The sequence below is a fragment of the Bombina bombina genome, chromosome 1 (assembly GCF_027579735.1).
Source record: "Bombina bombina isolate aBomBom1 chromosome 1, aBomBom1.pri, whole genome shotgun sequence".
Taxonomy (NCBI): domain Eukaryota; kingdom Metazoa; phylum Chordata; class Amphibia; order Anura; family Bombinatoridae; genus Bombina; species Bombina bombina.
In genome coordinates, this window is record NC_069499.1 from 541,340,540 (window position 1) to 541,628,897 (window position 288,358).

Genomic DNA, 288,358 nt, shown 5'->3' on the forward strand with positions numbered 1-288,358 from the left:
ACCGCCATCCCCCACAACACAATATACCTAATTAAACTATTAACCGCTAATCCGCCATCCCCCCACAACACAAAGAATTGATCTAAGTACTAAGCCCCCTAAACTAACACCCCCTAAATTAACCCCAATTATATAAAATAAAAAAGACTACTTTACTAATAATTTAATTACAAAAATAAAAAAAATCCTAACATACAATTAAAATAAAAAATTCTAAATTTTCTTTAAAAAACCCTAAGATTAAATTACAAAAATCTAAAATGACAAAAAATAATAAAATCTAAAATGACAAAAAAATAAACAAAATTATCCAAAATAAAAAAATTAAACCTAATCTAATATCCCTATAAAAATAATAAAGCCCCCCCCCCAAATAAACACACCTCCTAATCTAACACTAAACTACCAATAGCCCTTAAAAGGGCCTTTTGCAGAGCATTGCCCTAAAGCGATCATCTCTTCTACCAAAATGAAGTACAAGTTACCCCTTAAAAGTAACCCCCCACCCACACAACCCCCCAAAATAAAAAAAACTAACACAAAAAAAACAAAGTTACCCATTGCCCCTAAAAGGGCATTTTTATGGGCATTGTCCTTAAAAGGGTAATCAGCTCTTTTGCTGCCTGTTAAATTCTTCCAGGCGGGGACATCTTCATCCAGTACGGGGAGCTCTTCTATCTTCAACTGGAGTAAAGGCGGTGCCCGTGGAGCACGAACGGCGGCTGTGGAGACACCTAATGTGGAGGATCCTCTTCATGCGATTGCCGCCGCACACTGAAGCTTGAATGCATGGTACCCGTTTTATATTTGGGGTACCTTGCATTTCTATTGGCTGATATTTTCAAATCAGCCAATAGGATGCGAGCTACTGAAATCCTATTAGCTAATAGGAATGCAAGGTACCCCAAATATAAAACGCGTACCTTGCATTCAAGCTTCAGTGTGCAGCGGTGATCGCATGAAGAGGATCCTCCGCACTGGGTATCTCTGCAGCCTCCGTTCATGCTCTGTGCCACCTTCACTCCGGATGAAGATAGAAGTGGTCGCCACCTGGAAGAAGACCTTCACCGCCGGACTTCAGGAATGGTGAGTACCTATTTCGAGGTTAGAATTTTTAGGGTTTTTTTGGGGTGTTTTTTTCTTAGATTACGACTTTTTTATTTTAATGGGCAGCAAAAGAGCCGATTGCCCTTTTAATGGCAATGCCCATACAAATGCACCTTTGGAGGGTTGTGTGGGTGGGTGGGGGGGGGGGTTACTTTTATGTGGTAACTTTAAGGGCTATTGGTAGTTTAGTTTTAGATTAGGGGGTGTTTTATTTTGGGGGGGTATTTTTATAGGGGTATTAGATTAGGTTTAAATTTTTTCATTTTGGATAATTTTGTTTATTTTTTTTCTGTAATTTTAGACTTACTTATTTTTGTAATATAGTTTTTTTAATTTAATCTTAGGGTTTATTTTAATGTAATGTTAGGATTTTTTTTTTTAATTTTTTAATTAATTTATTTGTAAAATAGTCTTTTTTATTTTATGTAATTGGGGTTAATTTAGGGGGTATTAAATTACGGGGCTTAGTGATTAGATTAGTTAAATGCACCTTTGGAGGGTTGTGTGGGTGGGTGGGGGTTGGGGGGTTACTTTTATGTGGTAACTTTAAGGGCTATTGGTAGTTTAGTTTTAGATTAGGGGGTGTTTTATTTTGGGGGGGTATTTTTATAGGGGTATTAGATTAGGTTTAAATTTTTTCATTTTGGATAATTTTGTTTATTTTTTTTCTGTAATTTTAGACTTACTTATTTTTGTAATATAGTTTTTTTAATTTAATCTTAGGGTTTATTTTAATGTAATGTTAGGATTTTTTTTTTAATTTTTTAATTAATTTATTTGTAAAATAGTCTTTTTTATTTTATGTAATTGGGGTTAATTTAGGGGGTATTAAATTACGGGGCTTAGTGATTAGATTAGTTATTTGCATTGTGGGGGGTTAGGGGTTAATGGGTAAATTAAGTATATTGTTTTGTGGGGTTTGGCGGATTAGGGGTTAATACATTTATTAGGTATATTGCATTGTGGGGGATGGCGGTTTAAGGGTTAATCAATTTTATTATTAGTTGCGATGTGGGGGATGGCGGATATAGGGGTTAATAAATTTATTAGGTATATTGCTTTGTGGGGGGATGGCGGTTTAGGGGTTAATAGATTTTATTATTAGTTGTGATGTGGGGGGATGGCGGATATAGAGGTTAATACATTTATTAGGTATATTGCTTTGTGAGGGGGATGGCAGTTTAGGGGTTAAGCGATTTTATTATTAGTTGTGATGTGGGGGGGTGGCGGATATAGGAGTTATTACATTTATTAGGTATATTGCTTTGTGGGGTGATGGCGGTTTAGGGGTTAATCAATTTTATTATTAGTTGCGATGTGGAGGGATGGCGGATTAGGGGTTTTAACGTGTCAGGTTTAATTTTGGGAGGTTAGACTTTTACGGGCGATGTAAAAAAAATTGTTTTAAACTTATGCCCTGGCAGATCTTAAACTGCTGTAAGTCCCTGGCGCACATTTGCGCACATTTCAGAACATCGCCAGTTTATCCGACTTACGGCAGTTTATGATCTGACGGCGCCGTATATGTTAATCGCCCGATTTGCGAGGTGAACTTAATGGCGACGTGGATTTCAGCAGTTGCGCTGAAACCTACGCCGCATATGTAATCTCGCCCCGGAAGTTTATCCTCTCTGGTTAATTCAAAAGCAGCTTAGCTTTCTATACATACTAAGTAAATGATTCTCCTGTACTGATTCTATATTACTCTCTAGTAGGTACAATGTTACTGTCAACATTTTGACTGGCTAGCAGATGTCCGTGCTTTATCTATTTGTGTTTAATTTTTTATTTTTTTTTAGTTATTCATTTGAAAACGAGGTACACTATCAGGTCCAAGAGTGGCCTCCTTTATTTCTGAGTAGGGATGGGCGAATGTGTAAATTTTCGAACTTCGAATGTAGAACGAATGTTATTACCGAAATTCTAATTCTAAATCCGAATGTCGATAAGAACGAATATTCTTAAAAATTTGAAAATCGAATGTTATTTACAGTTTTCGAATGTCACTTTCGAATTCGAATGTTTATAATTATATCGAATGTACACATTAGAAATTTCAAATTTAACATTCTATTTAACAAATACTATTCAGAAGTTCAATAGTTCGTGTGGTAGGGCGGGAATCTAGTAAATTGATACATAATAGATACAAATACATCATTTTGAATGTTTCCATATAGAATATTGCATAATTCGAATATTACATTTAAAGAAAGCATTAGAAATATTATTACAAACATATAAATTCAAATTTTTAGAATTCGAATACAGTATAAATTTGAATTTTTAGAATTCGAATATTGCATAATTCGAATATTACATTTAAAGAAAAAGCATTAGAAATACTATTACAATCTAAATTCGAATTTTTTTAATTCGAATACACGTATTGCATAATTCGAATATTACATTTAAAGAAAAAGCATTAGAAATACTATTACAATCTAAATTAAAACATTTTGAATTCGAATATTGCATAATTCGAATATTACATTTAAAGAAAAAGCATTAGAAATACTATTACAATCTAAATTCGAATTTTTTTAATTCGAATATTGCATAATTCGAATATTACATTTAAAGAAAAAGCATTAGAAATACTATTACAATCTAAATTTGAATTTTTCGAAAATAATATTTTCGAATGTAATCGTAAAATTCGAAACCGAACATTCGAAAATCGAATGTTAGAATGTTATGTAAACATTCGAAATTCGATTTGAACGAACAAATGTGTTAAAATTCGTGCCGTTTTTTGAATGTTGCGAAACATTCGCCCATCCCTATTTCTGAGTACCTTCTCTTATTATCATTAGTCCCTAGGGCCTAGATTTGGAGTTCGGCGGTAAAAGGGCTGTTAACGCTCCGCGGGCTTTTTTCTGGCCGCACCATAAATTTAACTCTGGTATCGAGAGTTTAAACAAATGCTGCGTTAGGCTCCAAAAAAGGAGCGTAGAGCATTTTTACCACAAATGCAACTCTCGATACCAGAGTTGCCAATCAGATTGAGCTCGCATTCTATTGGCTGATCGGAACAGCCAATAGAATGCGAGCTCAATCTGATTGGCTGATTGGATCAGCCAATCGGATTGAACTTGATTCTGATTGGCTGATTCCATCAGCCAATCAGAAAATTCCTACCTTAATTCCGATTGGCTGATAGAATCCTATCAGCCAATCGGAATTCGAGGGACGCCATCTTGGATGACGTCCCTTAAAGGAACCGTCATTCGTCGGGAGACAACGGAAGAAGAGGATGGATCCGCGTCGCCTGCTTCAAGATGGACCCGCTCCGCACCGGATGGAAGAAGATTGAAGATGCCGCTTGGAGAAGATGTTTGCCGGTCCGGATGTCCTCTTCTTGCCGGATAGGAGGAAGACTTTGGAGCCTCTTCTGGACCTCTTCAGCACCGGATGATGGATCGCCAACCCCCGCTTGGGTTGGATGAAGATGTTGGAGCCAGGACGGATCGGTGAACCTGGTATGGTGAAGACAAGGTAGGAAGATCTTCAGGGGCTTACTGTTAGGCTTATTTAAGGGGGGTTTGGGTTAGATTAGGGGTATGTGGTTGGTGGGTTGTAATGTTGGGGGGGGGGTATGGTATGTTTTTTTTTACAGGCAAAAGAGCTGAAATCCTTGGGGCATGCCCCGCAAAGGGCCCTGTTCAGGGCTGGTAAGGTAAAAGAGCTTGTAACTTTTTTAATTTAGAATAGGGTAGGGAATTTTTTATTTTGGGGGGCTTTGTTATTTTATTAGGGGGCTTAGAGTAGGTGTAATTAGTTTAAAATTGTTGTAATATTTTTCTTATGTTTGTAAATATTTTATTATTTTTTGTAACTTAGTTCTTTTTTATTTTTTGTACTTTAGCTAGTTTATTTAATTGTATTTATTTGTAGCAATTGTGTTTAATTAATTTATTGATAGTGTAGTGTTAGGTTAATTGTAGGTAATTGTAGGTAGTTTATTTAATTATTTTATTGATAGGGTAGTGTTAGGTTTAATTATATCTTAGGTTAGGATTTATTTTACAGGTAAATTTGTTATTATTTTAACTAGGTAGCTATTAAATAGTTCTTAACTATTTAATAGCTATTGTACCTGGTTAAAATAAATACCAAGTTGCCTGTAAAATAAATATTAATCCTAAAATAGCTATAATATCATTATAATTTATATTGTAGCTATATTAGGATTTATTTTACAGGTAAGTATTTAGCTTTAAATAGGAATCATTTATTTAATAAGAGTTAATTAATTTCGTTAGATTTAAATTATATTTAACTTAGGGGGGTGTTAGTGTTAGGGTTAGACTTAGCTTTAGGGGTTAATCAATTTATTAGAATAGCGGTGAGCTCCGGTCGTCAGATTAGGGGTTAATAATTGAAGTTAGGTGTCGGCGATGTTAGGGAGGGCAGATTAGGGGTTAATACTATTTATGATAGGGTTAGTGAGGCGGGTTAGGGGTTAATAACTTTATTATAGTAGCGCTCAGGTCCGCTCGGCAGATTAGGGGTTAATAAGTGTAGGCAGGTGTCGGCGACGTTGAGGGGGGCAGATTAGGGGTTAATAAATATAATATAGGGGTCGGCGGTGTTAGGGGTAGCAGATTAGGGGTACATAGGGATAACGTAGGTGGCGGCGCTTTGCGGTCGGAAGATTAGGGGTTAATTATTTTAAGTAGCTGGCGGCGACGTTGTGGGGGGCAGGTTAGGGGTTAATAAATGTAATACAGGGGTCGGCGGGGTTAGGGGCAGCAGATTAGGGGTACATAAGTATAACGTAGGTGGCGGTCGGCAGATTAGGGGTTAAAAATTTAAATCGAGTGGCGGCGATGTGGGGGGAGCTCGGTTTAGGGGTACATAGGTAGTTTATGGGTGTTAGTGTACTTTAGGGTACAGTAGTTAAGAGCTTTATGAACCGGCGTTAGCCAGAAAGTTCTTAACTCCTGCTATTTTCAGGCGGCTGGAATTTTGTCGTTAGAGCTCTAACGCTCACTTCAGAAACGACTCTAAATACCGGCGTTAGGAAGATCCCATTGAAAAGATAGGATACGCAAATGGCGTAGGGGGATCTGCGGTATGGAAAAGTCGCGGCTGAAAAGTGAGCGTTAGACCCTTTAATCACTGACTCCAAATACCAGCGGGCGCCCAAAACCAGCGTTAGGAGCCTCTAACGCTGTTTTTGACGGCTACCGCCGAACTCCAAATCTAGGCCTAGGTATTTTGGTTGGCATGATATTTAATTGTTGTCTATAGAAACTATCTGTATTAGTCAGCGGGGAATACTCTAAGGGGCCGATTTATCAATGTCTGGTGGACATGATTCGCTGTATTGAATCATGTCTGGCAGACATTGCTGAATGCCGACAGCATACGCTGTCGGCATTTAATATTGCACAAGCAGTTCTGGTGAACTGCTTGTGCAATGCTGCCCCCTGCAGATTCGTGGCCAATCGGCCGCTAGCAGGGGGTGTCAATAAACCCAATCATTCCCGATTTGGCGGATTGCAGACCACAGCCTCAGAGGAGGCGTATGAGTTAAGACCGCTGCTTTTTAACTCCTGTTTCTGGCGAGCCTGAAGGCTCGTGCAGAAACAGAGGTATTCAGGGATATACGGCCCTAATGTTGTATTGTAATTGACCTTTGTTCTAACATGATTTAAACCTCAATAAAAAAAGAAAAAAGATAGATCCTTTTCTCACCGAAAGAATAATGAAAAAAGTGCTGCTGATAAACAATGAAAACAGTTGATTGAAATGAGTTAAAAGGACATTAATATTCTCTCAGTAAGGAAAATAAAATATTATTGCAATACATTTTTATTTTTTATTTTGCTAGGCATTGCTGTAAATACCTCTGTGTGCTTGTTCCATTCCTTCCAGATGGGTCAGAGTAGCTTCATCGGACTTAAGTATAATGAAATATTGTACAATATTATGCACATTGATTGGATAGCTCAGATCACAAACTCATTTATGTCTCTCCCTAATTGGCCACAGCTAAGAAGACCAGGAACAAGGATTCAACCAGGCTTCCCAAGGGATGTATTCCTGGATTGCTCTTGATTTGCAAAATTAAAATTATATTATGCTAAGAAGATGACAGGGTTAAACGATTTTTAAAACATTTCCCTTACGATGCACTGCTTAATTGCTTGCTGATATATTTTGTGAGTCTTATCTGCCTTTAAACACCCAATTTGTTCTGGGGACTTAATGAGATTATAGTATTTAAAACAGATATAATCTAAACTATTACTGGTACAAAATCTGTAATGCGGCTGTTGCTCTCTTTTGCAAGTGAAACACTTTTGAGATGCAAATAACAAATATTTTTTGCTACTCAGGGAAAATTGCCCGTATTTAAGTCTGTATTTCATTTCTACCAGAAGTTATCTGAATATATTAGCATTTGTGTCAGCAATATTTTTTGAAAATATGTATTTCTTACATATCATGCCTGTTTAAAGAAAAGCATTTATCAGTATAGGAACAGCATTGTTATGACAAGTACTGCAAACCAATCCCCTCCACTATGTGCTCTAGTGGTTAACCATTCCTCTGCCACAATGCTCTCAATAACAATTGAACCCCTATCTACCACAATAACACACCTACAAAACTTTCTAGATCAACCCCATTACTGCAGACGTACACAAATGATTTCCTGTAGCACCCAGCACCCAGATAGTGGCACCTTCGGATACTGTTTGTACCCATTACATATTTAATTTCAGCATCTTGCAGCCAGGATCCCTCCTCTGTCACAATTATTTGAGAGATACATATTATTAGGGTTCCTAAATTAGAACATGGATTTTTAACTAATCAGGTGGTTCTGATTATTATGTTCAAAAAATATGTACAGATTATTTCAAGATCTTATAAACAAAAATCTTGCACAAAATGACAAAGAAACAACACCCTCCTTTTAAATTAGACTGCTACTTTCTTGCAGTCTCTCCCATAAGACTGAACAAAATGGACCCTGAGTGGTTTACAGATGGTGCTGGTCTTTGAGATAAATATTCCAATTGTGTAGATGTCTCTACCAAATAAAGGAAAAGGGCTTGATGGGTATATTATATCCCAATACTATATATGCAGTATACTCACTCCATAAAATTGTGCTGTTAGCAGAACTGGAACAAAGTTGGAGCAGAGTTTTCTTTGTGTGTAAATCTCAACCAAACTAGGAGAAAATAAAATCTCTAATAAGGGTATAGTAAGTCACTTCGTATTATATTAATTAGTAACTAACTCCATTAAAAACCGGATTCCAGCGATGTCACAGCAACAGAAGAAAACAAAGACAAAGAACAAAGCTTTAATATTTAGCTCAGCTCAATGCATTTCAACGTTAAAAACGTCTTTCTCAAGAGCAAATAAAAACAAGTGTAGATTGCTGTATTGTGACATACAATGTTGGTTTAAATAAAGATACCCAGGGTTGCAACTTCCGGTTAAACTGGAAATTACATTCACAGAGTACATTCAACAAAAATTCATTTTGGCCAGAAAAATCCTGAAATACAAATATTTACAATTGTACTAAGTTGCTATTACCTTTGAAACATAAATAAATATTCAAAACGGAATTGTCTGGTCAAAAGGAGAAAATGTGCACCAATCACAAATTATGCTTGGAGTTTAACCAATGAAAGAAGTACAAATACAGTTCTCAATCGAGTAGTCCCAGTAAATGAGTTCCATTTCAGGTCCGTGGGTGTCATGTGATTTTATGGGCCAATCGCTGTTAGTTGTTAAATCCAAAGTGGAGAAAAAAACGTGCTGTTGTATTGACCAATCAAACGGTCTAGTTCACTTCACCTTAGAAAAAAACTGCAATCTCTTTTCAGGTCCATCCATGATGCTGACATAAGTTTACTGATCCAATTACAGCAAAGAAGTCTGGCAAATGTAGGCCTCCAGTTAAAATACCATCTTTTTCTTGAATAGTAACAATCTATGATAATGATTAGAAAAAACAAGTGAACAATATTTGTACTTAAAATTACAATAGAAGGGATACATTTTGTGATATTATGATCTTATACAGAACTTACAAAAATATAAACATCTATCTTGAAATCAATTTTTGGTATAAATATGATAAGAATTAAACAATTATACAATTTCATCTTTTTAAAAAAAATTTAGAGCAATATTAGGCTACAATTTTAAAGTGCTTATCAGTCAAAGATATAATTAAAGTGCCTAAATTTCAACTTTTATATTTTTATAGAAAAACAATAAGGCTACAATATTTAAAGTGCTTGTGACTATACCTATTTATATTTGGACCCACTAATATAATAAACTCATACAAAAGTGTTTTTATATAAATGATAAAGTGTTAGTGTCTGGAATTCATCTTTATGAGAAAATTGTTTTATTGTCTTAAATTGCATTAAACTGTATAACAAAGTGCTATGTTAAACTATATATTATAGTGTATATGTACTATTTTTAAACCCATTTATTGGATAAAGGCTGCCACTCTTATGTCCTTATTGAGGCCCCAATGGCCATAAGTTCTCAAGGTATGTATCCACCAAAGCTCCCTTCTATCTAGCTCGGCTTCTATACTCCCTCCCCTACAATGTGTGGAAACTTTTTCTATTCCCAACCAAAGAAAATGTTTAGAATCATATTCTTGACATTGGTTACAATGTACAGGGACTCCATGATCTTCATGCTTTTTGTCAATTTTATTCAGATGTTCTAATATATGAGTCTTGACAAACCTTGTGGTTTGACCTAAATATTGAATCTTACATTTATATTGAAGCAAATACACAACATTCATGGTCTTACAGCTAATAAAACTTTTGACCTCAAATGTTTTACCAGTAGTGGTTGAGGTAAAGGTTTTATGAACCCTTTTCGTATAATTACAACCTTTGCATCGGCCACATGCAAAGAAACCTTTTAAATCAGAAATCTGCATAGGGATTCTAGGGGTCATTCCTTTTATCATAGATGGAGCTAATCTTTGTTTAAAATTGACACCTCTTCTGAATGTGATCTGTGGTTTTGTAGGCATCGTTGGTGCTAATACCTCATCATTTAATAAAACATGACAATGTTTATTGATTATTTTTTTTATTTGATTATGTCCAGAATTAAAAGTAGTTATAAATCTGGGAAATAATTGATTTTGTGTGGGTTCTTTCTTCTGACCTATGAGCATAGACTTCCTATCTTTGTTTTTGACGTTTTTTTCAAAATCATGGACTGTTTCTCATAATCTTCTGTTCTGTCACAATTTCGCCTAATACGCTGAAACTGCCCCTTAGGTATGACTTTAAGCCAAGAATGGTGATGTTGGCTATCATGTCTGATATATGTGTTACCATCACATTTAAAAAAAAAAAAAAGTTTTGGTATGTATTGTATGATCTGTTACAAAAATAGACAAATCTAAAAAAGTCACTTTTGTTTAATGTATCTCTGGTGTAAGTATGATATTCATATCATTATTATTTAAATGTGTTATAAAAGATTGCAAAGTGTATGAGTCTCCTTGCCATATACATATAACATCGTCGATATACCTCCGCCATGTCACCAGGTCCACCCCAAATTGCTCACTGAGCCACATAAACTGATGTTCAAAATATGCCACATAAATATTAGCATAACTTGGGTCGAACCTGGTGCCTATGGTGGTACCGCATATCTGCAAATATTTTTTGTCATTAAACCAAAAAAAATTGTGTTTTAAAATGAAATCTATGGATTGAATAATAAATTCTAGGAGGGGCATTGCTAGATCTATATAATGGAATATAAGGAGGTGACGTCCATTGTAACCCAACAGTAGTTTGGTTCCCATTTGATATCTTTGAGAATATTTAATATATGTGAGGTATCTTTTAAATATGATTTAAATTTTTGGGCATAAGGCTGAAGAAATAAATCAACAAAAGCTGATTAGATGTAAGGGAATCTATCCCACTGATGATGGTGCATTTTTGGGAAATTGATTTTAAAAGATATTGAGAATATAAAGTGAAAGCCCTGTTTCTTCAACATGACAAAACATGAGTCAGACATATTTAAAGCTTTGAATAAAAGGGAGGATATAATCATAAAAGAGGCTGACAATGGCAGAGGAATTGCTATTATGGTTAGGCAGTTTTATTTAGAGGAAGCAAATAGGATACTATCAGATGTAAACACTTATAAGGTATTGAAGGATAATCCAAAACAAAGGTTTTGTAACAAATTAAAAGAGATGCTTATACAAGCTCTTGATAGAGAGATTATCTCCCAATCTGAATATGAATTTCTATCGGCTAGATTACGAGTTGTGCATTAGGGTAAAAAAGCAGCGTTAAGTAGTCCTAACACTGTTTTTTTACGCCTGCTACTATTACGAGTCTTGAAGGTTTATGGTCACCACACACTTCTTGGCCTTACCGCAAAACAACTTACGTAAACTTCGCAAAGTCTTTTTTCTATGGGACTTCCATAGCGCTGATATTACGAGTCTGTTCCGGGAGGTCAAAAAGTGAGCGATACACCCTATCCCGTCAAGATCCGTAACGCATTTTAAAGTCAGTAGTTAAGAGTTTTATGGCACAACGCCGTCACATAAAACTCATAACTAAAGTGCTAAAAAGTACACTAACACCCATAAACTACCTATTAATCCCTAAACCAAGGCCCTCCCACATCGCAAACTCTATAATACAATTTTTAACCCCTAATCTGCTGCTCCGGACACCGCCGCCACATACATTATATGTAAGAACCCCTAATCTGCTGCCCCCAACATCGCCGACACCAGCATTATATTTATTAACCCCTAATCTCCCACCCCCAATGTCGCCGCCACCTACCTACACTTATTAACCCCTAATCTGACGTTCCCAACGTCGCCACCACTATAATAAACATATTAACCCCTAAACCGCCGCACTCCCGCCTCGCAAACATTAGTTTAATATTATTAACCCCTAATCTGCCATCCCTAACATCGACGCCACCTACCTACATTTCTTAACCCCTAATCTGCCGCCCCAACGTCGCCGCCATTATATTAAATTTATTAACCCCTAAATCTAAGTCTAACCCTAACCCTAACACCCCCTAACTTAAATATAATTTAAATAAATCTAAAGAAAATTACTATCATTAACTACATTATTCCTCTTTAAAACAAAATACTTACCTATAAAATAAACCCTAAGCTAGCTACAATATAACTAATAGTTACATTGTAGCTAGTTTAGTATTTATTTTTATTTTACAGGCAAGTTTGTATTTATTTTAACTAGGTAGAATAGTTATTAAATAGTTATTAACTATTTAATAACTACCTAGCTAAAATAAATACAAAAGTACCTGTAAAATACCTAACACTACACTATAATTAAATAAATTAACTAAATTAACAACAATTAAATCAATTAAATTAGCTAAAGTACAAAAATACCCACTAAATTACAGAAAATAATAAACAAATTACAAGATATTTAAACTAATTACACCTAATCTAATAGCTCTATCAAAATAAAAAAAAGCCCCCCCAAAATAAAAAAAAAACCCTAGCCTAAACTAAACTACCAATAGCCCTTAAAAGGGCCTTTTTACGGGGCATTGGCCAAAAGTAATCAGCTCTTTTATCTGTAAAAAAAAATACTAACAACCCTTACCAACAGTAAAACTCACCATCCACACAACCAACCCCCCAAATAAATTACTATCTAAAAAAACCTAAGCTCCCCATTGCCTTGAAAAAGGCATTTGGATGGGCATTGCCCTTAAAAGGGCACTTAGCTCTTTTGCAAGTCCAAACCCTAACCTAAAAATAAAACCCACCCAATACACCCTTCAAAAAAACCTAACACTAACCCCCTGATGATCGACTTACCAGGAGAAGTCTTCATCCAAGCCGGGCCGAAGTCCTCAACGAAGCCGGGAGAAGTCTTCATCCAAGCCGGGCGAAGTGGTCCTCCAGACGGGCAAAAGCCTTCATCCAGACGGCATCTTCTATCTTCATCCATCCGGCGCAGAGCGGGTCCATCTTCAAGACATCCGACGAGGAGCATCCTCTTCATCCGACAACTAAAGACGAATGAAGGTTCCTTTAAGTGACGTCATCCAAGATGGCGCCCCTTAGATTCTGATTGGCTGATAGAATTCTATCAGCCAATCAGAATTAAGGTAGAAAAAATTGCATCAGCCAATAGGATTTTTTCTAAAAATAAATCCTAAGATAGCTACAATGTAACTATTAGTTATATTGTAGCTAGCTTAAGGTTTATTTTATATGTAAGTATTTAGTTTTAAATAGGAATAATGTAGTTAATGATAGTAATTTTCTTTAGATTTCTTTAAATTATATTTAAGTTAGGGGGTGTTAGGGTTAGGGTTAGACTTAGGTTTAGGGGTTAATACATTTGGTATAGTGGTGGCAGATTAGGGGTTAATAAATGTAGGTAGGTGGCGTCGATGTTAGGGACAGCAGATTAGGGGTTAATAAATGTAAGATTAGGGGTGTTTAGACTCAGGTTTCATGTTAGGGTGTTAGATGTAAACATAACTTTTATTTCCCCATAGGAATCAATGGGGCTGCGTAAAGGAGCTTTACGCTGCTTTTTTGCAGGTGTTAGACTTTTTCTCAGCCGGCTCTCCCCGTTGATTCCTATGGGGAAATCGTGCACGAGCATGTACAACCAGCTCACCGCTGACTTAAGCAGCACTGGTATTGGAGTGCGTTAAGGAGCAAAAGTTTGCTCAACGCTCACATCTTGCCTTTTAACGCCAGGTTTGTAAAAACTCGTAATACCAGCGCTGTAGGTAAGTGAGCGGTGAGAGAAAACTGCTCGTTAGCACTGCATAGCCTCTAACACAAAACTCGTAATCTAGCCGTATATAAGGTGGACTCAAAAACTCTGATTTTTTATTTCTTACCTAAAGTGCATAAGAATCCAGAGAAACCTCCAGGGCGGGGGGATAGATTCCCTTACAGCTTTTGTTGATTTTTCTCTTCAGCCTTATGCCCAAAAATCGAAATCATATTTAAAAGATAACTCACATATATTAAATATTCTCAAAGATATCAAATGGGAACCAAACTACTGTTGGGTTACAATGGACATCACCTCCTTCCATTATCGATCATGGAAAAGGTTTATTAGCCGTTAGATGGATGTTAGAGCAGGCTATAGATCTAGCAACGCCCCTCCTAGAATTTATTATTCAATCCATAGATTTCATTTTAAAACACAATTTTTTTGGTTTAATGACAAAAAATATTTGCAGATATGCGGTACCACCATGGGCACCAGGTTCGCCCCAAGTTATGCTAATATTTATATGGCATATTTTGAACATCAGTTTATGTGGCTCAGTGAGCCATTTGGGGCGGACCTGGTGACATGGCGGAGGTATATCGACGCTATTATATGTATATGACAAGGAGACTCATACACTTTGCAATCTTTTATAATACATTTAAATAATAATGATATGAATATCATACTTACACCAGAGATACATTCAACAGAAGTGACTTTTTTAGACTTGTCTATCTTGGTAACAGATCATACAATACATGCCAAAACTTTTTTTTTAAAATGTGATGGTAACACATATATCACACATGATAGCCAACATCACCATTCCATATCTAAGGGGCAGTTTTTAGCGTATTAGGCACAATTTAGAAGATTATGAGGAACAGTCCATGATTTTGAAAAAAAAATTGTTTCATAAAGGTTATAAAGAAGAAACATTAGAAATAGATAGGCAACAAGTCAAAAACAAAGATAGGAAGTCTATGCTCATAGGTGAGAATAAAAAACACACACAAAATCAATTATTTCCCAGATTTATAACTACTTTTAATTCTGGACATAATCAAATCAAAAGAATAATCAATAAACATTGGCATGTTTTATTAAATGATGAGGTATTAGCACTAACGATGCCTACAAAACCACAGATCACATTCAGAAGAGGTGTCAATTTTAAACAAAGATTAGCTCCATCTATGATAAAAGGAATGACCCCTAGAATCCCTATGCAGATTTCTGATTTAAAAGGTTTCTTTGCATGTGGCCGATGCAAAGGTTGTAATTATACGAAAAGGGTTCATAAAACCTTTACGTCAACCACTACTGGTAAAACATTTGAGATCAAAAGTTTTATTAGCTGTAAGACCATGAATGTTGTGTATTTGCTTCAATGTAAATGTAAGATTCAATATTTAGGTCAAACCACAAGGTTTGTCAAGACTCGTATATTAGAACATCTGAATAAAATTGAGAAAAAGCATGAAGATCATGGAGTCCCTGTACATTGCAACTAATGTCAAGAATATGATTCTAAATATTTTCTTTGTTTGGGAATAGAAAATGTTTCCACACATTGGAGGGGAGGGAGTATAGAAGCAAAGCTAGATAGAAGGGAGCTTTGGTGGATACATACCTTGAGAACTTATGGCCATTGGGGCCTCAATAAGGACATAAGAGTGGCAGCCTTTATCAAATAAATGGGTTTAAAAATAGTACATATACACTATAATATATAGTTTTAAGGGACACTCAATCAAAATTAAACTTTCATTATTCAGATAGAGCATGCCATTTTAAACAATTTTCCAATTTACTTCCATTAACAAAATATGCACAGTATTTTTATATTTAAACTTTTTGAGTCACCAGCTCCTACTGAGCATATGCATTTTTGAATGGCTGATGGCTGTCACATGGTACGTGTATTCATTTGTTATTGGCTGATGGCTGTCACATGGTACAGGGGGAGTGGAAAAAGACATAACTTGGAAAATTGATATAGAATTGATATAGAATAGAAAAAAATCTACTACTCATTTGAAGTTCAGACTAAGGCCCCAAATTATCAAAGTTTGGCTGACCTGATCCGACAGTGCGGATCAGGTCCGCCATGACCACGCTGAATACAGCGAGCAATACGCTCGCCGTATTCAGCATTGCACCAGCAGCTTACAAGAGCTGCTGGGGCAAAGCCGCCCCCTGCAGACAGGGGGGTGTCAATCAACCCGATCGTACTTGATTTGGTTGATTTCCGGCAATGTCTGTCCGCCTGCTCAGAGTCTTTGTGACCCCTGCTTCATAACTGCTGCTTCTGGCGAGTCTGCAGGCTCGCCAGAAACACGGGGCATCAAGATCCATTCAGAGCTTGATAGATAGGCCCCTATGTGCTATTGCATTGTCTTGATATCTTGCATTTGTTGATTATGCAAATCTACTGTGTTGACTGGTCCTTTAACATAACACTTTGTTATACAGTTTAATGCAATTTAAGCCAATAAAACAATTTTCTTATAAAGATGAATTCCAGACACTAACAGTTTATCATATATATAAAAACACTTTGAATGATTTTATTATATTATTGGGTCCAAATATAAATATGTATAGTCACAAGCACTTTAAATATTGTATCTTAATTGTTTTTCTATAAAAATATAAAAAGATGAAATTTAGGCACTTTAATTATATTTCTTTGACTGATAAGCACTTTAAAATTGTAGCCTAATATTGCTCTATAAAAATGATAAAAAGATGAAATTGTAGGTATTTTGAATATGTATAGCACTTTTTTTACCGATAAAGTAGTAATAAATGGCACTACGAAATAGTCACAATGGATACGGTTAAGAGCTTTCTACCCATAGTTTTGCACATAGTGTGATAACCCTATATGTATCTTTAATTCTTATCATATTTATACCAAAAATTTATTTCAAGATAGATGTTTATATTTTTGTAAGTTCTGTATAAGATCATAATATCGCAGAATGTATCCCTTCTATTGTTATTTTAAGTACAAATATTGTTCACTTGTTTTTTCTGATCATTATCATAGATTGTTACTATTCAAGAAAAAGATGGTATTTTAACTGGAGGCCTACATTGGCCAGACTTCTTTGCTGTAATTGGATCAGTAAACTTACGTCAGCATCATGGCCGGACCTGAAAAGAGACTGCAGTTTTTTTCTAAGGTGATGTGAACTAGATCGTTTGATTGGTCAATACAACAGCACGTGTTTCTCTCTGCTTTGGATTTAACAACTAACAGCGATTGGCCCATAAAATCACATGATACCCACAGACCTGAAACGGAACTCATTTACTGGGACTACTCGATTGAGAACTGTATTTGTACTTTTTTCATTGGTTAAACTCCAAGCATAATTTGTGATTGGTGCACATTTTCTCCTTTTGACCAGACAATTCTGTTTTGAATATTTATTTATGTTTCAAAGGTAATAGCGACTTAGTACAATTGTAAATATTTTTGTATTTTAGGATTTTTCTGGCCAAAATGAATTTTTGTTGAATGTACTCTGTGAGTCTAATTTCCGGTTAAACCGGAAGTTGGAACCCTGGATATCTGTATTTAAACCAGCATTGTATGTCACAACACAGCAATCTACACTTGTTTTTATTTGCTCTTGAGAAAGAGGTTTTTAACGTTGAAATGTGTTGAGCTGAGCTAAATATTAAAGCTTTGTTCTCTTTTATATTGACACAAAGGGGGCTAGTTATCAAGCCGTCTACTTTTCTGGCTTCGCCGGCCCAATACGTCCGCCTAAGCTCGCCTACCTTCGCCGCCGCGGACCTTGAATACGTTCGCCTAAGTTATCAAATAAAGCTGTCAAAAAGCCGCGGGGCGATGAGCAGCGGACTGTGACAGTTATCACTCATCCGATCTCGCTGCCCTTCGGCTTTTTCCCAGCTTTATTGCTAGCCTGTCACTAAGCACTCACACTAAACTGCACTGTTCTGCCCCCTATACCGGCGCCCCCCGGAGCCCCCCGCAACTAAATAAAGTTACTAACCCCTAAACCGCCGCTCCTAGACCCTGCCGCAACTCTTATAAATGTATTAACCCCTAAACCGCCGCTCCTAGACCCTGCCGCAACTCTTATAAATGTATTAACCCCTAAACCGACGCTCCCGGACACCGCTGCCACCTACATTATACCTAGTAACCCCTATCCTGCCCCCCCTATACCGTCGCCCTCTATTATAAAATTATTAACCCCTATCCTGCTGATCCCGCACCTCTCCGCAACTAAATAAATAGTTTAACCCCTAAACCGCCGCTCCATGAACCCGCCGCAACCTATAATAAATTTATTAACCCCTATCCTGCCCCCCACTACGCCGCCGCCACTGTAATAAAATGATTAACCCCTAAACCTAAGTCTAACCCTAACCATAACGCCCCCCTAACTTAAATATTAATTAAATAAATCTAAATAAATTAACTCTTATTAACTAAATGAATCCTATTTAAAACTAAATACTTACCTTTAAAATAAACCCTAATATAGCTACAATATAAATAATAATTATATTCTAGCTATCTTAGGATTTATTTTTATTTTACAGGTACCTTTCAATTTATTTTAACCATGTACAATAACTATTAAATAGTTATTAACTATTTAATAGCTTACCTAGCTAAAATAAAGAGAAATGTACCTGTGAAATAAATCCTAACCTAAGTTACAATTACACCTAACACTACACTATACTTTAATAAATTATTCCTATTTAAAAATAAATACTTACCTGTAAAATAAACCCTAAGATAGCTACAATGTAATTAATAATTATATTATAGCTATCTTAGGATTTATATTTATTTTACAGGTTACTTTGTATTTATTTTAGCTAGTTAGAATAGTTATTAAATAGTTATTAACTATTTAATAACTACCTAGCTAAAAGAAATACAAAATTACCTGTAAAATAAATCCTAACTTAAGTTACAATTAAACCTAATACTACACTATCATTAAATTAACTAAATAAACTACCTACAAAGAACTACAATGAAATACAATTACATAAACTAACTAAAGTACAAAAAATAAAAAAAGCTAAGTTACAAAAAATAAAAAATTAAGTTACAAACATGTTAAAAATATTACAACAATTTTAAGCTACTTACACCTAATCTAAGCCCCCTAATAAAATAACAAACCCCCCCAAAATAAAAAAAATCCCTACCCTATTCTAAATTACATAAATTTCAAAGCTCTTTTACCTTACCAGCCCTTAAAAGGGCCATTTGTGGGGGCATGCCCCAAAAAGTTCAGCTCTTTTGCCTGTAAAATAAAAATACAACCCCCCCCCAACATTAAAACCCACCACCCACATACCCCTAATCTAACCCAAACCCCCCTTACAAAAACCTAACACTAATCCCCTGAAGATCATCCTACCTTGAGTCGTCTTCACTCAGCCGAGCCACCGATGGAACTGAAGAGGACATCCGGAGCGGAAGAAGTTAATCCTCCAAGCGGCGCTGAAGAAATCTTCCATCCGATGAAGTCATCATCCAGGCGGCGCTGAAGAAGTCTTCGATCCGGCCGATGTCATCTTCAAAGAGGCGCTGAAGAGGTCTTCTATCCGGGCGAAGTCATCTTCCAAGCCGGGTCTTGAATCTTCCTTCCGCCGACGCGGAACCACCTTCTTCACCGACGGACTACGACGAATGACGGCTCCTTTAAGGGACGTCATCCAAGATGGCGTCCCCTCAATTCCGATTGGCTGATAGGATTCTATCAGCCAATCGGAATTAAGGTAGGAAAATCTGATTGGCTGATGGAATCAGCCAATCAGATTGAGCTCTCATTCTATTGGCTGTTCCGATCAGCCAATAGAATGCGAGCTCAATCTGATTGGCTGATTGGATCAGCCAATCAGATTGAACTTGAATCTGATTGGCTGATTCCATCAGCCAATCAGATTTTCCTACCTTAATTCCGATTGGCTGATAGAATCCTATCAGCCAATCGGAATTGAGGGGACGCCATCTTGGATGACGTCCCTAAAAGGAGCCGTCATTCGTCGTAGTCCGTCGGTGAAGAAGGTGGTTCCGCGTCGGCGGAAGGAAGATTCAAGACCCGGCTTGGAAGATGACTTCGCCCGGATAGAAGACCTCTTCAGCGCCTCTTTGAAGATGACATCGGCCGGATCGAAGACTTCTTCAGCGCCGCCTGGATGATGACTTCATCGGATGGAAGATTTCTTCAGCGCCGCTTGGAGGATTAACTTCTTCCGCTCCGGATGTCCTCTTCAGTTCCATCGGTGGCTCGGCTGAGTGAAGACGACTCAAGGTAGGATGATCTTCAGGGGATTAGTGTTAGGTTTTTGTAAGGGGGGTTTGGGTTAGATTAGGGGTATGTGGGTGGTGGGTTTTAATGTTGGGGGGGGGTTGTATTTTTATTTTACAGGCAAAAGAGCTGAACTTTTTGGGGCATGCCCCCACAAATGGCCCTTTTAAGGGCTGGTAAGGTAAAAGAGCTTTGAAATTTATGTAATTTAGAATAGGGTAGGGATTTTTTTTATTTTGGGGGGGTTTGTTATTTTATTAGGGGGCTTAGATTAGGTGTAAGTAGCTTAAAATTGTTGTAATATTTTTAACATGTTTGTAACTTAATTTTTTATTTTTTGTAACTTAGCTTTTTTTATTTTTTGTACTTTAGTTAGTTTATGTAATTGTATTTCATTGTAGTTCTTTGTAGGTAGTTTATTTAGTTAATTTAATGATAGTGTAGTATTAGGTTTAATTGTAACTTAAGTTAGGATTTATTTTACAGGTAATTTTGTATTTCTTTTAGCTAGGTAGTTATTAAATAGTTAATAACTATTTAATAACTATTCTAACTAGCTAAAATAAATACAAAGTAACCTGTAAAATAAATATAAATCCTAAGATAGCTATAATATAATTATTAATTACATTGTAGCTATCTTAGGGTTTATTTTACAGGTAAGTATTTATTTTTAAATAGGAATAATTTATTAAAGTATAGTGTAGTGTTAGGTGTAATTGTAACTTAGGTTAGGATTTATTTCACAGGTACATTTCTCTTTATTTTAGCTAGGTAAGCTATTAAATAGTTAATAACTATTTAATAGTTATTGTACATGGTTAAAATAAATTGAAAGGTACCTGTAAAATAAAAATAAATCCTAAGATAGCTAGAATATAATTATTATTTATATTGTAGCTATATTAGGGTTTATTTTAAAGGTAAGTATTTAGTTTTAAATAGGATTCATTTAGTTAATAAGAGTTAATTTATTTAGATTTATTTAATTAATATTTAAGTTAGGGGGCGTTAGGGTTAGGGTTAGGTTTAGGGGTTAATCATTTTATTACAGTGGCGGCGGCGTAGTGGGGGGCAGGATAGGGGTTAATAAATTTATTATAGGTGGCGACGGTGTAGGGGGGCAGATTAGGGGTTAATAAATGTATTTTAGGTGGCGACGGTGTAGGGGGGGCAGGATAGGGGTTAATACATTTAATATAGGTTGCGGCGGGTTCAGGGAGCGGCGGGTTAGGGGTTAATACATTTATTATAGTTGCGGTGGGCTCCGGGAGCGGCGGTTTAGGGGTTAATATGTATAGAGTAGCTTGCGGTGGGCTCCGGGAGCGGCGGTTTAGGGGGTAATAACTTTATTTAGTTGCGGCGGTGTAGGGGGGGGTCAGATTAGTGGTGTTTAGACTCGGGGTACATGTTAGGGTGTTAGGTGTAGACAGCTCCCATAGAAATCAATGGGATGTCTGTCAGCAGCGAACTTGTACTTTCGCTATGGTCAGACTCCCATTGATTCCTATGGGATCCGCCGCCTCCAGGCTGGCGCTTTGAAAACCAGGTACGCTGGGCCGTAAAAGTGCCGAGCGTACCTGCTAGTTTTTTGATAGCTAGCAAAAGTAGTGAGAATGTGCCGCACTTGTGTGCGGAACATCTGGAGTGACGTAAGAATCGATCTGTGTCGGACTGAGTCCGGCGGATCGAAGCTGACGTCACAAAATTCTACTTTTGCCGGTCTCGAGCCTTTGATAACTAAGGCGAATCAGCCTCGCCACAAATACGCTGCGGAATTCCAGCGTATTTGAGGTTGACGGCTTGATAACTACCCCCCATAGTGTCTTTGTTTTCTTCTGTTGCTCTGACATCGCTGGAATCCAATTTTTAATGGAGTGAGTTACTAATTAATATAATACGAAGTGACTTACTATACCCTTATTGGAGCTTTTATTTTCTCCTAGTTTGGTTGAGCTTTACACACACAAAAAACTCCAACTTTGCTCCAGTTCTGCTGACAACACAATTTTATGGAGTGAGTATACTGCATATATAATATTTGGCTATAATATACCCATCAAGCCCTTTTCCTTTATTTGGTAGAGACATCTACACAATTGGAATATTTATCTCAAAGACCAGCGCCATCTGTAAACCAGGTTCTGATTATTATTAACCAATCAGTTGGTCACATTAGATATCCCTTGATAAGAGGATAACATTTTGATAAGGGAGGCATCTTTGGCGTAGAGTTTCTTTGAATGATTTTTTGAAGAGAGAGAGCATGGTACGAAGGACCTCTTAGTGGGAATTTTTTTTGAGAGATGGGTTGTCATGGTGAATTTTGCCACCCAAAGGTGCTGTGACAGGGTGGTAATCTGGGACTCAGGGGTTAATGCAGTGAAAATTAGTGGCAAAAGGTTTAATTTGAAAAGGGTTGTTTGTGCAAGTCTCTATGGAAGGGATACAATTCAACTACAAACCTGTTTACCAAAATTAAATTAAAGGGACATTGTACACTAGATTTTTCTTTGCATAAATGTTTTGTAGATGATCCATTTATATAGCCCATCTGGGGTGTTTATGTTTTTTTTTTATAAAAATGTATAGTTTTGCTTATTTTTAAATAACTTGCGGAAGTTGCGGCTTAATTACGAGTTTTGCCCTTTACAGGGTGCGTAAATAATGCAATAAAATGAGCGGTACCGCACTTTCCATAGCGCTGCCATTTTGAGTTATTGAAAAACCTCTTTGTGCTGTGCATTATGGTGCGTTAAGCTCCATACTAAACAAAAGCCATAGACATCAATGGGGAGAGAGTGTTAGAAAAAAAATTAACAACTGCAATCGGAATGGCAAATCGCGGAACACAACCCCATTAATGTCTATGGGAAAAAAAGTTACGTTTAAACCTAACACCCTAAGATAAACCCCTAGTCTAAACACCCCTAATCCGCCGCTCCCCAATATCACTGATGCTAAATAAAGTTATTAACCCCTAATCCACCGCTCCCCGACATCGCCAACACTAAAAGTAATTAACCCCTAATCCACCTCTCCCCAACATTGCCGACACTAAATAAAGTGATTAACCCCTAATCTGCAGCTCCCTGAGATCGCCGACACTAAATAAAGTGATTAACCCCTAAACTACCGCCCCCCACATCGTAACTAATAAATAAACCTATTAACCCCTAATCCGACACCCACCCACATCGCTACTACTATAATAAATCTATTAACCCCTAAACTGCCAGCTCCCACATCGCCAACACTATAAAAAGTATTAACTCCTAAACCGCCAGCCCCCCACATTGCAACTAATAAACTAAACCTTTTAACCCCTAAACCGCCAGCCCCCACATCGCAACTAATAAACTAAACCTATTAACCCATAAGCCACCAGCCCCCCACATCACAAAACACTAAATTAAACTATTAACCCCTAAACCTAACACCCCCTAACTTTAAATTAAAAGTTACAATATAACTATCTTAAAATAAATAAAAACTTGCCTGCAAAATAAAAAAAAACCTAAGATTAAACTATAAATTAACCTAACATAACGATTCTAATAAAATAAAAAACCTACCAATTAAAAATACTAAATTACAATATTAAAAAAACCTAACACTAAGAAAAAAATAAAAAACCTAAATTACAAATTTAAATAAACCTAATACTACGAAAAAAAAAAAATCTAACATTACAAAAAAATAATAAACCCCAAAAATACGAAAAATAAAAAATTCTAGGATTACAAAAAATAAACGAAATTATCAAAAATAAAAACAATTACACCTAATATAAGTCCTATAAAAATAAAAAAGCCCCCCAAAATAAAAACACCCCTAACCTTACAATAAACTACCAATAGCCCTTAAAAGGACCTTTTGTAGGGCATTGCCCTAAGTTAAACAGCTTTTTTACCTACTTTTACCTGTTCAAATTAGCCAATAGGATTTCAGTAGCTCTCATCCTATTGGCTGATTTGAAAATTTCAGCCAATAGGAATGCAAGGTACCCCATTTTTAAACGGGTACCTTGCATTCAAGCTTCAGTGTACGGCGGTGATCATATGAAGAGGACGCTCTGCGCTGGATGTCATCGCTGGTCCTGGACAGCTCCGCTCCGCACCTCCACAGCTCCGCGCCACTGGGATAAAGATAGAAGATGGACCCGCAATGGAGGAAGATGTCACCGCCTAGATGAAGACTTCTCGCCGCCTGGATGAGTATGGATGACCGGACTTCAGGAACCATGAGTAGATATTCTGGGGTTAGTGTTTGTTGTTTATTTTCATTTTTGGGGTGGGTTTTGTTTTTTAGATTAGGGCTTTGGGCAGTAAAAGAGCTGAATGCCCTTTTAATGTCAGTTAAAGAAGTTAATGGTCTTTTAAGGGCAATGCCCATACAAATGCACATTTAGGGTCAATGGGTATTTTAGGATTTTTTAAGATTTAGGTTTTATATTTTGGGGGGTTGGTTTGGTGGGAGGGGTTACTTTTAGGGGGGACTTTTTTGTAGGTAAAAGACCTGTTTAACTTAGGGCAAAGCCCTACAAAAGGTTAGGGGGTGTTTTTATTTTGGGGGCTTTTTTATTTTTATAGGGCTCTTAGATTAGGTGCAATTGTTTCTATTTTTGATAATTTCTTTGTAATCTGAGAGTTTTTTATTTTCCGTATTTTTAGTGTTTATTTTTGTAATGTTAGATTTTGATAATTTTTTTCATAGTATTAGGTTTATTTCAATTTGTAATTTAGGTTTTTAATTTTTTAGGTTAGGTTTTTTTAATCATGTAACTTTGGATAGTAGTAGTTTTTTACTTTATTACAATAGTTAGGTTAATTTATAGTTTAAGCTTATTTTTTTTTATTTCACAGGTAAGTTTTTATTTATTTTAAGATAGTTATATTGTAACTTTTAATTTAAAGTTAGGGGGTGTTAGGTTTAGGGGTTAATAGGTTTAGTTTATTAGTTGCAATGTAGGGGGCCAGCGGTTTAGGGGTTAATAGGTTTATTTTAGTGTCGGTGATGTGGGTGGGCGGCAAATTAAGGGTTAATACATTTAATATAGTATTTGCGATGTTGGAGGGTGGCAGTTAGGGGTTAATAGATTTATTATAGTAGTAGCGATGTGGGGGGCCTGCGGTTTAGGGGTTAATAGGTTTATTTTAGTTTCGGCGATGTGGGTGGCAGATTAGGGGTTAATAGGTTTAATATAGTATTTGCGATGTGGGAAGATGGCAGTTTTGGGGTTAATAGGTAGTTTATGGGTGTTAGTGTACTATGTAACATTTTAGTTATGAGTTTTGTGAAACATTTTTGTGTCGCAAAATCTATAACTACTGGTCTCAGATCGCGGAATGGCTCGTGTCGGTATAGGCTGTAACGCAAGTATTTCAGTCAGACAACACAACCTGTAATACAGAGCTATGGAAAATCCTACACTCAAACGTCATGTTTTGAGTGCAGAATGGAGGGTTGCATTAAGGCTAAAATGCTTGCGTTACAGCCTATGCGTTACCGGCCATTTCACACGCAATGGCCAATTTTTCAGCGGTATAGCCGTACTGCACCGTAACGCAAAACTCGTAATTTAGCCGTTAGTGTGCTAATTTTCAGACTCCTAACCAAGCCCCAAAGTTTTAGATGTATACTGATGTATACAGACTTAAGATTGCTTTTGTTTGTATAATGGGTCTGTAATGCGTGTGGGATATTTCCCTATCAGACCAAACTTGGCCAGTAGTCTTCTTATCCCAGCATCAAGTGGAAGGATAAGGAAACATCCAAGAACAAGAGAATAGATAAGTAAATGAGGTAACAGTACTCACAGCAGAGGGGCAATCCTTCTCGGCACTACAGGGAATAACTGGAGAGTAGTCAGGCAAGCAGAGTTCAGCAACAATGACGCAATCCACAGTAACAGCAGTTCAGGGGTTAATCAGAAGAGTGGTCAGAGGCAAGCAGAGTTCAGCAGCAGTAAGGCAATCCGGCTGTTCAGGAGTTAAACAACAGAGTGGTCAGACAGACAGAGTTCAGTAACAAGTAGGCAATCCAACAGTTTAGGGGCCCTAATTTGTGACAAGGTTGATATAAGGGTATATGAAGATTAGAGACCCAGACACGATCATCTGCAGAAAATGCACGAATAGCAGCTCGATGATGGTCAGCAAAGCTCTTGTATCTGGAGACAGCTGAGTGTAACTGAGAGCGTATTTGTTGCCAATGGGTAGTGAGGTCAGTGAAGCGACGTTCTGCAGCAGGAACTCCTGTAGACTGAACAGAAAGAGGAAAAACACAAGGTTAATAACCAGCTGCGACTTGGAAAGGAGAGCATCGTAGAGAAAAATGCCAATTAGTATTATTTGCCAGTTCAGCTAGGGGTAACAGCTCAGACCAATTAGTATGCTGTGAATTGACATATGCTCTGAAATAAGCTTCAAGTTCCTGATTGGTTCTCTCCATCTGCCCATTAGTGTGGGGGTGATAACCAGAGGACAAATAAACAGTGGTTCCAAGCAATGTGCAGAAGCTTCTCCAAAAGGTGTAAATAAATTGAGGTCCTCTGTCAGAGACGATATTTACAGGTATACCATGGAGGTGTACCACGTGTAACAGAAACAGAGTGGATAATTCTTGGGCTATAGGTAACTTAAGTAAAGGTACAAAGTGAGCAAGTTTGGAGAAGCAATCCACCACAACCCAGATGACTGTATGATGGTCTGAAGGAGGGAGGTCTACAACAAAGTCCATGGCTATGTGTGTCCATGATTGCTTAGGTATGGACAATGTTTGAAGTAGGCCATGAGGTAGAGAACAGTGAGTCTTATTAACAGCACAAGTCTGACAAGCTTCATTGTAGGCCACCACACATGTTGGGAAAGGAGTTTAAAGGTTCTTGTCAAACCAGGATGACCTGACAGCTTGCTGTCATGAGCCCAGGATAGCACAGGAGAGCGAAGGTTTGAAGGAACATAAAGGATCTCCGGAGTCGCAGGGGCTTCAGAAGGTTATCTTGACTGGACACGTTGCAGTCTTTGAAGAAGAGAGGTGTTGAGCTGAGCAACCACACAGGAGGGAGGTATGATGTGTTCGATAGGAGCTTCAGAAGAGTCGTTAGACTGAGGAAACTGACGGGAAAGTGCATCAGCCTTTTTATTCCTGGTCCCAGGAAGGTAAGAGACTATAAAGTTGAAATGGGAAAAGAATAAGGCCCATCTATCCTGTTGAGGATTGAGTTGATGATCAGTTTCTAAGTACGTCAGGTTCTTGTGATCTGTGAGAATCTAAATGGGGTTGGTATTACCTTCTAGCTAGTGACGCCGTTCAGTAAGGGCCCTCTTGATGGCTAGAAGTTCACGATTTCCTACTTCGTAATTCCTCTCTGCAGGAGAAAAGCGCTTTGAAAAAAAAGCCACAGGATGTAACTTGGAGTTTGAAGGGTCTCTTTGGGTTAAAACTGCCCCAGCTCCAATTTCAGATGCATCAACCTCTAAGGTGAATTGTAAACCAGTTTTTACAGTCTCTGTTTTGTTTAGTTAGCTCAGTGAGTGGAGCCACAATCTTGGAGAAGTTCTTTATAAACTTGCTATATAAGTTGGAAAACACCAAGAATCTCTGTAGTTCCTTTAATGAGGTGGGTTGAGGCTATTCCAGAACTGTGGTTAGCTTTGTAGGATCCATGGCAAAACCCTCCTTTGAGCTGACATATCCAAGGAACTGGATCTGGACTTGATCAAATTCACATTTCTCTAGCTTGGCTACTAGAGAATTGTTTCTGAGGTGGAGTACCTGTTTTACAGGCTCATGATGCTCCTCAAGGGTGGAGGAGAATATGAGGATGTAATTCAAATTGACTATGACAGTGCGATTAAGAAGGTCACGGAAGACATCATTGACAAATGCTTGGAAGACAGCACGGGCATTGCATAACCCAAAAGGCATTATGAGGTATTCGTAATGCCCTGATCCTGTGTTGAAGGCAGTCTTCCACTCATGTCCTGGGAAGATACGAATGAGATTGTAGGCCCCACGCAGATCCAACTTAGTAAAGTAGCAAGCATTTTTGAGCGAATCATATAATTCAGTGACAAAAGGAATAGGATAACAGTTCTTGATTGTGATGTTGTTTAGGGTTCTGTAGTCGATACAGGGTCTGAGACCACCATCCTTTTTACTGACAAAAAAGAAGCCAGTCCCAGCAGGAGAGGAGGAAAGACAAATAAAACCTTTAGCTAGGTTCTCTTGGATGTATTCCTCCATGGCCTTGGTTTCAGCTTTGGAGAGTGGATAAGTCCTCCCTTTAGGAAGTGAGGTTAATTTTGCAGTCGTAAGGATGGTGAGGTGGCAGTGTGTCAGCTGCTCTCTTTTCAAAGACATCAATAAATTATGCATATACTGAGGGAAGATTAGAGGGGGTCAGAAGACTGGCTATAGGAATGTGATGCAGCGGAGTAACCTTATCCAGGCAGGAGTGAAAGCAGAATTTACCCCAGGAGACCAAAAGTCCCTCAGTCCAGTTGAATTGAGGATTGTGTTTACGTAGCCAAGGAAGACCAAGGATAACTGGTTGTGCTGGAGAATGAATGACATTGAACTGCAACTGTTCAGAATGTAGTACCCCGACAGTCATGGTTAGGGGTGCTGATTCAAAATGGATTAAACCTGAACTAAGGGGAGTGCCATTCAGAGTGGTTATTTTTAGACATTGTTTTTTCTGGAGAAGAGGCAACCCTGCGTGAATCATAAAACAGTGATCTAGGAAATTTCCGGCTGCCCCTGAATCAATAAAGTCATGAACGGGACAGAGTTCTAGAGAAAGGTGAAGGTAAAAGGTACCAAGATCCGAGAAGAGTGAGGGGAATCAGTAGTGGCCATGCTTAGAGGTACCCCACTCTTTTGCCCGGCAATATATCACAATTCTTAAGTTGATGTGCATTAGAACTACAGTAGAAGCACAGTCTTAATAGTCTTAATCTCCTTCTTCTCTGTCTTTCAGATTCTGAGGATTTATGGGAAGAGAGATCCATAGGTTCCTCTTCAGAGGTAACTGGAGATGCTGGAAGGGTAGAGGGTGTTCTATTGACTGGATGGACAGGAGGACGAGAGGGAAGGATTCTGCAAGTTCTCTCTCTCTCAGCTTGTCTTTCCTGAAATCGAGAATCCAGACTGATGCAGAGTGCTATAAAGTCATCCAGGGAAGAGGGAACATGACAATAAGTGAGTTTATCTTTGATGCGTTCATGCAGGCCTCTCCAGAAAGAGCATTGCTATCCCAACTGGTCTCAAGTGCTAAGATGCAAAACTCAATGGTGTACTGTGCCACAGATCTATTGCTCTGATGGAGATCCAAGAGAGAGTACTCTGCAGCAGAAGTGCGACCAGAAGTCCCAAATATGGAAGATAATGCAGAAATGAAGATATCAGCATCGTTCAGGAGTTGAGCACTCTGTTCCAAGAGGGACTAGGGCCTTGTCTTTTTACAAAGAAATAATAAAGGTAATCTTTGACTGATGAGTGGGAGGTATGAGGGTCATTGCAGAAATGCAGTCTGCACTGGTTGAGAAAACCCCTGCAGTTGGTAGTGCCATCAAACTTGTCAGGCAACTGTATCCGGGGTATGCTACCAGAAGCAGGAGAGGAGGTTGCGGTACAAGCAGCAAGGACAGACTGTGTGGCAACAGGCGCAGCATTCTTCTCTGCAACAAGTGAGGAGAGCATAGTAGTAATCATCTCCAATTTGGAATCCAGGCTTTGCAGGTGTGAGGTGTGGGTTCCCAGCTTCTGTCCCTGAAGAGAGATTGCTCTAGCTACCTCATTTGGGCCCATGGCCCAAGTATAATGTAATGCTCGTGGGATATTTCCCTATCAGACCAAACTTGGCCAGTAGTCCTCTTATCTCGGCATCAAGTGGAAGGATAAGGAAATATCAAAGAACAAGAAAATAGATAAGTAAATGAGGTAACAGTACTCACAGTAGAGGGGAAATCCTTCTCGGCACTACAGGGAATAACTGGAGAGTAGTCAGACAAGCAGAGTTCGGCAACAATGAGGCAATCCACAGTAACAGCAGTTCAGGGGTTAATCAGAAGAGTGTTAAGAGGCAAGCAGAGTTCAGCAGCAGTAAGGCAATCCGGCAGTTCAGGGGATAAACAACAAAGTGGTCAGTCAGGCAGAGTTCAGTAACAAGTAGGCAATCCAGCAGTTTAGGGGTTAAACAGGCAGAGTGGTCAGACAGGCAGAGTTCAGTAACAATTAGGCAATCCAGCAATTCAGGGGTTAAACAGGCAGAGTGGTCAGACAGGCAGAGTTCAGTAACAATTAAGCAACAGCGGTTCAGCAAAATATAAGCACCCAGGAGTACACACAGTAACACCTATACTTGGGCAAAGATGAGAGAAACTAAGGTACTTACATAGGAGGCAGGATTCGCACCAAGGGGAGCACAGGTGAGATCCGGACCGGCATCAGGAAAGACAGGGGGGGTGCGACGACCGCCACGTCCATCGCAACGGTCATGACAATGGAACAGCAGCCGGAACCGGAGACATAGGAGCGGCGTGACAGGGTCTTTTCATATGTAGGGGAGGGTCTGCTCTCAACCCCTTTTAGTGGGTGTCCCAGCCTAGCCTCATCAACAGTGCTAAATTGGGAGCTTCTAAGTAAGATTTTAAAAGGCTTTATACTGGATTTTTATATCAGTATCTGTGCATATTATTCTTTATAGTAGTGTCTATTGCATGCAGTTATATGAAAATTGGTGTATACTGTCCCTTTAAGTTATTTCACTTCATTATCAGTTATGCCTTTTTTATAAGAACTGTAAATATACTCTTATTGATATCATCCATGGAAACATCCTCATCCTTGTCTAATTTACTAATCTGTGAAAAAAGAACAGGAGTGCAAAAACTTCGACTTAAGTGAAGATTTATTATAACAAACTTAAGCGCAAGATACAATATGCACTTACAAGATTAAAAAGAATGTGAGCTTATCAATCTTATTCAGTCCTGCTTTCTAGCGATGTGCTGTAATGCCACAAAGTGACCAATTCCCAGTTCGTAGCAAACCCGGTCACCTCCGGAACTCCAAGGGCTGCTTTCCGATGTCAGCAGTATAACGGTATGTGTCTTTTCCTATAAAAGTCCCCAACGCGTTTCCCCCAACGCCGGTCGGGCTTTATCAAGATGTTAGTATTGTCTGACTGCTATGGCTTACGCGGGCTTTTTTATATCCTGTGGGCTTTGCCTTATTTTTCTCACAAACCAATAAGCAGTGTTTACTTTTGACGTGGCCTTAGCTGTCAAACATTGTGCTTTACACAGACATTATGATGCTGCACAATTAATCCTTCATATCATATACAAACTGAACATCAATACAAACCGCTCCATATATGAACAAAGTCAATAAACTAAAAAATAAAGTTAGAACAATTGATACAATACATCGTTAGTTAAAAATTGTGTATTAGTGTATGCCCTTTTTACATCTATATGGATATGATATATTGATACATCTATATGGATATGATATATTGATACATCTTTATGGATATGATATATTGATACATCTATATGGATATGATATATTGATACATCTATATGGATATGATATATTGATAATGGTTGCAAGATTCGATAACATATATAAAGAATTGCAATATAGCAAGATTACATTTTAGAAAGTGGAGAAATATTTTATGTATATATCCTTTGTATACCACATACACTACTGGGTAGTTCATAACATCATATTAACATTAGCGCCTTTATATTTTTGTTAGTACCATCTAATTTACTAATGCCTCCTACATAAACTTGTGTGCACTGTATGCTGTTTGATTAACAACTTCAGCAAACTCACCACTATCATTTTATCAAGACTTGCATTGTTATCTTACCTCCTCTGCTAAGGACAGTTAGAGACGGGTAGGTAGAATGGTTTAGTTTGTCTTGTCTGGTGTGTGCACTTTAAATTCTCTGAATTGGAAAATTAAACATTTTCAGAACTAAATTACAAGATAAGAAGGCAATATAAAAGACTGAAAGTATATTGCAAAGTTTTTCTTGCTGTGCATAATTTAATATTTTCTGGTAGAGTTTCAAAATGTTCCTATAAAAAAAAGTGACCCACAGTAATACTATACAGTAAAACTGGACAATGTTTTGAATATGTTCATATTGTTAAAGATATATACACTTATGATTATGAATATAATATTGACATCATCCTCACTGCAATAGAAATATGTGTGAGTAAACCAGATTAGGAGGCCAATTTATTAAAGGTCTTACGGACCTGATCCGACAGTGCGGATCAGGTCCGCAAGACTTTGCTGAATGCAGAGAGCAATACACTCTCCGTATTCAGCATTGCACCAGCAGCTCACAAGAGCTGCTGGTGCAATGCCGCACCCTGCTGACTCGCGGCCAATCAGCCACTAGCAGGGGGGAGTCAATCAACCCAATTGGGTTGAATTTCGGGGATTCCTGTCCGCCTGCTCAGAGCAGGCGGACAGGGTTATGGAGCAGCGGTCTTTGTGACCGCTGCTTCATAACTGCTGTTTGTGTCGAGTCTGAAGACTCGCCAGAAACACGGGCCCACAAGCTCCTTACGGAGCTTGATAAATGGGCCCCTTTGTCTTCTCATGCAGTGTTTATAACAATCCAAAAGCCTTTTACAAAATCATTATTTGATGTTTCCTTAATTTAGCCAAATGTTTCTAAACCATGGAAGTATTTGGTTGTATTCAACAGTTGCATTCTCTATAACTAATAAGAAAAGAATATTGTTCATATTGTAGCCATGTGTTTGACATTGCACACAACAATGAAAACATTAAGTAAGTTTTAATGCTAATAGATTGCAAACAAAAATCAGTCCGCTTTTTAAAATGTGTACACAATTAAATATATTGTAAAACCTTCAGATTTTTTATTTCTATTTTTAAAGGGACACTGAACCCAAACTTTTTCTTTCGTGATTCAGATAGAGCATGCAATTTTAAGCAACTTTCTAATTTACTCTTATTATCAAATTTTCTTCATTCTCTTGGTATGTTTATTTGAAAAGCAAGAATGTAAGTTTAGATGCCGGCCCATTTTTGGTGAACAACCTGGGTTGTCCTTGCTGATTGGACAGCACCAATAAACAAGTGCTGTCCATGGTTCTGAACCAAAAATGTGCTAGATCCTTAGCTTAGATGCCTTCTTTTTCAAATAAAGATAGCAAGAGAACAAAGAAAAATTGATAATAGGAGTAAATTAGAAAGTTGCTTAAAATTGCATGCTCTATCTGAATCATGAAAGAATTTTTTTGGGTTCAGTGTCGCTTGAAGTAATTCCCTTCTTTAAGTTTTCTAAACTAATTGGAATGACATAGAAATTGTGTAGAAATGCTATCTGCACCAGACCATTTGGAAAGATAGAAGAAAACTAAATTCTCAACCTTCATTTCTACCATGCTTTTTGGAATGAGGTAGGCAAAAGATAATCTGTTCCTAAATCTAATGTATTTACCAATCATCTCAATTACTTTAGAGTATTGTTGATCAACACAGCACAAGTGTCCTTTGGTGTTGCAAGACACCAAAGGACATAAGCGAGCCCCAGTGCAAGAATTATTTCGGGCTCACACCCAGAGCTAGTGCAAGGATCTTTACCTTCCTAGGTGACGATAAAGTTTGACACCCTCATAAAACTCCATCTCATTCTATAGAGTCCATTTCCATCAGCTCAGGAACCTCTTCATAGGGTTTTTGAGACCAAAATCTAAGGTATAAAACCCAAAAGAGTACATTTAATTACATTTATTGTTTTCATTATATAATCATTTAGATACACATCCATCTATGTATACATGTAGTATCTAGAGTTAAATGCATTTAGTTTTTTCTTGGTTGTAATTAGTATAACATTTCTTCATAACACAAGTATCTGAATTCAAACCACCTGTTTTCCCACAAGATATGGAAGGAAGTGTTACCCCTAATTGAAGGTTGTAGAATGTGATGGCTCTGCCCACATAGGTAAGGACTTTTTGCTCTGGGCAAATTACAGAAAGTTACTAATTTGGATATTTTATAAACCTAATTTTAAACTGTGAATTTATCACAATTTTGGTACATATTTTCTAATACGAATGTAACACCATCCTTCAGTACAAATGGTTAAACCATATATAGTGATTGTATCTTCTTATTATTCATGTATGCCATTCATTAATATGTATGGGGGATTTGCCAGACATGAGCATTTGAAAAGTTTAGGGTACTAAGCAAAGACAAAAGAAAAAGAAGGAGGAGAGAGTGTAGAATCGGATTAGGAGAGATAGAGGAGGGAGAATTCAGACAAAACTTTTGGAAGTATAAAAATTATACTACATGCACATGCCATATAATAATATATTCTTACCACAGTTGTCAATGGAAGCAGATTTTCTAACTTTGTAACAAGGAATTGGATCAATAATTAGTATTTTAGCATAGATATTTGTATCCCATTTTTATAGTCCAGTAATAAAAATGGATGTCAAAGTTATTCTTTTCCTTTTTAGATATGGTAGTGGCATCATATCCACTTTGTCCCAAAGGACAATAACCTTTATCTGAAGTTTGTGGTATATCTAGTAATGAGAGATAAGATCCGTAAGATGCACCTAGTTACAACACCAACACTTCTCCCATGTTACATTGACAACACATATACAGTCACACCATCTATATTCACAACACATATTTAATAACTTCCTTTGTGATTCAGATGTTTCAGAAGTTCAAGCATACCTACCTGGTTCATAAATATAAGTTTATGCTATTTTATGCTTGCTGCATAAATAATCATGATATATATTTATGCTCGTTTTGTGGTTAATCACTTTATTGTTTCAGTATTGTTTTACTAAATGTATATCTCATTATTGCATTTTAATGATAATTATATTTACATTTTTATAGAATAAAAATTTGCTTTACATGGTTTGGATTTTATTGCTGTGGTAAAACTGTTAATTACAATAAGTTTGTTATATTCAGAGTTCTATGATATGTGTTTATCCTGAACAGCTTAGGTACCATTACACAATACGCGTTATGTTTTATTATGAGATTATTATCATTACTTTGTAGAGCTTAAGAGAGCTAAATATATTGCACTGAGAACTTTCCAACTACTCTCACCTAAGCTTGGTAGGGGCCTTACTAATTCTAAAATTTTCAGCAGAAGCCAGGGTTCCGCTGTTAGAAGAACTGTTAGCGGGTTGGAGCGCAGTGCTGTGCTAAAAAGAAGAGGCTTATCGTTGTGGTTAGCACAAGTGTGCTATAAGCATCTCAGTGGCTGAAGAGGTTTTAGAAGGGTGCACTAAGTTTAGCATTCAAGATCTGCCGACTTCTTGCATTTACATTACAGACAGTGATACCTATGCTAAAGGTAGAAATCCGAGGTAAACGTACCTCTTGTTCTGGTTATGCTGGAACCCGATGTGCAGAGGTAGAGTAGAGGGTTTTACAAGTAGCCAGTTAGAGCAGTCCAAATAGCAAGCCAGTGGTCAATACCAGTAACCGGTCTGATCAGCAAACACAGCAGGTAAGGACAAGGCAATGGAGCAGTCCAGATAGCCAAGCCAGGGGTCAAGAATCCAGAAACAAATAGGGTATAAGAAAACACAGATTGCCAGGAAACACAGACACTAAGTGCAGCAATTTCCAAGCACTGATAAAAGTTGCTGGGTTTTATAGGCAATGACTCCTCCTTTGGGAGTGGTTCAGCAGGATAAGATTCAATGCAAAGTGCAGCACCTGTATCTAGAGCTCACCTTCCCTCTTCCTTCAGCATGTTGCTGTGTTTTAGTCCTTAAGCCTGGGGACTGAATTAGTGGAAGCACAGGTAGAGAAACAGCAGATGACAGAGATGTTGATAGGAAAAAAATTTATCATCTGGGGTTGCCATGTCCCTTGTTCAGAGAGGGATTGTGTGGTATTTCAGGGCTGCACTGACCTTGTTAGGTGGTATTACACTAAAACAATTTAGGAAAGTTCTTCTCTGTGAAAAGCACAAATTGGCTAAAAGATGCTGCTTCCAGGTAGTAAATCACCATAGAACAAGCTACTGAGCTGTTGATCGTTCCTGAGAGAGCGCTTCTCTTTCTGTATGTAGAGTTATTTGTAGCCTGTGTGTCAGAAGTGACCCTGCAGTTGTTTGGCGCCAAGACCTAATGCTTTCCTGGTTTTGACCCCTGCTTAAGTCCTGGGGTCAATTTATCAAGCTCTGTACGGAGTTTGATGCCCCGTGTTTCCGGCGAGCCTTCAGACCGCTGCTCCATAACCTGTCCGCCTGCTCTGAGGCGGCGGACAGAAACCAACCTGATCAAATACGATCAGGTTGATTGACACCCCCTGCTAGCGCCCGATTGGCCGCAAATCTGCAAGGGGCGGCATTGCACCAGCAGTTCACAAGAACTGCTGGTGCAATGATAAATGCTGACAGCATATGCTGTCAGCATTTTTCGATGTGCAGCGGACATGATACGCTACATCGTATCATGTCCACTTGCACATTAATAAATTGACCCCCTGGATTATACTTTAAGCCTCACCCTAACCAAAGGGCTGATTTACTTTTGCCTATCCTTTTTTTTACTCTTTCTGCGTAAGCATTTCTGACAGATTGGTATTGCAATTTGGCCTAACTACTCTCCTGGATTAAACGTGTGTGCTGACATCTGGCTCTGCTTATATGTTGACGACCTCAACTTTTTTTTTTTTGACATCCGTATACTTCACATTTCCTGCAAGCTTCTTTACAGACTTCAAACAATATAAACCTTTTATTGCTTTATAGGAAAAACACGCAAAAGAAATGTATTTAATGTTTGTGCAGGATTTTTTTTTACAGACCAACGGTGTCCAGAAGAGGGGGGAAGCAAACATACCTTTTCTCCTTATACCTTATATCTATAAATTTGTACCCATTTAAGTCACTCTTTAATGCAAATGAGCTATCTTTTTTTTTTTTTTAAGTGTGTAGCTTATGTGTAAAACAAGAAGCTCTTTAATGCTACCCATTTTTCCCACTATGTTCTGGGGATTTTATTATATTTGTTTGCCCTTTCCCACCCCCTTGGGAAAAAAAAAATCTGTAGATAAAAGTACAGATATACACAGAAAAAAAAATAGACCCAATGTTACAGGAGAACATGACCACTAATTGATTCAGTATTGATAATGATTGTGTTGTATCATCAAATGCAGTGTGTTTCCACTTTACTAATAATATCCCATCGAGACATTTGTGCAGTATTTTCCTGTTGTTTTGTGTAAAAGTTTTAGCCTGTTCAAACACTTACACATGCATGAATATTCAGATATTTGTATCTATTATTAACAATCAATAGAAATGAATACAATTCAGTATTTTGAAAAAATATTTTGCAGACCACATGAATGTCTCTGTGTAAAAAAGGAATATATTTTGTCTCAAAATTTACTGAGTAACCACATCCCATTGTAAAGGGACATTAATCATCATGTTATTAACCTCAGTTTATGGAAGTTAGCTATGAAATCTTGCAAGATTATAGTGAAATCCCATGTGATGTCAGCAAGTATAACATCAGCACTGATGATGCTGATTGGCTGCTTTTGTTGGGTTTTTTTTTGTGTGTTTCTGCTCATAGAGCACTTACTCAAGTAAGCTGAAGAAAGTGTAAGGTAAAATATCTTACCTTTTTTTAAATACAGTTGTTCATGTAATATTTTCCAGCAATATTTTTAAAGATATGCTGCACCATTTTCAAGTATTTTAGCATATGTGTAGCATGTCCTTTAAGACAACAATTAATCACTCAAAGGTACAAAAGCCAAGACTTGTCATGAATACCATGTAAATTATACATGGACTTACATTGTAACCTTCAAATTAATCTACATTTTTTGCTGTACTTAACCTATGCTTGAGAATTTACCACTAATTTACAAAGAAATCCTTTGTCAGGTATCTCCATATGCTGCTAGTAGAATATTGCTACATGACACTGTTCCAAAAATCTGAATTTTAAACATCCTTTAGTTAAACTAGAAATATCAGATAGTGTATTTTCTTTAGCCTTGAAATCTTTTTCACTTAATCCATTAGAATTAGAGACTTTCTTATAAAATTCAGATGAAAAATATATTCTTTTTTTGTCTTAATATGATTCCTTAGAAAGAAACATAATTTGATCAGCAGGTCCCTGGTGACTAGCTCATGCTACTAATTGCCTCTATTCTCCCCTGCAAGAAATTAAATGTGGAATATTTTGTGCTGTAAAGATATGTCAGATTGATGCTAGCTTTTTAGCATCACAGAGGCATCTTAGATACTGAAAGGGGTCAAGTGATACAGCTAGCTACACATAGCGGTTCTCCCACAGAGGGGAATGATCTAATTTATTGAATGCAGCTTAAACAATGAGTAACTTATCATTTTGAAAACAATCTCACCTGTAACACCATATGATACTGCACTAGATCTACTAAATGCCTCAACCTGTAGACTGTAAGCTCTTCAGCGCAGGTCCCTCCTCCTTCTATACCAGTTTTGATTACTCTGTTATGTCTTTGTCACCACAATTCTTGCTATGGAATTTTGCTGAGCTATACAAATAAATAAAAATAATAATAATACTAATGATACCTCTTCATCCTCTTCAGATTTCCAATGGTGTAAAAGTTCAAGTGAACATGCTGTTTTATCAATAAAAGTAAATTGGTTGCAGTAGGTGCTACATTTTAGATTATCCACTAGTGATGTACAGATGTACAGATCTTCCAAAATATCAAAGGTCTACTTTGGAGCACTCTTAAAGATTATGGGCGCGATCCGATAAACGGCGTATTTTGCGGCGCAATCAAGGGAACCCGCGTCGCCCGCAGTTTCAGCTCGCAACTCAAGCTATCCAATATGCGGCGCCGTCAGTTGCTAAAGTGGCGCAAGTCTGACAAAGTAGCGATGTCCAGAAATCTGCGTAAGTACAGATTTTTGGAGTCGCCAGTGACTTGCGCCACGTTAGAAACTGCAGGCGCCTACAAAACCTGACTAAAGTATGAAATCACCCGCACTGTCTAACACGCCTCCTAAACATAGCCCGACACGTCTAACCCTCTATCCGCTATCCCCCCTCACTAGCCTAACAATAAAAAAAGTTATTAACCCCTAAACCGCCGCTCCCGTACCCTGCCGCAACCTAATAAAGTTATTAACCCCTAAACCGCCGATCCCGTACCCCGCCGCCAGCTATATTAAATCTATAACCCCCTAAAGTGAGCCCCTACCCCGCCGCCATCTATTTTAAAATTATTAACCTCTAATTTAATCCCCCTACCCCGCCGCCAGCTATATTAAATTATTTAACCCCTAAAATACTAAACTATCCCTACCACTAAACCTAAGTCTAACCCTACAAATAGCCCTGAAAAGGGCTTTTTGCGTGGCATTACCCCAAAGTAAACTGCTCTTTTGCCAGCCCTTAAAAGGGCTTTTGGTGGGGCTTTGTCACAAAGTAAACAGCTCTTTTGCATCTAATCTAAATCCCCCTACACCGCCGCCAGCTATAATAAATGTATTAACCCCTAATCTAATCCCCCTACACCGCCGCCAGCTATATTAAATACATTAACCCCTAATCTAATCCCCTACACCGCCGCCAGCTATATTAACTATATTAACCCTAATTATATTAGGGTTAATATAGTTAATATAATTATTATATTATATATTAACTATATTAATTTAACCCTAATTATATTAGGGTTAATATAGTTAATATAGTTACTATAGTATTTATATTAACTATATTAACTCTATCTAACCCTAACTAAATTATTATTAAATAAATCTAATTCATATTATAAACTAAAATATTCCTATTTAAATCTAAATACTTACCTATAAAATAAACCCTAAGATATCTACAATATAATTAATAATTACATTGTAGCTATGTTAGGGTTTATATTTATTTTACAGGTAAATTGTTAATTATTTTAACTAGGTATAATAGCTATTAAATAGTTATTAACTATTTAATATCTACCTAGTTAAAATAATTACCCAATTACCTGTAAAATAAATCCTAACCTAAGTTACAAATACACCTACACTATCAATAAATTAAATAAACTACAAATATCTATCTAAAAATACAATTAAATAAACTAAACTAAATTACAAAAAAAAAACAAACACTAAATTACAAAAAATAAAAAAAAGATTACAAGATTTTTAAGCTAATTACACCTATTCTAAGCCCCCTAATAAAATAATAAAGCCCCCCAAAATAAAAAAAATTCCCTGCCCTATTCTAAATTAAAAAAAGTTCAAAGCTCTTTACCTTACCAGCCCTTAAAAGGGCCTTTTGTGGGGCATGCCCCAAAGAATTAAGCTCTTTTGCATTTAAATAAATATACAATACCCCCCCCCCCAACATTACAACCCACCACCCACATACCCCTATTCTAAACCCACCCAAACCCCCCTTACAAAAACCTAACACTACCCCCCTGAAGATCTCCCTACCTTGTCTTCACCACGCCGGGCCGAACTCCTCATCCGATCCGGGCGATGTCTATCCAAGCGGCAAAGAAGAATTCTTCATCCCGGCGATGTCTTCCTCCAAGCGGCAAAGAAGAATTCTTCATCCCGGCGATGTCTTCCTCCAAGCGGCAAAGAAGAATTCTTCATCCCGGCGATGTCTTTCTCCAAGCGGCAGCAACGTCTTCTTCCTTCCGGCAGCATCTTCCATAAAGCGGCATCTTCAGTCTTCTTTCTTCAGCCAATCGGATTGAACTTGAATCTGATTGGCTGATTCAATCAGCCAATCAGATTTTTCTACCTTAATTCCGATTGGCTGATAGAATCCTATCAGCCAATCGGAATTCGGCGGACGCCATCTTGGATGACGTCATTTAAAGGTACCTCATTCGTCGTTCAGTCGTCGGCCGGGATGGATGCTCCTCGTTGGCGGAGCGAAGAAAGAAGATTGAAGATGCCGCTTGATGGAAGATGCTGCCGGAAGGAAGAAGACGTTGCTGCCGCTTGAAGAAAGACATCGCCGGGATGAAGAATTCTTCTTTGCCGCTTGGAGGAAGACATCGCCGGGATGAAGAATTCTTCTTTGCCGCTTGGAGGAAGACATTGCCGGGATGAAGAATTCTTCTTTGCAGCTTGGATAGACATCGCCCGGATCGGATGAGGAGTTCGGCCCGGCGTGGTGAAGACAAGGTAGGGAGATCTTCAGGGGGGTAGTGTTAGGTTTTTGTAAGGGGGGTTTGGGTGGGTTTAGAATAGGGGTATGTGGGTGGTGGGTTGTAATGTTGGGGGGGGGTATTGTATATTTATTTAAATGCAAAAGAGCTTAATTCTTTGGGGCATGCCCCACAAAAGGCCCTTTTAAGGGCTGGTAAGGTAAAGAGCTTTGAACTTTTTTTAATTTAGAATAGGGCAGGGATTTTTTTTTATTTTGGGGGGCTTTATTATTTTATTAGGGGGCTTAGAATAGGTGTAATTAGCTTAAAAATCTTGTAATCTTTTTTTTATTTTTTGTAATTTAGTGTTTGTTTTTTTTTGTAATTTAGTTTAGTTTATTTAATTGTATTTTTAGATAGATATTTGTAGTTTATTTAATTTATTGATAGTGTAGGTGTATTTGTAACTTAGGTTAGGATTTATTTTACAGGTAATTGGGTAATTATTTTAACTAGGTAGATATTAAATAGTTAATAACTATTTAATAGCTATTATACCTAGTTAAAATAATTAACAATTTACCTGTAAAATAAATATAAACCCTAACATAGCTACAATGTAATTATTAATTATATTGTAGATATCTTAGGGTTTATTTTATAGGTAAGTATTTAGATTTAAATAGGAATATTTTAGTTTATAATATGAATTAGATTTATTTAATAATAATTTAGTTAGGGTTAGATAGAGTTAATATAGTTAATATAAATACTATAGTAACTATATTAACTATATTAACCCTAATATAATTAGGGTTAATATAGTTAATATATATAATGTAATAACTATATTAACTATAATATACTTAGGGTTAATATAGATAATATAGCTGGCGGCGGGGTAGGTAGATTAAATTAGGGGTTAATAATTATAATAGAGATGGCGGCGGTGTAAGGGGCTTACATTAGGGGTTAATACTATTAATATAGGTGGCGGCGGTGTAGGGAGGGCAGGTTATAGGGCAAAAGAGCTGTTTACTTTGGGGCAAAGCCCCGCAAAAGGCCCTTTTAAGGGCTGGTAATAGAGTTTATTACTTTAGGGGGATTAGATTAGGGGTTAATAATATTAATATAGCTGGCGGCGGTATAGGGGGATTAGATTAGGGGTTAATAATTTTTATATAGGTGGCGGCGGTGTAAGGGGTCAGATTAGGGGATAGATAAGGTAGATGGCAGCGGTGTAAGGGGTTCACATTAGGGGATAGATAAGGTAGATGGCAGCGGTGTAAGGGGTCAGATTAGGGGATAGATAAGGTAGATGGCAGCGGTGTAAGGGGTTCACATTAGGGGATAGATCAGTTAGATGGTGGCGGTTTTAGGGGCTCACAGTAGGGGGTTAGTTTATGTAGATGGCGGCGGGGTCCTGGAGCGGCGGTTTAGGGGTTAATAACTTTATTAGGGATTGCGACGGGGGATCGCGGTTGACAGGTAGATAGACATTGCGCATGCGTTAGGTATTAGGTTTTATTTAGCAGATCGCGGGTGACAGCTAGATAGACATTGCGCATGCGTTAGGTGTTAGGTTTATTTAGCAGGTAGATTAGGGAGTTACGGGGCTCCAATAGTCAGCGTAAGGCTTCTTACGGCTGCTTTTTGTGGCGAGGTGAAAATGGAGTAAGATTTCTCCATTTTTGCCACGTAAGTCCTTACGCTGTATATTGGATACCAAACTGCGCTGGTTTGGTATACCTGCCTATGGCCCAAAAAACTACGGGCGACGGCAGAAATATACGCGCGTAACTTCTAGGTTACGCCGTATATAGGATACCAAACCAGCGCAAATATTGGCGTCGACGGCTTTTGCGGGCGACGATTTTTATCGGATCGACCCCTATATATTTACATTTTTCTATATACCCTACTACAGCATAGTGTGCATCACTCTATTTCATTATATTGCTGTAATATATTTCATAATTACAAAAACTTGTGTGAGTTTTGACACCCTTTTCTGTGGTACTACAATGCATTAGAATTATTTTTAAAAATCAAGCTGCATACATTTTTTTGCTTGTGATTTAACACTAATATTTGATTTTACATTATATGGATTTAGTAAATCTATACTAAACATGACTATTGTGTGTGTGTGTGTGTGTTGATGGGGGGGGTCATATTGGTTTATTTTTTAACAAGTTTCTCTTTTACATTGCAGTGATTCTGGGCTTCTGGGTTAGGAAGGAAGCAATGGATATTATTGTGTTTAATCTAATCTGACTCATAATGACCAGAGTCTGCCTTTTGGCACTGGGTGCTGGAACCTGGAGTGAATACTCTGAAGACAGTGGTAGATGTATTTGTAATGAAATCTTTACCCTATTGCTATGGGGGAAGAGGGTAATTTCAAAATTTCAAAACCAGCCAAACATATTTATATACTTGACACAAATAAATTAAAGCTAAAATAAATAATCTGACATCTAGTAACAGTATAGTACCATATTGCTTACTTTGCTACATGTTGTTTAAAAATGGGATTTTGTTTTATCCACTTTGCTTGTACAGTAATGTTGGAAATAATATTAAATAATCCATTGCATTAAAGCAAATATCAAGATCAAATTCCAGCCATATATATACTTTTTAAAAAAACAACCTTTATTTTATCTTCATCATAATGGGGTCCAAAGATTATTAAGGACAATGTTTTTAACCTGTTATATGTTCTTAGCCATTGGGGCCAAATCGAATGGAGCTTGATGCCCCTGTTTCCGTGCGAGCCTTCAGGATTGCCGGAAACAGCAGTTATGAAGCAGCGGACTAAAAAAACGCTGCTTCACAACTGGTCCATCTGCTCTGAGGCTGCAGACATCAATCCGCCCAATTCTATATGATCGGGCTGGTCGGTACCCCCTGCTAGCAGCCGCTTGGCCTCAAATCTGCAGGGGGCGGCATTGCACAAGCAGTGCTGTTGGCATTCATCAATGTCTGTCAGACATGATCTGCTGAACGGATCATGTCGGACAGACCGATGATAAATCGGCCCCATTGTCTTAAACAGTGGAATTCTGCAAAATCAATGTCCATTTCTAGTCCTTATGTATTTTTAAATGCAGTATAACATACTGACTATAAACTGAGCTAAGATAACTCTACTTGGAAAAGATTCTGTAAATGCAAGTTGGTTGTAAGGTTATCCTTCAAACCAACTTGTATAGCCAAAGCCTGTTCAAGTTTGTTATTAAACAAAAATAGACAGCCTGCAATTTAAAATAGGGTGTAAGATATTCACAAATAGCCAACTTGTAACTCAGGTGAGACTGACTTGTCAAATACAATCTGCTTGAAAGCTAAAGGTTGGGGATTTCAAGCCGCATATACAGGGCCTAATGATCAAAAAGTTGCCGGCATGGAGAGAAATCATGCAAAATCTTTGAGATTTTTTTACCTTATACTGTAATGTAGGAGTCTCTCATTCACATAAAAAAACACTACAAAGTGACATAAATGTGTCTCAAGATAAAACTTATGTTTCTAAATTTTGGAACAGTCTCATTGTACTGACATTTGACCTGAGCGGAGAGCTTTAGATCATCTCACCTGAGTGGAGAGCTTTAGATTATCTCACCTGAGTGGAGAGCTTTAGATCATCTCACCTGAGTGGAGAGCTTTAGATTATCTCACCTGAGTGGAGAGCATTAGATCATTTCATCTGAGCGTAGAGCTTTAGATTATCTCACCTGAGCGGAGAGCTTTAGATCATCTCACCTGAGCGGAGAGCTTTAGATTATCTCACCTGAGCGGATAGCTTTAGATCATCTCATCTGAGCGTAGAGCTTTAGATCATCTCACCTGAGCGGAGAGCTTTAGATCATCTCACCTGAGCAGAGAGCTTTAGATCATCTCATCTGAGCATAGAGCTTTAGATTATCTCACCTGAGCGGAGAGCTTTAGATCATCTCACCTGAGCGGAGAGCTTTAGATCATCTCACCTGAGCGGAGAGCTGTAGATCATCTCACCTGAATGGATAGCTTTAGATCATCTCATCTGAGCGGATAGTTTTAGATCATCTCATCTGAGCGTAGAGCTGTAGATCATCTCACCTGAGCAGAGAGCTTTAGATCATCTCACCTGAGCAGAGAGCATTAGATCATCTCATCTGAGCATAGAGCTTTAGATTATCTCACCTGAGCGGAGAGCTTTAGATCATCTCACCTGAGCGGAGAGCTTTAGATCATCTCACCTGAGCAGAGAGCTGTAGATCATCTCACCTGAATGGATAGCTTTAGATCATCTCATCTGAGCGTAGAGCTGTAGATCATCTCACCTGAGCAGAGAGCTTTAGATCATCTTACCTGAGCGGAGAGCTTTAGATCATCTCACCTGAGCGGAGAGCTTTAGATCATCTCACCTGAGTGGAGAGCTTTAGATCATCTCACCTGAGCGGAGAGCTGTAGATCATCTCAACTGAGCGGATAGCTTTAGATCATCTCATCTGAGCGGATAGTTTTAGATCATCTCATCTGAGCGTAGAGCTGTAGATCATCTCACCTGAGCAGAGAGATTTAGATCATCTCACCTGAGCGGAGAGCTTTAGATCATCTCACCTGAGCGGAGAGCTGTAGATCATCTCACCTGAGCGGAGAGCTTTAGATAATCTGGCCCATGACTATATTTAGGGAATAAAAACCTAATTAGAGCAGGTCTCAGGTATAAAATGGTTAGATATGTGTGTCACAATGGAATTCATCTCAAAGTACAATCATTTAACTATTGCTGTTAATTTTAAATTGACACAAATATTCATGAACAATCTTAAAGACATAGGGCCTGATGATCAAAAACTCACCAGCATGGAGAGAAATCTCGCCAAATCTTTGTGGGCTTTATTTAGCATTATTTTGCCACATAGGTGTCTCTCCTTCACATCCAGAACTCTGCATAGAGAAATAAACAACTCTCAAGAAAAAAACTGCCTTTTTAAAATCTTTGAGGGACCTCCCAGTACTGGCGAGATGTATTAGATCATCTTGCCAAAGCAGAGAGGTTTAGATCATCAGGCCCATAGAGAGGGTTAAATTATAGGCATGACCACAGCTGTTTGACAACCAAGTTTGAACAGTGACTAATTCAGTCTCACTTGTGACTTTCACAGAATAAACACCTCTGTAATATTTAATACATTCTGGGTCAGATTTCAAGTGGTGTGCTAACTGTTTTGCGTGAGCGATATACGGGTTTAATGCAGCTGTTTGCACACGTTGAAAGGAGTGCTTGTATTACAAGTTGAAAGTAAATGCAAATGAGTGAGCACAATCGTGATTTACATTCTAAAGATTACAGCAACCTCAGAGCTCTGGTTAACTTTTATGCTCGAAAAAAAAAGTGTCACAAAACACATCAGAAATAAATATCAAAGTATATTTACACTCATAATAACAATATCTGATAAAAATTATGAAAAAAATATTGCACAAAAAAAATTATGAGTTCAAAGATATGAGGTCTCAGTTGTTAGAAAAAGGACTGCAAAGGAATTTAACATAGAGATAAATGCATATACATGTCTAAATATGTATATGTATATATGCATGCACATATACAGTATATATATGTATATATATATATATATAAAAAATTGTATGTGTGTACATACAGTATTTATTTATTTAGGTATTTATATGTGTATTTATGTATTTACAGACTTATATACACATTTAAACAAATAAATACATATGCACACACACACATATATATATATATATATATATATATATATATATATATATATATATATATATATACAAATAAAAAGTAAAAGTCACTGTTACCGTCCTATTAAAGATAGTTGTCTTGTAGACATAAACAAAGTCCGGTGAATGTGCGTACTCCGTTCAAAGCAATAAGCCGTGGGAAATATATATAACAAGCTTAGAGCCACTTGAAACAACTTGGCAAACCCCCTGTTCACGCCTGTGATGGTTATCAGTGAATGTACCAGAGACTGAGCGTGCTTCAGAGAACCGGAGGCTTAGGAGTACAGCAAGCGGTTACATACAGAGTGTGCGGTACCTTCAAATCTCAAGCATAAAGAGAGAAGACCAGGACCAGTGATCCCAGATGGCGTAAACGCCTTTACTCACCGCTCCTCTGGACCGCTGACCCCAAATGACTCAGTCTCTATTTCGATCAAAGACCTCCGGAATTCACTATGTGTGCACTCAATAGTCTCCTCCGCGTTACTTCGAAACGGCGTCCTACTGTGCTGGAGGGGGTGTGACGTACGTGCTTCAGCGTGGTGAATCCATACGCTGATCCTTATCAATGTTGAAAACAGAGTTCCCATAAACCGGCTTTGGAGCTGTGAGTCCCAGACCTGCTGCTGCTGCCCGGAATATTAGAATAAAGTAATAAAGTACTTTATTCTTTCTACTTTATATATATATATATATATATATATATATATATATATATATATATATATATATATATATATGTGCATTGGAGCCATTTGCTGCTAAGTAGATGAAAACATGTTAAAGCATATTTATGCAATATTCCTTTTTAATAAAGTCTTATACTGTGTATTTACTGTAAATATTTCACATTCCAATGTTTTACACATAGGGGAATATGTTGTAGGTATTTTAAAATAGATATTCCTATATGTATCTGTATATATCTATACCTATATATATATAATCACCTATATATACATAGATATAAAAATATTTTTAAAAAATGCATTATATATATATATATATACTGAATATAAATATATAAAAATATGTATTTATGAATAAATAGAACATATTCTGCTATGTGAAGAACACTGAAATGTGAAATATTGATATTTTCATGTCGGGTTAGCGCACTTGAGAAAATGCAATCGGGTGTTTTCCCACTTTTCTTGCTGCATTGACTTCTATAGGGGACTATGTTAATGTGGTTGCAATATTTTAACTTCGGCTTTTAGGGCGCATTGGGTTAGTGCTCGTGCAAAAACATTTTACTTTTAACTTGTAATTTGCACACTACCTGAAGTGCGCAAAAAGCTTACTTCTAGTGCAGTTAATGCACAAGCAGGAGCATTAAATAGCGCTCCACCTGTAATATAGCCCTCTAAAAAATGTAGAAGGTTCATTTTACTTTAACTGTGAAATAAAAATGTAACACTATTCATAAGTAGCCTGTCATCCCTTATCTATGAATCTATGGAGCATGCTTGTTATTTAATCACCATGTGCTATAAATCATTTTTTGTTGTTTGCTTGTTTAATTATCATCTCAAGTAGTTGTTTCAGGATGAGCGAGCTTGCTATACGCTTTAGATACTTTTGATCTTTTCCCACTCAAGATGAAAAATTGATAAACATCATGTACAAAATTAAGTACACGCTTGTTGGCAGTTTTATCTGGAATTAGTGCAAATGAATGAATTTTTCTTAAAGGACCAGTAATGGATGAACATAAATTGCTCTTGTAAAATAGCAAATTAAAACATGTTGGAAAACGTGCTAAACATATATAACAGACATATTTTATCATTTAATTCAATATTCTATAATAATATATTATTAATTATGTTATTTTGTATTATTATATTATTATCTTAGAAATAAAAAAAATATCTATTTTTCTGTCTCTCTGTTAGTCTATCCATCTATCTAGAGGGCGAAATAATATTATGGCATACTAGTCACAAGATAAAAATACACTTGTCCACATTGTTAAATACAGAAAAGTACTTTTTTTATTTGTATTTTCCTATTTGTATAGTCTGTCAGTGGGCTAGCAGAAATTTCCAGCCTTGTAGATAGTTAGATAGATAGATAGATAGATAGATAGATAGATAGAAGGTATTGTGCTTTTTTGTTCTGTCCCCTATAGAATTCAGTGCTACAATAAAACTTCAGATCTCTCTGTTATCTTACAGAGGCCTAGATTACGAGTTTTGCATTATAGTGAGGTACGGCTATTACCACTGAAAAATTGTCCATTGTGCTGGAATAGGCGTAAACGCATATTGCAAGTCGTGGCGATATAGGTATACGCAAGCATTTTAGCCTGTAACACAACGTCCATTCCGCATTAAAAAAAAATGACGTTTGAGTGCAGGATTTTCCATAGCGCCGCATTACAGGTTGGGCAGTCCAGCTAAAATGCTTGCATTACAGCCTATACCGACATGAGCCATTCCGCCATCTGAGACCAGTAGTTGTGGATTTTGCAAAACAAAAATGTTTCACAAAACTTATAACTAAAATGTTACAAAGTACCCTAACTCCCATAAACTATCTATTAACCCCAATCTGCCTCCCACTCACATCGCGACTATTAAATAAACCTATTAACCCCTAATCCGACGCCCACCCACATCGCCAACACTAAATAAATCTAATAACTCCTAATCCGCTGCTCCCTGACATCGCCGGCACTAAATAAAATTATTAACCCCTAATCCGCCACTCCCTGACATCGCTGACACTAAATAAAATTATTAACCCCTAATCCGCCGCCCACGACATCGCCAACACTATATAAACCTATTAAACCGTAAACCACGCCCCCCACATCGCTGACGCTAAATAAACCCACTAACCCCTAAACCACTGGCCCCCCACATCGTAACTAATAAAATAAACCTATTAACCCCAAAACTGCCAGACCCCCACATCGCAAAACACTAAATTAAACTATTAACCCCTAAACTTAACACCCCCTAACATTAAATTAAAAGTTACAATATAACTATCTTAAAATAAATAAAAAACGTACCTGTGAAATAAAAAAAAAACTAACATTAAACTATAAATTAACCTAAGATTACTATACCAATAAAATAAAGAAACTACCAATTAAAAAAACTTAATTACGAATTTAAAAAAACCTAATACTATGAAAAAAAAAAAAATCGAACATTACAAAAAATAATAAACACTAAATTACGAAAAATAAAAAACTCTAAGATTACAAAAAAAAAAAAAAACGAAATTAGCAAAAATAAAAACAGAATATCTACTCACGGTTCCTAAGTCCCGACATCCATCTCCATCCAGATGGCGAGAAGTCTTCATCCAGGCGGCGATAAGTCTTTATCCAGGTGGCGAGAAGAGAAGTCTTCATCCAGGAGGCGAGAAGTCTTTATCCAGGTGGCGATATCTTCATCCATCGCAGTGGGTCTTCTATCTTCATCCAGGCGGCGCGGAGAAGAGCTATCCAGGACCGCTGATGACATCCTGCGCGGAGCATCCTCTTCATACGATCACCGCCATACACTGAAGTTGATTGCAAGGTACCCATTTAAAAATGGCATACCTTGCATTCCTATTGGCTGATATGATTCTTCAAATTCAAATCAGCCAATAGGATGAGAGCTAATTGTTTAAATCTGTTTAAATCAATAGGATTTCAGTAGCTCTCACCCTATTGGCTGATTTGAATTTGAAGAATCAAATCAGCCAATAGGAATGCAAGGTACGAAATTTTTTAACAGGTACCTTGCATTCAACTTCAGTGTATGGCGGGGATCTTATGAGGAGGATGCTCCGGGCAGGATGTCATCGCCGGTCCTGGATAGCTCTGTGCCGCCGGGATGAAGATAGAAGACGCCCCCCACGATGGATGAAGATGTCGCCGCCTGGATAAAGACTTCTCGCCTCCTGGATAAAGACTTTTCGCCTCCTGGATGGAGATGGATGTCCGGACTTCAGGAACCGTGAGTAGATATTCTGGGGTTAGTGTTAGTTTTTTGTGTGTTTTTTTTGGGGTGTTTGGACTTGTAAAAGAGCTGAATGCCCTTTTAAGGGCAATGCCCATACAAATGCTCCTTTAGGGGCAATGGGTAGCTTAGGGGTTTTTTAGACTTAGGTTTTTTATTTTGGGGGGTTGGTTGAGTGGGGGGTTTTACTGTTGGGGGACTTTGTATTTTTTTTCTAGGTAAAAGAGCTGTTTAACTTAGGGTAATGCCCTGCAAAAGGCCCCTTTAAGGGCTATTGGTAGTTTATTGTAGGTTAGCAGCTGTTTTTATTTTGGGGGGCTTTTTTATTTTTATAGGGCTATTAGATTAGGTGTAATTGTTTTTATTTTTGATAATTTCATTTATTATTTTTTGTAATCTTAGAGTTTTTTATTTTTCATAATTTTGTGTTTATTATTTTTTGTAATGTTAGGTTTTTTATTTTTTTCATAGTATTAGTTTTTTTTAAATGTGTAATTTAGGTTTTTAAATTGGTAGTTTTTTTTAATTTTATTAGAATAGCAATGTTAGGTTAATTTATCTTAGGTTTTTTTTTATTTTAAGATAGTTATATTATAAGTTTTAATTTAAAGTTAGGGGATGTTCGGTTTACGGGTTAATAGTTTGATTTAGTGTTTTGCAATGTGGGGGTCCGGCGGTTTAGCGTTTAATAGGTTTATTTATTATTTGTGATGTGGGGGACCGGCGGTTTAGGGGTTAATAGGTTTATTTAGTGTCGGCGATGTTGGGGAGAGGTGGATTAGGGTTAATAACTTTATTTAGGTCGGGTATGGAGTTTATCGCACTATAATGCACAAAACAATGAGGTTTTTCAGTAACTCGTAATGGCAGCGCTATGGAAAGTGCAGGACCGCTCATTTTATTGTGTTCTTTACTCACCCGGTATAGCGCAAAACTTGTAATCTAGGTGAATATGCGTGATTATCTCAGTTTGGGAGTTTTGCTCTGCTGTCCCTCTTTCCTTTATTCAAGTTACTCTTCTGGTTCACTTCCCTTTGGTAAAATCTAGGTGTGTCCAAATCCATTTCCCGGATTCACTGAACCCTACCCCAGTATAGCTCAGTACCCAACCCCCCTGCTAGGCCAGACCCCATTCAAAAAAAATGTGACAGTATCCTTTGAATGACTTTACTCCACCCATGTAATTGTGGCCTTACCCTTTATGACCAGAGCCAGATTAAAAATATTCAAATGGTTTGGAACTCTTTGCATCACTCCACAAGACTCTCCCCTAGTTTTAAAAGTTTCAAGTGCTCCCAAAAGACTCTACTGTTCAGGAAAGCATACAACCTATGTTAACCTTTTCTAACCTCAGTTCCCCTCCTCCTTTGTTATCCCCTCTAACCCCCTTAGCATGTAAGCCTCTGAGCCCATTTATCTGTAGATCACCTTCATAAGGGCTGACTATAACAGTACAACTCTCGGCAGGGCCCTCTACTCACTTGATCCCTATAAATGTTACCTTGCATATCATGCCTATGTTTATCATGCTACAGAATCTGTTTGCGCTCTACACATAACTGATAATAATAAATTATAACAATAATATGCACCTTTCTCCAAAGACCAAGCTTCTAATCAGCTACATAGACACACTAAGATATAATTCAACACCTAAAACCTTGTGCATTTGCATGTTTTTCTGATTCTCTAAATTGAGACAAATGGATCCATTTATCAAGGCTTCAATCCCAAATCCCCCTGTTTCTGTGCATCAAAATACAGGTGTAATTCAGCTTTTATATTTATCAAGGTATGTACCCTATTCAAAACAATGTTTATTTCCTGTGCCTAGATTTAATCACAATGTGTATTTCTGTCTGATCAATTTTACATATATTCTGCCTGTATTAAGTCAAAAACAATGAAGTTCTCAAAGTTATCAAACTGTGTAGTATGAAAGTCACGTCTAAAAATTCACCCGGATAGCAAATGTGTATTTGGCAACCCTTATTCTTAGAAGGCACCATAGACAACGCCTTGCTTTATAGCAAAGGAAAGAGGTTGTCTGACAAAGGGCCATATTACATGTGCCACGCTACTTGCTGCTTTTTCTCTCATGCAAACACAGCCAAACTTTTAACGCGCTCCAAATAAAGTTAAAGGGGAATGAAACCTAAACATTTTATTTCATGATTCAGATAGAGAATACAATTTTAAACAACTTTCCAGCTGAACGCATCGAATGAGTCAATGCTCCATGTAGTGCACTGCTGCCCTTGAACCTACTTAAGTATGCTTTTCAAAGAAATCAAGAGAAAGAAAGAAAAAAAATAATAGAAGTAAATTGAACTCGATCTGTGATTGGCCATCCTAGTCCTGGCGTCATCAGTTGTTTTTCCCGTGTAGAACTTGCCACGCGAGAAATTCAAAAAGTAGACCACAAACTTGGTTGATGATTGGAGGATGATGGAAATGTGTACCTGTGCGCATGCCATTGCAAGTTACACAACTGGTGCAATGAAAGCACGAGAATCACCACCTGGGAGACCTATAGTCTCTGCTAGGGGATCATTACTACAACCTTTAGCTGAATTTGTAGACTTTTATCTACAACCATTGGTGAAAGTAATGCAGTCATATATACGTGACTCTAATGACTTCATCACACGGATCACACAGTTGGATAACATCAATGACCTCGATCTTCTGGTGACTCTTGATGTTTTGAGTCTCTACACGGTTATACCTCATAAAGAGGGGGTTATGGCCGTGACCTATGCCTTAAGAAAAGCAGTGTACATTGGTCCCTCAGAAGAAGTGTTGATAGATCGACTTACACTATGCTTAACGGAGAATTACTTCTTATTTGACAAAACTTTTTACCTTCAGATCTCAGGGACGGCGATGGGGTCCAACGTGGCCCCATCCCTGCCCAAATTGTATATGGCGCATTATGAGTCATCCTTGATGAAAGTGTTTGATACTCCACAGATAAAATATTTCTGTTGTTACATAGATGATTTGTTTTTGATATGGGGAGATGATAATAACAATCTACTTAGCTGGATCAATAACCTTAATTCCCTTGAAAGTCCAATTAAATTTACCCATACATCCAGTAATGGGACGGTGGATTATCTGGATGTTACGGTATTTAAGGTGGAAAACAGATTGGGCACTACCCTATTTCGCAAGGACACTGATCGCAACTCATTGCTTCATGCAAGGAGCGGTCATCAACCCAGTCTCATTCGAAACATTCCAAAGGCACAGTACCAACGGGTGATCAGGAACAATACTAATAAAGTGATGTGTCAACAGCAACTCAGTGAGATGACACAGAGATTTGTGGAAAGAGGATACAAAAAAAGTAAATTGTCAGAGATGAAAGAAAAGGTACTTCATCCAGAACCTAGAGATATTTCCTCTCCAAGTGTTACAGACCAATTTGACCTTTGTGACAACATACACACCGGACATAACACCTACACCAATAACACAGATGATTAAAGAGGAATGGAAATTATTGGAAGCTGACCATACCCTCCCATTTAAAAATTGGAGGGCCCCAAGAATTGGATATAGACGAGGTCGTAATCTCAGGTATCATCTTGTCAAAGCAGACATTAATACTGAATCTGGCCCCCAATCTTGGCTGAAGACAAAAAAAGAAAGGATGCTTTTGTTGCAACAGTTGTGTAACTTGCAATGGAATGCACACAGGTACACATTTCCATCATCCTGATAGCAATAAATCTTATGGGATTAGATTTTTTCATACTTGCACAACCAAGTTTGTGTTCTACCTTTTGAATTGCCCGTGTGGCAAGTTCTACACGGGAAAAACAACTGATGATGCCAGGACTAGGATGGCCAATCACAGATCGAGTATTCGGACGGCCATACTCAGGGGCAAATCAGACCAACCGGTAGCCCAACACTTTTTGGATGCGGGACATTCAGTAAACGATCTGAGATTCATACTAATTGACCACATACCCACACTGAAAAGAGGTGGGGACAGAGCAAAGGTACTTCTACAGAAGGAGTCAAGATGGATTTATGAATTAGGAACCTTACATCCCAGAGGACTTAATGTACACACAGGACGGCAGTGCTATCTGTGAAGAACTTTCCGCTACAAGAGAGTCCAATTTCTCGGGGAGTCCACTCTTCATTTTACATGAGGGTCCACAGGTCCATTCTGACATTTGATCTGAGTTTACAATGTACATTCCAGGCGGTACTATTAGTAAAGATATCTTTTTCTGTGAGGGTCCAAATGTCCATTCAGACATCGTTATTGATACAGGGGACCCCCCTTGTTTTGAATGGGGGCTGTAGAGGTCCTTAGCAATAACTGGCTATTCTTATCTTATTTTTACATTCAAAATCTAATATGGAATTGTTGATCTGTACACATATTATACATTAGATTTAGACTTGTTCTCTGTCTGTCCTTATTGTGCTGTTTTTAATTTTTAATTTTCATTATGTATTTTTAATCTTGATCATATTTTTGTTTTCTTTGCACATTTTTCACATATTTTTCACCTATTACCCATTACCTTCTCTCCGGGAGTGTTTTACACCCCCCTTGGGGTTCAATGTTTGTTTTTTTTGGTCCCAGTTTTGGGAATTGATATTATTATTTTGTAGATAAATGTTCATATTGTAATTGTGACAGTCCATTGGTGGCATATGGTCACCTTTTTAGGGATCAGCTTATATATACATCCTTATACTTTTGGTATGTCTATGTCTGTGTGAGTACCATATCACATGATTGTCTTATGTTGATTTGTTATCACTTTTATGAATTGGCAATATAGATATATACTTTGGCCCATTAATATTGGTCACATAATAGGTATAATGTTCGGATTGTATGCCATAGCAACATTACATTATATATATATGTTTGAACTCTTCGAGTGGATTGGTTTTGAGGTGGTTAGTGTCCATTCAGGTTGACTTGTTTCATCTATTTACAGACACAATAGTCTTTTAGTAGGGTACTTTATATGCACTGATACATGGGGTTTTGATGATATCCATGGTGGTAGTGTCATTACACCATGGTTAATAAGTAGCTGGTTTTTACATATGTGAATAGTAGGACTTGACAATAACATAAACGTCCTTGTTCCTTGTGGGAGCTTGTGTCTGAGCACAATATAATGGCAGGCTTTAAGCTCAATAGCCGTCAGTTTGCTATACAAGAGTTGTTTATATGTCACTGACCAATCAGGTATGGGGGGGTGTTGACATCGCTATGTGTAGACGAGTGTTAATAACAATAACGGTACCAAAGCTTATGGTCAATAAGCAGCTGGCTCTCGATGTTTCAGTGTAGGGTTGTGGCGATGCCATGGACGCACTTGTTAAGTGCAAGATTTGGAGTTTGGGTATACGATGCGGCAGATATTAATATTAATTTTAATTTCAATAGTCGCTAAGTGTTTGTTAGTTACGGAGCAATACATGCAACATACATCTATTGGTTAAGCATGCGACTGGGGGAGTGATGTTATAGCTGTTTACATGCAAAGGCTGTGGATTACAGTTTACATTCGGGGACATCAGAAGAATGTTTAATGGTTTTCTTGGTGCCAGGGGTATAGTTTTATTTTGAGTCACTATATTTTTATTATGTATATAGATTTTGGGTGGAGAGTTAATCTCAATATCTGATCACTCGCGATCAGGGCGCCCTTAACAACAGTGCTTGGTTACCATTTGGTTGCTAAGTATGACGCTTCATTGCCACATATAAACTTGATGTTGATTGGCTGAAAGATTTTTGTTATGTTTTACAATTTTTCTGTTATTGGGACTTTCGGTACTACTTTCTTTGCTGACCCCAAATGTATGGGCGTAATCACTCCCTGGAGGGTTTGGTCTTTGGGCTTATTATTATTATTATTTTTTCAATAACTATATTTATGCATATGTTTGAGTATCTGTCAAGCAATCCTATTGGTCACTGAAGGGATGTGTTACTTGTACAGTCTTGATTGGCTGCTTCTGAGGGGAGTGTTGTTTGGGGCCTATTTAAAGGCTGATTTTGTACACTTTTACTTGTCAGAGGAAGGGACTTGTTCTGTATATATATATATATATATATATATATATATATATATATATATATATATTCTACAGATTATTTAGAATTTTTTTACAGTAGGTATAATAATTTTTAAAGGATTTTTATTAATATGTTTTAATATTTTATCTGTAATATTTCAATAACGCCCATTGAGGTTAGCAATGCTTCACACTAACCCGACACTGTGTTAAACCTAAATCACAAGACGCAAAGTGCAATACAAATATTTTACATTCCTGTGTTCTTCACATAGAAAAAAAACTATTTTTTATTATATATATATATATATATATATATATATATATATATATATATATATATATATGATAATGTTAATGTAAAATAGATAGCTATACCTATATGTATATAGGGATAGATATACAGGTATAGGTATATATATATATTTTATATTTACAATAAAAATTACATTTTTATTTAAGTGAATAACATTGGAATGTGAAATATTAATAACTGCTGTCAGATTAGCATGCGAGCGATAGGTGTTTTTTATTCTGTACTCGCTATTGACTTCTATGGGGAGAATACGTTAACGCTGTAGCGATATTTGGTTAGTTTTAGCTTGTAAAACGATCTAGTGAAAGATCTAAATAGCGCGCCATCTGTCGGAACAGAATGGGTCAGCCCACTTTCTTTGAATATATCACCAGACCTCCGGATTGCAAGACTTCTCATGACTCTTGCAATGCTTTGATCATCAGGGCCTTAGTGAGAACTAATGAGGATGGAGTGCCAAATAGACAGGGAGCACAGTAAGTGCAAGGGGCAATGGAAGGAAGTAAACACAGCAGCAGCTTCCCACTCCCTGTGAACAGGGGGTGGGGAGGCGGAAGCTGTGTGCTAACCAGGAAAAGGGGGTTAGTGGGGGGGGGGGGAAATAGGAATAGGCCAGGGGAGGGTCAAGAGAGGGGAGAAGAGGGAAGGGATATAAGGGCTTACCTGGCTCTGCAGCAGCAGTTTCAAATTGTCTTTTATCATTGCAGGTTCGAAGCCTGGGAGTCTGAAGCAGCATGGATCAGGGTAGCAGGAAACAGATTCCCCCCAAAAGATTGCAGGACAGTGTAGTGACCATCCAGCTACCTAGGAGGAAGAAAAGTGAAGCAGTTAGGTATAACTTAAGGGCTGAGAAGTCCCCTGCTCTCCCCCTCCCTTCCCCTGGTTCTCCAACATCCCTCCCCTTCCTTTATTCCTCTTCTCATGCTTCTTCAAGTATTTCCAATTCCTCCCCCTGTAGTACCCCTGCCTGGTTCTCATCTCCACTTCCCAGGTCCCCCTCCCCTGGCTCTCCGCTCCTGCTCGCTAGCCTCTTCAGCTCTCCCACCCCACCCCGCCTCCACCACCCTGCACCCCCTTCCCATAGGCTGCATGGAGCTCATGCTGCTCCGTTGGGGCATAAGGCCAAATCATTCAGCATGGCCGATGTTCCGGTGACCCCTCCCCCTCAGGCCCACAACCGGAAGCGACCGCTGTCGTCACTTCCGGTTTTGGAGACTACACCCGATAGGGTCATCTGCTGCAGGGGTAGCGGAGGATAACGCAGGGACCTCCGTTCCCCCCTTAGTAAACGAGCAGCTATGGAGGTAGAGGGTCCACCTGAGCACCCATCCCCTCATAAACAGCACCGGAAACAATCAGGGTCAGCGCTTCTGGTCGCAAGGCCTTCCCAGTTTGCAAGGGATTACCACCCGGCCACATCAGGCTCCCATTCAGGGGAAAGGGCAAATTAAAAAAATAATACTTCTATATTCAGGGGACCTGCTTCTCCCCCTCACTGCATTAATGCCCACGCATCCCCCCTGCCCCCTCTTCCCAGCAACATGAGCCAGGCCCTTCCCCCCCTAAAAAACAAGAAGTGGAGCCTAGCCATGCTAGACCCCCTCATTGCAATAATACCCATAAGGGCCAAGAGGTGTTAAACAGGCCCTCTCCTTGCCAGCAACCTAGGGCCTCTGCCCAGGGTCCCACCATTATGGCCCATCCATATAAGCACTAGAGGGAGCATAATTACAGATGGCTCATTTCTCCTTACCACCATTCTGGCTACCATTACCCCCCAACTCAGCCTGTTCTTCCCCCACTAGGGAGGCCTACCACCCCCTTTTCATCACCCCCCCTCATAGGGTCCTCCCCCCACTTCCATATTTTGCCCCCCCCCCCAGCCACTCAGCACTACGGCAGCACCACAAAAAATGGATTGCTCCAAAGGTGTTGCAAGTACATTTCGCAACCACAGAAGACAAACATAGGCAACAGCAGAACGCGGAAGGAAGCACTCAGGAGGGGATACGCAGGGATCAGACGGATACTACCAAGGGACTGAGTGAGTACAGTGATATAAGCGCACTGAATTCATCATCAGACTCGGGATCAGACAGTTCTGGTTCCGACTCCGATTCGGTTTGGGGAGTGGGCAATCGGTCCAAATGTGATAAGATTCTTAAATTACTGCAAAAAATGAGAAGGAAAACCAGGCAGAGTCCAGTTAATAAACAGAGATCCACTTCAATGAATGAAGGGTTTTTTAATATATGCGGCATGCTACTTGACAGATAGACCCACACAAGGGGAGAGCCTGGCTAGATATATGCACACCATATTAGAGGTATACACAACCTTTGGTGGTCAGGCCTGGAGGGATTATGACACTGAATTTGGGAAAAAAATAGGAAAGGCTAACGCCAAATATTTTGGTAGGAAGGAACTAGATATGTGGACTAGACTAGTTAAACTGGGGAAAATAGACATTGAAGCTGCATTTAGATCCTCCTGTTACATCCTCAGAGCTATAGGTTGAGGGGAATCAAATTTCAGGGGCAATATTTCTATGATCGTTGTTTGCCAATGGGCTGTGCAATATCCTGTGCATACGTCGAATAATTCAGCTCATTTATACATGACACATTGGTGGGGAGAACAGGGTTAAAGGGACATGAAAGCCAAATATGTTCTTCCATGATACAGATAGAGTGCACAATTTTAAACAACTTTCTAATTTACTTCAATTATCTAATGTGCTTCATTTTCTTGAAATCCTTTGCTGAAAAGCATATCTAGATATGCTCAGTAGCTGCTGATTGGTTGCTGCACATAGATGCCTTGTGTGATTGGCTCACCCATGTACATTGCTATTTCTTCAACAAAGGATATCTAAAGAATGAAGCAAATTGGATAATAGAAGTAAATTGGAAAGTTGTTTAAAAGTTTATTCTCTTTCTGAATCATGAAAGAAAAATGTTGGGTTTAGTGTCCCTTTAATCAGTATAGCACACAATTTGGACGATTTTTTGATTGCAGGGGAAACAGGAACAAAGCAGTGCATTCTGTTAATGACCAACCTACAATCCCTGCTTAATCAACTGGGGGTCCCAATAGCGCAAGAAAAGACAGAGGGTCCAGTAACATCAATTATATTTCTGAGTATACAAATAGATACACTTGAGGAGAAGTGCAGCCTTCCGCAATATAAGTTGTAGAAATTGAGTAATCAATTAAAAAAGGCAAACACATCAAGGTATATAACGCTCAGGGATATGCAGGCTTTGCTAGGGCTCCTAAATTTTACATCACCAGTTAAGAGACAAAAGTGTGAGATTTTGGACAGACAACATGAATGTAGTGCATGCGATTAACAATTTGGCTTCTAAATCAAAACCAGTCATTAAACTGTTACGGTTACTGGTACTCAGGTGTATGCAAAGTAACATCATGTTTACTGCAGCTCATGTGCTCGGGGTAAACAACATGTTAGCAGATGCCCTATCACGGGGTAAGTGGGATGTGTTCTGAAAAGTGGCACCTAACGCAGAAAAAAATAGTACAGCTTGCCCATGCTATCTTTGGCAGGTGGTGAATCCGAAAACATTCTTGGGGATTTAGTAAAACAATCCCTCGCCCCTAGAATGTGGAACAATTACACAAGGTACTGGGGGGAATGGGGCTAATTCCTGGTGGAAAACCAGACTCTGGTCAATTCCCTAACTGCGCTCTGCGAATATTTGGCTACACAAAAATTAAAAGGGGTCAAAAAAGGCCTAATAAAGGCAAAATTGCAGCAGTATAATTTTTTAATCAATTGTTGGGACACAGCGATTACACTAAGCAGTTTATGATTAAGAAAGTGGTGATAGGGGGATTGCAAGAAAAGACCAAAGGGAACCCATAACAAAGGAAAGGCTGGCGTTGATTTAAAAAAAATTAAAGCATACTTGTAAAGACAAATTTGAAACCAAATTATTTAGAGCCTTATACTCAGTAGCATTCGCAGGGGCATTCCGAGTAAACGAAGTAGTAGCAAAAAACAAAAAAAGACCGGAAAGGGGGATTACTAATCAAGCAGGTACGATGGTACAAAGACTCCATTATAGTGTATGTGAGGAGGTCAAAAACTGACCAAGAGGGAAAGGATTGTTGGATATCCATCAACAAAGACAGGGATAAGGTAACATGCCCGCTAAGAAACTTGCAGAACTATATTGCTACTCATCCCAAAGGGGAGAACCAGCTGTTTACACACGCCAAGGGAAAACCGGTTTCTATTTTTCAATTCAGACAAGTTCTGAAATTAACAGTACAGAAGCTGGGTTGGGAAGCATCCAGGTATAACACTCACTCATTTAGAATAGGAGCAGCGACATCAGCAGCGTTAAGTGGGGCAACGGAGGAGCAGATTAAGAAGCTAGGCAGGTGGAGGTCGAGCTGTTTTAAAGCATATGTAAGACCATACAAATATATATATATATATATATATATATATATATGTAGTTATCAATAGTGCATATAATCACAAAAAAAATAAAACATTTTAAGAGAACAGTAAATATTCAGGGAGGCTTAGTAACAATTGTTGGGTGTTAACTATTCATTATCTTTCTTTGTTCCCGTACAGGCGAAAGGGAGAGGGCGGTGAGAGTATGGATAGTGGGGCACTCGTACATACACTGGGCAGCAGTTAAGGCAGCAAAGCATAATTACCAACAATTAGGCTTCCACCTCAGTAAAGTGTCGATAAGATGGCTAGAAAGGAGAGGCATGAGATGGGAACACCTTACGCATGCGATTAACCAGGCGGCGGTAAGGTGGGGAGCCCCCAACATCATAATAATCCACTTGGGGGGAAATGACATCGGATACTGGCAGAATATAGATTTGATTGCAGCTATCAAGTCAGACATACAGTGGCTGACTACTAAATGGAAACACCTCAGACTAGTGTGGTCTCCCATAATATCAAGGCAGACCTGGGGTGGTGTAGAGTCACAGAGAGGAGCATTTCGGGCTAGGAAAAGAATTAATAGCGCAGTTACAAAATTTATCATGACCCTACACGAACCAGAAAAGGCATGGATGGGCGGCACACGCAAAAATAAAGGCGGAGTGTGCGGAACTGTACAGACCAGATGGGGTACACCTATCGGATAGCGGGTTAGACATTTTTCTGGAAGACATCAAGGTTACCTTGCAAAGCATGGTAAGTAAAGGTCACAGTTAGGTAGGGTTAGGTATATTGGTGAGGTGGTTGTGGCAAAAGAGTCCCCTCTTTTTGGGTTATGGTGGCGGTAATTTGCGGCCAGTATTGGTGCACGGTTTGACCGAGTAACGCACAGGGCGTAAGTGGAACTGTAGGTCTACGACCCCGACGGGCAAGCCGGTAAGAGTTTCCACATGCGCAATGCAGCGTTTGCTGCAGTGTAATTTAAGCACATAATAGGCTGGCTGGGGGAGCGCAGGCGTCCTCCATGTTTGAGAACAATTTGGTGTTAATTGTCAAGTCCGCCGCAATGAGGGGGTTTAATTAGGGGACTGATTGCCGTTACTGATATGTATATAAATAAAGTGACCTTTACAAGTTTTTGCCACTACAAAGGTGTTGTGTATTTATTGATAAAGGGAACAAGGGAGGTTTGTTTGTCAAATAGGAGGTTGGCTATAATGGAATATAGTCTTACGAGGGGAACAGTTGGCCCTACGCCACTTAGTGAGATTACACCTTTGTTGGTAATTAATAGTCTGGCGATCATGCCTTGTACTAGGAACTAACTATTAAGGTTCAGCACAAACTAGTTATCTACATTTACAGACTGAACTGAAACTATATAACTTATTACTAGCTCAGTTCTATCACGACTTTGACTGTTCTAAAGATAAATGAGTCTAATTATGCACAGTCTGAGCAAAGAAGGATAGTTAGACCACAGTTAGACATGACAGTTAGTTGTGAAACAAATAATAATCCAAAATACATAAATACATGAAATTATATAAAATCTGGATGAACCTAACATTTAAAAAGCACAAAAAAACACACGGCTAGATTTGGAGTTTTGTCGGTAAGGACCCGCGTAGCTAACGCCAGCTTTTTTCTGGCCGCACCATAAAAATAACTCTGGTATTGAGAGTCCACATAAAGGCTGCGTTAGGCTCCAAAAAAGGAGCGTAGAGCATTTTTAACGCAGCTTCAACTCTCGATACCAGAGTTGCTTACGCAAGCGGCCAGCCTCAAAAACGTGCTCGTGCACGATTCCCCCATAGAAAACAATGGGGCTGTTTGAGCTGAAAAAAAAACCTAACACCTGCAAAAAAGCCGCGTTCAGCTCTTAACGCAGCCCCATTGTTGTCTATGGGGAAACACTTCCTACGTCTGCACCTAACACCCTAACATGTACCCCGAGTCTAAACACCCCTAACCTTACACTTATTAACCCCTAATCTGCCACCCCCGCTATCACTGACCCCTGCATATTATTATTAACCCCTAATCTGCCGCTCCGTAAACCGCCGCTACTTACATTATCCTTATGTACCCCTAATCTGCTGCCCCTAACACCGCCGACCCTATATTATATTTATTAACCCCTAATCTGCCCCCCACAACGTCGCCTACACCTGCCTACACTTATTAACCCCTAATCTGCCGAGCGGACCGCACCGCTATTATTATAAAGTTATTAACCCCTAATCCGCCTCACTAACCCTATAATAAATAGTATTAACCCCTAATCTGCCCTCCCTAACATCGCCGACACCTAACTTCAATTATTAACCCCTAATCTGCCGACCGGAGCTCACCGCTATTCTAATAAATGTATTAACCCCTAAAGCTAAGTCTAACCCTAACACTAACACCCCCCTAACTTAAATATAATTTTAATCTAACAAAATTAATTAACACTTATTAAATAAATTATTCCTATTTAAAGCTAAATACTTACCTGTAAAATAAACCCTAATATAGCTACAATATAAATTATAATTACATTGTAGCTATTTTAGGATTAATATTTATTTTACAGGCAACTTTGTAATTATTTTAACCAGGTACAATAGCTATTAAATAGTTAAGAACTATTTAATAGTTACCTAGTTAAATAATTACAAAATTACCTGTAAAATAAATCCTAACCTAAGTTACAATTAAACCTAACACTATACTATCATTAAATTAATTAAATAAAATACCTACAATTACACCTAACACTACACTATCGATACATTAATTAAATACAATATCTACAAATAACTGCAATGAAATAAACTAACTAAAGTACAAAAAATAAAAAAGAACTAAGTTACAAAAAATAAAAAAATATTTACAAACATAAGAAAAATATTACAACAATTTTAAACTAATTACACCTACTCTAAGCCCCCTAATAAAATAACAAAGACCCCCAAAATAAAAAATGCCCTACCCTATTCTAAATTACTAAAGTTCAAAGCTCTTTTACCTTACCAGCCCTGAACAGGGCCCTTTGCGGGGCATGCCCCAAGAAGTTCAGCTCTTTTGCCTGTAAAAAAAAACATACAATACCCCCCCCCAACATTACAACCCACCACCCACATACCCCTAATCTAACCCAAACCCCCCTTAAATAAACCTAACACTAAGCCCCTGAAGATCATCCTACCTTGTCTTCACTTCACCAGGTATCACCGATCCGTCCTGGCTCCAAAATCGGAACAGCCAATAGAATGCAAGCTCAATCTGATTGGCTGATTGGATCAGCCAATCGGATTGAACTTGATTCTGATTGGCTGATTCCATCAGCCAATCAGAATATTCCTACCTTAATTCCGATTGGCTGATAGAATCCTATCAGCCAATCGGAATTCGAGGGACGCCATCTTGGATGACGTCCCTTAAAGGAACCGTCATTCTTCAGTTGGACGTCGCCGGAAGAAGATGGGTCCGCGGTGGAGGTCTTCAGGATGGAGCCGGTCGTCATCGTATGAAGATAGAAGATGCCGCTTGGATCAAGATGGTTGCCGGTCCGGATCGCCTCTTCTTCCCGGATAGGATGAAGACTTTGGAGCCTCTTCTGGACCTCTTCAGCCACCGGATGATGGATCGCCAGCCCCCGCTTGGGTTGGATGAAGATTTTGGAGCCAGGACGGATCGGTGATACCTGGTGAGGTGAAGACAAGGTAGGATGATGGGTGGTGGGTTGTAATGTTGGGGGAGGGGTATTGTATGTTTTTTTTACAGGCAAAAGAGCTGAACTTCTTGGGGCATGCCCCGCAAAGGGCCCTGTTCAGGGCTGGTAAGGTAAAAGAGCTTTGAACGTTAGTAATTTAGAATAGGGTAGGGCATTTTTTATTTTGGGGGTCTTTGTTATTTTATTAGGGGGCTTAGAGTAGGTGTAATTAGTTTAAAATTGTTGTAATATTTTTCTTATGTTTGTAAATATTTTTTTATTTTTTGTAACTTAGTTCTTTTTTATTTTTTGTACTTTAGTTAGTTTATTTCATTGTAGTTATTTGTAGATATTGTATTTAATTAATGTATTGATAGTGTAGTGTTAGGTTTAATTGTAGGTAATTGTAGGTATTTTATTTAATTAATTTAATGATAGTATAGTGTTAGGTTTAATTGTAACTTAGGTTAGGATTTATTTTACAGGTAATTTTGTAATTATTTTAACTAGGTAGCTATTAAATAGTTCTTAACTATTTAATAGCTATTGTACCTGGTTAAAATAATTACAAAGTTGCCTGTAAAATAAATATTAATCCTAAAATAGCTACAATGTAATTATAATTTATATTGTAGCTATATTAGGATTTATTTTACAGGTAAGTATTTAGCTTTAAATAGGAATAATTTATTTAATAAGAGTTAATTAATTTCGTTAGATTAAAATTATATTTAATTTAGGGGGGTGTTAGGGTTAGGGTTAGAATTAGCTTTAGGGGTTAATAAATTTATTAGAATAGGGCTGAGCTCCGGTCGTCAGATTAGGGGTTAATAATTGAAGTTAGGTGTCGGCGATGTTAGGGAGGGCAGATTAGGGGTTAATACTATTTATTATAGGGTTAGTGAGGCGGATTAGGGGTTAATAACTTTATTATAGTAGTGGTGCGGTCCGCTCGGCAGATTAGGGGTTAATAAGTGTAGGCAGGTGGAGGCGACGTTGAGGGGGGCAGATTAGGGGTTAATAAATATAATATAGGGGTCGGCGGTGTTAGGGGCAGCAGATTAGGGGTTCATAGCTATAATGTAGGTGGCGGCGCTTTGCGGTCGGCAGATTAGGGGTTAATTATTGTAGGTAGCTGGCGGCGACGTTGTGGGGGGCAGATTAGGGGTTAATAAATATAATACAGGGGTCGGCGGTGTTAGGGGCAGCAGATTAGGGGTACATAAGTATAACGTAGGTGGCGGTCGGCAGATTAGGGGTTAAAAAAAATTAATCGAGTGGCGGCGATGTGGGGGGACCTCGGTTTAGGGGTACATAGGTAGTTTATGGGTGTTAGTGTACTTTAGAGTACAGTAGTTAAGAGCTTTATGAACCGGCGTTAGCCCAGAAAGCTCTTAACTACTGACTTTTTTCTGCGGCTGGAGTTTTGTCGTTAGAATTCTAACGCTCACTTCAGATACGACTCTAAATACCGGAGTTAGAAAGATCCCATTGAAAAGATAGGATACGCAATTGACGTAAGGGGATCTGCGGTATGGAAAAGTCGCGGCTGAAAAGTGAGCGTTAGACCCTTTTTTGAGTGACTCCAAATACCGGAGTTAGCCTAAAACCAGCGTTAGGAGCCTCTAACGCTGGTTTTCACGGCTACCGCCAAACTCCAAATCTAGGCCACAGTGAATAAATATGAGAAGTGCAAAAAATGCTATGTGTGGTCTACAATCAACGTGTAACATACAACCACTCAGAGGTGTTCCTTATACTAAAGGTTAAGATAGCACAGCCAATCTGTAAGAAAGAAGAAAGTTCATATAAGTCCTCCTAGAATACCAGAGTCACGGTATATGGAAGATCAAAGACGTCCTTCTATCATGGGACAGATGCTGCTGCTCGCTCCTTCCCAGGTTCGATCAGGCTAATGAGCAACGGATACTGGGGCCTATCTATCAAGCTCCGTATTGAGCTTGATGCCCCGTGTTTCTGGCGAGCCTGCAGGCTCGCCAGAAACAGCAGTTATGAAGCAGTGGTCACAAAGACCGCTGCTCCATAACCTGTCCGCCTGCTCTGAGCAGGCGGACAGACATCGCCGGAAATCAACCCGATCGAGTACGATCGGGTTGATTGACACCCCCCTGCTGGCGGCCCATTGGCCGCGAGTCTGCAGGGGGCGGCATTGCACCAGCAGCTCTTGTGAGCTGCTGGTGCAATGCTGAATACGGCGAGCGTATTGCTCGACGTATTCAGCGAGGTCTGGCGGACCTGATCCGCACTGTCGGATCAGGTCCGCCAGACTTTCTTAAATAGGGGCCACTGTATTAAAAATATAAAACAGAAGAAGGCGCCGCTATGGTGCAGGATCACTAATAACAAGGGATATGCATAAAGTGTTTACAGGGTACTCACGAATTGGTAGGCACTAAAGAAGTGCAAGTCATACCTGCTAAACACTCACAAGCCGTTCAGATAGCTCACAGGGGCAAAACCGTTACGCTCCTCCTAGGAAATAGGTCTGCGATTCAACAGGTAGCAAGTGGTTAACAGCTGAAAAATCCAATGTGATCAGCTGAATATTTCCGTTAGGCACGAACAGACACTCCACACAAATTCCGGGAGAGGTTTTAAAGAAATGTCTGAAAAAACAATGCTCTAAAAGAAAATGTGCTGATAAAGTCTATATACAATTAAAATACTTCTTCCACATCTGTTATACTCATAGTATATATACCATTACATATCTCTCTATTATGATGTTCAATCTTGTGCATTTCCATGTTTTAATACCCTTTTACATAGGTTACGTTTTGGTTGCGCTAAACCGGGTGCGAAACTAACGCCAAAAAAGTTGCCTTATTTCACCTTCCATATCGCTGCCTTTACAAGTTACTGAAAAGCCTCCTTGTGCGTGCGATATGGTGGCGTTAAGCTCCAAACCGCACAAAATCCAAGGGCTGCTTTGACGTGCTTGTGCACGCTTTCCCCCATAGACATCAATGGGGAGAAGGTTTAGAAAAAAACCTAACACCTGAAGTGCGAAATGAAAAATCTCTGTAACGCAATCCCATTGATGTCTACGGGGAAAAAAAGTTACCCTAACGCCCTAACATAAACCCCAAGGCTAAACACCCCTAACACGTTTTCTTTTAGAGCATTGTTTTTTCAGACATTTCTTTAAAGCCTCTCCCTTTGATCCGGAATTTGTGTGGAGTGTCTGCTCGTGCCTAACGAAAATATTCAGCTGATCACATTGGATTTCTCAGCTGTTAACCACTTGCTAACTGTAGGAGTCGCAGACCTATTCCCTAGGAGGAGCGGAGCGGTTTTGCCCCTGTGAGCTATTTGAACGGCACATGAGTGTTCAGCAGGCGTGACTTGCACTTCTTTAGTCAGAATTTACAAACTGTTAAAGGGAGGCGCTGGGGGTGTCTTATCATCTTTTACATATAAGCTCCTCACTGGCTTATGAATGTTAGAAATCTGTAGAATTCAAAATTTAAAAGGGTTCTTATACAGCTGACACTATAGAAGTTAGTATTCTGCTGAAAATGATACTATGTATTTGTTAAAAAAAACAATATTTAATGTGCAATTATCACAAAAGTATCCACATAATCATATCATATAATATATCACATATAAATTTCAGGGACGTCTTCCTTAATGAAGCAAGCTTGAAAAAACAGTATAAAAAAGTGAAAAATCCTTTACTTTTAAAAAACACCTTTGTCTCAAATATAGAAACCACCTTAATTCTTCAGCAATCAATTGCCTATGTATCCACAAAGTCTATATATAAAGAATGTGTTTCGGATAGATTATGAGTTGTGCGTTAGGGTAAAAAAGCAGCGTTAAGAGGTCCTAACGCTGCTTTTTTACGCCCGCTGGTATTACGAGTCTTGAAGGTTTAGGGTCATTGCACACTTCTTTGGCCTTACCACAAAACGACTTACGTAAACTTCGTAAAGTCTTTTTCCTATGGGACTTCCATAGCCCGGTATTACGAGTCCTGGGAGGCCAAAAAGTGAGCAGTACACCCTCTACCTCCAAGATCCCTAACGCATTTAAAAGTCAGTAGTTATGAGTTTTACACTACAACGCCGTAACATAAAACTCATAACTAAAGTGCTAAAAAGTACACTAACACCCATAAACTACCTATTAACCCCTAAACCGAGGCCCTCCCGCATCGCAAACACTATAATAAAAATTTTAACCCCTAATCTGCCGCTCCGGACACCGCCCCCACCTACATTGTATTTATGAAACCCTAATCTGCTGCCCCCAACATCACCGACACCTACATACTATTTATTAACCCCTAATCTGCCACCCCCGACATCTACATTATAATTATTAACCCCTAATCTGCCGCTCCAGACACTGCCGCCACCTTCATTATATGTATTAACCCCTAATCTGCTGCCCCCAACATCGCCGACACCTACATACTATTTATTAACCCCTAATCTGTCACCCCCGACATCGCTGCCACTATATTAAAGTTATTAACCCCTAAACCTGTCTTTTTTTTATATATATTTATTTATATATCAACAGATAGATACATGTCAGAAATCAAAATATCAACTTACAATTCATGTTTCACAATCATGTTATAACAGCACATATCAACAGATAGAGAAAAAAAATAAAAATAAACAGAAACAATAAGGCATGTACTCTGCCCTATATCCATCATGTTGGCTTTTTTTATAACCCATAAATAAAAACAAGACAGATAATATGAAAAAGAGAAAAAAAGAAGAGAGAAAAAAAAAAAAAAACACCCTCATCCTTATCTTGGATATTCATTATTTGCCAAGGCTGTTTCAATATATATAGAGCCACTAAATGGTGCAATTAATTGTCTCTGGCTGTCTTCTGGGAGATCTAGAATTAAACTTTTACATTTTTTAAAGAACCTGTTTATAAGAGTTTCAGAACTGGCTGCAATGTCCATCTGTTCTAATATAATTTGATTTTGAATTTTTTGTTTAAGTTCTCTCAAGCTTGGGGATTTATAAGTCTTCCAATATTTAAGTATCAAAAGTCGACTTACTATTATTATGGAATTTAGTTGTTGTATATTTTTAAACTGATATCCTTTCCTAGTAAAGAAGAAGATAAGTTCCTCCGAAAATTTAATATTGGTTGAATTAATTCCATTAAACCACAGATTAACCTTTTGCCAGATTTTTTTAATTTTGGGACAATCCCAGAAATAATGCTGTAAATCTGCTCTTATCTTCCTGCATTTGGAACATACTATTCCCGTTGTTGACCATCTAGCCTTAACCGCTGGTGTAATATATATTTGATTTATAAATTTGGTATGAGTTTCTCTCCAGGAAGTAGAGATCGTTGCTGTATCTACAGTAGAAAAACATTGCTGGATTCTTTCCAGAGAAATTTGCCATTTATTAGCTATATTTTGTAGGTTTACCTCCCTCAATAAAGAATTGGTTATTTTATATAATAAAGAGATTGAGTACTTCCCTAGACTAAATAACTTTAGGGCTGGCTCTATAATGCCCCATGTTTCTTCTAACATGCTATTATATGATAGTTGTTGTATATAATGTCGTACTTGTAAGTATGCATAGAATTTAGTGTTTATTAATCCAAATTCCTGTTTTAATGTGTTAAAAGTTTTACATTGCTTTGTTTCTTTGTTGATTAATTGATATACATTTTTAATGCCCTTAGATATCCACTTATCGAAAAGTTTAGAGTTTAAAGCTGGTATAAAACTAGGGTTACCTACTAGTGGTAAATATTGTGAGTATGTATAGTCAATACCCACTATTTTAACTAATTTATTCCATGCTAATATCACATTGTATATAATTTTCACTTGTTTTATTTTTATAGGCAATTTATCTAGTGGAGAATGTAGCAAAGCAATGGGAGAGTAAGGTTTACTTAACACTTCGTCTATATCTGACTCTGTATAATAGTCTGCTCTATTTAGCCAGTCCAAGGCAATTTTCCCAATACAGACTAAGTTGTATAGTTCCATATCTGGCATTGCAAGCCCACCATTTATTCTAGCATAGCATAGTTTTTTGAAAGAAATAGCTTTTCGTTTCCCGTCCCATAAAAATTGAGATACCATTTGCTTATATATCACAATGTCCTTCTTCCTAATAAGAATTGGCAAATTCTGCATTAGATATAAAAGTTTCGGAAATAATATAATTTTTATTAAGTTAATTTTCCCCGTTAGGGATAGTTTAAATTTCGCCCACTTTTCCATATCCCGCTTAATTTTAAGAAAAACGTGCAGGTAGTTAAAATCATACCAATCTTCTATATTTTTCGAGAATTTAATTCCTAGATACATGAATGCAGTCTTTGCCTCTTTAAATGGGGTAATCTGTAGGGAGTTTTTGTTTTTATCTAGCCAGTAAATTTCAGATTTCTGCGTATTTATTTTATAGCCTGTAAACCTGCCAAAGTCTTGTAAAATCTGAAACAATATTGGTATATTCTTCTTAGTATCAGTTAGTAATACAAGTAAGTTGTCCGCGTATAATAACGTAGTTATTCTCTTTTTGCCTATTTTGACCCCCTCTAATTCTTTCCTTAATAAGATTGCCAGCGGCTCGAGGGCTAGATTAAATAAGTACGGAGATAGTGGGCAGCCTTGTCTGGATCCCCTAAAGAGGGGAAAAAAGTCTGAGGGTAAGTTATTAGTAATAATGAAGGCTGTGGAAGTTTTGTAAATTTGAGCTATAGAATGGAGAAAAGAGCCCTCGACTCCAAACTTTCTCAAAGTATTAAACAGATGGTCCCAGTTTAAGGACTCAAAGGCCTTTTCTGCATCTATAGAGATTATAGCTGAATCCAGACTAGGTATGTCCTTCTTCTTACTGTTACAACTTTCTTTTTGCGAGTGATTGAGTACTAACTGTAATTTACGGATATTACACGTAGAGTTCCTTCCGGGCATAAAGCCCACTTGGTCTTTGTGTATAAGTGTACCAATAAATGCTTTAAGTCTTGATGCTATAATATGCATTAATAATTTATAATCACTATTTAGTAGTGAAATTGGCCTGTAAGAGGCAATATCTTCTGGATTTTTATTCTTTTTTAAGATTAGCGTTATTAGAGATGCTGCAAAATAACGAGAACACTTCACATTCTTTTAAAATATTGATTAAAAAGTTCAGCCAGCAAGAAGGCTACATCTTCTGATAGAATTTTATATAGCTCAATGGGGATCTGGTCTGGACCAGCTGCTTTATTTAAAGCAGCATTCTTAATGGCCTTTTCTACCTCAGTTATAGTTATTGGAGAATTCAACTGATCAAGTTTTTCTTTGTCTAGTCTAGGGATCTGAATTTTTTCCCAAAATTAATTTTTTGAATTAATATCTGTTTCTGTTTCAGTATATAATTCTTGAAAAAATTTACAGATATAGCTATTTATTTCTTTATTATTTGTAATTCTTCCTGATGGTGTTTTAAGTGCTCCTATACCTGGTTTCTTTTTATTCTTAGATTTTGTTAAGTTAGCTAAATGCTTGCCCGATTTACCACCATAACGATAAAAAAAAAATCTTGATTTAAGCTCTTCTTGAGCAACTTTTTGAGCTAAGAAGATTTCTCTTGTTTTTTTAGCTTTCTGGTATTCACCCCATAACTTTTTTGACGGGTCACTTATCTAAGAATTATAAGAATTACGCAGATAATTTGCTAGTTCAACATCCCTAGCAATATATTTGCATTTTTGCAAGACCAAGTAGGCTTTAATTTCTCCCCTTATAACTGCTTTAAAGCTTTCCCATAATATTTCCGTACTAATCTCTGGGGTTGAGTTAGTGCGAATAAACTCCTTCCATTTTAATTTGAGCCATGTTTTAAATTGATCATTTACAATGAGGTGTCTTGGGAAAAAAAATCTACTAAAGTGCCTATCTTGTGGGGTCTTCAATTTAATATTTAACATAATAATAGCGTGATCTGAAATGACAATTTCTTGAATGTCTGTATATAATTCAAAAGTCATTAATTTTTCACTTATTAGAAAGAAGTCTATGCGTGACATTGTTTGCTGTACATGTGATTCGCATGTAAATTTCTTTAAATCCGGATTTTGTAATCGCCAAATATCCTTTAAATGTAACAAGTTTTTGAAATTCTTAAGTAATTTAGTTTGGTGTTTATTATCTTTATTCAAAGAAGGCTTAAGTCTGTCAAGGGTCGTGCAGTCTGTCAAATTAAAATCTCCTGCAATAATTAAATTGCTGCTGAAGAAAGGGAGTAGTTTGACCTGTAAAGTTTCCCAAAAATTCTTGTCTATCTTATTGGGTCCATATACATTACATAAAATCAGTGGGGTTCCTTCCACTATCAACTGTATAATTAGGTATCTTTCTTCTTTATCCACTTCAAATTTTTTAATTTCAAAATTAATGTTTTTACTGAATAAGAAAGCCACTCCCTTTTTCCTACTAGTGCAGGAGGTACCTATTACCTCACCAACCCAGCTAGTTTTAAGTTTAATTAATTCAGATTGTTTTAAATGTGTCTCCTGGATACAGGCTATATCTATTTTATGTCTTTTAAGCTGGGCTAACACTTTCTTCCTTTTCTGGGGGGAGGTAAAGCCTCCCACATTCCATGAGGCTATTTTAATATCTCCTTTCATCTAAAATTATATATAATTTGCTTCTTTCCATTTTCCCTTCTGTTTCATAGAAAAGGATGGGGGAAGAGGAAAAGAAGGGAAAAAAAAAAAAAAGGATAAAAATATATTCTGGGCCTTTTCTGTTTTTACTCAGCCATCTTAACATTTCCAACAAACCCAGATAGTTATCATTCCGTATTGTTGCATTCATTGCAGTTTTATAAGTAGTAATGTCATAATGTATATTTACTTTTGTTTTATATGCACACCTAGTAATCCTTCGGTTTCCACATTTCCAAAGAGACTTATGTTTATAAAAAACCTTTTCACATGTGACAAACATGAGTATAGTATATTAAAAAAACAGAACAGAGAGCTAAATCATTTAGAATTTTACTACCATTTTCTTTTAAAGAGTAATGCCCTTTGTTTTTGCAAAGTCCCTAACTTCTCTAGGATTGCTAATAATTATGGGTTCATTTTCAGTAAATATTTTAATTTTAGCTGGATATATAACCGTGGCCTTAATACCATTAGCAATAAGTTTCGTGCAGAGAGGTATTATTTCTTTTCGCTGTAGTGAAGTTTCAGCGGAAAAGTCTTGAAATATCAATATCGGTTTACCTTGTATTGAGAAGGGGATTTTCTTTTTATATATTTGCATAACATAAAGCTTGTCCTGAAAATTCAGGAACCTTGCAATCACTGGTCTACTCTTGATTGAGCCATCAGGAAGATATTTTATAGGGCCTATGCGATGAGCTCTTTCAACTGCCAAAGGAAGTATATTAGATTCCATACCTAGAGCTATTGGTAGGGCCCTTGAGATAAAGTCAATAAGATCACGTAATTCAGCAGTTTCAGGTAAACCAATTACTCTCACATTGTTACGTCTATTGTGATCTTCAAATTCATTTAATTTAAACTGCATATTTCTAATCTGGGTTGTTTGATCTCTTATACTAGCGGCTTGTTGTTCATTAGCATCTTCTAAGTCTGATATGCGCTGTTCAGCTTCATTTAGTCTGTGTGTAAAATGTTTGATCTCAGTAGTCAGATTTGATATTTCTGTTTTAAGATAATCAAATTGGGGGATCATAAGATCCGAGATTTGTTTAACAATATCTTTATCTTGCATCTCCTTTCCATGTATCTCTGCTACAGTAACTAGTGGTGTAATATTTACTAAATTCTCAGTACTGGTCCTAATCTTCCTATCCCTAGTTTTGGGTGGCATGTCTGTTGGATTTAATTTCTGATTAAGAATACATTTTTCCATAGGGTGTAGATGGGTGGGTTGGATGGGATACACCGGGAAAAGGTAAATAAGTGAGGTAGTAATCTTAAGTATAGAGTGCTATGGTATAGGGTTGTCTTAAGTATAGAGTGTTGTAGTTAACCCAATAAGTAGTGTACTAGAAAAGAGGTTTGAAAGTGTTAGAGGCAGACAGCCTATTGTTGTCTGTAGTGATTGTCTTAAGTATAGTGTCTAACCCTAACCCTAACACCCCTAACTTAAATATAATTACAATAAATCTAAATAAAATTCCTATCATTAAATAAATTATTCCTATTTAAAACTAAATACTTACCTGTAAAATAAACCCTAAGATAGCTAAAATATAACTAATAGTTACATTGTAGCTATCTTAGGGTTTATTTTTATTTTACAGGCAAGTTTGTATTTATTTTAACTAGGTAGAATAGTTATTAAATAGTTATTAACTATTTAATAACTACCTAGCTAAAATAAATACAAAAGTACCTGTAAAATAAAACCTAACCTAAGTTACACTAACACCTAACACTACACTATAATTAAATAAATTATCTAAATTAAATACAATTACCAATATTAAATTAAATTAGCTAAAGTACAAAAAAAACCCCACTAAATTACAGAAAATAATAAACAAATTACAGATATCTATTAAAATAATAACCCCCCCCCCCCCAAAAAAAAATCCTAGCCTAAACTAAACTACCAATAACCCTTAAAATGGCCTTTTGCTGGGAATTGCCCCAAAGTAATCATCTCTTTTACCTGTAAAAAAACAAATACAAACAACCCCCCCAACAGTAAAACCCACCACCCACACAAACAACCCCCCAAATAAAATACTATCTAAAAAAACCTAAGCTCCCCATTGCCCTGAAAAGAGCATTTGGATTGAGCTTGCATTCTATTGGCTGTTCCAATCAGCCAATAGAATGCGTGCTCAATCATATTGGCTGATTGGATCAGCCAATAGGATTGAACTTCAATCCTATTGGCTGATTGCATCAGCCAATAGGATTTTTTCTACCTTAATTCTGATTGGCTGATAGAATTCTATCAGCCAATCGGAATCTAAGGGACGCCATCTTGGATGACCTCACTTAAAGGTAACTTCATTCAGCTTTAGTCGTCAGATGGAGAGGATGCTCTGCGTCGGATGTCTTGAAGATGGACCCGCTCCGCGCCGGATGGATGAAGATAGAAGATGCCGTCTGGATGAAGACTTCTGCCGTCTGGAGGACACTTCGCCTGGCTTGGCTGAAGACTTCTCCCGGCTTCATTGAGGACTTCGGCCCGGCTTGGCTGAAGACTTCTCATGGTAAGTCGATCTTCAGGGGGTTAGTGTTAATTTAATAGGGCTATTAGATTAGGTGTAATTTGTTTAAATATCTGTAATTTATTTATTATTTTCTGTAATTTAGCGTTTGCTTTTTTTGTACTTAAGCTAATTTAATTTAATTTAGGTAATCGTATTCAATTTAGTTAATTTATTTAATTATAGTGTAGCGTTAGGTGTTAGAGTAACTTAGGTTAGGTTTTATTTTACAGGTACTTTTTAATTTATTTTAGCTAGGTAGTTATTAAATAGTTAATAACTATTTAATAACTATTCTACCTAGTTAAAATAAATACAAACTTGCCTGTAAAATAAAAATAAACCCTAAGATAGCTACAATGTAACTATTAGTTATATTGTAGCTATCTTAGGGTTTATTTTATAGGTATGTAATTAGTTTTAAATTGGAATAATTTAGTTAATTATAGTAATTTTCTTTAGCTTTAGTTTAATTATATTTAAGTTAGGGGGTGTTAGGGTTAGGGTTAGACTTAGGTTTAAGGGTTAATAACTTTAATATAGTGGCAGATTAGGGGTTAATAAATGTAGGTAGGTTGTGGCGACATTGGGGGCGGTGTCCGGAGCAGCAGATTAGGGGTTAATAATTATAATGCAGGTGTCGGCGGTGTCTGGGGCGGCAGATTAGGGGTTAATAAGTGTAAGATTAGGGGTGTTTAGACTCGGGGTTCATGTTAAGGTGTAGACATAACTTTTATTTCCCCATAGGAATCAATAGGGCTGCATTAAGGAGCTTTACGCTGCTTTATGGCAGGTGTTAGACTTTTTCTCAGCCAGCTCTCCCCGTTGATACCTATGGGGAAGTCATGCACGAGCACGTACAACCAGCTCACTGCTGACTTAAGCAGCGCTGGTATTGGAGTGCGGTAATGAGCAAAATTTTGCTCAACGCTCACTTCTTGTCTTTTTACGACGGGTTTCTGAAAACTCGTAATACCAGTGCTGCAGGTAAGTGAGCGGTGAGGGAAAACTGCTCGTTAGCACCGCATAGCCTCTAACGTAAAACTCGTAATCTGGGCAATTGTTTTTACTCCTACTATAAGATGCATTAAATACCACATATACTAATAATAATACTTTTATAATCAAGTGTAAACTAAAAAGGGGTAGATTATATTTTTGTTGAAAGTTTCTTCAAATAATGTGTCTATAAAAAATCCCTGCTGAAGAATAAAAGCTATAAATTTAAGAATATATAGTAAAGAATAGAAAAACAGCAGTGTGACAGACTTTTTTTGAAATTTCACTAACAAGATACATTGTAATACTATTCAATGCTAAGCCTACATGTATTTAAAGGTACATATTAGAAATAGCTAACACAAATACTGTACAAATATACCTTTGTTGCTACATTGACATTTTATAAACCCCTCTTTTATTTGTCCATAAAGATTAGTTATGCCACAGATAGTGATGTCTCGAATTGTTCGCCGACGAATAGTTCCCGGCGAACATAGCTTGTTCGTGTTCGCAACGGCGGGCAAACATATGCAATGTTCGATCCGCCCCAATAGAATTGAAGTTCAATCCTATTGGCTGATCCAATCCGCCAATAGGATTGAGCTTGCATTATATTGGCTGTTCCAATCAGCCAATAGAATGCAAGCTCAATTCTATTGGCTGATTGCATCAGCCAATAGGATTTTTCCTACCTTAATTCCGATTGGCTGATAGGATTCTATCAGCCAATCGGAATTGAAGGGACGCCATCTTGGATGACGTCACTTAAAGGAACCTTCATTCTTCAGTCACCGTCGGATGGAAGAGGATGCTCCGCGTTGGATGTCTTCAAGATGGACCCGCTACGCTCCGGATGGAAGAAGATAGAAGATGCCACCTGGATGAAGACTTCTACCGGTCTGGATGTCCTCTTCTGGCCGGAGTGGATGAAGACTTCTGCCCCTCTGGAGGTCCACTTGTGCCCGGCTGGGTGAAGACGACTCAAGGTAGGGAGATCTTCAAGGGGGTAGTGTTAGGATTTATGAAGGGGGGATTGGGTGGGTTTTAGAGTAGGGTTGGGTGTGTGGGTGGTGGGTTTTAATGTTGGGGGGGTATTGTATTTTTTTTTCAGGTAAAAGAGCTGATTACTTTGGGACAATGCCCCGCAAAAGACCCTTTTTAGGGCTATTTGTAATTTAGTATAGGGTAGGGAATTTTATTATTTTGGGGGGCTTTTTTATTTTATTAGGGGGATTAGATTAGGTGTAATTAGCTTAAAAAACTTGTCATTCTTTTTTTTCTGTAATTTAGTGATTGTTGTTTTTTGTACTTTAGTTTATTTAATTTAATTGTAGTTAATTGTAGTTAGTTTAGGTAATTAATTTAATGATAGTGTAGTGTTAGGTGTAATTGTAACTTAGGTTAGGTTTTATTTTACAGGTAAATTTGTCTTTATTTTAACTAGATAGTTATTAAATAGTTAATAACTATTTAGTAAGTATTGTACCTAGTTAAAATAAATACAAACTTGCCTGTAAAATAAAAATAAATCCTAAAATAGCTACAATGGAACTATTAGTTATATTGTAGCTAGCTTAGGGTTTATTTTATAGGTAAGTATTTAGTTTTAAATAGGAATAATTTAGTTAATGATAGGAATATTTATTTAGATGTATTAAGTTAGGGGGGTGCTAGACTTAGGGTTAGATTTAGATTTAAGGGTTAATAAATTTAATATAGTAGCGGCAACGTTGGGGACGGCAGATTAGGAGTTAATAAATGTAGGTAGGTGGCAGCGATGTTAGGGCCGGAAGATTAGGGGTTAATAAAATGTAACTAGTGTTTGCGAGGTGGGAGTGCGGTGGTTTAGTGGTTAATATATTTATTAAAATGGCGGCGATTTCCGGTCAGCAGATTAGGGGTTAAAAATATATTTAAGTGTTTGAGATGTGCGGGGGGGGCCTCGGTTTAGGGGTTAATAGGTAGTTTATGGGTGTTAGTGTACTTTTAGCACTTTAGTTAAGAGTTTTATGTTACGGCGTTAGTCCATAAAACTCTTAACTACTGACTTTTAAATGCGGTAGGAGTCTGGACAGGAGAGGCTGTACCGCTCAATTTTTCCTGCAATCGTAATACCGGCGTTAAGCAAATGCCATTAAAAAGATAGGATACGCAATTGACGTAAGGGGATTTGCGGTATGCGAAAATCGCAGAAAAAAAGTGAGCGGTACACCTGTACCTGCCAGACTCGTAATACCAGCGGGCGTTAAAAAGCAGCGTTGGGACCCCTTAACGCTGCTTTTTAAGGCTAACGCAAGACTCGTAATCTAGCCGATAGTGTCAGCTGTATAAGCATCATTTTAAATTTTGAATTCTACACATTGCACTTCTTTAGTGCCTACCAATTTGTGAGTACCCTGTAAACACTTACATCCTGCACTATTGCGGCACTTTCTTCTGCTTTATATTTATAAATACATGAAAGCTTATCTAAAAAATGAATTACAAAATAAAATAAATTTGGCCCAAAATAATAGGCATCAGCACAAAATACACAGATGTGCAAGCGGCCTTAGGAGTTCACTTGCCCTAAATTAACAGTTTTACAGAAACATATAAAAGAGGGGTATGTCAATGTAGCAATAAAAGTATATTTGTACAGTATTTGTGTTAGCTATTTCTAATATGTACCTTTAAATACACGTAGGCTTAGCAGTAAATATTATTACAATGTATCTTGTTAGTAAAATTACAAAAAAAGTCTGTCACACTGCTGTTTTTCTATTCTTTACTATATATTCTTCAATTTTTAGCTTATATTTTTCAGCAGGGATTTTTTATAAACACATTCACCTAGATTACGAGTTTTGCGTTAGCCGTAAAAAGCAGCGTTGAGAGGTCCCAACGCTGCTTTTTTCCTAACGCTGGTATTACGAGTCTTGCAGGTACAGGTGTACCGCTCACTTTTTTTTCCTCGACTCTAAAATACCGCGAATCCACTTACGTCAATTGCATATCCCATATTTTCGATGGGACTTGCATAATGCCGGTATTACGAGTCTTCCTAAAAGTGAGCGGTACACCCTCTCCTGTCAAGACTGGTACCGCATTTAAAAGTCAATAGTTAAGAGTTGTATGGGCTAACACGTAACATAAAACTCTTAACTAAAGTGCTAAAAAGTACACTAACACCCATAAACTACCTATTAACCCCTAAACTGAGGCCCCCAACACTAAATAAAAATTTTTAACCCCTAATCTGCCGAACCGGAGATCGCCACCACTATAATAAATATATTAACCCCTAAACCACCGTACTCCCGCATTGCAAACATTAGTTAAATTGTATTAACCCCTAATCTGCCGTCCCTAACATTGCCGCCACCTACCTACATTTATTAACCCCTAATCTGTCGCCCCCAACGTCGCCACCACTATATTAAATGTATTAACCCCTAAACCTAAGTCTAACCCTAACCCCCCCTAATTAAATATAATTTAAATAAATCTAAATAAAATAACTACAATTAACTAAATTATTCCTATTTAAAACTAAATACTTACCTATAAAATAAAAAACTAATAGTTACATTGTAGCTAGCTTAGGGTTTAAGTTTATTTTACAGGCAACTTTGTATTTATTTTAACTAGGTACAATAGTTATTAAATAGTTATTAACTATTTAATAACTTCCTAGTTAAAATAAAGACAAATATACCTGTAAAGTAAATCCTAACCTAAGTTACAATTACACCTAACACTACACTATAATTAAATTAATTCCCTACATTAAATTAAATTAATTACAATTAAATAAAATGAACTAGAGTACAAAAAAAACACTAAATTACAGAAAATAATAAAATAATTACAAGTTTTTTAAACTAAATCTAATCCCCTAATAAAATAAAAAAGCCCCCCAAAATAATAAAAATCCCTACCCTATACTAAATTACAAATAGCCCTTAAAAGGGCTTTTTGCGGAGCATTGCCCCAAAGTAATCAGCTCTTTTACCTGTAAAAAAAAATACAATACCCCCCCCAACATTAAAACCCACCACCCACACACCCAACCCTACTCTAAAATCCACCCAATACCCCCTTAATAAAACCTAACACTAACCCCTTGAAGATCACCCTACCTTGAGACGTCTTCACCCAGCCAGGCAGTAGTGGTCCTCCAGACGGGCAGAAGTCTTCATCAAAGCCGGGAAGAAGAGGTCCTCCAGATGGGCAGAAGTCTTCATCCAGACGGCATCTTCTATCTTCATCCATCCGGAGCGGGTCCATCTTCAAGACATCCGACGCGGAGCATCCTCTTCTGTCTTCATCCGACGACTAAATGACGGTACCTTTAAGTGATGTCATCCAAGATGGCGTCCCTTGAATTCCAATTGACTGATAGAATTCTATCAGCCAATCGGAATTAAGGTAGAAAAAATCCTATTGGCTGATTGCATCAGCCAATAGGATTGAGCTTGCATTCTATTGGCTGTTCCAATCAGCCAATAGAATGCGAGCTCAATCCTATTGGTTTAAGTTCAATCCTATTGGCTGATCCAATCAGCCAATATAATTGAGCTTGCATTCTATTGGCTGTTCCAATCAGTCAATAGAATGCGAGCTCAATCCTATTGGCTGATTGCATTAGCCAATAGGATTTTTTCTACCTTAATTCCGATTGGCTGATAGAATTCTATCAGCTAATCGGAATTCAAGGGACGCCATCTTGGATGACGTCACTTAAAGGTACCGTCATTTAGTCGTCGGATGAAGACAGAAGAGGATGCTCCGCGTTGGATGTCTTGAAGATGGATCCGCTCCGCTCCGGATAGAAGATGCCGTCTGGATGAAGACTTCTGCCCGTCTGGAGGACCTCTTCTTCCCGGCTTGGATGAAGACTTCTGCCCGTCTGGAGGACCACTTGTGCCCGGTTGGGTGAAGACGTCTCAAGGTAGGGTGATCTTCACGGGGTTAGTGTTAGGTTTTATTAAGGGAGGATTGGGTGTGTTTTAGAGTAGGGTTGGGTGTGTGGGTGGTGGGTTTTAATGTTGGGGGGGTATTGTATTTTTTTTACAGGTAAAAGAGCTGATTACTTTGGGTTAATGCCCCACAAAAATCCCTTTTAAGGGCTATTTGTAATTTAGTATAGGGTAGGGATTTTATTATTTTGTGGGGCTTTTTTATTTTATTAGGGGGATTAGATTAGGTGTAATTAGTTTAAAAAACTTATTTTATTATTTTCTGTAATTTAGTGTTTGCTATGTTTTGTACTTTAGTTTATTTTATTGTAATTAATTTAATTTAATGTAGGGAAGTAATTTAATTATAGTGTAGTGTTAGGTGTAATTTTAACATAGGTTAGGTTTTATTTTACAGGTATATTTGTCTTTATTTTAACTAGGAAGTTATTAAATAGTTAAGAACTATTTAATAACTATTGTACCTAGTTAAAATAAATACAAAGTTTCCTGTAAAATAAAAATAAACCCTAAGTTAGCTACAATATAACTATTAGTTATATTATAGCTAGCTTAGGGTTTATTTTATAGGTAAGTATTTAGTTTTAAATAGGAATTATTTAGTTAATTGTAGTAATTTTATTTAGATTTATTTAAATTATATTTAAGTTAGGGGTGTGTTAGGGTTAGGGTTAGAGTTAGATTTAGGGGTTAATAAATTTAATATAGTGGTGGCGACGTTAGGGGCGGCAGATTAGGGGTTAATAAATGTAGGTAGGTGGCGGCGATTTTAGGGACGGCAGATTAGGGGTTAATAGAATTTAACTAGTGTTTGTGATGCGGGAGTACGGCGGTTTAGGGGTTAATAACTTTATTATAGTGGTGGCGACATTGTGGGCTGCAGATTAGGGGTTTATAAATATAATGTAGGTTGCGGCGATGTTGGGGGCAGCAGATTAGGGGTTAATAATATAATGTAGGCGTCAGCGATAGCAGGGGCAGCAGATTAGGGGTTAATAAGTGTAAGATTAGGGGTGTTTAGACTCAGGGTTCATGTTAGAGTGTTAGGTGTAGACATAAATTTTATTTCCCCATAGGAATCAATGGGGTTGCGTTAGGAGCTGAACGCTGCTTTTTTGCAGGTGTTAGTTTTTTTTAAGCTGGCTCTGCCCCATTGATTCCTATGGGAAAATCATTCACGAGCACGTTTAGTCAGCTCACCGCTACCGTAAGCAGCGCTGGTATTGAGGTGAGATGTGGAGCAAAATTTTGCTCTCCACTCACTTTTCTGTGGTTAACGCCGGGTTTAAAAAAATCCGTAATACCAGCGTTACTGTAGGTGAGCGGTGAGCATAAACTGCTCGTTAGCCACGCACAGCTTTACCGACAAAACTCGTAATCTAGGTGATTATTTGAAGAAACTTTCAACTAAAATAGAATCTACCCCATTTTAGTTTACACTTAATTATAAACATATTAATATTAGGAGTATATGTGGTATTTAATACATCTTATAGTAAGAGTAAAAACAATGTATAAAGAAACACATTCAGATAATGGCTTAAAAAATATTACATTTCTCATTTGTGGCTTGGAAGTGTGGAAAGAAAGCGCGTGATTTCAAGCTGTGAATATGCTGTGTCTGTCTGCTGAAGTAGCTCATAGACCCTGTTGAGAGGATTCCTATGCACAGCTGGTTAGTCTCTCAATGACTTTGTTGTAGTTGTTGATCATAGAACCATCTTCACCCATGTCATACATACAGGAAATATCTGTTTATTATAGCCGATAACATACACAGAACAATATGTTTTATGCCAGCCCTTATGGATGGAACAAATGTGATGTTAGTAGGAGAAAGAAAAAGATAATGTTAATATTTTCTATTAATATGGGCTCCCATTCCAAAACATTAGAATAACAATACAAAAACACTGGCCCCCTTCCTTTCAAACAGAATTCTTAAAGGGAAAGGGCATGGGTATCTTGTGAAATCAAACACATTCCCAATTGTTTATAAATAATGTTCATATAGATTAATTTTACTCAATCTTACTCTTTTATAGGGACAATCTGACACCAGAATTCAGTTAAAAAAAACACTTTTGCCTCAATATTTCAAACGATGGGTTAACTTTGAAGATTATCATCTTGGACCTGTTAAAGGGCATTAAACCTACCTTTTTCTTTCAAAATTCAGATAGAGTATACATTTTTTAACAACTTTTTAATTTACTTCTATTATCAAATGGGCTTAATTCTCTTGCAGGGGCAGAACCATTGGTGCATAAGGTGCAGTGGCACCAGGGCCCAAGTGCTGGGGGGGGGGGGTCATAGCAGACAGTCTATACATAGACATGTGCAGAATGTGTGTAATTCTAATGGAGGGGATACTTTTATTAGTGCAGGTTGCAGGTCCATCTCTATCTATCTATCTATCTATCTTTCTATCTACAAAGTAGCATGTATGTTATTACTATTGCTTAATTGCTTACTACTGTGTTACCTTGGGTAGTGCCAAAACATTTTTTGCACCAGGGCCCTCTGTTGAGTAGGTCTGCTGCTGTTCTCTTGGTATCCTTTGTTGAAGAAGCAGCAATGCACTACTGGTAGCTAGCTAAACACATGAGATGAACCAATGACAAGAGGCATATATATATGTGCAGTCACCATCCACCAGCCTACATAAGTATGATTTTCAACAAAGGATAACCTGAGTACACCGTTAAATAGATAATAAACATAAATTCACTGTGGCAAAGACAGATTAGGATTCTCAGGTACTGTTGTGAGTGGCTGGAGACAGGATACATAGGTATTACAGTGAGTAGCAGGAGACAGGGTACATAGGTATTACAGTGAATAGCAGGAGACAGGGTACATAGGTACTGCTGTGAGTAACTGGAGACAGGGTACATAGGTATTACAGTGAGTAGCAGGAGACAGGGTACATAGGTATTGCAGTGAGTAGCAGGAGACAGGGTACATAGGTACTGCTGTGAGTAACTGGAGACAGGGTACATAGGTATTACAGTGAGTAGCAGGAGACAGGGTACATAGGTATTGCAGTGAGTAACTGGAGACAGGGTACATAGGTATTGTAGTGAGTAACTGGAGACAGGGTACATAGGTATTACAGTGAGTAGCTGGAGACAGGATACATAGGTATTGCAGTGAGTTGCTGGAGACAGGGTACATGGGTATTACAGTGAGTATCAGTAGACAGGGTACATAGATATTAAAGTGAGTAACAGGAGACAGGGTACATAGGTATTACAGTGAGTAGAAGGAGACAGGGTACATAGGTATTACAGTGAGTAGCAGGAGACAGGGTACATAGGTATTGCAGTGAGTAACTGGAGACAGGGTACATAGGTATTGCAGTGAATAACTGGAGACAGGGTACATAGGTATTGCAGCGAGTAGCAGGAGACAGGATACATAGGTATTGTAGTGAGCAGCTGGAGACAGGGTACATAGGTATTGCTGTGAGTAGCTGGAGACAGGATACATAGGTACTGTGGTGAGTAACTGGTGACAGGATACACAGGTTCTGCAGTAAGTAGCTGGAGACAGGGTACATAAGTATTGCTGTGAGTAACTGGAAACAGGATACAACGGTTCTGCAGTGAGCAGCTGGAGACAGGGTTCATAGGTATTGTAGTGAGTAACTGGAGACAGAGTACACAGGTATTGCAGTGAGTAGCAGGAGACAGGGAACATAGGTATTGTAGTGAGTAGCTGGAGACAGGGTACATAGGTATTGTAGTGAGTAGTTGGAGATAGGGTACATAGGTATTGTAGTGAGTAGTTGGAGACAGGGTACATAGCTATTGTAGTGAGTAGCAGAAGACAGGGTACATAGGTATTGCAGTGAGTAGCAGGAAACAAGATATATAGGTACTGCTGTGAGTAGTTGGAGACAGGATACATAGGTATTGTCGCGAGTAGTTGGAGACAGGGTACATAGATATTGCAGTGAGTAGCTGGAGACAGGATACATAGGTATTGCAGTGAGTAACTGGAGACAGGGTACATATGTATTGCAGTGAGTAGCTAGAGACAGGGTACATAAGAATTGCTGTGAGTAGCAGGAGACAGGGTACATAGGTATTGCAGTGATTTGCTGGAGACAGGGTACATAGGTATTGCAGTGATTTGCTGGAGACAGGGTACATAGGTATTGCAGCTAGTAGCTGGAGACAGGGTACATAAGTATTGCTGTGAGTAGCAGGAGACAGGGTACATAGGTATTACAGTGAATAGCAGGAGACAGGGTACATAGGTACTGCTGTGAGTAACTGGAGACAGGGTACATAGGTATTACAGTGAGTAGCAGGAGACAGGGTACATAGGTATTGCAGTGAGTAGCAGGAGACAGGGTACATAGGTACTGCTGTGAGTAACTGGAGACAGGGTACATAGGTATTACAGTGAGTAGCAGGAGACAGGGTACATAGGTATTGCAGTGAGTAACTGGAGACAGGGTACATAGGTATTGTAGTGAGTAACTGGAGACAGGGTACATAGGTATTACAGTGAGTAGCTGGAGACAGGATACATAGGTATTGCAGTGAGTTGCTGGAGACAGGGTACATGGGTATTACAGTGTGTATCAGTAGACAGGGTACATAGATATTAAAGTGAGTAGCAGGAGACAGGGTACATAGGTATTACAGTGAGTAGAAGGAGACAGGGTACATAGGTATTACAGTGAGTAGCAGGAGACAGGGTACATAGGTATTGCAGTGAGTAACTGGAGACAGGGTACATAGGTATTGCAGTGAATAACTGGAGACAGGGTACATAGGTATTGCAGCGAGTAGCAGGAGACAGGATACATAGGTATTGTAGTGAGCAGCTGGAGACAGGGTACATAGGTATTGCTGTGAGTAGCTGGAGACAGGATACATAGGTACTGTGGTGAGTAACTGGTGACAGGATACACAGGTTCTGCAGTAAGTAGCTGGAGACAGGGTACATAAGTATTGCTGTGAGTAACTGGAAACAGGATACAACGGTTCTGCAGTGAGCAGCTGGAGACAGGGTTCATAGGTATTGTAGTGAGTAACTGGAGACAGAGTACACAGGTATTGCAGTGAGTAGCAGGAGACAGGGAACATAGGTATTGTAGTGAGTAGCTGGAGACAGGGTACATAGGTATTGTAGTGAGTAGTTGGAGACAGGGTACATAGGTATTGTAGTGAGTAGTTGGAGACAGGGTACATAGCTATTGTAGTGAGTAGCAGAAGACAGGGTACATAGGTATTGCAGTGAGTAGCAGGAAACAAGATATATAGGTACTGCTGTGAGTAGTTGGAGACAGGATACATAGGTATTGCCGCGAGTAGTTGGAGACAGGGTACATAGATATTGCAGTGAGTAGCTGGAGACAGGATACATAGGTATTGCAGTGAGTAACTGGAGACAGGGTACATATGTATTGCAGTGAGTAGCTAGAGACAGGGTACATAAGAATTGCTGTGAGTAGCAGGAGACAGGGTACATAGGTATTGCAGTGATTTGCTGGAGACAGGGTACATAGGTATTGCAGTGATTTGCTTGAGACAGGGTACATAGGTATTGCAGCTAGTAGCTGGAGACAGGGTACATAAGTATTGCTGTGAGTAGCAGGAGACAGGGTACATAGGTATTGCAGCGAGAAGCTGGAGACAGGATACATAAGTATTGCTGTGAGTAGCAAAAGACAGGGTACATAGGTACTGCTGTGAGTAGCAGGAGACAGGGTACATAAGTATTGCTGTGAGTAGCAGGAGACAGGGTACATAAGTATTGCTGTGAGTAGCAAGAGACAGGGTACATAGGTACTGCTGTGAGTAGCAGGAGACAGGATACATAGGTATTTTAGTGAGTAGCTGGATATAGGGTACACAGGTATTGTAGTAAGTAGCTGGAGACAAGGTACATAGGTATTTCAGTGAGTAGCTGGAGACAGGGTACATAGGTATTGTAGTGAGTAGCAGGAGACAGGGTACACAGGTATTGTAGTGAGTAGCTGGAGACAGGGTATATAGGTATTGCAGCGAGTAGCTGGAGAAGGGTTACATAGGTATTTCAGTGAGTAGCAGGAGACAGGGTACATAGGTACTACTGTGAGTAGCAGGAGACAGGGTACACAGGTATTGTAGTGAGTAGCTGGAGACAGGGTATATAGGTATTGCAGAGAGTAGCTGGAGAAGGGTTACATAGGTATTTCAGTGAGTAGCAGGAGACAGGGTACATAGGTACTGCTGTGAGTAGCAGGAGACAGGGTACACAGGTATTGTAGTGAGTAGCTGGAGACAGGGTATATAGGCATTGCAGTGAGTAGTAGGAGACAGGTTACATAGGTATTACAGTGAGTAGCAGGAGACAGGGTAGATAGGTATTACAGTGAGTAGCAGGAGACAGGGTATATAGGTATTGCAGTGAGTAGCTGGAGACAGGATACATAGGTATTGCAGAGAGTAGCTGGAGGCAGGTTACATAGGTATTACAGTGAGTAGCTGGAGACAGGGTACATAGGTATTGTAGTGAATAGCTGGAGGCTAGACTTGGGCTGCTGTGAGTAGCAGGAGACAGAGTACACACCTACTGCTGTAAATGGCTGGAGACAGGGTACATAGGTATTGTGGTGAGTAGCTAAAGGCAGGATACAAAGGTACTGCCGTGAGTGGCTGGAGACAGGGTACACAGGTATTGCTGAGAGTGTCTGAACGCATGATACATAGATATTGCAGTGAGTAGCTGGAGACAGGATACATAGGTATTTTAGTGAGTAGCTGGAGATAGGGTACACAGGTATTGTAGTAAGTAGCTGGAGACCAGGTACATAGGTATTTCAGTGAGTAGCTGGAGACAGGGTACATAGGTATTGTAGTGAGTAGCAGGAGACAGGATACATAAGTATTGCTGTGAGTAGCAAAAGACAGGGTACATAGGTACTGCTGTGAGTAGCAGGAGACAGGGTACATAAGTATTGCTGTGAGTAGCAGGAGACAGGGTACATAAGTATTGCTGTGAGTAGCAAGAGACAGGGTACATAGGTACTGCTGTGAGTAGCTGGAGACAGGATACATAGGTATTTTAGTGAGTAGCTGGAGACAGGGTACACAGGTATTGTAGTAAGTAGCTGGAGACAAGGTACATAGGTATTCCAGTGAGTAGCTGGAGACAGGGTACATAGGTATTGTAGTGAGTAGCAGGAGACAGGGTACACAGGTATTGTAGTGAGTAGCTGGAGACAGGGTTTATAGGTATTGCAGCGAGTAGCTGGAGAAGGGTTACATAGGTATTTCAGTGAGTAGCAGGAGACAGGGTACATAGGTACTACTGTGAGTAGCAGGAGACAGGGTACACAGGTATTGTAGTGAGTAGCTGGAGACAGGGTATATAGGTATTGCAGCGAGTAGCTGGAGAAGGGTTACATAGGTATTTCAGTGAGTAGCAGGAGACAGGGTACATAGGTACTGCTGTGAGTAGCAGGAGACAGGGTACACAGGTATTGTAGTGAGTAGCTGGAGACAGGGTATATAGGCATTGCAGTGAGTAGTAGGAGACAGGTTACATAGGTATTACAGTGAGTAGCAGGAGACAGGGTAGATAGGTATTACAGTGAGTAGCAGGAGACAGGGTATATAGGTATTGCAGTGAGTAGCTGGAGACAGAATACATAGGTATTGCAGAGAGTAGCTGGAGGCAGGTTACATAGGTATTACAGTGAGTAGCTGGAGACAGGGTACATAGGTATTGTAGTGAATAGCTGGAGGCTAGACTTGGGCTGCTGTGAGTAGCAGGAGACAGAGTACACACCTACTGCTGTAAATGGCTGGAGACAGGGTACATAGGTATTGTGGTGAGTAGCTAAAGGCAGGATACAAAGGTACTGCCGTGAGTGGCTGGAGACAGGGTACACAGGTATTGCTGAGAGTGTCTGAACGCAGGATACATAGATATTGCAGTGAGTAGCTGGAGACAGGATACATAGGTATTTTAGTGAGTAGCTGGATATAGGGTACACAGGTATTGTAGTAAGTAGCTGGAGACCAGGTACATAGGTATTTCAGTGAGTAGCTGGAGACAGGGTACATAGGTATTGTAGTGAGTAGCAGGAGACATGGTACACAGGTATTGTAGTGAGTAGCTAGAGACAGGGTATATAGGTATTACAGCGAGTAGCTGGAGAAGGGTTACATAGGTATTTCAGTGAGTAGCAGGAGACAGGGTACATAGGTACTACTGTGAGTAGCAGGAGACAGGGTACACAGGTATTGTAGTGAGTAGCTGGAGACAGGGTATATAGGTATTGCAGCGAGTAGCTGGAGAAGGGTTACATAGGTATTTCAGTGAGTAGCAGGAAACAGGGTACATAGGTACTGCTGTGAGTAGCAGGAGACAGGGTACACAGGTATTGTAGTGAGTAGCTGGAGACAGGGTATATAGGCATTGCAGTGAGTAGTAGGAGACAGGTTACATAGGTATTACAGTGAGTAGCAGGAGACAGGGTAGATAGGTATTACAGTGAGTAGCAGGAGACAGGGTATATAGGTATTGCAATGAGTAGCTGGATACAGGATACATAGGTATTGCAGAGAGTAGCTGGAGGCAGGTTACATAGGTATTACAGTGAGTAGCTGGAGACAGGGTACATAGGTATTGTAGTGGATAGCTGGAGGCTAGACTTGGGCTGCTGTGAGTAGCAGGAGACAGAGTACACACCAACTGCTGTAAATGGCTGGAGACAGGGTACATAGGTATTGTGGTGAGTAGCTAAAGGCAGGATACAAAGGTACTGCCGTGAGTGGCTGGAGACAGGGTACACAGGTATTGCTGAGAGTGTCTGAACGCAGGATACATAGATATTGCAGTGAGTAGCTGGAGGCTAGACTCAGGCTGCAGTGAGTAGCTAGAGAAAGGGTACACAGCAGTATGTATATATATATATATATATATATATATATATATATATATATATATATATATGTATATATGTATATACATGTGTATATATGTGTTTATATGTGTATATATGTATGTATGTATAAATACAAACCACGTGAAGGTCTCTTCCCTCCTGGGTACCTATCCACATCCAAACAATGCATGCTCTTAATCAAGCAAACTGGCAACTACACAAGGGTGCACAGGCCTTATGTAATCTCCCTAGACATATACAAAACATTGAAATGGACTGCACTCTTAAACTGGACCGAGTACACATCCTGTGACCCTGCAAAATGCACTGCCCTGGGTACTCAATAGCTCTTACGGCCAGCTGCACAGCCTCCACAGACCCAGGCAGTTACCCACAGACAAGTCTGGGTGCAAAGCCTATAGGGAAATTACAACACTAAATTAATCAACACCACAGAAAGTCTGGCATTCACTTGCAAGTACACAGGTACCCAGTAGGGAAGAGACCTTGACATGGATCTATGATCTTCCTTTTAGTGAAAATCCCCACATTTTATTGAATAAATAATTCAGCTAGCACTTTAATGGCCAGCACACTTGCAATTTAAAGGGAAAAACAGCTTTTACCATTGAATTGTTGCATTGCTTTACTTTCCTGAACCTGTCTATCTATGTGGTTTAATTTATTCATCTTTTCTTCTAAGCTTAAGTTTAAAAACTATATGTAATAATTGTCCTTTTTCTATGCAGTCACACACCTAGTTAACTTATTTCTAAACAAAGACGGATAGTACCACCTACACTGGGAAACAATGACATGAAATACCTACTTTATACACAATTGTTTGCATGCATGAAAATACCTTTATTCATAATATTATCATTTGCCCCTGAGCTGTAGAATGGTTTAGACCTGCTTATTCTCATGGAAATGATGTTTCTCTATTATTCACTGAAATTTCAAAAGATCTGAAAGGACAATAAATAGCATTGAAAATGTGTTTCACCTTTTATGGCTTATTTTATCATCAGCCACAGAAGTCTGTATCTCTCTCCATGAAGACTTTCCTGCCATGTGCGTCCCTTTGTTAGTCCATAACCTTATCTCTTTTACTAGCTGCCCCTCCAGACATCTTATTTGGTGGAAAGGCTGTGATTGAAGTCAAACCCGACAGCAGCTTCCTCTCCCTCGTCATCTCTATAAGCTAATGACAGACAGGCAGACAGCCGAGTCAGCCTGCCAACTCAAACAATGCAAGACGGACCATCTATGTCCCTCTCTGACTCATGTTTAATGAACTGTAGAATTAAAGGGCAATGCGGTATTAACCCCTGATGTTTAAAAAATGAGTAGTCTCCGATACCGTTGTTTGCATAGGAGGCAACACACTGATTCTTAATGAGAAAGTTAATTATTGCATTTCCTACCACCTAAGCTTTCTGCAGGTGATAATTCATTGAGCTACTTCACTCTATGTGCCTACTGAATGTACTCACTTGAAAGCTTTGTCTTTTTTATGTTATAAAATAATAATTAGTCTTTGAGTACATAAAACGATAAGGTTCAGAGGTCTGGAAATGGCTTAATAATTTGCAAGATGCCATCAGACTTTATTTTACAGGACATGCATGACCCGCACATATAAAAATATACATTAACAGAGATTGCGTTACAAACATTAAGAAATAAAAGCTTGCTCTATTGGCATTTGCAATCAAAGTATGACAACACACATAACAGCTTTGTCACCTGAACTTTAACTTGATGAAGAGTTAGTGCGCATGGTCCAAAAACATTATACTCATAAAAAAGATATAAAGTAGATGTCTACAGCACTAGCATATAAAAATCTTCTTTTATTAGTAAGCAGACATAAAATGCGCCGTTACTGGTAGACAGATAATGCATGAATAAGGGTTGTTTACCTGAAACGTCGCTTTTTATGTCTGTTTACTAGTGATGTCACAAACATAAAATTTTCCGTTCGCGAACGGCGAACGCGAATTTCCGCAAATGTTCGGGAACGGGCGAACCGGGCGAACCACCATAGACTTCAATAGGCAGGCAAATTTTAAAACCCACAGGGACTCTTTCTGGCCACAATAGTGATGGAAAAGTTGTTTCAAGGGGACTAACACCTGGACTGTGGCATGCCGGAGGGGGATCCATGGCAAAACTCCCATGGAAAATTACATAGTTGATGCAGAGTCTGGTTTTAATCCATAAAGGACATAAATCCCCTAACATTCCTAAATTGTTTGGAATAACGTGCTTTAAAACATCAGGTATGATGTTGTATCGATCGGGTAGTTTAAGGGTTACGCCCGCTTCACAGTGACAGACCAAACTCCCTGTTTAACGCACCACAAACAACTGCAAACAGTCCATTTGCACAACCGCAAACTCCCCATTTGCACAAGGTTGGATACCAAGCTAGCCATGTCCCGTTCCTTGTCCTCACTGATGTCATTGAAGGTCTCTTCCTCCACCCAGCCATGTACAACACCAAGGGTCCCCGAAAGGTGACAAAAAGCCCCCTGGGACGCCTGCTGTGTTTGGTCTTCCACCTCCTCAAAGCCACCTTCCTCCTCTGACTCCTCTTCTTCAGACTCCTCTCTCTGCATTGCCTCTCTCTGCGTTATTATAAGGTGTGTTAAGTAGTACTATTCCTAACAGTTTAATCCCTGTTACGTCCCTGTGGGACGTGTATATATATGGCATTGATTTTAGGAACCGGGAGATGGAAAAAGATGCTTGGTCGGTCCTCCTACTTAAAATTTGGGGCACTGCGCGTGCAATCTAATGTGCCACCAGATAGGAGTGGTGTGTTAAGTAGTTCTATTCTTATCAGTTTAATCCCTGTTACGTCCCCTATGAGGGGACATGTATATGGCAACGATTTTAGGAACCGGGAGATGGAAAAAGATGCTTGGTCGGACCTCCTACTTCAAATTTGGGGCACTGCGCGTGCAATCTAATGTGCCACCAGATAGGAGTGGTGTGTTAAGTAATACTATTCCTATCAGTTTAATCCCTGTTATATGCCTTTTTTTTGGTTTGGTTTTTGAAGCCACGGTGCAGCACCAGAGGCCAGAAGAATTAGGCATGTACACATGCCTGAAAACTTAAATATTGTTGCAGCCGCTGCTGTAGCAGCGGCCAGAAAAATTGATGATTGTTTCCCAGGCAGAAAGTGCCCTAAAACATTGCGGTTTGAACCCTAGTTGGTGGCGGATAAGTCACGCAAGTCATCCGGCATTCAGAAATAAAATACAGCAGCGTGTGGACCATTTTTAGCCCAAGGCAGCTCACCTCATCAGGCCTTTTTTAGTCAAATGTATCGCCCACTGTCAGGTCCCTTCGGGATCCAACCCTCATTCATCTTAATAAAGGTGAGGTAATCTAGACTTTTTTGACCTAGGCGACTTCTCTTCTCAGTGACAATACCTCCTGCTGCACTGAAGGTCCTTTCTGACAGGACACTTGAAGCGGGCAGGCCAGAAGTTCTATCGCAAATTGGGATAGCTCAGGCCACAGGTCAAGCCTGCACACCCAGTAGTCAAGGGGTTCATCGCTCCTCAGAGTGTCGATATCTGCAGTTAAGGCGAGGTAGTCTGCTACCTGTCGGTCGAGTCATTCTCTGAGGGTGGACCCCGAAGGGCTGTGGCGATGCGTAGGACTTAAAAAGCTCTGCATGTCCTCCATCAACAACATGTCTGTAAAGTGTCCTGTCCTTGCCGGGCGTGGTCGTGGGAGGAGGAGGATTACTTTCACCTCTTCCCCTGTTAGATTCCCGTTGTGCTGTGACATCACCCTTATACGCTGTGTAAAGCATACTTTTTAATTTATTTTGGAACTGCTGCATCCTTTCCGACTTGCGGTAATTCGGTAACATTTCAGGCACTTTCTGCTTATACCGGGGGTCTAGTAGCGTGGACACCCAGTACAGGTCGTTCTCCTTCAGCCTTTTTATACAAGGGTCCCTCAACAGGCACGACAGCATGAAAGACCCCATTTGCACAAGGTTGGATGCCGAGCTACTCATGTCCCGTTCCTCGTCCTCAGTGATCTCACTGAAGGTATGTTCTTCCCCCCAGCCACGTACAACACCACGGGTACCAGATAGGTGACAACGAGCACCCTGGGATGCCTGTTGTGGTTGGTCTTCCTCCTCCTCCTCAAAGCCACATTCCTCCTCTGACTCCTCTTCCTCACAATCCTCTTCCAGCGTTGCCGCAGGTCCAGCAAGCGATGCTGATAAGGCTGTTTCTGGTGGTGATGGTGACCACAACTCTTCCTCTTCCTCTTCATGCTCATCTACGGCCTGATCCAGCACTCTTCACAGGGCACGCTCCAGGAAGAAAACAAATGGTATGATGTCGCTGATGGTGCCTTCGGTGCGACTGACTAGGTTTGTCACCTCCTCAAAAGGACGCATGAGCCTACAGGCATTGCGCATGAGCGTCCAGTAACATTGCAAAAAATTCCCAGCTCCGCAGAGGCTGTCCTAGCACCCCGGTCATACAAATAGTCGTTAACGGCTTTTTCTTGTTGGAGCAGGCGGTCGAACATTAGGAGTGTTGAATTCCAACGTGTCGGGCTGTCGCAAATCAAGCGCCTCACTGGCATGTTGTTTCGCCGCTGGATATCTGAAAAGTGCACCATGGCCGTGTAAGAACGTCTGAAATGGCCAAACTCCTTCCTGGCCTTCCTCAGGATGTCCTGTAAGCCTGGGTACTTATGCACAAAGCGTTGTACAATCAGATTACACACATGTGCCATGCACGGCACATGTGTCAACTTGCCCAAATTCAATGCCACCAACAAATTTCTTCCATTGTCACAAACCACTTTGCCGATCTCCAGTTGGTGTGGAGTCAGCCACTGATCCACCTGTGCGTTCAGGGCGGACAGGAGTGCTGGTCCGGTGTGACTCTCTGCTTTCAGGCAAGTCAACCCCAAGACGGCGTGACACTGCCGTATCCGGGATGTGGAATAGTACCTGGGGAGTTGGGGGGGGTGCCGTTGATGTGGAGCAAGACGCAGCAGCAGAAGAGGACTCAGCCAAGGAGGTTATGGAAGAGGATGGAGTAGGAGGAGTAGAGGAGGTGGCAGCAGGCCTGCCTGCAAGTCGTGGCGGTGTCACCAACTCCTCTGCAGAGCCACGCATTCCATGCTTGGCAGCCATCAGCAGGTTTACCCAATGCGCAGTGTAGGTGCTATACCTGCCCTGACCATGCTTTGCAGACCAGGTATCAGTGGTCAGATGGACCCTTGCCCCAACACTGTGTGCCAGACATGCCATTACTTTCTTTTGCACAATCGAGTACAGGTTGGGGATTGCCTTTTGTGCAAAGAAATTTCGGCCGGGTACCTTCTACTGCGGTGTCCCAATAGCTACAAATTTTTGGAACGCCTCAGACTCCACCAGCTTGTATGGTAAAAGCTGGCGGGCTAAGAGTTCAGACAATCCAGCTGTCAGATGCCAGGCAAGGGGGTGACTTTGTGACATTGGCTTCTTACGCTCAAACATGTCCTTGACAGACACCTGACTGTGGGCAGATGAGCAGGAACTGCTCAAGGCGAGAGACGGATAGGCGGATGGTTGAGAGGGGGCAAGGAGGACAGCAGTGGTTGACATGGCTGAAGATGCTGGACCAGGAGGAGGATGGCGGCTTTGAGTTTGTGTGCTGCTTCTACTCATGTGTTGATCCCATAGGCATTTGTGATGTGCGATCATGTGCCTTCGCAAAGCAGTTGTACCTAGGTGGGTGTTGGACTTCCCACGACTCAGTTTCTTTTGGCACAGGTTGCAAATGGCATCGCTGTTGTCAGAGGCAGACACACACAAAAATGCCACACTGCTGAGCTCTGCAATGACGGCATTCTGGTGGTGGCAACAGCATGCGTTGATTGGCGTGCTGTCTGGCTGACCCCGGGTGCTGATGTATGCTGTCTGACTGTGCCACTAGCTCCTTGCGACGACCTCCCCCTGCTTCCAACTCATTTCCTCCTCCTCTTTGTCTCCCCATCTGAACTTTCCCCCTGTTCTTCTTCTCTTCTAGCGGACATCCACTGACGCATCGTCATCATCAACCGCTTCACTTGTATCTGACAACTCAGCAAAGGAAGCAGCAGCGGGTACAACATCATCATCATCACACTGTACGTCCATGTGTGTAATGCTGCCTGACTGAGACATATCCCTGTTATCTACATCCTCTGGCAATAATGGTTGTGCATCACTTATTTCTTCCAACTGATGTGTAAATAACTCCTCTGACAGATCAAGTGAAGCGGCTGTGGTGCTAGGGTTGGTGGTGGTGGCAGGCGGGCGAGTGGTAACTTGAGAGGTGCCCGAAGCTAAGCTGGAGGAGGATGGTGTGTCAAGGTTCCGAGTGGAAGCTGTAGAAGATTGGGTGTCCTGTGTTAGCCAGTCAACTATGTCCTCAGAACTTTTCGAGTACAGGGTACGTGGCCTCTGAACACTGGGCATTATTCTAGGGCCAAAGGGAATCACAGCACCACGACCACGACGGCCCCTGCGGGGTGGCTTGCCTCTGCCTGTCATTTTTTTTCGATTAGTGGTACTATGCGTGCAAGCTACTGTGACAACAGATATGAGTGGCACTGTGCACTGGCAGAAGTTGGCAGAGTAGACGCTGTAGGCCTGACACACACGCTTGCAGACAACTAACTGCTATTCAATCTATTACAGTCAAAATTGTATTTTACTGTTACACCAGATATGAGTTGCACTGGTGTGACGCTGTGCCCTGGCAGACCCTGAAATGCACACGTGTGAAGGAAACTGGCTGCTATTATTTCACAGTGAAATTTCTAGTTTTTTTTTTAATGTACGGGATCGGGGGCGGGATCGCCGGGGGCGAACTCTCGTGCATGGGAGGAGGCGGGCGGGCGGGCACGTGCATGGGGAGGGAGCGGGTGGGAACTGCTACACTACAGAAAAAAATGTTTTTATAAGTGGGAGAAAGGGGTGCAAAATATTTAGTACTTGGAAATCTAAGTGATCTGGGAGCGGGTGGGGGATTGGTCTTGGGGGGGGGGAAGCTACACTACAGAAAAATGAAATAAAAATAAAAAAAAAAACATTTTATTTGCAAACTGGGTACTGGCAGACAGCTGCCAGTACCCAATATGGCCCCCAATAAGGCAGAGGGGAAGGGTTAGGAAGCTGTTTTGGGGGGGATCAGGGAGGTTGGGGGCTAAGGGGGGGATCCTACACAACAGCATATATAAATATGCTAAAAAATATATATATATATAAAAAAAAAAACTTTTATTTTAGTACTGGCAGACTTTCTGCCAGTACTTAAGATGGCGGGGACAATTGTGGGGTGGAGGAGGGAAGAGAGCTCTTTAGGAGGGATCAGGGGGTCTGATGTGTCAGGTGGGAAGCTGATCTCTACACTAAAGCTAAAATTAACCCTGCAAGCTCCCTACAAGCTACCTAATTAACCCCTTCACTGCTGGGCATAATTCATGTGTTGTGCGCAGTTGCATTAAGTGGCCTTCTAACTACCATAAAGCAACGCCAAAGCCATATATGTCTGCTATTTCTGAACAAAGGGGATCCCAGAGAAGCATTTACAACCATTTGTGCCATAATTGCACAAGCTGTTTGTAAATAATTTCAGTGAGAAACCTAAAGTTTGTGAAAAAGTTGACTATTTTTTTTAATTTGATCGCATTTGGCGGTGAAATGGTGGCATGAAATATACCAAAATGGGCCTAGATCAATACTTGGGGTTGTCTACTACACTACACTAAAGCTAACATTAACCTTACAAGCTCCCTACAAGCTCCCTAATTAACCCCTGCACTGCTTAGCATAATACACGTGTGGTGCGCAGCGGCATTTAGCGGCCTTTTAATTACCAAAAAGCAATGCCAAAGTCATATATGTCTGCTATTTCTGAAAAAAGGGGATCCCAGAGAAGCATTTACAACCATTTGTGCCATAATTGCACAAAATATTTGTAAATGATTTTAGTGAGAAACCTAAAATTTAGAAAAATGTTACACGTGTGGTGCGCAGTGGCATTTAGCGGCCTTCTAATTATCAAAAAGCAACGTCAAAGCCATATATGTCTGAACAAAGGGGATCCCAGAGAAAAATGTACAACCATTTATGCCATAATTGCACAAGCTATTTGTAAATAATTTCAGTGAGAAACCTAAAGTTTGTGAAAACATTTGTGAAAAAGTGAACAATTTTTTTTATTTGATCGCATTTGGTGGTGAAATGGGGGCATGAAATATACCAAAATGGGCCTAGATCAATACTTTGGGATGTCTTCTAAAAAAAAATATATACATGTCAATGGCTATTCAGGGATTCCTGACAGATATCAGTGTTCCAATGTAACTAGCGCTAATTTTGAAAAAAAAATGGTTTGGAAATAGCAAAGTGCTACTTGTATTTTTGGCCCTATAACTTGCAAAAAAAAGCAAAGAACATGTAAACATTGGGTATTTCTAAACTCAGGACAAAATTTAGAAACTATTTAGCATGGGTGTTTTTTGGTGGTTGTAGATGAGTAACAGATTTTGGGGGTCAAAGTTAGAAAAAGTGTGTGTTTTTCCATTTTTTCCTCGTATTTTATCATTTTTTTATAGTAAATTATAGGATATGATAAAAATAATGGTATCTTAGAAATTCCATTTAATGGCGAGAAACACGGTATATAATATGTGTGGGTACAGTAAACGAGTAAGAGGAAAATTACAGCTAAACACAAACACTGCAGAATTGTAAAAATAGCCCTGGTCCCAAACGGACAGAAAATGGAAAAGTGCTGTGGTCATTAAGGGGTTAATGTACACTACTGTTACATCAGATATGAGTTGCACTGGTGTGACACTGTGCCCTGGCAGGCCCTGAAACGCACACGTGTGAAGGAAACTGACTGCTATTATTTCACAGTCAAAAAAGTGTTGTTTTTTTTAAATGTACACTACTGTTACACCAGATATGAGTGGTGGCACTGGGCAAGTGGGCACAGTATACGCTGTGAGCCTGACACACACGCTGGCAGGCAGGCAACTGCAATTAGATTACACAGGAAAAAAAAAAAAAAGCAGACTGATGTTCTAGCCCTAAAAAAGGCTTTTTGGGGTGCTGTCCTTACAGCAGAGATCAGATGAGTCCTTCAGGACTGTAGTGGACACTGAATACACTAGCCTAGCTATCGATTTCCCTATTAAATCAGCAGCAGCTACACTGTACCTCCTCTCACTAAGAATGCAGCTTCCGAATGAATCTAAAATGGATGCTGTCCAGGAGGTGGGAGGGTCTGGGAGGGAGGGAGGGTCTGCTGCTGATTGGCTGGAATGTGTCTGCTGACTGTGAGGTACAGGGTCAAAGTTTACTCAATGATGACGAATAGGGGGCGGATCGAACATCGCATATGTTCGCCCACCGCGGCGAATGCGAACAAGCTATGTTCGCCGGGAACTATTCGCCGGCGAACTATTCGGGACATTACTACTGTTTACTAATAAAAGAAGATTATTATATGCTAGTGCTGTAGGCATCTACTTTGTACCATTGTGACTGGGGGATTTGGCAGAGTCCCTGTCTTCACGTGCACTATAATACTCCAAAAAAGTTGCTGTTTCGTTTCTCTGTGTATGGCCATAAAAAAGATATGGAAGACAAGAATGTGCAGAGATTTTAACACAGGGCCTCATTTTTGTCTATTTATTTAATTTGTTTATAGGAACATTTAATCAAATTGCTCAATTAGTTTAATTGTCCTGCTAATAAGATTATGGGACATCAGATGCATTTCAATTGAGTACGAAATGGAAAACCTATTTACATTTCTTTGAATTATATTTTTAAAATAGTTATTTCAAAAGTTGTTTTTCTTCTGCCACTATATTTACTATTAGCATGTTACTGTTGACAAAACATAGACCACAATGTACTCCTATTCTTTGTATTAAGGTGAATATTTTTCACCCAATGATAATGTTATGAATTATTGATATTTTCAGTTCTTTTTGTTTTTTATAGGTCTAGTCATGTTTGCATCACAGTAAATAGAAGATATAGTATACGATTTAAAAGGGTAAAGTGCTAAACATGAGAATTACAAAGGAAATATGATATTGCAGATTTGTTTTATCAATTAGAGCTTACGGACTGTGTATAAACTGCACAATATTAAAGGGACGTGTACTGTAAAATTGTTTTCTCCTGTGTGTTTCCAATGACTTGTTATACCTTCTGCAGATTATAAAATGTATGAGAAATTGCTTCTTTAGTTATTTTGTATATGAAATAGCTGTTACTGCTGTTTGAAACCACAACCCAATGCAATGGGCTGGGCTTTTAGGTGGAACAGACATCATTATCTTATAACTCTTACATAAAGTTTCCTTATCTTATTTCTACATGTATACTCAGAAGCCAATATATATAGAGAAAACAATGGGAAAAACATTTCAGTATCTCTCTATCATAACCCATACTGGTAGCATGATTTCTTCTAAACTTTTTTAGTTTTTAAAAATCAGTACTTAAGTTACAGAAATATTCAGTATTGATGGGGATAAAACAGGTCATATTAGCTATTTCAAATTACAAAAATAAAGGTAAAGGAGCTATTTGTAAAACAAAAAAATTAAGACATTTAAGCAAAGTAGATAATTAGGAGTACACTGAATGAGAGAGAAAAAAACACTGTACCTTTAACATGTTTCAAACATCGAATATTTTAGAACATTACAAAGCTAAAGGGACATTTGACTATATATATATATATATATATATATATATATATATATATATGTTAGATAGAATCAAATATTCATAGCAAAGATTAGCCTGAGAATAATATCTAGTTGTATTTCATTCAATCATGTAAGTTGTTTTGCACATATGTTTTCAATATTTAATCTCCATAATACAATGAGTACTGCCATGTTGTAACCTAGGTTTCCTTCTCTGCTGAGGGACAATTTTAAATGAGTCACTACTAGAGTGTGCAACCGATGGCTGGGTGGAATATAGTAGTTCTATTCACTACTGACACATAATGTATAAAAATAACTTGTTTTATAGAAAAAAGGACAGTTGTATATGTTTGGATGGATTAATACAGTGCCAAGTGAAATAAAATACTGATTGGCAGAAGGGAATAACATCATTTTAGGGCACAGCACAGTCTTTTGAATTCCAAAATACCTTTTTCAAAGACCCACAAATGAGTTTGCCCCTCTGCACTTACTCACTACCACCAGTTCAAATTAAACTTAAATAGATTGGCTAAAGTATGGAATTTTAAACAACTTTCTAATTTACTTCTATTATCAAATGTTGCTGAGTTTTCTTGGTATCCTGTGTTAAAGAGTAATCCTAAGTAAGCTCAGGAGTGTGCATGTGTAATTAGCCATCTGACAGCTATGTTTGCACAAATGTTATATATAGTTGCTAACACTGCAGTCATAGAGTACCTAGATAACAAGAGATACCATAGAAGTAAACATAGATAACATAGAAGTAAATTCGTTTTTTTTTTTTAAATTCCATGCTTTATTTGAATCATAAATTGACTTTGTCTGTCCCTTTAAAGGGACAGTATACACCAATTTTCATATAACTGCATGTAATAGACACTATATATAAAGAATAATATAAACAGATACTGATTTAAAAATGCAGTATAAAATCTTTTAAAAACTTTCTTAGAAGCTCCCAGTTTAGCGCTGTTGAAAAGCTTAGGAGACACCCACTGGAATGGGCTAGAAAGCAAAAAGAGCAGACACTACCCTCCTTCCTCTGCATATGAAAAGCCCCTTTACACAAACAGGAGCAAGCTGAAGTACAGTAGGTAGACAACAGTCTACTTCTAAAACTTTAGGGCTTGGTAAGGAGTCTGAAAATCAGTGCCATGTTATTTAAAAATAATCAAAAATATACATTTACAAAACGTGTATGGGCTATATAAATGGATCATCTACAAAACATTTATGCAAAGAAAAATCTAGTGTATAATGTCCCTTTAAACCTGCACTGCTGACATAAAGATGGCTGCAGGGCACATATATCTAGCAACATGGTGTAACTATATTTAGGTATATATTCTTAAAGGACCATTCAATGCAGTAGAATTACATAATTAACACGTGCATAATAAAAAGACAATGCAATAACACCTACTCTGAATTTCAAATAAGCAGATTTTAAAAAAAATTCTCCCATTTCCTGGCCCCTGTATACCCGGTGGGCTTGTGCACATGCTCAGTAGGATCTTGTTCCTCAGAAAGTGTACATATAAAAAGACTGCAAAACTTGATAATGGAAGTTAATTGGGAAGTGTCTTAAAACTGCATGCTCTATCTGAATCACAAAGGTTTATTTTTTACTTGAGCGTTCCTTTAATGGTTCATCTTGTATGATGATCACTCATTACATGTGAGAGGGGCAAAACATTTTTTTGCACTGAGGCCCTATTCATTAGTCCCGCCTCTGGGTTAAGACCATGGTGTATTTAAAGGGACAGTCAACTGCAAATTTGTTATTGTTTAAAAATATAGATAATACATTTATTACCCATTCCCCAGTTTTGCACAGCCAACATGGTTATATTAATATACTTTTAACCACTGTGATTACCTTGTATCTAAGCCTCTTTTGACAGCCCCCTTATCACATTATCTATTGACTTGCATTTTAGCCAATAAGTGCAGTGTCAGCCACAATTCCACGGGAGTGAGCACAATGCTATCTATATGACCCACATGAATTCTTGTTATGAAAAGCTAATTAAAAAGCATATGATAAGAGACTGTCTGTAGTGGCTTAGATACAGGCAGAAATGTAAAGGTTTAAATGTTATAAAGTATATTAATATAATAATGTTGGTTGTGCAAAGCTGGGGAATGGTTAGTAAAGGTGTTATCTATCTTTTTAAAACAATAACAATTTTGGTGTTGACTGTCCCTTTAAGCAAATTATCAGATCAGAACTTAACAGATATTTCCTTAACTGGTAAAAATAAATATATTAATAAATAACTGTCAACTGATTGAAAACCTTGTAAACCAGGAACATAGTAGTTACTGATCAATTATAATGCCACAATTTTAAATATTTTACCAGCAGCATCCAAAAATTATGTTAATTCATTATAATATTTACTGATATTTAATCACCATTATCAAAAACAATGGGGTATATTTCAATCTTCTCAATCATCTTTTTTCACACTACTGCAATCTGTTACATCATTTTCCAATTTCAGTAATCAAAATATGTTCATTAACTGCCATTTTAATAGATGGATTCTTGCTAGATCTGTAACAGTGCTGCTTATAAACAAGTGTTTCTTTGCCTCAACTAAAAGGGATATGAAAACCAAAATGTTTTTTTCATGATTCAGATAGAGCTTACGATTTTAAACTACTTTCCAATGTACTTCTTTTATCAATTTCATTCTTTTGGTATCCTTTGTTGATGCAGCAGAAATGCAAGCTGACTATACACAGTACGTGCAGCCACCAATCTGCTGCTATCTCCCAGAAGTGCACTGCTGCTTCATACCTAGGTATGATTTTCCACAAAGAATATTAAGGGAAAAAAGTAAATGAGATAATAGAAGTAAGTTGCAAAGTTGTTGAAAATCGCTCCGTATGAATCATGAAAGATCAGTTTTGGCTTTACTGTCCCTGTAAAACATTTACAAGAAACACCTTGACCAAACCACTTAGCCAAAGAGCAACTTAGGGCTAGATTACAAGTGGAGCGAAAACTCAGCTAGAGTTAAGCTTTTTACGCTAGTCGGGTTGAGTTTGTATTACAAGTTCCAAAAAAAACTTATTTTGTGCTATGGTTAATCCGAATAGCGTGAAAAACCTAACTTAAGTTTTCGCACATGCGTGCATGTATTCCCCCTTAGAAGTCAATGGAGAAAAAATTGTTGAAAAAAAAAAACACACCCATCGCACAAACAACATATCATATTTGCATTAGCAAATGTGAAATATTTACTTTAAATACATAGTTAAAATATGTATTAAAGGGACACTAAACCTGATTTTTTTTTCTTTAATGATTCAGATAGAGCATGCTATTTTAAGAAACTTTCTAATTTACTCCTATTATCAATTTTTCTTCATTCTCTTGCTATCTCTATTTAAAAAGCAGGAATGTAAAGCTTAAGAGCCGGCCCATTTTTTGTTCAGAACCTGGGTTGTCTAAATGTAGCCACCAATAAGCAAGCGCTATCCAGGGTGGTGAACCTAAAATGCTCTGGCTCCTACGCTTTAAATTACTGCTTTTTAAATAAAGATAGCAAAAGAACAAAGAAAAATTGATAGTAGGAGTAAATTTGAAAATTGTATGCTCTATCTGAAACAGAAAGAAAACAATTGGGTTTAGTGTCCCTTTAAATAGGAATATTGCATAAATATGTTTTATTATGTTTTCATCTACTTAATGGCAAAGGGATATAATGCACTTATATATATGTCTATATGTGTGTAAATATATATTAATGTTTTTATATGTGTATATATGACTGTAAATACATATATACACATATACATTAATATATATACATATACATTTATACACATACAATACATCTTTAGCAATGTATATGTCTCAATGTTAAAGCCCTTTGTCTAGCTTCTTTTCTAACACCCCCGAGATCTTATATCTTTGAGCCCTTATAACCTTTTTTGTGCAATATTTTTTTTTTTAAATATTTTTTATCACACAGTCTTAATATAAGTGTAACTGTACTTTGTAATGTATTTTTTAAGTGTTTTGTGCAACTTTTTTGTTCCGGAAAACTAAACCACAGCTCTGAGATCGCTTAAATGGCGATTGTGCTAGCGTAATTGCGATTTATCTCCACTTGTAATATAAAAAAATATGAAAAAGGCTTGCAAAAGCACGATTACGCTAGAGCAAAACAATATGTGCCCACTTGTAATCTAGCCCTTAGTATATTAAAAACTGTATTGTATTCATGTTTAAATGTATGTTCCTACATAAACTGTTATAAATTGCAACATGAAAAACATATTCTAAAGTGAGTGAAATTGTGCAAAATAACATACTCAATGTAAATAAGAGGAATTTTTTTATAATTACATTTTTATTTTTATTACATTTTTACTGATTTTACACAAGTTAGAAAAACAAGATAACAGAATTTACATAGAATAGTAACATATGACATAGCCAATATCTCGATGGTTCATAAATAAGGCAGATATTAGGTGGTAGTTATTAGAGCTGACCGAAAGTGATGCTATAAAACAAAAGGACATTGTTTTGTGTTTTGGGCAACTTTTTTGTTTCGGAAAACAGTTAACCAGAGCTCTGAGATCACGGCAAGGATTGAAGCGTAAATGGCGATTTCGCTAGCGCAAAACCGTTTGCCCCTCACCTGGGGCCCCATTACATATGCGGCGTCGCCGGTTTTTGCGCGTTTTTTGTATCCTATATACAGCGCCGCATATAAATGCGGCACGTATATTTCACCCGTCGGACTTAGTTTTTTTTTTACCCATAGACTAACATATAAAAGACGCGCAATTTGGTATCCAATATCCAGCGCAAGGACTTACGTGGCGAAAATGGAGAAATCTTACTCCATTTTCACCTCGCCATAAAAAGCAGCCGTAGCAAGCCTTGCGCTGAGTTTTGGACCACCGAAACTCCCTAAAATGTCTTCCAAAAAAAAACTAACACCTAACGCATGCGCAATGTCTATCTACCTGTCAACCGCAATCCCCCACCGCAATTACTAATAAAGTGTATTAACCCCTAAACCACCGCTGCCGGAGCCCACCGCCACTTACATTATATGTATTAACCCCTAAACCGTCACTCCCGGACCCCGCCGCACCTAAATAAAGTGATTAAGCCCTAAACCACTGCTCCCGGACCCCGACGCCACCTACATTAAATTTATTAACCCCTAATCTGACCCCCCTACACTGCCGCCACCTACATTAAATTTATTAACCCCTAATCTCCCGCCCCCAACGCTGCCGCCACTATATTAAATGTATTAACCCCTAAACCTAAGTCTAACCCTAACACCCCCCTAACTTAGTTATTATTTAAATAAATCTAAATACTATAACTATTATTAACTAAATTATTCCTATTAAAAACTAAATACTTACCTATAAAATAAACCCTAAGATAGCTACAATATAACTAATAGTTACATTGTAGCTAGCTTAGGGTTTATTTTTATTTTACAGGCAACTTTGTATTTATTTTAACTAGGTACTATAGCTATTAAATAGTTAATAACTATTTAATAGCTACCTAGTAAAAATAATTACAAAATTACCTGTAAAATAAATCCTAACCTAAGTTACAAATACACCTAACACTACACTATCATTAAATTAATTAAATAAATTAACTACAATTATCTAAAATTAAATACAATTAAATAAACTAAACTATAGTACAAAAAACAAACACTAAATTACAAAAAATAAAAAAAATTACAAGAAGCTTAAACTAATTACACCTAATCTAAGCCCCCTAATAAAATAAAAAAGCCCCCCAAAATAATAAAATGCCCTACCCTATACTAAATTACAAATAGCCCTTAAAAGGGCCTTTTGCGGGGCATTGCCCCAAAGTAATCAGCTCTTTTACCTGTAAAAAAAAGAACAACCCCCCCAACATTACAACCAACCACCCACACACCCCTACTCTAAAACCCACCCGATCTCCCCTTAAAAAAACCTAACACTACCCCATTGAAGATCATCCTACCTTGAGCCGTCTTCACCCAGCCGGGCAGAAGTCTTCATCCGGCAGAAATCTTCATCCAAGCGGCATCTTCTATCTTCATCCTTCCGGCGAGGAGCGGCTCCATCTTGAAGACATCTGACGCGGAGCATCCTTCCTGCATGACGACTACCCGACGAATGCTGGTCCTTTAAATGACGTCATCCAAGATGGCGTCCCTCGAATTCCGATTGGCTGATAGGATTAAGGTAGGAAAAATCTGATTGGTTGATTTAATCAGCCAATCCGATTGAAGTTCAATCCGATTGGCTGATTGGATCAGCCAATAGAATTGACCTCGCATTCTATTGGCTGATCCAATCAGCCAATCGGATTGAACTTCAATCCAATTGGCTGATTAAATCAACCAATTGGATTTTTCCTACCTTAATTCCGATAGAATCCTATCAGCCATGCGGAATTCGAGGGACGCTATCTTGGATGACGTCATTTAAAGGACCAGCCATTCGTCGGGTAGTCGTCGTGCAGGAAGGATGCTCCACGTCAGATGTCTTCAAGATGGAGCCGCTCCTCGCCGGAAGGATGAAGATAGAAGATGCCTCTTGGATGAAGATTTCTGCCGGATGGAGGACCTCTTCTGCCCCGATCGGATAAATACTTCAGCCCGGCTGGAGGACAACTTGTGCCCGGATCGGATGAAGACTTCGGCCCGGTGGGTGATCTTCAATGGGGTAGTGTTAGTTTTTTTTAAAGGGGGATCGGGTGGGTTTTAGAGTAGGGGTGTGTGGGTGGTGGGTTGTAATGTTGTGGGGGGATTGTTCTTTTTTTTTACAAGTAAAAGAGATGATTATTTTGGGGCAATGCCCTGCAAAAGGCCCTTTTAAGGGCTATTTGTAATTTAGTATAGGGTAGGGCATTTTATTATTTTGGGGGGCTTTTTTATTTTATTAGGGAGCTTAGATTAGGTGTAATTAGTTTAAACTTCTTGTATTTTTTTTATTTTTTGTAATTTAGTGTTTGTTTGTTTTTGCACTATAGTTTAGTTTATTTAATTGTATTTTTATTTTTAGATAATTGTAGTTAATTTATTTAATTAATTTAATGATAGTGTAGTGTTAGGTGTATTTGTAACTTAGGTTAGGATTTATTTTACAGGTAATTTTGTAATTATTTTAACTAGGTAGCTATTAAATAGTTATTAACTATTTAATAGCTATTGTACCTAGTTAAAATAAATACAAAGTTGCCTGTAAAATAAAAATAAATCCTAAAATAGCTACAATGTAATTATTAATTATATTGTAGCTATCTTGGGGTTTATTTTATAGGTAAGTATTTAGTTTTAAATAGGAATACTTTAGTTAATCATAGTAATATTATTTAGATTTATTTAAATAATAATTAAGTTAGGGGGGTGTTAGGGTTAGGGTTAGACTTAGGTTTAGGGGTTAATAACTTTATTATAGTGGCGGCGACGTTGGCAGCGGCAGATTAGGGGTTAATAGATCTAATAGGCTATGTGGGCTATGGCGGTTTAGGGGTTAATACTTTAATAGGTGTATTGCGTTGTGGGCTAAGGCGGTTTAGGGGTTAATACTTTAATAGGTGTATTGCGTTGTGGGCTATGGCGGTTTAGGGGTTAATACATTTATAATTAGGAGTGAGAGGGGGGATTGCGGCTATAGGGGTATACATGTGGGGCTTATTTTTGGGAGGCGTGTTAGACAGTTACGGGACATTTAAAAGTTTAGTTAGTTTTCTTAGGCGCCGGCAGTTTCTAAAGTGCCGTAAGTCACTGGCGACTCCAGAAATTTGTACTTACGCTTATTTCTGGACATCGCTAGTTTATCCGACTTACGGCACTTAGGAAATGCCGGCGCCCTATATGTAATACCCTGATGTGCAAGGTGAAATTACGGGCGATGCAGGTTTCCCCGCTTGGGCCGAAACCTGCGCCATATATCAGATCGCACCCCTGTAATCTAGCTCATATTGTAGAGTTTACAGTTACTCTTAGAAATTATCTTTAACCCCTTCGTGACCAGAGCACTTTTCCATTTGTTGACCGTCTGTGACCAAGGCTATTTTTGCATTTCTGCAGTGTTTGTGTTTACCATTATATTCATCATATCTTATAATTTACTATAAAAAAATATATAAAATATGATGAAAAAATGGAAAAAACCCCCACTTTTTCTAACTTTGACCCCCAAAATCCGTTACACATCTACAACCACCAAAATAACTCCTATGCTAAATAGCTTCTAACTTTTGTCCTGAGTTTAGAAATACCCAATGTTTACATGTTCTTTGCTTTTTTTGTAAGTTATAGGGCAATAAATACAAGTAGCACTTTGGTATTTCCAAACCATTTTTTTTTAAAAAAAATTAGCGCTAGTTACATTGGAACACTCATATCTTTCAAGAATCCTTGAATATTCCTTGACATGTATATATTTTTTTTAGAAGACATCCCAAAGTATTGATCCAGGCCCATTATGGTATATTTCATGCCACCATTTCACCGCCAAATGCGATCAAATAAAAAAAATCGTTCACTTTTTCACAAACTTTTTCACAAACTTTAGGTTTCTCACTGAAATTCTTTACAAACAGCTTGTGCAATTATGGCACAAATGGTTGTAAATGCTTCTCTTGGATCCCCTTTGTTCAGAAATAGCAGACATATATGGCTTTGGCGTTGCTTTTTGGTAATTAGAATGCTGCTAAATGCCGCTTCGCACCACACGTGTATTATGCCCAGCAGTGAAAGAGTTAATTAGGTAGCTTGTAGGGAGTTTGCAGGGTTAATTTTAGCTTTAGTGTAGAGATCAGCCTCCCACCTGACACATCCCACCCCCTGATCCCTCCCAAACAGCTCTCTTCCCTCCCCCACCCCACAATTGTCCCCGCCATGTTGAGTACTGGCAGAAAGTCTGCCAGTACTGAAATAAAATGCTTTTTTTTTTCATTATTATTATAATTATTATTTTTATAATTATGTAGCTCTGATGGACCCCCCTAAGCCCCCAACCACCCTGATCTCCCCCAAACAGCTCTCTAACCCTCCCCCACTGCCTATTTGCCGCCATCTTGGGTACTGCCCCAAAAACAATTTTTTTTAATTTTTTTTAAATAAATATAATTTATCCGTAGTGTAGCAGGCCCCCCCCTCAAAATCACCCTCCCTCTCCCCCTCCCAGATCCTCCGATTTGTATTTCCCCCCTTCCTCTCCCTCCTTCTTATACTTTTTTATTGGTGGTAGTGGTTGCTGCGTGCACATGCGCGCATGCGCTTCCCACACAAGTCCCCCCCCCCCCCCCGGTAGTGATGGGCCGCCCACCGCCAATGCTCCCACCCACCAACAAATATCCGATCGGCACCATCGCTACCGGTGCAGAGAGGGCCACAGAGTGGCTCTCTCTGCATCGGTTTGTAAAAAAAGATATTGCAGGATGCCTCAATATTGAGACATCACTGTAATACCATAAAAGCGTCTGGAAGCGGTCAGGATCGCTTCCACCGCTTGAAAGACCAGAGGACGTGCCAGGAACGTCCTTGGTTGTTAAGGGTGTATTTCTGTAGGATGTTCCTGGCATGTCCTCTGTCATTAAGGGGTTAAATAAATGTTACATTCTCAACTATGAACTACAGAGGGGGCTTGAGATATTCTCTTTCTTTCTTTCTTTCTCTTTCTTTCTTTCTTTCTTTCTTTCTTTCCAGTGCCTGCTTTTTTTTATCTATTATCTATTTGATATTTGCAATTTTAAGACAGTTTTAAAAAACACTTCTATTTTTAAATGCGCTTTGTTTTCTTGGTCTCCATTGTTGTAAATAAATAGTACGTACATATCCTACACTAGTGGTAGCTAGCTGCTGATTGGTGCCTGCACACATTTGTCTCTTGTGATTGGCTACCTAGATGTGTTCAACTAGCTGCCAGTAGTGCAATGCTGTTCCTTCAGCAAAGGATAACAAGAGAATGAAGCATATTTGATAATAACGTAAATTTGAAAGTTGTTTAAAATGGTATGTTTTATACAAATCATGAATGACATTTTTGGGATTTCCTGTCCCTTTAAGAATTTCATAGAATGATAAACTTAAAGCTAATATAGACGATTATAGATTCAGATTAAAAAAATGGCAACAATCTGCACTGTAGCTCAAAATGAAAACTTTAGCTTGAAACAAAAATTTCAATCGAAATTCGAAACAAATGAGCGTAAATTAACTAAAATTAAAATTTCAGAAGAAATTACATTTTTTATCGTGCACATCTCTATCTATTTATTTATCTGTCTGTCTGTCTATCTATAATCTATCTATCTATCTGTCTATCTATAATCTATCTATCTAGCTATCTGTCTATCTATATCATATATCTAGCAGGTTTTGGTTCTGAGAGTTGTCACATTCAAAGGCCTTTTTTCTAGTATATATCTATTCTATTACCTACTAGTCATGAGTAGCTACCTAGAGCAGTGATTTTTAACCTTTTTTTTGCCGTGGCACACTTTTTTACATTAAAAAATCCTGTGGCACACCACCATCCCAAAATTTTAAAAAAATCACACATTGTAGCCTAATACAGCATATATATACACACATACACACAAACACACACATACTGTATGTATTGTGCTGTTATACCATGCCTCCTACAAACTACCCCTGCACTGGGAGTAAAAAACAAGCAAAGTTTAAAAAATGTTACACTGTTGTCAGTCTGCCGTGGCACACCTGAGGATCTCTCACTGCACACTAGTGTGCCACGGCACACTGGTTGAAAAACACTGACCTAGAGGACTGGGGCCTGCACACAAAAATGCAGGAAGCATACAACATCTCTGCCAATGATCACAATTCAACCCCCACCCCTTATTGCAAAATTCACCCCCATTCCAATGCTTTACTTTAGAAGTTTGCACTTTTAAGTAGCAGTGACTACTGATAAAAGGCAGATGTGTCTTTCTGGCAGGAATTAAAAAAGAAAACTGGGACCGAGGAAGGTGGCAGAGCCCTATAGGGAGTGTACATGGGAGTAAAAAAAAACAACAATGTTGTATAGTTAAACTTGTGCAGGCCACAGACTGATATGCAGGCTCCTGGTGGTTAGTGGCCTTCCCAAAACGTTATAAGCTGTTGGATTGTATTAAGGGACTCTCATCAATAGTTTAATATTATTATTTTTTCTTTTTTTAAAGATTGGGTGGAAATTATATTTAATAAGTATTTCATCATTTATGGACGCTTATACATTCCCCCCCCAATAATTACTCTTAGACCGGACAGATCAAGCGCTTATATAAAAAGGATGCATTTCATTTCTCAACTGTGTCAATAGAAAAACTAGGAAACAATGTTAAATACACAAATATACAAACTACATTCAAATAAAATAAATATTTTTTATGCCTTAATGTAATATTAAAAAGGGATTTGGGCTTGTATACATTTTAAAGCGCCTTAAAATAATAATAAAATACTCATTAATTATTATTATTATTATATAATAATAATAATAATAATAATAATAATAATAATATTAATAATAATAATTCCTGTGCAGGAGACCGTTGGTGATTGGCAGCCATCTCAGTACATCATTATTGTTTGCCCAGTCACCATGTCCTGCTCAGAAGTAACAATTAATTAAGGCCCCTCAACTCAAGTTAAACTATGGGCCTGATTCTCTTAAGCTCTCTGGTCTGGTGAGATTCTATAAGATGCCTCCTCAGTATTACAAGGGCCCTCTCTCTCTCAAAAAAAAATGCTTGCAGAGGTATTGATTGTACAAAAAATTCGAAGTTTTTTCCACTAGTTGACGATCTTATGTAAATCACTATTGAACATTGTGTATCTCTAATAATAAATCCTTATCACTCACCCTGATCCTTTGCCTGGATTCAGTCCACGTCTACATCCTCTCTCAGGCGCCTCTCACAAGAATAGCAGCTGAATACAATTATGTTTAAGTAACATTTTTTAGGATATATATACAGTATATAAATAATGAACATGGTTTATGGAATTGCTGGTGTGTTATCTCCTGCTTTGATAAATGTTGTATTCTGTTTGTAATTGAATTTAAAAAAATTAGGACAGTTTGTAAACAATGTCATTCTCCATACTTTCACACGAGGGTCCACAGATATTTATCTGGGTGGGATGGACAAAGAAAATATGCCCAAGCAATAAAATGTTAATATGAGCAAATGTGAATATAAGACCTGCCCAATTCAAAAAATATTTCATAGTGTGCACTAATTCGCATATCTGGTGATGTCACCAAACATAAAGCCAGAGAAATTTTAGAAATTGGCTTCATCCATTCATATATATTTATATGAATCACTGAGGAGGATTTTTTTAAAACATATTTTTCCAACATATTGTTCAGTAAAGTAAACTGTATTCTTACTCTTACTTGATACTTAAAAAAATAATCCAAAACTGTAGTGCCTTAAAACTGATATCTGAAATATAGGTATAAAAATGATAATTTATTGTACTTTTGATAAAGTAATTTATTGTAGCAGGGTGCCTCAGTGTATGCCTGTGTTGGTTTTTTTGTCATTCTTAGATTCTCTTGCTCGGGCATGAGTACCGGTTTATCTAATTGATTTTAATGGAAATATATGTGGTGATGGGTGTGCTTGTTGTATGTTCTCACTTATCTTGCACTGTATAAATTTTGTTTTTTTCTCAGTTTTTTTGTATAGAGGTAAACTTGTCTTGAAGAAGGCTCATTGAAAGAGCCGAAACGTTGACTATGACTTTTCAGGTATAACATTGGATGTTTACAATTAAACATGATTTATTGTTCAAATTTCAAATCCTGTAAATGTGCCCTCTGCCTCCACTATTATTTATACTTGAACTTTGAGGATTGCAGCCATGTTCCTATTACACCACTGAGTTCGGAGTGCTGGGCCACCGGCTACTTGACATTATATATATATATATATATATATACACTGTATGTATATAGCAAAAAGAAAGTAGTGTGACCTAGGCACTGAGAAATAAGCGCTGAAAAACAAAAGTTTGTTGCCAAAATCCACCTATTGTGTTATCTGGATCCCCTCAAATCCAGAAGCACAATACAAAGGAAAAATACAAAAGAAAAAAAGATTTGTGGATTGGCGCAAAATCGCACAAATTTCAATGATTATGCTATGAGAACAATTTTGTGATAATAATATATCGCAAATAATATCATATAGAAATAAAAGGTTAAAACCATTAATGTATGTTCTAAATTCAGTTAGAATTGCAAAACAATAATTGTCCGGTATACTAGGAGTATATAAATGGCCGGACAATTAAAACATGAAATAATACATTTCATATAGAATCCCAACAAGTAATGGGTTGTATAACAAGAATAAATTGTATATAATCCACATTCAGTTCATAAAAGTGAAGAAAATAGGAGGCAGGAGTCCCGTTCCCTTTCAGGTATCTACTTACACTCTTCTACCTCAATCAATATAAGGTAAGGGCCGCACAGTATAGGTACAGTTCAATCACAGACACCAGGCATATCATGTCTCCTTATTATTGTTGTTTTTGCAATTCTAACTGAATTTAGAACATACATTAATGGTTTTAACCTTTTATTTCTATATGATATTATTTGCGATATATTATTATCACAAAATTGTTCTCATAGCATTATCATTTAAATTTGTGTGATTTTGTGATTTTGCGCCAATCCACAAACCTCTTTTTCTTTTATATATATACACACACACAATCACTTACATACCTATGTAGTAATTATTACCAGACAAGAATGACACATTATTTTAAAGTGTACAATTAAAAATAAAATCTGTTTTTTTTCCTTGATTATTAACAGGCTAAAATCCACAAGGTATTTTCCTGGGCTCATCACTGAATCAGAGATTTGCTGACTTCCTGGTTCATTGTTACCCCTTGACCCTTATTCTCAAAGCCCCATAGTCTGATTCCCTATATGTCAATACTGCCTAAAAATTGTGATTTCCTCCCTTAACGAACAGCTGCGAAGGAAGCAGGAAGCTGGAGGAAACTGCAAACGCACCTTTGGCCTACAAATACCAGGGGGTCATTAATAGGCGGTATGCACACGGCAGAGAGAGTTTAGGAAATACTAATTAAGCTGGGAAGTGTGTAAAATGTCAGCATTACGGCTGCAGCTGAGTTTAAGTTGTCATTTGAAAATTAGCTGGAGGGTGACTTGCTCACTTGACATCCCATCATTTGTGACTTCTCTACATCAAGGCAAAGACTGACACACAAGATAATACCACATCTGTTATTGGTGGCAGTGATTGATTTATATCCCTCACAGCGTCCTGTGTGCATGCCTTTGATATCTAACTTTTACTGTGTAGGATTCAAAGGACTTTTACTTTCTATAAGCTAAAAGTGTTGCACATATCTTACAGAAATATGTTTATATACTGTGTATTTTTATATATATAAAAATAAAGAAATGTTAAATTTTTTGTTGGTTTTCTTTTAATAGAAATATTTCAAATACTTATTTTATATATATATATATATATATATATATATATATATATATATATATATATACTGTATATACTGTATATACAGTATATATAAATAAATAAGTGAAGAACATAGGTATTTGAAGTATTTCTTAATGCCACCTCGGTTTTAGCTCAATTGACCTGTCAAGAAAATGATTGAAGTGCCCCCCATAGACTTTTATGGGGTAAGAGCGTTAGCACAGTCACCTCCAGATGTTAGCACGTCTGAGTCTTTCGCTCTCGCACTAACATTTTACTTTCACCTTGTAATACCGGCACAAACATAGGTGTGCTATTGATTTGACTTCAGCAGTGTCAGCACTCAACTGCACTAACATTTTTGCACCTGACTGTTGTCTGTTTCAAATATGGCCTATATGCCCTTCTAGTAAGCTCCACCTCAAGTGAAAATTTTGCATATTAATTGGAAGAATTTGGTTCTTAATGTCAGCAAATGTTTCTTAGATATTCTAAACTAAAATAACCCACTGTAATTTGTTACAGTTTATTATTTTTGTATAACTAACCCCACCTTACTTTTACCAGGATTAAAAGTGGAGGGCAAAAATACAATTAACGTTGATATTCCTGTGTTCATATTACAAGTTGAAAGTAGAAAGGTAGCGCTCTTACGGCTAGATTTAGAGTTCTGCGGCCAAAGGGGTGCGTTAGCTACGCTGGCTTTTTTTCTCCCTCACCTTTTAAATACCGCTGGTATTTAGAGTTCACAGAAGGGCTGCGTTAGGCTCCAAAAAGGGAGCGTGTAGCATATTTACCGCCACTGCAACTCTCGATACCAGCGGTGCTTAAGGACGCGGCCAGCTTCAAAAACGTGCTCGTGCACGATTCCCCCATAGGAAACAATGGGGCTGTTTGACCTGAAAAAAAACCTAACACCTGAAAAAAAGCAGCGTTCAGATCCTAACGCAGCTACATTGTTTCCTATGGGGAAACACTTCCTATGTCTGCACCTAACACCCTAACATGTACCCCGAGTCTAAACACCCCTAACCTTACACTTATTAACCCCTAATCTGCCGCCCCCGCTATCGCTGACCCCTGCATATTATTATTAACCCCTAATCTGCCGCTCCGTACACCGCCTCCAGCTACGTTATCCCTATGTACCCCTAATCTGCTGCCCCTAACATCGCCGACCACTATGTTATATTTATTAACCCCTTATCTGCCGCCCCTGCTATCGCTGACACCAGCATATTATTATTAACCCCTAATCTGCCGCTCCGTACACCGCCGCAACATACATTATAGTTATGTACCCCTAATCTGCTGCCCCTAACACCGCCGACCCCTATATTATATTTATTAACCCCTAATCTGCCCCCCACAACGTCGCCGCCAGCTACCTACAATAATTAACCCCTAATCTGCCGACCGGAGCTCACCGCTACTATAATAAATGTATTAACCCCTAAAGCTATGTCTAACACTAACACCCCCTAAATTAAATATAATTTAAATCTAACAAAATAAATTAACTCTTATTAAATAAATTATTCCTATTTAAAGCTAAATACATACCTGTAAAATAAATCCTAATATAGCTACAATATAAATTATAAACTAAAATAACCCACTGTAATTTGTTACAGTTTATTATTTTTGTATAACTAACCCCACCTTACTTTTACCAGGATTAAAAGTGGAGGGCAAAAATACAATTAATGTTGATATTCCTGTGTTCATATTACAAGTTGAAAGTAGAAAGGTAGCGCTCTTACGGCTAGATTTAGAGTTCTGCGGCCAAAGGGGTGCGTTAGCTACGCTGGCTTTTTTTCTCCCGCACCTTTTAAATACCGCTGGTATTTAGAGTTCACAGAAGGGCTGCGTTAGGCTCCAAAAAGGGAGCGTATAGCATATTTTCCTCCACTGCAACTCTCGATACCAGCGGTGCTTAAGGACGCGGCCAGCTTCAAAAACGTGCTCGTGCACGATTCCCCCATAGGAAACAATGGGGCTGTTTGACCTGAAAAAAAACCTAACACCTGAAAAAAAGCAGCGTTCAGCTCCTAACGCAGCTACATTGTTTCCTAGGGGGAAACACTTCCTATGTCTGCACCTAACACCCTAACATGTACCCCGAGTCTAAACACCCCTAACCTTACACTTATTAACCCCTAATCTGCCGCCCCCGCTATCACTGACCCCTGCATATTATTATTAACCCCTAATCTGCCGCTCCGTACACCGCCGCCAGCTACGTTATCCCTATGTACCCCTAATCTGCTGCCCCTAACATCGCCGACCACTATGTTATATTTATTAACCCCTTATCTGCCGCCCCTGCTATCGCTGACACCTGCATATTATTATTAACCCCTAATCTGCCGCTCCGTACACCGCCGCAACATACATTATAGTTATGTACCCCTAATCTGCTGCCCCTAACACCGCCGACCCCTATATTATATTTATTAACCCCTAATCTGCCCCCCACAACATCGCCGCCAGCTACCTACAATAATTAACGCCTAATCTGCCGACCGGAGCTCACCGCTACTATAATAAATGTATTAACCCCTAAAGCTAAGTCTAACACTAACACCCCCTAAGTTAAATATAATTTAAATCTAACGAAATAAATTAACTCTTATTAAATAAATTATTCCTATTTAATGCTAAATACATACCTGTAAAATAAATCCTAATATAGCTACAATATAAATTATAATTATATTGTAGCTATTTTAGGATTAATATTTATTTTACAGGCAACTTTGTATTTATTTTAACCAGGTACAATAGCTATTAAATAGTTAATAACTATTTAATAGTTTCCTAGTTAAAATAATTACAAAATTACCTGTAAAATAAATCCTAACCTAAGTTACAATTAAACCTAACACTACACTATCAATAAATTAATTAAATACAATACCTACAAATAACTACAATGAAATAAACTAACTAAAGTACAAAAAATAAAAAAGAACTAAGTTACAAAAAATAAAAAAATATTTACAAACATTAGAAAAATATTACAACAATTTTAAACTAATTACACCTACTCTAAGCCCCCTAATAAAATAACAAAGACCCCCGAAATAAAAAAAATGCCCTACCCTATTCTAAATTAAAAAAGTTCAAAGCTCTTTTACCTTACCAGCCCTGAAAAGGGCCATTTGCGGGGCATGCCCCAAATAATTCAGCTCTTTTGCCTGTAAAAAAAAACATACAATACCCCCCCCCAACATTACAACCCACCACCCACATACCCCTAATCTAACCCAAACCCCCCTTAAATAAACCTAACACTAAGCCCCTGAAGATCTTCCTACCTTATCTTCACCATGCCAGGTTCACCGATCCGTCCACCGAAGTCTTGATCCAAGCCTCCGAAATCTTGATCCAAGCCCAAGCGGGGGCTGAAGAGTGACGTCCATCCTCCGGCTGAAGTCTTGTTCCAAGCGGGCAGAAGAGGACATCCGGACCGGCAAACATCTTCATCCAAGCCGCATCTTCTATGTTCTTCAATCCGATGACGACCGGCTGATCTTCAAGACCTCCCGCGCGGATCCATCCATCTTCACCGACGACTTCCCGACGAATGACGGTTCCTTTAAGGGACGTCATCCAAGATAGCGTCCCTCGAATTCCAATTGGCTGATAGGATTCTATCAGCCAATTGGAAATAAGGTAGGAAAATTCTGATTGGCTGATGGAATCAGCCAATCAGAATCAAGTTCAATCCGATTGGCTGATCCGATCAGCCAATCAGATTGAGCTCGCATTCTATTGGCTGATCTATTGGCTGATCAGAATTTTCCTACCTTAATTCCGATTGGCTGATAGAATCCTATCTTAGATGACGTCCCTTAAAGGAACCGTCATTTGTCGGGAAGTCGTCGTTGAAGATGGATGTTCCGCGTCGGCGGGATGAACATGGATCAGGAAGAAAGAAGATTGAAGATTCCGTTGATAGAAGACTTCAGCCGGATCATGGACCTTTTCAGCTCCCACTTGGATGAAGACTTCAGCCGGATCATGGACATCTTCAGCCCCCCGCTTGGGCTTGGATCAAGACATCGGAGCCAGGACGGTTCGGTGTGGTACCCGGCGAGGTGGAGATAAGGTAGGAAGATCTTCAGGGGCTTAGTGTTAGGTTTATTTAAGGGGGGGTTTTGTTAGATTAGGGGTATGTGGGTGGTGGGTTGTAATGTTGGGGGGGGGTATTGTATGTTTTTTTTACAGGCAAAAGAGCTGAATTATTTGGGGCATGCCCCGCAAAGGGCCCTTTTCAGGGCTGGTAAGGTAAAAGAGCTTTGAACTTCTTAAATTTAGAATAGGGTAGGGCATTTTTTTATTTTGGGGGGCTTTGTTATTTTATGAGGGGGCTTAGAGTAGGTGTAATTAGTTTAAAATTGTTGTAATATTTTTCTAATGTTTGTAAATATTTTTTTATTTTTTGTAACAGTTCTTTTTTATTTTTTGTACTTTAGTTAGTTTATTTAATTGTATTTATTTGTAGGTATTGTATTTAATTAATTTATTGATAGTGTAGTGTTAGGTTTAATTGTAGATAATTGTAGGTATTGTATTTAATTAATTTATTGATAGTGTAGTGTTAGGTTTAATTGTAGATAATTGTAGGTATTGTATTTAATTAATTTATTGATAGTGTAGTGTTAGGTTTAATTGTAGATAATTGTAGGTATTGTATTTAATTAATTTATTGATAGTGTAGTGTTAGGTTTAATTGTAGATAATTGTAGGTATTTTATTTAATTAAGGTAATTTTGTAATTATTTTAACTAGGTAACTATTAAATAGTTATTAACTATTTAATAGCTATTGTACCTGGTTAATATAATTACAAAGTTGCCTGTAAAATAAATATTAATCCTAAAATAGCTACAATATAATTATAATTTATATTGTAGCTATATTAGGGTTTATTTTACAGGTAAGTATTTAGCTTTAAATAGGAATAATTTATTTAATAAGAGTTAATTTATTTCGTTAGATTTAAATTATATTTAACTTAGGGGGGTGTTAGGGTTAGGGTTAGACTTAGCTTTAGGGGTTAATACATTTATTAGAGTAGCGGTGATATCCGGTCGGCAGATTAGGGGTTAATAATTGTAGGTAGGTGGAGGCGACGTTGGGGGCGGCAGATTAGGGGTTAATAAATATAATATAGGGGTCGGCGGTGTTAGGGGCAGCAGATTAGGGGTACATAGGGATAATGTAGGTTGCGTCGGTGTACGGAGCGGAAGATTAGGGGTTAATAATAATATGCAGGTCTCAGCGATAGCGGGGGCGGCAGATTAGGGGTTAATAAATATAACATAGTGGTCGGCGATGTTAGGGGCAGCAGATTAGGGGTACATAGGGATAACGTAGCTGGCTACGGATTACGGATCGGCAGATTAGGGGTTAAACATTTTTAATCGAGTGGCGGCGATGTCGGGGGACCTCGGTTTAGGGGTGTATAGGTAGTTTATGGGTGTTAGTGTACTTTAGAGCACAGTAGTTAAGAGCTTTATAAACCGGCGTTAGCCCAGAAAGCTCTTAACTACTGACTTTTTTCTGCGGCTGGAGTTTTGTCGCTAGATTTCTAACGCTCACTTCAGCCACGACTCTAAATACCGGCATTAGAAAGATCCCATTGAAAAGATAGGATACGCAAATGGCGTAGGGGGATCTGCGGTATGGAAACGTTGCGGCTGCAAAGTGAGCGTTAGACCCTTTCCTGACTGACCCTCTAACGCTGGTTTTGACGGCTACTGCCCAACTCTAAATCTAGGCCTTAGAAAGCCTAACATCTGGAAGTTGGATAGTGCAACCCCGCTAAATCCCTCACCTCACAAACTTCTGTGAGGTGTGCTACAAAACTCTGTGCTAAGGTGTGCTAAGCTTAAAGTATACATGAATATAGATAGAAAGAAAGAAAGATAGAAAGAAAAAGATAGATAGATAGATAGATAGATAGATAGATAGATAGATAGATAGATAGATGATAGATAGACAGACTACATGTTTCTTTCACTCTGTATTTTCTCTCCTGCCATGTAATACAATGGAGCAGCAATGCATGTGCCTCCCAAGTGTTTAACCCTATATATATGTGGTTAAACACATATTAAAGGGACTTTAAACACTTTGAAATGGTAATATAAAATGATAAATTGTATATATAAAACAGCTCTGCAATATACTTTCATTATTTATTTTGTCCTCTTTGCCTGTAATTCCATTCTGAAATTGTGAGCTTTTCAGTTCCTGTTAGAAATGGAAGTGCAGAACACTGTTAAATCCAGCACAACCATTGGCTGCACACTCTAGTGACCTATTTACAACTGTCTCTAATTGGCCACAGCAGAGAAGGTAACACAAGTTACAACATGGCAGCTCCCAGTGTTTTATAGACACTAAAACTTTACACTTATTTTGTCACTTTTTAAACAACTAATGAAACTTTAAAAAATACATCTACATGTTAGTCATGGACTAATCTTTTCTTTGAATGTATCATTCTATCTAGCATGTATTTAGTGTTTAATGTAGTATCATTAGCACAAAATGACATGCTCTAACAATAAAGACCATTTAATTTTTGCCTTATAAAAAAACATGCACCTCATAAAATCTCAGACTAATTCCTTGTGTCAAAAACTCTAAGGAAAATATCAACAAATAACTGTGAGTAGGGAAATGCCTACAGTAGTCAGTTATGCACCACACACACAATACAATTAAGCTGTAAAGCCGTTTTCATTTCCAAAACTCCATCTGTTATCTACATTGCAGCGTATTGTTAAAATGACTTCTCACAATTGCTTGCTTTGCAAACCTACTTCACAACTGAAGAGGTTAATTGTAATTGCATTTCTCGCATATCATATATTATCATTAAGCTTTGCCAAAGTAGGCTTCCTAAGGATCTAACCCTCATATTAAATTCACCCTTCTGCAATTCTCTAAGCTAAAGCATCTATCCTCATACTGGCCTGATGACAACAACGCAGCATATCAGACCTAGACATGCTTTACTTCCGTAGAGTGGCCTCAGGCCAATTTGAGCAGCAATTGTAAATGTATGTGCAGCCAGCATGATCTGTTGTGATAATAGAAAGTTCCAAACGGGTGGAACAAGAGGAAAAATTAGGATCCTTGCTGAGAGGTAAGATATTAATTGCTTGTAACATGACAGATAGAGGAAGATGCACCCTGATGTGATTTATCAACACAGGAAACAAATGTTCGCCTGCGGAAAGTTCTCATGCAAAGAAGCTCTCAATAATTACTGTCTTTTTTTTCTGAAATTTTTTCTATTCTACTGACTTGTCTGTGACCTTGTAATTCTGGCCAAAAATATTATTGAATCTCAGACACTCAGTAATATCCTACTGACAATCACTCTGATTAAATGAGTGACTGAGGTACAGTACTTTTTCATATACCATAGAAAAAACAAACTTAAAAAGTTCGTAGTAGATGCGCTTCAAATTGTGAGGAATTCCAATCCCAAAACAATACACTGTGCATATTCTTGTGGTACTACACATGCGATCAGTCCAAAAGGGGATCGTCTAGCTGCCTAGTTTCCGAATAATTGTGGCATCACACCCACAGATGAAATCTTAAAGGCAAAGAGAAAAAGGCGCCCATATGATGTAGTACTGTCTGATAGACCGTTTTAAAAATGTAATCAAATATTACTCACAAGTATCCTAGCACTGCCAAAGTTCTATATGCACAGTCTGGACCTTAAATAAGCCGTCCAGTGAGCTCACTCCTCGAGATTTCAGCAAACTGAATGGTGGAAACACCAATAAGGAGTTCCCTATGAGATAAACAGGGGATTCATTTATTTATTATGATGATTCGAAATATTGTGCATTTTATATCAGAGCTTGTCAAATATTTGTAAATCTAAAATATAGTTATTTGTACCCCTGTCCAATCCCAGGTTTCCGGTTCTGAGAAGGTTCCCTCCAGGAAACATGTTTATTTGCTTCATTGCATAGCTCCAGATACAATTTCCCCCCCCCCCCCCACTATTTTGGCTTATTGCCATGGGATGCTAGTGATGTAGGCAATTCAAATATCAAAGTTGCGCACATAAGCGTATACTGTGTTTCTTTTCTTGCAATAATTCATTAGAGATGAAAGGCCCAGAAGTCACTAGCACCTAGATTCCAAGTTTTGCATTTGTGTTTTAACACTGAAAAAAAATGGCTATTTCAGCGTTAAAACAGCAACGCAGCCATTACGAGTCTTGTCGATATAACTGTACCACAAGCATTTTAGCCTGTAACGCAACGTCAGTCCCGCACTCAAAAAAATTGGGATTTCCATAGCGCTGGCATTACAAGTTGTGCGGTGAGGCTAAAAAGCTTGCGTTACAGCCTATACCGACACAATCCGTTCCGCAATCTGAGACCAGTAGTGATGAGTTTTATGCAACAAAACTGTTACACAAAACTCATAACTAAAGTGTTACAAAGTACACTAACACCCATAAACTACCTATTAACCCCTAAACCGAGTACCTCCTGCATCGCAAGCACTATATTAAACTTATTAACCCCTAATACCCCGCTCCCCGACATTGTCACCACTATAATAAAGTTATTAACCCCTATTCCCCCACACCCCAACATTGCCCACACTATAATAAAGATATTAACCCCTATTCCACTGCTCCCCGACATCGCCGCCACTAAATAAAGTTATTAAAATCCTAAACCTCTGGCCTCCCACATCACTGCCACTAAATAAACCTATTAACCCCTAAACCGCCAGCCCACCACATCAGAAAAAAAATAAATTTAACTATTAACCCCTAAACCTAACAACCCCTTAACTTTAAATTAAAATTACAAGATCCCTATCTTAAAATAAATAAAAACTTACCTTGGAAATTAAAAAAAACTAACACCGATATTACGAGTTTTGCGGTAACAGGGGTGCATTGCTAAGAAGCCTTTTTTTTCACTGCTCCCTTAAGACAACACTGGTATTACAGGTTTATTTAAACCTGGCGTTAGCCGCAAAAAGGTGAGCGTAGAGCAAACTTTAGCTCCACATCTCACCTCAATACCAGCGTTGCTTACGGTAGCGATAAACTGGCTAAACGTGCTCGTGCACGATTTCCCCATAGGAAACAATGGGGCAGATTCAGCTGGAAAAAACCTAACACCTGCAAAAAAGCAGCGTTTAGCTTCTAACGCAGCCCCATTGATTCCTATGGGGAAATAAAATTAATGTCTACACCTAACACCCTAACATGAACCCCGAGTCTAAACACCCCTAATCTTACACTTATTAACCCCTAATCTGCCGCCCCCGACACCTGCATAATATTATTAACCCCTAATCTGCCGCTCCGGACACCGCCGCCACCTACATTATCCCTATGAACCCCTAATCTGCTGCCCCCAACATCGCCGACACCTACATTATAGTTATTAACCACTAATCTGCCCCCCCAATGTTGCCACAACCTACCTACATTTATTAACCCCTAATCTGCTGCCCCCATCGTCGCCGCTACAATATTAAATTTAATATACTAAACCTAAGTTTAACACCCCCCTTAACTTAAAAATAATTTAAATAAAACAAAATAAAATTACTACAATTAAATAAATTAATTTTATTTTGTTTTATTTAAATTATATTTAAGTTCGGGGGGTTAGACTAAGGGTTAGACTTAGGTTTAGGGGTTAATAAATTTAATATAGTAGCGGCGACATTGGGGGCGGCAGATTAGGGGTTAATAAATGTAGATAGGTGTCGGCGATGTTAGGGACGGCAGATTAGGGGGTTAATAAAATTTAACTAGTGTTTGCGAGGCGGGGGTGCGGCGGTTTAAGGGTTAATATATTTATTACATTGGCAGCGATGTCCGGTCGGCAGATTAGGGGTTAAAAACTTTATTAAAGTGTTTCCGATGTGGGGGATGTGGGGGGGGGGCTTGGTTTAGGGGTTAATAGGTAGTTTATGGGTGTTAGTGTACTTTTTAGCACTTTAGTTAAGAGTTTTATGTTACAACTTTAGCCCATAAAACTCTTAACTACTGACTTTTAAATGCGGTAGGAGTCTTGACAGGAGAGGGTCTACTGCTCACTTCTTCCAAGACTCGTAATACCGCCGTTAGGCAAGTCCCATTAAAAAGATAGGATACGCAATTTATGTAAGTGGATTTGCGGTATGCTCGAGTCGTGGAAGAAAAGTGAGCGGTAGACCTGTACCTGCCAGACTCGTAATACCAGCGGGCGTTAAAAAGCAGCGTTGGGACCTCTCAATGCTGCTTTTAAACCCTAATGCAAGACTCGTAATCTAGCCATAAAAGAATTAAAAAAACCTAACACTACTAAAAAAATTAAATCTATAATTATAAAAAATAAAAAATACTAAATTACAAAAAATAACAAACAAAATTATCCAAAATAAAAACAATTACACCTAATCTAATAGCCCTATAAAAATAAAAACGCCCCCCAAAATAAAAAAACCCTAGTTGACAATAAACTACCAATAGCCCTTAAAAGGGCCTTTTGTAGGGCATTGCCCTAAAGAAATCCGCTCTTTTCCCTGAAAAAAATACAAAGACCCTCCCAACAGTAAAACCCACCACCCAACCAACCTCCCAAAATAAAAAACCTAACTCTAAAATAAAACCTAAGCTACCCATTGCCCTTAAAAGGGCATTTGTATGGGCATTGCACTTTAAAGGGCATTCAGCTCTTTTTCTTCCCCTGAAAAGGGCATTCAGCTCTTTTAAGAAAAGCCCAAAAGCTAATCTAAAAAAAAAAAAACACCCAAAAAAAGTTTTAAAAAACCTAACACTAACCCCCGACAATCCACCTACAGTTTCTGAAGTCCGGACATCCAGACGGGGAAGTCTTCATCCAGGTGACGAAGTCTTCATCCAGGCGTCTTCTATCTTCATCCAGACGGCATCTTCTATCATCCTGGCAGCGTTTTCTATCTTCATACCAGGGCGCGGAGCGGGTCCATCCTGAAGACATCCAGCTCGGAGCATCCTCTTCATACGGTCGACGCCATATACTGAATCTTCAATGCTAGGGAGCCTTTTCAAAATGGCATGATTTAAAAAATAAAATCAGCCAATAGGAATGCAAGGGATGCCATTTTGAAAAGGCTCCCTTGCATTGAAGATTCAGTATACGGCGGCTACCGTATAAAGAGGAAGCTCCACGCCAGATGTCTTCAGGATGGACCCGCTCCCCGCCCCTGGGATGAAGATAGAAGACGCTGCCAGGATGAAGATAGAAGATGCCGCCTGGATGAAGATAGAAGACGCTGCCTGGATAAAGATAGAAGACGCCGCCTGGATGAATACTTCGCCTCCTGGATGTCCGGACTTGAAAAACTGTAAGTGGATTATCGAGGTTAGTGTTAGGTTTTTTTAAACTTTTTTTGGGTGGGTTTTTTTTTTAGATAAGGGTTTGGGCTTTTCTTAAAAGAGCTGAATGCCTTTATCAGGGCAAGAAAAAGAGCTGAATGCCCTTTTAAGGGCAATGTCTATACAAATGCTCTTTTCAGGGCAATGGGTAGCTTAGATTTTTATTAGAGTTAGTTTTTTTATTTTGGGGGGTTGGTTGGGTGGTGGGTTTTACTTTTGGGGGGTCTTTGTATTTTTTTCAGGGAAAAGAGCTGATTTCTTTAGGGCAATACCCTACAAAAGACTCTTTTAATGGCTCTTGGTAGTTTATTGGAGGGTAGGGTTTTTTTTATTTTGGGGAGGCTTTTATATTTTTATTGGGCTATTAGATTAGGTGTAATTGTTTTTATTTTAGATAATTTTGTTTGTTATTTTAAGTAATTTAGTGTTTGTTATTTTTTGTACTTTAGTATTTTTTTTTATTTTTTGTAATTTAGTATATTTTATTTTTTGTAATTGTAGATTTAATTTTTTTAGTAGTGTTAGGGTTTTTTTTTTTTTTTTTTTCCAAAGTATTTTTATTAAGAATCAATGATACATAAACATTGACAATATGAACAAGAAAGAAAAATAAACAGGAATGTTATAATGCCAGTCAAAGGTTCAATTTTACATTGCAAATTTCCAAATAATTATCCTGCATCAAAGATTCTTGTTTTAACATTTTTAACAAAATAAACTAATAAAAATAAAATAAGACTAAAGATACCTCTATACTTGTCTCTTCGTATAGTAACGTCTACCTGTGTCAATTTCTAGAAATCATGGTTGTGTCTAATTAAGAACAGTTGATTTAATTGGCTTAATGGCTTGCAGCTATATCGAGTGGATCATGTATGGGCTCTATAGACTTGATATAGTTCTCCCATGTTATCCGCACTTCTATGAATTGTTCTCTTTTATCCTTTACCATGAAGCCATATTCTTCTAGTTCTATTAGATCTGTAACCTTATTACGCCACATAGCTAGTGTGGGGATCCCTGGTGATCTCCAGTTTTGAGCTATCAGGACTTTCAGGCTGTTTATCATGATTTTTAACAGATGCTTGAAATGAGATTGAGATAGTTTAAATGATTTATTTAGTAACCAGATAAGGGGGTCTAGAGGGATGGTTATTTGAAAGATATGTTCTATTTCCGAGATTATTATCCTCCATAGAGAATTTATCTGAGAGCACCACCACCACATGTGACCCATGCCACTGCCCACATGTCCGCATCTCCAACAGCGGTTGTTGGTATGTGAGAAAAGTCTATGAAGTCTTTTGGGTGTTAGGTACCATCCATGTAATATTTTATAATTGAGTTCTTTAATTGCTGCCGACATGGAGGTCGATTTAGTATTGTAAAAGATATTTGTCGCTGTCTGAGGTGTAATGGTGATCCCTAGTTCCCTCTCCCACATCTCCATAGAGCGGGGTAAGTTACCAGGGGGTGCCTGGGAGATGATATTATTGATGTATGAAAGACTATGTTTGATTGGTGGGGTCGACATGAGAAGTTTCTCAATGTTAGTTAGAGGTCGTAACATATTTAAATATTGTTGATGTGTGGTGATATAGTGGTGAACCTTTCTATATGTGAACCAATTATTGGCCCAATCGTGACCCGTTTCAATAAGTTCCTTTTGGGATTTTAATCGGTCATTGGTGCTTAAAGTCAGGAGTTGAATGTCCGAGTCAGTATATTGGGTTCTCATTCCTACTGTAAAGGTAAGCAGTGAAAATTCTGTGTTATGTAGAAGTGATGTAAGGGGGCTTGGGCAGGATGAGATGTATGGGTTTGTCTTGTTGGATGAGTCCCAAGTTCTTAGAGTTTCTAGGGTAATGGGGTTATCGATTCGTCTATGAAGTATCTGAAAACCTGGGTTCCAGCATATGGTGGGAAGGTGTAGGTTTGGGCTGAGTGCCTCTTCCAACGAGACCCATCTTTTATGTTCCCTATGGATTCTCCAATCGAGTATCCTTTGGAAGAATATAGATCTACGATATGAATCGATGTTCGGGACACCCAAACCTCCTTGTGAGGTAGAGCAGGACATTGTGAGTTTGTTAATCCTAGGAGGGCGTCTATTCCAAATGAACGAACTGAATAGCCGTTGCATTTGTGGGATGTATGTATTAGGGAGTTGGATCGGGAGGGTCTGCATAATGTAAAGCAGCCTGGGGAAGATATTCATTTTGATTGTGTTTATCCTTCCCAGCCAAGACAGATGTTTCCTGGTCCAGGATGAAAGATCTCGTATTAAATCATTTCTTATATTCAAGTAATTCAGCCTATACAATAGGTCAGAGTTACTAGAAAGATGGATCCCTAAATATTTTATTGATTCTTTACTCCATTTAAATGGGCAATTTTTAGTGATTAGGTCTTCAGTTGAGGAGTCAATAGCTACCCCTAGCATCTCAGATTTATTTTGGTTAATTTTATAGTTTGCTAAGTTGTGAAATGTCTCTAGTTCCTTAAGGATATGGGGAATGGATTCCACTGGAGATGTCACAGTGAAAAGGACATCATCTGCAAAAAGTGATAATTTGTACTCCTCCCCTCCTACCTTCAGGCCCTGGATATTATTATTGGACCTGATTTTAATGGCTAATGTCTCAATGAGGCACGTGAAAAGCAGGGGGGACAAGGGGCAACCCTGCCTAGTACCATTGGATATCTGAAATGAGGGAGAGAGGATTCCGTTAAGTGTTATTCTGGCGTTAGGTTTGTTATATAACGCAAAAATCATTTGCAATATTTTATTGCCAAATCCAAAGGCCTGTAAGGTTGCATGTAGAAAAGGCCATCCGACTCTGTCGAAGGCCTTTTCTGCGTCAGTGGAAATCCATAGTGTTGGAATACGGTTCGTCTTAGCGTGCCACAGCAAGTGTAGGTTACGTACTGTATTGTCTCTAGCTTCTCGATATGGTACAAAGCCAACTTGGTCACGATGTATAATTGTGGGTAGAATGAGATTGAGTCTATTAGCAATGATTTTGGCAAAAATCTTGATGTCTGAATTCAGTAAGGAAATTGGTCTGTAATTTGATATAGATAGGGGGGATTTGTTGGGCTTTGGAATTAACGAAATGTTGGCTTGTAGGGCTATGGGAGGGAAGGGCTTGTCAGTATCTATGCTTTGGAAGTATGCTAGTAGGTGTGGGGTTAGTGTCTCTCGGAAGGTTGTGTAATAAGTGTTACTAAGGCCATCAGGGCCTGGGGATTTTCCTGTTTTGAGTGTTTTTATGGCTAATTTGATCTCCTCAACCGATATTGGGGCTTCTAGACTAGTTCTCTGTTCGACACTAATTTGAGGCAACTGAAGTTGTGACAAATAACCTTGGATGGTCTCTAGAGTTGGAGGGTGTGCAGTGGTCGATAGGTTATATAATGAATTGAAATATGTCCTAAAACTGTCAGCTATATCTTTTGACGAATGCCAGTTTTTCCCCTTCTCATCTTTAATTTGGAGGATATATCTGCTAAGAGTTTTTTTCTTAAGCTGTCTAGCTAAAAACCGGCCCTGCTTGTTGGCACCTTCAAAGTAGGTCCTCTTAAGGAAGAGAGCATTGCGTTTAGCTTCCCTCCCTAGGTAGCAGTTAAGTTGCTGTCGTTTATGCTCGAGGCTATCTAAGAGAGATCGGTCTTTCGGGTATGCTTTATGTATTTCTTGGAGTTTATTTAAGTCAGCAAGTAGGGACTTAAGGTATTGTTGCTGTTGCTTTGAATTAGCTATTTTTAGGGCAATTAGCTCACCTCTTATAACGCACTTGTGGGCATTCCATATATGTTGCTGGCACATGTCTGGTGTATTGTTGATTTCAAAATAATTCTCTATGGCCTTAATGATGCGTATCTTTATTAATGGATCCCTCAGAAGGGATTCGTCCATTCTCCAGGAACGTGGCTGTGTTGTGTCTATTGGTAGATCAAATGTGCAGCTGATCATTGCATGGTCAGACCAAGTTATAGGGTGTATTTTGGAGTGACGTGCATGGGCCAGGTTATTAACGTCTGTAAGTATATAGTCTATCCTTGAATAGTTTTGGTGTGGATGTGAGTAGAAGGTGAAGTCCCTTTCACATGGGTGGTGGAGCCTCCAGATATCATGAATGGCAAGTGTGGTCAGCTTAGACCTAATTAGTTTCAGGGTTCTGGCTGGGGTAGCTGATTTGCCAGCTGAGCAATCTATTGTGGGATCTAATGCTACATTAAAGTCTCCTCCCACCACCAACCTTCCTTTTGAGAACTCTAGGAGTTTGTTACATAGTTGGTGGAAGAAATTGGAGGCGTCTAGACTGGGGGCGTAAATATTGGCTAGGGTTAAGGGTTTGCGGTTTAGTAGTCCTGAAATGAATAAGTATCTGCCCTGTTTGTCTTTATCTATCGAGGTTACCTGAAAGGGAAAATTCTTGCTTATAACTATGCAAACACCATTATGTTTGGAATTATTGGAGGAGAAATATGGTGTACCGAATTTTTTAAAAGAAGCACGTGGCTCTTTTCCTTTTTTAAAATGGGTCTCCTGTAACATCACAATATCACATTTAAGTCTTTTATAATCTTTAAAGGCAATGGATCTCTTTTGGGGAATATTGAGCCCTTTCACATTATGGGAGATTAGTTTAAAATAACACTTATCTATCAACATTAAAATATTTTAGCTTGTAAGACATTACAAATAGTAGACACATTTCAAGGTTGCATAGCAGAGCATAATTGAACATTTGCTTATAGACAGCATGAGGTATCTTAATAAAAATCTGTGTAAACATAGTTAAGAAAAATAAACAAAAACAACACACTAAACCAACATAGAGTGTATTCGTGTGTTTGTACACCTTATTTGGGGAAGGATTGGTGTTGCCTGAAGCTCATAGTCGATAGCTAAATAGTATTTGGAGTTTCAGGTGGGGACCTGAAAAGAGGGTATAGGTATGAGAAGATAGAGAAGAGGTAGGTGGGTATAAAAGAGGTCTGAGGAAGATGTAAGGGGGGAAAGGTTATCAGTGAGAGTAAGTGAGGGTCATACAGATCATAAACACATTGTCATTAATACTCTACTAACATTAAAGTCCAGTTCAAACTTAGATAATATATTAGGAGCTGAACTCCAATCCGGCAAAGGTACTTAGGATTAGTTCTAGTGGCAACAAAATAGTCTATTGGTAATAGAACAATGTGCCAGAAGCCACGTATAACTGGGCCACAGCAGTGATAGTCTCGTGTGTTAATTTACAATTATTTTAGTAAAATGTTAATCTTACCACACCTCTTACGTCCGGGGACAGTCCTGTATCTGCTACTGTGGGGAAAAAAAAAAACACTTTCACCTGGCATTGATTACCAGATAGTATAAAGGCTAGGGGTCCTGAGATCTTGAGGGTCCTGAAACTGTATTGTCAGTCTTTCTTCTCTTAGATTGAACTTTGCTCCATTGTGATCGTTGCTCCTTGGGTGTGTCTTTAATTTTGTCTGTAGGTCTTTTTGAGGTTTCAAGAACATCTTCGTCGGGGGGTTCAATATTAATGTTCAGTTTCTTGGATACTTCATCCAGATCTTGAAATGTTTTATAGATGATCTGTGAGCCATTGTGATTGATAATCAGGCTAAATGGGAATCCCCAGCGGTATCTAATATTATGATCCTGAAGGGCTTTAGTAAGGAACCTGATTTCTCTTCTCCTCTGAATGGTCTGTGGGCATAGATCTTGAAAAATTTGTATAGTATGGTCCTTATAGCTTATAGATCTTCTAGTTCTCGCTATTTGCCAAATTTCTTCCTTAATGGTGTACCGCAGGAATCTGAGAATCACATCCCTAGGTGGAGCCGGAGGCTTAGGTAGAGGTCTTAGGGCTCTGTGTATCCGTTCTATTTCGTCATTTAGTAGCGGAGATGCTCTAGGATTTAGGAAATGGAAAAGTTCTGTGACATATGATTTTAGTTGCTCCGTTGAGATCTCCTCAGGTATACCTCTAATCCTGAGGTTATTTCGTCTCCCACGATTATCCAGGTCCTCAAGTTTTTCTTGTAAGGCCTGGACCATTGAGTCCTGAATGGAGAGTTGTTGGGAATTAGAGCTAACCATGGTATTGAGGGCCTCCTGGCCTTCTTCAATATAGTCAAGCCTTGAACTCATGTCATTCAAGTCCTTTTTCAGGTCTCTCATTTCACCTTTTATGAAGGACTTCAGTGATTCAAAGTCTGATTTAGAGGGTAAATCTGCAATTTGTGATGGCAAAGTCAATAAAGATTTATATTGTGAGGGGGTATATTCTTTTGGCACATCAGTTGGGGATTGCTCTTGTGATTGTGTGAGCTCTGCTGGGTTAACCTCAGAAGATTGAAAGAATGTAGATACTGATGGGGTAGTTGCCATAACTTTGTTACATTTATCTGGTTTGGGCCCTTTGCGTTGCGACATCTTTTACTGTTCAGTTTAATCAATGTAGGGGTTGCAGGGCTTTTAGTTCCACCCAAATGATTTTTTGCAAGTTGTTTAGAGTATGTTAGGTATTAACTTTTGTGTGAAAAGTCAGCTGGAGTTAATTAACTGTGTTCTTGAAATTCAAGGGTATTACAGATGTATAGGAACTGTGCATAAGTCTGTATGCTCTTGTATTCGTGTTTATTATGTATACACCAGTTAGGGTATGATGGATGAGGAAGATCTAATATGGTTCGTAAGTAACTTGTAATGAGCAGCTACTTATAACAGTCCTGTATTTGAATAAATGTCTCTTTTTCCTCAGCGAATCAGTTCAGGGCTGCAGGGACAACACAGCTTTTTTAAGTATTAACAATACGTGGGTTAGGGTCTTACAGATACCTCTAGTTTTGTCAGATCGCTTTATAAAACTTGATGCAGTTTGCCCTGTGTAGAGATCGTTAATTTTGTAGGCCCATAAGTGTTTCAGGCCACTCTGTTTAATGCCCTCAGGCTTGTTTACGTGCGTGTAAAAAGTTCAGATCCCCCTCTCTCCCAGCCCGTTTAATAGAATGGTACCTGTAGGCAGTGTCGCTATTCAGATGATCCGATGGCTGCAGCTTGGATCTTTATGTTACCGTTCGGTCTTTCAGGCTAACGGCCCGCCACGTGGGAATGACGCGGCTCAGACAGCGGCATGCTCCGCCAGAATATAGAGGGTAAGTGATAGTGATTTTCAGCGTGCGGCCTCCTAGATTGGAGGTATCGGGTCCGGTATCTTAGTTCTGTTGATGGGTGTTGGGCTTGTCTCCCTTGAAGGCAGTAATGCAGGTTGAGATTGAAGTGCGATCCGGCCCAAGATGGCGACCGGGCTGATCTGGTCCTCTGAAGTTTGCCGGGAGAGGGTCGGATGGGAGAGAGAGGAGGGATTGAAGAAGGGGGCCAGGATCACCCCTTGTCTAACACAGGTTGTTAAGGTTAGGAATAAGAGGCGAATTAGGTCCCCACCATATCAGCTCCTAGAATTTGAGCAGCAACAGCTCCGGAGCTTCACAGAAAAGCAGCCATGTCCCAGCAAGGCTTGGCTCCGCCCCCCAGTGTTAGGGTTTTTTAATGAGTAATTTAATTTATTTAATTGATAGTTATTTTAATTTTAATATAATAGTAATGTTATTTTAATTTATAGTTTAACCTTAGTTTTTTTTTAATTTCACAGGTATGTTTTTATTTATTTTAAGATAGGGATCTTGTAATTTTAATTTAAAGTTAGGGGGTTGTTAGGTTTAGGGGTTAATAGTTTAATTTAGTTTCTTGCAATGTGGGAGGCCAGAGGTTTAGGGGTTAATAACTTTATTTAGTGGTGGCGATGTCGGGGAGCGGTGGAATAGGGGTTAATATCTTTATTATAGTGTGGGTGATGTTGGGGTGTGGGGGAATAGGGGTTAATATCTTTATTATAGTGTGGGCAATGTTGGGGTGCGGGGGAATAGGGGTTAATAACTTTATTATAGTGGTGGATATATAGAGACGGCAGATTAGGGGTTAATAACATTATGTAGATGTCGGCGATATTGGGAGCAGCAGATTAGGGGTTAATAATAATAATGTAGGTGTCAGCAATGTCGGGGGCAGCAGATTAGGGGTGTTTAGACGTGAGGTTTATGTTAGGGTAATCCAAAATGAACGATAATGCAGAAGAGTAATCAGCTTAAAACGGACTTTATTGGCTTCATTAAAAACAGGTATAATGGTGTATCAGAACAGCCCTATCAGCTGTAATCAAGGCTTACGCGTTTCAGTATTTGTGCCATATTCATAGCCCTCTAATGTTTCCTGTAGCTTCTGAGCTTAAAAAGGAAGTAAAAACAAACTATTCGCTAATGGGCAGGTGTATACTAATCATTAAAGAGACAATTGACTTAAAGTGATACTGCCTTTGATACATGCTCCAATACACTATGATAATTGCTGCATATCAGAACCTGTTACAAAAAATACATTTTATAAAAAATATTGATTAACACCATGTACTTGTTAAGTGCTGTCAAATATAAAATCCTAAACAAATAAACTAGAAACAGTAAAGCCATAAGTATGTCAATAAGATACTAATTACATACATACTGGTCTGCATAGGTCTTTTTACATATTCATACATATTCTAACTTATTACTTGTCATTAATCATTATATCCTTTATTGAATAAAGCTATCTCTTATTAATGTCATGTACTCAATACATAATTCCTTCTCAAAAAGTAGTAATAAGAGTGCACAGCCTTTTCATTAGGATGTACTGACAAACCCCTTCCTCACATACCATGTAATGAACAATTTTGAATCTCACAGAAAGACTGCAGTAATATTTGTTTATATATGACTATACCAAAATAATAATATGTTTAGCAATATTTAATTTCTTAAAGGGACCTTGATATTACATGGGAAGTCATTAGTTTAAACCCATGTATACGTGTATATGTGCACCTAGTACTTAAACAAATACACATGCACCCCATGTGGTCATAAAATCGTTGAACTGTGGTTAGATTATCTGATACTAAATAACCATAGACATTGAATTATACCACTACAAGCACCAGTAAGAGAACAATACCCTATCTGCTGTTCAACCAAACAGTCAGGATTATTTTACTTTTAATTTTTTACTTATAATTTTTAATTCCAATGATTAATTAAATCATAGGAAGAATTAAGTCCTTTCGGGAATCTCGTCTGTAAATGAAAAATCCAAAACACCTCTCTTTTGGCTAGTGCTAAATCCCTATTTATGTTAGGGTGTTAGGCTTAAACGTAACTTTTTTTCCCCCATAGACATCAATGGGGTTGCGTTACGGAGCTTTTCATTCTGCGATCGCAGGTGTTAGTTTTTTTCCTAACACTCTCTCCCCATTGATATCTATGGGGAAACCGTGCACGAGCACCTTAAAGCAGCGCTTGGATTTTGTGCGGTATGGAGCTTATCGCCACCGTATCGCATGCACAAGGCGGCTTTTCCAAAACTCGTAATGGCAGCGCTATGGGGGTGAAATAACACAACTTTTGTTCATTTCACACCCTCTATAGCGCAAAACTTGTAATCAAGGTGTAGGTGACTAAAGAAACATATTGCTGAGTTTGCTTTGCTGCTTCTATCCTTTAAGGTTCAACCTCAGTTGAAGGCTTTTCCCCCACCTATGCTATAGGACTGCCCTGTCATGTTTGTATTATTTTAAGGTCTCCCTTTTCAGCCATTAGAGGTAGAGTGTTCTGCTTTCTTTTTAAACTGTTTTTCAGCAGCTGTTAAGGCCTCCTTGCTATCTGTAATAATCTATATTTTTTCTCTCATCCTACTTTTCTGTTAATTTAATGTATCTAAGCACAACTCACATATGTATTTATGTATGGGATATTAAAATTCTTAAAACCGTGGCTATTTTCTATAGAGTTATTGAGGGGCTGGTCTGGTTTTATTGTAGTCACTAATGAAAGTTTTACTCATCTTTGAGGAAAGGTTTTTGCAATTGAGCTCTTCAGAAGGTTGTTGTCAGGTTTGTCTAAAGAGTAGGGCACTATGTTGTAATTTGAGTAGCAATTGTAACAGTTCTCTGTTACTGTTACAATAATCTCTAACTAGCCCTTGGGAATCTGAGCAGAAGGATTTGTATACTAAGCATAACGTTGCTTATCCTATCTAGGAGCTCAATGGGACACTCATGAAAGCAAGTGCAATTGTGTAAATTAGTATATATACCATTATATGTCAGACTCTTTCCTTTCTCAAGACTACTGTAGGTATACTTAAAAGTGAAAATTATCTCAATGCATTAAATAGTAATGTATGAATGTCTGAATTAATAGACTGGTCTTATCCTGTTTAGCTAAATTTGTGAACCTTAGGTTTTACATTAAACTAAATTGTATTATTGTTGTGTCCTCCTAGTTCACCTCATACATGAACTCCTACCATAACAATAGCTCACATGTTTTTATTGATTTATATTGTAACAGAAGTCTCTGTTACTTTTGTAATTAGAGAGGACTGCAGGCCAGCCTCCTCCCAACCGACTATGGAACCTGGCTTTTGAGGGGATTCTGTGTTTTGGGAGGCGGGTGCCCGGTCAGACATTTGGAGTACTTTTACCCTGGATTCAGGTTTCCCCTATTTCCCTTAATTTCCCAGAGACTCTGAGAACTTGAGGACCCTGACACAGTTAGGATTCCTGTGTTTTATTGGGGTACAAGGTGACAGTCCAAACTAGCATTGCCTGCTCTAACCCCCCCTCCCTAAACTCAGAGACTCAGAGTGGGAGATTGCAATCAGCACAAACATCCTGATACTGGGGCCTCCTGCTGTTATGTGTACATGTGTTTATATATCCAGTCTATGGCCTCTAGTTATCAAGCTCCGTACGTACCTGCCTTTGCGGACCTGAATACGCTCGCCAAAGTTATCAATAAATCTGTCAAAATGCCGCGCACCAAGTACGGGGCGATGAGCAGCGGACTGTGATAGTTATCAATCATCAATCTCGCTGCTCTTCGGCTTTTTAACAGCTTTATTGATACCCCTGTCACTAAGCACTCACACTATACTATACTGTTCTACCCCCTATACCTAAACCGCCGCTCCTAGACCCCGCTGCAACTATAATAAATATATTAACCCCTAAACCGCCGCTCCCGGACCCCGCCACAACCATAATAAATATGTTAACCCCTAAACCGCCGCTCCTAGACCCCGCCGCAACTATAATAAATATGTTAACCCCTAAACCACAGCTCCTGGACCCCGCCGCCACCTACATAATACCTATTAACCCCTATCTTGCCCCCCCTATACCGCCGCCACCTATAAAAAATGTATTAACCCCAATCCTGCCCCCCCTACACCACCACCACTATAATAAAATTATTAACCCCTAAACCTAAGTCTAACACTAACCCTAACACCCCCTAACTTAAATATTAATTAAATAAATCTAAATAATAGTACTCTTATTAAATAAATTAATCCTATTTAAAACTAAATACTTACCTATAAAATAAACCCTAATATAGCTACAATATAACTAATAATTACATTGTAACTATTTTAGGATTTATATTTATTTTACAGGTATATTTGTATTTATTTTAACTAGGTGCAATAGCTATTAAATAGTTATTAACTATTTAATAGCTACCTAGTTAAAATAATTTCAAAATTACCTGTAAAATAAATCCTAACCTAAGTTACAATTAAACCTAACACTACACTATCATTAAATTAATTAAATATATTAGCTACCAATACCTACAATTAAATACAATTAAATAAACTAAACTAAATTACAAATAAACAAACACTAAATTACAGAAAATAAAAAATATTACAAAATTTTAAACTAAATACACCTAATCAAAGCCCCCTAAAAAAATAAAAAAATAATAAAAGTCCCTACCCTATTCTACATTACAAGGTAATCAGCTCTTTTACCAGCCATTAGAAGGGCTTTTTGCGGGGCATGCCCCAAAGTAATCAGCTCTTTTGCCTGTAAAAAAACACACAACCCCCCCAACATTAAAACCCACCACCCACATACCCCTACTCTAACCCACCCAAACCCCCCTTAAAAAACCTAACACTAACCCCCTGAAGATCTCCCTACCTTGAGTCGTCTTCACCCAGCCGGGCCGAAGTCTTCATCCGATGGGGCAGAAGAGGACATCCAGACCGGCAGAAGTCTTCATCCTATCCGGGCAGAAGAGGACATCCGGACCGGCAGAAGTCTTCATCCTATCCGGGCAGAAGAGGACATCCATTAAGGTAGGAAAAATCTGATTGGCTGATGCAATCAGCCAATCAGATTGAAGTTCAATCCGATTGGCTGATCCAATGAGCTAATCAGATTGAACTTCAATCTGATTGGCTGATAGCATTAGCCAATTAGATTTTTCCTACCTTAATTCCAATTGGCTGATAGAATCCTATCAGCCAATCGGAATTCGAGGGATGCCATCTTGGATGACGTCATTTAAAAGACCAGCCATTCGTCGGGTAGTCGTTGTGCAAGAAGGATGTTCCGTGCCGGAGGTCTTGAAGATGGAGCCGCTCCTCATCGGATGGATGAAGATAGAAGATGCCGCTTGGATGAAGATGTCTGCCGGTCCAGATGTCCTCTTCTGCCCGGATAGGATGAAGACTTCTGCCGGTCTGGATGTCCTCTTCGGCCCGGATAGGTTGAAGACTTCTGCCCGTCTGGATGTCCTCTTCTGCCCCATCGGATGAAGACTTCGGCCCGGCTGGGTGAAGACGACTCAAGGTAGGGAGATCTTCAGGGGGTTAGTGTTAGGTTTTTTTAAGGGGGGTTTGGGTGGGTTAGAGTAGGGGTATGTGGGTGGTGGGTTTTAATGTTGGGGGGGGTTGTGTGTTTTTTTACAGGCAAAAGAGCTGATAACTTTGGGGCATGCCCCGCAAAAAGCCCTTTTAAGGGCTGGTAAAAGAGCTGATTACCTTGTAATGTAGAATAGGGTAGGGACTTTTAATATTTTTTTATTTTTTTATTTTATTAGGGGGCTTAGATTAGGTGTAATTAGTTTAAAATTCTTGTAATATTTTTTGTAATTTAGTTTAGTTTATTTAATTGTATTTAATTGTAGGTATTAGTAGCTAATTTATTTAATTAATTTAATGATAGTGTAGTGTTAGGTTTAATTGTAACTTAGGTTAGGATTTATTTTACAGGTAATTTTGTAATTATTTTAACTAGGTAGCTATTAAATAGTTAATAACTATTTAATAGCTATTGTACCTAGTTAAAATAAATACAAAGTTGCCTGTAAAATAAATATAAATCCTAAAATAACTACAATGTAATTATTAGTTATATTGTAGCTATATTAGGGTTTATTTTATAGGTAAGTATTTAGTTTTACATAGGATTAATTTAGTTAATAAGAGTAATATTATTTAGATTTATTTAATTAATATTTAAGTTAGGGGGGTGTTAGGGCTAGTGTTAGACTTAGGTTTAGGGGTTAATAATTTTATTATAGTGGTGGTGGTGTAGGGGGGCAGGATAGGGGTTAATAAATTTATTATAGGTGGCGGCGGTATAGGGGGGGCAGGATAGGGGTTAATAGGTATTATGTAGGTCGCGGCGGGGTCCAGGAGCGGCGGTTTATGGATTAACATATTTATTATAGTTGCGGTTTGCTCCGGGAGCGGTGGTTTAGGGGTCAACATATTTATTATAGTTGCGGCGGGGTCCAGGAGCAGCGGTTTAGGGGTTAACATATTTATTATAGTTGCGGTGGGCTCCGGGAGCGGCGGTTTAGGGGGTAATACATTTATTTAGTTGCGGCGGTGTAGGGGGGACAGATTAGGGGTGTTTATACTCGGGGTACATGTTAGGGTGTTAGGTGCAGACATCTCCCATAAGAATCAATGGGATATCGGGCAGCAGCGAACATTAGCTTTCGCTATGGTCAGACTCCCATTGATTCCTATGGGATCCTCCGCCTCCAGGGCGGCGGATTGAAATCCAGGTACGCTGGCCCGGAATAGTGGTGAGCGTACCTGGTAGTAGTTTGATAACTACCAAAAGTAATCAGATTGTGCCGAACTTGCATTCGGAACATCTGGAGTGATGTAAGCATCGATCTGTGTCGGACTGAGTCCGGCGGATCGAAGCTTATGTCACTATATTCTACTTTTGCTGGGCAGTAGGGCTTGATAACTAAGGCGAATCAGCCTTGCCACAAATACGCTGTGGAATTCCAGCGTATTTGCGGTTGATGGCTTGATAACTAGAGGCCATTGTGTGAAGTGTCTTTCTGTCATTGTGAATCATCCATTGATATTTTGTAAGTCAGGATGTGATATTAGAGCCTTATGTCAACTTCCCTTCGTTAACTAACCATTGTCAGATGTTTGCCCCATTGTATAATATTTGTTTCTATTGTGCATGTGGTGACTGTGCCCCTTTTTAGAAATGTATAAAAGCTGTGTTTATGTGCAATAAAGTTAGTTCCTGTAGGACTTTCAAGCATTCCGTTTCGGCTAACATTCTTTGGGGTAGCTATAACAACTTGTAGCAGCTTGTATCCAGTGGAGATTCATTGGTCGGTGTTTGGCGGGTGTAAACTGACTTTAGTGGGTATACACAGTCCGGGATACCAAGACTCTCTAGAATTGGTGGCAGCGGTGTGATCTGCTTCCTCCTTACAAAGCAGTTCCAAACCACCACTGGGAACTCGACAGAGACATTGTGCATTATGCTGCATCAGCTGAAAACATTGAACGGGAACCAATGAACAGCAGACAGAGGAGATTACGGAGGGCAATCGAGTCAGCACTCATACAGCGACCTCATCCATGGAGGAGTGCCAGAAACAAGGATAATACAAACTAGTTTTCTTCTGGACCAACCCTTTGACCGAAGATGTCACAGGCAAATTTGGAGGTTTTTAAAGTATTTTAATATAACAATGTCGGTTATGCAAACCTGGAAATGGGTAGTAAAGGCGTTATCTGTCTTTTTAAACAGTAAAATAAAAAATTCAAGTAGACTGTCCCTTTAAAAACATTTCTATCTTACATACAAAATAGAAAAAATATTTAAAGGTACACTAAACACCTTAATTACAATATATTTCTCTTGACTTGACACTGTATAGCATATCAGTCAAGTCTAAACTAAGACAAATAAAGTGAATTGCAAAGTTGTTTTGCTATGCATAATTAAACATTTATATTGTATTCTAACAGGAAGCATATGTATGTAAACAGCTGGCCATAAGTTATACAGTTGTGTGTATCACAAATATAAAGACAAGTACAGGAACATCTATTTAAAATAATTATATACATACATATATATTATACATACATATACATATTTAAATGCCCAATTTTAGGATGAACAAAGATGTTTAATTTCTAGTGTATTTACTAATCAATATGCATCTTGGAAGATGTTCAAGGCAAGTATAGTTTTCTGAAAATAGAGATAGAGAATTACTAAGTGTTAATGCAGTAAAATAATGGCTTAATACAATAAATCTAGTTATTTCAGCATTGGTGTCTATTTACAACACATACATTTTTAATTTACTTAAATCAAGGTATCTGTTATAGCATCACAGAAGTAAGTAAATGTTCCTTAGTGTTAGCTTATGCCACATCAAAGGGATTGTGGTCTTACTTCCCCGATGATAGACAGTAGACACCTTTGTCCAACACAATGGCAACTCTCCATTAATATGTCCAATCTCTTCATAATTAACACCTTTCTCTGCCATCTATGCTCTGTATCCATTAAAATTCTCATTAAGGCTTTATATGAATAAAAATGGTGATCTCGCTAAAGATGGGAAAAGCTGCTCATCTTTGAGTGATGAATACAGCTGTCTTTAAATGTCAATTTTCTCATTAACTTATTCATTAATTGCAGCATCTGTTTGGTACCATTATGAAGCACATGGGAAGATCATCAGAAATGAAACAGAAGGTTTTAATGTGGCAATTCATTTTAATATTTTATGCTTAATATACCAACGAGGTGTTGAGATATTTTTGAATCAGCAGCCAGTGAATCAATATTATTATTATTTTTTGTTGTTGTTATTCATTACATATTACACTGTAAACATATTCCAGATGATACTTAAAAAATACTTCCCTTATTCAATAAGAAAAACTTATTTACGTTTTGTAATAATTATCAATCAACAATAATATTTTTGTATTAATAGTGTATGATAATCATCAACAAACAAAATGAATCTAGTATAAAAACACTTTACCTATGAAAAAAAAAATCTCAACGCCCCAAAGCTTCTTGGGTGCTTGGTCCTCATTCTGTACCAAGCATATATTGAATAAGTCCCATTTAGTAACATATTAATAGTATTTCACTCATAAACTTAGCAGAATGTCCTTCTGGACTATTGTTTTCCATTTTATCAGTTGATTGTATTTACACTATTAAAAACTAGTAGTACTAATGCTGTTGACATTAGTGCAATTATTAGGGCTTTTATTATGTTGGTACACATGTTCAAATACACAAGGAATTAAAAAAAAAAAACTACACTATAGACAACCCAGGTAAATTAAATGGCTTTGTATTTGAAACTGGAATATAGGTAACCATGATCTCACCTGAACTACAAGACTCCAGCCCAACAAGCATCCATGAATTTAGCCCATTGTCTGGTAAGTTTTTATTGTTTGATCCATGATTTAAAATAATAAAAATAAAATGATGGGGACGGAGCCAGCAGCCGGAGAGAGCAGTTGCATATGCCCTGTGCTCTAGCTATGGATTACATATAAAATGCCAAAAAAGCCAAACTACCTTATTTTTTTAATGGATACCCTCTTTATTCACGAACAGAGCGGAGGGGGGTAAAAACTTTGATGTACTTTTTGGGACCAAATACCCCCTATATTCTTCATATGAGGGCATTGATCTCTGGGGCCTAGGCGATACCCATGCGGACAGCTGCTGGTGGCTAGCCGAGTTCCTGCCACATGCTTTGCACTTTACAGTTAAGTTGGGGTTCTATTGAGCTTTTGCAGCTTCAGGTGACTGAGAAGTCTAAAACCCATATACCACCGGCCACTACTGCACCTCTATCAGGCTTAACTAAGCTGACACCGCAACATGGCGGACTCTCATAATACCGCATGCCCAACAAGCACTTAGAAGCTAATCACATCCCTTTTGACAGATATGTCCACTCGCCTAGATCATCATCATGTGAGCTGTATAGCTATCCTGAGGACTGCAGTCAGCTCACCCACCCTTCCGCCCACTGAAACCTGCCTTGCTAATAGCCCATCAGGCACTCTGTGGCCCGGGCAAATGCAGCAGAGAGAACGTGGGCGCACTGAGGTCTCGAGGAGGAATCTATGGCCAGGAGTTGGAGCGCATCCTACTACACACCCAGTGAACACCCGGGCAGAACCAAAGAAGTTTCGAAAGACTGTAGGAACGCAGACATCAGTGAAGGCGGCTGGTGCAGATGGGAAAACATTAACGATTAGCGACACACATACTTCTCCTGCTTTGAAACCGAGGGGCTGCAGAAATGATATCCTTGAGATGGCAAGATTGAGATTGTAAATAAAACAAAACAATTGCCCAGCACTCACAGTAAGCATCAAGGTGCACGCAGCAAGGATCCTGCACAAATCCTTCAAAGTAATAGCTAATCCAAGAAAGAGCCACAGCACCTGCTTATGCATCAAACATGTGGATTTATTGTGGAGACATCACCATGTACAGAAACAACGTTTCGGTCAACAATAGACGTTAATCATGTTAATATGATTAAGGTCTATTGTTGACGGAAATGTTGTTTCTGTACATGGTGATGTCTCCACAATAAATCCACATGTTTGATGCATAAGCAGGTGCTGTGGCTCTTTCTTGGATTAGCTAAGATTGAGATTGTGGCAGAGATCCAAAATACTGATCTATACGGAACTTGCTAGATGGTTGGGGAACCCTTTTGACCCAGGCGGTTGGCTTTGCCTCTGCTCTCCCTGCTTGTCTGCACGGAGCATACAAGGGACGCTAGCACAGTGGTACTTGGCTGGTGTCACGCATGATAGATTAGACTGAAGTATGGAATTAGGGCAACCAGAATAGATCTTAATAAGCCTGTGTTAAGTGTGTTATATACAGTTTTATGCTACATGCTATGTTACATGCTATTATATATTGCTTGTCTATATACACTGTTACTACAGGGTTTTAAAATTGCGCTTCATGCATGCCCGGTATAAATCAGAGTTAATTTTCTTGTTAGCGTGTACAGGGTAACATTCCTTTTGTATCTTATACCTAAATACATAGTATATACAGTCAGTTTATTAAAAGAAGTTGGATTAGCTGTATAAATTGTTGTCTTACAGTTATTTGTTGAACACCAATGCACTCTATTTCTTTTAGAGCTCTATTGACCATACGCAGCACTGCTACATTTTATAGCCAAGCAGCAGGCCTGCCTCAGGCACACAGTTTATATAAAGCTGTTATATAATGAAGTTCTATAGTATAGTATCCCATGTTCATTTTCATGATGTTATTTGAGTAGGTAATCATACAGTATGTGCAGCCAATTCATAAACAGTTTACTACATATCCTTTCTACTACAGTCAGAGGGAGTCCCATCTAATATTGCATCAAATTGAGCTTTATTTTCTCCTTTCGTGTATATACTAAGACACGGATCTTCTTTTTCCCCTAGCCGGCAGGGGGGGGGGGGGTAGGGGTGTTGCTGTAGACAGGGGTGATAGATGCTAGTTTTGTCTGATTGCCAGTCTGATGCTATATAAACAGTTATCATTGCGCTGTGGTTATACCTTCAGAGAGGATTTGGATGACTGTACAGTATATGCATCTTCATGCACTTATGATTTGGAACTTACATATTTGTAACTGTAGCACATACAGTATGTTGCATGAGATAACCCAAATATGTTAGAGTTTTCAGTGAGTGGAAGTGTTGTGCTATTCTGTATCATTAGCATGTAGGTATATATCCTGGCTTAGTGGCAATAATTATAGTCATCTGTTCTAGGTGCACATCCTCCCCTTTCGAGCAAATGTTTGTAAAATACCACATCTATGGTATGATTATACATCTTGTAATTCTGAAGTGACAGGGCGTAGTTGATATAGCCATTTAGGACTAATTACTACCCTTTATAGGAGATATAGAAGCCCACTTAGTACTCTTTTAATAGACAAAGCTCTATAGCATATTATAACGTATAATTTTCATCAGATGCACATATGTTGAAAGTTAGTTTTATATATAGGTAATACTCATTACTTAATGCTAATTGTTTATGTTATTCATGTATATATTTATGTATGTATGGAAATATTTATCTGAATTAAGCTAGCCCATTTATTTTAGTTCTTTCACCACCCAGTTCCACTAAGATTGCTCCTCCCATCCCGGGTAAACTCTTTTACTTCAATTGATAATCTCCCCCCCCCCCCTCCACATCCCATCTTATATCATATCATCTCACCCTATACGGTCATATATTGGATGTTGTCCACCTATGGTCCATATGTGACCACTTCATTTCAAGCGGTACTTACCCGCTGAAAAATTATCCTGAAAATGTCATTAGGCCCTGTAGGGTCTTCAATATGACTACCATATTCCAGCGTTTATTTACCTATATTAATGGGTACATGAGTGGCCAGATAACTAGTCATTTATAGAAATTACTGTATATATACAATGTAGGTTTCAGTTAATGTTGTGATACTTCTTATGTCTGTAAATCTTTTCTTTTAAAAAAATTGCATTGTATTGTGCCCTATGTCAGGCTGTTGTTATTTACAATATGAACCATACATTGTATGTTTTATTTTATTTTTTCTTGCAAAACCTCAATAAAAGATTATTAAAAATAAAATAAATAAAATAAAGTGATATGCAGCTGAAATGTCAGTATGACTTTGTGAACTGGTAATCCTTTTGTGCCTGCACTGAGCAGTTTTGCTCATCAGTAGGGAAGTAGCAGTATTCTTCCCCTTGAGTTTATTGGGTGGAGCTCAACAGCAACGCCTACTTTGCCCCTTTTGTGGCTTTAATTTTTGACTGAGATAGTGAGTACCTCCTGTGAAGAATAGTTAAGGAGTGGACTGTGTTGTGTTGTGAAAAGAGTCGGTAATTTATCTGGTGTGTAAAAATAAAACACCTCTGGCGGTAACTTCTTGTTGAAAATGTTGTAAATGTAGTTTTTTTAGTAAACAAAGAATTGCAGCCTTTATTACCCAATAAAGAAGGTGTTCTGTAATCTTAGACCACAAGTGCAATCAATATGACCTCTTATTTTAAAGGGACAATAAAGTCAAAAACAAAATGTAGGCTCACCTGATAATTTAATTTATTTTATGATTTGAGAGTCCACTGGGCTGGACTTAAATCCTACATGTGATGGCTCATGGAATCTCACTATCTTATTAAAGAAATTACACTTTTATGATTGAGATAGAGAATACAATTTTAAACTACTATTCATTTTGCTTTCATTATCTAATTTTCTTTGTTCCCTTGGTATTCTGTGTTGAAAAACACACCTAGGTAGGCTCAGGGGCAGCAATACACTACTAGGAGTTAGCTGCTGATTTGTGGCTAAATATATATATTCCTCTTGTCACCCTGTGTGTTCAGCTAACTCCCAGTAGTGCATTGCAGCTCCATAAACAAAGGATACAATACAATGAAGCAAATTTGATAAAAGAAGTGAAATGTAAAGTTATTTAAAATTGTATGCTCTATCTGAATCAGGAATCAGGAAAGAAAACATTTGGGATTTTATGATACTTTAAGCCTAATTTCACATTGAAGCTGAAAAGTAGGAGGGATTGTGTAAAGGCCGGATGGTGCACTGGGCCAGGAGGCTCTAAAAGGAATGAAGGAAGAGGAGCTAGTATGGACCATCTTGTTTAAGAATTGGAATTCCTTATGTTCCATGTTTTTGTTCAATTATGTTGCCATAGTTGCAGCTGCAATGCTGATGACTTACCTCTTGTGTGGTTTGTGGGTTGGTAGGTACATCCTCTTAAGGATGGGACAAAAGTTTAGGGGCATGCTGTTCATCAATCTAAAGGGCAGTTGTTTGTGGAAGGGAGTAGGCACCCCTGGTGTTTCTATATTATTGAAAATGTAGCAAGTAATGGTTATTTAAACAGCAAAGAGTTATTGCTTTTATAACCTAATCAGACATCCATAACATTTATCATTTATTTAAACAGGCTCAGTAACTTAATGCCCTATAGGGTCCTTTCAGATATTTGTGAGTGAATGCTTTGCATTTTACATATTTATTTAAACATGATGCAGAAGTTTCTGATCATGTATGTTAGGGATTTTATTGTATATTTAACCACTGTTATTGTTATATGACATAAATAAAATGGTAATGGGTATCTACCCATCATGAATATTTTTGGTGAATCGTGAAGTATTAGAAAACAAATCAGCTCTCAATAATATCCTATAACACTAGCGGGTCTATTTAACAAGGGCTGAATGGCCCCTGTTCCCCCTGTTTCCGCTCGAGTAATCTGGCTTGCCAGAAACAGGAGTTAAGAAGCAGCGTTCTTAAGACCGCTGCTCCTAAACTGATACGCCGCCTCTGAGGCAGCGTATAGCAATCCGCCCGATCATGTACGATCGAGCTGATTGACACCCCTGCTAGTGGCCGATTGGCCGTGAATCTGCAGGGGGCGGCGTTGCACCAGCATTTCACAAGAACTGCTGGTGCCATGATAAATGCCGACAGCGTATACTGTCGGCATTTATCATTGTGCGGCGGACATGGTTCGCTATAGTGGATCATGTCTGTCCGCACAATGATAAATGGGGGCCTAGGAGAGGTTTTATATCATTCAGCATATTATATATACCTTATGATCTTGCTGTCATATATCTTAATTTCTGAGTGGAAAATGCTTAGGCCTATATTTAACAAGGTCTGGCGGACCTGATCCGACAGTGCGGATCAGGTCCGCCAGACCTCGCTGAATACGGAGAACAATACGCTCTCCATATTCAGCATTGCACCAGCAGCTCACAAGAGCCCCTGCTGACTCGCGGCCAATCGTACTCGATCGGGTTGATTTGCGGCGATGTCTGTCCGCCTGCTCAGAGCAGGCAGACAGGGTTATGGAGCAGCGGTCTTTAAACTGCTGCTTCATAACTGGTGTTTCTGGCGAGTCTGAAGACTCGCCACAAACACGGGCCCACAAGCTCCCTACGGAGCTTGTTAAACGGGCCTCTTAGACTCAAGTTTAAAGGGACATGACACCCACATTTTTTCTTTTATGATTTAGAAAGAGAATGCAATTTTAAACATCTTTCTAATTTACTTCTATTATCTAATTTGTTTTATTCTCTTGATATTCTTTGCTGAAAAGCATATCTAGATATGCTCAGTAGCTGCTGATTGGTTGCTGCACATAGAAGCCTCATGTGATTGGCTCACTATGTGCATTGCTTTTTCTTCAACTAAGGATATCTAAAAAATGAAGCAAAATATATAATGGAAGTAAATTGTAATGTTGTTTAAATTTCTATTCTCTATCTGAATCATGAAAGAAAGATTTTGGGTTTACTGGCCCTTTAATGTGTTGAAGAACATAATTATTTAGAATGGATATCTTTCTCCATTTGTATAACATAAATGTTTTCAGTAAAAAAAAATTAAGAATGACTTAAAGTAATAAAATATCTTCTCCATGTATTATGCTATTATACCAATAAAACTGGAACCCTACTGATTTCTTTATATATTAGGCAATAATTTAAATAAACTGCACATTTTTAACTTTAAAATATAGAAAAGCGAATCAAACATTTATATTTTTTAAGATTAGCACAGTTATAAATTTAAATCTTCTTTAAAATATGTGTTTTATGCATTATTGTACAATGAAAATAGATATATACATTTATGTCTATTAAAATTCTATATAAACACCTTTGTTTGCAAAAAATAATGTACCAGTTCTGTTATATACATACATTTGCATTGTTAACCTAATTCAATAGATTGATTATGTTTTTGGTAACAGGGGCTATTCTTATTACCAATATGAAACTTGCTTAGGCCAGATTTCATGTAGACCTTTACAATTCATCTTGACATCTCAGTATTGTGTTAGCTGACTCTAGAGTATTAGTAGCTATGGACTATTGAGCAAAAGAAGCAATATTCTAAAAAAAAAAAAATTGAACATGAGAATCTTATTTTGCCACCATATTAATAGAATGATGAAAAAAATGTGACTGGGTAAAGTATAGGACGATATTGAGTTCAACTGAAATAAAATACAAGCTGAATTTAAAAATAAATAAATAAATAAATTATATATATATATATATATATATATATATATATATATATATATATATATTTTATATTTTTTCATAAATGCCATTTGTATTTTATTTTGGCTGAACATATGATTGTTAGGCAATTGGAACTTTTAAGTTGTAATAACATAAATAACGATAATTTTATTATTTTGTGTGAAAAATATAGAAAACAAAACCATGTAATTCATGTTTACACTGAAAGGAACAATGTACTCCAATTCTTTTATTAGCCATATGAAAATACCTAAAAAAAATTATCTTTTTGTATGAAAAAAAATGTGAAGTAAAAGCTTTTTAATTGTAAACAGCAGCTAATGCAACTGTACCTGTTTTGTACTTCCTATCAATCGTCATTGGATGATAGGCACTTCCTGTTAATGCTCATTTGTTACTATTTACTTCTGCCAATGTTCATTGAGCATTAGTAAGAAGTATCTATACACCAGTAAGCATGAATTGGTGGGCAATGGATACTGTTATATTAATTACATTTAAATTTAAAAAACTTTTGTCCCTTTAAAATCAAATGCCTTCTTGTGAAACATGGATTTTTATTTTGCTGTTCATAAGATTCTATAATTTTAGTGGTCATTACCACAGCTGAATGTTATGTTGATGACCAACAAACCTATGATCCATGCCCACTATTTCATTAATGAGATGTACATTGTCAGTACTATGTGATAACAGGGAGCAAACACCCAAAGGGCTAGATTACAAGAAATGTTACAATTTAAGAATATTATGGGATGCACTTGTATTACAAGTCGAAAGTGAACACGCGAGTGCAATCGTATTTAACAAGAGTCAGGTTAGCGCAACTGAAAACCTAGGGGCTGATTTATCAAGCTCCATATTGAGCTTGATGCCCCTGTTTCCGCGCAAGCCTTCAGGTTCGCCGGAAACAGAAGTTATGAAGCAGCGATCTAAAGACTGCTGCTCCATAACTTGTCTGCCTGCTCTGAGGCCGCGGACAGAAATCAACCTGATCGAATATGATCAGGTTGATTGACACCCCTGTTAGTGACCGATTGTCCGCGAATCTGCAGGAGGCGGTATTGTACAAGCAGTTCACAAATGCTGTGGCATTTATCAATGTGCAGCAAACATGATACACTACATCGTATCATGTCTGCTCGCTCTATGATAAATTGGCCCCCTAATGTAAAGGGTTAGGGATAAAATAAAACACAACATTAGTACATTACAATATACTGTTACACTCATATAAACACTATGATAAAAATTATTCACATAAATATTGATAAAAAGGGTTTATACGGATTCAAAAGTATATGGTATATGTTATTTTTATTATTATTGTTATTGCAAATACATATTTCTATATATATATTTGTATATACCCATACCTGTATATCTATTTATATAGATATATAGGTATAGATATATATTTTACATTAACTGTATCCGATATATATACTGTATAGATATATCTGTTGGGATAAAAGACAAGCACAACCCTGATTCAAAGTAGTATATTTATTAAAAAAACAGTGGTATACACACTCTTTCAAAACACTCTAAGGGCTAGATTTATCAAAGCTGAGGCGTACAGGGGCATGTATACGCGCCCCTGTATGCCTCAGCTTGCCTGTGGCAGTGCGAAATTACCCGTAGGTAATTAACATTGCACATGAGCGCAGTTTTGCGCTGGCGTGCAATCTCGCCCCCTGCCCGCGCACTGCCAATCACGCATGGGCAGGAGCTGTCAATCTCCTCGGTCGGACTCATCTGCGGAGATTGAATTTTGCCACTTTAGAGGTGGCGAAGAGCTTAGGGAAGCAGCGGTCTGGTGACTGCTGCTTCATAAATTACGGCGAGCAAGTTCTTATGAGAACTTGCAGCCGTAGGGGCTTGATAAATCTAGCCCTAAGTCTGCTTAGTGAAGAGGAAATGCATAGAGTAAGAAGAAGCCAGTTTTATCAGCTGGAGAGACAGTCCTCCTTTTTGCCTGATCCAGGCTAGTGATTCAGGCCAGTACTTTTATCGGTATAATCTAACAGAAGGCTGTTATTATATCAGGAAGGACATCAGTGATCAGAGAAAGCCAAAAGATTGTATTGAAGTGCATTTTTAAATCTTCCCTCTTGTAAGTGCATATATATGCACAGTGGGTTTTTAATAAATATTTCTACTACCTTGAATCTGGGTTGTGCTTGTCTTTTATCCCAACAGATATCAACCAACATAGAGAAACGTTAGCAACTTGTTTTAAATTCAAACAGCACCTAGGATTTTCTACGTTCCTAACTTCACCAACTTCACCATCTTTTAACAGAAGGAATACTAACCTCACAAGATCTACTGGGATTTGACATCTGCACAATGCCCTGTTGTAGTGGCTCCATATTGGTGACTATGATATATGTTTGCTAAGTCCAGCAAGTTTATTCAGAGGTTATTTATCTAAGTAATTTTATTACTGCACCTTGCATTCCACAAGGGTGTGTCTTACTATTTATTGTTATATTTTATTATTATTTAAATCTTTGATTTATTATTTTATGCTCTTACTGTGAAATGTTTTTAGCCATTTTTAGCACTGTGAATTATATATATATATATATATATATATATATATAATAATAAAAAAGAAAATCTATGTGAAGAACATAGGAATATAAAATATTAACATTATTAATAATAATTATGAAAAATTATTTTAGATACTGTAAAAAAATCTAAATAATCCATAGAATTAATATATACATTTGTGATAGTATCTATATTTTTTTATAATTATTATAAATATATTTTAATATTTTATATTTCATTTTTCAAACATATTAATAATTATTATTAAAATTATTATAGATACTGTAGAAAAATCTAAATAATCCATATTTTACATTCTTATGATTTTTTTTAATTTTTATTATTAAATAAATATTTCCATATATATGTGATAATGTTAAAGGGACATTAAACACTAAATACATGCTAGATAAAATTATACATTCACAGAAAAGATTAGTCCATGAGTAACATGTAGATGTATTTTTTAAAGTTTCATTAGTTGTTTAAAAAGTGACAAAATAAGTGTAAAGTTTTAGTGTCTATAAAACACTGGGAGCTGCCATGTTGTAACTTGTGTTACCTTCTCTGCTGTGGCCAATTAGAGACAGTTATAAATAGGCCACTAGAGTGTGCAGCCAATGGTTGTGCTGGATTTAACAGTGTTCTGCACTTCCATTTCTAACAGGAACTGAAAAGCTCACAATTTCAGAATGGAATTACAGGCAAATAGGACAAAATAAATAATGAAAGTATATTGCAGAGCTGTTTTATATATACAATTTATCATTTTATATTACCATCTCAAAGTGTTTAATGTCCCTTTAATGTAAAAAATATATTTATACCTATATATCTATAAGAATAGATATACAGGTATAGGTATATACAGATATACAGAGTAATATGCATTTACAATAAAAATATCATATTCTTGCATGTGAAGAACATTGGAATGTTAAATATTTTACTCCTGTCGGGTAAGCGTGCAAGCAATAAGTGTTACTTTTTTTCTTCTATGCTCCCCATCCAAGTCTATGGGGCTAATGCGTTCGAGCGGTCATGATATATGAAGTCCCCAAGTTAACATGTGTCAGGTTTTGCTTGCAGGCAAACTTTTTACTTTCAACTTGTAAGATGCAGGCAACCCTACCAGTATAAAAATCCTACTTCTAGCAAAGTTTATGCTCGAGTGGGAGCGCTAAATAATGCGCCCCTTGTAATCTAGCCCAAATTTGGCTATTTTAACAAAGCAACTATTTTGATGGAATCTATGAAGTTCTATCATTTTATATATCACTATCCAGGATAACTGATGTTAACTATTGAATGACACTATAAAACATAATTTCTGTTCTTCTCTAAACAACATGTAGTTTTATATGTTATAAAGTATCTTTATTAAGGTTATTGTCACAATATAAAATGGCAACAAGATTCACTTAAAGGATGAATAATTATATAACCTTAAAACCAGTTAGTCTCATGATACATGTGTTATATTGCCTCATAATAATAACTAGTATTTATATAGCGCCTTTCTCCCAGTGGGAATCAAAGTGCTTTTTCAGCGCTTGCTCTCGGAATTAACCAAATCAGCAACTGAATAGTAATAGTTGTTATTATTACCCAATTTAATGGTACTCATTTTATCGACCTCGGAAGGATGAAGGGCTGCGGGGATTTGAACCTGTGAACTTGGATCTTTTTTTAAACAGACTTTCTTTGTAGTCAGGGAATTTACCAACTGAGCTACCTCACCAGCCTCATGATACATGGTTTATATTGCCTCTTGATAGATGGGTTATATTGCCTCATGAGATTTGGGTTATATTGCCTCATGAGACATGGATTATATTACTTCATAATACATGGTTCATATTGCCTCATGATAAATGGTTTATATTGCCTCATAATACATGGGTTATAGTGCCTCATAAAACATGGGTTATATTGCCTCATGATGCATGGTTTATATTGCTTCTCGATACATGGGTTATATTGCCACATGAGACATGGGTTATATTGCCTCATGATACATGGTTCATATTGCCTCATGATACATGGGTTATATTGACTCATGATACATGGGTTATAGTGCCTCATGAGACATGGGTTATATTGCCTCATGAGACATAGTTTATATTGCCTCAAAATACATGGGTTATATTGCCTCATGATACATGATTTATATTGCTTCTTGATACATAGGTTACATTGAATCATGAGACATGGTTTATATTGCCTCATGATTCATGGGTTATAGTGCCTCATGAGACATGGGTTATATTGCCCCATGAGACATGGGTTAAATTGCCCCATGAGACATGGGTTATATTGCTTCATGAGACATGGGTTATAATGCCTCATGATACATGGGTTATATTGCCACATGAGCAATGGTATATATTGCCTTATGAGACATTGGTTATATTGCCTCGTGAGACATTGGTTATATTGCCCCATGAGACATGGGTTATATTGCCCCATGAGACATGGGTGATATTGCCACATGGTACATGGGTTATATTGCCACATGAGACATGGGCTATATTGCAACATGAGACATGGGTTATATTGTCCCATGGGACATAGGTTATATTGCCCCATGAGACATGGGTTATATTGCCCTATGAGACATGGTTTATATTGCCACATGATACATGGGTTATATTGCCACATGAGACATGGGTTATATTGCCACATGAGACATGGGTTATATTGCCTCATGATACATGGGTTATATTGCCACATGATACATGGGTTATATTGCCTCATGATACATGGGTTATATTGCCTCATGATACATGGGTTATATTGCCTCATGATACATGGGTTATATTGCCACATGAGACATGGGTTATATTTCCCCATGACACATGGGTTATATTGCCTCAAGATACATAGGTTATATTGCCTCATGAGACATAGGTTATATTGCCTTACAGGTCTTGACAAAACATTATGTCTGCACAATGATTCCTGTGCTTTTGGCGTAAGTAATTTAAGAAAGCTAAAAGATTGCAATCATTTAGAGTAATCAAATACTGTTGATTAATGATTTAGTGACTACAGCTAGAAATAATATTGAATGTTATGTTTTGATGCTTGATTTTCTTTAAGGGTGCTTAATTTGGTGACATGCACTTGAACATTTGTCTGTAGTGCTCAACTTGTATACAATTTAACATCTGTGAAGGGCTCTGTGGGGCACATAGCACAAACCTTGAATGCTTCTAATCTTTGAAGAGGGGTGGACTTGGCAACTGCAAGTATTTGTCATATTCCTTATGAAATTCTGAAGAAGGAGCAACTGGTATAATTCACAACAATGGATGCATCTGATCTCAAGAGATCTCTTCCCTTTCAAATAGTGCAGAGTAAGCTATAAATAATATACACTTACATTGTTCTGAACGTGAAATGAATTTATCTTTATATCCCTTGTTACCCCTGTAACTCACATTTGTATACTAGAAAAAACAGTAGTAACTAACATTTGTGCCTTTGGCAATAAAACCACAGGCCTCACAAACCCCACATGGCAAAAAGACATTTTCATTCCAATCCCAGTTTTAAATTAAACTGTAATGAAAAATCAGAAGAGGCAGCTGGGACCGGAGACAGTGATCGTAGACAGGAACGCACATAACGAAGAAAAAAAAGGAAAAAAGAAAGATTGCGAAGGAAGGCTCAGTAGAGTAATAAAGCAGCTGGCAAACATAAAAGTAAGGAGAAATTAGAAAAACAAATCTAGGATGGAGACAAGCAAAGATGTCGATGTTGCCAAATAAATACATTCTGGGAGGGCTGCAAGACATACTCAAAGAATGAGAATGTGATGATGGAAGAGTTAAGTAGTCTAAGAGTGACCCCTACAGGAGGATGATTGCATTGGAAATCAATTTAAATTTTTAGTAGTCAGTAAATGAGAGGAAAATTATCAAGAATAAAAAAAGAACAAATGAATGAGAGTAAAATGCATTTGATTATAAAGGTTAACGCTACCTCAAAGTAATTATTTCATGTTTGAATATACAGTTTTAAAAGGAATTTATTTTTCTATTTTAGGAAAGGGAAAAGGATGTCTGAAGAATGTAGGAAGTTGTTTGAGTTGTAGGAGCATGTCTAATTTAGTTAACCCACTCTTCATAATTTATTATGTGCTAGTTTACAAGTGGAATGCTAATTTATTGTGCGCCCGTAAACGAGCAAATTCACCCATTTACGGGTTTTGCTATAAATAACCAGCGATTACAAACACTCTAAAAATTAACCAGAGATCAGATTTCTGGTAACTTTTCTAAATGTGCCCCAAATTGCCCCAAAAAACAGTGTAGTGTTGGTGTCATAAATTTAAAAATGTAATTTTTAGTTTTTATTAAAATAACTGCAACAAGCAGTTATGAGGGATTAAAGTTGGCGGGTGTGGGTTGTTTGAAAAAATAAAACGGCACTGAAAAGTGCATTTACATCGGGGTCTATGGGGACTGTGGTATTCCTATAAATATATATGTCTATGCTTGTATACATATATATTTATGTGTTAATATGTGTATATACACATATAAACTCATAAATATATATGTATATATTCATATACATACATATTTTAATCTGCTGCCCATGGCTGTGCGACTTACCCCCATCTCTGCGGCAGGTTCTCTTGGTGTGTCTCACGGTAAGAGAACGAGGCTTCCATTGGAGCCTATGGAAGCACGCTCTATTGAGCTCAAAGCTTCCATGAAATGCGAGGTCACGTTCGCATTGCGGGCCACTTCAAATACTAGCACACAATTGCGTGCACTGGTATTACGAGTGGAGTGCAAATATCTCATTTGCGAAAACGCAATTGTGTACTCCACTCGTAATCTGGCCCTATATCGTGTTTTACTTATTGCTTCCAGTCACAGAGACATATCCAGCAGTGCACCGCTGTAGTTTGCTTACAATATGCCAATGTTAACATATTGACATTTAAAATAAAGCTTTTCAACACCAAAGGGGTTAAAAATCTATGTAGGACTGAGGACCAGATTAAGGGAAACTGTTCAACATGAGTCCAAAGCAAATGTTCTGTTGATTCCAAAACAATCGCAAAGTTGCCAACATTTGAAAAAGAATTCCAGGCACACTTTGAAGCAGAGCGATGCTCATTTATGGTTGTCATAGCTCTGCCCACTTAGATCGACCCCAAATCTACCATATAAAATACTAGATTATAATTTAGCCTTTCTAATTGCTTATTGCAGGTTAAATCATCAAGCTCCTCATCTCCCTTACCCCCTTCTCAAGAACATCATTGGCATAGGAAGAAAATAAAATCTCCAGGTCTGCTATGGCCTTCCATGAATGTCAGCACTCTTTCCCCACTCTCTCACTTCAACAACTTCCTACTTCTATCGAGCTGTTGTCTGTTGACTTCACAATGTGTTTCACAATGGCTAAACATATGCAAGGAGTGGGCAGGTAGTGGGTAGGATCAGACTTGGCGAGTAACATTTTGCCCTGGCTAGTAGCTTACGACCTTAAATTTTGAGCCATATATATATACAGTATATATACAGTATATATATATATATATATATATAATAAGGATATATATATATATATATATATATATATATATATATAAGGGCTCAGGCAGTGTAAGGTGCACTATATAGATCAGGGTTCAGGCAGTGTGAGGTGCATTATAAATTTATATCAGGGCTCAGGCAGTGTGATGTGCACTATATATATTAGCGCTTGGGCAGTGTGAGGTGCACTATATATATATATATATATATATATATATATATATATATATATATATAAAACAGTGTTCAGACAGTGTGAAGTGCACTATATAAATACCAGGGTTCAGGCAGTGTGAGGTGCACTATATATATCAGGGCTCAGGCAGTATAAGGTGCACTATATATTTATATATCATAGCTTAGGCAGTGTGAGGTGCACTATATACATACATAAATATATATATATATATATATATATATATATATATATATATATATATATATATATAAATAGACAGATAATAGATAGATGATAGATAGATAGATCTGCTTAGAGAACCAACAAGGTTTGCATAAAGAGCCTAATAGGGTATAAAGAGATTACTCTCGAGCATATTTGTCAAACAACTTGCAAGCAACTAGACTATTTAAATAAATGATCTACTCATTATTGAGGAAACAAATACTGTAATGAACATACTTCAAGCAAACAAACGATGGCAGCTATATTATCAGTCTACAATGCCATTTTATAAAGCACCTTAACTAACTCAGGGCCTGATATTCAAAACCTCGTCAGCAATCTTTGGGATTTTTTTTACACTTTGTATTGTAATGTAGAAGGCTCTGTTTCATATAAAGAACAATATATTTATCAAGAGGCGAGCAGACATGATTTGCTACAGCGAATAATGTTCGCCTGACCTTGTTAAATGCTGACAGTGTATCTTACGACCGCTGCTTCAGAAACTTCAGCGTTAGAAAGCAGCATCCGCTGTTTTTTTAACTCTACCCCCTACATATCAACATTAATGTCTCAAGATAAAAAAAAAAAACAATAGATAACTTGAAAATCACAGTAAGCAATATAAGTGAACAAAAAATGGCATATAGTACACTATCAACGGATATTCTGTTGTTTTAAGACAGAATATGAAGATGTTGTTTTAAGACTTTCAACTTCCAAGAGAGTAAGTAAAATAATAGTGAAGTTATATTATTGCAATTTGATATTACTGCAACACTGGAAACATACTCACATATTTCTCAGCTTATGACCCAGCTCAGAGTTGCAGCTTGGTGGGCTTTAAAAGCATAATTCTCCACTCCCAGACAACAAACAAGGGACCATAGGACCCTCAATTGAAAGAGGTGTACCCCTTGTGAGGTGTAACTGATCTCCATAAAATGGTCAGAAGCTGTAGCAGGACATAAAGTAGTGAATTCCATGATGGTAGGGAGCCCTAATTGGAGCCCCTATCTTTCCCCTGTAGTGGGACAATTTCCCTTATTTGAAAGGGGAGAATGACCTATTCTAAAAGGGGTAAAAACCCTCTTTCAAATGAGAGGGTCACTTGTCAAAAAAAGTAATCACCTGTCCTTCTAGAAACAAGTTAATTTCTAATAGTTGAGAAGAGGTCTATTACAAAGTGCCTATTTCCCTCTTTTAAATGGGGGGTTACATCATTGTCGGATTGTTGGGTGATCACTTTGGTAGAGCCCCTATCACCCTCATAAAACACAGACTGATATGAACCCCCAAGTTCTAATGAGGGTTTTTATTACCTAATGTAGCTTCTGTATGGTGGACAGTGGCTCCAATGGAACCTCTACCCCTAATGACAGCATAGTATGCACACAATAGCTATAAAATGAAACAGGGAATTACCCAATTTTAATTGAGGGGTCTTTTGCCTGTTAGCTAGCAGCTGTTACATATTAAAGCTACAATTACCCATTTTCTATGTGACTTTTGCAGTTCTCTGGGCTAGTGCCACAAAATAAGCACTAAAATGGGGAAGCTATACCTCTTTTAAAAGGGGAGAGGCCCACTATATCTAGTAGTAAGGAAGTATATAAACTTGTAGCAAAAGGGAAATCATAAATAGTTTACACAAGTTACTTACTATTGCTTGCAATAAAAGCTTGTCCTACACGATTAATTAAATTTATTTCCTAAATTTGCCAAAGACTTATCACTGGATATTTATAAAGGTTTTGAAAGTGTGGGCTTGAAATTTCTTAGAAAAGAAGCAGTCCAGCTGATTTTCATATTTTACAGTAAATAGAGTTGCCAGCTGTCCTCCACAAAAATACAGGTCAATCTGTCAGTGACTGGGCACAATGCTAGATCGGGGAACACACTGCCCCCTCCCAAAAGCACTATCTTAGCCCTCACTCTTGATCCCATCATGCATGTTTCTTTTATAAGATGGTACCAGCCCATGAGCCAGTATTCCGGGTATTCAACTCCTGGCCACTAGGAAGAGGCAAAGAGCATGTAATCACCTCAACCTTTCTGGTATTCCAGTTTTTTCTTTGCCTCACAGGAGAAAGAATTGAGATGTTCCAGATTCTTTGCTGAGAAGGTCCTCAGACCCATTTTCCCATCAGAACACTTTTCATTTTATCCATTGGCTGCCAGTAATATTCAAAAAAATATTTTTACCTCTTTGGCTGACAGTAACACACATAAACAGAAGTGATTTCACCTTTTGACTGCCCCTCACTTCTTCCTGCTTCTTCTGTGTTGAGACATAGGAGGGCTTTTACATTTAGCTAACACTCAAAGCTAACACTCAAAGACTTTTAAAAAAATGGACATTTAAGTGTCACCTCGCAACCCTAACAGTAAACCATAAATTAGATTAAGAAGGTTCCAACTAACAGTACATAACATAACTGCTTTCTCTTTTCTTTTTTTTCATATCTTTTATTAAAAGAAAGAAATGCAACATATAAGATACAATCTTACTTACCCTCACTAACAAACACAAGATCCATTATATTATACTAGCCACTAGCTATAGATGTTATGTGAAATCTTCAATTTTTTATCTAATAAATATTATAAACAAGATTGCATAATTCAGCTGACACCTAACCAATTTTACATCAGAGAAATATGTTTATTAGTAATGCTCTAATCCCATTTATGGCCATAGGCAAATCTAGAACATGAAGTAGATATAATAAATTAATTTGCATTGTACATATCAATGGCACTAAATTAAGGATCTAGTTAGAGCAAGGTTTATCATTGATTTTCTACTATATTTGTGCCTCAATATACACTTGAGAATTAATGCCCTTAATTATCATTAAAAAATGGGCCTAAAATGGCCTGGCCACGCTAGCTGATGGCTGCACATTAAACGGGCTCCGAAATCCTTAAACCTCACATAGCTGATTAAAACCACTTACAGTTAAATAGACCACATCTTTTTCACCAAGAATTGATCTGGAAAAGTTCTAGCAGCAGTTTGACACCCTGAAAGATTTGGGGACATAGCACGGAGATGTTTCCCTGAGCTGCGTAGGCAAGAACACTGAGGCCTGGCAGACCGGCCTGACTGAGGCCGCTCCACCACTTGCGGGACTCAAGGCATCATAAAAAAAGACACCTGTCCGGACATAGTCAGAATCAGACCCTTTCCATGACACTAAGAGGAGAAAGTACCAAAAAAGAGGAGGTTGCGCAGTTCCGGGTGTAAAGCGCAAGGCCCTCTGTAAACCCCCAACGGATAGTGCAGTGAGGAGATTACTTATCGGCTGTTGAGCCTTCGCAAGTAAAGCGCAAGGGACCACGCAGGTAGCTCAGGCAACGGAGAAGGTCTAAGATACGTCTTTATGTCAGCGGAACTGGTGAGTGAAGGGCCTTAAGGCGGATCTGCTCTGGTGGGTAGAAGTAATTTGAAAGCAACTCAAAGTTACAATCGCTGCTGACAGCTGCACTAGGTAATATAGCCAGAGTGGTTATCTGGGGCAGGAAAGTCCTGTAATGAGATCGGAATACGGTGGAGGACTCTCACTGGGACTAAGTCACAAACAGGGCCCTCAGGACAGTTATGCACGCCATTTTGATTATCGGGCGATACAGCATATGAGCGGGTAATTGCTCAGCAACAATCCTTAGAGAGTAGCATTGTCATAACATTGCGCAGAGTATAAGATTGGCCAGCTAAAGAAAGGAAGCCCAGAGTCATCATTGTCCTATACCCAGTAGATGAGAATATAAATATTTAATATTAGCTAGTAGCATTTAGGAGAAATACCCGGTACAGTCAGAAGGGGTAACATATAAGTAGCTATGCAGCAGACATTAAGAATCACAACCCCCTGTGTACAAGGCCTGCAGTACATAAGTATCCGCACAGTATCCCAGCAGCCAAGCCTAAAACGATGTCAGCAAGAAGACTAACAAAACAAGGCAAAAGCTCTCAGTCTTCAAACATGGAAAGTTATCTGATTACCTCCGACGCTGCACATAATTCCAATAGGAATGCTGTAGATAGCACTAGACAGGAGGTCTTGAAGTCAACTCCTCAAAGAGCACCTATATCACCAAAGAGGACATTAAGCATCTATCCTCTAAGGCTGACATTAAGGAAGCCATGATGGACGTGAAACACATGTTCAGCGAGCTCAGGAAAGATACCGTAGTGATAGATCAGAGGGTCACGCTCATTGAGGAAACTCAGGAGGCTCTGCGGTCCGATTTGCAGCACTAAACCAGCTGTGTACAGTCGAAGGAAGTGGTGGTACAAGGTCTAACTGACTGCATAGAAGATCTAGAAAACTGGAGCAGACGAAACAACCTCCGTCTCCGGGGTATTCCTGAGGCGGTAAATCCACCTGACATTAGCAGCAGAAGATGTACAAATTGAAAGGGTGCACAGGGCATTGCGGCCCAAGCCGCCAGCAAGGGCCCCACCAAGGGACATAATTGTAAAACTTTTGTCCTACAAGGACAAAGAAGATATCCTCAGGCACTCGACATCCACTGACGTATAAGGGATCTGACATACAAGTTTTCACTGACCTGTGCCGGCAACCTTACAAAAGAGAAGGGATCTTCGCTATTTCACGTCCACACTCAAGGAGAAAAAAATCCAATATAGATGGGGGTTCCCCACCTGTATTATAGCCTCCAAGGATGGAACATCAGCCATATTCAGGACTGTAGCGGACCTGCCAGGCTTTAATCAAGCACTGGATCTACACATTAGACCCCTAAACGCAGCAGCGAGACTGGTCCCTGAGGAAGTAGGATCAGGTCGGAACGAGGGAGAAAATCGCCCTGTCTGAAAAGAGTCTCACTGCAAGGCCCAACAGACTTTGACTGTTGGCCTATAAAGAAATGGACGGAACTAGCTATCCGCTCATTAAGTTGAACTGTTGTCTGTAACCTCTAAAGGATTCACCCACAGATAAGTTTTTGTTCTATAATATAGTCAATGTCCTATGTAGTAATATGTTTTCTTTTCCTTCCATAAGATCAACCTCATACATAGTGTTTGATGTTACTGTTTGTTCCATATAAGTGGGTGGTCCTGTCTTGAGTTATTGTTTTCCATTTCAACATCGCAGTATTTTACACGCGCTCATTCCCAATAGGACACATTTTGTTAGGAGAGTTCACTACAGTGCTCTCTGGAAGGCCCAGGTAGCGTATAATTAGTTAAAACTCAGTCATATACAGGGGTGGTGACAAAGGGCCCCAACCTGCATAGGGCTAATTGGACAGTCAAATTCCAGGTGTAATGCATAGGGAAACAGAGATATAAGGAGAAAATGGCGTCAAAGCGCTTAACATACAAGCAGTCTGACAGGTGCTAGAATATCAGAGAGAGGCTGGAGCGCCTCTAGTCCATTGTGTCCTTGCACACTAATCTGCAAAAGACATGCCTAGAGGATCTGTGGGGATTCCCTCGGTAATAGATATACTGGCTTAGGGACGGTCACCACGAATACTAGAGCGCATCACACAGGGCTTAGTATGGATATAGAGGGATGGGCACTTAACTACATCGGATGACATAACAGTTGATGTGATGGTTAAAGATTTGCACGGAGACAGAAGTACCTTTGGGTTTTTTCATCTGCAAAAGAATGATGTATATTGATATGTATTGTGATTGTGTTGCTCCTCTATGTACCATGCATCCTCATGTTTAATATTTCTAATGCCCCTTTTGCATGAATATCACTACTCCCTCAGAGGTTCATTTCCCTGGACAGGGGGGCGGAAGCATCCTATGAACAGCACACACAGGCTAATCCTAGCTAACTCCCCAGTAGAGACATGACATACACCTCTGTTATCATGGGAAACATATGATAAATTGATATAAAGAGCGCTGCTTGGGGGATAGATGGGGTGGGCCTCGTACAGTATTGATCATATAGCATTTCAGTAAGTCAGAAGGGTAATAGAGGGTCTGGTGTGTAGCGAGAGTATTGCACCCTAGTGCAGCGACACTCAGGTGTCGAGACCAGAAAGGGAACTGTTGTCAGCAGACACTCTGGTTAGAAATCCAGGTAGTAGACTAACTAAGCCACCACAGGAACATCTGATCGTTCAGCGCCAACTAATTGATAGGCATCACCCAATTGGCCAGGTGCACGATCTGTGGGGTCCCAAGGGCAGATAGGGATATGGACCCTGACCGATATTAGTTCCTGTTAGTATATACACAAACCAAAACAGAAGAGGTCAGAGTTTGCAATCTAGATACCCCTTTGCAGCCAACTCTATTCATCAGAGACTGAGCCCATACAAATATCTTGACAAGGGGGTCTGGACGGATACGTAATACTCCCAGTGCTGATGGTGCTTGGAGAAGGTAAACCAGGGGTACTGTATAGGGGCATGGGAAAACTTACCTGGGTGACTTAGCCATGATCCCTAAATTAAAAGGCAGAATGTTGTCCAGCCGCATAGAAGGTAGGGATGTTGAAATCAATCTGGAAATTAGTGTAAATTATCATAAAGGTTCTGGTATTGTTATTTATATGGCTTTCTAAAGTTTAAGTGGTTTTAATCTACAAATAGAAATATTATTATTTTTTAAATACTTTTTTAATGAGGACAGAGAAATTGACATACAGAGCATATTTTGATACATCAGATGAGATACAATAGTTCAAATATTAAATATTCATACCAGGGTGAATTCACTTTTTTCAGAATAATAATAACATAAACCCAACTACACCGTATCATATATCAACATTCCTGGTACTTGTTTTCAGTTTCTTGGTGGTAATTAGTAGCTTAATGCCACTGGTCTCTTTTAAATTAGTTGCCACCTTTCTCTAGTATACTTAGTCCTCTCTTATTTTTTATAAACTATTCCAACTAAATAATCAAAACTAATAAACTTTCAACAAGTTGTCAACCCAACAACATGACACATGTGCATTATTTTGTGGTTACCCAAATTAGACCATTGTGGTGCCTAAGGGGAAAAGGGAAAAAAAAAATTCAAACAGTTCCCCCCGCCCTCTCTTGTACTGCCAAACATTTGATACAAAAATCCCCACTCACCCCTCATAGAGGCTGCCAGCATGAGCTCGGTGTGAGCGAATGGGGCAAGAATTTGTCTCTGTGATTTGTCTCTGTGACTCAAGGCTCAGCGTAAAAAAAGTGTTTTAGTCGTTTAGTAGTGTCCATCTTAGTGTCTAATTGTTCTATAAGCAGTTGTCTATGTAGGCTATGTTTGAATGATATACAGGAGGGGGCTGTTTTCACCTTCCAATCCTTCAAGATGACCTTTCTTGCAGTCAGGATTATCGTAGTGAGCAGAGGGCCATGCGCAGGGCTCTGCTCTCTCCAGTCCAGAAAGCAAATTTGTTCAATTCCAATTTTAACACTAATTGCTAAGGTGTTGGTAATCCCGTAGGCAAATTTTCCCCATAACTGTCTAACCCGAGGGCATGTTTGGAAGTAGTGCAGGAAGTCTGGGTCAGTCAGTCTGCACTTACTGCATTCATTCATTACGTTTGGATTCCACACAGATAACCTTCAAGGAATAATATAATCCCTATGTAACAATCTGAACTGAGATTCCCTAAGGGTCATGGATAAAGTTGCCCTCCTCATTGTTTCTATGCTATGCTGAATAATTTCCGTCAAGTCTTCCCTTTACAGGTCCCTATTCCATAAGCACTCTAATGTGTTCAAATTTTTAGATTCACCCTTACTTAGCAGGGTTCTATAAAGTCCTGAAATTGTAAAGTTGCCCAATTTGAATGAAGCTACAGAGATGTTGAGAGCATGCGGCTCCCAGAAGTGTGAATCTGTTTTGATTAACTAGTTTATACAGTGCCTCACTTGTAAGTAAGCATAAAAATGTATTTGTGGTATCCTAAACTGGTTTTGCAAGTCAGTAAATGTTTTCACACCCTGTGTTCTCATTCTCGTTACCTCCTCTGAGGAGATAGGGGAATTTAAAGAGGCCAACTGTTCCGGGCTGATCTGTGAAAGGTCAAGATCTCTCCAGAAGGATGTAATAACCTCTTGAAGAGGAACTCTCTGGCTGGAATATAAGTCAGAGTAATATTCCGCCAAAGCCCCCACTATAGACTCAGGAGTCTTGTGGGTTTGGTTGCGGTATTTGAGGGCAGCAATCAGTCTGCGGGCTGCCTTCTGATTTATTAACAAGGCTAATAATCTGCCTGATCTGTCTCCCTCCCTATAGTATTTGGTGCTAGTTTTGAGAATTTGTGTAACTGCCTGGTGATGCAGGAAGGCATCCAGCTCTCCTTTACTAGTGAGATACCTGTCTTTCATGAGAGGGCAAGGATCACTGCAGTATGCTTGGTAAGACTCTGTCATGGTATCCTGCAGCTTCTGCAACTTAGTCTGCATCTTCCTGCGCAGCGCGGCCACATATGAAATATTTCATGTCAGGACTGCCTTGGCCGTATTCCAGAACAATTCTGGAGTGTCCGAATGGATTTGATTATCCATGTAGTAATCATTCCATGCATGAGTTAAATGTTTGGAGAAGGCGTCCGAGGTGTAAAGATATCCGGGGAATCTTAGTGTGTGTTTGTTAGAGACTAAAGCGCCCAGAGAAACTACCAGCTCAATTGGTGCATGGTCAGAGACCACCACATTATGAATCCTAGCATTGGTTACTCTCGGGATTAGGTTAGGGGAGATCATAAAAAGATCAATACGAGAGAGCATTGGTGTTGCTCTAGAGATGCATGTAAAGTCCCTGCTCTCAGTATTCCGTAATCTCCAGATATCCACCAGCTGTAGAGAGTCTGAGAGCCTAGCAAACACCCTTTTTTCAAAAGTGCCCTTGCCCCTAGGTCTTTCCCCCGCATAAGGACGCTCCGGATCTCGCATTCTATCACATATAGGGCTAGGGGCTAAGTTAAAGTCCCCCCCAAGCACCATGTCCATTCCCGAATATGGGGTCAGTGTTTGAATAAGTTTAGTCCAGACAGCTATGGACTTACAGTTTGGGGCGTAAATGTTACAAAGTACTAGTATCTTCTGATTTAGTCTGACCTGCATCACCAAATATCTCCCTTCTATATCTTTATGAGTTGCTAAAACCTCTACCCTCCATCGTTTCCCAAAAAGGATTGCTATACCTCTACTAGAATTAGTGTGCGAAACATACTCCACCGATCCCACCCAGTCTCTCTTTAATTTTTCATGCTCCACCTCAGAGAGATCGGTCTCTTGCAATAGTGCAATGTCTGCCCCTAAACGTTGTAAGTGAGTCAGTATAGTGCTTCTCTTGATGGGAGAGTTAATCCCCCCACATTCCAAGACATAAACCTTACCGCCATTTAGATGTCAATATGTGAGACGGAATAGTCTCCATCCCCGGGGGAGAGAGAGGGAGAGGGAAAAAAAATGATTACAAAAGTAATTCAAAGGGAAGTGTCCACAAACTAGGGTCACAGTAAATGCCTTTTTTTAAATCAGTCATATACATTATCAAAAAACATGCCACAACTATTATAGGGACCCAAGGAGACTGTGTCTTCAAATGGTTGGGTTCAACATTTTTCCAAAACATCAATATAACAGTAATTACACACGTACTGAAAATCCGCAACTCTAACTGAGAAAGTAATAGTATCTGGTACTCTCTAAATTGAGGAATTTTTTCCTCATCAATTTTGTTATGAATATCTAAACTAATGATCTCCAGATGCTCTGCACCTAAATACAGAGCTTTTGTCCCAATTTTATGAGAGTAGAGTATTTGTAGAGTTGCAGCATAAGTAATCAGCAATCCAACACAAAAAAAGAACCTTGACACAAACAAAATTAACTTTATAACTGTATATAAATTGTTGACACATCAGTACATATCATTCGAGGCCAAAGTTAGCCACATTAATTAAGTAAACTATTAACCAGCCACATGTTCCCAACGCTACCTTTCAGCCTGGGTCTATCTAGGTGAACCTGCTGTGGATCTACTCCGATTACTCCTCAGGTACTCTGTGACCTCCTGTGGAGTATCAAAGAATTTCCTCCACCTCTGTGAATCTAACAGAAAATTGCTTCATTTCCCCCGTTAAGTGGTCAAGGCCCTTCTGCAGACATTCTATCTTTGGGAGAAAGATGGAGGAAAGCTGGTAGCACCACCACATGTGTGTCCATGGGTAGTGCATTTATATCCTGTATAATGGAAGGTGTTTCTTGCGAGTGGTCAGCAGCTCCCCTGGTCTTCCCCAAACCTTTAATTTTCCCTGACATCTTGCTTCCAGCCAGGAATTTATCCATGTACTAACACAGTTGATCACAATAACCGTTTACCTATGAAGTTGGTTAACACTGTAGAGGCAGAAAATAAACATACAAAGCTCCTAATAATAAATAAACCAGTAACACAACACCACTGACAGCATATCACGTCTGCCACTAACAATCGTGTGCCCTGGGCTAATTGGAGAGAGTCTTAGATAATGTCCCCAATATATGGCAGTAATAAGTGTCCATTTAAAGTATATGGTATATGTAAACAAACTCCAGCAGACTACAGATAGCTCAGAAGTATCACCATGAAACAGCCAGTGAGTGATCCGGAGCTGATCAGATCCTTGCCAGAGTCACACTTTATATCTTTACCCCAAGGCAATGGTGTGTAGGCCAAAAGTTTAATTGCGTGTTCAGGCCTAGGTTCCCTAGGCAGGGTGCAGTGTCAAAAGTAACAGCTGTAATGAAACTGCAACAGTCTCTCCTCCCTCCCTTCTTTTAATCCCTAGTGTCTGTGTGAGAATGTTGAGGCAGGGACGTTTCCTACCCGTTCCGTTTTTTTTAAGTCAACCTCCCTCCCGTCAGAGGAGGAGAGACCTAGCCAGATCCGCTGATCCGTGTGTGTGGTACCTAAATCCCCTGGCACCTGCGGCTGCTCCTTTTGGATTCTTACTTTCCAGTGTCTTGGAACCGCTCCTCTCTCCGGGTTAACACGGGGCAAGATGGCGTCTGCTGTTTTCGCGCCACTGAAGAGCGTCCATCTTTTCCTGCTAGAATCTAGGTGGCGATGCTCCCGGGGGTCCATTTCCACTCCTCCAATCAATCTATGCACGGTCTCAGCTGAGGCTCCTGTAGAAGGTGAAACGCTGGCCTTCTTCGCTTCAAGGTGGCTCTTGGCGGCAAACTCTAAGACCTGGACAACACACACTGGCCAATCCACTGCAGCATGTAAGTTAGGACACCAGACCACTACTTGTTCTCTAGGTCCATTGATCACGTAGTTCTGTTCGGCTGCTAATGTGGGGCTACTGTTCAAAATCACAGTCCATACATATGCACTTCTCTGTGCTGTGTTGCTTGCGGTGAGGGCGGGATGACCTCCGCCTGTGCTAGAAATACCAGACATCTTGTGTGTCAAGGCTAGGGCGCACTCGGGCTATTCTGGGAGCCAATGCTAGTTGGTGTAGGCACAATTCCCCCAAAAATACACCTCTAGTTAGGGGTACAGCTCCGGAGCTGTTAACTTCGGCTTTTTGCTCCCTAGCTCGCCCACTGGAAGTCCTTACAAATAGAATTTATCTTTAAACAGTTTTGCAAGTGAGGGAATAGGAATACTACTCCCTAAAGTGTATTTTGGTATATTGCATATGGATCGCAGATCCAAGACAGATACTCCATTGTTAACAGTAGCATTGTTTGCTACTCAATACCCCCACCCGCACTTTTCAGTTCTTAATCTTTGCTCGAATACCTCCGCTCCCCCCCTCTGCTTCTCTTAGACTAACTTACCTCTCGTTCCCCTCCTTCCCATCTCCTTTTTCCCCACCCCTGTTTTTTTTTTTTCTTAATGGCAAACTTACATGCCGAAGGGAGGCATCTTCCCATAGGCGTAATAACTATAAATGTCAAAGGTCTTAACAGCCCTGGGAAAAGGTCCATGATCACTAGAGATTTGCACAGAATGGGCGGTGACATTGTCTACATACAGGAAACTCACTTCCTCAGGTCTGGGTAACCCAGATGGTATAGTTGCCAATACCCAGAAGCCCACTTTGCTTCAGGTCCCTCAAAAAAGAATGGGGTGGCCATACTGATTCTCACCAAAGTGCCTTTCTGGCTCGAGCAGACCCATTTGATACTGGTTGGTACATTGTATGGTAGACCAATCACGCTGGCAAATCTATACTTTCCAGGCACTCCTAGGATTCCTTTCTTAAAAAGTTCTTGCAAATATTATTGAAGGTACAAAAGGGAATCCTAATTCTAGGAGGAGACTTTGTCTAGGCTGAATCCCAGCCTAGACACCTCAGATGGTGTTTCCAACACTCCACATAGGGTTCTCAAGTGTTTCTCCAGATCCCTAAGAGATCTTGTTCTCCACAATGTGTGGCGCACGCTGCACCCAAAAATGAAAAATTATACATTTTATTCCTACCCGCTTAGGAAATATACAAGAATTGACTACTTTTTTACAGATCCTGCGGGCTGTAATATAAGATCATGGTCAGATCATGCGCCAGTGTGCTGCTCGATCCGGTGGCCCAATATCCCTGAAACCCCTTTTGTGTGGAGGCTGGAGGATTCCATGTTGGATGACCCTCTGCTGAAACAAAAGCTATAGAAAGACCTTGAGGAGTATTTCTGCCTCAACGCGGATGATTCCATGAGTAACACCACGATAAGGGAGGCACACAAAAGTGTGATCAGGGGAGTTTTGATCAAACATAAATCTGCAATAAACAGAAAGAGAAGAGAACAATATTCTGTGCTTCTTGAGCGAGTCTCACAAGTGGAATCGGCACACAAGGAGCAACCTAGAGATGAGGTCCTGCAGAAAGACTTGGAGCAAGTCAGGTCTGCACTTCTAAAATATTTATAGGAGGAACAACAAAAACAGGCACTGATCTTGAGACAACATTTCTTTGAACATGGCAATAGTGCAGGTAAGCTCCTGGCTCGAGCAATAGCATGAAAACGTTTAAAGGCTTATGTATTTGAGATCATAGATCGGGTTGAAACCAGGCATACAGATGGCTCCTAGAAAAAATAATAAAATAGCTACCTTAGAAAAGATAAGATATTTTAAAACCTCTGGCGCTGCAGAAATTGCTGCTAGAATTGGAAAATAGAAAATTGGATGAAAGTGATATAACTTACTTTATTTAAAAGTGGATCTCAATAAAAAGTTTTTGTAAAAAACTTCATTAAAATATTATTCATTTAAAAATTGAGAAATTCTCAGGCACACTTTGGTCTTAATGATAACATATGAACGTTTGCTAAATGTGCAAAAATATTTATTAGACAAAAAATTAGGTAAATAAATAAACAAATAGCTGATAAGCTAATACAATTAAAAATAAGAATAAAAAATAAATAGATAAGTGCAGTATCAATAAACAAAATAACATAAACACAACAGAAATATACGATAAAACTTTATCCAAAGAAAGTCCATAGGCCTTCAAGGGTTAATATTGTGGGTTTGATCCAGAGCGGAATGAATTCAGAAACTCCTTCAACAGCTGAGATGTTGAATGCCAATTGTAGCTGGGAGGGAGACCGTGTTTTGGTCTCTGCAGCAGCGGTCAATCACTATAGTAATAGCAGAGGAAGCGAATGTTTCTTTAGTGTAGAAGACGATGTCGGATAACTGCTCCACTCAGGGATTCTCACAGTATCGAAGCCGATCTGTAATGACTACGTCACGTAGCGTCAAAATGGGCGGAGCAACGCGTTTCAGCCCGTTCAGGGCCTTTGTCAAGCTCCAGAAGAGAGTGTGGTAGGTTCTTTTATACCTATAACTTTTATGTTGATTGGTTGAGTGCCATAAGTAGGAGTGTCTTGCAATTAAAGACAAGGTTAGTGATGGCATTGTGTGATCAAACAGTTACAAATAATGATACGTTATTCATAAGTGCAAATTTGTTACCATATTGCGATACAATATATTGCCTTGTCTGTCTCAATCAGTTTTTTAGATACAATAATGGCGATCACACTTAAGCAGGTTAGCTGCAAAAAGCAGAAAAGAAGGTTTCCATATTTAAGGCAGAGATATGCAGTAATGTATAATCATAACTTAAAACAAAAGAGATACATAATTTGTTATCACCAAGACCAAAGAGCAACATTGTTCTAAAATAAATAAATAAATAAATCAATCACAGTCCATCCAATTAATCATAATAAAACTTTTATAAAGAAAAAATATAAAAAGATATATATTAAATTACTAAAGCACTCTATTATAAAAACACTAATTAAAAGTGTATATATAAGAGTTATTATCTTACATGTGCATATATTTTCAGACATTTGTTGGATTTTCTTATTTTTATATTAAAACGTAAAAAAATATATATAAAAAATATATAAAAAATCTAAAAAAATCTAAAAAATCTAAAAAATCTATTATGTTAGAAAATGGAGAGTTGAAGTAGAAAAAGGGAATGAGAATAAATTAACCTAATTAATTCTAATCTCTCAGAAAGTAACCTATATCAAAGTCAATGTTTAAACCATTGGGTTGTAATGTCTTTAAATCAAAAATCCATTTTGTTTCTTTTTTTATTAAATCAGACTGGATATTGCCACCCCTCCAATGTGGTTTAACTTTCTCTATTCCTATATATGAGAAATGGGCTAAATTCCCATTGTTACATGCAGCAAAATGCTTTGGTACAGGGAGGTCTTTATTCCTGTCTAAATCATATTTTTCAATGGACCATATATGCTCCCGTATACGGTCACGTAATGGTCTTTCCGATTCGGCTATGTACTGTTTGCCACATCGGCATTGTATTAGGTAAACTACATATCTATCAGAGCATCTTATAGTATCTTTGATTTTAAAGGACTTTCCTGTTGTATTAGATGTAAACTCCTTTTGTTTCCTAGAATGTTTGCAGGACTTGCATGTTAAGCAGGGAAAGAAGCCATTCATTTTCTTACCTGTTAGGTCCTGCTGTGATTTATTTTTATTCTTATTTCTGTTTTCAGTAGGTGCTAAAATTGTTTTCAGGTTGCGAGCCCTTTTATAAACAATTTGCGGTTTAGCTGGTAAAATAGAACCCAATTGTTCATCATTCTTTAAAATCCCCCAATGTTTTTTTAGAATTTTTTCTATTAGATATTTGTTGCTGCAGTATCCAGTAATGAAAGGAATAAAAGTATTATCATTCCTTCTTTGAATTTTATTTTGGGATCTCGTATTGTTTTGAACTAAATCCTGTCTGCTAACTTCTCTTACTTCCATACGTACTTTTTCTATTTTATTAGCATTATAACCTCTCTCTATAAATTTTTGTTTCAGCTTATCTGATTGGGCATCAAAATCAGTTAAATTTGAACAATTTTTCTTTACACGTAAAAACTGACCTTTAGGAATATTCTCAATCCACCTTGGGTGGTGACAGCTGGTATAATGAATATAACTGTTAGCATCTACACTTTTAAAGTGCGTTTTAGAGAGAATTTTACTATTAACGGGAAATAATTCTAAGTCCAGAAAACTAATGTTTTGTCTACTTTTTTCGTATGTAAACTTCAGATTTACTTCATTATTGTTCATCGAAGCAACAAATTCTTCTAGTATACTTTCTTCCCCTCTCCAAATAATGAGGATATCGTCTATATAACGTTTGTATGACACCCGGTTTGCTCCAAAGGGGGTAGTGGATAAAAATGTTTGTTCCCAGTATCCCATAAATAAATTAGCGTAACTTGGAGCAAACCTGGTGCCCATAGCCGTTCCTCTTTCCTGATTATAAAATTGATCCATATAACTAAAAAAATTATGTGTTAAAATAAATTCTATTGAGTCTATTAAAAAGGATTTTTGTTCACTTTTGATAGTATTATCAGTGTCTAAAAAGTGTCTAACTGCTCGTAGGCCATCTGCATGGTTAATGCACGTATATAACGACGTAACACCACCTGCCGGGTGGGTTTGCCAAACTCTTATGAATCTTTGGCAAACAATAAAGTAAGATAATAAAGCCTGCCGACAAGGGCGGAGGCATAGTAATTTTAGATTCTATTGATTACCATAAAATCTGTGATAATCTTCTTAAAGATAATGAAACCTATAAGAAATTAGCAAATGACCCCACTAAGAGATATTCTGACATTCTAAAAACACTTTTAAATGAAGCACTAAATAAGGGCATACTTAATGCTAAAGAAATGAATTACTTACTTCCAAAATTTCCTAAAATCTCCTTACTTTATTGTTTGCCAAAGATTCATAAGAGTTTGGCAAACCCACCCGGCAGGCCGATTATATCAGGAATAGGATCCCTTACAGCTAACCTTTCCGAATACTTAGATATTTTCCTCCAGAAATATGTTAGATCTCTGTCCTCTTATCTAAAAGACTCAACGGATGTATTAAAATTAATAGAAAACATCCCGTGGCAAGAAGATTTTCTTCTTGTCACGTGTGATGTTACGTCGTTATATACGTGCATTAACCATGCAGATGGCCTACGAGCAGTTAGACACTTTTTAGACACTGATAATACTATCAAAAGTGAACAAAAATCCTTTTTAATAGACTCAATAGAATTTATTTTAACACATAATTTTTTTAGTTATATGGATCAATTTTATAATCAGGAAAGAGGAACGGCTATGGGCACCAGGTTTGCTCCAAGTTACGCTAATTTATTTATGGGATACTGGGAACAAACATTTTTATCCACTACCCCCTTTGGAGCAAACCTGGTGTCATACAAACGTTATATAGACGATATCCTCATTATTTGGAGAGGGGAAGAAAGTATACTAGAAGAATTTGTTGCTTCGATGAACAATAATGAAGTAAATCTGAAGTTTACATACGAAAAAAGTAGACAAAACATTAGTTTTCTGGACTTAGAATGATTTCCTGTTAATAGTAAAATTCTCTCTAAAACGCACTTTAAAAGTGTAGATGCTAACAGTTATATTCATTATACCAGCTGTCACCACCCAAGGTGGATTGAGAATATTCCTAAAGGTCAGTTTTTACGTATAAAGAAAAATTGTTCAAATTTAAATGATTTTGATGCCCAATCAGATAAGCTGAAACAAAAATTTATAGAGAGAGGTTATAATGCTAATAAAATAGAAAAAGTACGTATGGAAGTAAGAGAAGTTAGCAGACAGGATTTAGTTCAAAACAATACGAGATCCCAAAATAAAATTCAAAGAAGGAATGATAATACTTTTATTCCTTTCATTACTGGATACTGCAGCAACAAATATCTAATAGAAAAAATTCTAAAAAAACATTGGGGATTTTAAAGAATGATGAACAATTGGGTTCTATTTTACCAGCTAAACCGCAAATTGTTTATAAAAGGGCTCGCAACCTGAAAACAATTTTAGCACCTACTGAAAACAGAAATAAGAATAAAAATAAATCACAGCAGGACCTAACAGGTAAGAAAATTAATGGCTTCTTTCCCTGCTTAACATGCAAGTCCTGCAAACATTCTAGGAAACAAAAGGAGTTTACATCTAATACAACAGGAAAGTCCTTTAAAATCAAAGATACTATAAGATGCTCTGATAGATATGTAGTTTACCTAATACAATGCCGATGTGGCAAACAGTACATAGGCGAATCGGAAAGACCATTACGTGACCGTATACGGGAGCATATATGGTCCATTTAAAAATATGATTTAGACAGGAATAAAGACCTCCCTGTACCAAAGCATTTTGCTGCATGTAACAATGGGAATTTAGCCCATTTCTCATATATAGGAATAGAGAAAGTTAAACCACATTGGAGGGGTGGCAATATCCAGTCTGATTTAATAAAAAAAGAAACAAAATGGATTTTTGATTTAAAGACATTACAACCCAATGGTTTAAACATTGACTTTGATATAGGTTACTTTCTGAGAGATTAGAATTAATTAGGTTCATTTATTCTCATTCCCTTTTTCTACTTCAACTCTCCATTTTCTAACATAAAAGATTTTTTAGGTATTTTTTAGATTTTTTAGATTTTTTTAGATTTTTTATATATTTTTTATATATTTTTTTTACGTTTTAATATAAAAATAAGAAAATCCAACAAATGTCTGAAAATATATGCACATGTAAGATAATAACTCTTATATATACACTTTTAATTAGTGTTTTTATAATAGAGTGCTTTAGTAATTTAATATATATCTTTTTATATTTTTTCTTTATAAAAGTTTTATTATGATTAATTGGATGGACTGTGATTTATTTATTTATTTATTTATTTTAGAACAATGTTGCTCTTTGGTCTTGGTGATAACAAATTATGTATCTCTTTTGTTTTAAGTTATGATTATACATTACTGCATATCTCTGCCTTAAATATGGAAACCTTCTTTTCTGCTTTTTGCAGCTAACCTGCTTAAGTGTGATCACCATTATTGTATCTAAAAAACTGATTGAGACAGACAAGGCAATATATTGTATCGCAATATGGTAACAAATTTGCACTTATGAATAACGTATCATTATTTGTAACTGTTTGATCGCACAATGCCATCACTAACCTTGTCTTTAATTGCAAGACACTCCTACTTATGGCACTCAACCAATCAACATAAAAGTTATAGGTATAAAAGAACCTACCACACTCTCTTCTGGAGCTTGACAAAGGCCCTGAACGGGCTGAAACGCATTGCTCTGCCCATTTTGACGCTACGTGACGTAGTCATTACAGACCGGCTTCGATACTGTGAGAATCCCTGAGTGGAGCAGTTATCCGACATCGGCTTCTACACTAAAGAAACATTCGCTTCCACTGCTATTACTATAGTGATTGACCGCTGCTGCAGAGACCGAAACACTGTCTCCCTCCCAGCTACAATTGGCATTCAACATCTCAGCTGTTGAAGGAGTTTCTGAATTCATTCCGCTCTGGATCAAACCCACAATATTAACCCTTGAAGTCCTATGGACTTTCTTTGGATCAAGTTTTATCGTATATTTCTGTTGTGTTTATGTTATTTTGTTTATTGATACTGCACTTATCTATTTATTTTTTATTCTTATTTTTAATTGTATTAGCTGATCAGCTATTTGTTTATTTATTTACCTAATTTTGTGTCTAATAAATATTTTTGCACATTTAGCAAACGTTCATATGTTATCATTAAGACCAAAGTGTGCCTGAGAATTTCTCAATTTTTAAATGAATAATATTTTAATGAAGTTTTTTACAAAAACTTTTTATTGAGATCCACTTTTAAATAAAGTAAGTTATATCACTTTCATCCAGTTTTCTATTTTCCAATTTTAGCAGCAATTTTTGCAGCGCCAGAGGTTTTAAAATATCTTATCTTTTCTAAGGTAGCTATTTTATTATTTTTTCTATTTTATCTGTGGAGACAGGGGTTCTCCATTACCTACTGGCATATTGGTATTTTAGAAACATAGAAACATAGAAACATAGATATTGACGGCAGATAAGAGCCATAGGCCCAGCAAGTCTGCCCGACCTTACCTAACAGTATCAACTTATCTAGTTCGTAGGATAGCCCTATGCTTGTCCCATGCATTTTTAAAGTCCCCCACAGTGTTTGTTGCTACTACCTCTTGAGGAAGTTTATTCCATAAATCAATCACTCTTTCTGTAAAGAAGTGCTTCCTCAAATTACTCCTGAATCTACTACCCTTTAGCTTGAGCTCATGACCCCTTGTTCTTGAATTTTCCATTTTATGTAAAATACCCACAGCCTCAGTTTTACTAAACCCTTTAATGTACTTGAAAGTTGCTATCATATCACCTCTTTCCCTTCTCTCCTCTAAGCTATACATATTTAGGTCATTGAGCCTATCCTGGTAAGTTTTATTTTTTAGACCATGTACCATTTTGGTAGCCCTCCTTTGCACAGATTCAAGTTTGTTAATATCCTTCTGAAAATATGGCCTCCAGAACTGCACACAATACTCAAGATGAGGCCTAACTAATGATCTATAAAGTGGCATAAGAACCTTACTATTTCTGCTGCAAATACCTCTACCAATACATCCAAGCATTCTGCTAGCCTTACTCGCTGCATTACTACATTGTTTACTAAGTTTTAAATCATCTGAAATAATAATTCCCAAGTCCTGTTCCTCGTCTGTAACAGTCAGTAAAGTGTCATTGAGTCTGTAATTAACATTTGGATTTTTCTTCCCTAAATGCATTATTTTACACTTTGCTGTGTTAAACTTTAGATCCCAGTCGTTTGTCCAATCCTCCAATTGTTGTATATCACTTCTCATTTTGTCTACCCCCCCCTGGAACATCCACTCTGTTGCAAATTTTTGTATCATCTGCAAAGAGACATACTTTCCCCTGTAGCCCTTTGCTGATATCGCAGATAAATATGTTAAACAAAACAGGCCCCAGAACTGACCCCTGAGGAACACCACTAGTAACAGCCCCCTCTGCTGAATGAACTCCATTTACTAAGACACTTTGTTTTCTGTCCTTAAGCCAGCATTCCACCCAGTTCACAATTTTTGAATCTAGACCAAGGAGATATAGTTTGTGAATCAGTTTATTGTGTGGGACGGTGTCAAATGCTTTGCTGAAATCTAGATATGCTACATCAACTGCTCCTCCCTTGTCTAATACTTTTGTTACATAATCAAAGAAGTCAATTAGATTAGTCTGACATGATCTCCCTGCAATAAAACCATGCTGATTTTGGTCCTCTAAATTGTTTGTGTTTATGTAAGTCATAATTCTTTCTTTTAAGAGGCTTTCCATTAATTTCCCTACTACTGAAGTTAAACTAACTGGCCTGTAGTTGCCAGATTCTTCTCTACTGCCCTTTTTATGAAGAGGTATTACATTTGCTATTTTCCAATCATCTTTAGAAAATCCTGCGCAGGGTTACACACAATTTTATCTAACCATACAGATGGCTCCTCCATTGCTAATGTCTTTGGGAGCTTCTATGAAACTCTCTACAATCTGCATCCTCCCGCGGACAGGCAAGATGGGCTTCCTCACACGTCTCCCACTGAGCAATCTATTGCTGATTATTTGGCTGTTGTGAAATTGCCGAAGCTCACAAAGGAAGAATCGGAGCAACTAGAGGCCCCTTTCATGGCAGAGGAGATATCACTGGCCATCAAAGAACTCCCAGCAGGAAAAAGTCCAGGCCCGGATGGGTTCGGGACTAGGTACTACAAGACATTCTCAAGTGTTCTGGTACCATACTTCCTTCAAACCTTTAACCAACTATCTGAAATGCCGGTTTTGCCAAATACAATGTTGGAGGCATTTATTACGGTAATACCTAAACTGGAAAAACCTGAGAACCAGCCAAGTAGCTACAGACCAATTTCGCTGCTTAACTCCGAGGTCAAAATACTGGCCAAGATCTTGGCCACCCGATTGAATATATATGTGCCCCGACTCGTCTCCACGGATCAAGTGGGATTTATTCCCTCACGATAGGGGCAAGATAATACCTGTAGGGTCATACAGCTCATATCGCATCCACACGTCAGCTCGGTACCGCTGGCACTTGTGTCAACAGATGCCAAGAAAGCATTTGATCGGGTCAATTGGCTGTTTATGCGTCTGACCCTGCAGAGGATGGGACTTGGTCAGAGCCTTGTGAATAGGATATTCTCATTATACTCTTTGCCGATTGCAAAAGTTTGAGTGAACGGCATGTTTTCCAGAACATTTCAGATCACCAATGGTACGAGGCAGGGGTGCCCACTGTCACCCCTCATATTCGCGCTTACAATGGAGGTTGTGGCTTGCAAAATCTGTTCCAATATTAACATCAAAGGCATAAAGATAGGGAACAGAGAGCACAAATTAGCAATGTACGTTGATGATGTCTTGTTTACCCTGACTGACATCATCCCATCTCTTCAGGCCTGTCTGGTGGAGATAGAGGCATACAGCAAGGTGTCCAATTTTCTCTTAAATCCCACTAAATCGGAAATATTGAGCATCATGGAATCGGCTAATGTAATGGATGTCTTAAGGCTGCAGTGCCAATAAAGATAGCACTGTCCCCCTCAGTCACGGAGATAGTCAATTTGAACTACAAGTGTATCAGAGGAGAGGTCCTGGGGGACTTGGTGAACTGGAAGAATAAAACCATATCGTGGCTGGGACGAATGCATGTGGTGAAAATGAATATTCTACCCAGGGTGTTATACATAATGCAGACTATCCCCCTTGCATCGGCATCTCACTACATCTGTTAAAAACAGTCTGCAATTGAGTCCTACATTTGGAATGGGCAGAGACCAAGAATTTGTAAGAGAACCGTCTACCTCCCCAGGTGTAGGGTGGGCCTGGGAGTCCCCCAGCTCAATGTATACCGCAGAGCCATTGGCATGCAGAGACTGGTGGAATTATGTCACTGCTAAGCTGATAAGGCATGGATAGAAATGGACAATGAGATCCTACAGAGGGGAAATTTGGGCTCCCTCGCATGGGTTTCCTCTGCGAACCGACCAAGAGAGCTGCAGTTTTACCCACTGCTCAAAGACGTCTTCCAAAACTGGGACAGAGTGGTCTGCCTGGAGTGTCACATCTCATCTGCTCAGTCGCCCAATACCCCAGTGCGTGAGAACCCAGATTTGGGCATAGCGACTAAAGCACACATTCCAGGCTCTTCTTATCCCCTATCAGAAGCAATTTTAGCAAATACTCTTCATAGGGGAAGGATGAAGACTCAGGATGAGTTGGCTGAGTGGGATACTTGGCTGTTCTCCTCCTGGTTTTGAGTAGCTCAGTTCCACCATTTCTTTTACACACACAAAGCGAAAGACTCCTTCATAAGACAAAAATCTTTCTTTGAGGCACTATGTACATCGGAGAGCACTCCGAATCACTTGATCTCAATCACTTACAAGATGTTGATTGTAAAAAATGAAACAGAACTTTCGACATATGCAGACACATGGACCAGGGACCTACAATTGGAGATTGATGCCAAAGATTGGCTTAAAATTTTTGATAAAGCCAAAAAAGCATCGGTCTCAGCCAGACTCCAGGAGATGCATTATAAATTCCTTAGCCGATGGTACTTGACTCTAAAAAGGCTGAAAAGAATTTACCCTAGTGTCAGCAGGGAATGCTGGAGAGGATGCAGAGAGGAGGGACGCCTCCTGCACATCTGGTGGACTTGCCTTTGAATGAGCCCTCTTTGGGATAACATATTTAGAAAGAGCAGCAGACTCCTGAATATCATCATACCTCCCAATCCACATTATTTAATATATCATAATCTCCCCAAAATTAAGGAGGAGGCTAAGCAGCGTTTATTCCTCCTAATGCTGAATTGTGCCAATGGTCTCATACCCCAACACTGGAAGAAACAACAAGTCCCGAGTTTGGAGGAGTGGAGGACTCGGACCAGGACCTGCACGGGCTGGAGAGATATCACTACCTGAAAACTGGAAAAGTGGTTACACACGAATACATGCAATTAATATGGGAGGGTAGAGGCCCTTAGATGCTGTATGGGGGCTCATGGACCTGACATATCTGAATAGCTTTCCCAATTATGATGGTTCAGATATCTGCGGGACTCTGCAGATGACTGACCTTCCTTTATTTATATATTTTTTTTTTATACCCCTTCCCTGTCCTAGTCCCAGACTTTCTCCTTCTCTTTTCCTTTCATACTGGCACTCGAAACAGGCCTCCAAAGCTCCATATTGAGTGAGTCAACAATAGGTATGTAAGAAAATGTTGATAAGCCTTATTGATATTCCAGGCCTGATAGGGTGCTTACTTAATTTTTCATTCATGTACTATACTTCAGTTAGTACAAAAGTATGGATGCAGTTGCAAGCTTCATAATTAATATTTGAATATACCTCAGCCGTGTCAACAGACTACTAGATGCAATGTAAGGTATCAATTAAAGCAGCACAAACACAAATATGTGTAAACATGATCTATGTATTTTGATGTATTGAAATCTGTTGTTTACTGATCATCTGTGACATACAGCTGCATAATTCTGTTTAATAAAGCTTGTTAGAAATTAAAAAAAAAAAATGGGCCTAAAATTGGGCAAGTTCGACTGTAAAATTCTCCTACTCGGTTCACACTTGGATAGAGTGCCAAAAAAGGGTTAAATTAGATTGTCTAAGTCATATTTTCTATAGTACACCTTCTAAAATTCTCTAGTTACATATTTATCATTTTTTGTGACTATAGAGAACTTAAATGCATGCACTTAAGTTCTCCTTAAGTACTGTGAAAAACAGCATTAGAAATAAAAACTTTTGAGCTTGTGTTGTGTGCATATCATGGAATGTTTCTTGGTGTACCCCATTGGGGCCTGGATGCATTGGCAGATTATGAAATCAAGCAAAGATTTTGGGTCCTATTTATCAACCCGTCAACGGTGCTGCATTCGCCGGCACCTATACGCTCGCCTGACATCGCCTAAAATTGCGGCCGTGGACCTGAATACGCTCTCCATATTTATATAAAAAGTTGTCAAAAAGCCGTGCACCAAGTGCGGGGTGATGAGCAGCGGACTGTTTTTAACTAACAGTCATCGATCTTGCTGCTCTTCGGCTTTTTCCCAGCTTTATTTATATACTGTCACTAAACACCCACACTATCCTAAACTGTTTAACCCCTATCCCGCTGCTCCGGGACCCCGCCACAACTAAATAAACTTATTAACCCTTAAACCGCCGCTCCTGGAGCCAATCCGATTGAACTTGAATCTGATTGGCTGATTCAATCAGCCAATCAGATTTTTCCTACCTTAATTCCAATTGGCTGATAGAATCCTATCAGCCAATCGGAATTCGAGGGACGTCATCTTGGATGACGTCACTTAAAGGAACCTTCATTCGTCGGGAGTTGCCGGAAGTCGCCGGAAGAAGAGGATGGATCCACGTCAGCTGCTTCAAGATGGTCCCGCTCCGCGCTGGACCGGTCCGGATCTCCTCTTCTTGCCGGATAGGATGAAGACTTCGGACCCTCTTCTGGACCTCTTCTTGCCGGATAGGATGAAGACTTCGGACCCTCTTCTGGACGGGTCGGTCCCGGCGTGGTGAAGATAAGGTAGGGAGATCTTCAGGGGCTTAGTGTTAGGTTTTTTAAGGGGTGTTTGGGTTAGATTAGGGGTATGTGGGTGGTGGGTTGTAATGTTGGAGGGGGTATTGTATGTTTATTTAAATGCAAAAGAGCTGTTTTCTTTGGGGCATGCCCCGCAAAAGGTCCTTTTAAGGGCTGGTAAGGTAAAAGATCTGTTAACTTTTTATTTTAGAATAGGGTAGGGCATTTTTTTATTTTGGGGGGCTTTGTTACTTTTTTAGGGGGCTTAGAGTAGGTGTAATTAGTTTAAAATTCTTGTAATCCTTTTTTATTTTTTGTAATTTAGGGTTTGTTTTTTTTTGCAATTTAGTGTAGTTGATTTAATTGTAGATAATTGTAGATAGTTTAGTTAATTCATTTATTGATAGTGTAGTGTTAGGTTTAATTGTAACTTAGGTTAGGATTTATTTTACAGGTAATTTTGTAATTATTTTAACTAGGTAGCTATTAAATAGTTATTAACTATCTAATAGCTATTGTACCTAGTTAAAATAAATACAAAGTTGCCTGTAAAATAAATATAAATCCTAAAATAGCTATAATTATTCGTTATATTGTAGCTATATTAGGGTTTATTTTACAGGTAAGTATTTAGCTTTAAATAGGATTAATTTATTTAATAAGAGTTAATTTATTTCGTTAGATAAAAATTATATTTAACTTAGTGGGGTGTTAGTGTTAGGATTAGACTTAGCTTTAGGGGTTAATACATTTATTAGAGTAGCGGCGAGGTACGGTCGGCAGATTAGGGGTTAATAAGTGTAGGTAAGGTAGCAGTGACGTTGGGGGGGCAGATTAGGGGTTAATAAATATAATATAGGGGTCGGCGATGTTAGGGGCAGCAGATTAGGGGTACATAGGGATAATGTAGGTTGCGGCGGTGTACGGAGCAGCAGATTAGGGGTTAATAATAAAATGCAGGTGTCAGCTATAGCAGGGGCGGCAGATTAGGGGTTAATAAGTGTAAGGTTAGGGGTGTTTAGACTCGGGGTACATGTTAGGGTGTTAGGTGCAGACTTAGGAAGCGTTTCCTCATAGGAAACAATGGGGCTGCGTTAGGAGCTGAACGCTGCTTTTTTGCAGGTGTTAGGGCTTTTTTCAGCTCAAACTGCCCATTGTTTCCTATGAGGATATCGTGCACGAGTAAGTTTTTGAAGCTGGCCGCGTCCGTAAGTACACCGCTGGTATTGAGAGTTGCAGTGGCGGTAAATACGCCTGTACGCTCCCTTTTTGGAGCCTAATGCAGCCCTTCAGAGAACTCTAAATACCAGCGTTGTTTAAAAGGTGCGGGGGGGAAAAAACATGCGTAGCTAACGCACCCCTTCTAACGCAAAACTCTAAATCTAGGTGTTAGTTTTTTGTAACTTTGTCATTTTTTAGTGTAGATTTAAATTATTTGAGTAGGGTTAGGGGTTTAAATATATAATATAGTTATTTTAATTTGTAATTTTAGTATAAAGGTTAGGTTGGATTAATCATTAATTTAATATAGTTTAATGTAATTTTATTTTAATAGGGTAGGTTCATTAATAGTTTAATATAGTTTAATGTAATTTTAGTATAACATTCAGGGAAGATTAATTCATAGTTTAATATAGTTTAATGTAATTTTAGTATAATAGTTAGTGTAGGTTAATTATTAGTTTAATATAGTTTAATATAGTTTAACTTAAATATAAAGGTAAGTTTAAATTTATTATAAGATAGGGATGAGTTAATATTTAATATAAAGTTAGCAGGTTGTTAGGTTTAGGGGTTAATAGTTTAATTTAGTTTATGGAGATGTGGGGGGCTGGCGGTTTAGGGGTTAATAGGTTTAGTAAGTGCTAGTGATGTGGAAGGCCAGGGGTTTAGGGGTTAATAACTTTATTTAGTTGCGGTGGGCTCTGGGAGCGGCAGGATAGGGGTTAATAACTTTTATTAAGGTTGCGGCGGTGGCGGGGCAGCAGATTAGGGGTTAATAACTATAATGTAGGTGGTGGCGGTGTAGGGGGCAGCAGATTAGGGGTGTTTAGACTCGGGATACATGTTAGGGTGTTAGGTGTAAACATAACTTTTATTCTCCCATAGGAATCAATGAGATATCGGGCAGCAGCGAACATAAGCTTTTGCTGCTTTCAGACTCCCACTGATTACTATGGCATCTGCGGCCTCCAGGGCGGCGGATTGAAAACCAGGTATGCTGGGCCGGAATAGTGGCGAGCGTACCTGGTAGGTATTTGTTAACTTGCAAAAGTAGTCAGATAGTGCCGAATTTGCATTCGGAACATCTGTAGTGACGTAAGCATCGATTTGTGTTGGACTGAGACCGGTGGATAGTATGTTACGTCACAAAATTCGCAATGTTACGTCACAAAACCACAAGCCCCCCCCACAACGAAATATACTACAATAAACTATTAACCCCTAAACCTAATGACCCCCTAACTTTATATTAAAATTACAGTTTCCCTATCTTAAATTAAATTTAAACTTACCTGTCAAATTAAATAAATTAATTACAAAAACAAACACTAAATTATGAAAAATAAGAAACAAGTTATCAAAAATAAAAAAGAATTACACCTAATCTAATAGCACTTTTAAGGGCAATTGGTATTTTATTGTAGACTAGGTTTTTTTTTTTTTTTTGGGGGTGCTTTTTTATTTTGATAGGGCTATTAGATAAGGTGTAATTCTTTTTTATTTTTGTTAATTTGTTTCTTATTTTTTGTACTTGAGTGTTTGTTTTTTATGTAATTTAGTTGTTTTTATTTTTAGTAATTTTAGTGTTTACTTTTTTTGTAATGTTAGGTTTTAGTGTAAAGCAGGTTAGGTGTTATCTCACAGGTAAGTTTGTATTTATTTTAACTAGGTAGTTAGTAAATAGTTAATAACTATTTACTAACTAGTCTACCTATTTAAAATAAATACAAACTTACCTGTGAAATAAAAATAAAACCTAAGCCAGCTACAATATAACTAATAGTTATATTATAGCTAGCTTAGGTTTTATTTCACAGGTAAGTTTGTACTTAGTTTAAAATAGTTATTATTTAGTTAATAATTGTAACTTTAGTTTTGCTGTATTTTAATTATTTTAAAGTTAGGGAGTGTTAGGCTTAGGGTTACGTTAGGGTTAGGGTTATGTTAGGGTCAGGTTTAGGGGTTAATCAATTTATTTAGTGGTAGTGATGTGGGAGGCCAGAGGTTTAGGGGTTAATAACTTTAGTATAGTGGCGGCGACATCGGGAGCAGCAGATTAGGGGTTAATAGTTTTATCTAGGTGGCAGCGATGTTGGGGCAGCAAATTAGGGGTTAATAACTGTATGTAGGTGGCGGTGATGTTGGGGGTGGCAGATTAGGGGTGTTTAGACTCGGGGTTTATGTTAGGGTGTTAGGTTTAAACATAACTTTTTATTTCCCCATAGACATCAATGGGGCTGCGTTACGGAGCTTTTCATTCTGCGATCGCCGGTGTTAGGTGTTTTTTTTGCTGGCTTTCCCATTGATGTCTATGGGGAAATTGTGCACAAGCCCGTCAAAGCAGCGCTTGTTTTCGGTGTGGTATGGAGCTCAACGCAACCATTTTGCACGCACAAGCCTGCTTTTTTAAAACTTGTAATACCAGCGCTATAGGGAGGTGAAATAACGCTGCTTTTGTGGCGGTCGTTAAAATCCCTATAGCGCTCAAAACTCGTAATCGAGCTGAATGTCCCTATAATAAAATATGTTAATACCTTTCTCAGCTCTAACACTTAGCTTCCTCAGGTATATTGTAATATGTAATACATACAGCTCAGAAATCAAATAATAGCATAACCAAGATTATTTTCATTATATGACAATGACAGTCAACAAATTTAAATTGAAAGAGATTATATCTCCAAATCCAATCTACAGAAAGGATACAGAGAAACAGAAAATATTGTGTGTGCGTGTGTGTAGGGGGCATTTTGTGGACAAAATAGGCAGAACTGGAGATTTGGGTAAATATATTATGTTTTCTGTGACATAAACACTTTAAGGGAACTCATAAACTGCTTGTCATCCAGGAGCAATTAAATGTGATCCTGTAACTAACAAACTGGGACTAATTTTGAAATCTAAAATAGTATATGTTGCAGTGAATATGTATTAGGTACACTGAGATAGCTAATTTAAACTGTATTATAGATGCATTTCATATAAAAGTGTTTATCATTGCTTAGATGATTAGTCAACTGTTAAGTAAGCAGAAATGTTTCCTCTAATGTAATGACATACCTTCATTTGACTGACATTATCTTTAACATCACTTACAGTTCCTCATTAACAATTTCAAATCACTCTTAAGTAGCTATTTGCATAGATTCATGTTGTGAATATCTTCCGCTTTTATGCATGTCTTATTTCATAAAATATTTATATATAGGATTATAGGAGCTTTGATGAAGTAACATGACAAAATGGTTGCCTTGGATACTGATTTTTATCAACTTGTCGAGTGTTCCAGCTTTGGAACAGATGTCACCCCTGACTCAGGTACATTTGCACTTTTTTTGATATAGTAAATTATATTAGTGTCATTCACTATGGACAAATTTCTACTTAAGTGAAAACTTCAGAAGAGGATCTAATAATTGGCCAGATTACGAGAGGAGTGAAAACATTTGCAAGCAAACAATAACGGATTTATCACAGGTTTTGTGCTCATCAGGCTTCCGCTGGTATTACAACAAGTTGAAAGTAAACGCGATTGCTTGAGCGCAATCTTGATTTATGCTATAATGATTACCGTGTCTTCAGAGCTCTGGTTAACCGTTTTGCTAAATTAAAATGTTTCCCAAAACACATACAAAATACATTACAATGTATAGTTACACCCATAATAACACTATCTAATAAAAATGATTTTTAGAGCATATTGCACAAAAAAGTTATAAGGGCTCAATGATATAAGGTCTCAGGTGTTAGGAAAAAAAGGCAAAAGGGCTTTAACATAGACATATACTTATATATGTCTAAAGATTATATGTATATACAGTCTATGTATATGTATTTATATGTGTATAAATGTATTTACAGACAAATATACACATAAAAACACATAAATACAAATATATATATATACAGTGGGGCAAAAAAGTATTTAGTCAGCCACCAATTGTGCAAGTTCTCCCACTTAAGAAGATGAGAGAGGCCTGTCATTTTCATCATAGGTTTACCTCAACTAAGAGAGACAAAATGTGGAAACAAATCCAGACAATCACATTGTCTGATTTGGAAAGAATTTATTTGCTTATTATGGTGGAAAAAAAGTACTTGGTCACCTACAAACAAGCAAGATTTCTGGCTCTCACAGACCTGTATCTTCTTATTTAAGAGGCTCCTCTGTCCTCCACTCATTACCTGTATTAATGGCACCTGTTTGAACTTGTTATCAGTATAAAAGACACCTGTCCACAACCTCAAACAGTCACACTCCAAACTCAACTATGGTGAAGACCAAAGAGCTGTCGAAGGACACCAGAAACAAAATTGTAGACCTGCAGAAGGCTAGGAAGACTGAATCTGCAATAGGCAAGCAGCTTGGTGTGAAGAAATCAACTGTGGGAGCAATAATTAGAAAATGGAAGACATACAAGACCACAGATAATCTCCCTCGATCTGGGGCTTCACGCAAGATCTCACCCCGTGAGGTCAAAATGATCACAAGAACAATGAGCAAACATCCCAGAACCACACAGGGGGACCTAGTGAATGACCTGCAGAGAGCTGGGACCAACGTAACAAAGGCTACCATCAGTAACACACTACGCTGCCAGGGACTCAGATCCTGCTTTGCCAGACGTGTCCCCCTGCTTAAGCCAGTACATGTCCGGGCCCATTTGAAGTATGTTAGAGAGCATTTGGATGATCCAGAAGCGGATTGGGAGAATGTCATATGGTCAGATGAAACCAAAGTAGAACTGTTTGATAGAAACACAACTCGTCGTGTTTGGAGGAGAGAGAAAGCTGAGTTGCAACCAAAGAACACCATACCTACTGTAAAGCATGGGGGTGGCAACATCATGCTTTGGGGCTGTTTCTCTGCAAAGGGAACAGGATGACTGATTTGTGTACCTGAAAGAATGAATGGGGCCATGTATTGTGAGATTTTGAGTGCAAACCTCCTTCCATCAGCAAGGGCATTGAAGATGAAACATGGCTGGGTCTTTCAGCATGACAATGATCCCAAACACAGTGCCTGGGCAACAAAGGAGTGGCTTCGTAAGAAGCATTTCAAGGTCCTGGAGTGGCCTAGCCAGTCTCCAGATCTCAACCCCATAGAAAACCTTTGGAGGGAGTTGAAAGTCTGTGTTGCCCAGCGACAGCCCCAAAACATCACTGCTCTAGAGGAAATCTGCATGCAGGAATGGGCCAACTTACCAGCAACAGTGTGTGATAACCTTGTGAAGACTTACAGAAAACGTTTGACCTCTGTCATTGCCAACAAAGGATATATAACAAAGTATTGAGATTAACTTTTGATATTGACCAAATACTTATTTTCCACCATAATTTGCAAATAAATTCTTTCCAAATCAGACAATGTGATTGTCTGGATTTGTTTCCACATTTTGTCTCTCATAGTTGAGGTATACCTATGATGAAAATTACAGGCCTCTCTCATCTTCTTAAGTGGGAGAACTTGCACAATTGGTGGCTGACTAAATACTTTTTTGCCCCACTGTATATATATATATATATATAGAGAGAGAGAGAGAGAGAGAGAGCGAGAGAGAGAGCACGAGAGAGAGAGAGAGAGAGAGAGAGAGACATACATTATATATAAGTGCATTGGTGCCCTTTGCAGTTAACCCCTTAATGACAACTGACGTACCAGGTACGTCATGCATTAACAAGCAGTTAATGACAATGGACGTACCTGGTACGTCAGTTGTCTAACAGAGTGCTGGAAGTGATCACAATCACTTCCAGCAGCTCTGAGGGTATTGCAGTGATGCCTCGATATGGAGGCATCCTGCAATACCCCTTTACAAGACTCCGATGCAGAGAGAGCCACTCTGTGGCCCTCTCTGCACCGGTAGTGATGGTGCCGATGGTGCCTTTGTCTGGTGGGAGGAGGGAGCGTGTGCGCATTAGCCACACTGACACCAATGAAAAAGGAAGGGGAAAAAAAGTTTTTTTTTCTTTTTTTACATTTAAAAGGATCTGGGAGGGGGAGGGGTGGGAGTATTGTGGGGGGGCTGCTACACTACAGAAATAATTAAACATACAAATAAAAGTTATTAATAAAATTAAAATAGTTTGGTTTGTGGGGCCAAACTGGGTACTGGCAGACAGCTGCCAGTACCCAAGATGGCGGTAATTAGGTAGGGGAGAGGGTTAGAGAGCTGGAGGGGGGGATCAGGGAGGTTGGTGCTAAGGCAGGGGTCCATCACAACTAAAATATTTTATAATTTTTATTTAAAAAAAAAACAACTCTTTTATTTAGTACTTTCTGCCAGTACTTAAGATGGCGGTAACAATTGTGGGGTGGGGGAGGGAAGAGAGCTGTTTGGGAGGGATCAGGGGGTGGGATGTGTCAGGTGGGAGGCTGATCTCTAAAATTAACCCTGCAAGCTCCCTACAAGCTACCTAATTTAACCCCTTCACTGCTGGGCATAATTCACGTGTGGTGCGCAGCAGCATTTAGCGGCCTTCTAATTACCAAAAAGCAACGCCAAAGCCATATAAATCTGCTATTTCTGAACAAAGGGGATCCCAGAGAAGCTTTTACAACAATTTCTGCCATAATAGCACAAGCTGTTTGTAAATAATTTCAGTGAGAAACCTAAAATTGTGAAAAATGTAAAGTTTTTTTTTTATTTGCTCGCATTTGGCGGTGAAATGGTGGCATAAAATATACCAAAATGGGCCTAGATCAATACTTGGGGTTGTCTACTACACTACACTAAAGCTAAAATTAACCCTACAAGCTCCCTAATTAACCCCTTCACTCCTGGGCATAAAACATGTGTGGTGCGCAGCGGCATTAAGCGGCCTTCTAATTACCAAAAAGCAACCACAAAGCCATATAAGTCTGTTATTTCTGAAAAAGGGGATCCCAGAGAAGCATTTACAACCATTTGTGCCATAATTGCAGAAGCTGTTTGTAAATAATTTTAGTGGGAAACCTAAAGTTTGTGACAAAATTTGTGAAAAAGTGAACTTTTTTTTTTTTTTTATCGCATTTGGCGGTGAAATGGTGGCATGAAAAATACCAAAATGGGCCTAGATCAATACTTTGGGATGTCTTCTAAAACAAAATATATACATGTCAAGGGATATTCAGGTATTCCTGACAGATATCAGGGTTCCAAAGTAACTAGCGCTAATTTTGAAAAAAAGTGGTTTGGAAATAGCAAAGTGCTACTTGTATTTATTGCCCCATAAATTGCAAAAAAAGCAAAGAACATGTAAACATTGGGTATTTCTAAACTCAGGACAAAATTTATAAGCTATTTAGCATGGGTGTTTTTTGGTGATTGTAGATGTGTAACAGATTTTGGGGGTCAAAGTTAGAAAAAGTGTGTTTTTTTTCCATTTTTTCATCATATTTTATCATTTTTTTTTAGTAAATTATAAGATATGATGAAAATAAGGATATCTTTAGAAAGTCCATTTAATGACGAGAAAAACGGTATATAATATGTGTGGGTACAGTAAACGAGTAAGAGGAAAATTACAGCTAAATGCAAACACTGCAGAAATGTAAAAATAGCCATTGTCATTAAGGGTAAGAAAATTGAAAAAATGGTCCGGTCATTAAGGGGTTAAAGGGACATGAAACCCAAATTTCTTCTTTCATGATTTAGAAAGAGCATGCTATTTTAAACAACTTTTTAATTTACTTCTATTATCTAATTTGTTTTATTCTCTTAATATTCTTTGCTGAAAAGCATATCTAGATAGACTCAGTAGCTGCTGATTGGTTGATGCACATAGAAGCTTCATGTGATTGGCTCACCCATGTGCATTGCTTTTTCTTCAACTAAGGATATCTAAAAAATGAAGCAAAATAAATAAAAGAAGTTAATTGGATTGTTGTTTAAATTTGTATTATCTGTCTGAATCATGAAAGAAAAATTTTGGGTTTAGTGTCCCTTTAAGTAGATGAAAACATGAAAAAACATTTATGCAATATTCATTTTTTTAATAAAGGTTTATTTACCGTAAATATTTCACATTCCAATGTTTTCCACATAGCAGAATATGTTCTATATATTCATAAATAGATATTCCTATATAGTGTAACAAAAAACTTGTACAAAGTATCCCCTTCCTCAGACGTCTGAGGAAGGGGATACTTTGTCCCTGAAACGTCACTATTTTTCACAGTAAAAGTTTGTTTAAAAAGGACCAGCGAGTGCAAGTTTTTTGTTACACCATACGTATTTTGTACTAGAACCCTGGCAGTTGTGCTATTAAGTGAGAGTGCTCTCCATTGCGATATATATATTGTACCAAAAAAACATCAGATATATGTAGAAATATGTATTTATTTAATTATGAATAAATAGAACATATTCTTCTATATGAAGAACATTAGAATGTGATATATTCATATTTTCATGTCGGGTTAGCACACATAAGAATATGCAATTCGGGTTTGCACGAGAGTACGATGTTAGGTTTTTTTTCTCCATTGACGGGGAATACGCAAATGTGCGCAATATTCTAACTTCGGCTTTTTGCTATGGTTGTGCTAGTGCTCGAACAAAAATAGAGTACTTTCAACTGGTAATACGAGCACAACCGACGCCGCCAAAAAGCTTACTTCTAACGCAATTGACGCTCGAGCCAGAGCATTAAATAGCGCTCAACTTGTAATCTGGCCCAATATGTTTTATAAATTCAGTTTTGTACTAGACTCCATCTAGCTATTAGTATTATTTCTTGATACAAATGTCCATCATCCATACAGTACTACAGATGAACCAGTTGTTGCCTTCAGACTGTTTCCAATCATCATCACCTCCAGTTGAAAATTTTCATTATCGGAATCTGACTGGTGACTAGACAATAAAAGAAATTTAAATCAGATTATATCATCGTTTTGAAATGATCTGAAAAGTCCTAAGTTAGACAAGAGAAGATAAAACTTAAGGTAAACATATTGGTTCTGCCAATAATTGAAGTTGAAAGAAATTTAACATAACATACTTACAAGTTCAGCATAATGTTTTAAACATTGTTTTGTAAGAAAACAATGTTCTACTATTATTAATGCCCTTTAACCTATAGTATATTTATGTCTCTTTACAAATCTTACAAAACTCAGACATCATTGATTTCTTTGCAGAGTTATTTTATTCCGATAGAGCCGGGGTCTCAAACTCATATTACCTTGGGGCCACTGGTTAAATTTTCTTCTCCCATGGAGGCTGCTTCCAAAACTTTGAACAAAATTAGACTAACTATATATATATATATATATATATATATATATATATATATATATATATTTATATCTCTCTCTATATATCTATCTATCTATCTATCTATCTATCTAAATATATCTGAATGCTCTGTTAAACAGATACTATCAGTGATGGTTTTGTGTCATATGTGTAATCATTACATACACACACATACCCACACACATACACAGACCCACACATACACAGCCCCCCAACACACAGACCCACACCCACCCACACAAACACACACACAGACCTACATACACAGAACCCCCCCACACACACAAACAGACGCACACAGATCCCAACATACACACACTCAGACAGACACACACACTCACACAGACTCACACAGACCCACACACTCACACAGACCCACACACTCACACAGACCCACACACATACACAGACCCACACACATACACAGACCCACACACATACACACAAACCCACCCCCTAACACAGACCCACACAAACACCCACAGACCCACACAAACACACACACACACAGGATCCCCCCACACACACAGACGTTCACAGACCCCCACATACACACACTCATACACACACTCATACACACACACACATACCAACACACACACACATACACACCCACTAACACAGATTCACATACACACAGACCCACACAAACACCTACAGACCCACACAGGACCCCCCCACACACACACACATACAGACCCACACACACACACAGACCCCCCCCACACACACACAGACACACACAGACCCCAACATACACACACTCAGACAGACACACACACTCACACAGACTCACACAGACCCACACACTCACACAGACCCACACACTCACACAGACCCACACACATACACAGACCCACACACATACACACAAACCCACCCCCTAACACAGACCCACACAAACACCCACAGACCCACACAAACACACACACACACACAGGATCCCCCCACACACACAGACGTTCACAGACCCCCACATACACACACTCATACACACACACACACACACACATACCAACACACACACACATACACACCCACTAACACAGACTCACATACACACAGACCCACACAAACACCTACAGACCCACACAAATATACACACACATACCACAGGACCCCCCCCATACACACACACATACAGACACACACACACACACAGACCCCCCCCCCCCCCACACACACACAGACGCACACAGACCCCAACATACACACAGACCCACACACTCACACAGACCCACACACATACACAGACCCACACACATACACAGACCCACACACATACACACAAACCCACCCCCTAACACAGACCCACACAAACACCCACAGACTCACACAAACACACACACACACAGGATCCCCCCACACACAGAGGTTCACAGACCCCACATACACACACTCATACACACACTCATACACACACTCATACACACACATACCAACACACACACATACACACCCACTAACACAGACTCACATACACACAGACCCACTCAAACACCTACAGACCCACACAAATATACACACACATACCACAGGACCCCCCCCACACACACACACATACAGACCCACACACACACGCAGACCCCCCCCCGCAGACCCCCCCCCCCCCCCACACACACACGTTATGGCATGGCAGTATTTTAAACAAAGCAAGCTACACTGCCCCTCTCTTAGATAGAGACACAAAATAAATCTCACTATAAGGCAGCTGTACTAAGCACATACCTTGCTCAACCCCATTGCTTGTCCTCCTCTGCTGCTGCTCCTGACAGTCTCTGCTGCTGCCTGCTTATACTCAGTTTGCCCCACAGTCTCACTTAGAGTTACACTACACTCCCCCAGTGAAGTCCTGGGTCCCCTCGTCACTGCCAAACACAAGCTCTGGGCAAAACAATCCTACTCACTCACTTGCTTTGCTCCTCTATCACACCCACAAACAGCTTTTGCGACAATTTTGGTGTGCTGCATGGGGAGTAAGTGGAGGGCCGCATTGTAACTGGTTCGTTTGCTGGAAATGGCCCGCGGGCCGATACTTTGAGACCCCTGCCATAGAGAATGAGATGCAATGTTCAAAATTCTTCATAGCAATCAATTACTTTGCTTTAAAATAGATAGTATAAGAAAGGATATTTTAAAATGCTGGGAAATACAGGTACATGTTTGTGCTATTTAGTATTACTGGGGGATTGAAGGGAAATTTCAGTACCTTTTATTTAGTGTAACATTTTGCAATAATGTCATGTCTAATCATCTGATCCACATGCAGCTCCCCTAGAGCTTATGAATTCCTGGCCTGTTTAATTCAACTCAATTGTCACATTCATTTTCCTGTGAAGAAGAGCAATTAAAATGTGTGGAATGAAGTGACAAAAGTGTGATGAACAATCAAATTCAGCCATTTGAATATATTGATTGTGAAAAGCACCATATTCAAAACATTAAACATGTAAGCCTAGATTACGAATGGAGGGCTATTGTTATCACGAGGATCATTGTTCAATACACTCAAATCCATATTACAAGTGGTGCTCTGTTAAAATTACTGCAAATTCTTTTGCCTGTACTCACGGTAATTTACGCTTCCCATATTTTCTATATGTGTTAGTATTACAAGTTGAAAGTAAATGTGATCATGCAAACGCAATTGCATTTATTGCTCAAACTTTTTACATGACCTGAAAGTTTGTCTGGATGAAACAGTTGCACTAAATGTATTATTATTATCATCAGGTATTTAAACTTCACTATGAACCCCTAAACCGCCGCCTCCCACATTGCAAACCACCTCTGTAAACTACTAAGCCCTAAACCGACACACATCCCACGGCAAAGTAAGCTTCTACACTATTAACCCCTAAACTGCCACACACCCACATTGAAAAGTCTGCACTACGCTATTAACCTCTAAACCGTCAGCCTCCCAATGAAAAGTAATCCACAAACATCTAAACCCCCTAACCTAACACCCCTAAGTTAACGCAAAATAGTCTAACCCTACCATTACAAAAAATGTAACTACCTTTAAAAAAATAAAAATGTACCTTTTAAAAATAAAAACCCCCCATTAATATAAAAAAAAACAATACATTATTTAAAAAAAAATAACATTGCAACAAAACAAAGTATAACATTACAAAAAACAAATAGACATTAACATTACAAAAAAGAACAAATAAATTACCACAAAAAAATATTATGCCTATTCTAAAATCCCAAAATAAAAAAACTCACCCCAAAATAAAAAACCTATTCTAAAACTAAACTACAAATAGTCCTTAAAAGGGCCTTTTTCAGGCCGTTGCCCTAAAGTGATCAAGCTCTTTTTCTTAAAAAAATAAAAAATTACTCCTAACATTAATCCCCTCAAACAATAACTATCTTAAATAAACTAATCTAAAAAGTGCCCTGAGTAGGGCATTTGGCTGGGCATTTAACTCTTTTGCTGTCCAGATTAAAAAAAAAAACCTAATCTTAAAACAAAAAACACCTAAAAACAAAAAACAAACAAACACTAAAGCCCAAGATGGTACTCACCGAAGATGATAATGGCGGCGCTCCTTCATCCCGGCTGCGGTCCATCTTCTTATCTACATTCCGGTAGGGGTGTTGGTGGCCGTGGTGGTCTTTATCTTCAGAGTTTGAACATGAAGATCCTCTTCATGCAGTCACCAGCGACATACTGAATTTGGAATGTGAGGTACCCCTTGCATTCCTATTGGCTGATTTGCATGTTCAAATTCAAATTAGCCAATAGAATGATTTTTTTTTATAATTCTATTGACTGATTTGAATTTAAACATACAAATCATCCAATAGGAATACAAGGGTAACACTATATAAAAGGGGTACCTCGCATTACAAATTCAGTGTGTGGCTGGTGTCCGCATGAAGAGGACCTCTGTGTTCAAGCTCTGAAGATGAATACTGCCACCGCCTGGATGAAGATAAGAAGATGGACCACGGCCGGAATAACGAAGGACCACCGCCGGGATGAAGATGAAGCGCATCATCTTTGGTGAGTACCATCTTGGGCTTTAGTGTAACATTTTTATTTTTAGGTGGGTTGTTTTTTAAGATTATTTTTTTTGTAATCTGGCAAGCAAAATAGCTAAAGGCCCTTTTAAAGGGAATGCCCAGTCAAATGCTCTTCTCAGGGCACTTTTTAGGTTAGTGTTTTTTTTGATAGTTATTTTTTTTTTTGGTGGAGTAATTTATTAATTTTTTATGAAAAAGAGCTTAATATTTTAGTGTTTAACTATGCGTTAGAGGTTAATAGTATAATGCTTTACTATACGTTGGGGGGCTGGCGGTTTAGGGGTTAATAGTGTAGTGTTTTACTATGCGTTGGGGGCTGGTGGTTTATTGGTTAATAGTATAGTGGGGACTTTTCAGTGGGCTACGTGGCAGTTTAGGGATTATTAACATATAGGGCTTATGGTATGGTTGCACGAGTAGGATGTTTTTACCTTGGTTGACTTCTATGGGGGAATAGGTTATCGCTCATGCGATAGTTTAAGTTAGGCTTTTTGCGCTCGTCCGGTTAGTCCTGGAATGATACATTTTTACTTTTGCAACAATATATCACATTAGCAAGAGCACTATATAGCAGCGCTATTTCTTGTCATGTAGGGCTCAAAACATGTGCCAACTACCTATCTTATTATTTTTATTATCAGTTATTTATTGAAAGCGAACAGATTCCGCAGTGCTATAAACATAGGAATGATATGCAAGGTAACCCTCTGTCAGCGCTTATGAAGGTTATCTACAAATAGCTGGGCTCATAGGCTTACATACTAAGGGGTTCAAAGGGATAACAAAGGAAGAGAGGAACTGGGGTTTGGAAAGGTTAGTGTAGGTTGTATGCATTCCTGAACAGTAGAGTCTTTAGGGAGCGCTTGAAACTTTCAAAACTAGAGGAGAATCTTGAGGAGTGAGGATGAGAGTTCCACAAGATAGGGACTAGTCTGGAGAAGTCCTGTAGATGGGAGTGTGAGGAGGTAACAAGAGAGAAGGAGGTTGTGAGCAAAGCTAAGGGGATGGGAGGGAGAGTATCTGGAGACAAGGCCTGAGATATATGGGGGAGCAGTGCAGTTGAGGGCCTTCTATGTCAGAGTCAGAATTTTGTGTTTAATTTTGGAGGCTAATGGAAGCCAGTGAAGGTATTGGCAGAGAGGTGCAGCAGATGAAGAGCGACGTGTAAGGAAGACGAGTCTGGCAGAGGCATTTGTTATAGATTGTAAAGGAGCTAGATGGCAGCTAGGGATACCAGAGAGAATGTATTTGCAATGTTAGAGATGTTTTTAAGGTGGAAGTGGCAGAAATTGGCCAAAGACTGAATGTGAGGAGTGAAAGAAAAATCTGAGTCATGTGTGACCGCATCGGGCATGCAGGGTAGGGGCAATTAAATGATGGAGTAAAACACAGTTATAGAAAAATGGGAGGTGGAGATTCTGGAAGTAGGAGGGAAAAGAAGGAGCTCAGTTTTGGAGAGATTTAGCTTATGGTAGGGAGAGGACATATGAGATATGACAGGCGTTAGCAAGGAAGGAGGCAGGTCTGGTGCATAGAGGTAGATTTGGGTGTCATCAGCATACGAATGATATTGAAACCTGTGGGCTGTGGGGCTTTATTAATGAACCTAATGATGATGTGTAGATTGAGAAGAGAAGGGGACCAAGGACAGAGCCTTACAGGACCCCAACAGAAAGTGGTAAAGGATAAAGGCAGAGGATGCCCCAGGGAAGGCTACACTAAAGGTACGGTTAGACAGGTAAGAAGAGAACCACAAGAGGGCTGTGTCGCAAATGCCAAAGAAATGGAGGGTTTGGAGCAAGAGAGGATGGTCAACAGTATCAAAAGCTGCAGACAGATTGAGGAGAATTAGCAGAGAGAAGTGGCTTTTTGATTTTGCTGTAAATAGTTAATTGGTAACCATAACGATTGCTGTCTCTACTGAGTGTTGGGGTGAAATCCTATCTAGCTATCTCTTGAACAAAGAATACATGATGGGAGCAATGCAAATTTGATAATAGAAACTTATGTCCCTGCTTTTCCACATGAGACTAAGAGAACAAAGAAAATTTGATAATAATAAATTAGAAATAAACAGGATGTTTAATCTTTTCCAAGAAAGTACAAATCAGTCTTAAAAAACTTCAAAAACCATTTGTAAAGGGTGGGTTAGGTGTACCTGATATCCATTTGTATAATCTGGCTGCTTTGGCCAAGGTTGCAGTAGATTGGCAAATTGACACAGAATATTTCACGGATAGTTTGATTGTTAATTTATCTTTAGAGGTTCTCTCAATTGGGGCGTTACTACACTTAAATGGAAAGAGATCCCTCTACAGATTTGTTACAATATTATGTACAAAGGGATACTAAAAGTTTGGCATAGGATCCATAAACGCTGGAAAGTCCCCCACCAATGGTTAATAAATCTACCTATAAGAAACAAATCAAAATTTCTTCCAGGTCTAAATTCTAAAACATTTAAATACTGGTCTAATATTAATCTAGAAAAAAGGGAATTAGCTGGATTTTAACCATAAAATAATAAAAACTTTTATAATATTTAAAGATAAATATGAAATACCAGATTTTATTTGGCTTATTTATAAATCTCACATTATATATCAGGGATAGTTAAGTCTCACTCGGCGATATGGGAGATACATTGCTGCACTAAAAACAAATGAATTGTTTAAAAAGGGGAAATTTACATACTCAGGAATCTATAAAGCTCTGCTGGATTCAAATAAGAAAGAAATCATGATAAAAACAATAGAGGCTTGGCAGAAAGAAACCTCTATTCAATTAACAATGGATGAAATTACAGGCAGTTTTAATTATATTAAAGAAGTCACATTTGACTCATATTTTAAAGCATCACAGATAAAACTAATAAACAGATTATACTGTATGTTACCCCCAAGAAGGCATCTAGATGGCTCAATTGTGGACATCAATGCATTAAATGTAGTACACCTGACCCCTCACTGAAACATTACCTGTGGGATTGCCCCAAAATAAATCAACTTTGGGCAAAACCAAGTTACTTGATTACCAAAATACCAAAAATAAACATTAATATAGCTTTTAAAGATACTCTCAATGTACCAGATAGACAGACCTATAAGGAAAATGTATTTTTTCTTTTATTGGCTATAATTATGACAAGGAAGTGTATTTTGTGAGAATGGTAAAATGCCAAAAAAAAGGTAAAATACCTAGTGTGAGAGAAATATGTCAATTAAATATTGAAGTTTTTTTACCCTTAGCGATCGGGAGATAATGGCCAGGAAACTTATGGGTGAGAAATGGGGTGCCTTTATTAAAGATCTAGATGGTCCGTTACAGAAACAAATCTTCCGTCCCTTAACTTATAATAGAGTAAAGGATATAGCTTGGGGTACAGAGCTAGAGCTAACTCAGCTCTTCGTTAAAAGCACTAATTAGCTCTCATTATTTAATCTAGCTTTTGAGAAATATATAAATCTGTAGCTTGATCAAAATGTTAAAGGGAAAGGAAACTCCAACATTTTCTTTCATGACTTGGATAGAACATACAATTTTAAACAAGTTTCCAATTTACTTCTATTATGAAATGTGCTTCATTCTCTTATTATCCTTTGCTGAAGGAACAGCATTGTACTACTGGGAGCTAGCTGAACACATCTAGTTAGACAATCAGAAGAGACAAATGTCTGCAGGCACCTATCAGCATCTAACTCCCACTAGTGTTGGATATGTGCGTATTCTTTTCCAGGAGAACAAAGCACATTTGAAAATAGAAGTGAATTTAAAAATGTCTTAAAATTACTTTGTCTATCTGAATCATGCAAATTTAATTTTGACTTTACCATCCTTTTAATATCGGATAACTGCTTTCAAACTTTGGGGAAATTGAAATTATGAGTATTGGCGTTATTGATCTACTAAATCTTGGACCCCGTATTAGGAGACCGTGATAATTACCCAGCTAGGAAACGTTATTCGATTTATATACAACAATTAAAGATTACTGCTAAGAAGAGGAAATCATTTTATAACAAGAGGCATAGAGGCCAATTTATCAAAGGTCTTGCGGACCTGATCTGCAATCAGGTCCTCAAGACCTCACTGAATGCGGAGAACTAGTGCAACGTCGCCCCCCCGGCAGACTCGCGGCCAATGGGCCTCCAGCATGGAGGTGTCAATCAACCCAATCGTATTCGATCAGGTTGAATTGCGGTGATGTCTGTCCGCCTGCGCAGAGCAGGCGGACAGGGTTATGGAGCAGTCTCTGCTTCATAACTGCTGTTTCTGGCGAGTCTGAAGACTTGCCAGAAACACGGCCCTTCAAACTTCATTCGGAGCTTGATAAATGGGCTTCACTGTCTCTCTTTAGGTTTATAATGCTGAAATTTAAGAGTAAATAATTAGATAAAGAAATAATTTTGCCCATATGTAATATGAATTTTAAGGAATATGTCAACAATATGTATTGACTTGTCATTTTTAAGTGATGGCAATGTTAAAAGAAATATATAGTTTTTTCAATAAAAATTAAAAAGAGAAAAAAAAACGTTTGTTTAAAAAAGCATACTCTACCTGAATCATGAAAGAAACATTTTAATTTCATTTTAAGTTTCACGTCACTTTAACTATATTTCAGTGAAATTACCAGGTACATTCTGGATCTCACTAAGGGCTAGATTACAAGTGAGACACTATTTTAAAGTGTGCCTATAAAGGGGCAAATTTGCGGGCACATGTTAAATAATCAGCCATTACAAGTGGCGGTTAATGCTACCGCAAGGTTGCGGATTCACTTTGCATTAAGCTCAATTAACCAGAGGTCAGACCTCTGATTAATGTAAAAAGTTATCCCAACTGCCCCCAAAATAAAGCAGGAACAGTTAAAATGAGGGAATGTGGGGTGTTTGGAATAAAAACGCACCTAAACTTACTTTACATGGAGGTGAATGAGGGACTGTGTATTTACTATAAATGTATATGTATATGCTTATATATTTATATATAATTATGTGTTAATATGTATATATAGAAGAAGAGTTAGTTTACCCCTGTGCAACTCCGTTTTCCAGCGCTGCTTCTTGTAATCACAGAAAACTCAACCCTTGTGTGATTAACATCGGGTGTGCTAGTCTCTCCTTAACAGCCTACTATTGACTCCCAAATAGCATGCCACACAATGCGGATCATTATAACTCAGTTCGCAGTGGCGATGGTGCTCGGTCCTGGGGTAGAGACACAGTAATCTTTCCATGGCATGTACTGTGTATCCGTCCGTAGCCTCCTCCGTGTGAGTAGTGCTGGCCGCGTGTTAACACACACCCTCCATCCTATTGGTTGAGCTGTCCAGCAGCCTCTGTATTCTTCATCCAGGTCTCGCTTACTCTGGCTGTGTATAAACTGAAGAATAATTTGCGAGTACAACCCTTGGAGCTTGTTTGAATAATGATGCTATGACTATGGCTTACACAGCTGAAACGCTTCAGTTTTAATGACAAACAAACCTTGTTTCCACAAAAATATGTCTCTATAATGGATATGATATTTTAAATTGAAAATGGAATTTTTATTCAAACAAGCTCCAAGGGTTGTACTTGCAAATTATTCTTCAATATGTATATATATAAATATAAACACATAAATATATATGTATATATTCATATACATATACATTTTTTATTGCTGCCCAACGCTGCACAATTTACCCCCTGCATTGCGCTAAGTGGTTTGCTGTGGCTGTTGGCATCAAAACGAGTCGCAAAAAATGAGGATGAAGCTCTCCAAAATGCCCAATTGTTGAATGCTTTATTGGAATAAGTGCAGAGTCATACAGCCACGACGTTTCGGGGAACTATGCCCCTTAATCATGTGGTAAGTGATAATACAGGTACACCTGTTTAAATAGCTTTCACTGGGATTTTAACCCTTACAATCTTATGAAATGCTTATTATGAATGTAACAGCACCATCTACTGGTCAAAAACAGGTATATACAAGTCCAAAATTTTAAAAACATACAGCTATGGAGCCTCTGAAAAAAGGATCACATATAAAAAGAATATAATATAGAGAAAATTTCATCCAACTAATACTAGATATATTACATTAGCAGGTAAATTTGCAACAAAAACAATGTACTGAAGAATTTATGAACACAAGAGCAACATCAGTTCAATAGAACACAGACCAATCAATCTCTCTATTTAGCCCCCTCGGCGCCAGGGTATCCAACTTAAAAATCCAATAGGATTCACGTTGTTTCAAAAGGATATCTCTATTGCCCCCTCTCCGGGGAACCTTGATTTGTTCAATAACCTGGAACCTGAGTTGGCTAATATGATGTCCTACTGCTAAAAAATGATAAGCAACTGGTGCTGTTAATATGTTGCTCTTGTGTTCCGTTATTCGGTCACGTATCCTCCTTGAGGACTCGCCAATATAGGCTTTCCCACATGGGCATTTAATCATGTAGACAACATAATTACTGTTACAAGTAAAATAGTCCCTATAGTAAAATTTGTAACCACTATGTGGATGTAAAAAGTAAGGACTTGTCACTATAGAGTTACAGTTGCTACACCCAAGACAGGGGAAACAGCCTAAGCTTTTCTTTGTGATATACTGTTGCGCCGATGTTTTACCAGAGCCAATGTCAGCTTTAATTAAAACATCTCTCAAGCTTTTACTCCGCTTGTATGCTGGCATTGGCATTTGGTCAAATTCAACAATTCTGATATTGTGATCAAAACGAGTCGCTCATTGGAGCCTAAGGAAGCGCATTGTGACACATTTTAAAACTTGTGTAAGCGCAATATTGTGCTCCACTTGTAATGTAGCCCTTAATGTGTTAAGTATTTAGCCCTTTTTAGTATATTCCTTAAAGTATGTTGGAGCTTTTCAATACCTAGTAAATATTCTCTCTAGGATGACAGAATTGGAGAAATATATTGTAATTGTAGCACATAGAGGCTCTTGCTAGCATAAAGCAATTAAAGATTAAAAACATAAAACACTTTGAAAATGTATTTTTTTACCCTACAAATCAAATCATTGGAAACTTTCCATAAGGATCACTTGGTCTTAATATATGGTAATGTTTTCCAGGAACACTGTTTGCATTTTTTTTCTTTTAACTCGCATGATGTCTGATTTGAAAGCAATCATACCATTCTTCATTAAGTAATTATCATTAACAAAATTTGATTTTACTGTTGAAATGACGTGTTTACAGTTCTACCATTTTTGTAGTTATATTTAGTGAATGATATTGCAGCTGCTTTTAAAGACTTTCAAATGTTTTGAGGAGTTCAGCACGCATTTATTGGAAGTACATTTAAATGATTTTAGGGCATAGCAATAGGTAACATCTGAGCCAATTCTCTGCTGCCTTATACCAGTTTTGACCAAACATATCAATAATTTAAAGTAAAATTGAATTGTTTGTTACATAAACATACTTTGCCTTTCGCAATTAATCACTGCTTTTTAACAGATCTGTATGTAATAAAGAAAACCTTTAAAGGTAATTAAAACTTGTATTTTGTTAGCAAAATTTCCAGGGTTTAATTATTTTAAACATTCTGGCCCTGATGATCAAGGTGCTGCAATGCGGCGATATATTCAAAACAGATCTGACGCGTATAAGTGCAGATATTACTGTTTAAAGACAGCATCGTCGGGGCGTTTTTCTATACATCGCAATAGGTGGTGATGCTGGTGAAATATTCCAAGCAGCATTGACACCGACATAAAGGATCCCTTTTAAATATATAACACCGAGCCTAATAAATATACGTATGTACCCCTAAACTAACATAACCAACCATCGCAAACTAACTCTACCCTACTTAACCCCTAAACTGCTAATAGCCCACCGCAATAAACTTCCTAACCTATTAACACCTATACCACCAAAAGCCCACTGAAATAAACTTACTAACCTTTTAGCCCCTACACCACCATAACCCCCACTGCAAACTACCTGTACACTACTTAACCCCTATACTACCATAACGCACATCACAAACTACCCCTACACTACTTAACCCCTATACCACCATAACCCAATAGCAAACACCCCATAATATATTTACCTCTAAACTACCACAACCCCCAATGCATACATCCCCTAAACCTATTAACCTTTAAAATGCCACAACCCCCAATGCAAATAGCCATACACTATTTAACTACCTAACAGCTAACTCCTCCCAAAACCCCTAATGTAATACCCCCTTTACACAAAATTAACAAACACTAAAATTACACAAAATAAAAAAAACACATTACCAAAAAAAAACAAAGCACTACCCAAAATAAAAACCCAAAGTTACTCCAATCGTAAAACTAAAGTCCCCTTAAAAAAAATACCACCCCAACAAACACTAAAGCCTACTCTAACAATTTCCTGGAAAAGGGCATTTTGTAGAGCATTGCTCTAAAGTGATTACGCTATTTTACTAGGCACAAAAATACCTATTCTAAAAACAAAATTACCCCAAATTAAAAAGCCTACCTTAAAAAAACTTAATCTAACATTTGCAATAAAGTGATTTAGCTTTTTCCCCCTATAAATAAAAAAGAAGATATTCTAAAAAAAACCTCACTTAAAAAAACCTATCCTAAAAAAAAAGATTGCCCTGATAAGGACATATGGTAGTGCAGTGCCCAAAGTGATTATAGCTATTTTGCTCATAAAATAAAAAGCCATATTCTAAAAAAAAAAGTAAAAAAAAAAACATATCCTAAAAAAAATTGCCTTAACAATGGCATTTAGTTGGAGTTTGCCCTTAGAAGAGCATTTGGTAGGGCACTGCCCTAAAGTGAATATAGCTCTTTTGCCCATAAAATAAAAAAGCCCAATTCTAAAAAAACAAAAACAAACAAAAACGCTATCCTAAAAAAGATTGCCCTGAAAAGGACATTTGGTTGTGCATTGTGTTTAGAAGGGCATTTGGTTTAACCCAGGCAGTGCACTAAAGTGAATATCATTTTTTTGTCTATAAAAAAAGCCCTATTCTAAAATAAATCCTAACTCTAAACCCCAAATTTTCCACTCACCCAGCTTGACTCCGGCTTCTACATGATCACTTACTGTGGCAGTTGTGTCACTAGGGTTGGTGGCACCCGGTGCGGTAACTCATGGTGTTACCCCTCCGAATATGACACCCGAGTGCGGTCTGCAGCTCCTGCAGCAGTGATGCCACTGACTGTACACATGCACACATAGAGGCCTAGTTATCAACGTGTCAACTTACCTGCCTTCGCCGGCCACATACGCCCGCCTAAGCTCGCCTACCATCGCCGCCGCGGACCTGCAAAATTTCGCCTAAGTTATCAAAAAATCTGTCAAAAAGCCGTGCACCAAGTACGGGGCAATGAGCAGCGGACTGTGAGAGTTATCACTCATCCGATCTCGCTGCTCTTCGGCTTTTTGACAGCTTTATTGCTAGCCTGTCACTAAGCACCCACACTAACTACACTGTTCTACCCCCTATACCGGTGCCCCCGGAGCCCCCCACAACTCAATAAAGTTATTAACCCCTAAACTGCCGCTCCTAGACCCCGCCGCAACTCTTATAAATGTATTAACCCCTAAACCGCCGCTCCCGGACACCGCCGCCACCTACATTATACCTAGTAACCCCTATCCTGCCCCCCCTGTACCGTCGCCACCTATAATAAAGTTATTAACCCCTATCCTGCTGATCCCGGACCTTGCCACAACTAAATAAATAGCTTAACCCCTAAACCACCGCTCTCGGACCCCGCCACCACCTATATTAAACTTATTAACCCCTAATCTGCCCCCCTTACACCGTCGCCACCTATAATAAATTTATTAACCCCTATCCTGCCCCCCCTACACCGCCACCACTGTAATAAAATTATTAACCCCTAAACCTAAGTCTAACCCTAACCCTAACACCCCCCAATTTAAATATTAATTAAATAAAGCTAAATAATATTTCTATTATTAACTAAATTAATCCTATTTAAAACTAAATACTTACCTATAAAATAAACCCTAATATAGCTACAATATAAATAATAATTATTTTGTAGCTATCTTAGGATTTATTTTTATTTTACAGGTAACTTTCAATTTATTTTAACTAGGTACAATAGCTATTAAATAGTTATTAACTATTTAATAGCTTACCTAGCTAAAATAAAGAGAAATTTACCTGTAAAATAAATCCTAACCTAAGTTACAATTACACCTAACACTACACTATCATTAAATAAAATATTCCTATTTAAAACTAAATTCATACCTGTAAAATAAACCCTAACGGCTAGATTTAAAGTTTGGCGGTAGCCGTCAAAATCAGCGTTAGAGGCTCCTAACGCTGGTTTTGGGCTACCGCTGGTATTTAGAGTCAGTCAGGAAAGGGTCTAACGCTCACTTTGCAGCCGCAACTTTTCCATACCGCAGATCCCCCTACGCCATTTGCGTATCCTATCTTTTCAATGGGATCTTTCTAACGCCGGTATTTAGAGTCTTGGCTGAAGTGAGCGTTAGAAATCTAACGACAAAACTCCAGCCGCAGAAAAAAGTCAGTAGTTAAGAGCTTTCTGGGTTAACGCCGGTTTATAAAGCTCTTAACTACTGTGCTCTAAAGTACACTAACACCCATAAACTACCTATGTACCCCTAAACCAAGGTCCCCCCACATCACATTAAATTTTTTAACCCCTAATCTACCGCTCCGTTCACCGCCGCAACCTACGTTATCCCTATGTACCCCTAATCTGCTGCCCCTAATACCGCCGACACCTACATAATATTTATTAACCTCTAATCTGCCGCCCCCGCTATCGCTGACACCTGTATATTTTTTTTAAACCCTAATCTGCTGCTCCGTACACCGCCGCAACCTACATTATACCTATGTACCCCTAATCTGCTGCCCCTAACAACGCCGACCACTATATTATATTTATTAACCCCTAATCTGCCGCCCCCAAAGTTGCCTCCACCTACCTACAATTATTAACCCCTAATCTGCCGACCGGACCACACCGCTACTATAATAAATGTATTAACCCCTAAAGCTAGGTCTAACCATAACACTAACACCCCCCTAACTTAAATATAATTTAAATCTAATGAAATAAATTAACTCTTATTAAATAAATTATTCCTATTTAAAGCTAAATACTTACCTGTAAAAAAAGCCCTAATATAGCTACAATATAAATTATAATTATATTGTAGCTATTTTAGGATTAATATTTATTTTACAGGCAACTTTGTATTTATTTTAACCAGGTACAATAGCTATTAAATAGTTAAGAACTATTTAATAGCTACCTAGTTAAAATAATTACAAAATTACCTGTAAAATAAATCCTAACCTAAGTTACAATTAAACCTAACACTACACTATCAATAAATTAATTAAATACAATACCTACAATTATCTACAATTAAACCTAACACTACACTATCAATAAATTAATTAAATACAATACCTACAAATAAATACAATTAAACCCAACACTACACTATCAATATAGTAATTAAATACAATACCTACAAATAAATACAATTAAATAAACTAACTAAAGTACAAAAAAAAAAATAACTAAGTTACAAAAAATAAAAAAATATTTACAAACATTAGAAAAATATTACAACAATTTTAAACTAATTACACCTACTCTAAGCCCCCTAATAAAATAACAAAGACCCCCAAAATAAAAAAAATGCCCTACCCTATTCTAAATTAATAAAGTTCAAAGCTCTTTTACCTTACCAGCCCTGAAAAGGGCCATTTGCGGGGCATGCCCAAAATAATTCAGCTCTTTTGCCTGTAAAAAAAAAGATGCAATACCCCCCCAACATTACAACCCACCACCCACATACCCCTAATCTAACCCAAACCCCCCTTAAATAAACCTAACACTAAGTCCCTGAAGATCTCCCTACCTTGTCTTCACCACACCGGGTCCCGATCTGTCCAGAAGAGCCTCCGAAATCTTCATCCAAGCCCAAGCGGGGGCTGAAGAGTGACGTCCATCCTCCGGCTGAAGTCTGGATCCAAGCGGCAAATGAAGAAGTCCATCTTCGGGAAGAAATCTTCATCCTATCCGGGCAGAAGAGGACATCCGGACCGGCAAATATCTTCATCCAAGCCGCATCTTCAATGTTGTTTATTCGGATGACGAGCGGCTGATCTTGAAGACCTCCGGCGCGGATCCATCCTCTTCGTTCGACGTCCAACTGAAGAATGAAGGTTCCTTTAAGGGACGTCATCCAAGATGGCGTCCCTCGAATTCCGATTGGCTGATAGGATTCTATCAGCCAATCGGAATTAAGGTAGGAAAATTCTGATTGGCTGATGGAATCAGCCAATCAGATTCAAGTTCAATCCGATCAGCCAATAGAATGCGAGCTCAATCTGATTGGCTGATCCAATCAGCCAATCGGATTGAACTTGAATCTGATTGGCTGATTCCATCAGCCAATCATAATTTTCCTACCAGAATTTTCCTCCAAGGTAGGGAGATCTTCAGGGGCTTAGTGTTAGGTTTATTTAAGGGGGGTTTGGGTTAGATTAGGGGTATGTGGGTGGTGGGTTGTAATGTTGGGGGGGGTATTGTATGGTTTTTTTTACAGGCAAAAGAGCTGAATTCTTTGGGGCATGCCCCGCAAAGGGCCCTTTTCAGGGCTGGTAAGGTAAAAGAGCTTTTCTATTTTAATTTTAGAATAGGGTAGGGCATTTTTTTATTTTGGGGGTCTTTGTTATTTTATTAGGGGGCTTAGAGTAGGTGTAATTAGTTTAAAATTGTTGTAATATTTTTCTAATGTTTGTAAATATTTTTTTATTTTTTGTAACTTAGTTCTTTTTTATTTTTTGTACTTTAGTTAGTTTATTTCATTGTATTTATTTGTGGGTATTGTATTTAATTAATTTATTGATAGTGTAGTGTTAGGTTTAATTGTAGGTAATTGTAGGTATTTTATTTAATTTATTTATTGATAGTGTAGTGTTAGGTTTAATTGTAGATAATTGTAGGTATTTTATTTAATTAATTTATTGATAGTGTAGTGTTAGGTTTAATTGTAACTTAGGTTAGGATTTATTTTACAGGTAATTTTGTAATTATTTTAACTAGGTAACTATTAAATAGTTATTAACTATTTAATAGCTATTGTACCTGGTTAAAATAATTACAAAGTTGCCTGTAAAATAAATATTAATCCTAAAATAGCTACAATATAATTATAATTTATATTGTAGCTATATTAGGATTTATTTTACAGGTAAGTATTTAGCTTTAAATTAGAATAATTTATTTAATAATATTTAATTTATTTCGTTAGATTTAAATTATATTTAAATTAGGGGGGTGTTAGGGTTAGGGTTAGACTTAGCTTTAGGGGTTAATACATTTATTATAGTAGCGGTGTGGTCCGGTCGTCAGATTAGGGGATAATAATTATAGGTAGGTGGAGGCGACGTTGGGGGCGGCAGATTAGGGGTTAATAAATATAATATAGGGGTCGGCGGTGTTAGGGGCAGCAGATTAGGGGTTCATAGGGATAACATAGGTTGCGGCGGTGTACGGAGCGGCAGATTAGGGGTTAATAATAATATGCAGGGGTCAGCGATAGTGGGGGCGGCAGATTAGGGGTTAATAAATATAATATAGGGGTCGGCGGTGTTAGGGGCAGCAGATTAGGGGTTCATAGGGATAACATAGGTTGCGGCGGTGTACGGAGCGGCAGATTAGGGGTTAATAATAATATGCAGGGGTCAGCGATAGCGGGGGCGGCAGATTAGGGGTTAATAAATATAATATAGGGGTCGGCGGTGTTAGGGGCAGCAGATTAGGGGTTCATAGGGATAACATAAATTGCGGCAATGTACGGAGCGGCAGATTAGGGGTTAATAATAATATGCAGGGGTCAGCGATAGCGGGAGCGGCAGATTAGGGGTTAATAAGTGTAAGGTTAGGGGTGTTTAGACTCGGGGTTCATGTTAGGGTGTTAGGTGCAGACTTAGGAAGTGTTTCCCCATAGGAAACAATGGGGCTGCGTTAGGAGCTGAGCGCTGCTTTTTTGCAGGTGTTAGGTTTTTTTTCAGCTCAAACTGTCCCATTGTTTCCTATGGGGGAATCGTGCACGAGCACGTTTTTGAAGCTGGCCGCGTCCGTAAACACCGCTGGTATCGAGAGTTGAAGTGGCGTTAAATATGCTCTACGCTCCCTTTTTTGGAGCCTAACGCAGCCCTTCTGTGAACGCTAAATACCAGCGGAATTTAAAAGGTGCGGGGAAAAAAAAGCATGTGTAGCTAACGCACCCCTTTGGCCACAGAACTCTAAATCTAGCCGTAAGATAGCTACAATGTAATTAATAATTACATTGTAGCTATTTTAGGATTTATATTTATTTTACAGGTAACTTTGTATTTATTTTAGCTAGTTAGAATAGTTATTAAATAGTTATTAACTATTTAATAACTACCTAGCTAAAAGAAATACAAAATTACCTGTAAAATAAATCCTAACCTAAGTTACAATTAAACCTAACACTACACTATCATTACATTAATTAAATAAATTAAATACAAATAACTACAATTAAATACAATTACATAAACTAACTAAAGTACAAAAAATAAAAAAGCTAAGTTACAAAAAATAAAAAAAATAAGTTACAAACATTTAAAAAATATTACAACAATTTTAAGATAATTATACCTAATCTAAGCCCCCTAATAAAATAACAAAGCCCCCCAAAATAAAAAAATGTTCTACCCTATTCTACATTAAAAAAGTTCAAAGCTCTTTTACCTTACCAGCCCTTAACAGGGCCTTTTGCGGGGCATGCCCCAAAGAAAACTGCTCTTTTGCCTGTAAAAGAAAAATACAACCCCCCCCAACATTAAAACCCACCACCCACATACCCCTAATCTAACCCAAACCCCCTTTAAAAAAACCTAACACTACCCCCCTGAAGATCATCCTACCTTGAGTCGTCTTCACTCAGCCGAGCCACCCATGAAACCGAAGAGGAGATCCGGAGCGGCAGAAGTGATCCTCCACGGGGCATAAGAAGTCTTCCATCCGATGAAGTCATCATCCAGGCGGCGCTGAAGAAGTCTTCCATCCGGGCGATGTCATCTTCCAAGCGGGGTCTTCAATCTTCTTTCTTCAGGATCCATCTTCATCCTGCCGACGCGGAACATCCTTCTTCCCCGACGGACTAACGACGAATGAAGGCTCCTTTAAGGGACGTCATCCAAGATGGCGTCCCTTCAATTCCGATTGGCTGATAGGATTCTATCAGCCAATCGGAATTAAGGTAGGAAAAATCTGATTGGCTGATTGAATCAGCCAATCAGATTGAGCTCGCATTCTATTGGCTGATCGGAACAGCCAATAGAATGCAAGCTCAATCTGATTGGCTGATTGAATCAGCCAATCGTATTGAACTTCAATCTGATTGCCTGATTAAATCTCCTCTTCGGTTCCATCGGTGGGTCGGCTGGCTGAAGACAACTCAAGGTAGGATGATCTTCAGGGGGGTAGTGTTAGGTTTTTTTAAGGGGGGGTTGGGTTAGATTAGGGGTCTGTGGGTGTGGGTATGTGGGTGGTGGGTTTTAATGTTGGGGGGGTTGTAATTTTCTTTTACAGGCAAAAGAGCTGAATTCTTTGGGGCATGCCCCGCAAAAGGCCCTTTTAAGGGCTGGTAAGGTAAAAGAGCTTTGAACTTTTTTAATTTAGAATAGGGTAGGGAATTTTTTATTTTGGGGGGCTTTGTTATTTTATTAGGGGGCTTAGATTAGGTGTAATTAGCTTAAAATTGTTGTAATATTTTTTAAATGTTTGTAACTTAATTTTTTTTATTTTTTGTAACTTAGCTTTTTTTATTTTTTGTACTTTAGTTAGTTTATGTAATTGTATTTAATTGTAGTTATTTGTATTTAATTTATTTAATTAATGTAATGATAGTGTAGTGTTAGGTTTAATTGTAACTTAGGTTAGGATTTAATTTACAGGTAATTTTGTATTTCTTTTAGCTAGGTAGTTATTAAATAGTTAATAACTATTTAATAACTATTCTAACTAGCTAAAATAAATACAAAGTTACCTGTAAAATAAATATAAATCCTAAAATAGCTACAATGTAATTATTAATTACATTGTAGCTATCTTAGGGTTTATTTTACAGGTAAGTATTTAGTTTTAAATAGAAATTATTTATTAAAGTATAGTGTAGCGTTAGGTGTAATTGTAACTTAGGTTAGGATTTATTTTACAGGTAAATTTCTCTTTATTTTAGCTAGGTAAGCTATTAAATAGTTAATAACTATTTAATAGCTATTTTACCTAGTTAAAATAAATTGAAATTTGCCTGTAAAATAAATATAAATCCTAAGATAGCTACAATATAATTATTATTTATATTGTAGCTATATTAGGGTTTATTTTAAAGGTAAGTATTTAGTTTTAAATAGGATTAATTTAGTTAATAATAGAAATATTATTTAGATTTATTTAATTAATATTTAAGTTGGGGGGTGTTAGGGTTAGGGTTAGACTTAGGTTTAGGGGTTAATACATGTATTATAGTTGCGGCGGGGTCAGGGAGTGGCGGTTTAGGGGTTAATACATATATTGTAGTTGTGGAGGGGTCAGGGAGCGGCCGTTTAAGGGTTAACATATTTATTATTGCTTGCAGTGGGCTCCGGGAGCGGCGGTTTAGGGGTTAATCATTTTATTAGAGTGGCGGTGGGCTCCGGGAGCGGCGGTTTAGGGGGTAATAACTTTATTTAGTTTCGGCGGTGTAGGGGGGCAGATTAGGGGTGTTTAGACTCGGGGTACATGTTAGGGTGTTAGGTGCAGACATCTCCCCTAGGAATCAATGGGATTTCTGGCAGCAGCGAACATGAACTTTCGCTATTGTCAGACTCCCATTGATTCCTATTGGATTGAAAACCAGGTACGCTGGGCCGGAAAAGTGCCGAGCGTACCTGCTAGTTTTTTGATAACTAGCAAAAGTAGTCAGATTGTGCTGCACTTGTGTGCGGAACATCTGGAGTGATGTAAGAATCAATCGGCGGATCGAAGCTTACGTCACTAAATTCTACTTTTGCCGGTCTCTAGCCTTTGATAACTAAGGCGAATCAGCCTCGCCACAAATACGCTGCGGAATTCCAGCGTATTTGAGGTTGACGGCTTGATAACTAGGCCTCACAGTGTATATATATATATATATATATATATATATACACACACACACACACACACACAGCGCAACCTTTATTTCTCACTACTAGATTTAGATTAGATTTAGTGTGATCTGGTAGTTTGGGATGTTAAGAAACCACTGTAAACATGGGAAATTGTTAACTAATGTATGCACTGTTATTAAAGGGACATTGAAGTGCAAAAAAATAATAATGGATTAGAACATTTTACTATAGCACTATTGCTTTCAAATAATTGTGTTTAACCCTTTGCAAACAACAGAGCAAAAATAAAATGTTTTAACACAGTATAGAAGTTTTATGTCCCTCTAAAAGAAATATACGTTACAGGACACAGGATTTGCAGAAAATTAAAGCTGAAATTAATTGTGTTCAATTGGAGCTTAATAAACGGTGCTCAGATGTAGATTTTGCAAAGTTTGATAGAATTCTCCAAGTTTCTGTGGCCATAAGCAAACAACATATCATGGAGAATAAGCACCATAAGTTTATTAGAGATAAAACTGACTATCAATGCAATTCTGTTTATATATGGAACAGGAAACAGCGTAACGATTATAGTTGCAATGTGTCCAATAATGTTGGTTTTAACAATAAGCAGTTTAACAAGAATAATAAAAATAACAAAAATAAAAGAAGGGGCCACCGCAGACGCAGGGATCAGCAGAATAAGTCAGTTACGTTCTCAGATAGCGACACTGAGTGGTCTTCAGGTGGTAGATCATCAGATTCTGATGAAGCCAGCTTCGCTATTGAAGTGGTGCAGACGTGTCCTCAAACAGTACAACCAACAGGGATACTCAAGCAACCCTATAATAACACCAACCTGGGAACTAGACCAAGGGAAACATCTACTTACAATGAAGGAAACATTGTTTCTAAGTATGTCCCAAGTTTTGTGGGTCAAAGAAATGTACCCAGTGACCAGACTTTGCAGGAACAGGTTTTTCCCTTGGTTCAGGGCCCACCAGAGGGGGAAGGGAGCAACACATCTCAGCAAGCACAGGAGAGGTATCAATTGAGGGGGAACCGTACAAACACGAAGTACAAATAAATAATGTTATCAACATTTCCTCCTTTTCCCTGACCGAAGCCCAGACTGCAGTTTTGGGCTACGGACTGGGATTTGCACCAGCCACAAACTTTAACTTGTTCCAGACGATGATAGACCTAAGTAAACTAGTGAGAAATATCACCTTAAAGAAATATTTTTCTAACAAGGGTGAGCAAGAGAACACTATATACACAAAGGGGTCCACTGGACGTACAGAATTTCATTCATTTGAGGAGAACTGTGATCTACTTAGACTACAGGCATTAGAGTCAGCTAGTTCCTCCACTACGGGTACTATCAATAGTGGTATCAGGCTTTGCGAGAAATCTAAATTTTATCCCATACATCACAGGGGTACAATCATAGAAACTTTCTATGACAGAGTGGAGAAGGATTTACTCACCCTGCATAATAACTTGGGACCTATAAGACATAATCTCACTAAATCACAGAATGATGCTTTGAAAGCTTTACAACAAAATGATTCTATTGTAAAACGCCCCACAGATAAGGGCGGTACGGTGGTTGTGATGAATCACACAGATTATGTCTCAGAGGCCCTACGTCAGCTAAGGAACACACATGATAATGAGGAGTTATCTTATAATCCCAGAAAAGCAGAAAAACAGCAGCACCTTCTTAATGCAGAAAATTTCCTTTATTGATGGAACATCATGGCAGACAAGAAAGATACAACGTTTCGGTCACAAACTGACCTTAACATGATTAAGGTCAGTTTGTGACTGAAACGTTGTATCTTTCTTGTCTGCCATGATGTTCCATCAATATAGGAAGTTTTTCTGCATTAAGAAGGTGCTGCTGTTTTTCTGCTTTTCTGGGATTACATCAGGGACTATTGCAGGGTCCCTTCAGCGTGCATCTACTTGCTTGGGTACAAGTGCTGGGCCTCTACACTGAATGTTACTTGAGTTATCTTATAATCCCACTAACAAATGTAAGAGGGAAGTTAAGGACATTTTGGATGGTGGTTTTGGAACATGGGCATATTGATACCGATACGGCACAGTATCTGGAAGTTTCTTTCCCCAAGATGCCCATGTTCCGCCACCTTCCAAAGGTCCATAAATCGCTACTCAACATCAAGGGACGCCCCATAGTCAGTGGGGTGGATTCTTTATTGGAACGCCTATCCCAATGTCTTGATGCCCTCTTGCAGCCCATAGTGAAAAATCTGCTTTCCTACACTAGGGATTCAAAACACATTCTCAATCTCCTTGGTAGTGTGGAATGGGACACAGCCTATTGTTGGTTAACCATTGATGCTGTCTCTTTATATTCGTCCATCCCGCACTCCAAGGGGATTGAGGCAGTCAAGTTTCATTTGACACATTCAACTGATTTTCAGGCCTACATCCTCCGGGTCCTTGAATTTCTACTAACCCACAATTTTTTCTCCTTTGAGGGTACTTGCTATCTCCAAAGGTGCAGCACAGCTATGGAGGCTAAATGTGCCCCCTCCTACACCAATCTCTACCTTGGCTGGTGGGAGTTGTGCCGCATCTTTGGAGATGACAATCCCTTCAGGAGACATATACGCTTTTTTAAGCGGTTCATTGATGATCTGTTGATCATATAGACACGACCTAAGGAACTTATCAAGGAATTTGTTGATTAGCTCAATGATAATGATTGTGACCTAAAATTTACATTTGAATATGATCCACATATCATCACATTCCTTGATTTGAGACTTGAGGGGGATGCAGGTGGCCGTATACACACTAAAGTATATCGGAAGCCCATCTCGGGCAATTCACTACTGCATGCAAACAGTTGCCACCCTAAAAGTATATAATATGCTGTGGCCCAAGGCCAATTCTCTCGACTCAACAGGAATTGCAGTAGGGAGGCTGACTATCACAAGGAGGCAGAGGTCCTAGCTCAAAGGCTCAAAGAACGCAAATATAGTAGTAGCCACATCGAGGAAGCCAGAAAAAAGGTCCAAATTATACCTAGGGATACACTTTTAGAGGACAAGGGTACCCAAGGTTTACTATCCCAATTTCAGGGTGTTAACTTTGTGACCACATACAGTGACCAATATTCTAGTATATGTGGTATCATCAAGAAACATTTTCCGTTGCTAGCGGCTGATCAGCTTAAAGATGCTGTACAGAAAGGGATCAGATGTAGCTATACGAAGGGTCATACACTTGGTAATATCTTGTCTCCTACCCAACTCAAACAAGTTGACAGGCCTGAGAGTTCTTGGTTATCCCACAAAGGGATGTATAGGTGTGGGCATCGTAAATGCCGACCTTGTGACTATGTTCAATTAACAAACACCTTTACCTCCGCTGTCACAGGTGAATCCTTTGATATCAAGGCTTGTTTGAATTGCACTCATACAGGTGTTATTTATTTAATAACTTGCATCAAGTGCAATATTCAATATACTGGACTCACAACCAGAAATATTAACACACGTATCAGGGAACATATTTCCTCTCTGGAAAGAGGGAAATCCACCTCCTTACTTGTACAACATTTTGCAACTGTTCACAAAGGCAAATTGGACACCTTTAGGTGGGTTGCCATTGAGAAGGTGGTTGCTCCTAAAAGAGGAGGGGATATGGATAGCATTTTGGCCAAGCGTGAGGTGTTCTGGACATTCCATTTGAAGACCAGAACACCTCACGGTCTGAACTCAAGATACAATTTCATTAATTTTTGGGAATAAGCTCTGACCTAGTATTACATTACATTTTATTGTATTGGTTTAATGATAATATGGTTTAAGTATACTTTCATAATTTCCATAATTTAATATACACATTCACATTCATTTATATGTTCATCTTATGTTTTAGTATTCAGGTTTACCTCAGGGTCTTTTCTGTTTATCTAATATAACTAGGCACAGATGTTTGTGAATTTTATATATTTTTATACTGCTTCAATTTGGGAAGGTTAACAGTGATAATATGGCATGTGATGATGATATCAGAATATTATTAGATTTATTCATTTACTCCCATTACTGTAAAAATGTCTTGTTGTGTCAAGAAAAGTATACAATGAGTAAGATCTAGCTTATACTGAATAGAGTACTCTTGGATAATGTTCCACTCTTACAGCGCTTAAGATTGTTAAAGTTTTATACCCATTGATTCATTTACTTATTTCATTTACATAGATACTCTTATGTTATGTGTTCATTTGCAATGGTTTTCTTTACCCTCTTTACCTCTTTATTACATTTTGTGCTGTGTCTTATGTATTCTTATTCTCTGTAAATAACTACATTACCCTTGTTTCCTTATAGCCCTTACATTTGTTTGTTTGCTTCCTTTAAGGTTGCTTCATAGGGGCATTTGGGCGTTTGGGAGTTAATGGTACTAGCTTGTTTCATTTGGGCGTTATTTTATGTTAAGTGTAACCAATCAGGTGGATTTGCACCTGTTTTAACTAACACCTTTTTAACTCTTCTGTATGCTATGACTACGGCCACCATGGCCGAAACATGTTAGCAGCAGCTTTTCGTCCACATGTTTGGGATGCCTCCCAATTTTAAACTATTTTGAAATAAATATTTACTCTTTACACACAGCGGTTCCTCTCCTGTTTTGTTCCTCTAAAAGAAAAACATAATTTATGTAAGAACTTAAATTTTGATGAATTAAAGTGTCCCTGTTTTTAATCGAATTTTTAAAAACCGGACACTTTAGCATCAAATTTTACATTCACTTTAATCACTGAGTCAGAGAAACCTCTATGACTAAGCACTAGGCGTTCAATTTCCATACATTCAAATTTAATGATTTGAGATCCTGATGGAAAAACGAACCTTGAGACAGAAGGTCTGATCTTAAAAGAAGTGGCCATGGTTGGCAACTGGACATCCGAACAAGATCAGCATACTAAAACCTGTGAGGCCATGGTGGAGCTACCAGCAACACAAACGATTGTTCCATGATGATCCTGGAGATCACTCTTGGAAGAAAAACTAGAGGCGGGAAAATATAAGCAGGTTGGTAACACCAAGGAACTACTAATGCATCCACCGTCTCTGCCTGAGGATCCCTGGACCTGGACAGGTACCTGGGAAGTTTCTTGTTTACATGGGAAGCCATCAGATCTATTTCTGGAAGACCCCACATCTGAACAATCTGAGAAAACACATCTGGATGGAGCGACCACTAACCCGGATGTAAAGTCTGACGGCTGAGATAATCCGCTTCCCAATTGTCTACACCTGGAATATGAACCACAGAAATTAGACAGGAGCTGGATTCCACCCAAGCAAGTATGCAAGATACTTCTTTCATAGCTTGGGGACTATGAGTCCCACCCTGATGATTGACATATGCCACAGTTGTGATATTGTCTGTCTGAAAACAAATGAACGGTTCTCTCTTCAACAGAGGCCAAACCTGAAGAGCCCTGAAAATAGCATGGAGTTTTAAATATTGATTGGTAACCTCCCTTCTTAAAATTTCCGAACTCCTTGTGCTGTCAGAGATCCCCAGACAGCTCCCCAACCTGAAAGACTTGCATCTGTTGTGATCACAGTCCAGGTCGGACGAACAAAAGAGGCCCCTTGAACTATACGATGGTGATCTAACCACCAAGTCAGAGAGAGTCGAACATTGGGATTTAAGGATATTAATTGTGATATCTTTGTATAATCCCTGCACCATTGGTTCAGCATACAAAGCTGGAGAGGTCTCATATGAAAACAAGCACAGGGGATCGCATCCGATGCTGCAGTCATGAGACCTAAAACTTCCATGCAACAGATACACTTAGCTTTGGTAGAACTGTTATCAGGCACCAGGGTTCCAACAGTGATTTCTGAGACAGGATCAGATTGAGACATCTTGCAAATGTAAGAGAAAAAACAACATATAAAGCAAAATTATCAATTTCCTTATATGGCAGTTTCAGGAATGGGAAAAAAATATAAACAGCATAGCCCTCTGACATAGAAAAAGGCAAGAGGCATATAGGAATGGGGTTTTAAATAATGAAATTATTTGGCGGCAAGTATGACGCACAACACAAAATTAAATTTTTTGGCGCTAACAACATCCGGAAATTACATCATCGGACGTACCTTAGCGGCAAAAAAATTCTTGCTCCAAAAATGACGCAATAAACATCTGCATTTTGCGACCTCGCAAGACTAATTTTGCCCACGAAAATTTAATGAAAAAGCAGTCAATTTGAAAAAAGACTATACCCCAGGTAAGAAAAATATTTTCCTAAATATGTTTTTTTCCCAAATATGAAACTGATAGTCTGCAAAGGGAAATATACATAAACCTGACTCATGGCAAATATAAGTACAATACATATATTTAGAACTTTACATTAATACATAAAGTGACAAACCATAGCTGAGAGTGTCTTAAGTAATGAAAACATACTTACCGAAAGACACCCATCCACATATAGCAGATAGCCAAACCAGTACTGAAACGGTTATCAGTGGAGGTAATGGAATATGAGAGTATATCGTCGATCTGAAAAGGGAGGAAGGAGATGAATCTCTACGACCGATAACAGAGAACCTATGAAAAAGATTTCCCACAAGGAAAACCATAGAATTCAATAGGTGATACTCCCTTCACATCCCTCTGACATTCACTGTACTCTGAGAGGAATTGGGCTTCAAAATGCTGAGAAGCGCATGTCAACATAGAAATCTAGCACAAACTTACTTCACCACCTCCATAGGAGGCAAAGTTTGTAAAACTGAATTGTGGGTGTGGTGAGGTGTGTATTTATAGGCATTTTGAGGTTTGGGAAACTTTGCCCCTCCTGGTAGGATTGTATATCCCATACGTCACTAGCTCATGGACTCTTGCCAATTACATGAAAGAAAGGACAATTAATCTGTAATGTTTCATTCAATAATAAAAGCTTATGCTGTGTTAGTAAATACACAAGTGCCCTCAATTCGTAGTTTGCAAGCCACCCCCTCCCTAAAAAAAAGCTATTTGTCATGAATTTTTCATGACAGAACAGACTCCATGTTGTTGTTTTTTGTTTTAAGCTTAACCAGGGCTCAGCTATTATTACATTGAATTTTGTTTCCTCGGTCTTGCTGACTGAGAAGTTTCATATCAATATGTTTTCCATTATTCAAGGTAGTTTACTTGCTTAGACCCCAGCTAGTCGCTTATTTCTGTAAATAAGTGCAGTTTATAACCTTTAAGGTTATAAGATTGTAGTCTAGGAATGTTGGGGTAAACATAAATATAATAAGTATTTTTCTAATATTTTTACCCTATATGCGAGAGCCATCTACTATTAGAACAATAATATTTCATCTAATTAACTTTATGTTAATTAATGATTAAAATATTATAATTAATGACTCCTCCTAGATGAGAGAATGGGAATATATAGGGTCTAGCCCAATGGGAGGGGGTCGTTTTCCTCGGTTTTTGGAACTGGTCACATAATTCATGGAGTTGGTAATTTGCTAATCAACTACAGAGGTCCGAGATTATTGGATTATAACTGCTGAGGCTAGTTTAGCCTATTCGGACAGACCTACGACCTAACAGTTTGATTCCTGTCTGCAAAGGGGGAATTTATTTACTTTGGTGATGTATGAAAGAAAGTCACTTTAAATGTTAATATCATTAAGATTTACATTTTATATTTATGTAAAATACCTTTGTCTATTTAATCAGGTAAATTAATTAATTGTTTTATAGCTTTGTGTTTTCCTTATAAAAATTCCTACCACCTGGTCTTATTTGTCGACAATAACACCGGGTGAATCAGGAATTAGGATAGATTATTATCTGACGGTTTGTCATAATTATTAATCTACCAGATTCTCCGCAATTACCTTAGAGGGTTTATAATCAAATATTTGGTTCCTATCATCATGCCAATGTTTGTGTTATTTTGAAAATATGACTTAATTATCTTTATAGTTTAATCTCTGTATTATTCTGTTTTCCTTGCTATTTGGAGTTATGTTATCGTGTTAGTGATTATTATAGAACTGTAGTTTATATCTCTGTAATATTTTGATTGCTTAAGATTCTATTAAATGCTAATTATTAATAACAAAATACTTTAATAAAGCTAATTTTTGTTATTCATCTGGTGTCGGTATAATTAATAGACTGATAGCAACTAAAAGGATTCAGATTGTTTATTACCTTTCATAAGTTATAGAAAAACGTGTCATTTAAAATTGCACCATTTCACATAATATACTTTTATAGATAAAGGTAATATTCATAACATATTTAAAGGGGGGAAACTATTTAAAGAGACAGTGTTAAGTCTTCAAAGCAAGCTTCTTTTACATTTTGCCCAAAGTCAAAAGCTTCTTTTCCATACAGTACAGATAATCCTTTTCAAAACTCAGCTGGAGTTAGAATAAGTAAATGGGTTCGTGTTAGGGGTGTCATTTGTCACTGGCCATAATGCCACTTTTTTCAAATGCTTTTATATTAATATATACACATATTTTGCCAAATCATTTCTCGTATCCTAATTATTCAACATATGCATATTCAATTATCAGATATCAGTATTTGCCACAAAACAAAACATCTGCAAACCTGCAGCTTGTGAAACCTATAGGAGCTCATGCACACACAATCCAGAAGCAGTGTCTGCTGGCTCTATTCTCAGCCTGCTGAGGAAGGGGTCCGGTCCGGTTGTGGAACACTGCATGACAGAAACACAGGTCTGTACTGTAAGAACTTTGCTTGTATGAACAATCCAGAGTGATTTTAGGTGGCAAATACTCCACAAAATGCTGTGTTGCATCCTGGGAACTGTAGTCCCAGACAACATACAGACAAATGTTTCAATAACTATAGCTGCTGCTGTTAAACTAAAACATAAGCTACTAGCCTAAATAAAGGTTTATGAGAGGCTAGACCAGTATTAGGGCTTACATATCTGCCCCCTGTTATAAATGGACTGCATGTGCTATTGGTGTTGTTAAATGATTAACCCTGCTTCTGCTTACAATAATACAGTAAATATCAGGTCTTAGAGTAGATTTCTGACAGTAACTCCATAACTTTCAAATCTGCAGCTTCTGTCTGTGTAGCAATTATCAATCAAGTTAAAAAAGCATATATTTTTTTAATGCTGAACGGATTGATATATTTTTTTAAAAGATAAGCACATGACTGTCCTCAAGTAATTTTGAATTGAGCCATTTAAAAACGATCAAATTCAGTTTGAGACAGTATTTTTTTAAGCTGTTATTAGTTCTTACTGTTGATCCGGATTCCGGTCCCCATGTCGACGATGCCACTCTCTCTCTCACTCTGATCCTGGTCCACAGTCACCACCAGCCGCCTGTCATCCCGCTCTCTAATTTCCTCAGAACAGTTGCGCAGCTGCAGTTTTCCTGCAGCCTGTTCAATCATCTCCGGTCACGTTCCTCACATGGTGGTGGCAGCAGTCTCAGGCTCTGCCTCTCAGCAATAGTTAAGCCTGTGAGGAACGTAACCGGTCTACTAGAGGGGAGGAACAGACTGGTCTGGGAGGTGTGGGAGGTGTGCACTGGCGATCGATGGCTCATGGCTGGGAATGGATCTCAGATCTCTGATGGTGGGTGGTGCCAGACCAGTGGTGGGGGCCATGTCAGAGTAGAGACCGTGCGTGAGCCAGCCAGCAGCTGCCAATCTGCCATGTGTGAGTGGGAGGCGGTGCTGCGCTGCGCACAGCGTGCACAATATTTTAATAATATAGATAGTTTATAAATGGGAAGGAATAGATACTGAACGATTACAAATAAAAGTATATATATTACTAAATATAGTAAAATACAACTTGATGGTGTGTGGTGTGGTTTCACCCCACTTAGTGGTGTCACCCGGGTTCGGGTCGAACCCCCCTAGTGATGCCACTGTATGGTGGTGCTCCTCTTCTTTCTTATAGGGGTGTCCTTACAGTTCTATTGGCTGATTTTGGAATTCTTTGTCCAATCTATAGGTTGAAAATTTGGGGTTTAGAGTTAGGATTTTCTGGGGGTGATTTTTTTATGATAGGTTTTTTTTCCCCTTAGGACTATTTTTATTTTATGGGCAAAAGAGCTATATACACTTTAGGACACTGCCCTACCAAATGCCCTTCTAAGGGCAATGCCCAACCAAATGCCCTTTGCAGGGCAACCTTTTTTTTAGGATTTAATTTTTTTTTGTTTTTTTGTTTTTTTGTTTTCAAAAGCTTTATTGAACATAAAATCACTGCATACAACGCAGAATTAAAACAGTTACATATGCAACAGTGTGGTAACAATGATTCCATATACATGATACATTTTTTCGACATCTATGAGTTGTGGGTATATTTATCGTTCAATGGACAAATTTAGATTGCATAGGTAAGTTATTTAAACTAGGTAAGAAAGAAATGAATTCAATTAAGTGAATGAGAAAATACAAAGAACAATTCAAATGGATGTATAAATATATATTCATACGTACATGGTTCCTGCAGAGGCGTAAATTGTTGTGTCAGTGATTAGTGATTATCGGGCTCTTGGAATGACCTTCTGTTCAAGTTAAGGTAATAAGAGAAGGCGTCTGGTCTGTCAGCTAAGGGTAGTCAGTGAATGTGAGTTTAAGAAGTGGATGTTCTGGTGGTGGGTTTGAGCGTGGGGGGTGTCTGATTAAGATATTCCTCCCACAAAAAGTATATCGAGTGATAGTTGGCTATTCGTTTGTTACGGGTAAAGCAATATTTTTCTAGTTGGAGAGACTGAGTAGTTGTTTCTCTCCAGACCTGGATAGATGGAAGTGTATTGCATTTCCAGTTTTTGGGAATTAGTCGTTTTGCTGAGTTTGTCATGATAGTCAGTAGAGCTAGTCGGAGTTTGCAAGTTATTTTGGTAAATTTATTAAAGATGAAAAACCAGATGTCGAGTTTGAGACTTAGAGATAGAACTTTTTCGAATTCGACTCTGATAGCTTCCCAATATTTTTGGGCTGTTGGGCACGTCCACCAGATGTGTGTGGGGGTGCCAATGTTTTGGCAACCTCTCCAACATTCCGGCGAGTGTGTAGGGAAAATGGTGTGAAGTCGGTGGGGTGTGTAGTACCATCTATATAATAACTTAACATTCATTTCCATTACATATATGGATGAGGAAGATTTTGTCATACGGGAGAAGATTTTTTGCCATTCCTTAGGGGTTTGTGTAATACCAATCTCTGTTTCCCACTTTTGTGTGTACGAAGGGAGGGACGTGCTACTCGGCTGCATAAGTAATTGGTATGTAAAAGATAGAAAGCCCCTGTGTAGGGTGTCATAGATGCAGCTGCTTTCGAAACCCGTATGGGAGCAAAAAAGTAGTAGCTTATGTGAATGTTTGACAAGGAAGTCTGTTAGTTGATGGTATTTAAGCCATTCTGTATGTATGTTGTCCAGGATGGGGGCGAGTTTGGTTAAAGGTTTGATTTTCCCGTTTTGAATGACTGTAAGGCAGGGAGAGGAGTTTATAATGTGAGGTGTTTGAGTTGTGTGGGTGGGGAATGGTATTGGAGAATCTGGGTTTTCACAAAGGGGTGTTAGTGGAGAGGGTACAGTTGAGATATGGTTATATTGTTTTATGGATGTGTCCCATAATTTTAAAGTTTCTCTAGTGATTGTTGGGAGATATGTAGGTAAGTTTCTTTTGGAGGGATGTAGCCAGCACTTGCTGCCAAGATGTGAAGTATGCGATAACGAGTGTTCTAGAAGAACCCATTCTTTGTGAACTGAATGTCTGCACCAGTGTATTATTCTGGTGTAGAAGCTAGCCAGTCTATATTGGGTAAGGTTTGGGATCCCGAGGCCGTCCAACTCTTTGGGGCGATAGAGAGTGGCAGTAGCTATCCGAGGTCTTTTGTGTTGCCATATATAGGAGATAAAGGATTTTTGAAGGTTGTGTATCACAGATTTGGGGATTGGGATCGGTAGTGTTTGAAACAGGTATAGTAATTTGGGGAGAAGAATCATTTTGACTGAATTAATTCTGCCTAACCATGAGAGTGGTTTATTGTTCCAGGAGCACAGTGTATTTTGGATTGAGTCGGCTATGGCTTTATAATTGGTGTCCAGTGTGACTTGTGTAAGGTGGGAAATATACACATCGAGGTATTTTATAGCGCGCGGTTGTATGCGAAAGTGTGCGAGTGCTTGTATTGCAGTGATTTCCTCCATCTGTAATCCAAGTGGCAGCAATTCTGATTTGGTAATATTTATTTTGAAGTTTGAAAAATTGCCGTATAGGTGTAGTGTTTGAATGAGGGGGGGGGGAGTGAGTTATGGGGTTGTGTTAGTGTGAGAAAGAGGTCATCAGCGTATAAGGTAGCTTTATATTCCTGGTGAGCAATTGTGAGCCCCTGTATGTCTGTATTGTGTCTAATATGTGATGCTAGGACCTCCATTGCAAGGATAAATAATATAGGGGAGAGGGGGCTTCCCTGTCTCGTTCCGTTTGTGATTGAAAATGGTTGGGACAAGGTATCGTTCAACTTTATTTTGGCTTGGGGGCTGTTATAAAGGGAAAATATTTTTCCAGTGAAGATTGCGTCGAAGCCGAATTGTGTAAGTGTCTCCTTCAGAAATTGCCAGTTTAGCCTATCAAAGGCTTTCTCCGCGTCCATAGAAATGAACACGGAGGGGATATGGTTGTGAACTGCGTGTTCCATTAGTAATAGAATCTTGGTCGTATTATCTTTAGCCTCTCTAAGAGGAGTGAAACCGGCCTGATTAATATGTACAATTGTTGGGAGTATTAAGTTGATGCGGGTGGCCAATATTTTAGCATAAAGTTTGATGTCTATGTTAAGAAGAGAGATTGTGCGAAAGTTAGCGGGCGTTGTAGGGGGTTTACCTGGCTTTGGGATCACTACTACTTGTGCTTCTAGCATGGATTGGGGGAATGGATTAGTGTCCGTTACCTCGTTGAATAATTGAGTGAGATAAGGGGAGAGTTGAGAAGAGAAGGTGTGATAGTATTTTCCAGTGAAACCATCCGGCCCTGGGCTTTTCCCATTGTTAAGTGATTTTATGGCCGTGAGGAGTTCAGTTTGGGTAATGGGTTTGTTGAGGGTGTTAAGTTGGTCAGTTGTTATAGTGGGCAGATGTGCACTGGAGATATAAGAGATCAGATCTGTTTCAGGTCCTTGAGAGGGTGCATTACTTTGAATATTATATAGGGTGGAATAATAGTCGTGGAAGGATTGTAGAATATCTTTAGTAGTTTTTAGGGTGTGGGGACAATTAGGTGTTTGTATCTCGTTAATATAGGATTTCAATCTCTTTTTTTTCAAGGCTCTTGCTAATAACTTGCCCGACCTGTTGCTTTCGTAATAAAACATGCTGTTAGTTTTTGCGCGCAGCGTTTGGTATTCTATTTGTAGCAAGCCATCTAATGCTTGTTTAGCGTTTTGTAAGTCAGTCAGTATATCAGGGTTTGTAGGGGATTGTTTATGGGCCAAATCCAGTCGGGCAAAGGTGTCTAATAGCTCTTTATATTGTTGTCGGTGTAGTATTTGGAGATGAGCCTTTAATTTAATTAATTCGCCCTTGAGCACGCACTTATGTGCTTCCCATATTGTATATTTGTTGGCCGTTGAGGGGATATTCAATCTAAAATATTCTTCAATGGTGCTTGTGAGTTTCTTAATTGTGTCTGGATTGTTAAGAAGGGAGTTATCTAATTTCCACGTATATGATGTTAGTGGGGTGTTTGCCCATGATATGTTTAGTTTTACTGCTGAATGGTCTGACCATGATGTGGGGGAAATAATGCATCTGTTGACTAAGGCTAGGGCTGGTTGATTGGTGAAAATGTAGTCTATGCGACTATATGTTCTGTTAGGATGGGAGAAAAAGGTATAGTCTCGGGTGTCCTGGTGGATAAAACGGCAGGTGTCGTGGAGGTTAAGGTTTCTCAAACCTGTCCATAATACGTTAGTGACCTTTTTTGATATCGCTATTGTGGGATTGGAGCTGTCCTTTGTAGGGTGAATGGGGACATTAAAATCCCCCGCAACAAAGATAGGTCCTTTTGCGATGTCTACAATGTGGTTAAATATTTGTTTAAAGAAAGGGGCTTGCTTTACATTTGGGGCATAAATATTTACCAGGGTGATAGGTCTGCCATAGAGTAGACCCACTAGGCCGAGAAATCGGCCTTCAGTGTCTCTAGAGGTTTGGATATGGGTGAAGGGAAGAGACTTATGCAGTAGTATACTAACTCCACCTCTTTTTGAGGTGTTGGAGCTGTGATAGTGAGTGGTGAATGTTTTCCCAAAATATTTGGGTTCCTTGTTTTTCTTAAAATGAGTCTCTTGTAGGAATAAGATATCTACCTGTCTTTTTGAAAGGTCTAAAAGGGCTTTAGATCGTTTGTGGGGTGAGCTGAGTCCCTTAGCATTTTGTGTGAGAAGGGTTAGTTTACGAGTTTCATTGTTCTTAATTTTGGGCGACATGGTGTGTTTGCTGGGGTATGTTGTTTGGTTGTGTGTATGAGGTCACATAGAGCCCATTACCTATATGTATCTTACTAATGTGTGAGCACACCTCTGCAGGAGAAAAACATTCATTTGACAGATAATAACTTAAACAGTATCTCGTAACAAACGTTATAACATTGTAAACCATGAAAAACATTAACATATTAACAAAAAACAAAAAATCTCTCTGCCTATCATAGGTCATAACTGAGAGTGAGTTGGGGGCAGTACCATAAAGTGCCATGTAAATTTGACATATTTTAAATGATATTGATTAGGAATCCTGAAGTGGGCAAGGTGAGGTAGGTAGGTCGGAGGGGTGGGTAGGAAGGAGAAAGGATAGGTGGGAAGGGGGGAGAGGGTGAGATAGGCATGGTGGGAGAGGGGTTATCTAAGTCTGCCTTTGCTCTCATTCTGATAATAGCAGAAGGTTCTAAATTGCTGAGTTGCAAAAAGACAAGACTAAATAATGATGACCTGTACTTGCCTGTCCCGAGGGGGCAACATTCACCAAAATGTCAGTCTATTTGTTCAGTATTACTGAATTAGATGTAAAAGAGTTCACGAAGTTGAATTTTCAGAGGAGGTCAAGCTGGTAGTAGGTTGCCTTCTTGTGGTGGCTTCTTTTGATTTGGCTTTCTTAGGAAGGGCTGTATGCCAGGACTCATTTGGATTGATTCGTCCCTTGGTGATTTGCGAGTTCCATGGTTCAGGTAGAGTTTCCTTAGGTGGTTCAAGTCCAAGTGTTGTACAAAAAGTTTGAGTGTCCTCTGGAGTTTTACAGATCACACGGGTGTTATTGCTGATGGTCCAAAGATGTGTTGGAAAACCCCATCTGTAGGGGATTCTCTTATTTCTTAGCATGGTAGTAAGAGGTGAAAATTCCTTCCTGCGTTGTAAGGTGCGGGTTGATAAGTCCTGGAAGAATTGTAAGACATTACCTCTAAATCTTATAGGCTGAATTTTGCGGGATTGTCGTAAGAGCATTTCTTTTTCTTGAAAGTTCTTTAAACGGATCACAATATCCCGTGGCGGGGCTGAGTCAGGAGGTTTTGGTCTCAAGGTTCTATGAGCTCTGACCCATAGGATATCCTCAGTGTAGGAAGATTCTTTCAGATGTCGAAATAGATCCTGCAAATAAACTGGGAAATCCCTGGGTAAGACTGACTCTGGCACTCCTCTGATACGCATATTTTTGTGTCTGCTTCGATTCTCGAGGTCGTCGAGCTTATCTTGAAGAGAAAGTATGGTCTCCTGTTGAGAGGTTACTTGGTCAGTTAGTTGCTGTACATCCTCTTTAATGGTTTCTTGGTTACTTTCAAGAGATTCAACTTGAAAACCTAAGGTGTGAATGTCCTGCTTTAATTCTGCCAGCTCCTCTCTAATACAGGAACGGACTATGTCCGCAATGTCCTTTTTCGATGGTAAATTTTGCAAAAATGAAGGAGAGAGCTGGCATTCAGCTGGTAAAGTTCTGTTTGTAAATACCAAAACGTTGCACACTATGTAGTGAGCTAAAGGAATCTTACTTCTCTCGGTGGCACCCCATCTTCTCCGATCTGTATCCGGATCATTCAATCTCCCTCTGCTGTATTCGGAAGGACAAATGCAGCTAGACGGCTCCCAGCGGCTCTTCACGGCTTACCTACTCCAATACTTCGATTTGAAGGTGCCGACTACTGCCGCTCAGCCTCCTCACCCCTCACCAGTGTTACGGCGTCTGACGTCACCCGGCCTGTTCGGTCATGTGACTTCCTCTCTGCCTCTGGTGTCGGGGTGTTGCAGAATCCTCCGTTCCGTAGGATCTAGGCAATTTCTCCTTCGGTTGGGGTGTCACCGGTCCTGGCGGCCCACTTTGGAAATCCTGTGGGATGACCCAGGTGCCACTGGGATTTGTTTTACAAAAAAGTTTTACTTAAACCTCTCCTATGCCGTATTGCAGCAATCACCAAAAGATAACGGCACAGGTGTAAAACTTTAGAATTAACTTTATTACTTCTTCTTAAAACATAGCATATTATTAAAAGCACAGCACAAATTTGATAGACATGTCTAACATGTTTCGGCTTCAGTTAGCCTTAATCATAGACTCTACTTGTCATAACCAATTGTTGTCTTTTATTTCACTCCCTTTGTGTTGATTGGTTGTCTGTGTTAAGTATTCCTAATTCTGAAAGGAGTGATAGATAAAGGTTGCCAATTTGTTTCAAAAAGAAAATTAACAATAGGCAACATTGTGTCACCTAGTGCCCTTAAGAAATCACAGAAGGAAAGCAGTTGGCTTAGCTGTAAGGGACATTATAAATGTGGATCACATGGCTGCACTGCATGTGGATATACTACAAGTGGTAAGGTCTTTCAGTCATGCTACACGCAACAAGTTTTTGACTGTAACTACTGTACTAATTGTCGTTCTGAATTTGCAATTTATGCAATCACCTGCACACTTTGTCAGAAGCAGTATATAGGGTGTACGACACGAGAGACACGTGAACGGATACGTGAACATTTGAATGACATTGAGAAAGGGAGGACAGCAACAGGGGCATCTAAGCACTTTATCTATGAACATGGAGGTAGTGTCAAAACATTTACCTGGATGATTATAGATATTATCAAAAACAAAGCTATAGAAGGTAGTAGAGTAAAGGAGTTATACAAAAAGGAGGCTTTTTGGATCTTCAAATTGAACACACGAATGCCGAAAGGCCTAAATATTGAGACTGATCTCATTAATCACTGGCAATAAATAATTGAGAATCCAATATATAACAAAGGTACTGTGTTCCATTTGTATTTTCCAAACTGCCCCTAAGTTATGCCAACAAATAGATAAAAACACTACTTTAAGGGTAACATTATAATAGACATCACTGATAACAACCAGGAGGGATTAGAAGGTGCCCCCACCTTTGATACCTGATCAGTAATTCTGTTTGATAAATCCACAATAATAATAATAACAATGGGGAATATGTGTGTACAAATACATAGAAACATACACAAGATTGAGTTATGTCAAACTATGGATATACATGTAATGAGAGTAGGAAGATAGAAAGCTAAAGGTAGCAATGGGAATTGCTAAAACAAAAGCAAATAATGCATTTTTAAAAACATTGCTAACCAGCTAGAAGCATTGGCAACTACTGCAAAGGAATTGTGCATATATGTTATCTTATCTAACATTACTAAATAGTATATCAATCGGTTCATGTAATAAAATATCCTTTAGGTGAGCACCACTAAGCAACCAGTTTCCTCAGACAAATAGGGAAAAGGAATTAGGAATACTTAACACAGACAACCAATCAACACAAAGGGAGTAAAATAAAAGACACCAATTGGTTATGACAAGTAGAGTCTATGATTAAGGCTAACTGAAGCCGAAACATGTTAGACATGTCTATCAGATATGTGCTGTGTTTTTAATAATATGCTATGTTTTAAGAAGAAGTAATAAAGTTAATTCTAAAGTTTTACACCTGTGCCGTTATCTTTTGGTGAAAGTTCTGTTTGGTTGAGATTCCTGTGACAGGGTTTGAGGAGTTTTGTCACCAGTTTTAAGGGAGGCAGGAGAGGTATTCATTGTGTCTGAACTATGTAAAAAAGAGGACATAAGGCTTGATTTCCCTGTGATAGACTTTGACATTTTATCGTGTTTGATATTGCGTTTAGTCGCCATGTTGGGCCAGGGATACACGTGGCGTGACTCCTGGGTCCCTTGTGACAAGATTGTCTTATGTCGAGTAACACTTATGAGGTATATGGAGGTGTAAGAACTAGTCCTCAAAACAGGCAAAAGGATCTTGTAATCACTGGCAGTAAATAAAAGATGCACAGCAGTGGTATATTGCAGATGGAAGGGTTAAGGTCTGCACTAGAATCACAGCAACAAATTATGGAAAGAATGGTTTTATCTCCAGGCTGGGTTTAAAAGCCAAGCATTGAATGTTACTGAGGGTTTATGTTTCAAAAGAGCTGCAGAATCAGTGGTTAAAGGCAGCAAAACTGTTAATTATTTCCTCTGATGTACACAAGGATATTTGAAGTATTAGAGCTGCAGATCCTATTTCATTAATTAGGCAGGAAAATTAGGTTAGATTGTGCAGCTGGTCTGTATCTGGAGCTGTTCCTGTATTAGGCCCAATCCCTAGGATCAATGTGTGGCAGAGACTTGCACAGGCCATGCAGTTGCTGATTATTTATTGTGGCCAGGTTACAGTTAGGGAATGTGCCTGTCTCTGTGTGGATGAGCTGGTATAGTAAGGTATATAAAAAGTTCTTACCCTGGAGGAAGCAGAGTTCCGGTGTAGGCCCAATCCCCGGGCTAAATTTATTTTCCGGTCCGACTCGAAAATCGGGTGCTATTTTTCAGTCTTGGGGCCCTTCGTTTTAGATTGTGTGCCTTCCTGGGAGCTTGGTTGTGGCCCCTGATGACCAGCAAAGGGGTATATTTGTGGCTTGATGTCAGATGCGGCCTGAATTCAGTCCGGAGAGCTGGGTGTCTCTGGTTCAGGGGGAGATGAAAGAATTATCCCTCTGAGTTGTTGCCACAGGCTTTAAAGGTGCTGTGGAATTTTGTCGGAGAGTTTAGGAGCAAGGATGATGAGGATTCCTAATGATATAAGGGCCTTCACAGCGGAGCTCCGGAGTTATGCTGCCATCTCTGCAGCTGCTGGCTCCGCCCCCCTCCAGGATTTCATTTTTTTAACTTAAGGGACAGTCAAGTAAAAATTTAACTTTTATGACTCAGATAAGAAAAGCACTTTAAACAACTTTCCAATTTACTTTTTTTTTTTTAATTTATTGTTTTTATTGAAAATTTAGATATTGACAATAGTAAACTTCAGTATGACAGTGGTTCGTAAGAGAGCATAACAGTTTGAGACTAATGTTCGTCTATTTCGCTGCTGCTGTATAAGCTATTATTCAATGTCCTTAATGCGGCATTTCCGTGTGGTCTCTCAGAGAGTCAAAAAAGAGAGAAAAGAAAAACAGTAAATCTAAACAACAAGTAAATAAACATTTTGATAAATGATATGATATCTTGATTCTGCAAGTCTTCTTCTGGATCAGCACTGGCTCTTAATGTGTGTGTTCACTATGGTATTGTGAAGTCCGTTCACTATAAGGAAGGAATCTATCTTGTACATAGCAATGTGTTTGTAAATTATATGAAAATTAAGAATGGTGGATACCCTGTTTGTTTGGTGACTGCCGGGACGACTGTCTAGTCCTGAGAAGGGGGGTGAATGATCTGAGTGGTATGTGAGGTAGTTGCAGAGTGTAAGGACTCTTGCCAGATAAACTTGGCATTTAAGAATGTGTCAATTCCATTACGGCATAGGTAGCCATATTGTTCTAAAGTAAATTGTTCTTCTACCTCTTCAAGCCACATTGTTTTAGAGAGGACCAGGTGCTTTTTCCAGTGACGGGCTATTAGTTTTCTCGCGCTATTAAGGCCTATTTGGAGCACTAATAACCTTAAGCGACATGTCAGTTTAGGTAGGTCGTTCAGTAGCGCAATTTTTGGACTCAGCGTGAGTTCAGCTGAGATGCTTTGTCTAAAGTGCTGTTCTACCGTCTTCCACAGTGGACGGACTTTAGCGCACCGCCACCACATATGTATCAAACTACCATGTCCTCCACAACCTCGCCAACATCTATCAGACAGGTTTGGGTAGATACTGCTCAGCTTCGACGGGGTTAAATACCACCGTAGAATAATCTTATAATTAAGCTTTAATATTTCAGGTGAAGTCGAGGATTTTTTGACTAGTTTAAAAAATGTTGGTCCAGTTATCTTCTGTTATATGGTTATCTATATCCATGTTCCATTTAGCTGTGTACGGGGGCAGGGTATCCCTGATGTTCTTGATTAATAGTTTACTGGATAGCGAAAGTGTTCCCCTCGGTATGATCCCTCCATGGCATATCGTTTCAAATGTGGTAGGTGTTCTTAGTAGGTCGGTTTTGAATGAAGAGGTATGTACAAAGTGGTGTAACTGTGCATATTTCAGCCAATTGTTGTATCTGCCATTAGCTACATTAGTCAGTTTGTCCCTTTCTAAAAGCTTACCTGCCTCAATAAAGTTGAGTAATGGGATGGTATAGTCCCATTTAGAAAGCCTCTGGAATCCTTTGTCAAGGCCACCCACCATTTCTACATTCAGTATAATCGGGAAAAGGGGAGAATTGCTAGTGGAGATATGTGGTCTGGTAGTTATTAAATAATCCCAGTTTTTAAATAAGTGTTTGTGGATATCTAGCTGTCTGCACTGTGGTGGTCTTAGGTCGTTCGGTACCCAGCACAGCGCGTGCACTAGGGGTGCTCTGAGTATGTGTGAGTCTAACGCGACCCAGGCCTTACATTCCTGTTTCCTGTGCCAATCTAGAATCCTTTGTAGTGTTACTGCTAAATAGTTAGTACTCTTCGATTTTTGGTAAGCCTTGTCCCCCGTCAACAGTTGATCTATACATTGTATCCCTATTTACTCTAGGTTTAAACTTCCCCCATACAAATGAGTTGAGACTGTTTTGGAGTCGATTTATATACCAACGAGGTAAATGCATAGGTAATGACTGTAGTATGTATGTAATCCTAGGGAGTGTGGTCATTTTTATGGCCTGAACTCGTCCCCACCACGATAAGGGTTTGTTTGTCCACGTCTTGAGGTCACGCTGTGTGTTGTTTAGTAAGGCCATATAGTTTTTGTCAAAAAGTATTATCTGCTTGGGAGCTAAGTAAATCCCTAGGTACTTAATTGTGTCGTTTCTTAATTTTAATGGGCATATCTTTGATAGGGATTGAAATTGGGTGTCTGATAAAGTTACATTTCGGATTTCGGATTTTTGTTTGTTGACAAGGAAATTAGAATACTGTCCAAATCTGTCTAGTTCTGTTAATATCTCTGGCACGGTCGTTGACGGTGAGGTGACTGTGAATAATAAGTAGTCGGCGTATGCCGCAATTTTGTAGGTTTGATGGCCAAATGAGATCCCTTTGATTCTCTGTTTTTTGCGGATATGGGAGATGAGAACCTCCATCATCAATACAAACAGAATACGCGATAGGGGGCAGCCCTGGCGTGTGCCATTGCGTATGGGAAATGTATCTGACAATGTGCCATTAACTTTGACTTTTGCGTTTGGGTTTGAACATAAGCTAAAGATTCTGTTAATTATTTTCGGTCCAAATCCAATCATTTTTAGGGTCTCTAGAAGGAATTGCCAATCTGTCCGGTCAAATGCCTTTTCGGCGTCTATGGCCATCAGCACTGACTCTATTTTATGGGTTTTAGCATATTCTATGAGGGCCAGGGCTCTGAGTGTGTTGTCCCTCGCTTCTCGGCCAGGGATGAATCCCACTTGGTCAGTATGTACAATGTCATTAAGAACATAATTTAAACGGTTCGCCAGAATCTTCCCTAGTATCTTAAGGTCTGTGTTGAGCAGTGATATGGGTCGGTAACTACCCGGGTCTTCCTGTGGTTTATCTGGTTTCAAAATTACAGATATGTGGGCTGCTAGCGATTCTTTAGAGAGTTGTGTGCCTTCATCTAGTGAGTTAAAAAGTTTTAATAAATGTGGGGCTAATGTGGGGCCATGTTCTTTTTAGTACTGATTAGATAGCCCGTCAGGTCCTGGGCTCTTGCCTGTTGGGAGGCTCTTAATGGCTTTCATGATCTCTGTCAAGGTTATGGCTGATTCCAAGTCTGTCATCTGTGTCTGCGTTTGTTTATTTAGATCTGCTTCGGCTATGTATGCTATCATATTTTGTGTGTGGTCTTGGTGAGTATTTGCGGTTAGGTTATATAATTGCTGGTAAAAGGTTCGAAAGTGGGCGGCTATGGCTTTGCTGTCTATGATGTATTCTCCCTGCCTGGTTTTGAGCTTGTGAATATATGTGAGAGTGTTTCTGTCTCTTAGGTTGTTAGCAAGGATTTTGCCTGGGTGGTTCCCTTCATAAAAATATTTTTTTCCGGAGTTGCAGTGCTTTTCTTTGGGCATCAGAGTAAAGTAGAGTTCTAAGCTCTTTTCGTACGGTGGTCAAAGCTGTTAGTATGGCTCTATCAGAGGGGGACTGCTTGTGCTGAGTCTCTAGGTCATTAAGTCTGTTAGTAAGTGTGGTTAATTGGGCGTTGTACTGTTTTTTAAGATATGGTTTGTGTTTTATGCACTCCCCACGGATAACTGCTTTGTGTGCCTCCCATACATATAGTGGATGTGTTTCTGGAGTTGCATTTAGACTAAAGTACTCGGCTAGAGCTGTCGTTAGCTTTTGGGATATTGGTGGGTGGTGTAGGAGGTATGGGTCCAATCGCCATATGAACGGGTGAATTGGGGAGTCGAGCCAGTTTAATTCCAAGGATACCATGGAATGGTCTGACCATGCAGTTGGTGTGATGTCTCCAATTTACTTTTATTGGTGTTCTCTTGGTATTCTTTGTTGAAAGCTAAACCTAGGTAGGCTCAAACTGATTTCTAAGCCGTGGAAGGCAGCCTCTTATCTCAGTGCTCTTTGACAGTTTCTCACAATTGGACAGTGATAGTTCATGTGTGCCTTAGAGATAACATTGTGCTCATTCACATGGACCACTAATTGGCTAAATTACAAGTCTGTCAAAAAACAGAGAAAAGTGGGCCGTCTGCAGAGGCTTAGATATAAGTTAATCACAGAGGTAAAAAGTGTATTAATATAATAGTGTTGGTTACGCAAAATTGGGGAATGGTTAAAAAAACGGATTATCTATTTTTTAAAAACAATTAAAAAAAATTGATTAGACTGTCCCTATAGAATTTTTTTAGAATAGGGCTTTTTTATTTTATGGCAAAAGAGCTATATTCACTTTAGTTTATTGCCGTAGCAAATGCCCTTCTAAGGACAATGCCCAAACAAATTCCATTGTCAGGGCATTCTTTTTATAGGATAGCTTTTTTAATTTAATTTAGGATTTAGAATAGGGCTCTTTTTTGCTTTATGGGCAAAAGAGCTATATTCATTTTAGGGCACTGTCCTAGCAAATGCCCTTCTAGGGGCAATGCTCTTTTCAGGGCAAACTTTTTTTAGGATGGGGTTTATTTTTATTTCTATTTTTTTTTTTTTTAAATAGGGCTTTCTTTATGGCCAATAGAACTATAATCACTTTAGGGCAATGCCCAACCAAATGCCCTTATTTGGGCAATCGTTAGAGTATTTTTTTTATTTGGGGGTGGAGGGTTACTGGTTTTCAAGTAGGAATTTGTGTGCCAAGTAAAAGAGCGTATTCACTTTAAGGCAATGCCCTTCAAAATGCCATTTTCCGGGAAATTGTTAGAGTAGGTTTTAGTGTTTGTATAAGATTTTTTATTGTCTTTGTCTTGTCCGTATTGTCTTTTTACTATGCATTTGTTGATTATGCAAATCCACTATATTCAATGGTCCTTTAAAGTTGCTGAGGTTGTGAGATTATATGAGAAATCATACCAGTAATATGAAGCACCAGTTGGAATTATCTAAATTCAGTTCTTACATTCAAAACAGTGTCTTGCAAAGGGATGTTCCTTGGATTTAAATTTGTGAATGAGATGCATACATTACACAAGGGCTCCCGAAAAAAATTCATAATTTAAAAATCGTTTACATCTAATAAATGAAATACTCAAATAAAAACATTTAAGAAATAGTTTTGCAAAAATTGTATTTTATGGAAAATGTAAAATCCATATTAAAATTACAGAGGAAAAAAGCCTATTTAATACACACAACATAAATCATAATAAAACATTACTGCATATGCAAAAAATGCTGTAAAATTTGTACTTAAAATACAAAATTCACCTTACCCCCAATAAACACACAGACACAGGTTTGGAGGTAGAAGACCATGGAGCAAGGTCACGTTTATTTTAAAACAAGGCAAAAAACTATAAACTTTTTCCATGAAGCTTAAGGCTTAACTCAAGGTGGCGGCATCTGAGACCTAGTATATATCTGTATATCTATAAATAACTTACGGCTAGATTATGAGTTTTGCGTTATAAGGGGTGCGGTGCTATCTTGCACTTTATTCTCACCGCTCACTTACCTACAGTGCTGGTATTACAGGTTTTTACAAACCTGGCGTTAAAAGGCAAGAAGTAAGCATAGAGCAAAATTGAGCTCCATACCGCACTCCAATACCAGCTCTGCTTAAGTCAGCGGTGAGCTGATTAAACATGCTTGTGCACAATTTCCCCATAGACATCAATGGGGAAAGCCGGCTGAGAAAAAGTCTAACACCTGCAAAAAAGCAGCGTAAAGCTCAGTAACGCAGTCCCATTGATTCCTATGGGGAAACATATTTTATGCTTACACCTAACACCCTAACATGAACCACGAGTCTAAACACCCCTAATCTTACACTTATTAACCCCTAATCTGCCGCCCCCGACATCGCCGACACTGGCATTATACTTATTAACCCCTAATCTGCCGCTCCGGACATCGCCGCCACATACATTATACTTATGAACCCCTAATCTTCTGCCCCCAACATCGCCGACACCTGCATTATATTTATTAACCCCTAATCTGCTGCCCACAACATCGCCGACACCTACATAATGTTATTAACCCCTAATCTGCCCCCCCAACGTCGCCGCCACTATAATAAACATATTAACCCCTAAACCGCCGCACTCCGGCCTTGCAAACATCAGTTAAATATTTTTAACCCCCAATCTGCCGTCCCTAACATCACCGCCACCTACCTACATTTATTAACCCCTAATCTGCCCCCCAACGTCGCCGCCACTATATTAAATTTATTAACCCCTAAGTCTAACCCTAACACCCCCTAACTTAAATATAATTAAAATAAATCTAAATAAAACCTACTATCATTAACTAAATAGTTAGTATCTACAACAAGCGTAGTGAGGTCACTGGCACAGATTGGTTGTCGCAATGCTCCTGCCAAGCATTGCCCTTCGGGGGTTGGCATCATCCTCAAGGAGTTTCTAGGTCAGCAGGCCCGCGGAGAGAGGCGTTACAAGCTGCGACTTGCAACATCATACCCCTCCCATTAGCTCGACCACACCCTCGCGGAAACCATAAAAATTATTCGTCCGGGACCCCGCCACGCCAGTCGGCGGAATCTTATCCTCAATTGTAATGCTTCACACCATAAGGGCCATCATAACGTAAGACGAACAACAAACATCAACGATGGGAAGCCAAAATCTACCACTTTGGGCTTACAATCAGCGAGCCTGATTAGACATGCTCCTGCCAAAGTCCTATAACCACCCTAGAGGTAGCCGCTCTCTCAGTGCCACCCCCCTTTTCCTGAAACAAAACGGTTAAACATACAAACAGAAAGGGAGGGATGGGCGGGGAAAAAACCTTTCACTAGCAGTCGAAGACAAGAAAGAGGGAGTGTTCCAGCATCCATGCATTTTTATATCAAGTAAGAATCCCCACCCCAACATTTGCAACAATGTTGCACACTCACACACTGCACAGCTTCACGTCTCAGTCAGGCAGCATAACCCTTAAGACGTTACAAGCACATATATGCTCTCCAATACCAAGTGTAGTGAGGTCACCGGTTCTGATTGGTTGTCACAATGCTCCTGCCAAGCATTGGCCTTCAGGGTTTGGCATCATCCTCAAGGGGTTTCTAGGTCAGCAGGCCCGCAGGGAGAGGCGTTACAAGCTGTGACTTGCACCATCATGCCCCTCCCATTAGCTCGACCACACCCTCGCAAAAACCATACAAATTATTTGGCCGGGACCCCGCCACAAGAGATACATACTATACCCCCCATAATGGAGCTCTTGCTGCCACCCCACCAATTAGGGAATAGCTAAAGAACATGGTGACTCAACGCCCCCGATAAATTAGCCAAAAACAGATCTAGGCCCTCATCAGTTAAATGGACCCTGTCAGGTTTATACAGACGCTTGCAGTCCCCTAAAATGTTATCGTGCCTGATCACGAAACCACCTTCCTCCACGATCAGCCTCCCCACATCCCTTTTCAGCTTCTTCCAAATATGGTAAGCAAAACAGTGCACTTCTACGTGCCTCCACTGCAAGCAAGCAATGACATTCGACCATGCCACACGCATTCCTGGAAAACGTGCTCTCATCCACCACACATCCAACTGGATAATAGCCGTTAACCCAAGCACAGGCACACTACCGACGTCATTCCCCACCAGATGCAACACAATCAAAGAAGCAAAGATAAAAAGAAAAGAAAGGGCGCCTCCTAGTGTAGCCAATGGGTTGCAAAATAGGATTATAAATGCTAATGATATACTCACAATATGAGAAGGCAAAGATAATGCCTAGGGAGACGGTCCAGGAACTTAACAGTGTCCCAGCAAACTGTGCACAGGAATGGGCAGCTCCTTCTGGAATCAGTGCAGGATTCAACAATCTAAAGAGTGGAAATAAGAAGGGCGACTCCTAGTGCAGATCAACAAATCAAAAGCACCCCATGTTCCAATCCCAGGTGTAAGGGTACTCACAATTGGAAGCGCACACGATAGTGCAAGTATCACCTACTGGGTATATTATAGTGGCCCAGTGCAGATATTGATTACATAGGCAGATGCAAAAGATCCCAATGCGTCCTTTGTTGATTGGCGTTGAAGGCCGGTGTATGGAAGGAGACTTAAGATATTGTTTAGAAAAGTAAAAAAACTTTATGCGATATCAATTAAAAAAAGATAACAATGAATTGTGGTACAATACATAAAAACAAAACAGTATTAAACGCTACGCGTTTCTCGGCGTTAACCATGCCGTTTCCTCAGGCTAATAATACTGAAAGCAAACAAGAGTCTCCTATAAACCTAGTTCTGACCAATGAAAACCCAGGTGACTCACTCTAGTACAGGTGATTGATAATTAGCTCTTTTAAGTAGGTCTACTAATAAAACGGAACCATAAGTGTATGGTTTTTAAGAACATATAGAGAATAATTAGATACTAGAATACAATGGAATCACTACATTCATATTGCTTCATGCGCCCCGAAATAAACCCATTACATTGTGAACATGTATAGCGACATCTACGTAGATATGTTCAACATATATAAAATACCAGCGTATATGGTGACTAACATAATGTAAAATATGTAAACTTTAAACAAGTTGTCTAATATGAATATTAATGAAAAGACCTGTTGCAAGCACAAAAAAGACTAGCAAAATGAATCTGGTGGTGTTCATATCTTCAAAACAAAAGGGTGTGATCCTCTGGGCCAATGTTGTTGTCAGTGTCTAATAACCACTAATAGGGGTAAGCCTCTACGGACCAATAGTCATCTCTCAAATGTGAAAGGGGTGTGATGGCGTGAGCCAATACAAACTCTCTAGCGTTATAGTGCATTGAACAATGTTATATGTGAAGGTGTAATCAACGTGTGTGTGTAAGTGTAAAGAAACTATTATACACAATGTCATCCGCTATATAAATCTACAAATATATATATTTTAATAAATAAAGAATACTATTCTCCATACTCCACTAAACGTATGTAAATAAGATGAATAATATGAAAGGCTATGCACAGCGAACTATCTAAGTGGAATTTGAGATCTATGTGTAACTCCATGTTCATGTGCCCAAAACAAAAAATGATAACAACAGAGATCAAGTATTGAAAGATGTAACAAAATAGGATGATAAAATGAACTTTCTAGGCATGTATAATTACAAACCTACAAAAAGTTAATATAAATCTGGATAATAAAACGGAATATAATAATATGAGCTAATAAAAGCTTACTGACGCTGAATATACGTCAAGACTAACAGATATAAAGAGGAATACTAGAAGTACAAGGTGGTAAATATATTAGAAATACTATTTTAAAAAAACGTGATATGATACGTGTTCATAACTAGAAGCCAGATAGTTATAATCGTGCTGTGTTGATATCGTAATAATAAGTGTATAGAAAAGATGTAGGGGAAATCATACAAAGATTGGACATCCTACACTCAAATGTGTGAGAGAAAAATTTAGTCAAAGTGTGATAAATGATCGTAATGTGTTAATGTGAATAAAATATTGTGATAAATATAACTATGTGTCAATTGTGTACATGTAAATATATAGAAACTACCACTAAACAGTAATTATATGGGATAATTTAAACAAGGGGTGAAGCTTAAAACTAAACTGAAACTGAAAATGATGACGACATCTATATAATGTAAAAAAAAAAAAAAAAAAGTGGTGTAACTAATGTGTAGTAATTATACATGCCTAGATAGTTCATTTTATCTGCCTATTTTGTTACATCTTTGCATACTTGATCTCTGTTGTTATCATTTTTTGTTTTGGTCACATGAACATGGAGTTACACATAGATCTCAAATTCCACTGTGATAGTTCGCTGTGCATAGCCTTTCATTTTATTCATCTTATTAACATACGTTTAGTGGAGTATGGAGAATAGTATTCATTATTTATTAATATATATATATATATATATATATATTTGTAGATTGATATAGCGGATGACATTGTATATAATAGTTTCTTTACACTTACACACACACGTTGATTACACCTTCACATAGAACATTGCTCGATGCACTATAACGCTAGAGAGTTTGTATTGGCTCACGCCATCACACCCCTTTCACATTTGAGAGATGACTATTGGTCTATAGAGGCTTACCCCTATTAGTGGTTATTAGACACTGACTCTACAACAACATTGGCCCAAAGGATCACACCCTTTTGTTTTGAAGATAGGAACACCGCCAGATTCATTTTGCTAGTCTTTTTTGTGCTTGCAACAGGTCTTTTCATTAATACTCATATCAGACAACTTGTTTAAAGTTTACATATTTTACATTATGTTAGTCACCATATACGCTGGTATTTTATATATGTTGAACATATCTAGATGTCGCTATACATGTTCACAATGGAATGGGTTTATTTCGGGGAGCATGTAGCAATATGAATATAGCGATTTCATTGTATTCTAGTATCTAATTATTCTCTATATGTTCTTAAAAACCATACACTTATGGTTCCATTTTATTAGTAGACCTACTTAAAAGAGCTAATTATCAATCACCTGTACTAGAGTGAGTCACCGGGATTTTGATTGGTCAGAAGTAGATTTATAGGAGACTCTTGTTTGCTTTCAGTATTATGAACCTAAGGAAATGGCGTGGTTAACGAAACACGTAGCGTTTAATACTGTTTTGTTTTTATGTATTGTACCACAATTCATTGTTATCTTTTTTTAATTGATAGCGCATAAAGTTTTTTACTTTTCTAAACAATATCTTGAGTCTCCTTCCATAACCCGGCCTTCAACCCCAATCAACAAAGGACGCATTGGGATCTTTTGCATCTGCCTTTGTAATCAATATGTGTACTGGGTCACTATAATATACCCAGTAGGTGATACTTGCACTATCGTGTGCACTTCCAATTTTGAGCACCTGGGATTGGAACACGGGGTGATTTTTCTTTGTTGCTCTGCACTAGGAGTCGCCCTTCTTATTTCCACTCTTACAATCAAAGAAGGCTGACCCCATAGGAGAAAGGCTTCTTCGAGACACCCGGCAAGTCTCTCCATAGCATTCCCCTCCTCCCCAGCCATCTAATTGAAACTGCATCTGGTCAAAGTCCCAGCTGCTGGTCACCCAGACGCTTCAAAGCGTGAATTGCCGCCCAATGTACATAGGAATGGCCGACTATCTACGCTCTACATGGAGGGGTGTTTAAACCTAAAATAAACAAGAGCAAACCATCACTACCAAACTCTTAACATGCTGAACCTATTCTAACTATCTGTTGCCCTGGAGAGGTCTAATGTACAACTTGTACCTTTTGAGTTCCACATACCCAATCTCTGTATCTCCCGCTCCAGCGCCCCAGCAGCTGCACGCTGGTAGTCGACCCGATGCGGAACGAGTGGGGGAGCAATCACTTCGGGATCAAGGCCGGCTCTTTTAGCCGCCCCTTCCAACACTCTCCTAAACTGAAATCTAGACAAGTTGGACCCATCCCTGTGAATGAAAAATTGCTCAGAATTCTCCGGCCTCCTCAAAGAGAACTCCGAAGTAAGCCGGACAGGGCAACATGCTGAGCTAGCCGGCTGTTGCATAGACAACCACGCCCCCTTCTTGTCCTGATCAGTTTTCGATCTAGGAATGAACAGCAGCAATGCCTGCATATCAAACCTAATATGACGTGCCTGGATTCCACTACCTGTAGATACCCTGGATTGGCCAACTAGTTCCCCGATCCTAAGGGCCCAAAAAACACAACTGCAAACGCAGACCTAAACAAACTGACCTCGTACTCGTCTGTGCACACCTCTGGGAGCACTGCCAATAAAGCTGCTAGCCTTTGTACGGTAATCGGCTCTCGCCTATCTGCGGGCCGGGCCTCAATCCTACCCCAGCCCTTCATTACCTGCCAAACCAAGAAGGTTCTCGTACCATCCGGGAGGCCCCACCATTTACTGAAAAAGGACAAAGCTGCAAGCTTCCCCTGCATCGTTCCTTTCTTGCATCCACCCTCCTTCAGATGCACCATCCATTCAAGTAACAACACTGGAGAGCCAGCCTCTATAGGAATACCCTTACCCTTCAAGAAGACTTACCACTCTGCCCAGTGCTTAACGTAGGCCTTCCAAGTTGCAGGCGCCAGCAACGCCCTTACCATTGAAGTCCTCACGTCCCCCCTTTGGCCACCTGCCAAAGAAATGAAGGACAAGGAGCACCAACTGCGTCCGCCCCTGGAACCAGCCTCCTAAACATATTCCACTGGCTTCGCGCCAGCGCATCTGTCACCACATTATTAACCCCGGGCACGTGCCGTGCCACAATGTCAATATTGTGCCGCAAACACCTCAGCACTAACCATCGAAGGTATCTTACAACAATAGGGGAAGAGATTGAAAGATTGTTGATAGCAAACACAACGCTCATATTGTCGCACCAAAAGATCACATTCCTATTGGCCAACTGCTGTCCCCATAATTCAATGGCGACTACAATGGGAAACAACTCCAGGAGAGTGAGATTCCTGGTCAGACCCAGCTCAGTCCATGTCTGAGGCCACACCTCTGTGCTCCATGTGCCACTGAAGTATGCCCTGTACCCAAAGTTCCCTGCCGTGTCTGTAAACAGGTGCAGAGCCTGACTGGACAGTCTACTCTGTCTCCACAACAATATCCCGTTAAAGTCCTCAAGGAACAACTTCCAGACCATCAAATTCTCCTTCATGTCCTGCGATAAACTACACTGCTTGCGCTCCTTGCTGCCCCCTTTTAATGGGCGCTCCAACCTCCTGTTGAACAACCTGCCCATGGGAAAAACCTTGTAAGCAAAATTCAACAGACCCAGCAACGACTGCAACTCCCGCAATGGGAGCCAGGCTGCCACCGCAGCCACTAAAACTGGGTCTCGTCCTCTGCTAAAGGAACCCCAAATTGATCAAGCAATGCCCTCATCACTTACATGAGCCTCGCGCATTCGGCTGACCCCACTCTGCCTATCAGCAAGAGGTCATCCAAATAATGTGCTATTAGCCCCCCTCCTGCCGCCGATGAGACCACCCAGTGCAAGAATGTACTAAATGCCTCAAAGAAAGCACAGGAGACTGAGCAACCCATCGGTAGACAACGATCTACAAAGTAGGCACCCTCAAACCAGCACCCCATCAGCTTAAAGGATGCCGGGTGGATAGGCAGCAAGCGGAAGCCTGCTGCACCAAAACCATCGCTTGGTCAAAAGACTGATAGTAAACAGAACTAACTTCCGGGTCGATAGCATCATTTACTGACTTACCCTTCAGGTACGATAAATGCTGAATCAACCGGAATTTTCCAACTTCTTTCTTTGGCACAACCCCCAGCAGGAAATCACCAATCCTTCCAGGTGGGGTTACCTAAATGGGCCCGCCATGCGCCCCAGCTTTAGTTCCTTGACCAACTTTTCCCTTAGTATGTCAGGGTACTCGTATGCCGTCTTCAAATTCCGCTTCTGCTGGACCCCTACTACCTCCCACGACATTGGAATGCGAAAGCTTTTACGAAGCCCGGACAGGACTAGCTCCGCTGCCTCCTGTCCGGGTAAGCCCTGTGCCACGGCTCAAGGGCGTCCAGCCTCAGAGGCGTTAGAGCCTTTTGAGCCAGCTGCACCCCTGCCGGCACCCCGGCCTCCACCTTCCTTTCTCCTTCTGCACTCAGTCCCTGGGTGACCCACTCTGCAGTATAAGCAGGAGTGACGAAAGAGCAGTTCGCTCCCTGCTCATACTTCCCATCATTATACTTCCAACACTCACGGCCCTTTCTCTTAACCCCACCTAGCTGCCTGCTCGTCACGAGGGGGAATGCTCTGACCCCAGGCGCTGCCACAAGTGCACATCCGTCATGCCAAAAGTCAACAACGGGTTCCCGACCATCTTCCTCCTATAATCGGCATCATAAGACCACCACACCCCTTCCTTATAAGTTTTGTGCACAAACTCTATCGTCTCCATCTATTTCAGCATGTCCATCCGCAACTCTGGCTTCACCTCAATAAGGCAGGGCGCCAGCACCCTAAAGCACCTGCGCCAATCATCCATTCTCTCCGGCCTCTTTACCTTTTTTTGGACCAGAGCCGTCCTCTCTCCACTCCTTCGCCTTATGGGCCTCGAGCGACAGATCAAATATGTGCACATACTTGCCATCCCTAATCTTTTTAATCACTTTAGCCTTAAGGTGTGAATGTAACAAATGAACGTTGCAGGGGTACGCATCCCCCTGCAACGCCACCTTCCTGTCCTCCACCACCAAACTAACAGCCCCTGTCCCTACTGGAGCACTACCCATCTCTCCCTGGCTAGGAATCCCTACCTCAGCTCCCCCAATCCCCGGAGCTAACCTCAATTCCTGCCTCTCCTGCCCTGCAAGTAATCTACACAGGTATTTCAACACCCGTTTCTGAGATTTAGAAACTGGCCCCAAGTAGTCATCACTCTCAGAGCCAGAGTCACTGGATGACCCCACCACCCCACCCCCCAAATCCACACCCAATGTGATCTCTGTGAGTCACAGAGTTCGGTGCATCCTCACACCCCGCCGCTGCCGCAGCACTACTGACCACCTGTAAAGAGAGAGAAGAACACCGGGAGGGTGCCACACCCGCCTTTCCCCACAAAATACCCTGCATTATGCCCTCCCACCTGAACCTGCCCTGCTGCTTGCCTACCCCTACTCCCAGACCCGCCCCGCAGCGAGGGGGCTTCTCACTGCTCACCTGCCCCCATGTGTCCCACATCACCATATGGGCTGTGCCCCCCCTCACCCCACCACCCGTTGTGGGATGCTGAGGGTGCCCAGACCCTGCAGACGAAGCACGTGCCCCTTGGGCCAATATTGAGGCCAACCTGAAAATTTCCCCCATCACCACCTGTTGTCCTCTCTCCAGAGGCTCATGCCCACTCCTAAGTTGATTATCCCCAAACTCCATCCCAGTACCCACTTGACCAATGCCCCAATGTGCCCCTGGCACCCCCACCATGTCCCCTGAGACCCCAAGCCTCCTTCCCCTACCCCGTTGTACGGAGTCAATGTGCCCCCTTTGCCCCTGACCCCTCTGTAACCCAGCACCACTAGTACCACCTCTGCCGGTGCCTGTCAGCCATCTACCGCCACCTGCCTGCCTCAGGTGCCACCCCCTAGGATCCCTGGACTCCTGACTCACCTGCACCGTTGCCATCGCCGCTCCAAATGCCTGACTGGCCTGAACCGCGCCCGCGACCAACGAGAGTGACGTCATAACCGTGCAACACTGCCCGGAAGTCACCACCGGATGAAGACGCACCACCCGCCGATCCCGGAGAAGACCCGACGCCCGCGATGGAACCACCAGCCGCCGGAACACCACCAGCTGGACCTACCTGGAAACCGCTGGACTGCCCGCCGCCAGCAGCTACACCCAAACCGGAAGCCACAGAGAGGGCCTGAACCAAGGCAGCAACTGCCGCCCGTGCCGCCACAGGAATAGGTAAGTCCGGTAAGTAATATGCCCTAAAAGGGGCCTCTAGGCCTCCTGACCCACCGGGACCACCAATGAAGGGAGGGGAATTGGACAGGCCGCCACTCACGCCACCACAATACTGGGAAGGAGGGGGAAGCCACTAGGCCACCAGGGGAAAATACGCGGTGTAGGCCCAAAGGCCCCCCGCTTGCGCCCATAGCTCCCAGATACCCGGGAGAGGCCCAAAGCGAACCCGCAGCCCCCAAATCAGGCCCATCAGCCCGCCCTGGCCCAGAATCTCCCTCCCCACCACTCAAGGCCCCTGGAAGGCCGACCGAGCCATCCAGTTCCCCAGCCTCCCTCTCCCCATCCCCTAAACCCCCTGACCCCACCCCTGAATCAAAAAGATCCCCATCCTGGGTAAGAGGGAAAATGGAGGGGGTGGATAACAGGCCCGAAGGCGGACCCACATCCTTAAAAGGATTGAGGTCTTCCTCTCCAGTACCAGATCTGACTCCTCTCCCCCTAACAGATACTCGCTGTGTCACTGGTGAAGACTCAGCCGCTATGGAGGAACCGATTGACGTCTAGGACGAACCATCATACCAAGCCAGTCAGAAAAAACCTTTCACCAGCAGTCGAAGACAAGAAAGAGGGAGTGTTCCAGCATCCATGCATTTTTATATCAAGTAAGAATCCCCACCCCAACATTCGCAACAATGTTGCACACTCACACACTGCACAGCTTCACGTCTCAGTCAGGCAGCATAACCCTTATGACGTTACAAGCACATAAGCTCTCCACTACCATTCCATTGGTATAGCTGAAAGTTCTCTGTGAGGTCTGAAGCATTCTCAAAGCTGTTTTCACCCGCAGATGTCACAGTTTTATCTAATTGTCAAAAAACGCAAAATACTTAGCACCCTAAAATAAAAACACAAGCCTGCAAAAATAGAGGTGAATAAGATACTAGCTGAAAACAGGGTAAGCTGGTGTTAGCTGCAGTATTTACATGTTAAAGTTCAACCCCTGATCCCTGCTAACTTTACTGTCTAGGGAGAGATCCATTACTCTATATGGGAGGCATATTGCAACTTTCATGAACAGTCAGTGTGTTTTTTTTTGTTTTAGATACAGCAAATACTAGATAATTGGGACCGTATGACCTGATTCTCTAGCTGTCTCTGTTCAGTCTAAAGCATCTGTCAGTTTTACGAGATTGTTTACTGGATTCTATAAAAGCACATTTTACCTTATGTTGTTTGCTTAGGGATGTACCTTACATTCCTTTATGTGAAGAAAAGACAAATATATTGCAGTATGGTGCTATAATGTATGATGTAAAAAATCTCAATAAAAATGTATTAAACATCATATTAATAGTACGCAGTAGGATTTGTATTATAAGAACAAATCTCAAAAATGATTTTTTTAACCCCTTGAGTGCTAACGACGGCTCTAAACCGTTGAAGAGTTTCCCACTCAGGTGCTTACAACGACTCAGAGCCGTCGCTAGCACTCTCCCACCTTGAGGGAGATCTGGGGGGCTCCCACCTGCTCCTACCCCGGCGATCGGGCCTGTATAGTGATAGGCATCGCCGGGGCTTCACATTTTGCGTTTTCACGCTTCACGTTTTGCGTGGTGATGTCACGCGCAATGACGTGATGACGTCACAGCGCAACTTTATTAACAAAATACAATAAGTATAGAGAATGGGGGCATGCTGCTTATAAGCCTGTGTCTCAGGCTTCTAAGCAGCTACAGACCCCTAAGACCTACCGTTGGGATCTGAAAAAAAATATTTAAAAAAAATTAAAAATCCCTCAAATCAGCTTAGCACCCAGGTGGGAAAGTGCTTAGCACTCAAAGGGTTAAAGTAAGCAGGATAATATCTTAGTTCATAAATCAGATTGATCTTGCAATTTTTAACTTTCCAATTTACTTTTATCTGATTTGCTTAATTGTATTGTTATCCTTTGTTGAAAAGCACAACTAGCTCGAGCAGCAATATACTAGTGGGAGCTAACAGCTGATGGGTGTCTGCACATATATTTCCATTTTGTCATTGGCTTTCCTGATGTGGTCAGCTAGCTCCCAGTAGTGCATTGCTGCTCATTCAACAAAGGATACCAAGAGGATGAAGCAAAATTGATAAAAAAAATAGAAGTATAATGGAAATTTGTATAAAATTGTATGCTCTATCTGAATTTATGAAAGAAAAAAATGGGTTTCCTGTCCCTTTAACCCCTTACGTGTCAATGACGACAAGTGGTGGTAATCTGCACAATTCATTTAGAGTGGATGACGATCATGTGTTGCCATCCAGGTGGGGGTATTTTTTAGAGCTCATCACAGCCCCCTTGCGCTCACCCTGCATCCCTAGTGCTCTGGCATCAGAGAATGTGCATGATGATGTCACCGAGCCCCAGAGACCCAGAAGGACCACAGGGCTTACGGAGCTGCTGGTTAGTATTCAAACCCCTCCAATTTTTTAAAATTAAAAATACACTAGTTCTTTATATATACCCTTAGAACTGGCCATCAAGGCCTGGAGACACCTAAGAGCCCTTGTTTTGAAGCCCAGAAGTCCGTCTTTACTATAAAATAAACCATCATATAGATGTTTTAATAGCCAGGTGTCACCTTTGTAGTTGTAACCACCTGTTGGGAATAAATGTTTATTTATTAGAATAGATGCTCTTGGGAGCCCCTATGTGCAGATCAGAGTTACATACTATATCAAAAGGCCCTTATTGATATAAATTATAGAGTTAAGAGGTGAAAATACACACTATTGTTTATATACTTCTTTAGTAAGATTTTAATGAAAAAAAAAAATCAAACATACATAGATAGGGCTATATAACAAGTAGGACACACAATAAATAACATTACAATGTCTGGTTAATTTTCTAAATGTACCCCAATTGCCCCCCAAAAATGTAGCATCTTTATTTAAAAAAAAACCCAGCATAAAGCAATTTTTAGGGGTTAAATTGAGCGTGTGTGGGGTGTTAAAAAAACGGCACTGAAAAGTACCTTTACATTGCGGTCTATGGGGACTGTGTTCACTCTAAATACAGGGGTCAAGTCCTACAACAAAAAGTGTGGAAACTCACCAAGACTTCCACCCCCCTCACAATTAATATTGTTTTACAACAGTTCAATTTACACCATTTCAGAATAACAACCTTTTTTTCCAGTCATGTAACTGCTTTTGAAAAGCATTGAGAAGCAGTGCATTTATTAAAATATACATATTTATATTCATATACATATATATTTAAATTTTCTGCCCATCACTGCACAACCTACCCTCTTCTCTGTGCTAGTTCTCATGCCATGTCTGACGGCATGAGAACAAGGCTCCCATTGGAGCCCATGGAAGCACGCTCTATTGAACACAAAGCTTCCATGCAATGTGAATGCGAGGTTGAGTTTGCGTTGCGGGTCACTTCTAATACCAGCACACAATTGCGTGTGCTGGTATTATGAGTGGAGCACAAATATCACACTCGTGAAAGCCAATTTTACACTCTACTCGTAATCTGGCCCAATATGTGTGGGTTTTAGATTGAAAATGGCCTACAATAGGACAGAAATGTGAGAAGCATATAAAAACTGCAAAACAGCTGAACACATGGGTGCAAATGGCTCATGTACACAGTAAAAATCATATTTAATGTACACTATAGGTTCAAAATATGACATTACAATTGCACTTAAAGAACAAACGGCTAGATTTGGAGTTTGGCGGTAAAAGGGCTGTTAACGCTCCGCGGGTTTTTTTCTGGCCGCACCATAAATTTAACTCTGGTATCGAGAGTTCAAACAAATGCTGCGTTAGGCTCCAAAAAAGGAGCGTAGAGCATATTTAGCGCAAATGCAACTCTCGATACCAGAGTTGCTTACGGACGCGGCCGGCCTCAAAAACGTGCTCGTGCACGATTCTCCCATAGGAAACAATGGGGCTGTTTGAGCTGAAAAAAAACCTAACACCTGCAAAAAAGCAGCGTTCAGCTCCTAACGCAGCCCCATTGTTTCCTATGGGGAAACACTTCCTACGTCTGCACCTAACACTCTAACATGTACCCCGAGTCTAAACACCCCTAGCCTTACACTTATTAACCCCTAATCTGCCGCCCCCGCTATCGCTGACCCCTGCATTACACTTTTAACCCCTAATCTGCCGCTCCGTAAACCGCCGCCACCTACGTTATCCCTATGTACCCCTAATCTGCTGCCCTAACATCGCCGACCCCTATGTTATATTTATTAACCCCTAATCTGCCCCCCACAACGTCGCCGACACCTACCTACACTTATTAACCCCTAATCTGCCGAGCGGACCTGAGCGCTACTATAATAAAGTTATTAACCCCTAATCCGCCTCACTAACCCTATCATAAATAGTATTAACCCCTAATCTGCCCTCCCTAACATCGCCGACACCTACCTTCAATTATTAACCCCTAATCTGCCGACCGGAGCTCACCGCTATTCTAATAAATGTATTAACCCCTAAAGCTAAGTCTAACCCTAACACTAACACCCCCCTAAGTTAAATATAATTTTTATCTAACGAAATAAATTAACTCTTATTAAATAAATGATTCCTATTTAAAGCTAAATACTTACCTGTAAAATAAATCCTAATATAGCTACAATATAAATTACATTTATATTATAGCTATTTTAGGATTAATATTTATTTTACAGGTAACTTTGTATTTATTTTAACCAGGTACAATAGCTATTAAATAGTTAAGAACTATTTAATAGTTACCTAGTTAAAATAATTACAAATTTACCTGTAAAATAAATCCTAACCTAAGATATAATTAAACCTAACACTACCCTATCAATAAAATAATTAAATAAACTACCTACAATTACCTACAATTAACCTAACACTACACTATCAATAAATTAATTAAACACAATTGCTACAAATAAATACAATTAAATAAACTATCTAAAGTACAAAAAATAAAAAAGAACTAAGTTACAGAAAATAAAAAAATATTTACAAACATAAGAAAAATCTTACAACAATTTTAAACTAATTACACCTACTCTAAGCCCCCTAATAAAATAACAAAGACCCCCAAAATAAAAAATTCCCTACCCTATTCTAAAATACAAAAATTACAAGCTCTTTTACCTTACCAGCCCTGAACAGGGCCCTTTGCGGGGCATGCCCCAAGAATTTCAGCTCTTTTGCCTGTAAAAAAAAACATACAATACCCCCCCCCCAACATTACAACCCACCACCCACATACCCCTAATCTAACCCAAACCCCCTTAAATAAACCTAACACTAATCCCCTGAAGATCTTCCTACCTTGTCTTCACCATCCAGGTATCACCGATCCGTCCTGGCTCCAAGATCTTCATCCAACCCAAGCGGGGGTTGGCGATCCATAATCCGGTGCTCCAAAGTCTTCCTCCTATCCGACAAGAAGAGGACATCCGGACCGGCAAACATCTTCTCCAAGCGGCATCTTCTATGTTCTTCCATCCGATGACGACCGGCTCCATCTTGAAGACCTCCAGCGCGGATCCATCCTCTTCTTCCGACGACTAGACGACGAATGACGGTTCCTTTAAGGGACGTCATCCAAGATGGCGTCCCTCGAATTCCGATTGGCTGATAGGATTCTATCAGCCAATCGGAATTAAGGTAGGAATTTTCTGATTGGCTGATGGAATCAGCCAATCAGAATCAAGTTCAATCCGATTGGCTGATCCAATCAGCCAATCAGATTGAGCTCGCATTCTATTGGCTGATCGGAACAGCCAATAGAATGCGAGCTCAATCTGATTGGCTGATTGGATCAGCCAATCGGATTGAACTTGATTCTGATTGGCTGATTCCATCAGCCAATCAGAAAATTCCTACCTTAATTCCGATTGGCTGATAGAATCCTATCAGCCAATCGGAATTCGAGGGACGCCATCTTGGATGACGTCCCTTAAAGGAACCGTCATTCGTCGTCTAGTCGTCGGAAGAAGAGGATGGATCCGCGCTGGAGGTCTTCAAGATGGAGCCGGTCGTCATCGGATGGAAGAACATAGAAGATGCCGCTTGGAGAAGATGTTTGCCGGTCCGGATGTCCTCTTCTTGCCGGATAGGAGGAAGACTTTGGAGCACCGGATTATGGATCGCCAACCCCCGCTTGGGTTGGATGAAGATCTTGGAGCCAGGACGGATCGGTGATACCTGGATGGTGAAGACAAGGTAGGAAGATCTTCAGGGGATTAGTGTTAGGTTTATTTAAGGGGGTTTGGGTTAGATTAGGGGTATGTGGGTGGTGGGTTGTAATGTTGGGGGGGGGGTATTGTATGTTTTTTTGTACAGGCAAAAGAGCTGAAATTCTTGGGGCATGCCCCGCAAAGGGCCCTGTTCAGGGCTGGTAAGGTAAAAGAGCTTGTAATTTTTGTATTTTAGAATAGGGTAGGGAATTTTTTATTTTGGGGGTCTTTGTTATTTTATTAGGGGGCTTAGAGTAGGTGTAATTAGTTTAAAATTGTTGTAAGATTTTTCTTATGTTTGTAAATATTTTTTTATTTTCTGTAACTTAGTTCTTTTTTATTTTTTGTACTTTAGATAGTTTATTTAATTGTATTTATTTGTAGCAATTGTGTTTAATTAATTTATTGATAGTGTAGTGTTAGGTTAATTGTAGGTAATTGTAGGTAGTTTATTTAATTATTTTATTGATAGGGTAGTGTTAGGTTTAATTATATCTTAGGTTAGGATTTATTTTACAGGTAAATTTGTAATTATTTTAACTAGGTAACTATTAAATAGTTCTTAACTATTTAATAGCTATTGTACCTGGTTAAAATAAATACAAAGTTACCTGTAAAATAAATATTAATCCTAAAATAGCTATAATATAAATGTAATTTATATTGTAGCTATATTAGGATTTATTTTACAGGTAAGTATTTAGCTTTAAATAGGAATCATTTATTTAATAAGAGTTAATTTATTTCGTTAGATAAAAATTATATTTAACTTAGGGGGGTGTTAGTGTTAGGGTTAGACTTAGCTTTAGGGGTTAATACATTTATTAGAATAGCGGTGAGCTCCGGTCGTCAGATTAGGGGTTAATAATTGAAGGTAGGTGTCGGCGATGTTAGGGAGGGCAGATTAGGGGTTAATACTATTTATGATAGGGTTAGTGAGGCGGATTAGGGGTTAATACATTTATTATAGTAGCGCTCAGGTCCGCTCGGCAGATTAGGGGTTAATAAGTGTAGGTAGGTGTCGGCGACGTTGTGGGGGGCAGATTAGGGGTTAATAAATATAACATAGGGGTCGGCGATGTTAGGGGCAGAAGATTAGGGGTACATAGGGATAACGTAGGTGGCGGCGCTTTGCGGTCGGAAGATTAGGGGTTAATTATTTTAAGTAGCTTGCGGCGACGTTGTGGGGGGCAAGTTAGGGGTTAATAAATATAATATAGGGGTCGGCGGGGTTAGGGGCAGCAGATTAGGGGTACATAAGTATAACGTAGGTGGCGGTCGGCAGATTAGGGGTTAAAAATTTTAATCGAGTGGCGGCGATGTGGGGGGACCTCGGTTTAGGGGTACATAGGTAGTTTATGGGTGTTAGTGTACTTTAGGGTACAGTAGTTAAGAGCTTTATAAACCGGCGTTAGCCAGAAAGCTCTTAACTCCTGCTTTTTTCAGGCGGCTGGAATCTTGTCGTTAGAGCTCTAACGCTCACTGCAGAAACGACTCTAAATACCAGCGTTAGAAAGATCCCATTGAAAAGATAGGCTACGCAAATGGCGTAGGGGGATCTGCGGTATGGAAAAGTCGCGGCTGTAAAGTGAGCGTTAGACCCTTTAATCACTGACTCCAAATACCAGCGGGCGGCCAAAACCAGCGTTAGGAGCCTCTAACGCTGGTTTTGACGGCTACCGCCGAACTCTAAATCTAGGCCAAAATTTGTTCAGCCCTTGGTCATGAGCTGAACAGGGGTACTCCAGGACAGGGCTGAAATGGGACCAAAAATGGGGCCAATGCAATACTGGGAGCTAGTTGCTGATTGGTAGCTGCAAACATATGCTTTTTGTCATTGGCTCACCAGATGTGTTTAGCTAGCTCCCAATAGTACATTGTTGATCTTTCAATAAAAGATGCCAAGAGAATGAAGCAAATTTAGTAACTGAAGTAAATTGGAAAGTTGTTTAAAAGTAATATGCTCTATCTGAATCATAAAGGAAAAATTGATGTTCATGTCCCTTTAAGGTTAATTAATGTGAAGAACATGAAAGAGCTTGGCGAGATTAATTTATTCTATACAGCTAAGTGAATCACTCTAAAAGCAGCAGAAAAAAGAATTTGGACCTAGGGGAATTATTAAATTTGATTTTGTTGCTTGGAAACAAATACAATTATGTATATTTATGTAGATGTTTTTGTAAAAACAAAATACATCCATCATGAACATACAAATCTACTGTCAATATGAAATGTAATTGTACAATTTCAGTTTTTTTTTTTTTTCTTTAATATAAATTTTATAGAATATTATGCGAACCAGGTGAAAATATTCTCAAATTTTCCTATGTGTGGTGAAATCTCTGTTATTTTCATTGCTTTTTAACGAATAAACACATCTCCGAGTAATACAATCTTCCTTTTGCCCTTCTATGCTAATAATCTCTTTGTAACATTGTCACACTGTTGGTATAATGACATTAGTTTCCATGGCAATAAATTAGTGGTGCTGGCTTTTGTACAAATAGATTTCACTATGTGAAAAAAATAACAGCAAAGAGCGTTCAATCACAATGCAAGAGAAACATTTTATGTAAATTGCTAATGTGAAAGGAACAAAAATTACTTTAAGTGCACTCACAACAATTCATAAATTTGGACTGGGATACCCTTGTAGTGTGCTCTTGGTATATATATGTTTAGTGTGCTGTGTGTGTGTATTGCGTGCACTGCTCTCTGTATGCTGTGGTGTCTGGATAATCACAAGTAAATTAAGCTTGGACAGGAGTAAAATTGCTCCTTCTGTTAGCAAATGTGACCAAACCTGTAATTTTCTTTTCAAATGCCAAGTCTTAACTGATCCTTTTCATTAGCAAATCAAGTCTTTTTCAACAACAATGAATATTACTAAATATATATTGATATTGCACCTGAAAATAAGTCACCTGAGTTATTTACTTAATAATTTAATAGGTTCTGAGGTAGTTTGTAAAAAAATCAATTTAGGTAAAAGCAATTGTGTAATTATGTTCATACTAGAAAACCACAGCTAAGGCTTTACAGTAAAGGCAACTGCATAACAAGTGATGTCACAAAGAGAAATTGAAACTCTGTTTAAAAGATGCACTCTGAGTCAGTGAACATTTCTTTAACCTATAAGATCTGTATCACACTAGAAACAATGAATCATTTGTTTAAATTGAGTCAGTCATGATTTGACATCTATAACACACGTGCTTCAGGATCCTCACAAGCTTTTGCACAAATGCTCCCTGTCAATTGGACTTATCATCCTTGCTGTTATAGCTAATCAATTCTCATTGTGAACCACACAGATGCTCAGGGTTTCAGAGCTACCTTCTATTTCTTAACATGCCCTTAGTTTTGCAGATTTGCTATATCATCTGGGAACCATAGCCTATTTTAATGTGAACATACATTCTACCCAAGTAGATCTATAGGAAGCGCCACAGTAGATTACTTAAAGGGGACAGTCAACACCAGAATTTTTGTTTCAAAAGATAGATAATCCCTTTATTACCCATTCCACAGTTTTGCAAAACCAACACTGTTATATTAATACACTTTTTACTTCTGTGACTAATTTGTATCTAAGCATCTTCTGACCGCCCCTAATCACATGACTTTTAGTTATTATCTACTGACTTGCATTTTAGCCAATTAGTGCACTGTCTGCCACTAGCCAGGAGCGTGATCACAATGCTATCTATATGGCCTACATAAGCTCGCTCTCCCCTGCTGTGAAACGTAAATAAAACAGAGGCGGCCTTCAAGGGCTTAGAAATTATCATATGAGTCTTCCTAGGTTTGCTTTCAACTAGAATACCAAGAGAACACAGCAAAATTGTTGATAAAAGTAAATTGGAAAGTTGTTTAAAATTACATGCCCTATTTGAAAAATGAAAGGTTTTTTTGGACTTGACTGTCCCTGCAATGTTCTTACCTCTTGATTGATTATGGTTTCAGCCATCAAGTATGTAAGCTTGCCTTTTGTTATTAGTCAGTCCTGACCCCATTGAAAAAATGTAAATAAAATAGAATGTCTTATTGGCCTGTAGCACTAGTTACTACTTTTTTTAAGGTGTTGTCCAGCTACTCTTCTGCTGCCCTGAAGACATTTCCTATATATGGCAAATGGCTTTCCATTAACTATTTTTGAATGACCCCTTAATGAAGATCAGAGAGTGGTGTTCAAAGCATAGCAGTTTGATGACACAAAGTTTTATACTATTAGATCTTCTAAAGGAGTGTATACCAATCAATAAAGTTGAAGTAAAACATAATATATTGTTTTAAAAACATATTGGGCCAGATTACTGTGGAGCAGTATTTAATATCCTACTTCCTTGCAAACCCGATCACATATTCTCAAGTGCGCTAACTCGACATGAAAATATGAATATTTCACGTTAGAATGTTCTTCATATAGCAGAATATGTTTATTTATTCATAAATACACATTTCTACATATGTCTGATGTTCTATATATATATATATATATATATATATATATATACCCAGTATATATATATATATATATATATATATATAGATGATTATATAGAGGTATAGTTATATAAAGGAATATCCATTTCTAAAAACATACAACTTTATTTAATACAAATATTGCATAAATATGATTTTACATATTTTCATCTACTTAACTGCAAAGGGCATAAATATAATGTATACACATGTATTTATGTGTTTATATGTGTATATATGTCTGTAAATACATATATACACATATAAATACATAATAGACATGTGCATGGCGGAAAAATTCGGTTCGGTTCGGATCGATTCGTATTTTTTCGAATTTCGCTTCGGATCCATTCGAATTTGGAAAAATTTGAATCAATTCGGTTCGGATTCGTTTCGGATTTATTCGGATTTGAACAAATTCATCTGAATTCGGTTTGGTTCGGAATTTCGGTAAAAATTCGGTGGGATGTGCTGTGTATTAGACTAGTATTATGTACTGTATATTAGGTGTTACCCATAGCAGTGTGATATAACCTAATATACTGTACAATACTAGTGTAATCCATGGCCAGCCGAATCTACCGAATAAATCCGAACTAATTCGGATTTATTCTGTAGATTCGGCACTATTTTAATTCGGAAATTCGAATCGATCCGAATCCCGAATTTACTGAATTCGGCTGAAGAAACGAATCGCACATATCTAATACATAAATACATATGTACACACATATATAAACATATACACATACATATACATATTTAGACATGTGTATGTATATATCTCTATGTTAAAGCCCATTGCCTGCCTTTTTTCTTTTTCTAACATATTTTTTGGCCCTTAAACCTTTTTTTGTGCTATATTTTTAATAACTTTATTAGATAGTGTTATAATGAGTGTAACTGTACTTTTAAATGTATTTTTTTATGTTTTTTTAAACTTTTTTGATTTGCAAAACAGTTAACCAAAGTTCTAAGGATCACGATAGCGATCAAATGCATGCATTTACTTTCAACTTGTAATACGAGCGTGCGCAAACAACTGGTAATTGTTAGTGTGACACTTGTAATCTGACCCATAATCAGATGCAATGTGTTTCACAGTGTTATGTCTGCCACTGGTTCTTTCCACTAATGAACAGTGACAGATTTTCTTCTCTTTTCTTCACCATTGTGGTGTCTATTTCACTAAGCAACAGTACCAAGATTTGTGACTCCAAAAGCCACACCAGACTTCAATGTAGGTTTCAACCTTGGCAGTTGCCAGATGGGAGTCAAAAACTTTGAGACCCACAATGCACAGTGGGTGCTAACCAAAGCAGAGGAACCAAGAAACAAAATATAATACAAAAAAGAAAAATTTGTAGTCAAAAGCAAAATAATGTATTATGAATTTCACATTAGAAACCCATACAAATGGCAATAATCTAAAATAATTATTTTATGTGCAACTATCGGCACTATTTTAATTCGGAAATTCGAATCGATCCGAATCCCGAATTTACTGAATTCGGCTGAAGAAACGAATCGCACATATCTAATACATAAATACATATGTACACACATATATAAACATATACACATACATATACATATTTAGACATGTGTATGTATATATCTCTATGTTAAAGCCCATTGCCTGCCTTTTTTCTTTTTCTAACATATTTTTTGGCCCTTAAACCTTTTTTTGTGCTATATTTTTAATAACTTTATTAGATAGTGTTATAATGAGTGTAACTGTACTTTTAAATGTATTTTTTTATGTTTTTTTAAACTTTTTTGATTTGCAAAACAGTTAACCAAAGTTCTAAGGATCACGATAGCGATCAAATGCATGCATTTACTTTCAACTTGTAATACGAGCGTGCGCAAACAACTGGTAATTGTTAGTGTGACACTTGTAATCTGACCCATAATCAGATGCAATGTGTTTCACAGTGTTATGTCTGCCACTGGTTCTTTCCACTAATGAACAGTGACAGATTTTCTTCTCTTTTCTTCACCATTGTGGTGTCTATTTCACTAAGCAACAGTACCAAGATTTGTGACTCCAAAAGCCACACCAGACTTCAATGTAGGTTTCAACCTTGGCAGTTGCCAGATGGGAGTCAAAAACTTTGAGACCCACAATGCACAGTGGGTGCTAACCAAAGCAGAGGAACCAAGAAACAAAATATAATACAAAAAAGAAAAATTTGTAGTCAAAAGCAAAATAATGTATTATGAATTTCACATTAGAAACCCATACAAATGGCAATAATCTAAAATAATTATTTTATGTGCAACGATTTATTTTTGGATACTATTTTAATGCACCTCTATGGAATAAATGTGTGTAGTCAAAAATGTTCCTTAAATTAGGCCCTGTTTACAACTTTATTTAAATGTGACTTGAAAAAGGTGCCAAGTAGGCACAATACAGGTCCTAAGCATGCCACTTTGTAGCTTAAATTAATATGCAAATATATTTATACTATGTACTGTATGTAAATGTGACATTTATAAGCTGCTTATTAGGTTTAAAACTGTATACTGCAGAATTGTTATATTAGTGATGATTACTAGAAATCTCCATATTAATAATTAACATGATCTCAAAATTTCAATTTTAAAGAATATTTCCGTATATATAATATATATATACACATACACACACATATATATATATATATACATACATTGTGGTGCTATTTTATATTTGTTTCTCCATCCTAAAATGATCCAGCATAAAACGGTAACAGATAGATCCAAAAAGACTCTTGGCTCGATTAAATGCATTTTGTAGAATAGTATGGGTTCATGCAATTGTAGCTATATGTATAATATGGTTTCTCTTCAATGAGAAATGCAACCAAATTGCAGGACCTGTGTGAACATTGTACAACTCCATAGTAGTCATCAGCCTGCTGTAAAGGGCTCCTGGTGGTGAAAAGTGGGGACCCCCTCTTTCCTGTTAACTGACAAGGGCAGCTGTCTACTGCCCTCCAATTCCTCCCTGCAGCTGATAAGGGGAAGGTCCCTCCATTTCCAGCGGGTGACATGATGAAAACTGCAAGTCTTCATACTTAAAGGGATGTTAAACAGTCAGTTTCATTTTTTTTTTTTTTAAAACACTAAGCAGTTAATTATACTTAATATAAATCGCTGCAATATGTATTATTCATCTTTTTCAATTGGATTTTTACTTTATATTTATTTTTTAAACTACATTTGTGCAGTGTCTTTTACTTCCTGTCAGAGTCCTATAAGGAGGAGGCCTTTACAGGAAGCTTTATCTTAGCCTGATGTCATAAAACTTCTAGGCTAGTGAAAAGACTAGATAACAGGGAGTCGGATTTGCTCATGCCCAGAACTGACAGTAAAAACATAGGTTTTCATAATTCTCCACTCTTATCACACTGGGGGCAGGGCTACACTGAGAATTTCTAAGTGCTAACTTTTCAAGAAATCAAGTAAGTTGTTTGCTGTTTTCTTTTTCGTTTGTTTTTTACACAATCTGTTCCTTTTCATATTTACTTTGATTTATATTTGGGGGGTTTTACCAAAGGAGGACTGTTTAATATCACTTTAACCATGGAGTTGTCCAGAAAAGAAATGGACAACCTTTTCTTACTTGAATATAATTGTGTGTGTTTGTGTGGAGGACATACTCTTGCTGCTTTTTTGCATAACGGTACAGATAACATAAGCTGCAAACTGAAAGACCATATTGTTTCCTGTGAGAAAAAACAAAAGGCTAGATAAGTGGAGCGCTAAATTATCGCACTCCCGTAAACGGGCAAATTTGCCCGTTTGTGGGAGCTCGATAATTAAAGGGACAGTCTAGGCCAAAATAAACTTTCATGATTCAGATAGAGCATGTAATTTTAAACAATTTTCCAATTTACTTTTATCACCAATTTTGCTTTGTTCTTTTGGTAGTTGAAAGCTTAACCTAGGAGTTTCATATGCTAATTTCTTAGACCTTGAAGCCCAACTCTTTCAGATTGCATTTTAACAGTTTTTCACCACTAGAGGGTGTTAGTTCACATATTTCATATAGATAACACTGTGCTCGTGCACGTGAAGTAATCTGGGAGCAGGCACTGATTGGCTAGACTGCAAGTCTGTCAAAAGAACTGAAAAAAGGGGCAGTTTGCAGAGGCTTAGATACAAGATAATCACAGAGGTTAAAAGTATATTATTATAACTGTGTTGGTTATGTAAAACTGGGAAATGGGTGATAAAGGGATTATCTATCTTTTAAAACAATAAAAATTCTGGTGTAGACTGTCCCTTTAACCAGCCACTACAAATGGTTGGTTATTGCTACCATGAGCTTGCGGTAGCAATTACCGCTCCAAAAATTAACCAGAGGTCAGACCTCTGGTTAATTTTTGAAAGTGCCCCAAATGCCCTCAAAATTGAGGGCATTGTAGTTTTTTATTTTACAAAAATTTAGCTTTTTTTCATTAAAAAAAAACTACACTAGGCAGTTTTGGGGCTTTAAAGTTGGTGGGAGTGGGGTGTTAGAAAAAAAAAATGACACTGAAAAGTGCCTTCACATTGCGGTCTATGGGAACTGTGTGTTCCCAGTAAATATATATGTATATGCTTATATACATATATATTTATGTGTTAATATGTGTATATACAAATATATAGGTATATAATCATATACCTATATATTTGTTTGCTGCCTATCACTGCACTACTTACCCCCTTTGTAGGCGAGGTTCTAATACCGTCTCTGACGGCATCAGAATGAGGCTCCTATTGGAGGCTATGGAAGCGCACTCTCGTGAGTGTAATGTTTCCTAGCAGTGCGCTGGTATTACAAAGTGAAGCAGTAATATTGCTTGTAATCTTGCCCAAACTTGGGGAAGTGTTGTGCATGTCTCCAATGTAGGTGTGTTCCTTCTGCCATACATAGATTGCGAATAGTGTGTGACTGTATTGAAACCATGTTTGGCTTGTTTTTAAATAAAGCTGTAAGGCTCCTTATCAACATAAGCCAAGATCATTTTTGAAAGCAGTATTTGGTGAAACTGTGTGCAAGATACAATTGCTAACCTCGCATCTTGCTATCCTCAGTAAATTTACTTCTGTTGAGATATGAGGTGCTTCACTTTAATAGCTACTGGATGTTGTAAATGTCACATTTTGATTTATTCTAGTTAATAATGGTGACAATTTATATAATCTTTCAGTTTAAAAGCAAATGCAAATCATTTTGAGCCTTGATATGTAAGATTCATTATTTTCCACAGTTTTTCTTTTTTTATTAAATAAAGAACTAACGGCTAGATTACGAGTCTTGCGTTAGGGTTAAAAAGCAGCGTTGAGAGGTCCCAACGCTGCTTTTTAACGCCAGCTGGTATTACGAGTCTTGCAGGTACAGGTGTACCGCTCACTTTTTTGGCCAGACTCGAAAATACTGCAAATCCACTTACGTCAATTGCGTATCCTATTTTTTAATATAGTGGTGGCGACGTTGGGGCGGCAGATTAGGGGTTAATAATTGTAGGTAGGTTGCGGCGACATTGGGGGCGGCAGATTAGGGGTTAATAGATATAATGTAGGTGTCAGCGATGTTGGGGCAGCAGATTAGGGGTTCATAAGTATAATGTAGGTGGCGGCAGTGTCCGGAGTGGCAGATTAGGGGTTAATAATATAATGTAGGTGGCAACGATATCAAGGTCGGCGAATTAGGGGTTAATAAGTGTAAGATTAAGGGTGTTTAAACTCGGGGTTCATGTTAGGGTGTTAGGTGTAGACATACAGGGGGTGCAGAATTATTAGGCAAATGAGTATTTTGACCACATCATCCTCTTTATGCATGTTGTCTTACTCCAAGCTGTATAGGCTCGAAAGCCTACTACCAATTAAGCATATTAGGTGATGTGCATCTCTGTAATGAGAAGGGGTGTGGTCTAATGACATCAACACCCTATATCAGGTGTGCATAATTATTAGGCAACTTCCTTTCCTTTGGCAAAATGGGTCAAAAGAAGGACTTGACAGGCTCAGAAAAGTCAAAAATAGTGAGATATCTTGCAGAGGGATTCATCACTCTTAAAATTGCAAAGCTTCTGAAGCGTGATCATCGAACAATCAAGCGTTTCATTCAAAATAGTCAACAGGGTCACAAGAAGCGTGTGGAACAACCAAGGCGCAAAATAACTGCCCATGAACTGGTGCCACTTGCCACCAGTTTGGCCATATTTCAGAGCTGCAACATCACTGGAGTGCCCAAAAGCACAAGGTGTGCAATACTCAGAGACATGGCCAAGGTAAGAAAGGCTGAAAGACGACCACCACTGAACAAGACACACAAGCTGAAACGTCAAGACTGGGCCAAGAAATATCTCAAGACTGATTTTTCTAAGGTTTTAAGGACTGATGAAATGAGAGTGAGTCTTGATGGGCCAGATGGATGGGCCCGTGGCTGGATTGGTAAAGGGCAGAGAGCTCCAGTCCGACTCAGACGCCAGCAAGGTGGAGGTGGAGTACTGGTTTGGGCTGGTATCATCAAAGATGAGCTTGTGGGGCCTTTTCGGGTTGAGGATGGAGTCAAGCTCAACTCCCAGTCCTACTGCCAGTTTCTGGAAGACACCTTCTTCAAGCAGTGGTACAGGAAGAAGTCTGCATCCTTCAAGAAAAACATGATTTTCATGCAGGACAATGCTCCATCACACGCGTCCAAGTACTCCACAGCGTGGCTGGCAAGAAAGGGTATAAAAGAAGAAAATCTAATGACATGGCCTCCTTGTTAACCTGATCTGAACCCCATTGAGAACCTGTGGTCCATCATCAAATGTGAGATTTACAAGGAGGGAAAACAGTACACCTCTCTGAACAGTGTCTGGGAGGCTGTGGTTGCTGCTGCACGCAATGTTGATGGTGAACAGATCAAAACACTGACAGAATCCATGGATGGCAGGCTTTTGAGTGTCCTTGCAAAGAAAGGTGGCTATATTGGTCACTGATTTGTTTTTGTTTTGTTTTTGAATGTCAGAAATGTATATTTGTGAATGTTGAGATGTTATATTAGTTTCACTGGTAAAAATAAATAATTGAAATGGGTATATATTTGTTTTTTGTTAAGTTGCCTAATAATTATGCACAGTAATAGTCACCTGCACACACATATATCCCCCTAAAATAGCTATAACTAAAAACAAACTAAAAACTACTTCCAAAAATATTCAGCTTTGATATTAATGAGTTTTTTGGGTTCATTGAGAACATGGTTGTTGTTCAATAATAAAATTAATCCTCAAAAATACAACTTGCCTAATAATTCTGCACTCCCTGTAAATGTTCTTTCCCCATAGGAATCAATGGGGCTGCGTTAGGAGCTTTACGCTGCTTTTTTGCAGGTGTTAGGTTTTTTTTCAGCCGGCTCTCCTCCATTGATTGATTCCTATGGGGAAATCGTGCACGAGAATGTTTTACCAACTCACTGCTAACGTAAGCAGCGCTGGCATTGAGGTGAGATGTGGAGCTAAATTTTGCTCTCTGCTCACTTTTCTGCGGCTAACGCCGGGTTTGTAAAAACCCGAAATACCAGCGCTGTCTGTAAGTGAGCGGTGAGCATAAACTGCTTGTTAGCACCGCACACCATTACCGACAAAACTCGTAATCTAGCCGATAAGCAGTACAATTTGAAGCAAGATATTAATGCTTTCTAAAAAGAATGCACATTATTTTAGGTGGCAGATATTTTTATAACGTTTCTGCTCTGTGTATAAAGAACAGTTTTGAAAATAAAGATTTTCACAGCTGACAATTCTTCACTTCAAAGGCCAACACAATACATTCAAGGCACCATGCAAGCAATGGTTCACGTGTCTGGCCTGATAATATTGATTAAATGCTTCAGCTGTTCATGAAATGGAGCCCCTGAAGCGACTGTATACTTTAGCACGGTAGCAATGTTAAACAATGCAGCAAGCTCATTATAAATCATACAGTTTTACAATATGTTCTTCACTATAATGTCTCTCATACAAATGTGGTACCTCAGGGGTACTGCCACTAGCAGAGGAAATAAATGATCCTGTGGTTTATATGAAACCACAAATGTTGACAAATTAGTATTAAATTTCAGGGGTTTTCTTCTTCTTCAATTGATTAATGATCTGACGTTTATTTAATTATTGTGACATGTTATATATACACATTATACTAAATGGTTCTTTTAGCAGGAGTGTACGCATAAAATGAATGGGTGTAATCACTCTTTTTAGTCTCCCTAGGTTTGGTGCTGAATAAAATATGAGTAATTTAAACATATCATTTCAGTAGTTAAATATTATTGCATTTTGTCAAGAAATTTTTGACTGCTCAGAAATTAAGACATTTGCTCTAGTAGTGAAATTAATAAAATAGACAGATTAATAATTCAAAACAGTTGCAGCTATGTATGATTCAAATGCTTTATAACTTCAGTATTTTTATGTACAGGTCAGATATGACCTGTCTTTTAGGTTGATTTTATTTTAATTGTTTATTAGTTTATATTTACCTAAATGGCATTAGCGCAAGGTACAACGGCTAAGCAAAATATACATTGTGCGTCAGCTTGAATATAATGCTTAAACGTTTTTTTTTCGCAGTGAGGTCTTTCTTCTACAGAATTATAGATATATTTCTGAAAAAGTTTTTTTTTTCAATTAAAACTATCTTGATGCAGAGTGTTGCTTAATTCACTAATACTAATTACACTTTCAGATTAGACAGCATACACAAAACTATAATAAAATATATTTTAACATTATTTTAGTTAGTAGTTCATTGGCTTGCTGTTTTTCATTTGCATTATTATAGAGCATGAATCCATATACATGATGGTAGCTTGCAATGAGAATTTTACGTTTAATGTACATACAAATATTTCAATCTTCACTTTACCAGAGCCCACAATTATCCCTCCCAGAATTCTGTCATGTGATCACCAGGGGCAAAACTACAGGGGGTGCAGAGGTTGCAATTGCAACTGGGCCCCAAAGGGAGGGGGCACAGCTTAAAAGATAAATAAATAAAAAATTAAAAAAAAATTTTAAATAAAAAACTTTGACCTGCCACTGCCTGCACTGACATCATGTGAGTGTGACATGATGCTTCACTAGTGTCTCTGACTACAGGGGTTAGTGTTTCTGTTTTACCCATTGGTGTTTATGTGTGTATGTATGTATGTGACTGTGTGTGTATTTATGCATGTATGTATGTGTGTGTATGTATGTTTGTAGAACCAGCAAATTACAGACTTTGTTACTACAGCAAGGGCGGGTGGGGGTAAACAGTGTCGCTATACAGTACCACTATTTACAGTACGGGTGGGGGGGCTAAACCATGTTACAGACTACTGTGGTCACTCTATAAAGTACTGGGGTGGGTCAGGCCAGTCATCTCACCAGCAGATTATAGACTGTGTCACTGACTCACTATATACAGTATTGGTGAGTTAAACAGAGTCACTATATACAGTTATAGGGGGTCAGACCATCTCACAGACTGTGGGCACAGGGTACCTTCTTTTCTGATTTACATTTTTTTTCTGTGTTAAATGTTAAAAAAAATGATATGTATCAAATTCACTTTTTTTGGGGGTGGGAGCTTGCACCTGGGCCCTGTGAATTCTAGTTACGCCTCTGGTGATCACTATTGCCACTGTAGCTGATAGTTACCTTGGCAGGTGAACCCTCCTATAAACGAGGTGTCACTTGTTGAAGTGCTTATTTTGAGGTGCTGGTGACCCTTTTACAGCATGCAATTAGTCACCTACTAGGCAAATAGAATTTTATTTTGCTATACAAGTTATTATTATTATTACATTTTGTTTTACTAATTACAAAAGAGTATTGGGAGCATATATCAAAGCAAAATATACTATTACAAGTGTGTTTGTGTGTGTTTGTGTGTGTGTGTGTGTTTGTGTGTGTTTGTGTGTGTGTGTTTGTGTGTGTGTGTGTGTGTGTTTGTGTGTGTGTGTGTGTGTGTGTGTTTGTGTGTGTGTGTGTGTTTGTGTGTGTGTGTGTGTTTGTGTGTGTTTGTGTGTGTGTGTGTGTGTGTGTTTGTGTGTGTGTGTGTGTGTTTGTGTGTGCAGGCGTTAGCTTAGTGTTTCTTAAAATACATTTTTATAATATAGCATAGAATAAACATATATATGACGTGCTCACTGATCATCGAGCTGTTTTCTTTAATACACAAAACAATTAAAAAAACATAATCATTGACAAAGTGATCACCTTTATGTATTTAACGCTCTTATAGCAAAAGAAAATAGCACAAAACATACCAAATACATAGAGTTACATTGAACATCCTTTTATAATTTTACCAAGTGGAACTGCTGCGCACTTAATTGTTTCCCTGAAAAGAGCATAATGATTATTCAGCGTTAGACCATTTTTCTTCCTAAACTAATTCATTTCCAGTAGAGTACCCTGTATTACATTACCCTTCCATTTAAGTAGTGCCATTGTGTATAAGATGACTCGTGATTAGATTAGTCGTGCCCCTGTGAACACGTCATAACTCAGCATCTGTCCCCCACAGTCCACAAACCTTTGTCCCACAGCTTCCATGCAGATTATCAGACCCCTCTATTCACTGGCTTAGAATAAACCTGCTGAAGGGTTTCATTTATCAGGTCATCCCAAGTTCATCTTAGAAGTTCATTAGTTGAGCTTTTGTGTCATTTAACAATGATGTATTTTGGGGGCCAAGGTTCACTTCCCCTGGAAGGGATTGTGTGTTATCTGCTGTGTATCAAGCTGAGACGTGTACCAATCCAAGTGATGGGAGCCATTTAAATTGTTTTTTCTGTAAGAGGAGATCACTCACAGCTGGGGTCAGAACATCAAATGCTTGCACAGTGTAATTTTCAGGTTGGAATATTATATATTATTATCATAAATGAAGCATCTCCATAATAATAGCCTGGAATTAATGAAGTGGAGATTTGACCACTTGGCATGTGAATCCCTTCTGGAAAGTACTGACTGCAATGCCCTGATCTGCATCTCTAAAAGTACAAAGTGACGATCTCATTATAAACTACTAAGAATTAGGCCTGTGTTGGCTATATACAATAAAGAGACAGATTTTGATGATATAATCAGTAATATTATGCTGCCTCTTCCCCAAATTAAAAAAGGTCTAGGTTAATTTAATTTGTAATATTGCTCATATCCAAGATAATTGTTTTTTTAAATGCATTATTCTTTGTTTGGCTTTGACAATGATGGGCAACTGTTTTACAACATTCGAAAAATGAAACTCATTTTAACATATTTCTTTGTTTGTTTTGAATGATTGTACAACATTCTAACATTTGCTTAATGTAATAGTATTTCTAATGCTCTCTTTAAATGTAGTATTTGAATTATACAATATTCGAAATAGAACAATTTGAATCAATATATTTGTATCTATTATGTATCATTTTACTAAATTCCCTACCACAAGAACTATTGAACTTCTGAACAGTATTTGTTAAATTAAATCTTACATTCGAAATTCCAAATGTGGATATTCAATCTAATTATGAAAATTCAAAAACAAAAGTAACATTTGAAATGCAGAAATAACATTAGTTTAACAAAGCTTAAGGGTTTTTGTCCATATCGACATTTTTTTGTCCAAAACAAATGTCCACAGGACTATTCGTTCGACCAAACTAGCTGTACTTTCGACACATTCACATATCCATATCTACAAATTAATCTGATGAATGCTAAATCTTCATTTTGGAAACCATAAAATAGGAGTTGATTGTTTTATTGGGTCTATAAATGTAAGAAGTGTCATCATTGTGTTTATTGGGTATTGTAAGGAATAAAATAGCATAAATTCTACAATGCATACTTCATTCTGGGGTTATAAGACTTTTTGTTGACACTTTCCATGTAGCCTGCTTTTTGATTTTATAAATTGTAATGAGATTCTTGAATATTGCTATCATCATTATCATATGTGGTACATCTGTTACACTTGGGAGATCATACACTTAAGTGGAGGTAGGAGTGTTATAGGTGGCAAAGAATAGTCATTTGTACTCGTAAATAGTGATGTCGCGAATAGTTCGCCGGCGAATAATTCCCTGCGAACATAGCATTTTCGCCATGGCGGGCGAACATATGCGATGTTCGATCTGCCCCCTATTCGTCATCATTGAGTAAACTTTGACCCTGTATCTCACAGTCTGCAGACACATTCCAGCCAATCAGCAGCAGACCCTCCCTCCCAGACCCTCCCAGCTCCTGGACAGCAGCCATTTTAGATTCATTCGGAAGCTGCTTTCTTAGTGAGAGGAGGGACAGTGTAGCTGCTGGTGATTTTATAGGGAAATTGATAGCTAGGCTAGTGTATTCAGTGTCCACTACAGTCCTGAAGGACTCATCTGATCTCTGCTGTAAGGACAGCACCCCAAAAAGACCTTTTTAGGGCTAGAACATTTTTTTCCCCTGTGTAATCTAATTGCAGTTGCTTGCCTGCCAAGCCACTTGCCCAGTGCCACCACTCATATCTGATGTAACAGTAGTGTAAATTTAAAAAAAAAAACGTTTTTGACTGTGAAACATCAGTCTGCTAGTGTAATCTAATTGCAGTTGCATGCCTGCCAGCGTGTGTGTCAGGCCCACTTGCCCAGTGCCACCACTCATATCTGGTGTAACAGTAGTGTAAATTTAAAAAAAACAAAAACTTTTTTGACTGTGAAACATCAGTCTGCTAGTGTAATCTAATTGCAGTTGCCTGCCTGCCTGCCAGCGTGTGTGCCAGGCCCACTTGCCCAGTGCCACCACTCATATCTGGTGTAACAGTAGTGTAAATTTAAAAAAAAAAACTTTTTTGACTGTGAAACATCAGTCTGCTAGTGTAATCTAATTGCAGTTGCCTGCCTGGCAGCGTGTGTGCCAGGCCCACTTGCCCAGTGCCACCACTCATATCTGGTGTAACAGTAGTGTAAATTTAAAAAAAAAAACTTGTTTGACTGTGAAACATCAGTCTGCTTGTGTAATCTAATTGCTGTTGCCTGCCTGACAGCGTGTGTGCCAGGCTCACAGCTTATACTGTGCCCACTTGCCCAGTGCCACCACTCATATCTGGTGTAACAGTAGTGTAAATTAAAAAAAAAAAACTTTTTTGACTGTGAAACATCATTCTGCTAGTGTAATCTAATTGCAGTTGCCTGCCTGCCAGCGTATGTGCCAGGCCCACTTGCCCAGTGCCACCACTCATATCTGGTGTAACAGTAGTGTAAATTTAAAAAAAAAAATTTTTTGACTGTGAAACATCAGTCTGCTTGTGTAATCTAATTGTGTTGCCTGCCTGCCAGCGTGTGTGCCAGGCTCACAGCGTATACTGTGCCCACTTGCCCAGTGCCACCACTCATATCTGGTGTAACAGTAGTGTAAATTTAAAAAAAAAAACTTTTTTGACTGTGAAACATCAGTCTGCTAGTGTAATCTAATTGCAGTTGCCTGCCTGCCAGCGTGTGTGCCAGGCCCACTTGCCCAGTGCCACCACTCATATCTGGTGTAACAGTAGTGCAAATTTTAAAAAAAAACTTTTTTGACTGTGAAACATCAGTCTGCTTGTGTAATCTAATTGCAGTTGCCTGCCTGCCAGCGTGTGTGCCAGGCTCACAGCGTATACTGTGCCCACTTGCCCAGTGCCACCACTCATATCTGTTGTAACAGTAATGTAAATTTAAAAAAAAAAACTTTTTTGACTGTGAAACATCAGTCTGCTAGTGTAATCTAATTGCAGTTGCCTGCCTGCCAGCGTGTGTGCCAGGCCCACTTGCCCAGTGCCACCACTCATATCTGGTGTAACAGTAGTGTAAATTAAAAAAAACAAAACTTTTTTTGACTGTGAAACATCAGTCTGCTTGTGTAATCCAATTTACAGTTGCCTGCCTGCCAGCGTGTGTGCCAGGCTCACAGCGTATACTGTGCCCACTTGCCCAGTGCCACCACTCATATCTGTTGTAACAGTAGTGTAAATTGTTTTTTAAAAAAACTTTTTTTACTGTGAAACATCAGTCTGCTTGGGTAATCTAATTGCAGTTGCCTGCCTGCCAGCGTGTGTGCAAGGCCCACTTGCCCAGTGCCACCACTCATATCTTGTTTAATAGTAGTGTAAGTGTACATTTAAAAAAAAATGACAGGCAGAGGCAGGCCACCCCGCAGGTGCCGTCGTGGTCATGGTGCTGTGATTCCCTTTGGCCCTAGAATAATGCCCAGTGTTCAGAGGCCACGAACCATGAACTCGAAAAGTTCTGAGGAGGACATAGTTGACTTTTTAACACAGGACACCCAATCTTCTATAGCTTCCGCTCTAAACCTTGACGCACCATCCTCCTCCAGCTTATCTTCGGGCACCTCTCAAGTTACCACTCGCCCGCCTGCCGCCACCACCAACACTAGCACCACAGCCGCTTCACTTGATGTGTCAGAGGAGTTATTTACACGTCAGTTGGAAGAAATGAGTGATGCGCAACCATCATTGACAGAGGATGTAGATAACAGTGATATGTCTCAGTCAGGCAACATTACAGACATGGACGTACGGTGTGATGATGATGATGTTGTACCCGCTGCTGCTTCCTTTGTTGATTTGTCAGATACAAGTGAAGCGGTTGATGATGACGATGCATCCGTGGATGTCACGTGGGTGCCCGCTAGAAGAGAAGAAGAACAGGGGGAAAGTTCAGATGGGGAGACAGATAGGAGGAGGAGGAGACAGCATGCATCGGCACCCGGGGTCAGCCAGACAGCACCCCAATCAACGCATGCTGTTGCCACCACCAGAATGCCGTCATCGCAGAGCTCAGCAGTGTGCCATTTTTTTGTGTGTCTGCCTCTGACAACAGCGATGCCATTTGCAACCTGTGCCAAAAGAGAGTAGTGTGAAGTCCAACACCAACCTAGGTGCAACTGCTTTGCGAAGGCACATGATCGCACATCACAAACGCCTATGGGATCAACACATGAGTAGAAGCAGCACACAAACTCAAAGCCGCCATCCTCCTCCTGGTCCAGCATCTTCAGCCACGTCAACCACTGCTGTCCTTCTTGCCCCCTCTCAACCATCCGCCACTCTGTCTCTCCGCCACTTCCTGCTCATCTGCCCACAGTCAGGTGTCTGTCAAGGACATGTTTGAGCTTAAGAAGCCAATGTCACAAAGTCATCCACTTGCCCGGCGTCTGCCCACTGGCTTGTCTGAACTCTTAGCCCACCAGCTTTTACCATACAAAAAAAATTGTAGCTATTGGGACACCGCAGTGGAAGGTACCCGGTGTAATGTCCCTTTAACTGGGCTCCACCCCTTTAGCCTTTATAACTCCACTCCCCCTTGTACACATTGCTTGATTATTTTGTGTACTCTGAGTTCCTCTCTGGCTACTCAGTCACTTTGTCTCAAGTCCTTATTTTTGTTACAATTGATATTCCTTTGATTCCTTCACTGGAACCTTTGTGGCTAATTGTAACCTTAGCCCTCTTCTATACATTGTACTTTTCAACTACACCTTGCTCCGCTGGCTGTGGACTATTTTTGGTATAAGGATCTGGATCTACCTTACTGGAATATCCTTCTGCTCATTTCCACGCTGAGGATCACACGCTGCATACTGCTCACACAGCTCTCACCTGCACGATTTGCTGCTCTATTTGCTATTTCATCTCTGGAACAACCGCATCTACTTGGATACCTCCTACCTGGGTTTTGTCACGCAAGTACTTTAGCTCATGTTTGGAGTATACTTGTCTCTCTCAGTGTGTTTCATATTTATCTGCTAATCCACTAACTGCCTTAAGCTGCTTTCTTCAACTATGTCTGCTTGCCTGCCTGTGTCTCACTTAACTTGCTTGTACTCCACCCTGAGACTATACTTAACATTTAACTGCAGCTTGCAAGCATTAACCTGTTACTCTCCAGTGTTGCTTGTACTCCACCCTGAGACTATACTTAACATTTAACTGCAGCTTGCAAGCATTAACTTGTTACTCTCCAGTGTTGCTTGTACTCCACCCTGAGACTATACTTAACATTTAACTGCAGCTTGCAAGCATTAACCTGTTACTCTCCAGTGTTGCTTGTACTCCACCCTGAGACTATACTTAACATTTAACTGCAGCTTGCAAGCATTAACCTGTTACTCTCCAGTGTTGAATATACTTGGAAGAACTCTGCTCTCTGACATAACTTTACTTATAATCAGTTTCTACCATTTATATATATATTCAAACAGTTATATATATGTATATATATATATATATATTCCATTGCTGGTTCTTTTCTGTATTAACTGCTGTTGATTTGATTACCAATTGTTCAGGTTCATAACTTTTGGTGCTCAGTCATTTCAGCTACATTTAATCTGTTTGCCAGTTTTAAGTAATTATAAACAGATTATTACACCCAGCCAAAATTTCTTTGCACAAAAGGCAATCCCCAACCTGTACTCAATTGTGCGAAAGGAAGTAATGGCATGTCTGGCACACAGTGTTGGGGCAAGGGTCCATCTGACCACTGATAGCTGGTCTGCAAAGCATGGTCAGGGCAGGTATATCACCTACACTGCGCATTGGGTAAACCTGCTGACGGCTGCCAAGCATGAAATGCGTGGCTCTACAGAGGAGTTGGTGACACCGCCACAACTTGCAGGCAGGCCTGCTGCCACCTCCTTTACTCCTCCTACTCCATCCTCTTCCATAACCTCCTCAGCTGAGTCCTCTTCTGCTGCTGCGTCTTGCTCCATATCAACGGCACCCCCCCAGCTCCCCAGGTACTATTCCACATCCCGGATACGGCAGTGTCACGCCGTCTTGGGGTTGACTTGCCTGAAAGCAGAGAGTCACACCAGACCAGCACGCCTGTCGGCCCTGAACGCACAGGTGGATCAGTGGCTGACTCCGCACCAACTGGAGATCGGCAAAGTGGTTTCTGACAACGGAAGTAATTTTGTGGCAGCATTGAAATTGGGCAAGTTGACACATGTGCCGTGCATGGCACATGTGTGTAATCTGATCGTACAACGCTTTGTGCATAAGTACCCAGGCTTACAGGACGTCCTGAAGCAGGCCAGGAAGGTGTGTGGCCATTTGAGGGGTTCCTACACGGCCATGGCGAACTTTTCAGATATCCAGCGGCGAAACAACATGCCAGTGAGGCGCTTAATTTGCGACAGCCCGACACGTTGGAATTCAACACTACTAATGTTCAACCGCCTGCTCCAACAAGAAAAAGTCGTTAACGAGTATTTGTATGACCGGGGTGCTAGGACAGCCTCTGCGGAGCTGGGGATTTTTTTGCCACGTTACTGGACGCTCATGCGCAATGCCTGTAGGCTCATGCGTCCTTTTGAGGAGGTGACACACCTAGTCAGTCGCACCGAAGGCACCATCAGTTACATCATACCATTTATTTTCTTCCTGGAGAATGCCCTGCGAAGAGTGCTGGATCAGGCCGTAGATGAGCGTGAAGAGGAAGAGGAAGAGTTGTGGTCACCATCACCACCAGAAACAGCCTTATCAGCATCGAGTAGCTCGGCATCCAACCTTGTGCAAATGGGGTCTTTCATGCTGTCGTGCCTGTTGAGGGACCCTCGTATAAAAAGCTGATGGAGAACGACCTGTACTGGGTGTCCACGCTACTAGACCCCCGGTATAAGCATAAAGTGCCTGAAATGTTACTGAATTACCGCAAGTCGGAAAGGATGCAGCAGTTCCAAAATAAATTAAAAAGTATGCTTTACACAGCGTATAAGGGTGATGTCACAGCACAATGGGAATCTAACAGGGGAAGAGGTGAAAGTAATCCTCCTCCTCCCACGACCACGCCGGCAAGGACAGGATGCTTTACAGACGTGTTGTTGATGGAGGACATGCGGAGCTTTTTAAGTCCTATGCATCGCCACAGCCCTTCGGGGTCCACCCTCAGAGAACGACTCGACCGACAGGTAGCAGACTACTTCGCCTTAACTGCAGATCTCGACACTCTGAGGAGCGATGAACCCCTTGACTACTGGGTGTGCAGGTTGACCTGTGGCCTGAGCTATCCCAATTTGCGATAGAACTTCTGGCCTGCCCTGCTTCAAGTGTCCTGTCAGAAAGGACCTTCAGTGCAGCAGGAAGTATTGTCACTGAGAAGAGAAGTCGCCTAGGTCAAAAAAGTCTAGATTACCTCACCTTTATTAAGATGAATGAGGGATGGATCCCGAAGGGACTGACATTGGGCGATACATTCGACTAAAAAAGGCCTGATGAGATGAGCTGCCTTGGGCTAAAAATGGTCCACACGCTGCTGTATTTTATCTTCGAATGCCGGATGACTTGCGTGACTTATCCGCCACCAACTAGGGTTCAAGCCGCAATGTTTTCGGGCACTTCCTGCCTGGGAAACAAAAATCAATTTTTCTGGCCACTGCTACAGCAGCGGCTGCAACAATACCTAATTTTTCAGGCATGTGTACATGCCAAATTTTTCTGGCCTCTGGTGATGCACTGTGGCTTCAAAAACCAAACCAAAAAAAAGGCACGTAACAGGGATTAAACTGATAGGAATAGTACTACTTAACACACCACTCCTATCTGGTGGCACATTAGATTGTACACGCAGTGCCCTAAATTTGAAGTAGGAGGACCGACCAAGCATCTTTTTCCATCTCCCGGTTCCTAAAATCCATGCCATATATACGTCCCCTGGCACCGCAACTGCCTCTGGAAACCTTACCATGGGTCTCAGACCGCACGTCTTGTAATTGTCTGTCTGGGAAGTTATCTATCTATCTATCTATCTATCTATCTATCTATCAAATCTATCTATTTATCTATCAAATCTATCTATCCATCGTATCTATCAAATGTATATTGCATCTATTGATCTATCTAATCTATGTATCTATCTATCAAATCTATCTATCTCGTGGCCGGACTGTTTTGTGACAGCCACTTGTGTTTCAGCCAAATGTCCATCGGCCAAATGTTTGTCGGCTAAAAGTCCGGCCACGATTGCACGTGCAGTGCCCCAAATTTGAAGTAGGAGGACCGACCAAGCATCTTTTTCCATCTCCCGGTTCCTAAAATCCATGCCATATACACGTCCCCTGATAGGGGACGTAACAGGGATTTAACTGATCAGAATAATACTACTTAACACACCACTCATATCTGGTGGCACAGTAGATTGCATGCGCAGTGCCCCAAATTTGAAATAGGAGGACCGACCAAGCATCTTTTCCAATCTCCAGGTTCCGAAAATCCATGCCATATACACGTCCCCTGGCACCGCAACTGCCTCTGGGAACCTTACCATGGACCCCAGACCGCACGTCTTGTAATTGTCTGTCTGGGAAATTATCTATCTATCTATCTATCTATCTATCAAATCTATCTATTTATCTATCAAATCTATCTATCGTATCTATCAAATGTATATTGCATCTATTGATCTATCTATCTAATCTATGTATCTATCTATCAAATCTATCTCGTGGCCGGACTGTTTTCTGACAGCCACTTGTGTTTCGGCCATGCCATATACATATCCATGCCATATACACGTCCCCTGATAGGGGACGTAACAGGGATTAAACTGATCAGAATAGTACTACTTAACACACCACTCATATCTGGTGGCGCAGTAGATTGCACGCGAGGTGCCCCAAATTTGAAGTAGGAGGACCGACCAAGCATCTTTTTCCATCTCCCGGTTCCTAAAATCCATGCCATATACACGTCCCCTGGCGCCGCAACTGCCTCTGGGAACCTTACCATGGGTCTCAGCCCGCATGTCTTGTAATTGTCTGTCTGGGAAATTATCTATCAAATCTATCTATTTATCTATCAAATCTATCTATCTATCTATCTATCTATCTATCGTATCTATTAAAATTTATATTGCATCTATTGATCTATCTAATCTATGTATGTATCTATCTATCTATCTATCAATCAAATCTATCTATCTCGTGGCCGGACTGTTTTGTGACAGCCACTTGTGTTTCAGCCAAATGTCCGTCGGCCAAATGTCCGTTGGCTAAAAGTCCGGCCACGATTGCACGCGCAGTGCCCCAAATTTGAAGTAGGAGGACCGACCAAGCATCTTATCCATCTCCCGGTTCCTAAAATCCATGCCATATACACGTACCCTGATAGGGGACGTAACAGGGATTAAACTGATCAGAATAATACTACTTAAAACACCACTCATATCTGGTGGCACAGTAGATTGCACGCGCAGTGTCCCAAATTTGAAATAGGAGGACCGACCAAGCATCTTTTTCCATCTCCCGGTTCCGAAAATCCATGCCATTTACACGTCCCCTGGCGCCGCAACTGCCTCTGGGAACCTTACCATGGGTCCCAGACCACACGTCTTGTAATTCTCTGTCTGGGAAATTATCTATCTATCAAATCTATCTATTTATCTATCAAATCTATCTATCGTATCTATCAAATGTATATTGCATCTATTGATCTATCTATCTAATCTATGTATCTATCTATCAAATCTATCTATCTCGTGGCCGGACTGTTTTCTGACAGCCACTTGTGTTTCGGCCATGCCATATACATATCCATGCCATATACACGTCCCCTGATAGGGGACGTAACAGGGATTAAACTGATCAGAATAGTACTACTTAACACACCACTCATATCTTGTGGCATAGTAGATTGCACACGCAGTGCCCCAAATTTGAAGTAGGAGGACCGACCAAGCATCTTTTTCCATCTCCCGGTTCCTAAAATCCATGCCATATACACGTCCCCTGATAGGGGACGTAACAGGGATTTAACTGATCAGAATAATACTACTTAACACACCACTCATATCTGGTGGCACAGTAGATTGCATGCGCAGTGCCCCAAATTTGAAATAGGAGGACCGACCAAGCATCTTTTCCAATCTCCAGGTTCCGAAAATCCATGCCATATACACGTCCCCTGGCACCGCAACTGCCTCTGGGAACCTTACCATGGGCCCCAGACCGCACGTCTTGTAATTGTCTGTCTGGGAAATTATCTATCTATCTATCAAATCTATCTATTTATCTATCAAATCTATCTATCTATCGTATCTATCAAATGTATATTGCATCTATTGATCTATCTATCTAATCTATGTATCTATCTATCAAATCTATCTCGTGGCCGGACTGTTTTCTGACAGCCACTTGTGTTTCGGCCATACCATATACATATCCATGCCATATACACGTCCCCTGATAGGGGACGTAACAGGGATTAAACTGATCAGAATAGTACTACTTAACACACCACTCATATCTGGTGGCGCAGTAGATTGCACGCGAGGTGCCCCAAATTTGAAGTAGGAGGACCGACCAAGCATCTTTTTCCATCTCCCGGTTCCTAAAATCCATGCCATATACACGTCCCCTGGCGCCGCAACTGCCTCTGGGAACCTTACCATGGGTCTCAGCCCGCATGTCTTGTAATTGTCTGTCTGGGAAATTATCTATCAAATCTATCTATTTATCTATCAAATCTATCTATCTATCTATCGTATCTATTAAAATTTATATTGCATCTATTGATCTATCTAATCTATGTATGTATCTATCTATCTATCTATCTATCTATCTATCAAATCTATCTATCTCGTGGCCGGACTGTTTTGTGACAGCCACTTGTGTTTCAGCCAAATGTCCGTCGGCCAAATGTCCGTTGGCTAAAAGTCCGGCCACGATTGCACGCGCAGTGCCCCAAATTTGAAGTAGGAGGACCGACCAAGCATCTTATCCATCTCCCGGTTCCTAAAATCCATGCCATATACACGTACCCTGATAGGGGACGTAACAGGGATTAAACTGATCAGAATAATACTACTTAAAACACCACTCATATCTGGTGGCACAGTAGATTGCACGCGCAGTGTCCCAAATTTGAAATAGGAGGACCGACCAAGCATCTTTTTCCATCTCCCGGTTCCGAAAATCCATGCCATTTACACGTCCCCTGGCGCCGCAACTGCCTCTGGGAACCTTACCATGGGTCCCAGACCACACGTCTTGTAATTCTCTGTCTGGGAAATTATCTATCTATCAAATCTATCTATTTATCTATCAAATCTATCTATCTATCGTATCTATCAAATGTATATTGCATCTATTGATCTATCTATCTAATCTATGTATCTATCTATCAAATCTATCTATCTCATGGCCGGACTGTTTTCTGACAGCCACTTGTGTTTCGGCCATGCCATATACATATCCATGCCATATACACGTCCCCTGATAGGGGACGTAACAGGGATTAAACTGATCAGAATAGTACTACTTAACACACCACTCATATCTTGTGGCATAGTAGATTGCACACGCAGTGCCCCAAATTTGAAGTAGGAGGACCGACCAAGCATCTTTTTCCATCTCCCGGTTCCGAAAATCCATGCCATATACACGTCCCCTGATAGGGGACGTAACAGGGATTTAACTGATCAGAATAATACTACTTAACACACCACTCATATCTGGTGGCACAGTAGATTGCATGCGCAGTGCCCCAAATTTGAAATAGGAGGACCGACCAAGCATCTTTTCCAATCTCCAGGTTCCGAAAATCCATGCCATATACACGTCCCCTGGCACCGCAACTGCCTCTGGGAACCTTACCATGGGCCCCAGACCGCACGTCTTGTAATTGTCTGTCTGGGAAATTATCTATCTATCTATCAAATCTATCTATTTATCTATCAAATCTATCTATCTATCGTATCTATCAAATGTATATTGCATCTATTGATCTATCTATCTAATCTATGTATCTATCTATCAAATCTATCTATCTCGTGGCCGGACTGTTTTCTGACAGCCACTTGTGTTTCGGCCATGCCATATACATATCCATGCCATATACACGTCCCCTGATAGGGGACGTAACAGGGATTAAACTGATCAGAATAGTACTACTTAACACACCACTCATATCTGGTGGCGCAGTAGATTGCACGCGCAGTGCCCCAAATTTGAAGTAGGAGGACCGACCAAGCATCTTTTTCCATCTCCCGGTTCCTAAAATCCATGCCATATACACGTCCCCTGGTGCCGCAACTGCCTCTGGGAACCTTACCATGGGTCCCAGCCCGCATGTCTTGTAATTGTCTGTCTGGGAAATTATCTATAAAATCTATCTATTTATTTATCAAATCTATCTATCTATCTATCGTATCTATAAAAATTTATATTGCATCTATTGATCTATCTAATCTATGTATGTATCTATCTATCTATCAAATCTATCTATCTCGTGGCCGGACTGTTTTGTGACAGCCACTTGTGTTTCAGCCAAATGTCCGTCGGCCAAATGTCCGTTGGCTAAAAGTCCGGCCACGATTGCACGCGCAGTGCCCCAAATTTGAAGTAGGAGGACCGACCAAGCATCTTTTTCCATCTCCCGGTTCCTAAAATCCATGCCATATACACGTCCCCTGATAGGGGATGTAACAGGGATTAAACTGATCAGAATAATACTACTTAAAACACCACTCATATCTGGTGGCACAGTAGATTGCACGTGCAGTGTCCCAAATTTGAAATAGGAGGACCGACCAAGCATCTTTTTCCATCTCCCGGTTCGAAAATTCATGCCATTTACACATCCCCTGGCACCGCAACTGCCTCTGGGAACCTTACCATGGGTCCCAGACCACACGTCTTGTAATTCTCTGTCTGGGAAATTATCTATCTATCAAATCTATCTATTTATCTATCAAATCTATCTATCTATCGTATCTATCAAATGTATATTGCATCTATTGATCTATCTATCTAATCTATGTATCTATCTATCAAATCTATCTATCTCGTGGTCGGACTGTTTTCTGACAGCCACTTGTGTTTCGGCCATGCCATATACATATCCATGCCATATACACGTCCCCTGATAGGGGACGTAACAGGGATTAAACTGATCAGAATAGTACTACTTAACACACCACTCATATCTTGTGGCATAGTAGATTGCACACACAGTGCCCCAAATTTGAAGTAGGAGGACCGACCAAGCATCTTTTTCCATCTCCGGGTTCCTAAAATCCATGCCATATACACGTCCCCTGATAGGGGACGTAACAGGGATTAAACTGATCAGAATAATACTATTTAACACACCACTCATATCTGGTGGCACAGTAGATTGCATGCGCAGTGCCCCAAATTGGAAATAGGAGGACCGACCAAGCATCTTTTTCCATCTCCCGGTTCCGAAACTCCATGCCATATACACATCCCCTGGCGCCGCAACTTCCTCTGGGAACCTTACCATGGGTGTCAGCCGCATGTCTTGTAATTGTCTGTCTGGGAAATTATCTATCTATCTATCAAATCTATCTATTTATCTATCAAATCTATCTATCATATCTATCAAATGTATATTGTATCTATTGATCTATCTATCTAATCTATGTATCTATCTATCTATCAAATCTATCTATCTCGTGGCCGGACTGTTTTCTGACAGCCACTTGTGTTTCAGCCATGCCATATACATATCCATGCCATATACACGTCCCCTGATAGGGGACGTAACAGGGATTAAACTGATCAGAATAGTACTACTTAACACACCACTCATATCTGGTGGAACAGTAGATTGCACGCGCAGTGCCCCAAATTTGAAGTAGGAGTACCGACCAAGCATCTTTTTCCATCTCCCGGTTCCTAAAATCCATGCCATATACATGTCCCCTGATAGGGGACGTAACAGAGATTAAACTGATAAGAATAGTACTACTTAACACACCTTATAATAACGCAAAGAGAGGCAACACAGAGAGAGGAGTCTGAAGAAGAGGAGTCAGAGGAGGAAGGTGGCTTTGAGGAGGTGGAAGACCAAACACAGCAGGCGTCCCAGGGGGCTTGTTGTCACCTTTCGGGGACCCTTGGTGTTGTACGTGGCTGGGTGGAGGAAGAGACCTTCAATGACATCAGTGAGGACAAGGAACGGGACATGGCTAGCTTGGTATCCAATCTTGTACAAATGGGGAGTTTGCGGTTGTGCAAATGGACTGTTTGCGGTTGTTTGCTGTGTGTTAAACGGGGAGTTTGGACTGTCACTGTGAAGCGGGTGTAACCCTTACACTACCTGATCGATACAACATCATACCAGATGTTTTAAAGCACGTTATTCCAAACAATTTAAGAATGTTAGGTGATTTATGCCCTTTATGGATTAAAACCAGACTCTGCATCAACTATGTAATTTTACGTGGGAGTTTTGCCATGGATCCCCTCCGGCATGCCACAGTCCAGGTGTTAGTACCCTTGAAACAACTTTTCCATCACTATTGTGGCCAGAAAGAGTCCCTGTGGGTTTTAAAATTCGCCTGCCTATTGAAGTCAATGGCGGTTCGACCGGTTCGCCCGTTCGCGAACATTTGAGGAAGTTTGCGTTCGCTGTTCGCGAACGGAAAATTTTAAGTTCGCAACATCACAAAGTCGTAAATATATAATTATATCTATAAATACACACACACATATATATATATATATATATATATATATATATATACACACACACACACACACACACAGGTCCTCTTCCACTCCTCCATGACAACATCACACAGCTTATGGATTTTAGAGAACTTGCGCTCCCCCACCTTCTGTTTGAGGATGCCCCACAGATGCTCAATAGGGTTTGGGTCTGGAGACATGCTTGGCCAGTCCATCACCTTTACCCTCAGCTTATTTAGCAAGGCAGTGGTCATCTTGGAGGTGTGTTTGGGGTCGTTATCATGTTGGAATACTGCCCTGCGTACCAGTCTGCTTCAGTATGTCATAGTACATGTTGACATTCATGGTTCCCTTAATGAACTGTAGCTCCCCAGTGCCGGCAGCACTCATGGAGGCCCAGACCATGATACTCCCACCTCCATGCTTGACTGTAGGCAAGACACACATGTCTTTGTACTCCTAACCTGGTTGCCACCACACACGCTTGGCACCATCTGAACTAAATAAGTTTATATTGGTCTCATCGGACCACAGGACATGGTTCCAGTAATCCAT